At 57.8% G+C, this 278,366-nt stretch overlaps 2 protein-coding genes across 18 annotated transcripts in view; both read left to right on the plus strand.

Moving 5' to 3' along the window:
- The first annotated feature begins 564 nt into the window (after nucleotides 1–564).
- ARHGEF10L (Rho guanine nucleotide exchange factor 10 like) lies at nucleotides 565–154,183 on the plus strand. 16 transcript variants are annotated; one of them, XM_065929912.1, is made up of 29 exons: nucleotides 565–842; nucleotides 41,704–41,779; nucleotides 50,627–50,812; nucleotides 51,650–51,689; nucleotides 64,688–64,801; nucleotides 64,897–64,988; nucleotides 66,557–66,640; nucleotides 72,097–72,269; nucleotides 79,557–79,665; nucleotides 82,153–82,259; nucleotides 84,352–84,429; nucleotides 85,557–85,736; nucleotides 86,602–86,718; nucleotides 87,891–87,983; nucleotides 88,631–88,804; nucleotides 93,207–93,352; nucleotides 95,414–95,428; nucleotides 95,650–95,831; nucleotides 99,084–99,199; nucleotides 99,631–99,758; nucleotides 101,040–101,140; nucleotides 108,258–108,379; nucleotides 114,037–114,123; nucleotides 115,511–115,737; nucleotides 117,913–118,067; nucleotides 125,077–125,225; nucleotides 143,903–144,077; nucleotides 151,579–151,701; nucleotides 153,055–154,183. In XM_065929912.1, the coding sequence occupies exons 2-29, from the start codon at nucleotides 41,746–41,748 to the stop codon at nucleotides 153,585–153,587; spliced, it is 3,840 nt and encodes a 1,279-aa protein (XP_065785984.1). In that variant the 5' UTR covers nucleotides 565–842; nucleotides 41,704–41,745; the 3' UTR covers nucleotides 153,588–154,183. The 16 variants fall into 16 exon arrangements, with proteins under 16 accessions (XP_065785984.1, XP_065785983.1, XP_065785988.1 ...); XM_065929911.1 differs by lacking the exon at nucleotides 565–842 and adding an exon at nucleotides 8,504–8,636; XM_065929916.1 differs by lacking the exon at nucleotides 565–842 and adding an exon at nucleotides 8,504–8,636 and having other exon boundaries at nucleotides 72,100–72,269.
- A 91,884-nt stretch (nucleotides 154,184–246,067) lies between these two features.
- Nucleotides 246,068–278,366, plus strand: part of ACTL8 (actin like 8) — a 34,125-nt gene continuing 1,826 nt past the window's right edge. Inside the window, exons 1-2 of one of the 2 annotated variants that reach the window (XM_065927479.1) lie at nucleotides 246,068–246,155; nucleotides 276,237–276,617. In XM_065927479.1, coding sequence (XP_065783551.1) covers nucleotides 276,270–276,617 — 348 coding nt within the window. In that variant the 5' untranslated portion in view covers nucleotides 246,068–246,155; nucleotides 276,237–276,269. Of the gene's footprint in view, nucleotides 246,156–275,947; nucleotides 275,988–276,236; nucleotides 276,618–278,366 lie in introns of those variants that run through there. The other variant, XM_065927480.1, reaches the window with a different exon arrangement.

The following is a 278,366-nucleotide window of genomic DNA, read 5'->3' on the forward strand; positions in this document are numbered from 1 at the left end:
CGTCTTTCATCTGGGAAACCAGGGAGCGTATGGAACCTCCCAGCCCTGGGCGGTGAAACTGGGGGATGCTGAAGGCTTCTGGGGCCGGTGCCAGGCCACAACCACGGTCGGGGCCTCCTGCTGGCGCGTCACGGCGGCCCTGCCTGCTTTTGCCCAGGCCCGGGACCATCTCTCCTGGAGACCTGCTCTCTGGTCCCTGGTCTGCAGGCTGGTCTGCTCGGCAAGGCCGGAGGCTCACGGGTCTGCGGGGCTCCCTCTCTGCTCCCTCCATCAGCGGCCGGTGCCACAGCCTCTTCATCCTTACGGCAGCTTCTAGAATAGGCCTTGGACTCTGCCTGCTGTCAGCTGACCGGCAACTCTCCCTGCCTGGGAGGCTCGCCTGGCACCCTGAGCCCTGGGTAGGGGCAGTAACCTGATGCCAGGAAGCACAGACCTTGTCTCTCTGTCCTTTCTGACTACTGGGCTGGGGCCAAGCAGAGAAACCCAGCCTCCCCTGGCTCAGCAGACAGCCCCAAGCGCTCTGCCTACTTCTCCCCTGCGGAGGCTGCAGATACCATGGCGAGTGGATGAGGCTGGCTGCCTAGCTTAGAGCGGGCAGGCACACGGGGTCTCTGGGGTCTGGACTGATGGGCAGAGGGTCTTTATGTGTTTGTAGGTGCCTGTGATGGCCCAGGCCGGCACTTCCCCCTGTGTCTTTTCCCTTTTGGGCGATGAAGAAAGGCTAGAGCAGGATGTTTAGATATGCAAATGGTCCCAGAATCCCTGCTCATTCTGCAGCAAGACAGTGGCCATAGGCAGTGGGCACCAGCCTCCTCTTATGACTGGACTAAAAATCCACTCAGGTAAGTGCAAGTGAAGTGTGTGTGTGGGGTCTCTGTAATGACCCAGCAGTCCCTCAGATGGACATTCAAGGCTAGGACAGAATATCACTGTGCCTCAGTTTCCTCATCTGTAAGCCAGGGATAAAAGTACCTGCTTTATACGGCTGCTGTGAGGATGAAATGAGTTAACACATGTTAAGCAGCTAAACAGAGACCAGCAGAGAGTGTTGTGGACGTTTGCTGGGACTGTTGCTACTGTTTCTGCTAAGGCTACATGATCTGTGTCTCCGTCTTTTTCTCCAACTTTCCTTTTCCTTTTCCTTTTTTGGCTTTTCTATGGCGTTTCTGGGCTCCCAGAACCTCAGCTTGAGCTTGGCTGTGGTTTGCGGCAGCGTGAATGCCGGCCCCGGCTCTGCCCCGTCCTTCAAGCTCTGCCCCGTGGTCATTTGGCTGACTCGGTCTCTCAGCTTTCCAGTCGGGAATTCCTGGCTGAAATGAGCTGATTGGCCCAGTCTGGGTCAGCTGTTGACCCTTGGTCCAATCGGGTGCTCTGGGAAGGAGTGGGCTGTCCCGGCACATGGATGTCCACGTGTCCTGCCACATCGAATCCAGCCTCTTCAGAGGCTGAGTTGTAAATTTTTATGGGAGTTGTAAATGTTTGGCAGGAATACCATGAACTGACGCTGTGTTTCTTTCACTGAATCACGTCAGGAGCCTCATGACGTCCAAATGTCCCCAGACTGGTCATGTTAACCCAATCTGACCGCGGGGTGAGGAGGTGTCTGCCAGCTTCTCAATCGTAACGTTGCTCCTTCCCCTTTGCAGTTAACAAGTATTTCGTGGGAAAGTACTGAGTGTACAAATAACATTCCCAGCTTTCGATTCATTCATTCACTTATTACATCAGTGTGGACTCTTGGCTTCCTATTGCATTTAGTAGAATATGAATCCCTACAGTCATTACTTGTTGCCATGCCCAAACTGCCCTTAGTTTGGCTAGTGGAGGTCCGTCTAGTCAAGGCTGTGGTTTTTCCAGTGTGAGAGCTGGACCATAAAGAAGGCTGAGCGCCGAAGAATTGGTGCTTTTGAGCTGTGGTGCTGGAGAAGACTCTTGAGAGTCCTTTGGACTGCAAGGAGATCCAACCAGCCCATCCCAGAGGAAATCAGTCCTGAATATTCATTGGAAGGACTGACGCTGAAGCTGAAACTACAATACTTTGGCCACCTGATACAAAGAGCTGACTCGTTGGAAAAATCTCTGATGCTAGCAAAGTTTGAAGGCAGGAGGAAAAGGGGATGACAGAGGATGAGATGATTGGATGGCATTACCGACTTGATGGACATGAGTTTGAGTAAACTCTGAGAGTTGGTGATGGACAGGGAAGCCTGGCGTGCTTCGGTTCATGGGATGCAAAGAGTCGGACACGACTGAGAGACTGAACTGAACTGACTGAATGGAACTCAGCTAGTGGAAGCCTCTTTTGAGTTGGTTTCTGTGTCCTTTTGCTGTGTTTCCATGACTTGTTGAGCAATTTATTAATTTCTGGCCCAAAAATATGTTTCAGGCATAGCTTCTTCTTCCCCTGGAATCAGTCATCTTTCCAAGGAGCTTTGGTCTCTTTTAGCAGAGAGTGGTATTTAGAATCCATGATCTGGCTGCAAAATTTGTTCATTGTGACGGGGTATCCCTGCTCCCAGGCCCTTGCAGAGGACAGAGCTCTGAACTCACACCAAAATCTCCAATTCCAATCTAACACCACAGAATTCATTCTACTTTTCTCCCTTTTCATATTTGTCATTCCTTTAAACAGGGTTTGAAGTTTGAAATCTTGACTGCCACTATACTAGGCTATCTTTTATCTCTCATCAAAAATACCTTATGATATATAAGTATGTTTATGATACTGTGGTATCAAATAGCATATGTATCTAATTCTGTCAGTGAGATGTTGAAAAATCTGTTATACTATGTTAGATTGATCCTTCAAAATCCTATGGGATTCAGTTCAATTCAGTTCAGTCACTCAGTCGTGTCCGACTCTTTACAACCCCATGGACTGCAGCATGCCAGGCTTCCCTGTCCTTCACCAACCCCTGAAGCTTACTCAAACTCACGTCCATCAAGTCAGTGATGCCATCCAACCATCTCATCCTCTGGCATCCCCTTCTTCTCCTGCCTTCAATCTTTCCCAGCATCAGGGACTTTTCCAGCGAGTCAGTTCTTTGCATCAGGTGGCCAAAGTATTGAAGTTTCAGCTTCAGTATCAGTCCTTCCAACGAATATTCAGGACTGATTTCCTTTAGGATGGACTGGTTGGATCTTCTTGCAGTCCAAGGGCCTCTCAAAAGTCTTCTCCAACACCACAGTTCAAAAGCATCAATTCTTCTGTACTCAGCTTCCTTTATAGTCCAAATCTCACATCCATACATGACCACTGGAAAAACCATAGCCTTGACTAGACGGACCTTTGTTGGCAAAGTAATGTCTCTGCTTTGTAATATGCTGTCTAGGTTGGTCATAGCTTTTCTTCCAAGGAGCAAGCGTCTTTTAATTTCAAGGCTGCAGTTGCCATTTGCAGTGATTTTGGAGAAGAAGACTGTTTCCATTGTTTCCCCATCTATTTGCCATGAAGTGATGGGATTGGATGCCATGATCTTAGTTTTCTGAATGTTGAGTTTTAAGCCAACTTTTTCACTCTCCTCTTTCACTTTAATCAAGAGGCTCTTTAATTCCTTTTTGCTTTCTGCCACAAGGGTGATGTTATCTGCATATCTGAGGTTATTGATATTTCTCCCAGCAATCTTGATTCCAGCTGTTGCTTCATCCAGCCTGGCATTTTGCATGATGTACTCTGCATGTAAGTTATATGAGTAGTGTGACAATATACAGCCTTGATATACTCCTTTCTCTATTTGGAACCCACCTCTTCCATGTCCAGTTCTAACTGTTGCTTCTTGACCTGCATACAGATTTCTAAGGAGGCAGGTCAGGTGGTCTGGAATTCCCATCTCTTTAAGAATTTTTCCCCCCATTTCTTTAAGATAGAAGGAACAAAAGGATTATCGTGTTTTACAGGCACTGGGACTGAGGAAGAGGCTGAGGGTCCTATGGCGAGTGTGGGGGGCAGCGTCCCGCACTGTCTGTGTCCAGCCCCCTGGACGTGGGTGTCCATCACCCCCAGTAGTTGTTTTGGGAGAACTTTGAGACTACATCCCTAAGAAAAAGAGCTGCTCAAACTGTCCTCTCCCTTACACCAAGGGCCATAAAGTGGTAGCTCAGAAAAGTCGTTTCCTTCTCTACCTGAGACCCCGGAACCACCTCCAGCTGTGGCTATGCCTTTGACTTCAGCGTGCGTGCTAAGTCGCTTCAGTCGTGTCTGACTCTTCACGACCCCATGACTGTAGCCCACCAGGCTCCTCTGCCCTTGGGATTCTCCAGGAAAGAATACTGGAGTGGGTTGCCATGCCCTCTTGCAGGGGATCTTCCCGACCCAGGGATAGAAGTGGCCTCTCTTACATCTCCTGCACTGGCAGGCGGGTTCTTTACCACTAGCGCCACCTGGGAAGTCCAACCTCAGGTTGTTTCCCCACAAACGCAGGTCTTGCCTTGTAAGGAACCTAGAAGGCAGTGAGGGGACGGCTCAGTGCATCCCAGCTCCCTTCAAAATGCCTGTCCTATTGGACAGGGACAGCAGTGTTCTGGAAAGAGGTTTCATTTTCGTAAGACAGACCCCATCGTCCTCATTCATAATCAAAATGTGATCCGGCATCTCTTAGAGAAGAGTCTGTTTGTGATTGGTTTGATGACACGGGAAATAAAAGCTAGTTGCTTTATGCACATTTTCCATTTATACTGCCTGGGCAAGGGTGGTATAGGCTTGGGAAGTCCACTTTCCCATCCACCCACTTCTTTTCTGATCTGCTACAGGCTGGGCTGATGGCAGTGGGGCTGGGCTGGGAGGCGGAGGCGGGAGCCCTGGTTCTCATCCTCGCTTGGTCATCAGTCTGCTGAGCGACCGTGGCCAGGTCGCTGAGCTTCTCTGGCCAACAGGAGACACCACTGTGCCCTGGGCCTCCCCCCTTCCCCGCTCCCCCTGGAGCCCAGGAGGAGCAATCCCAGTCCCGCCCAGACGTGGCATTCATGACGAAGCTTACACAATAGATCCTGCACCATCAGAATGCTCGGCGAGTGTGAAATTCTGGTTAATTGAATGTTCTGGGACGTGGAAACAGTCCCAGAAATCCTTTGTGTTCCTTTTGTGGCTGTTGAGAGTCATTCGCTCATCTATTTAGCAAATATTTATCTCATGCTTCTGCGCCATCGGGCTCTGTCCCAGGTGTTGGGGATTCCAGCGTGAGTGAGACAGCAGAGTCCCTGCTTCCGAGCACTCACGGGCCAGGGGAGGACGTGGGGGCAAATCCCGCACAAAAGGCTGAAGGAGGGTGAGGGGGAGGCTGTAGGGCGCTATGTGAGCCCAGGAGCCCCGTCTCGGGGGACTGGAGAACAGATCCTTGAGAAGGTGTGATCGACGTGGCGAGCATCCGAAAGCCACACTGTCTTGGAGGGGAGGGGCGGTGTGGAGCAGTGACGGCATTCCAGGCAGAAGGAACAAAGGCAAAGGCCAGTGAAATGCCTGGCACCTTCGTTTATGTGTGTGGCACTCGGCGTGTGAAGTCGGGCCGGTGAGAGAGAAGGGGTGCGTTTGTGTCAGAGCAGAATGACAAGGACAGCGAGAACGCAGGAGAACTGGCCTGGCCTGTGCCTCACTCGTGGCTCAGCTGGTAGAGAATCTGCCTGCAGTGCAGACCCAGGTTCAGTCCCTGGGTCGGGAAGATCCCCTGGAGAAGGAAATGGCAACCCACTCCAGTATCCTTGCCTGGAAAATTCCATGGACAGAGAAGCCTGGTGGGCTGCAGTCCAGGGGGTCGCAAAGAGTTGGACACAGCTGAGCGACTACTTCTGGGGCCTGGCCTGGCCTAGAAGGTGAGGGCCGCGGGCTCATTTATTCTCGAGTATGTGTTTCCATGATGTGATTTTCTTCTCAGTAGAATGAAGAGAGAAAATGAAATGAAAACACTCATTCACAGAGGGGGTCAAGGTCAAATGGGTGACGCAGGGCTCGGAGGGATGGTGACAAGTGGAAGGACACAGCTCTTTCTACGGCCCCGGTCCTTTGGGGCCGACAGAGTGTGGCCCGGGGAGCCGGGCATCAGCAGATCTTCAGATGTGTTAACAGAAGCCAGCGATTCGGCAACTTACGGGAAATCTATCAACTGTTAAATGTTGGGAGCTAATTAACAACAATTACAAAATCACTGTGGGCAAAACAAAATGCTTCTGTAGGCTCCATTTGTTGTACGACCTGGTAGACTGCAATGCTGGCTCCAGAGGGGTCTACTGCTAAGGGCCTGAGGGTGCTCACTTGGGGTGCTTCTAACCTCTGCCGGGTTTTGGAGACACAATGGGAGCCTGAGGTATGGCCTCCACCTCCAAGCTTGGATCATAGCTTCCCTCAAGACAGTTCAACTGCCTCGGAGACAGTTCAAGTCAGTACCTGCCCAGAATCAACTAAGAGAAACAGAAGTGCTAGCAGAAGCAACTGACCGAAGGGCGAAGCTGCAGAGCTCAGTGGGGGAGGAGGTTGGGGAACAGGGGCCATGTGCAGAGGCGTCCTGGAGATGCCGGGCCTTCTGTTGGATCTGGGAAGAGGGTCGGCTTCAGTGCAGCCAAACAGGGGGACAGGTGTTCCAGACCAGAGGACTCAAGAGGGCTCAGAACCAGGAGGGAAACAAGCCAGCCGGGGAGGGGGTGGAATAGGTCTGAACGGCTGTGGATGCAGGTCCGGGGGCTTGTACTGGCTCTTTCTGTGCCAGCAGAATCCGAATGTCTAAATTCTGGTCCAGGGCTTAATGCCATGAGCTCTGAGGTCATCTGAAGATGTTCTTGCTGCTTTTCTGGCATCCTGGAAACCTTCCTCCATTGTTTATTTGTCCCTGGAATGGATGACCCAGAAGTGCGGGGGCCTTGCCTGTTTCACTCCGTGATGTCTCCTGTGTGCCTAGAATGATGTCTGGAAACATAACAGTGTTAGTTGCTCAGTCGTGTCCAACTCTTTGCAACCTCATGGACTGCAGCCCGCCAGGCTCCTCTGTCCATGGGATTCTCCAGGCAAGAATACTGGTGTGGGTTGCCATTCCCTCCTCCAGGGGATCTTCCTGACCCAGGGTCTCCTGCATCTCAGGTGGATTCCTTACCATCTGACCTACCGGGGAAGCCCGGAACATAGTAAGTGCTCAGCAAATATTAACTGGCTACACACTCTGAGCCCAGTGTTGCCCTGGGCCTGGGGGGTTAGGATGACTCTGTGAACAACTCTTAAGCGAGCTCTATGAGGTTTATGTTCTCGTGTGGAGATGGACAATAAACAAGCAACCCCAACAATGAGTAAGATGATTTCAGAGAGCACGGACTGGTGTGGCTTGTCTTGCTGGACTGCGGAGGCCTGTGTTCCGTGCCTCCTCCTTGGTGAGGGGGCAGGGCCGCCGTCTCTCTGGTTCCTTGTTTCATTCCTAGCCCCTAAGACTGGTGCCTGCCAAACAGGGGGTAGTTAAAAGAAAAAAAAAATGGTGTTGTTTTTTTTTTTTTCCTGGTTGTTTGAATGAATAAATACAGGCCAACACAGACTCCAGCCAGCATAACACCTGTGCCCTTTGGAGGCTGCAGAATTCATCATTATCAACCTGAGTAATTGCTGATAAGCCTGAGTGTGAATTTCTTTGTAAATAGGGAGGTAGTGGGGCAGTGTTTAACAACAACAGGGATAATCTTAATTAATGGCCTGATAACTGTAATTAATTGCATCATATCCGGAGGCCTCTTTGGATTTCTGAGAAGGAGTAACTAGTGTTTGGCAGCTTTGGGAGCTAGAAGGGAGGGGTTTGCTAGGATCTCGGGTCAACCACTTCCTTGCTGGGTGGGCTTTGCCAAGTCACAGCTCTGAGCCCCCGTTTTCTCATCAGGAAAATGGAGCCACATGGCAGGCTGGCTGCTAAGCTCAGAGCCCTCAGCGCCTGCAGCTGCCAGTGCTGTGGTTCTGAGGCTGTCATCAGAAGCCAGCTTGCAGGGCTGATCGGAGCCCTAAGGAGGCCCCTCTGCGGCAGAGACAGGCTGGGGGCATCGCAGGTCTGACTCTTCCTCTGGGGCCAACCCAGGCATCCTCACCCCTCTGGGGAGAGCCGAGGGCAGACTTCTGGAAGGAGGAGCAAGAACGGGCCCGCGAGCCCTCCTGGGCGGCTGGGAGGGCGAGGGGACGCGCGGCGGGCGGTGGCGTGGGGGCCCCGTGTGACCGGGGGTCTCCGTGGCTCCGTTTCCTCCCGGGGTGGGGCGGGGGCGGGAGGGCTCCGAGCCGCTGGGCCCGGGGGAGCTCGGGGGCGGCTCCGGGCCTCCGGGTCCCGGGGGTGCTCGGGGGCGGCTCCGGGCCTCCGGGTCCCGGGGGAGCTCGGGGGCGGCTTCGGGCCTCCGGGGCCTGGGGGAGCTCGGGGGCGGCTCCGGGCCTCCGGACCCCGCGCGCGCGCAGCCGCCCGGCCCGCAGGGGTTAAGCGGTGACCTCAGCCGAGGCCGGGCGGGGGCCGGGGCGGCGCCGTGCGCGCGGGGCGGTGGCGGGGGAGCCGGGCGGCGTGACCTCGCGGCTGCCGGCGGCGGCCAGCGGCGGCGCGGGGCGGGGCCGGCCCGGCCATGGGCGCCCGCGGCCGCCGGGCAGCTGAGGCGCGGCCGCCGGCGCCTTTGTGAGCGGCGCGGACAACAAAGGCCGAGCGGTGAGTGCGGCCCGCGGCGCGCGGGGGGCTCGGCGGTCCCGAGACCCCGGCCGGGCGCCCCGCGGGCATCCCCGCGCCAGCCCGGGTCCCCGGTTCTGGGGGAGCCGCCCCCGAGTGTCCGGGTGTGTCCCTGGGGGAGGCTCCCGGAGCCGCGTCTTCTCTGCGCGTAGGTCAGCCCTGTGTCCGGGAGTGTGCGCCCCCACGGCCGGCGCTGTGTTCCTCGGCGTCCCCCGTGTGGCCTTTGTGCATCAGCGTGTGCGTGTGTGTGTGAGCGTGTACGTGTCTGTGTGCGTGTGTGTGTGAGCGTGTGCGTGCGTGTGTGCGTGTGTGTGCGTGTGTGTGTCTGTGTGTGTGTGAGTGTGTGTGTGAGCGTGTGCGTGTGTGTGAGCATGTGTGTGAGTGTGTGCGTGTGTGTCTGTGTGTGGGGCAGGCTCTGTGCAGGCAGCTCGGGAATCCTCGCTGCCACCCCGCGCTTCCTTCTCTCTCTTGTCTCCCGCGCGGGCCTCTAGGTCCTGCAGTCCCTGTGGTTCAGCTCCCCCGCTCTGACCTGGGGTCCCCGAGATGAGGCGGGGTCAGGGAGCGCTCTTGTTTCTGCCCTGGGCCGGCCTCTCCCACCCTGGAGCCCTGCCCGGAGGTGGAGCAGGGCGGCCTCCTGGAGGAGCAGAGTGTGGGAGGCGGGCAAGAACGCCGGGCTGGGGAGGCCACGGCCACAGAGCGCAGTCGGGCCTGGCCTCTGCTGGAGGCAGAAGACGTGTGTCCAGGGCGGGCCCAGGGAACACGAGGACCAGCCTCCCGGGCCCCCCACTCCCGGGCCAGTCCTCAGAGGGAGGCCGCCTCTGACCTAGCGGAGCCAGGGGGCAGTGCTTCCTCCCTGTCCCAGGCGGGGACCCTGGGCAAGGGGTCTGGAGGCCCCCTTCAGCCTGGGAGCCCGAGGACCCTGCCTCGGGCCACGCAGGGGCTGGCGGGGAGGGGTCTCTGGCGCTGAGGCTGGCTCAGAGCCCTCGGCCCTGCCCCGGGCTTCCGTCGGGGGCGTCCCGCCCCTCTCCGCTGCAGCCCCTCCGCTACCCCCCAGACGCCAGGACAGAGGACAGGCCGCGCGGCTCACTGAGCCTCAGCCCTTCCCCGCGGGCCCCGCCGCGGCGTTTCCCCATCCCTCTGTCTGTCCTCCCAGCACGGTGCCCCGGAGCGTCCGGGCTCCGGGGACGTAAACCACACAGGAGGGCCCGGTCTGGGAACCTCCAGGCCCCCTGTGACTCGGTGAAACCTCTGAGGGGGCTCCAAACCCTCCCCCCAGCATGCGAGGCCTCAGGGGGCAGCGTCTTCTCACTCTGCTGCCCCTCCGGCCTCCCCATCAGGGCTCCCGGCTCCTTGCTCTTCCGTCAGAGGGCCTCTGCCCCCGCGGTCCCCTCTCTCCGGAAGGCTGGCCCGCGCTCCCCCTCGTCTCGCGTGTCCCCAGACGCCCCTTGGTTTCTCTTGCCCTGATGGAGGCGTGAGTGTCACTTTCCACCGGCCGCCTAGTCTGATGGGCTCCCCGGGGTGACCCGTCCTCAGCAGCCTGTGCCTGGCCCCGGGCAGTCGTGTGCTGGAGTCAGTTTGTACCAAAGTGAGAGCTGATTGCTAAATTTTAGGCGTTTTGTGAGCTGGGCTTCTAACATGCAAGTTTACTGTATATAGTAAACTGGCTATAGTGTACAAATTTATACTTAAATAAATTACACTGGAAACAGGGGTAATAAATACTCAAACATAGTACTTCCTCCTTTTCCAGTTTCTCACTATTGCCTCTCTCTTTGTGGTTATTTGTATCTTTTGTATGTATATATGTTTCTCTCTCTCTCTATATATATATACACACACACATATATGCACATATGCAAATGTCCCTCAACTTGTGACGGGTCCTGATAAACCCGTCGTCTGTTTAAAATCGAAGTCGAGGGAATTCTCTGGTGAGCCAGTGATTAGGACTTGGCGCTTTCACTGCCAGGGCCCAGGTTCCACTCCTGGTCAGGGAACTAGGATCCTACAAGCCACATGGTGTGGCTAATAAAGAAATAAAATGTTAAAAAAGAGAATATCATAAGTCAAAAATGCATTTAATACACCTAACCTACATTATAGCTTAGCCTCACCTACCTTAAACGGGCTCAGAACACTCCCATTAGCCTATAGTTGGGCAAAATCATCTAACACGAAGCCTGTTTATATAATAGAGTGTTGACTGTCTCATGCAGTTTATCGAACACTGGACAGAAAGTGAAATGCAGAGTGGCTGTCTGGGTGCAGAGTGGTGGTGAGCGGCTGCGGGTCTGGCTGGGAGTGGAGGCGGGCTGCCCTGCCCTGCATCGTGAGAGAGTGTTGTCCTGCACACACCGCCAGCCTGGGAAAAGATCCAGACTCAGATTTCCAAGTGCAGTTTCCACCGAACGCGTATTGCCTTCACACCGTTGTGAGACTGAAAAATTGTAAATGGGGCCTTCGTCAGTGGGGGCCGTACTGTCCACCTAGCCGCTGCCTCCCGTCTCCTCCCAGCTCTGGGTTCAGTGGCTCGCCTTGTAGCTGGAACTTGGCCACAGTGGGAGCATTGGGTGCAGGAGTAAGGAATCCGCCTGGCAATGCAGGAGACGCAGGACACCCGGGCTCGCTCTCTGGGTCCGGAAGATCCCCCGGAGTAGGAAATGGCAACCCACTCCAGCGTTCTTGCCTGGAGAATTTAGGCGAAGAGTCGGACACGACCGGGCGACTGAGCACACGAGAGTGTTTACAGCAGGGAAACCGGGAAACGCTGAAAATCAAGCCACCCCCGCTTCCCCCGCCAGAGAACCAGTGGTTAGACGTCCCCTCGCACGCCGTGGGCATCTGGCAGTGGGCTCCCCAGGCACCGCCCCTCCCTGGAGCTGGCATTCTGACGTGACGACCCTCCAGGGCCCTCACAGGAGCAGAGTGAGTGTGGCAGCTCGCCCCGGGGCGGGGTCGGCTGGGATGGCAGGGTGACACTGAAGAAGTGGCCCTCAGGTGAGCTCTGCCCTTCAGACACTGCGCGCTTACCTTCCCAGGCACGTGGGATACGGATACGTTTCAGTTAATTGAGAGCCTGCTTGGCCCCTGATGGGAAAACCACACTCAAGATGGCCCAGGTATCTGGGAGGCCAAGTGGCAGGCGTGCCCGAGGAGAGGCCGTAGCCAAGCTGAATAGCTCGGGGCTGGTGAAGGTGTCGTGGCTGGGATGCGGGTGGCTGGCGCTGCCTGGGGCTGGCTTCGGCAGCAGTGGGCAGGACGCATCCGTGTGGAGTCAGGGGCAGAGCAGACTCGGACTGTCGAATGGGCAGGCTGTAGGTCCCGGACAGTCTGAGAGGCCTGGCTGGGAGAGGGGTGTGTGCTCAGGTACATCCAGGAGGGTGTGCAGAGTGCGGCAGTAGACTGGGTGGGGAGAGGCCGGGGTCTGGGAGGAGGGAACAGCCAAGGCTCAGAGGTGTGAGCTATCGGAAGCCTAGTGAGCTGGGAGTCGGCGAGCTGGGAGTCAGCGAGCTGGGAGCCTGCAGGGCTTGCGACAGAACAGGGCAAGTCCTGAAACCTCCTCACGTCTGAGCGCCCAGCATCATCTGGGTACCTTCAGAGGAATCCTGCCACACCTCTTCTTCCGGAGCATCCACTCTGTGGGTCACCCGCTCCCTTCAAAATCTTTAATTTGGGGGCACTTTCTTGTTACCCCCTAAACCTGCCGCTGCGCCAGCACCAGCATCTGTGGCTGGTGGACTCTTAAAAAAAATATTTCTGCTTTAATAGGAGGCCCAAAAAAGAATTGGGAAGGTGTGTCTGCTTCCTTCTGTTCACCCCAAAGATGAAAGTCACGGTTATTTAGGTTATTCAGTGCCTTTTCTTTCTTTCCTTTTGGTGTCAGCGTGTGGCACGTGGGGTCTCATTCATAGTGCCCTGGCCAGGGGTTGGACCCAGGCCCCCTGCGTGGGGAGCCCAGAGTCTTCACCCCTGGACCACCAGGCAAGCCCTGGTTATTCGGCGCTTTGGATCACCTCTGCTGCTCCTGCCCTTCGTTTAGCAGATAATTAGGAGCTTGTTTCTTAAAGACAACTCATGCTTATATTTTATGGAAGACATTTTTCATGCATCGGTTCATTTAACTACCATACTGATCTTTCAGGTGGGGACTATTATCCCATCTTATAGATGAGGAAGTGTGTTAAGTCGCTCAGTCACGTCTGACTCTTTGCAACCCCGTGGACTGTAGCCTGTCAGGCTCCTCTGTCCATGGGATTTTTCAGGCCAGAATACTGGTAGTCATTCCCTCCTCCAGGGGATCCGCCCACCCAGGGACCAAACCCAAGTCTCCTACGTTGCAGATTCTTTACCATCTGAGCCACCGGGGGAGCGCCACAGACGAGGAAACGGAGTCTTGAGAGGTTGGGTGACTTTCCCAGGGCCACAGCGTGAGTGGCAGGATTCAAACCAAGGAGCTCTTCCTACAGTCCCGCTCTGTTCCGTTTCCCTTCTCCCGTGGAGGAAGGGAGGGAGCGAAGACTGACACCTCTGGCCTCTCGCATCCCTGCCCTTCACTGGAAGGGGATGTGTGTCTTCTCACCCACATAGCTGTGGTCATCGCCCTGTAGTTTAGGGTCAAGGCCGAGGATATCGGTGCTCAGATAGACCGCTAGGCCTGGCGTCTGGAAAAAGCAGATAGTAACGGCTGGCGTTTTGGAGAGCGCTGCGGGTCGATGCTCATACTGACGCGGGGCAGGCTCGGCGGCGGGCACGGGTCTCAGGGGGCTCCTTCAGTCCTCGGCCACCCTGACGAGGGGCCTGTGTCATCAGCTCAGGTGGGTTATGTCGCCTGCCCAGAGGATCAGACGCAGCATGGCTCATCCTGGCCCTACTTGCCCCAGAGCCCCGGCTCTCACCCCTGTACCCTGGAGCCATGCCACCCCTTTCGGTGCCTGGCCTGGCTGCGCCCCCGATGGCCCCTGGCAGCAGGACCCCACACGGTGGGGACTCGGGGCAGGCGGCGGCTCGCTCGGCCAGAGTATAGATTATGCCCACCCCCGGGTCAGAGCCTGCGCTGAGCCATGGGCTTCACCTTTCTCTGACCTGCTGGCCGAGAGGGGCCCATCTGCCAAGGGGTTCACTTGCCACCAGCCTGCCGGGAGGGCGGCCTCCCCACCGCCTTCGTGCGGGGACAGCCCGGGTCCGGGGCAGCGCAGTGGCTTGGGGTGACCCCTGTGCACGGCTGCACTTGGGGCCTGAGGCGGGGCGGCGTTTCTGGGGCTGAGCCCCCTGCTCCCCGAGAGCCTGGCCTCCACAGGACCCCCTCCAGCGGCTCCTGATTGGGGTGCGTCCCCGAGTCCAGCCCTGAGCGAGAGGCGGGAGGCGGCTCCCGTTACTGCCCTCTCTGCACTGTTTGAAGTGGGCAGGCTCGGCGCGAGCTTTAAAAATGTGGGCTTTTTATTCAATTTCCCTAGGAAAACAGTGGTTTAAATTAAGTAGAGGAATAACAGTCTCTGGAAATTGAAGAATATTCCTGAACCCAAACATTACTCAGAGCCTTTGAATTTCTTTTAAAATCAGGATTTATTTTACTTCTAAATCATGCATGTATTTTGTGACCGTTGAAGGGAACTTGGAAAGTTCAGGGAGAAGACGTTTAACTTCGCCCTTCGTTGCACCCCCTGAAGACAGCCTCTCTCAGCCCCGCGGCGCGTGGCCTTCGTTTGATCAGCGGTTCATCTGCTCAGTCGGCAGGCACCTCTCCAGGGCCCACGAAGGGCCGGGTCTGGGCTGGACCTGGGAGGGGGTGCAGGGCGGCGGCGCCCCGCTCCTCCCAGGCCTCCTTCTCTGCCGCGCCTGAATCTCTTTCCCCGTCTGTGAAAGGGGGTCACACGAGTAGGCTGCTCAGGACAGTGCCTGGCCCCCACCAGAGCCTGGCCGCGTGGCCCGCTGTCACCACAGTGGGGACCTCCCCGTGGGCCTTTCGTGACGGCGGAGGAGACAAAAGCCGGAGAAATCAAACAAGGCAACAGGGTAAACGATGTCATGAAGCTCGTCCTTCGAAGGAAACAACCTCATGTGATAGGACGGGAATACTGGGACGGGGGCGGCGTTGGCAGAGAAGTGGCTGTGTGTGGGACTAGTGCTGCGGAATCTTAGCTCGGGTGGTCAGGGGGCCTCTCTGAGGGGAGGCATCTAAGCTGAGTCTTTGTTAAAAGATGTTTTATTTTCAAGTTTTTTGGCCACACCACGTGGCAGGTGGGATGCTAGTCCCCTGGTCAGGGATCGAACCGTGCCCCGTGCACTGGGAGTTTGGAGTCTTAACCACTGGACCCCTGGGAAGTCCCCAGGCTGAGTCTTGAATGGCAAGGGGACCCCTCCTCCTCCCCCTGCTCAGAGCCAAGAGGAGTGTTCCAGGCTGGGGCACAGCAGGTGCAAAGGCCCCGAGGCCAGAACGATCCGGCTGGTTAGCAGCAGGTGGGGGGCGGGCGCAGTGTGAGGGGCCGTGCAGGGCCCTTCGGATCACGGATCACGGCAGGTTAGGATGTTTAATCCAGGTGCAACAGGAAGCCGTCGGCAGTTTTTCTTTAGTTACCCGTGAATACCTTATTAATGAAATATGATCCCCAAGACTTCAGCTATTAACAGCGCTGGAAAGAAGCTTACCTTTTTCCAGATAATTTATTCAGAAATAAACCGAGCGCCTGTGACATGGAAGCTCTGGAGTGGGTGCCGGGGGGTGAGGGCCGCACGCACGGATGGGAAAGGGGAAGCCTTGCCCGCAGGTGGCCGTGTGCCCCCAGCCCGTCCCTCCAGCCCTCCACGGCCCGCTGGAGCCTGATGGGCGCCGACGTACCTCGGGGAGGGGCCCCCTGGCTGCAGGAAGAGAAGCGGCTGGGGGCTGCGTGGACTCGGGCCCGGGTGAAGGGCGAGCGAAGCCGGGGTGTGAGTGGAGGCCACGCAGCTGGAGAGAAGTGGTTGCATGCAGGTTGCTTATCAGAAAAAGGCAGCTGGGATTGCTGGTGGATTGGTCATGGGGTGAGGGAAAGAGGGATCAAGAGGAGTGAAGACTTCTGGAATCTTCTTTTGAGTGTCCGGTGGGTGGTGATGTCATTAAGAAAAGGTGGTTCAGAGGAGACTGGAAGCACAGCTTTGGGGAATCCAAGAATCCAGTTGGGGTCAGGCGTGAGAGGCTGGCTTGAAGTCCAGGAGCGACGTGGGGGCCCCTTGGTTGGGTGTCACTGGCATATAGGTGGTGCAGGCGGGACCACGCAGGGGTCAGGGGGGTCCCGGAGGCTGGGGGAGGCGGCTGGGCGCTCCGGGAAGGGAGAGTGGGGTGTCTGGGAAGCTGGCACGATGCCCGGGACCGCCGCGGTGCAGAGCTGGTAGTCGCCACGGCCGCAGGCTGTTGAGAGTGCAAGTCAGACCAGCCGGAAGCACAGAGGCAGTGTGGGCCTCTACTGTCAGAGCGCCTCTGGGAGATTGAGGGGCTGGAGTCTGAAGTGGGAGAGGCTGAGGGGCCAGGAGGGGACCAGGTGTCGAGATGCTGGCCGAGCGAAGAGCAGTTGGGAAAAGATGTCCCCATGGAGGGAAGTGGCTTGTGCTGGGGGCCAGGCCTGCTTCAGGAGGGCGCAAGGCACAGCCGGGCAGGAGCCAGGTCTGTTTCGTTCTTTAACTTTTTGGCTTCACCCTGAAGCATGTGGGATCTTAGTTCTCCCACCAGGGATCAAACCTGGGCGTGCATTAGCTGGTGCAGTCTTAACCACTGAGCTGCCAAGGACGTCCTCAGGAGCCTGTTCTTTAGACAGAGAGAGGGCGGACCCCGGTGTGATGACGTGGGGGTGGTGGGGTGAGGCGCTGGGCCCTTGATGGGAGTTCAGTTCAGTTCAGTTCAGTCGCTCAATCGCGTCCGACTCTTTGTGACCCCATGAATCGCAGCACGCCAGGCCTCCCTGTCCATCACCAGCTCCCGGAGTTTACTCAAACTCATGTCCATTGAGTCAGTGATGCCATCCAACCATCTCATCCTCTGTCGTCCCCTTCTCCTCCCGCCTTCAATCTTTCCCAGCATCAGGGTCTTTTCAAATTAGTCAGTTCTTCGCATCAGGTGGCCAAAGTATTGGAGTTTCAGCTTCAACATCAATCCTTCCAATGGATATTCAGGACTGATTTCCTTTAGGATGGACTCGTTGTATCTCCTTGCAGTCCAAGGGATTCTCGAGTCTTCTCCAACACCACAGTTCAAAAGCATCAATTCTTCGGCACTCAGCTTCCTTCACAGTCCAACTCTCACATCCATACATGACCACTGGAAAAACCAAGCCTTGACTAGACAGACCTTTGTTGGCAAAGTAGTGTCTCTGCTTTTTAATATGCTGTCTAGGTTGGTCATAACTTTTCTTCCAAGGAGCAAGAATCTTTTAATTTCATGGCTGCAGTCACCATCTGCAGTGATTTTGGAGAACAAGAATATAAAGTCAGCCACTGTTTCCCCATCTATTTGCCATGAAGTGATGGAATTGGATGCCATGATCTTAGTTTTTTGAATGTTGAGTTTTAAGTCAGCTTTTTCACTCTCCTCTTTCACCTTCATCAAGAGACTCTTTAGTTCTTCTTTGCTTTCTGCCATAAGTGTGGTGTCATTTGCATATCTGAGGTTATTAATATTTCTCTTGGCAATCTTGATTCCAACTTGTGCTTCTTCCAGCCCAGCATTTCTCATGATGTACTCGGCATATAAGTTAAATAAGCAGGGTGACAATATACAGCCTTGACGTACTCCTTTTCCTATTTGGAACCAGTCTGCTGTTCCATGTCCAGTTCTAACTGTTGCTTCCTGACCTGCATACAGATTTCTCAGGAGGCAGGTCAGGTGGTCTGGTATTCCCATCTCTTTCAGGATTTACACAGTTTCCCATCCCAGCTCCTTGATGGGAGCAGGGATGCTTTTAGGAAATGGGAGAAGAGGGGGTAGATTTGGATTGCACAGAAGGAAGGCTGGAGACAGTCCCAGCGGACAGCCTCATGTTTCCCAATGAAACCTTGAGCGGAGGGTGGTGAGGTAAGGGCCACGAGGACTGTGAGGGTGAGAATGGGGAGGGTGTGGGCCCCCTGGGAGACGTTATCCTGCAGCCGCTAGAGGAACGGGCAGAGATGCCTGGGTCCCCACGGTTGGCGGAAGCAGTGTCTGACCCCCGTTGTGTGGAGAGAAGGGAGCAGAGAGGTCGGCGGCTGGTCTGAGATGGCGCAGTGGGGCTGAGCCCCCGTTCCCTGCCTCCACGGGGTCCGTGTTCCCCAGGGCACTGGGCGGCTGGGTCGTGGGACAGAGGTGGCAGATGAGGGCAGTGTCTGAGCCGGTCAGGAGAGTAGTGTCTAGGCGCTCGGAGGACCCTGCGGAGGACCCATCACGCCCGCCTCCCACTTGCCTTCCCCTGAGGTCCAGTGCAAGGAACCCCCTTCTCCTGCCAGACCCTGAACCCCGCCCCCTGGGGGGCCTGACCCCCGAGTCCTCACCGTGGGTGAGCTGCGGGTGCTGCTCCCGTGCTCACCGTTCAGGGGAGGGGGCGAGGCCCGTGAGCTGAGGTGCCCCCGGCAGGGCAGGCCCGCACCAGCCTCCAGGGGTGAGGGCACGCGGCCAGCGAGCCGGCTGCTTCCCCCAGTGCTGTGCGTTTGCAGAGGAGGATGCCGGAGCTCATGGGTTTGATAAGTTGCTTTCATCTGCTTGTCCTCGCGTTCCTCCCCGCCTGGCGCATTTGTATCGGACACTTACTAGGAGCTGGGTGCTGGGCTCGGAGCTGGAGATGAGTGAGATACGGTGACCGCGTGTCCGGGGTGGGTGTGGGGACAGGAAGGTAACTGATGCGGGGGAGGCGCCTGACTGCCAGAGGTGCTCAGGGAACTTTCCCGGGGGGGGGGCGCTGGGCGGAGCAGGGAGCCGGTGCAGGGAGGCGGAGGCGGCCCAGGTGTGTGCAGGCGCTGGGCTGAGCGCGCTGTCCCGCCCTGCCTGGCAGAGGAGGTGTGGCCCGGGACTCCGTCTTACTAGGAGCTCAGTGTTGGCCACGGGAGCCGTTGGAGAGTTTCAGTCTGGGGAGGGACGTGCTCAGCGTGCTCAGAACTTGCTGTCCTGGGTGGAGACCGAGCTGGGAGGGACAGGAGAGGTCAGGGAGACCTGCAGAGGCTGCCACAGGCGCTCTGACTCCTGGGTCGTTGTTTGAACTCTGCTGCCTCCTCCGTGCTTCCCAGACGCTGCTCGTTTCTCTTGACTCGGGAGGTTCCTGAGACTCAGAGAGGTTAAGCAACTTGCCTGAGGTCACACAGCATGGCAGGGCATCCAGGTAGTGGTTCCTCAAGTGAAACAACCAGAGTCTCAAGGGTGGAAGCAGGTGGTGAGTAACTTCCGGAGAGGGGCTCACCGGAGCTCCCGTGGACCATCACCATCTGCAGCCCCCGTGCCTTTAAGTGTTGCCCTTTGGGTCTCCGAGGATGGGTGGCGCCCTGGGTGGGGGGAGGAGCTGGGTCACTGCGGGGAGCTGGGAACCTACCTTCCCAGGAGCCGGAGCAGGTGTTTAAGCAGTTTCCTGGGGCGTTGGCTCCCTCCCCAGTGACTGACTGGAAAACTCTGGGGCTGGGCCAGGTTATGTGAGGCCTGCGGGGGCAGCAGCGGTCTCCAGGGGGGGCGGGGGCGGTCTCGGGGGGGGGGGGGGCGGCTGTGTTTTACTGACGCCAGGCAGAGGCCTCCTCCTGGGGGCAGGGAGACACAGGGAGGAGGTCCCAGGGCCCCGTCTCTTGGGGCGGCTGTCTCGGCTCTCTGGAGTCTTGCTTTACCCCACCTGTGAGGCAGGGATGATACTAAACGTGCTTCCAAGGGAGTGAAAAAAATAAGCGGTGTTTGCTGAATGTGCCGGGCAGTACACATTGTCTTCTTTCGGTTCTTTGTGGCAATCTTTTCAGGTTTGTAGGGTTATTATCTCCATTTTACAGATGAGGCAGCTGAAGATCAGAGAGGGTAAGTAATTTGCCCAAAGTCACACAGCTCGCAAGTGACAGAACTTAAACCTTGATCTGCCTGACTCTGGAGCCTTCCCCTGAAACCCTTCTGGGCCCCGTCAGACGTCCTTGGCAAATCACCTGATAGAGTCCTGAGGGGCTTCTGCGTTCTGGCCACCCCACTTTGGGGGCACCCCAAATCTGGTCCAACCCCTTAAGGTTTATCACAAGGCCTCGGAGCCCCAGTGGCCCGAAGCCCCTTGCTCATCATTTCATGAGCTTCCCAGGTGGCTCAGTGGTAAAGAATCTGCCTGCTAATGCAGGAGACGCGGGTTCGATCCCTGGGTCAGGAAGGTCCCCTGGTTGAAGGAAATGGCAACCCGCTCCAGTATTCTGGCCTGGGCAATCCCGTGGACAGAGGAGCCTGGCGGGCTACAGTCCATGGCTTCACAAAGACATGACTGAGCAGCTAAACAGCAGCATCGCTTCCCCGCCACTTGGGGGCAGCATTCCAGAGATTCTGGCCTGCTCTTTTACTGCCCAGGGCCTCAGGAAGAGCCTGGGCCTGGGGCCCCAGCCCCTGGGTTCTACTCCCACCCCTTCCTCAAACCAGCCAGGAGAGCCTGGGCAACATTTCACCCTACCCCTACCTTCACCCTCAGCCTCAGTTTTCTTTTCTGCAAAACGGGCAGATGGAGAGTCTAGGCTCTCTCAATCTACGAATATGAGGTTTCCCGTGTCCAGGAGTCTGAGGAATCAGATGTTTGCCACTTTTCCCTACTTCCCATTCTCTGTCCCTTGAGGGGAAGGGGGAGATTGAGTTGAGAAAACCTCTCAGGGAGCCTTATGGTTAGAGAGCAGCTTATGGTTTAAGCGCCGGCGGAGCGTGGGGCCCGGTGTGAGCGCCAGCGGAGCTTAGTACCCGGGGTGAGCACCGGCGGAGCTTAGTACCCGAGGTGAGCGCCGGCGGAGCGTAGTGCCCGGGGTGAGCGCCGGCGGAGCCCCTCGGTGGGCCCGGCCCAGAGCGGGCCGCTTTGTGTGTATCTGAATGGCAGACTCCCTGATAACGGGGAGGAGGGTCTCACTGGCTACACTGCAGATGTGAAAACGGAGGTCTAAAGAGTTTGACCCGCTTTCCCGAGGGCCACGCCATAGTTACCTGTATGTGACGCCCAGGGGCAGCGCTGGGGTCCGTGTGGGGTGTCTTGCCTCTCAGCCCATCATGTGGAGCTTTGGGCATAACCCGCCCTCTGGGCCCCCGCCCGTCCACCCACCCTGGAGCAGGGGTGACGGGCCGATCTGCAAACACTCGCTGGATGAGTCACGGTGGAGGCGTTGACGGGACCGCGGCCGGGAGAGCAAAGCCGAGCTCAGTCCGCTGTTGGCCAGAGCTCAGCCGCACGGGCAGCCCAGGCCTGGGGCGCAGGCCACAGCCGTTTACAGAGTCCAGGGAGAGCTGGGGGCCGTGGGGGCTGAGGGCAGGACGGCGGGGCTTAGGACTGGAAGGGCCTTCTGGGATTACCGGTCCGGCTCCTGGTTTTACATGCGGGAAATCCTAGTCTGGAGAAGGGCTGTGACCCGCCCCAGGCCCCACAGCCAGTAGCGGCAGACCCACGAACAGCAGAGGAGTGGGAAGCTGGACTCAGCCTCGCCTCCTGGCCGCACTCACGAGGGTGACTTCCTGCCCAGCCCCTCCCACTGCCCTCCCCACCCCGCCGCAGCCTCCCATCAGAAGATCAAGAGCAAGAACAACGATAGTAAATGAGAGGAACCTTTTTTTTTTAAGGATTTCTGCTGCAGTTTTCCTTTTTGTGATTGGTGTATAACTGCTTGGCAGTGTTGAGTTAGCTCCTGCTGTCCGACGGTGTGAATGAGCTCTGTGCACACGCAGATCCGCTCCTCTTGAGCCTCCCGCCCACCACCCCGTCCCAGCCCCAGGCCGTCCCAGGGCTCCGAGCTGAGCTTCCCGTGTGGCACAGCGGCCTCCCGCTGGCTGGCTGTTTCACATGTGGCCGTGTGTCTGTATCCACGCCCGCCTCCCCATTCACCGCCCCCTCCCCTTCCCTCACCGTCCGTCTGTCCTCTGTGTCTTCCTGGGAGGAGCCCTGTAAGCCCGTTGGGTGCCGTCCGGACCCTGGAGGCGGGCTGCAGGCTCATCCCCCCCGCCCCCCGCTCTAGCCCTGTGACTTTGGGCAAGGCCTGTAATCCCCTCGGCCTCCAGCTTTCTTCATCTGTCATGATTTAAGCAGATTCTGAGGTCGTAGCCCTTTGATTTCTACTCTGGCGCTTCGTGGTCTGACCACTGAACTGTTTTTTGCGGTAAGACTCTGTTAGCATGTTTCAGGACACAGGTGTTCCCCCAGAGCACTTCTGCAGACAGAAACGCTGATGCTGCCGGTTCCCTGGGACGGTTTACACTCAGGCCCTGTGGACTGACTGCTGAGTCTGGGGGGACCTCCCTACTGAACTGTGATAACGAACCCCACTCCAGTCTCCCCGGGATCCATGCCAGACTGTGTCTGCTCCTTCCATTCTCCGAAGCGCCCTCCTTCCTGGAGCGCGAGGCGCTTCATCACCGTCCATGGTGGAGACGGTAGGAGTCTCTGAGTAAAGCCACGCTGTCTTCCAGGGGCTGCAGGACTGGCTGAGACGCCCCGGCTGGCAGCCGCTCACCCGGGAGCAGGCTTGGAGGAGGGGAGGCAGGCGGCCGGGCCATGGGGGAGGCTGGGGCATGGCCCCCGGCTGCTGGACTGGCTCTGCCCCTCGCTCTTTGCTGACCGTGGACGAGACGCAGACCTCCCTGGCTCAGTGTCCACGTCTATACGATACGAGGCTGTGTGTGTTCTTTCTTTGTTCCCTTTAGGGCTGATGTTCTGAGGAGTGGGCACATTTGTTGTTTGTTTTTTGACCACATGGCATGCAGGATAGTTCCCTGACCAGGGATCCAACCTGTGTCCGCTGCAGTGAAAGCACAGATTCTTAACCACTGGGCCATCAGGGAAGTCCGTAGGCGTGGGCACATTCAGTACCTTTTGGCCTCATGCCTTCCCTTGCCAGGTCTTGGAATCATCATCCAAGATGCCCTGGTTTCTGTTTTGGCCGCGCCATGCGGCTTGCAGGATCTTGCTTCCTGGATCAGGGATTGAACCAGGGCCCAGAGTCCTAACCACTGGGCAACCAGGGAACTCCTAAGACGTGCAGATGAGACTTTTCTCTCTCAAGAGGCTCAATGTGCGTGAAGGTGCCAGATGCAGGCAGGTGCTCTGAGCACCCTGGGGACGGGAGTCAGTAATTCTCATATGTTCATGCCAGCCTTGCCCCGACAGCCTGCAAAGAGTGCCCATTCTTGAGCCTCACCCCAGGAGACTGCAAGCTTGTAGGTTGGGGTTGGACCTTAGAATCTACTTTTTTAAAAGTCCCCCTCTCATTCAGATTGTCTGAAGTCAGTAGTTCAGGGTCCACACTTTGAAAAGGGCTGTTAGACTCTTTGAGTCGAAAAAGGCTTAGGAGAGTGCCAACCTGCCAGACTTGGTGATGGCTCCGCGTGACCCTGTTCTGTGTTGCCCCCTTCCTTGGGCACAGCCTTCGGTAGCCAGCTACTCTGCTTCCTACAAGCTAGCATCTCCCAGGCCTGGCCGATTATCAGAATCTCCAGGAAGCTTTTGAACAAAGTGCGAATTCTTGAGTCTCACCCTTAGTGATTCTAAACCAGCAGATCTTGGCTGGGATCAGAAGTCACCATGTTTAGAGAGCTCTCCAGGTCTCTTCCTCATTTGCTTGTCATTCTCTGATGCAGTACTCTAGGCCCGGGGAAGGCGTTGAGGGCGTAACTGTCAGGTCAGACGCAGTCTTGGACCTTATGTCACATGTGCTACAGCCTGGTGAAGCGGGCAGAGTGATCACACAGGGATGTTCAGCCAGATGGGAAACATGTCTAGAAAGTGATTGGGTCAGACTAAATACTGGGCAAAGCTGGTCATCGTTCAGTCACTCAGTCGTGTCCAACTCTTTGTGATCCCGTGGACTGCAGCACGCCAGGCCTCCCTGTCCTTCACTGTACCCCGGAGCTTACTCAAACTCATGTCCACTGAGTCGATGATGCCATCCAACCATCTCTTCCTCTGTTTGGCCTTCCTGGGAAATTCCAGATTGAAGTAGAGCCCTGAGACCAGTGGCCTTGGGTCACTACTTATGGACTCCTGTCATTTTTCATTCACTTATTATTTTATCTACCTATCCATCCATCCATGTATTCATCCATCCATCGATCTACTAATCCACCCATTTCTTTATCCATCCGCCCATCACTCTTGAATCTCTACCATGTGCCGAGGGCTGCGCTGGGATGGAAAGCATGCCTCTGCCCTCAAGGAGCCCACAGTCTGGTGGGGGAGTCAGAAAACAAAGCAGATGACCCCAGTCTGGAGTGTTTGACTCAGAGGGGTGAGTGGCTGGCCCTCCCCATGGGCCTCTTGGAAGAGTTCCCTGAAGTTGGCTCGTGTTAAGGTTCAGAATGTAGATGGGCGGGTCCCAGGCGGATGACACAGGGCACGGCTTCCAGGCCGAGAAAGGGTCAGGGGGAGGCAGGTCAGTCTCATCCGCAGTGCCGCCTCCCTCGGTCCCGGCCTCCCCTTCACATGCCCACACCGGTTTCCGCGGCCTTTTGGAGACGGATCATCACCTGAGGGGCTTCCAAGCCTTCAGAGTTGGCTGCTGCAGGCGGGGCTTCTCACTCGTCTGTAGGGTCGTGGGAGGGACCTTCCTTCCCCCGCCAGCCTGGGCCTGGGGGCCTGGAGGGACTGGGGTCCAGCACCCCACCTGGCGCCAGCTCCCTGCCCCTCCCACTTCACGTCCCCGCCTGGTTTGAGTTCTCAGGGCTGAGTGATTCGGGCAGGCCTGATGCCCTAGAAGATTTGGGTCATAAGCAGGTGAATATTAACCACAGAATCTACTCCCGGGGAAAACCTGTTTGGGCTGGCTGCCTGGAGGAGCGCCAGGTTCTGAGCCTCCCGCCCAGCTGAGGGCTGGGATGGGCGAGCACCCCGCGGCGGAGGAAAGGGCACGTGCTCCGTTCCCCGTGACTGCGTTCCTCTGACGCTCCTGTCCCGCGGCCGGTCAGCAGCGCTGTGTCTGCTTTAGAGCGGGGAGGAAACAGGCTTGGCGAAGGCGGGAGGCTGCCTAGGTTTGCACAGCCGAGGGTGGGGGCGCCTGGAGCTGGGCCGAGAGGGTCTCCGGCAAAGCCATGCTTTCTCTTCGCTGGGCCCCCAGCGGTTTATCAGCTCTTCCGGGGGCCACACCAACGTGCTGAGGTTTGCTCTCTGGCTCCTCTGAGCTGGGGCCTCAGTGTCTCCTTTTGCCAGGTGGGAGCAGGCCGGCGTGGGGTTCCTGGCAGGCAGGACTGGGCCCAGGACACCCGAATGCAGTGATTCTGCAGGTAGGATCCCAGGGAGCTCTCCTGGGGCCTGGGCGGGGCTGTGGAGCTGACCGCCCAGCCAATCAGTAAGCCTTCTCTTGGGGACCCTGTTCAAGGGGGACACCCAGGGCCCCCCATCCCTGTCCCCCGGGAGCTGACCCACAGGCAGGGGTGAGGACGTAGGAGCGGGGCTTTGGGAGCGCGTCGTGCTGGCTGTGTGGGCGTGGGCAGCCTCGCCTGGCTTAGCTTCCACGGCTGCCTCTGACAGATGGGAGCCGTGCCTCGTGCCTCGTCGGGCCATCGCGACGGGGGTGTGGCTGTTCCCAAAGCTCCTGGTGGCATCGGTGCTCAGCTGCCCGCCCTCCTCAGGCCCTCAGGGATGGTCTCTCAGGCTGAGAGTGACTTGCAGGTCTGAGAGGGGCTTCCTGGTGATGCCCGCAGCCCCGGAGCGTGGGGTCGTCCTGCAGGCGTCGGGGGTGGGGTGGAAGAGGGTCCGCTCCGCAGCGGGACGGGGCGATGTGGGTCAAGCTTTGTCCAGGCGGGAGCGGGAGGCTGCCTCTGGCTCGGCCCTCCCCACTCCCACCCCCCAGCCCCGTGGGCAGCGGCAGCCCCGGACCCTTGGCCCTTCTCCCAGACCAGACAGTCAGAGCGTGGGAGAGGAAGTGACTTGCCCTGCGCTGGTGGGAGTTGGTGGCAGAGCCCGCCTGACCCCTCGCCCGAGGCCCACGGGTCCTGACGCTGCTCCGTCAGTTGCTGGGGCCGCGGCCGCCCGGCCTGCCCCGGAACCAGCTGTGACCCGGATATTCTGGGCCGCGTGACTCAGAGGCTGGCCCTGCCTCCGCCAGCATGCTTCGGGTGTTCCTTTCTTTGCTTTTCCTTAATACGGTCTCCCGTGGCGCTGGCCTGTGCTTTCTCAGGGCCCGGAGGGGCGGTGGCTTTTGCCCCGGGAAACGTGTCCTGCGGGGGTGGGCTGCTGGACCCTCGGCCTCACAGCTGGGGGAGTTTGGAGGGCGGCGGGCAGAGGCTCACTGCTCTCTGACTGCCTGACTTTGGGAGGTCACTGCATTTCTCTGAGCGCCCGCTTTCTGGCTCGGTTCAGTCCCACCCACATTTATTGAACCCCTGTTGGCAGCCAGGTGTGGCGCTAGGCATTTCGGGGGGAGCAGCGAGCAGACTCAGCTGCTGTCCTCTGGGAGCCTCGAGAGAGAGCGGCCTGTCCTGTGGGGACCCGGCTGGTCCATCCCGAAGTGCACGCGAAGCCCCGCACCTGGCTCCTGGTTCTACTAGGAGCTCAGCAATCCAGTGAGTCTAAGTTTGAGTCCCTGCCAGTGAGAGCAGTCTCTGGGCTTCCTTGTCAATTTCTGTCGCTTTGATTTCACACTTGTGAGCAGGAAAGCGCAGGACCTAATTCTGGAGGGACGGCCTTGATCATCCATGCACGTGGGCAATGTGAGTCAGCGTCCCCGGGGTGAGCTGAGCCGGCCGTGTTCCCCCGAGTGCGCTGACCTTGGCGAGGAGGATGTGCAAGCCAGGTCACATCCCAGGCCGTCCACGCCCGGCGTGCAGTGGGCACCCAAGAAGTGTGTGCTGAGCTCAAGAGGGGGACAGTGCCAGCCTGGGACACCTCCTGGTGATCGACACTGGGAAGGAGGGCCGGCTTATGAGCGTCCACGAAGCAGGGAGGAGCCTCGTCCTGGGAAACTCCACAGGACGGAACGAGGGCAGGCTTAGACCTTTCTAATGGGAGAGCACCGTGGTGGTTCAGACGGTGAAGAGTCTGCCTGCAACGCGGGAGACCAAGGTTCAATCCCTGGGTTGAGAAGATCCCTGGAGAAGGAAATGGCAACCCGCTCCAGTATCTGGTCTGGAAAATCCCATGGACGAGGAGCCTGCCAGTCTGGGCCTGATGTCTGGTGGCCCTCCGCCCAGCAGAGGGGAGGGCGCTGGCTGGTACCCGGCAGGCACAGTGGGGCCCGAGTCTCGGCCGTCCTGCCCGGGGAGTCTGCTGCAGCGCTGGGCTGGGGTCTGAAGGGGTGAGAGTGAGTCCCTGGTCTCTCAGGAAGCTGCCCGCCCTCAGCCCCCGGCTGGTTCCCGGTGAGGATGCCCAGCGAGACTTCCTGTGTTTGCATCCCGCTGCCTCGGGAGGGGCCCGCTCATTGAGGCTCTGCTGGAGGCAGCGTGGCTAGACCCCTCGCGGGGCCCCTGGCCGGAGCACTCTGTCCACCCGTCCCCCAGCTTCTCCTCTTGAGGTGCTGCCCCGGGGCCCCCGTCCTCCCGGCGCCCCCCGAGTGGGGTCTTCCCGGGCCCGCCCGCTCACCTGAGTGCTTCCCAGAGCAGACAGCCCTGCTCGAGGCCGAGGGACGAAGCTGTGACCGTCCCAGGGGCTCCAGGCCCTGCAGCCTGGGATCCATGCCCAGCTCCCCCATGTGTTGGCTGCGTGACCTTGAGCCCTTTCTTACCCTCTCTGTGCCTCTGTTGCCCAATCTGTAAAATGGGGATGGGAGTAGTTCCTCTCTCAAAAGGTTGTTATAAAGACTGACGTGGTCATAGGAGAGAAGGGCTTGGAGTCGCTCTGGGCCCTTAGCAGGAATAATTGCATGTCAGGTGTTGTGACTCTGATTTTGGTACTCCTCCTTGATGGCACCGGGCCGAGTGTCTGGGCCCTGGATTCCACGCACTCAGTCCTGCCTTCAGGGGTGAGCTCCTGGGCCAGGTCGCTGGGGAGAGGTGAGTCAGGGCCGAGGAAGGGCCCCTGATTCCCACTGGAGCCCCCTTTCCACCTCCCTCCCTCCTTCCCCCCTGCCCCGGGCCGTGCAGAGATGAACTGTATGTGGTTTCGCTCACTGTTTCAAGGAGCATCACTGCCCCCGTCTGTATTCAGGGCCAGTCCCAGGAGGCCCCCAGGCCCCCAGGCCTCCCCGCAGAAGCCCCCCGCCTGCTTTCAAACCGTGGGGCCCATTTGGGTCACCTTCCCCTGCTGGACTGTGAGTCCGAGGGCTCGGGCCGGTGTCCGTCTTTCTCACCACAGTGCCAGCCCAGCGGGGCCACGCCTGCACCAGCTCGCTGGAGGTGCGTGGTGAATAAGCCGTGTGCTCGGCTAGGCTCAGGGTCAGAGGGGAGGGGGGCCTCGCCCCTGACCCGGGACGGCGCTCCGTCTAGTGGTTTTTCTTATGAAATTGGAGGTGGCTGCTAGGTGCTGGAAACAGCGCTGGCTGCTGAGCCGGGGAGGGGGTAAGCCATGGTCCCCTCTTTGAAGAGGCTGCCCTCTCTGGCCGCTTCCTGCCGCTCTGCCCACTTCCTGTATTCCGGATGCCACGCCAGGTGGTGGAGGCACACGGGGAAGCAGGCCATGGCCTCTGCCCCGAGGTCCGTGAAAACAGTGCAGGTCCTTTGGAGACTTGGAGCCTGGTACACTCTGCCATGGCGTCTGGTGGAGGTGATTTTGGTCTCTGCGTCCCTGTGACTGATAGCAATAAGACGACCCTGAATTAACAGGCCAGGGTCTGCTCTGATCCTCAGAGGACTTGACCAGATGCCCCCGTGACCAGGGTTTTCCGTCTTGGCCCAGTTGACGCCGGAGCTGGACGATTCTCTGTTGCGGGGCTGGGCTGTGCGGAGATCCCTGGCCTCTGCCCGCTGCATGCCACTCGCCTCCCCCGCCCTCCCAGCTGTGACAATGCAGATGCCCCGAGGTGTTGCCACATGTCCCCGGGGGGGAAAGTCATCCCTGTGGAGAACCACCGCCTTAGCTGGGCCTGTGAACATGTAATTGTGTAAGCCAAATGGAATGGAAAATTTGAAATCCAATACTGCCTCCCTCCAAAAAAAGCAAAAGAGGAAAGAAAAAAAAAAAAAAAGCGCCCACAACATCCCGTATTCCTTGGGTTTGGCTTAAAATCCAAACATCCGTTGGGAGGTGGGAGGGCCCTTGGAGGCTGGAGCAGTTGTGAGCTTTGGCCCAGAGGCAGAGCCTCTGGCGAAATGGACGGGGCCATCGCCAGGCCCAGTCCTCTTGTTCCGAGCAGCTCGGATGTAGGGCAGGTCGTCCAGCGACCGCGTGGAGTCCATGGGACCAGCATCAATCCGTGGAGGGTTGAGCTGGAGTGTTGGGCTGTTGCGCTCAATCCCAGTTAAGCCCTGGCGTTCTCCTCCACCCCACGGGCATGGCCTGGTGTGTAACCTGTGTGACGTATGCCTGCGTGCACATGTCATCCGCTCAGTCGTCTCCAACTCTTGGCGACCCCACGGACTATATCCCGCCAGGCTCCTCTGTCCATGGGATCTTTCAGGCCAGAGTACTGGAGTGGGTTGCCATTTTCCTCTTCCAGGGGATCTTTTCCACTCAGGGATTGAACCTGCATCTCTTGGGTCTCCTGCATTGCAGGCGGATTCTTCGCCTGCTGAGCCATCGGGGAAGGCCGTAACGATGGATTTGTGTGATTGCTTAGCATCTGCCTGCCTGTGGGGCTGTGGACTTCAGGGAGGCAGGAACCGAATCCCCAGAACCTTACATGGAACCTGGCACGTGGCAGTGCTCAGTTTTTGTGGCATGATTAAGAGATATCGTTGGGTGGATCCAGAGAGATAAAGACTGGCTTTCCTGGGAACGTCCCTGCTGGTCCAGAAGTTAAGAACCCGCCTCCCAGTGCAGGGGCTGTTAGGGAACTAAGGTCCCGCCTGCTTCGGGGCAACTAAATCACAACAAAGACCAGCTAGGCTAAAAAAAAAACAAAAGCAGAACCCTGGCTTTCCCACCCTCCCCTTGAACTCTATTAGGTCCCCGGGGGAGGGTGTGGGGCCTGGAGACAGGCACACACATGGAAGGTGGACCCCTCATCACTCCCTTCCCGGTTTGCATCCTCATGGGAAAGGAGATGCTGTCTCTGCCTCTGACCGAGGCTTTGGCCACAGGACAGACCTCGGGTGAACCTGGCGGGGGCTCAGCCTTGGCAGGGAATGCACAGGTGTCTGTGCTTGCGTCCAGCCCGCCCCCCACGCCAGTGTGGCGTTGTGGGGCACCTGTTCGGTCTGCTGGCTGCAAGCGGGGAAGAGAGCCCTGGGTCCCGGAGCCCTGGGTCCTGCATGCCCGGGTCCATCTCTTCCCGCAGGTCAGCCGAGGATGTTTCTGATACAGTGTCAAGTGACAGTCATGGGCAGGCCGCGGCGGGGGGAGTCACTGTGAGCTTGTTGGCTGGAGGGGCTTGCTCTCCCTGAGTTTAGCAGAAGACATTTGAGCTCAAGCAAGGGAAGCAGCCTGATATCTGCAGCTCTCTGCAGGCCAAGTCTCCGGCCAGGGTGCTTTGCATAAGGGCCCCTCCGCAGCGGGCTGCGAGGCTGCCCCGCCCCATGACCGCGGCGTCCAGGCGTCTAGACGGCCTCCCTGGCGTCACACACTGGGTTTCGGTGGTCGCCATGTTTCACCTGAACTGAGGAAACTCAGCCTCACTGTTTCCTTTGGGGTCTTCTTCTTCCCTAACTGTGACCTCCCTTTCTGGAATCTTCACCTTTTTTATTTGGCTGTGCCTGGTCTGTGCAGCACACAGGGTCTTTGCTGAGGCAGGATCTTCACTGTAACACACAGAATCTAGTTCCCTGACTGGGGATCGAACCCAGGTCCCCACACTGGGAGCAGAGCCTTTCTTAACCACTGGACCACCAGGGGAGTTCCTGGAGTCTTGTCTTGAAAAGGGGCGGGAGGCAGGTGGAAACTTTGTGGAGCCGAGTGTTAGCCTCAGGGCCTGGCCAGGCTGTCCCCGAGCCTCAGTTTCCTCCTCTGTAAAATGGGCTGATTCGGTCCCTCGTGGGTGCCCCGCCCGCTCTGGGGCTTGGTGGGAGGACGGGCATCTCTGTGCCTCCCTGGCAGGTGCGGAGGACAGGGAAATCCTGGAACACACTCACATCTTCCGTGCGGGAGGCTGTGGCACGTAGTTAAAGGGGCGGCTTGAATCTTAGGGCTGAGACCTCTGGGTCCCCTGGAGCTCCACATCGGGTATTTCAGGAGACCCCAGATGCTGCCCAGACAGCTTGCCTCGCCTTGCTGAGGTGGGCTGAGCTATGTTTAGCTCCGAGTTCTGCACGGGTTATTTCTTCCTGCCCAGAGCTCTCTCGGGGAAAAGTGACAGCCTCTTCGCTGAGGGAGGCAGAGCTTGGGCCAGAAGAAGCGGCTGGAGTCAGAGTGGACCCCTGTGGGCCTCGACCGGGAGGCTCCCTCCACGCGGGCAGACTGCCCGTGGGGGCTGTGTGGCCCTTCCCGGGGTGCCAGGGTCCCTCACCTGCCTGCCAGAGCGGCCGAGGACTGCAGCCACTGCCGCCTCAGGGTCCTGTCCCCTCTCCCGGCCACGTGCTCTGGACTCACTGGAGCAAGAACCTGGTCTTTGGGGAGTGAGCTTAACAATAGTCCCACCCACCCCACCCCTCGTCTGATCACCACCTGGCGCGGGGGCCCGGGCCTCTTCCCAGATGGGTTTGGGGAGCCGCCTCCTGCACGGCTTGGCCCTGCGTCTGTGCAGTTCTCTGGGGAGGGGCCGTCCTGGCTGAGGCTGGGTGCGGGCGGGCCTGGCGTGGGGCCCCCCCGGGCCTCGGCTGCCTCCTCCCCGCCCCTGAGGGTGGCTTTGGGGCTGGCGTGGACCGGCCTTCCTCACTCACGAGCCAGTGTGTGTTGAGGTCTGCTGTGTGCCAGGCGCTGTCCCAGGGCCGTGGATGGAGTGGTGGACATAAACGATGATGTCCATATTCTGGACCAGTGTGAGCAGCCGGATATATAGACACCTGGAGGTGTTGAATGCCATGAAGACGGGGAAGGCAGAGGCAGAGGAAACGGTGTGCTGAGGGCATGCGTGTGCTGTTTCAGAAGCGGGTGCTTGGAGGGCGCCTCTGACAGGGGCCTTGGAGCAGAGCCCCGAGGAGCTGCAGGAGTTGTCCATGAGTACAACTGGGGAAGTGTGTTTCAGGCAGAGGAGCCAGCCGCTGCAGGGCTTCTCCGGTGGGCCAGTGGTTGAGGATCCACCTGCCAAGGCAGGAGACACGGGTTCGATCCCTGGGCCGGGACGATCCTGCGTGCCGTGGAGCAGCGAAGCCTGTGCTCCGTGATGTTGAGCCTGTGCTCTGGAGCCCGGGACGACAGCTGCTGATACCCTAGAGCGCGTGCTGCACCAGAGAAGCCACCCCAGTCAGCAGCCCGCTCACGGCAGGGAAGAGGAGATCCAGGCAGCAGTGAAGACCCGGCGCGGCCAAGAGCAAGCAAACGACGCTGTCAGTGCGGAGTCCCCGAGGCAGGGCCTTTGGGAGCCTGCGCGGTGGTCCTGGTGACTCTGGTAGAAAAGCTATGGAGAGAGGTAGGGTTTCAGGGCAGGGAGGGCGGGGAGGGACTCAGCGGGTGGGGTCTTGTAGGCCAAGGTGAGGAGCCCAGCTTGCACTCTGAATGAAGCGGGCGTTTGAGGGTTTGAGCAGAGGAGGGACCTGCCTGCTGGCTGAGAAGAGAGTGTGTCGGGCAGGGGATGAAGGGGCAGTGGGAGACCCGTCCGGGGCTGCCCTGATGGCCCTCGAGGTGATGGCGCTTTGGGGGGAGGCGGGGGTGGAAGGGGGAGTGGCCAGAAGTGGTCAGATTCTGGACGCGTCTGGAAGGCAGAGCCGCCGAGGTTGGCGGATGGGTGGCACGTAGGTGTGAGAGGCAGAGCGGCCGGGGGTGGGCCCGAGGGGTCAGCCTGCGCCCCTGGCCAGATGGAACTGCTGCCAGGTGAGGTGGGATGCTTGGGAGCAGGAGGGCGGCACTCAGGACCTTGGTGGGATGTCACGTTCCAGATGCCCCATAGACGGGGAGTGGACCTGCTGAGCAGGCGGACTCTGGGCAGAAGTCTGGAGCTCCTGGGGAGGTCAGGCTGGCGGTGTCACCGCAGAGATGGTCTTTAAAACCACAGAAATGGGAATTTCCTGGTGGTCCAGTGGCTAAGGCTCCAAGTGGCCCAGTATCTGGAGGTCCTTGGCCCTTCCTGCAGCTTGGACCATCCGTCCTTCCGCCACGTCCAGCTCTGTCAGACTGGAGTCACACAGAGTCAGACTGGAGGCCTGGCGTCAGGCCCCTCCACTTCCTGGTCCCACCTCCTGTTCCCTGGGTGACTTTGGGAAAGTTGCTTCCCCAGTGTGAACCTCAGCTTCCCCATCCATGGAAAGGAGGCAGTGAGGCTGCCTTTTGGGCTTCCCGGTGGCTCAGCTGGTAAAGAATCTACCTGCAATGGGGGAGACGTGGGTTCGATCCCTGGGTTGGGAAGATCCCCTGGAGAAGGGAAGGGCTACCCCCTCCAGTATTCTGGCCTGGAGACTTCATGGACTGTGTAGTCCTTGGGGTCGCAGAGTCAGACACGACTGAGCGACTTTCACTTTCAGTTCTTCCAGCCTGAAAATGCTCTGCTGATAGTATGAATGTTCTCGAGCCTCACTGGCACTGAATTGCCCGCGAGGTGGGCTCGGGATGGGGAAACTGAGGCGCGGAAGGCGAAAGGCTGGGGCAGAGTCCGTGCTGTACCCTGCTGGCTTCCAAGTGTGTGTGCGGGGCTGCATTGCGTGGGCCGCCCAGGATGTGACCGGGGATGCAGAACGCGCGATCGGCAGTCTTCCACCTGGCCCTTTAGCCTGGGGCCTCCTGCCTGGACCGGCTTGCTGGGGGCGGAGGGGTTAATGTGCTGTTTCCTAGCAACAGCCCCCAGGAGTCCCTGCTTCCAGGGGCCCGGTGGGATCCTCTGCCTGGTGGCCCACTTTGGGTGGCTGTGGAGGGGGACTGCCCCCCACCGGTCCTGCCGGGGATCCTGAACCCAGGGCACGCCCAGGAGGTCAGTGCGGGGAGCGGGGACGCTCGCCCGGGGCATGGACAGGGCCTCCATTGTCCAAGGCTCAGCCACTGGCCAGCCTCACCCCTGCCCGCGGCAGGAAGCCCATTGAGTGGCCTGGCGCCCAGTGGGCAGGGAGCGGAGCTGGCGCTGTTGAGGCTCCCGCCCCGTCACCCCTGCCCTCGGCCACAGTCCGTCTCCGTGACGCCTGGTCCGCGCTGCGATCCTGAGAGAGCCGCCCTGGCCCTCCCCGCCCGCAGCCCAGGGACTCCGCTCAGGGTGTCTGCCTCTCTGCCCCCTTTTCCTTGTCTGTTGCGGGAACCCAGCTGGGCAGACGCTGAAATGTTAAGCAGGGCGTCTGGGGCGCAGCAGTGCTCAGGAGAAACCTGCGACGACCACTTCCAAGGTGATCGCTGTGTGAACTCGTGGGTGGTGGGATCCCGGAGGTCAGGGCGGGCGTCCCTGTGTTCGGGCAGCCTGGCCTCCGTGGAGCCATCGGCAGGATGGGGCAGTGGGGGCCCCGGGAAGGGGACTGAGGCCTGTGAAGGCCCCTCGGGCGCCATCAGACGTCTCTCCTCCTGCACCAGCCTCTGACGGGTGACGGGAAGCAGAGGGTGAGTGCCTAGCTGCAGGGGAGCTGAGGTCGCCAGCTGGGCCGTGGCCCCCCTCCCGTGGCCGGGACACCCCAGCCCCGGGCTTCTCGGCGAGGTGCCCTCGGCTCCGTTCCGTGAGCGCGTCTCTGCGGTGGCCTGTTTGCGGGTCCCGCTGCAGCCCCTGAGATGGAAGGAAGCGGCCAGCCTAGGGAGGGAGACAGATCCGACGGGGCCGGTAGGCATCCCGGGGCCACCTGTGCTGCTTGAAAGCAGCCCTTCTCCGGCGGCAGACGTGGGCTCCCAGTCCAGGACTGCGAGCCGGAGCACAGGGCTGGGGGTTCCCGTCTGCACCACGTGGCGCGCGGGGGCCTGCCTCTCTGGCCCTCGGCCCCTGCCTCTGAAGCGTGGAGTCTTAACCGCCGGACCGCCGGGAAAGTGCCCCCCGCAGCAGGTCTTTTTTATTTTATTTAAAAAATTACTTTTGACTGTGCTGGTCTCCATTGCCATGCTCAGGCCTTCTCTGCTCGAGGTGGACGGGGCTCGTCACTGTGGGCCCCGGGCTCTCCCCGCCGTGGAGCGCGGCCTCGGCAGTGTGGGCGCAGAAGCTGTGGCCGAGTTGGGCTTAGCTGAGTGGGCTCAGCGGTCGAGGCGCAAGGACTGAGCTGTCTCGAGGTCTGTGGAATTTTCCTGGGCCAGGGATCCAACCCGCATCTCCTGGCAGGCGGACTCGACCACTGGACCTCCGGGGATGTGCCATCTCCCCCCGCAACACGCACAGGTAGTTTTTTAAACCAAGCTTGGGAAATACTGCATAAGATGAGTCTGGGGAGGCCTCGCAGAGGAGCAGGGTCCCCCTGGGTCGGGAAGAGCCCCTGGAGCAGGGCGTGGCAGCCCCCTCCAGTGTTCTTGCCTGGAGAATCCTATGGCAGAGGCGCCTGGCGGGCTACTGTCCACGAGGTCGCGGAGTCGGACACGACCGAGCGACTTAGCACGCTTGGCCAGTTTTAAGATCGAGTGAGGAGGGTCCGGTGCAGGCAGCCTGGAGGATGACTTCCTGCTGGGCCGGATGGACCTTGAACTCTAGAGGAAGGACAGACTGACAAGGGTCTGCTTAAATTAGAGCCTGGAAGACAGCTGCTGTGGCGAGCAGGGCTGCTGAGGGTGGAGGCAAGTGTGAATCTGGCTGCTCTTCGGGGTTCTGGTTGCTGAACTTGACCTGCTTGGCGGGCACACCCAGAGCTGGGCTGCTCCTTTGGATCCCTCTTGGCCTGAATGCACTTGAGAAACGCCACCTGGGGCTTCCCTGGCGGTCCAGTGGCTAAGACTCCGAGTTCCCAACGCAGGGGCCCCAGGTTCGATCCCTGGTCAGGGAGCTGGATCCCACATGCCGAAACTAAAGATCCTGCATGCTGCAACAGAAACCGGTGCAGCCAAATAAAATATTAACAAATAAAAATAGATATTAAAGAAGCACAACTTGGCTCTGGCCATCCTGCGCGGTGTCACCAGAAGGAGCTGTGTTCAGGGGGTCTGCCTGCCTGTCCAGTGCTGGCGGTTGTTCTGAGAGAGAGAGATGACCCCCAAGAGTAGAAAGTCTCCTCTGAGCCCCCACCCACGCGGAGGGCTGTGAGCATCACCGTGGTGACCGCGGGCAGGGGCGCCGGGTTCTGCCCCCGCAGGCCTGCAGCCCCGGGTCCAGGAGCGCAGGGTCTCCGTGGGGTGGGCGGGGGGCATGGGGTAGACTGGAACGGCGGCGCATGGCGGAGCTGGAGTGTGGACTCTGGTCTACCAACCGGTTCCACCCTTCCCACACCGTCTTGCAGCTACTGTCTGCTCCAGCCTGTGATGCTATTTAGCCGTTTTACCAATGAGAATGCTTGGGGCGTCCCTGGCAGCCCAGTGGTTAGGACTTCGCCCTCCACGGTGGTGGTTGTGGGTCTGATCCCTGGTCGGGGAGCTAAGAACCCAGATGCTCATGACCAAAAAACTAAAACATGAAAGAGAAGCAATATCATAACAAATTCAATGGACTTTAAAAATGGTCCGCATCAAAAAAAAAAAATCTTAAAAAAATGGGCACGCTTATCTTCATCTTCCCTCCTTGTAATGCTCACTGTAGAAGAGCTTGAAAATTCAGAAAAATGGAAAGAAAGTGGGAAGAAAGTCTGTGGAACCCAGCCACCCTAGCGAACACGGCTCATACCCTTCGTGCGTGTCCCTCTGTCCTTCCCCTCTCTGCGCCCTAGGAGCCCAGTGGGAATCCCCGGGTGCGGGCGATCCGAGCCGCTCTTGGTTTTCAGTCGACTTTCCTCCCGAGCCAGACCACCTCTTCTGCCAGAGCCCGCCCCTGCAGGAAGGTTCTGGGTCGCTTTTCAGAGAGAGGCTCGTTTTAGGGGCATCACAGCACATTTCTCCTGGCTCAGCCTCCCACCCTGAAGCTTCCAGGCCATGCGCAGCTCAGGGGAGACCTTTAAAAAAACGAAACAAGGAAGTGGCTGAGCAGCCCCAGCCGCTTCTTCCGCACGTTCACGCCTGCGCCTGGCTCCTGGCCCTGCCAGCCTGTGGCGTCCTCCGGGCAGGCTGTCCTGCCCACCTTACGGAGATGTAGCCCGAAGCTCTGGGAGGCCAAGAGGAGGCCTGGGGTCCCACGCAGGGATGAGGCAGAACCCCGCCTGCAGCTGGGTCTGACTTCGCCCAGGTCCCCACAGCTTGAAGCCCTCAGGTTCCCCTCCTGAGGGTCCTTCAGGGTCTCTTACGCCCTGGGGTGCAGGGTCCAGATGCACCGTCCCAGGCACTGGTCCCGTTTTGGTGGCGGCATCAAGGACAGGCATCTTGGCACCGACCGAGCCTGCCGGGGCTCTGAGGCTGAGCTCGGGTGCTGCTGCGAGTCCTGTGGGCCGGGTCCCAGGACCCCAGCTTCATAGGTGGGGACACTGAGGCTCGGCTCCCCTGCCAGTGGAGCAGAGCCCTCCAGCCTGGGCCCCACGGCAGAGCTTGGCCCTCACAGCCTGTCCCCTGCTGCTAATGACAGCCACAGAGCGGTGTGTCCCAGAGACCCTCCCAAGAGGCTTACCTGTATTTGCTCTTAATTTTCTGGAGAACACCATGAGGTCGGTCCTTTTTAAGCCCCATTTTGCAGAGGAATGAACTGAGGCCCAGAGGTGGTGGTAAATAGCTCCTCATCGGTAAGATGGCCCCTGAGCAGTGGGCCCAGGCGGTGTCAGGGAACCGTGAACGCTCTGCTGACTGCTGTGCCGGGAGGGTCTCTCCCAGGGCCCCTGGCTGCTCTGAGCCAGCCCTCCGCACTCACCCATCCTGAGCCCTGGCGCACACGTGCAGAACGATCGTCACAGGCTCTGGGTGTGCCGGGGGCTTGTTGGCGTGTGTCCTTGCCCGGGAATAGAGAAGTCAAAATAGACGTCTATTTGCTCCTCGAGTTAATCACTGCGCCTGGGGCTGCGTGCTAGGTCGCTTCAGTTCTGTCCGACTGTTTGCGACCTTATAGGTGGTGGCCCGCCAGGCTTCTCTGCCCATCGACTTTCCCAGGCAAGAATATTAGAAAAATTTGCCATTTCCTCGTCCAGGGCATCTTCCCAACCCAGGGATCAAGCCCACATCTCTTAAATCTTCCCCAACCCTTTGCTGAGAGTTTTCAGCGTGGAACTGAAAGACGCAGTCACGCACTTTGTGGAGAGCAATTGGTTTTTAATCAGAATGAAAATCAGTTCTCTGACCCAGCCCATGCCGCCTAGGAGGGTGCCCCAGAGGTTCACACATCCATGGCTGAAGGCCAAGAATGTGGAGAACGGTTTATGGCATCAAAACCTGGAAACGACGTCGGTGTCCACGCAGGGTTTATGTCAGTCATGGTAGACCCCCGCCCCCGGCGCTCTGTGAGACTGGAGTCTGATACTTGCTGTGAAATGACCGTGGAGGCATCCGGCAGAAGCAGTGGCCGCTAGGGCTTCCCGGGTGACGCAGGGGTTGAGTCTGCCGTCCCCCTGCAGGGGTTGTGGGCTCGATCCCTGGTTGGGGGGCTCCTGATAGGTCCCCACATCCTGCACACGGCCGAAAAGGAGGGGCTGCCGGGTGAAGTAAATCAGACGGGAAAGACATATGTGTAATGTCACTCATGTGAAATCTTAAAAAACTGACACAAATGAATTTTTTTACAAAACAGACGTAGACAGCAAACTAACGGTTATCAAAGGGGGAAGCGGGGGTGGACGGGCAGATCAGGAGTTTGAGGCGGACACACTCCTGTCTGTAAAACGGGCTTCCCCGGTGGCGCAGGGGTGGAGTCTGCCTGCACGCCGAAGGCATGCAAGAGACGCCGGTTCCGTCTCTGGGTGGCAACATCCCCTGGAGGAGGAAATGGCAACCCTCTCCAGGATTCTTGCCTGGAGAATCCCATGGACAGAGGAGCCTGGCAGGTTATAGTCCGTGGGATCGCCAAGGGTCGGACCCGACTGAATTGACTTAGCAGGCACGCACATGTAGTAAATACACAAACAATCTGTATAGCACAGGGAACCATTCGATATCGTGTAGAAACCTATAATGGAAAAGAACCTGAAATAGAACAGGTATGTGTGTGTATGTACACACACACACCACACATATAGCTGAGTCACTTTGCAAATAAACCATGTGTGTGCTAGGTCGCTTCAGTCACGTCCGACTCTTTGCAACCCTGTGGACGGTAGCCTACCAGGCTTCTTTGTCCACTGACTTTTCCAGACAAGAATACTGAAGTGGGCTGCCATTTTCTCCTCCAGGGGATCTTCCCGACCCAGGGATCGAGCCCACATCTCTTAAGTCTCCTGCGTTAGCAGGCAGGTTCTTTACCCCGAGTGCCACCTGGGAGGCTGTAAATAAACTATCAGTTCAGTTCAGTTCAGTCGCTCAGTCGTGTCCGACTCTTTGCGACCCCATGAATCGAGGCACACCAGGCCTTCCCTGTCCATCACCAACTCCCAGAGTTTACTCAGACTCATGTCCATCGAGTCGGTGATGCCATCCAGCCATCTCATCCTCTGTCGTCCCCTTCTCCTCCTGCCCCCAATCCCTCCCAGCATCAGGGTCTTTTCCAATGAGTCAACTCTTCACATGAGGTGGCCAAAGTTTTGGAGTTTCAGCTTCAGCATCAGTCCTTCCAATGAACACCCAAGAATGATCTCCCTTAGGATGGACTGCTTGGATCTCCTTGCAGTCCAAGGGACTCTCAAGAGTCTTCTCCAACACCACTATTCAAAAGCATCAATTCTTCGGCACTCAGCTTTCTTCACAGTCCAACTCTCACATCCATACATGACCACTGGAAAAACCATAGCCTTGACCAGACGGACCTTTGTTGGCAAAGTAATGTCTCTGCTTTTTAATATGCTGTCTAGGTTGGTCACAACTTTCCATCCAAGGAGTAAGCGTTGTTTAATTTCATGGCTGCGATCACTATCTGTGGTGATTTTGGAGCCCAGAAAAATAAAGTCAGCCCCTGTTTCCACTGTTTCCCCATCTATTTGCCATGAAGTGATGGGACCGGATACCATGATCTTAGTTTTCTGAATGTTGAGCTTTAAGCCACCTTTTTCACTCTCCTCTTTCACTTTCATCAAGAGGCTTTTTAGTTCCTCTTCACTTTCTGCCATAAGGGTGGTGTCATCTGCATATCTGAGGTTATTGATATTTCTCCCAGCAATCTTGATTCCAGCTTGAGCTTCATCCAGCCCAGCGTTTCTCTTGATGTACTCTGCATATAAGTTAAATAAGCAGGGTGACAATATACAGCCTTGACGTACTCCTTTTCCTATTTGGAACCAGTCAGTTGTTCCATGTCCAGTTCAAACTGTTGCTTCCTGACCTGCATACAGGTTTCTCATGAGGCAGGTCGGGTGGTCTGGGATTCCCGTCTCTTTCAGGATTTACACAGTTTATTAAACTTCAATTAAAAAAAGTGGTTGTACCACACGGTATTCACTGCGCTTCCTTCTGCGTGAAGAAGGCACATATACAGATAGACAGCCCGACGCACACATGGCGTAGTTCTGGAAGGACTCCTAGGCACGTGTGACAGTGGTCACTCCTGGGGAATCTGAGAGACTGATTTTTCATTGTACAGCCTCTGCTCTGTTTGGACTTTGAGAGACGGTGGAGCACGTGATTATATAATGAGAACACGGTGGGTCCATGGACCGGGTTCACGCCCTGGCTCTGCCGGTCACTCGCTATGTGATCTTGGGCTACTTTGCTTAACCTCTCTGGGCCTCATTTTTGTCCTAACTTGGATGAATAGATATTAACCTTTGTAAAGTGCTCAGAATAAGGTCTGAGGTATAGTAAGCACTGACTGCATAGATATTTGCTACTGTTTATCAATTGCTATTTACATGCATTCTATTTTTATTTAGGAAGCCAGTTACTGTAAACAGAGGCTTTAGGATTGGAAAGGAGAACAGGCAGGCAGCCAGTCTGCGGCAGGCGCTGATTAGAAAGGAGGGTTTGGAGCTTCCCCTCCAGGGTTGAGCCCCTCCTCCCCCAGCTCAGACTCGGGGTGCAGAGAGGGAGTGGGGAGAGCTCGGGGGGGGTGCGCCTGGCAAGCTTGCTCCAGGGCCCAGCAACTCAGCAGAGGCTCTGGCAGCTCCGTCGCGGGCCCCTCCACCGCCAGGCCTGGAGACACTGCCCCCCCGCTCCGAGCATTTGGGGTTCCGCCCCAATCTGGAGCCATCTGCCTCCACGAAGCCCTTTCCTTCCCTCACACCCACGTGCCCGCCGGCCAAGCTCATGGGCGGCGCAGGGGGAGATAGAGAGAGAGTGGGCGGCCTTTGGTGGGGCCCACGGGGCGGGGGTGGCCCCAGGGCACCCGTGGTGACCAAGCAGCCACGAGCAGGAAGCGTCCGGCCGTGCCCGTGACCCTCCAGGCTGATCCGGCTTCTGGATCGCGGGGGCTGAGCGTGATCCGGCATCCGAGGCTCGAGAGGGGCCACCTGCGGGCCCAGCTTGGAGGCGCTGGCTGGGCAGAGGGAGGCTGGGCTGGCAGGGCCTCCCGGGCGGGGGTGGCCGTCCTGCAGCTGCTGGTCTCTCTGCGGGTTAATGATTCACCGTGCTCGCGCCGTCCTGGGCTCCCGAAGGTGCTGGGAAACGGGCTGAGAGCGGCCGGCTGACGTGCACCTGTGGGTCGCGAGCCAGTGACCCCTCTCTGTGGCTGGAACTTTGGCCTCGAACGCCCTCTAATCAGATTCCTGGCCTTCTCTTCACAGGCGAGCGGCTGGACAGTGCTGGTCTGAGCTGCGCCCCGTCTGATGGCTTCCTCCCGTCCACCTCAGGCTGCCGTAGGTACGGTCCTCTCCTCCTGCGTCCCGCCCAGGGCCTCGGACCCTGGGTGTGAATCCGGCCCCGCTGGCGGTTGGCTGGGTGTCCTTGGGCCAGTGGCCTCTGCAACAGGGAAATAATAGGAGGTGGGCTCTGGGTGGGGGTTGCCCACCTGAGGACCCCTGGGGAGATGAGCAGGACCCCTGGGGCTGAGGCGCCCTCGGGGGTAAAACTAAGAACTGCGAGTAGGAGGCAGGGGCTGGGGGGGGCTGCCCATCCGTCTCCATCTGCTGAGGCACCAAAGCCGGGCTGTCCAGCCATGGTGGGGTGGCCAGAGTTGGCGAAAAAAAAAAAAGGAAAAATACATACTTACGCTGAAAAAAAATTTTTCATAGAAATTCAGTTTGATGTCCTGTATTTTTACGTGGCGATCCTAACAGTGGGCCCTGGACACTGCTGGTAGATCTGGACCACGGAGGAGCTGGGCTCGAGGCCGTCTGTCCCGCTGGGCCCAGCTTCCCGTCCTCTTGTTCTTTCTGGGGGGTGGCCGGTGCAGAATGGTAATGAACAAGGGCTGCTTCTCGAGTCCAACCCTGCGGCTCTCGCCGTGGGCCCGGCCCAGGGCCTTGGTGTCTCTCCAGCTGTCTCATCGCTCACAAGCGGGGTGTTAATAATGACAGCCTCTCCCATGTGATTGCAGGCTTTAGGTACAGGTGGGGTCCTGGCGTGTGCTAACCAGTGGCGCAGTGCCTGGGAAACGTTATCACTGAGGCGTTGGCAGGACTGGCTGCCCGTGTTCCGCTCTGAGCCCCGGGGCCGAGCCCAGGAGGAATCTCTTCCCCCTTGAACCTCCATGTCCTTCTCCGGTGGGTAGGGGACCAGCATGCTGGGCCCGCCTCCTGCATAGCGTGGGCTGGCTTCCTGGGTCCCGGCCCCCTGGACTCGCTGGGGGCTCACTGGGGCTGGCTCTCTGGAGAAGGGGAATGTCCAGGAACATCACAGGCGTGTGTGGCTCCCTCCAGTCCTGCCGTCTGTCAGTCTGGGTGGGGAGAACTCAGTTCAGCTCTCAGTCACCCAGGGATGGGCCGTCTGACTTTCCCTTCTGATAAGGCACCACGGCTAGTTGTCCGGGTCTCAGGATCCTGGGGACAGAGTCTGGGGAAAAGGGCATTTCCTGATTCATGGCTGTGGCTTTGTGTTCCAGGATGTCCCCCGTCCCCGTCATCGGCACCCCACACCCTTTCTCCTCCACACCGAGGGGCCAGACGTGCAAACTGAGAGCAATTCCATTATGATGAAATCAATTCAGTTTCTTTAAGCAAACATTTGATGGGTGTATCTGATGTTGCAGGCTGATATCTGGTTGAAGCAGGCTCTTGGCCACTCTTGCCAATTCTCTGAGAGCTTCGCACTGTCTTCCCAGATAAATTCTAATCCCCCACCTCCTCACAGCGGTGTTCTCACCCCATCATCCTCACTTGCGTCTTCGCTTGCACTGGGCCCCTCGCTGTTGTTCTCCGCCCCTGCTGTGCCCCCGGCCGCCCCACAACCTGAGCCTATCAGGCCCTTGCTCCCCGTTTTAGGCCCTGCACAAGGGCAGCCTGGTGCCAAAGCTGTGCCCCAGGCCCTGGCAAGCTCAAGCCCCCTCCTTTCTTTAGCACTGGCTCAGTCTTTGGGGTTTTACGTTTTTCTCTGGTCAGATCTGCCTGCCTCACCCTGCAGTGAACTCCTTGACATTGAGGGACCATGTCTTACTTTTGTTGCAATCTTCTGGCCCAGGGGTTCCTGGGAACAGTTCACTGGATACTGTACAATCGGTATGATTTGATTAGTCCATCCTAAAGGAAATCGGTCCCGAATATTGATTGGAAGGACTGATGCTGAAGCTTAAGCTCCAGTAGTTTGGCCACCTGATGCGAAGAGATGACTCACTAGAAAAGACCCTGATGCTGGGAAAGATTGAAGGCAAGAGGAGAAGGGGTCGACAGAGGATGAGATGGTTGGATGGCATCATCGACTCGATGGGCGTGAGTTGGAGTAAACTCCAGGAATTGGTGATGGACAGGGAGGCCTGGCGTGCTGCGGTTCATGGGGTCACAAAGAGTTGGACACGACTGAGCGACTGAACTGAACTGAACTGAACTGATAGATTGCTGGGCTGACCGAAGCTATTTGTATTCTTTTTTTGATTTTTAAAATGTAGTGTTTGCTTGGCTGCGTTGGGTCTCGGTTATGGCTCGTGGGCTTTCTGTCCTGTCAGGCAGGGGCTTCTGTTGTGACTTGTGGACTCTCTAGTTGGGGCCGTTGGCCTCAGTCATTCTGGCGGGTGGGCGGGCTCAGCTGCTCCGCAGCACGTGGGGGCTTACCTCCTGACCAGTCCCCTGCATCTACTGCATTGCAGTGTGGGTTCTTAACCACTGGACCACGAGGGAAGCCCTGCTGTTTGTCCTCTTAGGTGGCTCGGTAAAGAATCTGCCTGCCAGTGCAGGAGACCCAGGAGATGCCACTTCGATCCCTGGGTGGGGAAGATCCCCTGGAGGAGGGCATGGCAACCCACTCCAGTATTCTTGCCTGGAGAATCCCTTGGACAGAAGAGCCTGGGGACCACAGTCCGTAGGGTCACAAAGAGTCAGACAGGACTTAGCAACTGAAAAACAACAACAACAAAGAGAGAAAATACAAAGGTAACCTAAGTCCCTGGACACAGCCTGGGGGCTGGGTCGCCTGGGGCTGCACTGGTCTGTGGATGGGGAGGCTGTCTTCATCTCACCCGGGGTCAGGGCCTGGGCTATATGGCTCAAAGCGATAATAACAGTCATCGCGATAATGATTGGGGCTTCCCTGACGGCTCAGTGAGTAAAGAATCCGCCTGCAATGCAGGAGACACAGGAGATGCGGGTTTGATCCCTGGGTTGGGCAGATCCCCTGGAGGAGGAAATGGCAACTCACTCTAGTATTCTTGCCTGGAGAATGCCACGGCAGAGGAGCGTGGAGGCCTACAGTGCAGAGAGTCGCCCAGACTCAGACACGACCGAGTGACTGAACACCGTGATAATGGTGATGATACGACGACTGTGAGGATAAATAGAATCGCTCACATTTAGCCTTCGAGCCCCTGCCTCCCAGGGGTGCTTTGGCATGTGCCGGTTCATCCCATCCTCCCAGCACTCTGTCAGGCAGATACTCTTGCTGTTCTCATTCGATGGGTCAGGAAACTGCAGCCTGAGGGTGAAATAAGGCGACAATCACACGGCAGCCAGTACATAGGAGAGCTGGGGTCTGCACCCAGGCTCATCACTGCAGCGACGCAGGCCGCGTGCAAAGGGAAGGCTCCCCACCGTCCGCCCAGCAGATGCAAGCGGGCAGGACCGTGGGCCCTGAAGCCTCCGTGGTCAGGACAGGTCTGACTCTGGTGGCCCAGAAATAATCGTGGGCAGGGACTTCGTGGTCACTTATTCCAGTATTTTTAAAAATAACTTTTTGTATTTATTTATTTTCGGCTCCGCTGGATCTTCACGGCTGTACGGCCTTCCTCTAGTTGAGGCGAGCCGAGGCCACTCCAGGTTTTGGCGTGCGGGCGCCTCATTTTTAAGTTTTGTTTATTTCTGTGTTCACGCCTGTGCTGGCCTCCCTTGCCGTGCGGGTTTCTCGCTCGTCTCGGGGCACAGGCTTCCCCCTGGGGGGACTTCTCTTCTCGTGGAGCTCGGGTCCTGTCGGGCTTCAGCAGATGGAGGTGCAGACGCTTCGTTGCTCGGTGGCGTCTTCCCAGGCCAGTGATCGAGCCCTTGTCCCCCTCATTGGCCGGCGGATTCTCACCCCGGGGGCCACCGGAGGCGCCCTGGGCTCCTCATCGCGGGGGCTTCTCCGGGTGTGGAGCGCCAGCTGTCAGCAGTCGTGGCCCCCGGGCCCAGCTGCCCCCCGGCAGGTGGGATCTTCCCGCACCGGGGACTCACCCTGTGTCTCGTGCACTGGCAGGCAGATTCTTTATCATTAAGCCACCGGGAAGCCATAGTCCAGTATTTTTAAAAATCATTTAAAACTGCAGCCCATAGACCTGCCGATAGGAGCGCATGTGTGTGTTCAACAAGTCCTTATCCCGTGCCTGTCGTGTGCTGGGCACAGTGCCAGGTGCTGGGAGCGCGGCCGTGAGTGAGACAGACTGGAACACCTGCCCTCAGGAGGCCTGCGCTCTAGTAGAGGAGACAGACAGAAAGACAGGGAGAAGTGCGGCCTGCCACGTGCGGATAAGGCCGCAGAGATAGGCAAGGTGGGCAAGGCGCATCGAGAGCCACAAGTGTCACCCTGAGAGTTCCGGTCCCGGCAGCCTCGGTGGGACGTGCAGGTGGTAAATAGCCCTGGAGGACCCGAGGGCGGGAGACGCTCCCCGGGGAAGGGGCAGCCTGGACCCCAGGACTGAGGTGCAAAGTCCCGAGGCAGCAGCAGCGTGGACACTTGCGTGGTCCAGCGAGGAGGGCCAAACGGCTGCAGGGGAGCGAGTGGGGAGAGTGGCAGGAGGGTCTGTGCCACCGTGTGTGTGTGTGTGTGTGTGTGTGTGTGTGTGTGTGTGTGTGTGTAAATCCAGAACGGAAGGGTTGGCAGCAACAGCAAAAGTAATAGCACATGTGAATTCATTAATAGTATGGTGGTGGCTGAGTCGTCATGTCTGACTCTTGCTACCCGGTGGATTGTAGCCCGCCAGGCTCCTCTGTCCATGGGATTCTCCACACAAGAATAGTGGTCATTTCCTTCTGCAGGGATCTTTCCAGCCCAGGGATCGAACTCAAGTCTCTTGCGCTCAGGTGGGTCTCCTGCATTGCAGGCGGATTCTTTACCGACTGAGCCACCAGGGAAAGCCTATTAGTATTATAACATTTTAAAAAACATCTTCAGTAAGCAATTTATAAAGCAAAAAGCTTCCCGGGAGCCCCCTAATTGATTTTATGATCCACCCGTGGGTTGAAAACCATTTGAAGATTACTAATATTGCTGGGAGAAATATCAATAACCTCAGATATGCAGATGACACCACCTTTATGGCAGAAAGTGAAGAGGAACTAAAAAGCTTCTTGATGAAAGTGAAAGAGGAGAGTGAAAAAGTTGGCTTAAAGCTCAACATTCAGAAAACCAAGATCATGGTATCCGGTCCCATCACTTCATGGGAAATAGATGGGGAAACAGTGGAAACAGTGTCAGACTTTATTTTTCTGGGCTCCAAAATCACCACAGATGGTGATTGCAACCATGAAATTAAAAGACGCTTACTCCTTGGAAGAAAAGTTATGACCAACCTAGACAGCATATTAAAAAGCAGAGACATTACTTTGCCAACAAAGGTCCGTCCAGTCAAGGCTATGGTTTTTCCAGTGGTCATGTATGGATGTGAGAGTTGGACTGTGAAGAAAGCTGAGCGCCGAAGAATTGATGCTTTTGAACTGTGGGGTTGGAGAAGACTCTTGAGGTCCCTTGGACTGCAAGGAGATCCAACCAGTCCATCCTAAAGATCAGTCCTGGGTGTTCATTGGAAGGACTGATGCTGAAGCTGAAACTCCAATACTTTGGCCGCCCGATGTGAAGAGCTGACTCATTGGAAAAGACCCTGATGCTGGGAGGGATTGGGGGCAGGAGGAGAAGGGGACGACAGAGGATGAGATGGCTGGATGGCATCACCAACTCGATGGACATGAGTTTGAGTAAACTCCGGGAGTTGGTGATGGACAGGGAGGCCTGGCGTGCTGCAATTCAAGGTGTCGCAAAGAGTCGGACACGACTGAGCGACTGAACTGAACTGATCTGAACTGAATCTGGCCTCTGGTGCAGCCTCTGGATTTCCTCTTGAATTCAGCATCACGGGGCTAAGAGTCCAGGGGCTCAAGAGAGACTTCCAGGAGGCCTCTGGGCTGAGTGGAGAGTGGGAACCAAGGCAGATCAGGGTTCAAACCTGGCTCTGCACTTTCAGCTGGATGACTGGGTGCTTCAGCTCGATGACTGGGTGCTTCAGCTCACCTCAAGATATCTCTGTGGCCTCGTGAAAAGCGGGGGTGTTTGTGAGGCTTTGGCAGGAGTCACGTGGGCTCATCATAGACCCCAGGTGTCTGCTTCTCCACCTCCGGGGGAGGAGCTCGTGCCCCTGGCCGCGTCACCGCCCAGAGGAGTCCACTCCGATGGCCGGGCCTTAGGGTCCCCAGAGCCCCCAGGAGCAGGGCCTGCACCCCTGCCTCATTGGTCTTATTTCGGTCATCACCCCCGGGAATCAGGGAGGAGGGTGAGCTCCGGCTTTCTACTGTGCTCACGCAGCGGAGGAAGGGGCTGCTGCTCTTTTTCTTTAAGATTTTTTTTGATATGGACCATTTTTCAAAAAGTTTTTATTGAATTTGTTACAATATCGCTTCTACACTTTAATATCCCCCCCCCCCACTTTGGTCACATGGCATGTAGCATATTAGCTCCCTGGGCAGGCATCGAACCCCCACCTCCTGCGTTAGAAGTCAACGTCTTAACCTCTGCACCACCAGGCAAGTCCCGGAAGGGGTTTCTTGAATTTCGTACACTTGCACCTGAAACATTCTGCTCTGGAACGCTCCCCCCCAGTCACTGTGGATTTTTGGATTTTTCTCGTCAGAGCGACTCCCGGAATCAGATACGCCCATCTGTCCATCCGCCGGTCTGTCCAGTTGCCTCTCTGCTCCGTCCACCTCCCCGCCCACTTGCTTATCGTCTGTGGACAATCCCGTCCTCAGGGCCCTCGGGCTGGGAGTGGGCAGAAATGGCAACAGGTATCATTGTGTGACACATCCCAGGCGGCGTGCCCAGAGCTACCTCTGCTCCAGCCGTTCTCCACTGGGGGCAGTTTCGTCCCCCGGGGACGTTCGGCTGGCAATGTCTGCAGGCACTTTCGGTTGTCATAGCTGGAGAGCAGAGGCCAGGAAGGCTGGTTCACCGCCTGTGGTGGCCCCAACACACAGGCCTCGCAGCCTGGACGCGAGGCTGAGGAACCCTGACCTACATCTCGGGTCACTCACGTCAGCTTTATAAGGTAGGCGCCCTTTCATCCTCCGCTTTACGGGGAAAGAGGCGAAGGCTCAGAGAGGCGAAAGGCGCTCAGACAGGACCCGGCGGGCCCAGAGCTCATGCCCTGAACTGTGTGACAGGAGCCATGAGCGGTCTGCTCAGGGCGGCCCAGGGAGGGGAGATCAGCTTTAGACTTAAACCCGGCCGCGCTGTGCTTGGGCTTTGGCCTGGGTTGGGACGAGCTACTCCCTATGTCGTGTCCAAGGTTTGCACAGGCCAGGCAGATGGGCTACATGAACACTTGAGGTTCTGTTTAGGTTCAGATTCCAGGAAAGAAATCTTCCAAGGAAGAAGACTAGACCTCAGCTGGATGAAACGGGCGGGAAGGCGAGGGCTTGTGATGCCCTTTAGGACGGAGAGTCCATTTCTTCACCCGTTTAATGAAAGTTTCTGAGTTACATCTGTTAGTTGCTCAGTTGTCTCCGACTCTTTGTGACCCCATGGACTGTAACCCGCCAGGCTCCTCTGTCCATGGAGTTCTCCAGGCAGGAATACTGGAGTGGGTTTGCCATTTCCTTCTCCCGGGGATCTTCCCGACCCAGGGATCGAACCTGGGTCTCCCACACTGCAGGCAGATTCTTTACCGTCTGAGCCACCTGGGAAGCCCTGAATTCTGCTTGTTGACTAAGAAAAAATGCACAACCTACAAACTGAGAGTGATGTTTTCCTTGGAGGACTTACTGAGGACCGAAGCCCTGGAGGACGCGCTCAGGTAGCTCTGAGGGCCTGCAGAGGACAGGGAGGGGCCAGGATACGTGAGTGTTCGCAACAGAGGCCAGGCAGTGAGACCCTCAAAGGGTTACAGTTCAGGAAAACCAGACCCCTCAGGTTAACGAATTTTGCACTTTTTGTGGGAGATGCGGGAGGCTGGGCTTGTTGACGTCATTTCTTCCGTGTGCACTTCAGCTCTCCACAGCCTGTTCTTTCCCCTGAACCCCCCCAGGGCGCACCACGGGTGGGGGGGCTGCGTGTCCGATGCCCTGATGCCTGTCACATCCTTTGTTTACCGACCTGGCTGGTGATGTTCGTCTACACACCCCAGGCTGGGACCTGTCCCCTTCAAGGGGGCAGAACAGATCGTTACACATGTTACCGGAGCAGACGAAGAAACCGGGAGGCAAAGACAGAGAAGGGATGCGGGCAGGGGGCCGGCCCTGCCTGAGTTGAGCTTTGAGGGAAGACGAGGCAGACCTGGCCCCGAAGGGGGTCTCCCAGGAGGGAGCAGCAGGCTCTGAGGCCGGGAAGCCCTCCAGGCCGGGAGCGCGGCCCCCAGCCCCACCGCAGCTGGTCTGGGCCCTGGTTCCCCAAACTGGCTGTCTTCAGGCTCAGACACTCCCAGATAGCTGCTCCCTGCTCTGTGCGTGCAGAACAGCTCAGGGCGCCCGTCAAGTCTGGATGTGCTCATTTGCACGTATGCAAAATGTACAGATGGAAACACACACGTGGAAATACACCCAAAGGTGTGTGCCCGCCGCCCCCCCCCCGGGCAGATGCATTTATAAACCCCTCCTTGCTTACAAAATAGGGAAATAGAAAACAAGAAAGTCAAAGGCTTCCTTGCATTCGAGCCCAGATGCACTCACCTCGGAAGCCTGTCCCTGCCCTCCGCCAACTGCCGTCTGTTTAGAGCCCCAACCCAACCCCAGACCCCTCAGGGGACAGGAGGGCCCCTGGCCCGGACATGGGTTTGATCTCATCCCTGGGACCTGCCCTCATTTGGACCCCAGCTGCTTCCCACTTGCAGCCGTCTCTCTGGACCAAACGCGGAGACCCTGCTGCGGGCTAACTCCTCCTTCCTTCCAGGAGATCCGCTGCTTCCCGGAGGCCCAGGCCCCTCCCCCGAGGCGGAAGACGACCCTGGCGAGGCCTTTGAATTTGACGACAGCGACGATGACGAGGACACCAATGCCGGCCCGGGCGTCCCAGGCGCCGCGCAGGAGACGGAGGCAGACACACCCCTGATCCACTTGGACTCCGCCCCCGTCGGTGGTAAGGTGCTCTGGGAGCCGGCTGTCTTCACGGCTCAGGGTCTGCAGGACTCCAGGGCCCTCAGGGCCGCCTGGAGGCTTCCGGCTCCCGTGATGAGCCCGATGTCTTCACGGCTCAGGGTCTGCAGGACTCCAGGGCGCTCAGGGCCGCCTGGAGGCTTCCGGCTCCCGTGATGAGCCCGATGTCTTCACGGCTCAGGGTCTGCAGGACTCCAGGGCGCTCAGGGCCGCCTGGAGGCTTTCAGCTCCCCGTGATGCCTCGTGCTGTCCCCAGGACGCAGGGACCAAAGAGAGACCGTTGGGCAGAAGCTACATCCCATCGCTTCCCTTGGGCCCTGGAGATTCCTAGCATACCTGCAGCATCTGGTGCGCTCTGGCACGTCGTAAATGGAAGCGACTGGCCATCGATTGTGCTTCGGGGACAGTTACCGCCCAGGGCTTGTCTCTCCCAAGCTCCCCCTCCCCGCAGCTCCTTCCTGGGAGTCACCCCAGCTGGAGCAGCCTCCTCCCAGAGCCCTGTGGGCGGGAAGGCCCGATAAGACCCGTGTGAAACAGCAGCCTCTGTCCTCAGGAGTCCTGGGGCCTAGACCAGCAGGAACTTCCTGCAGGCTTGGGGGCAAGGAGCTCCTTGGGGAGCTGAGGGTGGGGCCAGGTGAGAGCCAGCAGGGCGGCCGGGCCTGGTAGGAGGTGGGCCGGGCCATGGGGTGGGGGGCGCTGGCAGGACAGGCAGGGGAGCCCCACAGGACAGTGTGGGGCTGGGGGAGGCCGGGGACGGGGCGGGGTGTGCTGAGGCCCTTGGGCCGCCGGCCTGACGGACGCTCCTGTTCACCTCCCGCAGACCTAGAGCCCGATCCAGAGCCCGCACGGCCCCAGACGCAGTAAGTGAGCCTCCTTCCTTTGCTTTGGCGGCTGGAAAACGGGGAGAGACTGGGCGGGAGGTGTGAGAAGGGGTGGAGCTGCAGCCATGGGGCTCAGGGCAGGCCTTGGCTAAGGACCTGCTGGGCCAGAGGGAAGAGGTCAGTCCTGAAACGTGTTGCTTTTTCCTTCACTGTCCCCACGAGCCTGTGAAATACTCAGCAGGTCTTGCTCCACACCCTGGCTTTGCCCCTTGCCAGCTGCATGGCTGGAAGGAGTCACAGGAACACTCCAAAGTCAGGCTGTGTGTGTCAGTCGGTCAATTGTGTCCAATCCTTTGTGACCCCATGGACTGTAGCCCGACCAGGCTCCTCTGTCCTTGGGGATTCTCCAGGCAAGAATACTGGAGTGGGTTGCCGTGCCCTTCTCCAGGGGATTTTTCCCTACCCAGGATCAAACCTGGGTCTCCTGCATTGCAGGCAGATTCTTTACTGTCTGAGCCACAGGGAAGCCCCCAAAGTCCGACTGTTTGTATGCAACATAGAAGCAATGAAGTGTCCCCCCACTGGGTTGTGGCTGGGAATTAACAGCTCTCTGGTGTCACCTGCTGCCGTGGTCTTTGGCGTTGCTGCTTATTCTGCTCCCTTTCCTGTGACTGCTGCTGGGGACTCTGCCCTTCTCCACCTGGGAGCCTGTCTGAGGCAGAGCAGCCTAACAGCTAGCGGTCTGGGTATCATGTCACCCTCTGGGCCAGGTCTGGCCACTGTCCTGGTGTCCGTCTCAGCCCTCCAGGTCTTGGTTTTCTTGTCTGTAAAGTGGGCCATTGCCGCCTCCATAGAAGAGTAAAGAACCGTTGGGTCAGACCCCTGGGGACATCGCAGGCACCCAGTTAAGGCGGTTTTACCACTGTTCCGTCTGTGGTCTTGCCAAGTTGCACGGTGCATTTGGGGTTGGGGGCCATGCAACCCAAGGGCTCTAAGAGCTCTGCTCGTGGCTGCCGACTGCCAGGCTTTGGGGACCTGGGTGTTTAGACAGTCCTCTTCCCTGGTGGCTCAGATGGTAGAGAATCCGCCTGAAATGCGAGGGGCCTGGGTTCAATCCTGGGGTCAGGAAGAGCCCCCTGGAGAAGGAAATGGCTGCCCACTCCAGTATTCTTGCTTGGAGGATTCCATGGACAGAGGAGTCTGGCGGGCTACAGTCCATGGGGTCTACAGTCCATGGGGTCGCAAAGGGTGGGACACGACTGAGGGACTTTCACTCTCACTCCTAAGGAAAGCCTCAGTGGTTGATGGCCCGGGCGTCTGGGACCTGGAGTTTAAATCCTGGTTGCCTGGTTTGGGAGGTGGGGATGATCTGAGCCTCGTTTTGTTTTCTTGGAGTGAGCTGATTCTGGGGAGCTGACTCTCAGGCAGGTGTTGCCCACCTGGAGATGCGGGTTGTGGCCCAGGGCCCCTGGAGCCAAGGCAGTTCTGGATTGAAATTCAAGCCTGGGACACCTTGTTTGTGCTCGTTTGCCTGTGGGAGCAAGTGGACCGTGGGAGGGTTTCTGCTGGGCCTGCCCCTGGGTAACTGATTACGCCAGAAGCAGGGGCCAGGCTCTCCTCCCTGACCGGGAACCTGAAATGAATCAGTGCTTCCGCGCCTGGCCTGGCAGTCCCGTCCTGGGTGATCTCCCAGGGGTTATGTCCCTCCAGGGTGGGCCGGGCGAGAATCACCGGCAAACTCCATCTGGGCGGGGGTCCAGGGGACCGGGACACTGATGGGCGGGCTGCGGTCTCGGCTGAGCACGGGAGCGTGAGTTCACCAGTGGAGAGAGGGGAGGGGTCTGTGTGCACCAGGAAGCCGCTGAGCGGGCACGTGTGTGTGAGTGTGTGTGTGTGAGTGAGCGAGAAGCGGTGGGGGCGCCCGGCCAGCCAGGGCTCCCCTCCCAGGGGTCTGGCTCCTGGCTCTTTCGGGCCACCCTCACTGCCTGGTCTCTGGGTCGGGACACGGCGGCCCGGCCCACCTCCGCTGTGTGTCCCCGAGGCTGGTGACGGCGGCCAGAGGGGAGGGCGTGTCTGGCCGGCGCTGGCCCCGCGCAGAGGCCTGGTCGCGGTGGCCCTGGAGCTGGTGCTATGCTCTGTCGAGATGGCCCAGCGCGGGTCGCTGGGTTCTGGGCAGGAGCCCCGCCTCCGCTTTACCCACCGCCCGCCCTCCACCTGCTCCTGCAGTCAGCCCAGCCCCCTGAACACCAGCTCCTGGAGCTTCCAGTTCTCCCTGAGCCCTTCGCCAGCTGGGTGGCTCTGGGCTGCCTGAGAAGCTCTTCGGGCCCCAGTGTCTGCCTCTGGAAGGTGGAAATGGCATCCGCCTCAAAGCGTCCTGAGGAATAAGGGGCTGGTGGGGGAAGCACTCTGTACCCACACCGGGCTTGCTGCTGACCCGCTCCTGACCAGCCCGGATGTCCCCAGCGCCGTGGGCCGGGGGCAGAGTCACTGCGCCTCTGACTCCTGGCTGGGTCTGTTCCGCCAACAGCTGTGGTGGTACCAGTGGTTACAGACCCGCCGGCCAGTGCGGGAGACGTAAGAGACACAGGGTCCATCCCTGGGTCAGAGCGACCCCCAGCAGGAGGGCGTGGCAACCCACTCCGGCATTCTCGCCTGGAGCATCCCACGGACAGGGGCCTGGCGGGCTACAGTCCACAGGTGACAAGGACTCAGACACGACTACAGGGCCTCGGCAGGCACGTGAGGATCACTGTGAGGTCCCTCACTGGGGCAGACATTCACAGCCGGCGGAGTGTGGACGTCACTGGGAGTGCTGAGACTTGCGGTCCAGCCCCTCCACTTTGCAGAGCAGACTGAGGGCGGGCCTGCCCCCAGGCCTGGGAGGCTCCTCCGCCAGAATCTCTGCGGCTCCCAGCTTCGCTCCCTCCCTTCCTGGTCTCCGCTCACTTACGTTCCTGCTCCTTCTCCGGATGGTGAATTTCCACTCTGGTCTCCTCTGGGAGAAGAGCCATTCCAGATTGCTTTCCTTCTCCTTGTTATCCGAGAGAAAGAGGAAAAAAATCTTGATTTTCTTTCTTTTTTTAAAAAAAATTTACCCCAACTAGTCACTAAGTAAACGTTGCTTTGAGAAAAACAAAACTCCCCAGTGGAGGACGTTTCACCTCTTTTCACTCATTTCCTTCACGGCTCCTGCCCCGAGGCTTGGAAATGGCCTTGGGCTCCGCCTGGCTGCCTACCCGCCCTGCGGAGACGCAGGGGCTGCCTGACTGCGGAGCCGGTCAGAGTCACTGCCCACATCAGGGCTGAGCTGCTGCCTCCACGCTGGGGAGGGCGGGAGACAGGACCACCCCAACCTTCCGCATCCCAGGCGGGAGCTGGGTGTGTGAAATGAGGCCTGGAGTCTGGGGTTCGAGGGCCCGGGAGCTTGGTTCTGAGCTGCATGGGCCTGGCTTCAGTCTCACCTGTTACTCACCAGCTGTGTGTCACCGGGAAAGTTGTTTTCTGAAAGTTCTTTCTTAACCAGTAAAACGGGGATGATAAATCAGTACCACGGGGATAATTCTGTGAGGTGTACATAAATCAACGTTTATTTGGTGCTGTGTCCTCCTGGCATGTGTTGGCTGCTCCGGATGGATTTGCTTTTGTTCTTCTGGACCCGGTCTGAATGTGGCGTTAGGGGAACTCGCTGGGGTCTGCCCCCCAGGAGTCAGCAGCCCTGGGTCGGATCCATCTCCCCGACCCTGCTACAGAGGATCACAGCTGGGCCGGCTGGGCCTGTGTCACGAGGACGCCCGAGGCTGCTGGGGGGCCTGGGGGCCCTGGTCAGGGCCGCTGGGCCCATCTTTGGCCTTGAGGCCTGAGGACTTACAGGTCCCTTCACCTGGAGGGGGGGCGTTGCTTGCTGGAGACGGCCAGGCTGATGGGGAAGCAGAGGTGAGGGCATTGATGCCAGTGTGCTGTGCCAAGGCCCCTGGGGCGATTTCAGGGTCGTCCCCCCGCCTCAGTCCAGGGGTGAGGATGGCTGGGGCTGCATACGTCCTTCACAGTGCCCACCGGGCTGCGGCCGCCTTCTCTCTCCGCAGCGGGCCACGCTGTCTGATGATAGCAACCGCAGCAGCCGCTGATGATGATAGTGATGGTGGTGACCACGTTCACTGCGTACCAGGCACCAAGCTAAATGCCCAGATCCATTTGCATCTCCCCTCTCCAGGAAGTGGCCAGCTTGTTACCCTCACAGGTGGGGAGATCTAGGCTCAGGGAAGCTGGGCTCTGCCCCCAGGAGTCAGACAGACCTGGGGTTGCAGATCGACTGTGCCTGTTCATTCACCAGGGCTTCTCTGAGCAGAGGCCAGCTGTTTGACCCTCACGCTACCCCCCAAGGGTGCCCTGACGACTCCGGGTCCAGGCTCAGGACCCCGGACCTTGGTGCACGCTGGGGGATGTGGCCGGCTCCACACGGCCAACCTTCTCTGTGTGGGTTTGCTGGAGGGTAGGAACTCTGCCTCCTGTGACAGCTGACTTGACCTCTCTGAGCTCTTGGGAGAGCAGTTTTAAGCTGTCACTGGAATGACGCATAGACCCCATCTGGGGAGCCAGGCAGAGTGGCCTCGACTCTGCTGGTATGCTTCTGTGTGGGGCCCCTTCCCTTGAGACAGAAGCAGAGTCAGGTAGCCCCCTCCCCTCTGGTCCACGTGGGGTCTTGTGATGCTTGAGGGTGGGGGAATCTGTCTCCGCCTGCAGGGCGGCTTCCTGGGGACAGGCGTTCTTCGCGATGGGGGGTGGGGGTATTTTGTCTGCTGCTTGGTCCTCACGGCTCAGCACGGAGCCAGTCCAGGGCTGGTGCTGAAGGCATCCCCGCTGAATGAACGAGGGTTCTGATGGGGAGAGAGGCAGGTCTGCGGGGCGATTCGCAGTGTCTGTGAAAAGGAGGCAGAATCTCTGAACCAGGCTCTGGCTCATGGCTGGCGGGGGTGAGGATGGACCAGTGGGAAGGGAGGCCTCCGGGGCGGAGGGGCTGGCCCGGCCGGTGCCGTGGGGTCAGCTGCCTCCCCGAGCGTGTCTCCTGTGCACGATCTCATCTCCTGGTGACGCGGCCCCAGGCGGCAGGGTCACTCACTGTGCCCGCTTTGCAGACTGGGAACCGAGGCTTAGAGCATTGAAGCAGTCTGCCCGAGCTGTTGCGGAGCTGGTCAGTAGCGGGGCTGGAGCCTGTCTGACTGCAGAGCCATCCGTCAGTGGGAGCTCGAGGAGCCTGCCTTTCTCGTGCACTTTGAACCCTGCGCACTCACGGCTGCCGTGAGGCCCAGCACAGGGCTCTGGCTCCCTGTTTTCCTGGACGCAGGCCGCTTCCCACTGCCATCCCCACGGCCCCCCGCAGCCTTGGCATTTCCTGTTGGCTCCCAACCTGGCTGCAGGGACTCTGAGTGGCTCCCTGGAGGTCCCTGTCCTGCCCCTTCCCGGCTTATCCAGACAAGATGGACTGTGTTACCTACGGGCTGGCATCACCTGGGTGGGCCCAGTGGGATCGCGAGGATTTCCATGTGGGGGGTGGCGCAGGGTCAGAGAGGGATCGAAAGATTCACGTTGGCTTTGAAGACAAGGAGGGGCCACGGGGCAGGGCTGCTCCAGAGGCCCAAAGGGGCAGGTTCCCCCCAAGAGCCCGCAGGAGCCGGCCCCGCCAGCACCTCGCTTCTGCCCCAGTGAAACGCTCTGTGGGCGCTTGACCTTTGCAGCTGCAAGTTGATACATCGGTACATTGTTGAAAGTCACTCAGTTTGTGGTCGTTGGTCACAGCCGCAGGAGGAGACCAATGCAGCAGGCTTGGGAAGAGGGGCTTACTGTGGGTCCCCTTGTGCAGCCCCAGAGAGGCGCCCTCACGGCTCCCAGGAGCTCGAGCGGCCAGTGGTGGTGCTGGGTTCACAGCCGGCGGGCGTGGGGGGGGGGGGAGGGGCTCTCTTTGCTCTTCCTCCGAAGCCCCCTGCCCACCCAGGTCAGCCCTTCAGCTCCGTCCTCCCCTCCTCCAGCCTGCATCTCTGTACTGAGTGCCTGCCCATGCCAGGCACTGTGGGACCGAGGCGGATCGTGTCTGCCCCCGGGGGCTGATGGGCGGTGTCTGGGTGCATTTATCAGCTCTGGAGCCAGGTAATAATGGCCTGCACGACTTCTGCACGTATTACTCACCAGACCCTGTTCTAAGAGACTCGCCCGCCTCCATTAATCCTAAAGTCACTCTGGCGGGGGCTCTGTCATCCCCGTTTTATAGGCGCAGAGAACACACGTCGTCAGCCTGAGGTCACGGAGCTGGGAGGAGGCAGAGCCTGGGTGGCACGCCATCGGCTTCCAGACCCTTCCAGCGCCGAGCTCTGCGCTCTCTGGTTTCGATCCCGCCCGCCCTCCACATCCCAGACCCGGCGGTCGTTGTCTGATCTGCCTGACCTTCCGTGTGGTCTCTAAAGTGGAGGCTGGATGAGACGTGAGGACCAGAAGCTCTCAGCGAGCTGCTCGCCTCACTCAGCGTCTCCGAAGGGTGCGGGTCTGTCCTGGGCGGCTCCAGGCCCCCGAGGGGCCCTGCACAGCCAACCCATTGCTCAGTGTTCCCTGGGATGTTTTCCTTTTCCTTTTCTTTCTCTTAATTTCTTTTTTGGTAATAGTCATGCGTGTTTATTATAGAAAAGTTGGAAAGTGCAGAAAGTGATATGCTAAGAGCAGCCTTTAATTCCACCGCTGGAACACATCCTGCTCAGCTTCTTCGCTTTGTATGTGAGGTGCACACACACATTTTATGGAACCTTGGTTTTATTGCACGTGCTGGTTGCTGGCTCACCTTTTGACCTAATTACAGAGGGTGAGCGTTTTCCCACGGGAAACTGTACTCAGCACCCCATAAGGCTCTTGGCTTGCTAGGGGAGCTGTGTCTCTCTGGGTGTGACCTCAGAGCTGATGTCAGGGAGTGGGTGCGTGTGCCCTGGAGCAGAAGGCCAGGGTCTGCGCGGTGGGACCAGGGTCGACTGTTGATGAGGTTCCCCGGGGGTTTTGGTGCTCACCCCCAGTGAGGGCTGCTTTATAGACACCACATCGGGGGCCCCTCCTCCAACTCCCTGGGACTTCTGCCCGCTCTGCTCATTCCGTGAGGGGATTTGTGACCGTGTGGGGGGTGGCATGGGACAGGTGGGCCCAGGACCCTTCCGTACGTGAGGGGTGGCTGGGCTGCAGCGTGAAGAGGTGAGCGTGTGCAGGGACCCCGTGACTGGAGGGGTGCGGGGGAGGAGGGGGAAGGGAAGTGGGGTCCTGGGCGTGTGGGAGGACTTATCCTTGCCATACCCTCTGCCGACAGTTTTACAGGCCTTCTTCATCTACTCCTTGGAACCCTGAGAGGGAGGTATTGCTGCCCCATTTCAGAGATGTGGAGACCGAGGCACAGAGAGGCGCTCAGTGCTGGACGCGTGTTATCTCACTCAGTCCTCATGGCAGGAAGCAGAGCGCTTATTCACCCTGTCACGCGGCCGCTCCGGGATGTTAAGCCACTGTCCTGGTCTGCGGCCACCGGGCAGAGCCGCGGGCTCATCCCAGGGCTGTTGGCTCCGGAATGTGTGTCTCTTACCCCTTAAGTCTGTAATTCCGCAGTTCTCAACCCTGTCGGCACACTGGAGCAGCAGGGAGCTTTAAATATACGGCTCCCTGGGCCCCTCTGGACCAACGGGACAGAATTGCAGGGCGGGCCCTGGTCTGCACCTCAGAGGAGCTTCCAGGGGACTGCAGCGGGCGGCTCTGTGAGCCTTCTACCCAGGCGATTTCCAGGGGCCCCCTGGCTTTAATGTGCCACACGAACTAGAACATGGCCAGGCTGGAATCTGGCAGCAGGCTTCCCCCGGGCCTGCTGGTTTCTGCCTCTCTTCTGTCTCTTGGATTTCGGGATGGTGGAAGTGGTGCTGCTGGAGAGGCGTTTTTCCAGGGGGTGATGCCAGGAGTCGGGCCACGTCGGGCGGGCCCTGCCGCCCCAGCCCTCCCCGCCGGCTGCCGCAGACTGGGTTTGCTCAAGGCCTTATAAGGCTCATGTTATTCTGGTCCTTTCAGTCCCCAAAGGTGGAATTCTTCCCTCTTCATATGTTTCACAGCTTGTCCTGAGAAGGGCTTCCCTGAGAGCTCAGCTGGTAAAGAATCCGCCTGCCATGCAGGAGACCCCGGTTCAATTCCTGGGTTGGGAAGATCCCTGGAGAAAGGATAGGCTACCCACTCCAGTATTCTTGGGCTTCCCTTGTGACTCAGCTGGTAAAGAATCTGCCCGCAATGCGGGAGATCTGGGTTCGGGCCCTGGGTTGGAAAGATCCCCTGGAAAAGGGAACGGCTGCCCCTCCAGTATTCTGGCTGCAGAATAAGGCAGCAGGAATACTCTGTGTGTGGGGGGCTAGGTGCGTGTCTGTGCCCAGCCAGCCAGGATCCTCAGATCATACTGGTCTCGGGGTCTTCTCCCTGACAACTCACCCCGTGTAGCCTCTGGGAAGGGACCCCGGGAATCCGCTGAGCAACGGGGCCCAGCAGCAGCAGGGCTGGGAGCACTGCCATTCTTGGAGTGGGGCTTCCTGTCTTTGAAATAGGCTGGGAGGGACTTCCCTGATGGTCCAGTGGGTGAGACTCCACGCTCCGAATGCAGGGACCTGGGTTCCCTCCCTGGGCAGGGAGCTAGAGCCCCATGCCACAGCTAAAGATCTCGAATGCCCTGTGCCCCAACTAAAACCCGGTGCAGCCAGATAGACTGTAAAAATAATAAATAAATCAACAAAATAGGCTGGGGGGACGGGGACATCCGCCATCACCGAGTGTCCCCCGAGTGAAGGGGCTGACGGAACGGGGCGACCAGGACAAAGCAGGTCCCTGCGGTCACAGGACCCTCACCTCCTCGCCCCGGGCTTGTCCCTGGAGTCAGAGGCGGCGGGCTGAGAAGGTGCCGTGAGCTCCGCGGTGGCCTCCTTAGTCTGAACGCCACCCTGGGGGCCTGGGCGACCGCTCCTATCCTCCCGCCGCCTCTTTCCCGCCCGCCCCTCCTCCTCGGCTCCTCTCCCTGGCCTGCAGTGACAGCGGCCTCACCTTGTAAGAAGGTGTCATCTTAGCGGCTGGCCTTTCTGCACCTGCAAGCTGAGAGGCATTAGACGTGCAGGAAGCTCAGATAAGGGCGAGATAATTGGCCTCTTATTGCTTTTTTATGGCTCTTTCATTATCTGAAACCTTTGGGGAGGCCCCAGGAGGAGTGTTTGCCTGCAGGGAGAATTAGATTTTCCTGCCAGGCAGCAGCTGGGAGGGGCTGGCCCTGGGTGGGCGCAGGGTGGGTGGGGTATGGCTGTGGCAGGCAGCCAGAAGGGCCAGGGCGGGCGGAGGCTCCCCCCTCATTTCCTTCCCTCGCCTGGGGGGTCTCTTCCCTCCCCCTGCCTGGGGTCGAGGAGGTCCAGACTTTGCAGGTAAATGGCAGCTCTGGCGCTTGCTGGTCAGGTGATCTGGGGCAAGGTAACTGCCTATTCTGAACCTCACTTTTCTCATCTGTAAGATGGTCATAATAGGACACGCACTTGTCCTCAAGCTTCTGCAGAGCCCTGGGTAAGAGGAGATACCCCAATGTGCAGGGCGGGGGGGCGGTGGTCTCTAGCCAGGCCTGGGAAGGCCTGTCCACCCACGGGCACCAGCCTCTTCCCTCCTTAGGGGCTCCTGGTCTCTCTGCTTCCCTCGGCCGTGGGGACAGTCAGGCTGGGCGTGAAGGTGACTGTTGGACCCCCGCTTCCCCACCCAGGAAGCCAGGACCAGCGCCCTGACAGCTGCTCAACAGAAGCCCGAGCCCAGACCAGCATCTCTAGTTGGGCCAGTGGCTTAGACCTACGCTGCCCTGTTTGGGGGCCACTAATCACATGTAGCGATTTAAATTACTTAAAATGAAATAAAATGAAAAAGTAAGTTCACTACATTTTGGTAATGTGAAAACAGGGGCTCATATTTTCAACCCCACCGTGGCTTTTAGTATGTCATAAAATATTTCCAGATCCATTCTAAAGTTGTCTGACCTCACCCCCAAATACCCACATCCGTTCTCTATGTCCCCTTTCGAAACTACCCAGGGCCTTCTCCCGTGTCCTCTAGTGGAGACGCCTTGCTGCTGGGCGCTACGATTTCTCCAGGACAGAGCCTTGAACTTGTGTCTCTGACTCTGTCTATGTTGAGCACTCTTTCTCTCTCTCCTTTTGAAAAATGGATGGGAGAGGAGTCAAGCGAGGTTCCGTGACCTTGTGGCACAGCGAACCTGCTGTCGGTGAAGGTCTGAATGCAGATTCCCTCCTTCCACATGGTCTGGTGGGAAGAACGCAGACTCTGCAGGCGGACAGTCCAGGCTGCAGGTCCCAGTTCCCTCGGATGAGCCGAGTGACTTTGGGTAGAGTCATCAAGACTTTGAGAGGCTCAGTTTTCCCATCTTAGAGTGAGGACCATGCTGCCTGCCTCACATGCATTCCTGTGAAACGAAAGATGCGAATATGGGTAAAGCCCCGCAAGCAGCAGCAAGTGTGAGCTTCCAAGAGTCACGCATCATCATGGTTGCCAGCTCAGAGCCAACTTTTTAAAAGTTCTTACTTTGTATTGGGGTTAACAACATGATAGTTTCAGAAGAGCAGGGAAGGGACTCAGTCACACACGTATCCATTCTCCCCCGAACTCCCCTCCCATCCAGGCTGCCACAGAACACTGAGCAGAGCTCCTTGTGCTATAGAGTAGGACCTTGTTGGTTATCCATATTAAATACAGCAGCGCATACAGGTCCCTCCCAAACTCCCTAAGTATCCCTTCCCCTCATCCTTCCCGCTGGCAAACATAAGTTCGTTCTCTAAGTCTGTGAGTCTATTTCTGTCAAAACAAACTTTCAGACCATGCTGACTTCAGCTGGAATGGTTTGGTTCCATCTGAGCTTATCCGAGTGGCTGGACGCGGTGCTTTGAGATGTCTCCTGGTTAAGAAAGTGGTGACCGAGGACTGTTGTTAGCAACCAGGGCTCAGGTGGCTCCCTCCAGACCAGCTCTGTCCCATCTTGACCTTGACTTCCTGCTGACAGAAAGCGTTACCGCAGGACTGAAACGTGCCCGTCACCCCCGGGGTGACTGCTCACTTCTGGCAGCAAAACTGGAGTTTTGTGCTGGAGCTTAGGCCTGCGCCATCCCGTTTGGGGGCTGCTAGCCACATGTGGCTGCTTAAAGTTACCTAAAGAGAAATAAAATGAACAATCAAGTTCCTTAGTCACACGTGTTCCACCAGCCGCCTTCCACGTGCTCCGTAGCCACGAGGGGCTCCCTGGACAGCAGAGATGTGGTATGTTCCCACGTTCCCACTTAGCCGCCTATGCTGTTACTTGAGACGCAGTCCTGAGGGCCCAGCTTTGGGACCCAGCAAGCTGGCTTCACAATCCGGCTCTGCCACTCACAGGCCCTGTGATCCTGGGCGGGTTCCTCTGCCGTCCCCTGCAGAGCAGGAAGAATGCTAGGATCTGCCCGAGAGTCACTGGGGAGGCGAGGCCAAGGGCCAGCTCGCAGGAGGGGTCCTCCCCTCTCCCGCCTCCTCCCCTCCCCCCCTCCTCCCCCCTCCTCCCCCCTTCCTTTCCCCTTCCCTCCCTCTCCCTTCTGGGTGGCAGATGTGGCTTTTTTTTGGGGGGGGGGGGAATGGGCTTTATTTTATTATTAACAAATACTTATTTTAATTTTATTTACTTTTGGCTGTGTCGGGTCCTAACTGTGGCCCACAGGCTGTTTTTTGCGGCACAGGCCTCTCTCTAGTTGGGGTATGTAGGCTCAGTGGTGGTGGCCCGTGGGCTTGGTAGCTCCTGGGCATGATGGATCTTAGTTCTCCAACCAGGGGTCGAACCTGTGTCCCCTGTATTGGAAGGTGGATGCTTAATCCACTGAACCACCAGGGAAGTCTCCTGAGCTTGGGCTTTAAAAAAAACCCAAACAAACCCTTTCCACCTTGGGATCGTTTTAGATTTACAGAGACGTTGTAAAGGCAGGAGACAGGGCTGCTTGTACCCCCGCACCGTTTCCCCACCGCTGGCAGCCGGCACGACCACAGGGAATTTGTCAAAACCAAGAAATCAGCGTCAGTACGTCACCACTCCCTGAACTTTTCACTTTACCTGAATTTCACCCGTTTTTCTGCCTACGCTCCTTTTCTGTCCTGTGACCCCACGTGGGACTCACGTGGCTTGCAGGCTCCCGCGACCCCACGCGGGACTCACATGGCTTGCAGGCTCCCGCGACCCCATGCGGGACTCACGTGGCCTGCAGGAGGCATTCACCCTGCTCTGCTCTGCCTACGCTCCTTTTCAGTCCCAGGACCCCACGTGGGACTCACGTGGCCTGCAGGCGGCATTCACCCTGCTCTGCTCTGCCTGCGCTCCTTTTCGGTCCCAGGACCCCACGCGGGACTCACGGGACCTTCAGTCACCATTTACTCTGCTCTGAGAGTTTCTGTTTCTTCACGATCTCGAGAGTGCTGAGGTGTGATGGGCAGGTGTTTACAGAAAGGTCCCCCAGTCTGGGCTTGTTTGGTGTTTTTTCACGATTCGCCTGGGGCCGTGGGCTTGGGGTCAGAGCCCCACTGGGGTGAGCACCCTGTCGAGTCGTATCGGGGCCCTGAGACCTGGGTGGTGTCACTGGGGATGCTCACTTGACTACTTGGTTATGGTGGAGCCTGCTTTTTCCCCACTGCGTTCCCTTTGCTTCTCAGCTCCCAGAAGCGCATCTCTGGTCCGGCCCATCCTCAATTGTCTGTGGGGATGAAGCCCTGCTTCCCGTGTGCTGTCTTTTGAAACTTCACAGGTCCTTGTCATTCAGATGCAGCCCTTCCCACCAATCATAGCCTCCGTCTTGTATGCAGACACTGCGGACACGGAGGTTCCCCCCCTCCCCAATCTGCCCTGGACGAGGAGGGTCTGGGTGCCCTGGCCAGGAACGCATGTCAGTCAGTCCTTGTCAGTTATCGTGATGAATACATTTGACCTTTATGCTCTTGTAAAGCAGCAGGCCGGCTTTGCAATGCCTCCTAAAGGTGAGGACGCCAGGAGGGGAAGGGGCTCGTCCGTGCCGACCCAGCCGTGGCCTCCCCAGCCCTTCTGACTCCCGGCCTTGGGGGTGAGTGGCCCCATCACCTGGTGAGGAGCTGCCCGAGGCTTGAGGAGCCAGCTGTCCCACCCTCCTGGCTCACGGCTCCGTTTCTTGGCCCGCAGGAGGCCGGCTGCCGTGAGCAATGGGGACGCCGTGGACGCAGCTTTCTCCGAGGTCCAGCGCTCCAGCTGGAGGCGGAAGAGTTCCCGTCGCAGTAAGTCCCCTTCCCCACCCTGCCCCCCAGGTCTCAGCCCCAGGAGGGTGATGCCAGGAGAGACCCCCTTCTCTAGGCTGAGGGAGCTGATGTGTGCTCACGCTCCCTGACGGGCTGTCCTTGCTACGTGGGCTTGGTGCATCCAGCTGTTCATCTGTCCCCCACACCCCCCAAAGCTCCTACAGGTCGATCTGGGCGGTGGGTGTTTCTCAGTGCCCAAGACAAGGGGGTCCCTCTGGCAGCAGTACCAGACACATGGGTGGGCACTTACTGTGCAGAGGGCGGCTGCCAGGAGGAGGGTGGGAGCTGAGAGAGCCCACGAGGCCCGAGGCAGAGCACAGAGGAGCAGGCATCAGGGCCAGAGTGTCTAGGTTGAGGGTGAGGGGATGCCTGTTACCGGGGAAGCAGTGAGTCTTGGTGTGGTGGAGGGGAGGGTCTAGGGGTGAGCAGGGCCTGGTGAGGCTGCCATCTCCCCAGGTCCTCCCAGGGTGTGTGGGGGAGGCCTTGGAGGCCCTGCTTTCCCGAAGGGGCCAGGGAGCCAGCTGTGCGGCCACGTCTGCATTTCGGTTGCATCACTGATGCTCTGGGAGAAGGTAGCGGGCTGGGTGCTGTCTGGGGGAGGCAGGCAACGGCTGGAGCTAGGGACCTGGAGAGAGGTGGGCAGGTCTGAGGGCCACTGGAGAGGCAGAATCTGTGCTGGTGGGAAGGGGCGGTAAGGGTCCTACAGGGCTTTGGAGGCCCTGCGACCACAGGAGGCAACACAGTAGGGAGGAATGTCAGAGTCCATCTGGTCCTCTGTTCCTGGAAGGCCTGTGGCGGGAGGACAGGTCCCCCGCAGGGCTGGGGGCTGGTTTTCCAAAACCTCTCTCTGCAGGGCTGCATGTCCCTAAAGGGGGCACAGACTGGGCACACAATTTTAGGGGCAAGGCCTCTGTAAATATTCTGTTTCAGGAGCTACTAACATGGCTACCCATGTGTGTGCTCTGCCCTGCTCATAGTCCACCCGGCAAAGTGTTAAGGGAATAGCATGCTCATTTGCTTTTTTTTTTTTAACCAGTCAGGACCCCACTGGCTGAGTTTTGGGGGACTGTCCTTAACCCCGCTCTCCAAATCCCGTCATCCCTGCTCCCTGCCATCACGTGTAGTCAGGGTGGCTGCCTTGCCCTCCCCCACCTCTGGGTACCAGGTGACTGCTTTGGGGCAGTCCTGGGGGCCTGGGCGGCTTAAGAGGCTTCCGAGGCCCGGGCCGCTGCGTCGCTTCAGGCTCTCTGCAGGTGCCATCAGCCAGGTGCGCAGGCCTGCTGAAGCAGGCGGGGCTTCCGCGGCCTTTGGGAGGGCTCCTTGGAGGGCTGGGGGCGGGGAGAGGCAGCTGTCCCAGTCTTCCGAGAGCAGTGGCCGGCGGGGGCTCCCCAGGGGCCGGGCTGCAGGCTGCTGGCCCGTCCGGGCCGCGGGGACGCGGGCGGGCGGAGCGAGCTGCCGGCTGGTGCAGTCCTGCTGTCAGTCCGGCGGCCGCCTCCCGCTGGGCGCCACAACCTCATTCGTGCTCCGTCCCTGTCCTTCTCTCGCAGTCGAGCGGTTTACTTTCCCCGCCCTGGAAGAAGATGTGATTTACGACGACGTCCCCTGCGAGAACCTTGACTCCCAGCAGCCCGGTAAAGCCTCTTCTTTCCGGACAGAGTGGGGGACGCAGGGGGGAGGCGGGGCCTGGCGAGGGTCTCCTTGTGCACTTCCTGCCCGGCCCCACCCGGCGCATGGCCCCTCCTCCCTGCTGTTAAAAACCGCTGCAGTCAAACCCGGAGTGGGAGAAGGCTGCGAGCTGGCCGGACTGGGGCGGGGCTAGGGCTGCATGGGCGGTGTTGGGGCTTCATGGGCGGGGCTAGGGCTACATGGGGCGGGGCTAGGGAGAGTGGGAGAAGGCTGCGAGCTGGCCGGGCTGGGGCGGGGCTAGGGCTGCATGGGCGGGGTTAGGGCTTCATGGCCGGGGCTGGGGCTTCGTGGGCGGGGCTAGGGCCGCATGGAGTGGGGCTAGGGAGCGTGGGAGACGGCAGAGAGCTGGCCGGGTTGGGGCGGGGCTAGGGCTGCATGGGGCGGTGTTGGGGCTTCATGGGCGGGGCTAGGGCCGCATGGGGCGGGGCTAGGGAGAGTGGGAGAAGGCTGCGAGCTGGCCGGGCTGGGGCGGGGCTAGGGCTGCATGGGCGGGGTTAGGGCTTCATGGCCGGGGCTGGGGCTTCGTGGGCGGGGCTAGGGCCGCATGGGGCGGGGCTAGGGAGCGTGGGAGACGGCAGAGAGCTGGCCGGGTTGGGGCGGGGCTAGGGCTGCATGGGGCGGTGTTCGGGGCTCAAGGGGCGGGGTCAGGGCTTCAAAGGGCGGGGTTAAGGCTTCATGGGGCGGGGTTAGGGCTTCAGGGACGGGGTTGGGGCTGCATGGGCGGGGCTAGGGCTGCATGGGGCGGTGTTCGGGATTCAAGGGGCGGTGTTAGGGCTTCAAAGGGCGGGGTTAAGGCTTCATGGGGCGGGGTTAGGGCTTCTAGGGGCGGGGTTAGGGTCCGTGGGGGCAGGGTTAGGACTTCAAGAGGTTGGGGTTAGGGCTTCAAGGGGCGGGGTTAGGGCTCCATGGGAGCGGTATAGAGCTTCCAGGGGAATATTGGGGCTTCAAGGGGTGGGGTTTGGGCTTCTCTGGCAGTGGATTGCTGGGCTGTGGATCCCCAACTGTGTCCGACTCTTTTCTAAGGTGTCCGACTCTTTTCTAAGGTGTCCGACTCTTTTGCGACCCTTATGGACTGTAGCCCGTCAGGCTCTTCTGTCCAGGAGATTTTCTAGGCAAGAATACTGGAGTGGTTGCCCTTCTTTCTCCAGGGGATCTTTCAGACCCAGGGATTGAACCGTGGCTCCTGCCACATTTCCAGCATTGCAGGCAGATTCTTTACCGCTGAGCCACTGGGTTCTGTGGATCCCCAGGCAAGTCATTCACTTCTCGGGGTGTCCTTTCCTCCTGAAAATGGGCTAATAGTTCAGACATCCCAGGGCTGTTGGGAATGATAGCTTTTTAAAGCTGAACGCAGCAGAGAAAGTCTGGGAAAGCCTGGGCCTGCCTCTGGAGACAGGCCCCTGGTGGCCTGGAAAGGTGGGGAGATTGTGGCCACACAGGGTGGACAGGGCAGAGGAGGGTCAGTCCCCTGGCCCAGGCCCACATGCTCACCTGGCTTGAGGGAGGACCACCCAAGGAGGAGGGGTGTTTAACATCCATTCACCATAAGAGCCATCTTTGCTTGAACTCTTCATGGTTTGTCTCATGTAATTTGGTTTGAAACTTTAACTTAGGCTGTGTGTGTGTGTGTGTGTGTGTGTGAGCGCGCGTGCGCACGCTCAGTCGCTCTTTGAGATCTTATGAACTGTAAACTGCCAGGCTCCTCTGTCTGTGAAATTTTCCAGGCAAGAATACTGGAGGGAATTGCTATTTCTTACTCCAGGGGATCTTCCTGACTCAGGAATCAAACCCACATCTCTTGCATATCCTTCATTGGCAGGTGGATTCTTTACCACTGCACCACCTGGCAAGCCCCTTGGCTTAGGGGATTACTTCTTTATTCTTCAGAGGAGGAAGCTATAGAGGAGGGCTGGGATTTGAACCTGGGTCATTCTCACTCCAAGTCCAGTGCTCTGTCCCTTCGCTCCAAAGGATTTGGGTGGCATTTTATGGCAGATGAAGCACAGTTGCTCCCACTGCTCAATCAACCTGAGAGATTGGTTGGGTAGGGCCTATGACTCCAGTTGACAGTCACATCAGAGAGGTTAAGCCACCAGCCCCAGATCACACAGCCAGAATTCGAATAGACATCTCTTTGATCTGCTTTTTGCATAACACGATTCTGCCTGTCTTCAGGGGCTCCCCATCTCAAGCCCCTGCATTTGAGGAGCTCCCAGTCTGACAGGGGCAACCATAACCATGCTGGGGCAGCATATGGTCCAACAGGAGAGCCGCACAGACAACAAGACAAGGCCCAGGGGTCCCCGGAGCCACACTCCTGACGCCCATCCCAGGAACCGGAAGGCTGGGCTTGTGATCCACACATCCATTCAGCAAGCCCATCCCTGCAGGAGCCCGGAAGCCTTTTCTGCCTGTAGCTGTCTCCAGTCTAGAAGAGTGGGAACGGGTGGCTATATGAAGGTCCCAGAGCTGGGAGATCTGAGTGGCCTGTGGCCATTATTTGGCCCCTTTGGGCTCTTCTCCCACCTGAATCCCATCGAGCCGGTGATTGCTTGGTCACAGTCTTCACTGGGCGCCCTGTGTGGGGATGCCCACACACAGTGGGCATGTCCTGCAGTTTACTCTGAGATCGGCAGGAGCAGGTGGCCTAGAGCCAGCTCCAGGCCTGCAGACTGAGGACCGGGGTCCCTGCCCTGGGACACCCGCTCTCTCTCGAGGCTGTGGCCGGCCCTCAGCAGGTGCACGCCACAGGAAACGCTCTTGCTGTGAGCGTCATACCTGCCAAGGCCCAGCGCTGACCTGCGTGGCCTGTGGGCTCAGCGGGCCCTCCACGGGGAGGGTGTCCACTGAGGTGCAGACCACACAGGCCAGTGGACACACAGCCCTGGGTTCTTACCTGGGTGCTGCCATTGACTCGGGCACAGGGCTCTGTGCTTTGGGCATCGGCTTCTTCATGTGAAATCAGAATATCATCCTGACCGTGTAGGGCTTTGGGGAGGGTTGCACCACAGAACTTCTTAACCTCTCTGGTCTCATCGGATGCATCCGTAAAACCGGGCAGTACTAGCTTCCTCCTTGGGTTGTAGTGAGGATACCACGAGGGGGTATGTAGAGCCCTGAGCAGGTGGTGGTCAGTGCTTTGAATCAGAGGCTGTGATCTTAAGCGTTAGTGAAGCCCGAGGCATCAGCCAGGGCTGGAGGTGGGGAAGCAGACCTCTGTGAGGCCCCTGAAGACTCAGGAATTTGGTGACTCTGTCTCCTCAGGAGACAGTGTTTCTCCATGAGCCTGGGGATCGTGAGCATGGCGTCTGTGGAAGGCAGTGCGGTAGCTGGATGGAGCCCCCTTCCCGCTCACTGCCTGACTTTGGGCTCTGTTGGTCTCATTTATCTGATAGGATGAGGTGGTAGTTTCCGGCCCCAAGGACCGCTGGGAGAACCTGGCATGTAGGTGGCATGTAGGTGGTTGTAGGTGGCTGGGGCCAGAAGCAAGGGGCAGTGGATGCCACGTGGTTCTTGCTTCAGGGTGCCCCAAGAACTGAGCTCTGCCCCTTGGTTCATGGGTCGTGGAGCCTCTGCTGCAGTGATGGGACAGTCACCCCAGGAAAGGTCACAGCCTGGCCTCCAGCCGCTTGACTCCCTGGAGACATTGGTCACTATTGTCTTTTGCTGAAAAAATAACCGTGCTCCCTCCTGATCCCGGGACCAGAGTCTCCAGCTAAGCCCCGTGTGTCTTCTGCTCTTTGACTGACACTCTCTCCACACCCCTCACCCCCAGCCTCCCTGTGCGGGGAGGTGGAGGCTTGGGGTCAGTGCAGAGACACTCAAGCCCACCCAGGGCCCCCATGAGAAAGGACCAGCTGCTCTTTGCTGAGTGCCTGCCGCATACCAGGCTCTTGGCTAAGGGCTTTTCATCCCTGTTTTTTTATTTCCTTCACCTTTCAGCTTATTATTATCCCCATTTTGCAGAGACAGCTCTGAAAACCAAAGTTCTCAGCTCTTCAGTATGTGCGGTTTCTGAGCAGATTTCTTTTTAATTTTGAACGCCCCCCCAAAAATAAAATAAAATTTAAAACCCGTCCTAGTGCCATTTCCTCTGAGCTGACAGCAAGCATTTTCACCTCCGTGCAGTTTTGGGAGTCTGGTCTCACTTTTGTGAGGCCTGCGTCCAGGTAACAGCCCAGGACGTGAACTCCCATCAGTGAAGTGGAGGCTAGGCTGGCTCAGGAAGGTGGATTTCCTGTCTTGGAAGCAGCGTCTCAAACCCGAGTTTACAGGGACCACAGCAGGCCCAGCCCTGACGGCGCCCGTCCCTCCAGGCCGGAGGACTCCCAGGTCTGTCCCCGTTTCCTGTGGAAGAAGAGGGAACGCTCCTGGATGTTGGGCCAGGCGCGCCCCCTACTGGACTGCCCTGGAGCCTCATGGGGAACTCCGATCTGGGGCAGGGGACCCGAGTCACTCAATGCTTCAGACCATCTTCACTGCCCATGTCCCCCCTAAGGGTGCTGAGGCCAGAGCTGAGGGCCCGAGTCAGAACTGGGCCCCCGGTGTTCTCTTTTCCACTAAAAAATGCCAGAGAGGCCCAGAATAAGCACTGAGATCCTGGAAAAGTGATGCCAGGAGGGGGAAGAAATTTGTTTTTTTAACTTTCATTTTCTCTTGGAGCATAGTTGATTAACAGCATTGTGTTAGTCTCAGGCGTGAAGCAAAGTGATTCAGTTAAACATGTATGTGTATCTGTTTTTCTCCACTTTCTTTTCCCATTTAGGTTATTAAACAAGTGTTGAGCAGAGTTCTCTGTGCTATAGGGCTTCCCAGGTGACTCAGCGGTAAAGAATCTGCCTGCAACACAGGAGATGCGGGTTCGATCCTGGGTTGGGAAGCTCCCCTGGAGAAGGAAAGGGCTACCCACTCCAGTTTTCTTGCCTGGGAAACCCCATGGACAGAGGAGCCTGGCGGGCTACAGTCCGTGGGGTCTCAGAGCCGGACACGACTCAGGGATGGAGCACACGTCTCTACTGTCTCTGCCGTACAGTAGCCCGTGTTGCTTATCTGTTTTAAGCATAGCCGCGTGTACATGTTCCAGACTCCCAATTTTTAAACACAGCCGCGTGTACATGTTCCAGACTCCCAGTCTGTCTCCCCCACCAGGAGGGCGTTGTTGGGCCTGTTGTGTGCCGGGCGCATTTCTTGTGCTTTTCTGCATTTTCCACGTCCTCCTCACTCTGCGGGTGGATGTCTTGTTCTCCTTGCCCCACGCCTATGGACCAGGAAGCAGAGCTGGAGGTCCACCCTGACCCCACCTCACCCCTGCCTGCGCCCCCGCCCCCCCCCCGAGTTCAGAAACTGGTTCTGCTGGGCTTGGCCGCAGGATCTCCGCTCACCAGCCCCGTCTCTTGGCCAGCAGAGGCGGAGAGGAACCAGCCCTACGAGGATGCGCGCCAGGACAGGGTGCCCCGGGAGCCGGAGGACCTAGGCTGGAGCTCCAGCGAGTTCGAGAGCTACAGCGAGGACTCGGGCGAGGAGGCCAAGCCAGAGGCGGAGCCCACCAAGCATCGAGTGTCCTTCCAGCCCAAGGTGAAGGGAGGGGTCACCTGTCACCCCAGCCCGGGCGCCCGGGATCCGGCGGTGAGGGCCAGGGCTGAGACTCGTGGCTCAGCCGCAGTGACTCCCAGGAGTGTGGTGAGAGAGGGAGCCGGGGCCCTGGTGTCTGAGCCGGGAGACGACCCGCCGGTGCTGGCTGCCCGCGGCGCCCCGTACCCAGAGTGGGCGCGCTTAGCGCCGCGCCGGCGCCGCCCAGCTCCGCGGCAACTGAGAGGGATGCTCACGGAGTCAGATCCGGCTTCAGAACCCTCCTCCTCACGGGCTCGGGCAGCCTCCCTGATGGCTAAGAGGTGACGCGTGCCCTAACGGTGAAGTCCAGTCTGCCAGTGCAGGAGACACAGGGGACGCGGGTTCCATCCCTGGGTCGGGAAGATCCCCTGGAGGGGGGGCGTGGCAACCCGCTCCAGTGTTCCTACCTGGAGAATCGCAGGGACAGAGGAGCTGGGCGGGCCATGGTCCACGGGGTCACAAAGAGTTGCACACGACTGAAGCGGCTTAGCACACATGTGGATCAATCCAACTCTGCGTCTCAGATCAGTCCTAGACCCCTAGCCCTCTGCCCTGGGGAGGTGACCAAGCGGGCTCAGACAGAGCTGCCAGAGGGCTTCTTTTCCAAAGCCTTTCAAAGTGCCATCCACGCATTGGTAGCTTCTGGTGTTTCTGCCTGGAACGTAGTTCATTCTGTTGACTTCACGGAAGGAGCCACAGAAGCCAAGAGGACGGACTGTCTGGTCCCTCCTCTCCTGGGACAGCCTTGCCTATCCTATTTGTTCTGGCTGTTCGGTCCCTAGGTCGTGTCTGACTCTGTGTGACCCCGTGGGCTGGCTGTAGCCTGCCAGGCTCCAGAAGACACCAAAAGCCAGACACTCTCCCTGCTGAGATTTGGGGTTTAATGGGAGCCGCTTCTCTGAGACAGGCCTGCCCGACCGGAGGTGACTGGGTCCCTCTCAGGTTCTTTTTTGGAAAGACGGAGGCAGGCAAGTGAGCGAGGTGTCAGTGAGTCCTGCCCACAGGGAGGGCGGGGAGCAGGCAGGGGCCTCAGGCCTGGGCTGGATTATGGGGGGTGTCCAACTCCATGTTTTCAGAGTACCTCCCTCCCCTTTCTCAGTTTGGGGACCCCCTGGTGGGGAGGGGGTGCAGGCCAGAGCAGCACCCACGCCTAGGAGTCTTCAGACAGGCTTTACCGAGATGAAGAAGGCACCCCAGTCCTCGGGAAGACAGGGCCTGAGCAGGTGTCCCCTGAGCCCCAGTCTCCTCTTGGCTGGTCCCCACTGCAGGGCCACAGACAGCAGCCTTGACCTCTTGCTAACCAAAAAGTTAAGCATCTCTGACACCTCTTAGGGTGCGGATGGGGGTCTCGGGGGGCAGGAAGACCCAACCCAGGCTCAGGGAAGCCTTGTGGCCTAGGAGGAGATACCAAGTGCGAAACGGTTTGTCAAAAAGGAAGAAAAACAGGCCTTTCTGTGAACGTGAGTCTGTGTTCCCATGGCCTGCCCGACGCCGGTGGGATTTGATGGGCCTGATCACAGGAGGCTTCCAAGAGAGGCGGCAGGAGCCGGAGGAGACGGGGGTCCCTGGTGGGAGGAACAGCCCAGACGAGAGCCGGGGAACAGGCCCCTTCCTGCTTCCGCCCTTGCAAGACTGTGAAGCCACCACTCCCCCAGGGGAGCCTCTTGAGAGGAGGGTGGGCTCTGTGTGCCCAGCATGGCTCTGGAGAGTGTGGGCAGCTGGGACTCCAGGCCTGGGCCAGCCCTTGTCCCCAGCCCCTGGCTGTCCCTCCGAGTCCCCCGTGGCCGCGTTCCTGGCCCCCTGCCTTCTTGCTGGGGACTGAGAGGGAAGTGTCAGGCCCTCTCCGGGCAGGAGGTGGGGGATGTGGAGTTTGGCCTCTCCCGTGGGCATTGGGATCACGGGGGCAGGCGGACGCTGGGGCCTCACTCCCAGCTCCAGGGCTGGATGGGGCCTGGCCACCTGCTTTTTAACAGCCCTGGGTCCCCAGGGGTGGCCGGGGGCCCACAGAGCGCTCTGAGAAATGGTGAGAGAGCCCTCAGCTTGACCTGGCCCCATGTGGGTCCTGGCGGCTGCCTGTGGACCCGTGTCCCGCACACCCTCAAGCTCTTCCTCAGCAGACAGATGGCGTGGCAGCGTTCTTGGAATTTCTCACTGCAAGGACTTCTTCCCTGGCCGCGGGCTCGGCCCACCTGCTCCCCTGCGGATGGTGGAGGGCTTTTCCTCTGACAGCCACCTCTGCCTGGGAGCCCCCCGCCCTGAGCCTCTCCTGAGCTGCAGGGGTGCATTTGCCCCCCGGCCTTGCAGGGCCGCCGCGACATGGCTCCGGGGCCGCCTCTGCTTGCCTGCGTGCTGTGTGCTCCAGGGCCGCGGACCGCAGAGCTGGGCAGTGTCGGGTCCTATCCTCGGAGACTGACGGGCCCAGCGCCCCGTGCAGCTGTGAAAGAACCAGGGGAGCCCCTCCTGCAGGGGTCTGGCCAGGCCAACCCTCGGCGGGCGGACTTTTGCCAAAGAGAATGACAGGGTCTGCAGAGGGACCCCTCAGAAGCCCCTGACCCGGACCTAACTGGAAGCCTGGTCCAGGTTCGCGAGGGCCACGGTCAGTGGGAGGTGCCTTTTCCAGCTGTGAAATGAACTGCACTGAACGTTTTCCTGACTGTGGCGTCTTCATAATTAAGGTGACCGTGGTCTGGCTGTCAGAGGCCTGGGCAGTAGAACCAGCTGGGAGCTCAGCTGGGTGACTCCGATCTGGCCGCTGCAGTTGGCCTAGTCCTTCTGACCCTCAGGGTCAGAGAGGCGGAGGCCCAGGGCCTTCATGACTGTATCACATCAATCCTTTTTACAGATGAAACAGGACTCCAGTTTTTTGGGAGGCTGAGTAACTCTCAGGATTTTCCCTGTCCCGCTACATCTTTGCATATCAGTAGCGAACCTTTGCCTAGTATGGTACAGCTTACGGAGCAGTTTCATTTATTGTTCCTGAGACCTCAGAGTGGTTGGTATCATTTGCTTTAAGAGTCTCATTAAAAAAAAAGAGTCTCATTTTGTTAGGATCAGAGAACCTAAGCGACAGAAGCTCAGAGAGATTAAATGATGTGGTGAAGGCCACGCAGCCCATAAGTGGTAGAACCCCAACTCAACATCACATCGGGTTGGGAAGAAAATACCGTGTCCATTCATTCATCCATCCATCCATCCATCCATCCATCCATCCATCTGTCCATCCATCCATCCAGCCAACTGTCCATCCGTTCAACAAATATCAGGCACTTAGTATTTGAAAGACAGTCCAGTAATACTGGCTTCCATTTTTTTGAACACTCAGTAAGCTCTAGGTTCTGTCTGCTCTGCCCGTTTGACCTTCTTAATGATACTATGAGGTGGTTACTGTGGCTGCTTTACCTCTGAGGAAGCTGTCACTCAGAGAGAGTTAAAGTGACTTCGCAGCTGGTCAGCGGGGAGCTGCCTCCCTGCCTTTGAGCTCATGCTTCCGGCCCCTCTGCTTGTCTGCTTCCTACAAGTAGTTCCAGCCTCATCTTCTCTGCACTTGGCCAAATGCTAGCCTTGCTCCTGAGCTTCATGCGTTTGAGTGGCTGTCTGTCTGTGCATCTCTCTGTCCATCTCCCCAGACGGTATGAAGCCAGTCAGCCCCGTCCTTCCATCCAGTCGCCCGCCTCTCCCTCCCCGAGCTCTTCCTCCCTCTGTCCGTCCACCCTTCCTCCAAGTGACGGGCTCCGGCCAGTTGGTCCTAGCTCATTAGAACCCGAGAACCAAACGTGCACGTCCCTTCCCAACCTCACACTCAGTGACGTCACATCGGTAGCCTGAAACTGTCCGCGGCGAGCATGCTCGCACCACGGAAATGCGAGGAAGCAGGGTGCTTTTCCCTGCAGAACCACTGCTTCCGTCCACTGACTAATTCATCCACCTTTTTATTCATTTATGACTATCGGTTCGCCCCTCTACCCATTTGCCCAGCTGTAGAATCATCCAACTGAATGTATCCACTTGCTCTCGCATCCATCCATTTATCTGTCCATCCATTCGTCTGTGGGCCTGTTCATCTACCATCTGTCTGTTGCCCACCCAGCCAGCCACCCCTCTCTGCACGCACCCATCCAGCCACCTACCACCCTTCCATCTCAGAAACTTACCAAGAACTTCCTCTGTCAGGAGCCCCACACTGGGGCCCCAGGATGGGGAGATAACGGAGACACAGCCCTTGTCCTCTGAGCGCTGGGAAGGGGCCTGGGCTGTTCCCCTCCCCCCTGCCCCCAGCTCCTGAGCCCAGGCCCCCAGCTGGCTGGCGTGTCGGGCTGCGTGCTGCTGGAGCTGACCCCATGCAGCCGGTCCCCAGGCCCCATCCTGCTGCCCCGAGCGGTCCCGCCTCTGCCTCACCCGAGTCTCCTTTCTCCTCTGTCGCCGTGTCTGGTCTGCTGCCTGCCCTGCCCCTCACCTGCTCCTTCTGCTTGGCTGCCCGGGGCTCCAGCTTTCTCCAGACCTGACTAGGCTAAAGGAGAGATGCGTCAGGACTAAGAGAGACATCCTGGCTCTAAGAGTTGGGGGGAGAGACATGCAGGAGCTGAAGCACAAATGCGATTGTAAGGTACCGTCTGCCTGTCCCTCCTGGTCCCGGGGCGCCCGGGGCCTTTCCTGCTGCTTCGGGGGCCGCGGGGGTGGGGTGGGTGCCTCGAGCCCCGGGCCCTGTCGGCGCCTCGCACCTGTGGCCTTGGCTGACGCCGCCGGCTGGCTTGCTCCTGTCCACGTCCTCACCTTTCTTTCTCCCCACCCTTCAGCGACCCCTTATCCGTCTATGGGAATTCCTGGGTGGGCTCTCAAACTTCAGGGCCCTCAGAATCCCCTGGGTGCTTTGAAAAACACACATTCCTGAGCTCCACCTGCAAAGATTGTGCCAGTCCGGGCCAAGGCCGGGGAATCTGCAAACGGGGTGACTCTGGCTAAGTCACCGTAAACGTGTGACTGTTGTTGATGTTTAACATTCCTCCCTCTCTGAGCCGCTCAGAGAGCTCCGGGGTTAGGAGGCCAGAGCGGGAAGCCTCAGCGCTGCTCCTTGGCTGGGACTCCTGCTTCAGCCTAAGGGTGATGCTGCCGACGGCCGTGGGTCCTACTCACTGCACCTACTGTGCGCCGTGGGCTCTGCAGGCCTGGATCTGAGTCCCAGGTCCGCCCCTGCTCACTGTGTGGTCGTGGGCGGCCTCTCGACCTCTCTGAGTTTCGGTTTCCTGGCCCGTGAGATGGTGGCAGAAACAGTGCCGGCCCTGGGGGGTATGAGCTCAGAGCTCAGAGCGTGCTGATCGATGTTACGTGTGTGACCGTTTTCTCCCCCGGCGCCCGGGAGGCTGCCATCCTACCGCTGTCATTAGCGTTAGTGAGGCCGGCGAGTGGCTGGTGGTCACAGCGGCGGTCCGCAGCTGAGCCGGGACTCGAGCCCGGGTCTCTAGGAGTCAGAGCCGGCTCGCCCTCCGTCCTGCGGCCTAGTCCAGTCCTCAGAACTGGAGGTGTCTCTGGAGAAGCGCGAGAGGCGCTGTTAAGGTTTGCAGGTCCCTTACTCAGCCCCTCTGGGAGCCTGTGCTGGGGGCGGGGGCAGGTCTGACTTCTCAGGGAGCCTCAGCCCAGCGGCGGCAGGGAGCGTGTGGAGGGCGGTGTGCGGCCTGGGTGCTCTCCCAGCCTGACCCCCGAGTCGGCCCCGAGCTGGCCCGTCCTCAGCGCCGTGCGATGGTGGAGGTGGCAGGGTGACCCAGCGATGCCTCTTGCGTGTATGCCTGTTGCTCTATTTTTGCCCAGGAAGGGCTTCTGATGGTTCCCCCAAAGACCACTTTGGGGGTCCCTAGGGCAGCCCCCTAGTTCCTGTCTCAGGACAGAGACCTCCATCTGGGAGTCATGACCCCCCAGAGGAGGATGGGCATCTCTGTGCGGTTTCTGGGGTCAGCGTCTGTCTCTCTCATTAGATTCTCACAGGCACGCATGGTACCCCCGCTAGTCTCTCCAAAAGGCCGAGAATCGCTGCTCTAGAATCGAACCATTTAGATGCAGGGACGGGCCCGGGAACTTCGCTTCCCTCCCCAGCCCCAAGCCAGCCCCTGCTGGCTGTTGGTTATTTCCAGACAGTTGCCTTGTTCTGAAAGGTTACCGTCCTGCCTGCAGCCTCAGCACCACTGGGTGTTCAGCAAGCCTTCCTGGCCCAGACCCGCGAGAAGGGCCGGGGCTCCTGCCGTGGGGACCGGGAGGTGGTGTGGAGGACGGTGATAGTGAGAGCAGAGAACAGGGGCCCCAGATGGGTGCTCCCCACTTTCAGCAGAGAGCTTCAGGGAGGAGGGGTTTCCCAGAACTACACTGCCCATTGTGGTGGCCACGTGCCTCTTCACGCTTAAGTTAATTAAAATTAAATATCACCGGGACTTGCAGTCCTCCGTCGCACCAGCCAGCTCTCGAGTGCCCCGTGGTGACATGTGGCTGGCAGCCGCCTTGCTGGGCAGCGCGGTTGCCTTGCAGAAACTTCCAGCACTGGCCGTGCACTGGGGAAGCGGCCTCGCTGGGGGGCGAGGTGGCCCGGCCGAGGGGACCATAGCTCTGTGTGCCAGTGAGGCTGCCACCTCCGTCCTGGGCGTCTGCCCGCCCGGGGAAGCTGTGCCCGGCTCCGTGGTACCCAGCCTCCCCGGTTCCCAGGCAGAGGCTCAGCCTGGCTGTCTGGGTGGGGTGGGGGGGAGCCCCAGTGGGATGGAGGGAGCCCCTGCGGTCGTCGTTAGCTGTGAAGGGAGCTTGGGGACTTGTGCTGCCCGTTTACTGTGGGCGTGCTCACCCGCACCCTGTCCGTTCAGTCCTCAGGCCCTGGCGGGGCTCAAGGGGGAAACGGAGGCTCGGGGAGGTTGAGTGTCCTGTGCAGGGTCGGGCGGCCGGGGGCGGCGGGGCTGGAACTTGAGCCAGGCCTAGGACTCCAGGCCTCGAGGCTTTTTGCCAGTGTCGCACCGTGTCCTTAACTGGACCCCCAAGGGAGAAATCTGGGTGAGGAAGTCCTCTTGCCCTGAGAGGGTGACCCCAGGGAGGCCCCCACAACGTGAACCCCTTCCCTGGAGGCCTTGGGGTGGCCCCGCCCTTGGCCTCAGCTGCCCGCACCCTGGGGCGGGGGCCACTCTGGGCTCCCCGCGTGTGTAGCCCGGTCCGGTGGCCCTGGGTGGTGGCGGGTGCCCTCAGGCCCGCCCCGCGTCCCTGACGAGCCCCTCTGCCTCTGCCCAGATGACGCAGCTCATGAAGGCGGCCAGGAGCGGGACGAAGGATGGGCTGGAGAAGACGCGGCTCGCCGTCATGCGCAAAGTGTCCTTTCTGCATAGGAGGGATGTCCTGGGTGAGGCACCGGGGGCAGGCGGGCAGGCGGGCAGGCGGGGCGAGGTCGCCGGGTGTCTGGGCGCCTCTGATGGGGGGCCTGGGCCTGGTCCCCACAGGCGCCAGCTTGTTTCCAGGCTCCGGCAGGGGGCCCTGTCTCTCCTGGGGACCGTGGGCATCTCCCTTCAGCGTCCCTGCCCTGGGCCTCCTGCCTGTCACTCTCACCTGGCCTCATCATTGCTTTTTTTTTTTTTTTTCAATATTTATTATTTGGCTCAGCTGGGTCTTAGTTGCGGCACGAGGGATCCTCGTTGACTCCTGTGAGGTCTTCCTCTCAGCGAGCTGGATCTTTTTTCAGTTGCAGCTCCTGGGAGCTTTAGTTGGGGCTTGCAGGATCTAGTTCCCTGCCCAGGGATCGAACCCTGGTCCCCGGCCTGGGGAGCACAGCGTCTTAACCGCTGAGCCAGCGGGGACGTCCCTCCCGACCTCATCTTTGAATGTGCCTTTGTCCACTCACCCCTCTCTCCACCTGCCGACGTTTATGGAAACCCAGCTAAGTGCCCTGCTCCCTGCTGAGTGCACGGACGCTGTTAGCTGAGTTGCCTCCAGGAGCGCCTGGTACACTGCGGGAGGCGGGCGAATCAGCAGGAAGTGACCAGCTGCTCCGCAGGGTACCATGGCGGGAGCCTGGGGGAAGTGAGTCTGGAACGTGGTAATGAAAGATCAGGGCTGAGAGCAGAGGAGAAGGGGACCCAGGTCCCTCGGGCAGGGCACCGGGGGGATGGGCGCTCCTGGCCGAGGAGCCGCGTGGGTGACGCTCCGGAGGTGGGGAGGACCAGACGGTCAGGAAGTCAGTGTTCGTGGAGCGACTGCTGGGATGCCAGGCGCTCTGCTAAGAGCTTTACAGCTTCTCATTCAATCCTTATAAGCACCAAACTGGTGCGGAGGGCTGTCCTGCTCCCACCTGGACGGGAGGGAACAGACAGAGTGGGTGAGTGTCTTGCCTGGGGACACACAGGCGTGGAGGGGACGGAAGAGGCTTCCTCTGGCTGGAGTGAGGCCGGAGGTGAGGGCTCAGGGCCTGGTGAGCACAGGCGTCCACGCCAAGGAGGACGGTGAGGCCCCGCACCCTCCTGAAATCTGCACATGGGCCTCCCTGTGGCTCGGCTTCCTGGTCTGTACACTGGGGCTGATCGGGCCTGTGTGTCGGGGGCCTCGGGGGGATGACAGAGCGATACGCGGGAAGAACCCAGCACGGTTGCCCGCCCCGCGCGGCAGGCCTTCTTCCCGGCGGAGCCCCAGCAAGCAGGCGTTTGGTGCTGGGACAGCGTCTCGGTGACCTGGCTGCCGCCCTGGTGCCACGGCCTCCTGGCCTCGCCTGGTCCTTCCCCTCATCTGTGAAACGGGCTTAATCCCACCACGGCATGTGCTGCAGGAAGCCCCGGCCCCGATCAGGGAGGCCGGAGCCGGGATGGGGCGGGCAGGCTGGCTGGCAGGAACGGTCCCTAGTTGCCCTCCCCATCCTGGGGCCCTCCCCACCCCGCCTGCGAGCCCGGAGCCTTTCCTAAAGTGACCCTCCCACCAGAGGCGTTATTAATAGCCGCAGCCGGCTCGAATCACCGGCCAAGAATGTTCCCCCGAGGCGCGTGGGGGAAGAGGAAGCCGCGGGCTGGGCGGCCTGGCTGGGTTCGGGGCCGGGCCCAGGGGGCCATGTGGGCCGGGCAGGGGGCCCTCCCCCGCGCCCACCCCACCACGGCCGGGCGCGGCCCGTCCTCCTCCTCCTCCTCCTCCGTCTCCTGCTCAGGTAAGGCCCGCCTGCCTGTCCCCGCCCCGCCCCGCCCCGGGCACCTTTCCTCCCGCTTCCCCGGCGCCTCCTCCGGCCGCCCCGGCTGCTGACCCGGCTCCCAGGGCTGCAGGCCGCGGGGCCCCGTGTCCCCGGGCCCGTGTCCGCCACTCGGGGCCCGCGCTCTGCCTGACTCTGCCTCTCCGCCTGAGCCTCTGTCTGCCCAGCTCTGCCCTTGAAGAGCCGCCCCCACTTGCGTCCGCAACCCCTGCTGGACTCCAGCTGAGCCTTTTCCCTTTTGGATCTTTTTTTTTGGGGGGGAGATGAAAACACAGAGCCAAACAACTTGTTCTCAGGACTTGCTTGCTTCCCTCTTTTCGGTGTCCAGAAGAAAACTATTTTTAGTGCCTGGTGATGGGGACACGGGCGGCCTGGCCTCTGGCAGGCAGAGGCGGGCGGCTCTGAGCAAGGACAGGGACCCGGCAGGGTGGGTCCTGAGAGCTGAGCCCCCGTGGCCTTCTCCCCGCTCGCTCCATCGCCCTTCACCTCTGTGTCTGGGCGGGCATCCCCCAGGGGATGTGGGGAGGGCCGTCACCCTCCGAGCCGCTCCGAGGAGCTGCTCTTCCCAGGGCGCTGGTCTGCAGGGGGCGCGGCTCCGGCTCCTGGAGTCTGAGCAGGTGCGTCCTTCTCGCCCGGCACGCATCACCAGCCCACCTCCCTTTCCAGGTGACTCGGAGGAGGAGGACATGGGGCTTCTGGAGGTCAGCGTTTCAGACATCAAACCCCCAGCCCCGGAACTGGGCCCCATGCCGGATGGCCTGACCCCGCAGCAGGTCAGTCCCCGGGGGGTGGGACAGCAGGTCCCAGCCTGTTGCCTGGGACTGCGCCCATCTGGGTCTGGAAGGGGAGGCGACGGTCAGTGGCAGAGCCCAGATGGGCAAGGGGCCTCCTGGGACCACTCGACCCGCCGCACAGGCTGGCTGCGCTGGACCCTGTGGGTCGGCGCCACTCTGCCGGGTGGGGCGGGGCTGCCCCTGGCATCCTAGCCACTCAGCCCCGAGACCACCAGAGCGGCTCCTGAAAAAGGACAAAGGTGTCTGAAGAAAAGGCCTGTAGTCAAGAGAGGGCTGGGCAGCATCGAGCTCACCCAGCTCGGAGGGGACCCTGGGGGCGCTTGGCCCCCCATCTGCCCACCTGTCGTCAGTTCAGACCCCAGAGTCACTCCAAGTTTCCCAGGAGCCTGGCTCTTGGGTGTGTGTCTTCCTCCTCCCAGAGGGTCACATTGAGATCGGGGCACCTGTGCCCTGGGACCCTGTGGCAGAGCCGTGACTGAGGCCCTCCCCATGGCTGGTTTTCCCCTCCCCGAGGCCGGGGGGTGACCCCTACCTCCCTCTGGTCACGAGGACGCTGAGCAAGATGCATCTGGGCGGCAGACACATCAAGCGATTGGCCGGTCTGGCTGGCAGGACATCCTGACGTCGCGCCCCTTTTGAAAATGAGAGATTCGGCCACACCTCTCGCCTGTCTGCCTGCTTCCTTCCTACTGGGGCCCTGGCAGCATCGGGGCGCTGGCCCCCAGCCTCATCCCCTGGGCAGTGAGTCACCCTCAGAGCTCAGAGCCGGGCGGGACCCCGGCCTGCCCGCCCAGAAGCCGAGCTTCCCCTTTCTGGCGTCGGCCGGGTCGGGAGCCTCTTGCATCTCTTGGAGCAGAGATGTTGGTTGCTTCAGGCCAGTGGCTCTCGGTGGAGGTGATTTCGCCCCCCAGGGGATGTCTGGCCGTGTCCAGGGATGCTTTGGTGCTCACCGCTGGGGGTGGGGCCCCTGGAGTCTGCTGGAGAGAGGCCAGGGGTACTGCTGGCCGCCTCTGGGGCACAGGACCACCCCCACGTCAGCAGGCGGAGGCTGAGGGCTGCTCTGGGCACCCCTGGGGAGTCCTGCACAGAGCGTCCATTCGCAGGGCAGCTTGAAGGGTGGCGGCTGGCTCGTCAGACAGCCCGGGGGCACAGTCAGGCCCAGGCCAGGCACGGCGGTGGGAGGAGAGGCACGGGGCGCCCCAGCGCGGGGAGGGAGGAGGCGGATGGTGGTGGGGGCGCCTGCACCGCCGCGCTCAGGACGGCTCGGGGGCGTGGGGGGGTCGGTCATGCTCCCTGCCCTGGGCCGAGGCGCCGCTCACTTACAACACCTTTCATGGGCCCTGTCCCAGCTTTGCTGCACAATGGGGTCACGCGGGAGGCTTTAGAAAGCCCCGCTAGCCAGGTGGCACCCCAGAGCAATGCAGAGTGTCCGGGGTGGAAGCCACGTGACTCCAGGGTGCAGCAAAGGCCCACGCCCCTGTGTGCTGCCGTGTCCACGTGAGGGCTTCCTGAGTGGCACTGTTGGGCCGCCCCTGGGGCAGGCACTGATTTGGGCTGAGAGATGGGGGGAGAGGGGAAGCGAAGGGCTGGGATGTTTAGCCTGAAGCAGAGTCCACTTGAGCGGGTGGGAGGACACCCTCAGGACTGTCTCCTGGGAGAGGGATCGGTTAAGGATTGGATCTGTAAGTGGCGGGAGCTGAGATTTCAGTTCTGTCTAAGAAGGAGCTCTGCACAAGGGTGAGCCAGAGATGGAGGAGGCCTCCCGTCCCGTGGAGGAGCGAGGTGGCTCCCCATCCCTGGATGGGCGTGCACAGGCCGGGCAGGACCCTGCAGTCCCCGCGTCCCCGGACCTCATGCTACCATCTGGGGAGCACGGGCATCTGTTTGGGGTGGGCTGGGGCTCTGGGAGGTGGTGCCAGCCGCCAGAATCCAGTGGTCCAGGAGTGGCTCTGGGAGAGACGACTTCCTGCTGCTCCGCTGGCTGTGACGCCTTTCCCCGTCTCTGGGTGCCCCGCCTGCGCTCCATTGGCATCGCTGGCATGGGTGCTGACTGTGCTCTCTGCCTGAGCAGGTGGTCCGGAGGCACATCCTCGGCTCCATCGTCCAGAGCGAGGGCAGCTACGTGGACTCTCTGAAGCGGGTCCTCCAGGTACGACTCCAGGGGCGTGTTACAAGGAGTGTTTGGGGGCTGTGGGCAGTTTTCAAGGGAAGGCACCAAAGCCAGTGGTTCTGTGGGGACAGCAGGACCTCCAAATGGGGGACTCCGCGAATTTCTGGTGCCTCAGTGCACGGGATGACTGGGTTTTCTGAAATGACGTTGGGGTTCAGTGAGATGAGGTCTATCCCATGGGCCTGAGAGCGAAAACCGAAGGGCACGCAGTCGTGTCTGACTCTTTGTGACCCCGTGGATGGCAGCCCTCCAGGCTCCTCTGTCCGTGGGATTCTCCAGGCAAGAATACTGGGTGGCCATGCCGTCCTGCGGGGACCGCCCTGACCCAGAGATCTAACCAGGCCTCCTGCACTGCAGGCAGATTCTCTACCATCTGGGCCCCCAGGCCTGGACGGGAGACTTTGGTCCCTCTGGTGCCGGGAGTAGATCCTGCTTCCTCATCGCTCTGGGGCCCCGGGGCGGGGCCACAGCTCCCATTGCCTCGAGCTCCTGGGATGGGGCGTCGGGCTCACGCCCTCCCTCGCCGTCAGAATGCCCAGGAACTGCTGAGTAGAGCCTTGCATGAGCAAGGTGGCCAGCCTGGTCTGTTTGGTTTACATTCCTGAAACGGTGACTGTTCCGCGATGTTGTGGGCTGTCTGTAAGGACCCCGGGGAGGGGCATTGCTGGGGTGGGAGGATGCTCGGAACACTCCTGCTTCCCCTACCGAGGCTGGATCCACAGTGGAGGCGCCCAGACCCCGGGCAGGTGGAGACAGGATACCCCGTGTTTCTGACAAAGCCGGCTGGAGGCCGTGGCGCTCGGTCTCCTGTGACGCCGCTGCCCCTCCCTGCTCGTCGGGCAGCCTGGCTCAGTCGTGGGCGAGCCGATCCGGGCCGGCCCCGGGGCCTGCCTCCACGGCGCCCCTTGCATTCACGTCTCCCCCAAGCCCAGCTTCCCACCGAAGTCACGGGGCTCAGGAGTGTTGCGTTCGCGGAGACCCGTGCAGGCCGGGTGAGCAGCGCGGGCCGAGCGCTCCGGCGGCAGGAAGGACCGCGCCCCGGGGCCCCGGGGGCAGTGGGCGGCACGCCTCGGGGCGCTCACCCGCCCGCCCGCCCCCGGCCGCAGGACTACCGCAACCCCCTGATGGAGATGGAGCCCAAGGCGCTGAGCGCGCGCAAGTGCCGCGCGGTGTTCTTCCGCGTGAAGGAGATCCTGCACTGCCACTCCATGTTCCAGATCGCCCTGTCCTCCCGCGTGGCCGAGTGGGACTCCAGCGAGAAGATCGGCGACCTCTTCGTGGCTTCGGTAGGTGTCCCCACGCCCCCCGGCCCGCCGCGGCGCACACCGCCAGCCTCCTGCCTGCCTGCTCCCCGTGTCCACGCCCGCGGGGCCCGGGGTGGCGGCGCCGAGTCGGCCGGCTAAGCCAGGGAGGGCGCGCCGCGTGTCCTTGCAGACGTCGCCCGGCCGGGGCTTGCTCACCGCTCGCCCCCAGGAGGCTGGCCGCCGTGGGCAGCCACCTCGCCCATCTCACGTCTCCCGCGGAGCGCTCCCACCGGACAGGGCCGGGCCCGGAGGACCCCGAGCGGCGTCAGGGCGGGCCCGCCGGGGCGTGCACCCGGAGATCTGCCCGTTCCCGGCGCCCCTGCAAACTCGCGCTCTCTCTGGGCTCAGCGCCCATCTGTGGACGGAGGGGATTGTAGGTTCCTGAAACGGCCGTCTGTGGGCCCCAGAGAGGTGCCGGGGGTGAGAGAGGGTCGGGTTGGCAGAGCCCGCGTTGACGTCTTCTAGGCAATTGGGTTAAAAGGCAGAAAGTACGGCTGTGAGAGCCCAGCGCCCTGGTCGGTGCGTCCGCGGGCTCGGCCGGGAGCGCCGTCCTCGGAGGCGGGGCGCGTGGAGCACAGGCCCGCAGCCCCCTCGGCCCGCAGCCCCCGCGGCCCGCCGCCCCCTCGGCCCGCAGCCCACCTCCGGGCCCCGCCGCCTGCCCCCGCGGCCTGGGGTCTGTGCCTCTGCGCCCTGTCCGCGGCCCTCGCTGGGCGACAGGCTTCCTGACCTCCAGGCTAGCCGACAGCCCCCGGGCGGGGAGGGCTGGGGCCGGCGGGGAGGGTGGGGGTGCCGCCCGCCCGCCCCCTCGCCTGGATGTGACCCTCCGCGGCACCCCCGCCCGGTCCAGTTCTCCAAGTCCATGGTGCTAGACGTGTACAGTGACTACGTGAACAACTTCACCAACGCCATGTCCATCATCAAGAAGGCCTGTCTCACCAAGCCCGCCTTTCTCGAGTTCCTCAAGGTGGGCCTGCGGGCGGTCCGGGGCCCCGGCCATGGCGGGGGGGCAGGGAGGCTTCTCAGGAGGGGGTGCCGCTGCCCACCGTTTCTCTGGTCCGACACCTCTCTTCTTTCCTCTGGGGCATCCCCAGTCCCCTGGGAGAAGATGAGCCTCTGCTCCCCGCCCCCTAAGGGGTTGATGGAGAATTAGAGGGTTCATGAGCCACTTGGGATCTGCAGCTTTGACAGGAAGAAGGGGAGCCGTGACATCTTGCTGATAGGGGCTGGGCTTGGGTGGGTCTTCAGGTGGGCCTCGGCGCTGTGGGGTCACGTGGAGTAGCCCCCTCTCCTTAGAGCACGGTCATAATTCAGACGGAGACCCTGCCCAGCAGAGGGCATAGGTGGGCCACGACCACCAGCCCCAGAAGACAAACCCACAGTCCAGATCCCGGAGGGTCAGGGGGCTTTCTCAGCGGGGTCCCATCTGACGCGGGTCCTGGGGGGATGGTGGGGTTGAAACAGGGAGACAGAAGAGTGTGTTCCAGGCACCAGGGCGGTGGGCAAAGGTCAGAGGCAAGTCCAGCTGGGTCCTGGGGGCACAGGGTGCCCGGGAGAGAGGCGCAGAGCTGCTGAGTTCAGTTCGGGTAGATCTGGGCCTCAGGCCCAGGGCCTGGGATGTCATAGTGCAGGCAGTGGGGTGCCACTGAAGCTTCGGGTGGACGCAGATGGAAGCGGAGGCCAGTGGGGACGTCCCTGGTTTGCAGGGGCCGAGGTGTCAAGGTGACAGGCGCGTGGGTGGTGTGGTGGAGACAGAAGGGAGACCCAGGACAGTGAGAAGCCCCGTGCCCACCCCACCCCGGCCCAGGCCCGTTCACTTCACTTTACGTGGAGGGAAAGGTGGTCTCAGCTCCTTCTAGAGGCCTGACCTCTTGAACAAACGGCTGACGGTCCTAGTTATTACACTTTTAGCCCAGAGACGTTAACGTGGTTCTCCAGGCCCCCGAGGCTGCGGGGCTGTGCTGGGGGCCCCCGTGGAGGCAGGGACCCCTGGCTGCGGACCCGGGGGCCTCCCTCGCTCTTCCCTCGGGCCCGAGGCCGGCCAGCGTCCTGGGGAGAGGAGCCCGGGTCTGCACGCTGTGCCCGGGAGCTGAGCCCCTGCGTGGGACGCGCAGTGAGTGACGCCGCCTCCCCCAACAGAGACGCCAGGTTTGCAGCCCCGACCGCGTCACGCTCTACGGACTGATGGTGAAGCCCATCCAGAGGTTTCCGCAGTTCATCCTCCTGCTGCAGGTACCGCAGCGGGTTCTGGCGGCCGCCGGGGTGGGTACATGCCTGGAGGGGTCGGGGTGGGAGGCCTGGCTCTGCCCTGTCACCCACAGCCCTCGCGTAGGCTGTGCAGGGTGGGCAGGGTCTCGGCCCCCAGCCCCGCTTTCCTTGCCCCCGGGGTGGAGCCCATTCAGCGTCCTTTCCCTCCGCCGGTGGGAACCCGATGACGGGTGCAGACAGTCGCTCATGGCGGTGGGGGTCACGTGGAACCTCAGTGCCCTTGGGGCTCCTGGCAGGGGGGAGAGTCCTGTGAGGGCTTTGGTCTGGGTGCTCCAGGCTTCCCGAGGGAGCATCAGCCCCCCCCCAATTGCCGGGGGTCTCTGGGCAGGAGGTGAGCCCCCAGAGGGCCCCAGCAGCATCTTTCCCCGTCCTCAGAGCGGACAGCGGCAGCAGTGGGTGTCGTCTCCACACTCTCTCTGTCACTGTGGCCGGGCTGGGTCCCCCCAGTCGCGTGACTTCACGTTCTCACACGGTGGCTGTTTCTCGGGGCCTGGCAGGCTCCCCAGGCTCCCGGCTGGGTCCCTGTCTGGCCGGGTCTCTGCGGGGACCCTAGAGGCTGAGGGTCTGCTGGGGTGGGGGTCTCAGTCCTGGCTCCCCCTGGGCCCCCACAGGACATGCTGAAGAACACGCCCAGGGGCCACCCAGACAGACTGTCGCTTCAGCTGGCCCTCACGGAGCTGGAGACGCTGGCCGAGAAGCTCAACGAGCAGAAGCGGCTGGCTGACCAGGTGGCCGAGATCCAGCAGCTGACCAAGAGCATCAGCGACCGCAGCAGCCTCAACAAGGTGGGTGCGCCCGCCGCCCACCTCTCAGCGCCTCCGGGTGGCCGACAGGGGTGGCTCCTCGCTCTTCTGGGGTCTGCGACCTTACGTTGAGGACAAGTCTTTTTTTCTCACGTAACATTTATTTATTTATTTTGACAGTGCTGGGTCTTTTTTTTCCTGTGGGCTTTCTCTGGTTGCGGCGTGGAGGCTTTGCTCGTTTCGGGACACGGGCTTTCGGGGGCGTGGGCTCAGTTGCCCCGTGGCCTGTGGGGTCTTCCCAGACCAGGGGTCGAACCTGTGTCCCATGCATCGGCAGGCGGCTTCTTAGCCCCTGGACCTCCAGGGAAGTCCCGAGGAGCAGTCTTGACTAGACCCCCTCCCGGCCACCCTCACATTAGTTTACCACTCAGGCATTGTTAGGATAAAAGCTGATTTTATTTATCTGTAGAATTGCCAGTAAAGATGCCAGAAATGATAGCCTAGTATTATGTTTAAACCACTGGGCCGTGGAGGCAGAGTCTGGGTGTGAATCCGGATTTTGCCACTGGTGTTTACTGTGGGGACTCACCCAACTCTCTGAACCTCAGTTGCTTCCTCTGAAACCTTCCTCTGAAAGGAGTTGGATAGCGCCTGACCCTCAGGGCTTCTGCAAGGCCAAGGAGAACACTGGGAAAGTGGCAGACCCAGAGTCCTTAATGCAGGGTGGCCGTTGTCATTAGTAGTGTTACGTTTTAAGAAGAAACCCCCCCCAAAAAAATCCATGCCATATTTTGAGATTGCAACTTAGAAACATTCTAGCAAAAAAAATCTTAACTTTCAGATGAGTCTATTAGAGAACTCTGTTTTTTAAACTATTATTTATCTATTTTATTTTTGGCTTCATGGGTATTCTTTGCTTTTTTGTGTTTTTTTTTTTTTAATTTGCAGCGAGCAGGGGCTACTCTTTGTTGTGGTGCACGGGCTCTCATTGCGGGGGCTTCTCTTGTGGGGCACGGGCTCTGGGCCCTTGGACTTCAGTAGAGACAGCTCACAGGCTCAGTGGTCGCGGCTCGTGGGCCCTGGGACACACAGGCTTCAGTGGCTGTGGTTTGAGGGCTCCGTGGTCATGACTCGTGGGCCCTGGGACACGAGGCTTCAGTGGCTGTGGTTCCAGGGCTCCGTGGTCGCGGCTCGTGGGCCCTGGGACATGAGGCTTCAGTGGCTGCGGCTCGTGGCCCTAGGACGTGGCGCTCAGCAGCTGTGGTGTGCAGGCTTAGGTGCTCCCCGGTGTGTGGAGTCTCCCTGGACCAGGGATTGGACCCGTGTCCACTGTGTTGGTAGGTGGATTCCGGGAGGTCTCTAGAGAACCCTGTTTGTAAAACACAGAATCAGTCACCTCCCGGAGTCGCCCGCCGGGGAACTTAGACCTGTGTGTCCTTGGCAGCTTGTGGCACGCACACCTTGCAGCTGCACCCACATCTGGGAGGTCCCCCACCCTGGGCTCCGCCCCCTTTCACTCAGTAGAGGGTGGGATTTGGCCCTGATGGTTTGCGGGGAGGTGACCACACCCCAGGGCACGTGGCAAGAACAAGAGCTGTTCCCTGGGGAAGGGACATCGCGTAGGGTCACAGGAAGGTGTTCAGATCATCCGGGGGAGAAACTCGGAGCCTGCTGGCTCTGTGCCCCCAAGAGCAGAACTCAGGGTGGTGGCTAAGGTCGGTGGGAGTTCAGCCACAGGGGAAGAGCTTTCTAATGTTTGTCGAGCGTCGCCATGAGTACCGCGGCCCTCCCCACGTGGCCCTCCCCACGTGGCCCGCGCTTTATAGCCTGTGATGCTCTCTGACCTGCACCGGCGTCTTTGATCTGTACTGCAGGCCCGTGGCGCAGGGCCAGGACACGCTGTTCTAAGCTTCGGGGTCCTGCATCTTAAGACGGTCCCACCTCAGGCCAAATTCAGGCTGCACAAGTGTACTCAGGCCCACACAGGACTTTTAAGAAGATGAAATTGGTTGCCAGCATTTAGAGATGGAGAAGTGTCCCACAAAATTTAGACTCATTCATCTTCTCGAAGGGTTGGAAGAGCTGTCATCCTGGCCCACCTTCTCACGTGGGGCCGGTCACCCAAGTAGCAGGCACCCGCGCCCCTCAGCCCCCATCCGGGTCTTTCCCCTAAAGTTACCTGCTGGCAGCTGGGTTTGCTCCACCTAGGTTTGTTCCAGGAGGATAGAGCTGGGAGGAAAAGATAGGGCAGGAGAGGAGCCCCTCCCCAGGGGTGCCTCGTCCAGGGTTGCCCAGGGTGGGCCTCTGGGGTGGGGGCATCCCTCCTCCCCACCTCCGGGCGGGGCTCCCCCAGCCTTCTATTTCGGAACGCCTCTCAGGCACGTGACTTCGGCCCCGTCACAGCCGCCGTGCTGGCGTCCGAGGGTCTTTACGCTCGAGGAGCGTCTTCTTCTGTCTCCTGCTTGCGCTCCGCTTCTGTGACCGTGAGCGCTTCTCTTGCTTCGGTTCACCTGTGCACTGCACCTTCACTGCACACCTGTGCAGTCACCTGGGCGAATTCTCTTTACACCTAGGCTCGAGAAAGAGCTGTGCTCCCCTCTCCTCTGGCCACTGGGGGACACCCAGGCCGCAGGAGCGGTGGCCTCTGGCTGGAGGTCAGGGAGACCCGTCTGGTGTTGGGAGACGGACTGACAGCCGGGCCCGAGTTCCCCATCGTCACGTGGCTATGCTGGATGCGTTCGGGGTGGTGGCCGTGGCTGCACGCCGCGCCTTCCCTGGCCGGGGGAGCTGGCCCCCGGCGTGGTCTCGGCCGCTCTGAGCCAGCGCTGTCCCCTCGCCGCCCGCCCCCCAGAGAGAAGTGGAAGCGAAACTGGGCGTGCCCGGAGCGGAACCGTGTCGGCCGTTTCAAAATGTGCCTGCTCAGGACCTGGGTGCAGGCGCTGCTTGTGCAATATCCGAGCGTTCTTTTGTCTTTTTTTTTTTATCTGCTTAAGTGGCAGGAGGGTGGTTGCCAGAAGGCAGGGGACTTTCCTGTCCCACGTTCCCGGTCACGGCACATGTGGCTGTCTTTTCTGGGGCCTGCTATCCTCAGGGTCCCAGCTGTGTTTTCACAAGCCGGTGGTCAGCTGGGTGGTGGAAGTTGTGAGGTGGGGGAGCCCAGCCTTTGCAGTCATGGGGGGACCCCTGGGGGACCCTGAGATTTTTTTTGTGTGTGCATGTGTTGGGAGCCACGGGCCTTTCCCTGACTGCTCTCACCCCAAGCCTGGAGCTGGCGGGTGTGTGGCCAGCTGCCTCAGGCTGCAGACAGTGCGTGTGGCCCGGCTCCAGCCTGCCCTGCTGCTCAGCCAGCAGGGGGTCTCGGCAGGCCGCTTTGCCATGGGGGTCTCTGTCCCCTCATCTGGGAATGGGGGGCCTTGGGACGCTCGAGCTGGTGAAAGGAGACGTGGGCTCTCTAGTGGCGTGTGGGGCTGCTCAGGGTTCCGTGCTGCCCGGACAGATGTGGTTCTTCAGAGGATGGCAGGGTGTTCTCTCCGGGAGAGGTTTTGGGGTGATCCGCCCTTTTCCTTGCGAGGATGGGGAGGACGGGGGTGGCTGTTGTGAGAATGTGCTTGGATTTGGGAATGAACTTGGCTGAACACTCTTCTTCCTCCGCAAAGTCCCTTAGCAAAGACGTGTTTTCCGTGGGTACCTGGCTCTGAGGCCGGTCCCGTGCTGGCTGGTGTCAGCCTGGGGTGGGCACACGCCTGCCCGGAGGCGTGAAGGTCTTCAGCCTGGTCAGCCTGGTCCGAGGGCTGCCGTGCTGACCAGCAGAGCCCTCCCAGCCCCGCACGAGGCCTTCCCTGAGGTCTGGGGCCGACACAGGTCAACAGGTCAGGGTGAGGAGCGGGACCTGCCTTCGGGCCAGGAGTCTGCCTGCTTGAGGCCGCATGAGCCGTGGGGACAGGGGCCATCTGCGGGGTGTCTACCGCGGGGCCGCCTCCCTAGGGCCAGCACTCAGGGGGCCCTGCATTTGGGTTGACATTCTGCCATCGTTGTCTTGAAGTTCTTAATAATTCTGAGCGAGCCCGTCCGGGGCTCCGTGGCCACATAGCCGGTCACGCGTTTCCCTGGCAACCTGAGCCTTGGTGCCGTCATCCACGTGACAGCCGAGGAGGCCGAGGTGCGGGCAGGCGGCCGACACCGGCCCGGGGACTCCACGGCGTGCCTCGGGGCCGGGGCGGGGCTCTGTGCCCCGGAGCCATGCTGCCGGCAGGGATGGAGGGGGCTGGCGGTGAGTGCCTCCGGGCCCCAGGGGTGGAGGACGTGGCCCCTCCTCACCCCCGCCTCTCCTGGTTGCAGTCCCCTTTGGGCGTGGAAGGACCATCCTGGGTGCTTGGCGCAGTGATGTCTGCGGACCAGCCCGTGAGCGATGCTGGTGTTGACCTTGCCTGGTCTCCCCCCCTAGCTTCTGACCTCGGGCCAGCGGCAGCTGCTCTTGTGTGAGACGCTGACGGAGACCGTCTACGGTGACCGCGGGCAGCTGATCAAGTCCAAGGAGCGCCGGGTCTTCCTGCTCAACGACATGCTGGTCTGTGCCAACATCAACTTCAAGTAAGCGGGCCTGGCCATCACCCCCCACCCCGGGGACCCCTCCTGTCGCGTCCCAGTCTGTCCCGGTCAGGGTCCTGTGTGAGCCCGGCTGAGGGCTCCAGCTGTCTGACTTCCTCTTCACCCCTCTTTGCCTGCTGGAATCCGGTTCCCAGAGCTAGGAAGCACCTGCAGAGGTCACTGAGGCCCACGGCTGGCCACGGCTCAGGGTGGACTCTTCTGGAGCTCTGCCCTCAGAATGGGGCAGCATCCCGAGTTTTGACCACTTTGAAATCCAAGAGGGTCTTCCCTGTGTCCAGCCCAGATCCCAAATCCCCGCTGTAGCGTCGTCATCATCATCATTATTTTTGGCTGCGCCACACGGCATGTGGGGTCTTAGTTCCCAGACCAGGAATCAAACCTGTGCCCCCTGGGTTGGGAGCCAGGAGTCTTAGCTACTGGACCGCGAGGGAAGTCCCCCAAGTCCCGGCCACTTTAAGTCAAGTAGGTTTTCCTCCAGCCAGATCGCAGGGTTTTTAGCACAAGGCTTTGCCTTTCTCCCCCACTCCCTGCCAGAGCCTGGTTTCCTGGTTCTGGGTCAGAGGTTGCAGAAATGCCTGGGGCCAGCCCGCCGAGCCTGGCTGGAGTTGGGATTGGAGTTGGAGCCTTACAGTGGGACGAGGGCCATGCCTGAGGCCTGAGTCTGCAGACTCGTGGCCTGAGGGTTGCAGTAGCCCTCCGGAAATCTTATGTCTGCTCCTCTGGGGAATTCACAGAAAGATTGAGACATCCAACTTCTCTTGAAAATGGAAGATCCCACATTCTGGGCCCACACTGCCTGGGACCACATGGGCCTGTGTCTGGGCTGTGTGAGCCCTTTACGGGGCTTCCCAGCTGACCCGGGTCACCCCCATCTGCTGCTCGGTCCTCTGGGCGTCGGGGATCGTGACTCTTGACACCGTGAAGGCCAGCGGGACCTTTCCAGCAAGATTCTTAGGCCTGCCAGTGGGGGAGAACCTCATTCCTCACTGTTTGGCAGCACTTTCAAAGCTCCAGAGGCAACAGCTGGCAACAGCACCCCAGACCCATGAGGAGAGTCACCCACAGTCAGGGGGGATCCCTGCCTGGCTCTCCCACATGCTCAGCCTCTGCGCCCTCATCTGTCCGTCTGATTGTCCTTCAGTGTTTACTGGACCCTCACTTGGTGCCCGTTCACAGGTCTGGGGGAACCCGGCCCTAATCGGGGCCTCAGGCCAGGCAGCCCCTGACCCGAGTCAGTGCGGCTCTGCTGACGACTCGCCCCTTATGCACTCAGTCAGTCACCCTCTCATGTAAACACTGCAGTTTTTTTTTTTTGACTGCACCGTGTGCCATGAGGAATCTTACTTCCCTGATCGAGGATTGAACCTGAGCCCCCTGCATTGAGAGCATAGAGTCTCAACCACTGGACTGCCAGGGGTGCCCCGAGCTCTGTGATTAAGTCCTCTCTGCATCCTGGCTCCGTGCCGGTGCCAGGGATCTGACCGACACCCGCCCTGCCCTCCTGTTGCTTGGAGCCTCCAGGGTGTGAACGTGTGATGTGAAAAGTGAAAGCGTTAGTTGCTCTGTTGTGTCCGACTCTTTGTGACCCCGTGGACTGTAGCCCCCCAGGCTCCTCTGTCCATGGGATTCTCCAGGCAAGGATGCTGGAGTGGGTAGCCATGCCCTTCTCCACAGGATCTTCCCCACCCAGGGATCCAACCAGGATCTCTTGCATTGCAGGAGATTCTTTACCGTCTGAGCCACCAGGGAAGCTGATGAGGGTGTTGGTGGCCCACTTTTGGGGGATCATTTTGGGTAGCTTGGGGTGAGTCATATGACCTGTCTGAACCTCAGTATCCTTTTCTGAAATAAGGCAGGCTTCCTAGCAGGGCTGTGGTGGGAATAGGGAGTGAAGGAAGGCTAGTGTCCAACCTGGGGAGAAGCCCCCCATGTGGTCCCCCTCCGCCCTCACGTGGCCCAGCTCGGCGGCCGCCCCGCAGGGGGTCTCAGCGCCTGCAGAAATCGCTCAGCAACAATAACGACCCTTCTTGTCTTTTTCCTCAGGCCTGCCAACCACAGGTAGGGGCTCGAGGCTCGGGGTGGGCGTGCGCCTCTGGGGCTGGCCTGGGTGCCGACGCTTGTGCCTCGCCCGGCTGCCCGCTCCACCTGCTCGGCTGGGCCCCAGGGCTATGCTCGGCTGCCAGGTGCCTGGCTGAACGGACGTGCAGGGGAGCGACTCTGGGCTGACCCTGGGGCTGGCGCGGCAGGCTCTCCAGGGCCGTGTCCTCTGTCCCCGGCAGGGGCCAGCTGGAGATCAGCAGCCTGGTGCCCCTGGGGCCCAAGTACGTGGTGAAGTGGAACACAGCGCTGCCGCAGGTGCAGGTGGTGGAGGTGGGCCAGGAGGGCGGCTCCTACGACAAGGACAACGTGCTCATCCAGCATGCCGGCGCCAAGAAGGCCTCGGCCGCGGGCCAGGCCCAGAGTGAGTGCCCGAACCCCCGCCTGGGCCGCCCGCGGGCTCTTGGCCTGGAGACTTTTCCTGCTGTTTGTAGCTGTGCACACACACGCACCCGTGTCCCTACCTGAGTGTGCAAATGCAACCCCCCGCAGTCACCCCTCCACCCCACCACCCCGCCCACCCCAGCCCTGTACACGCTCGCGCGCATGCACACACATGCACACACAGGCGTGCACACGCAGTGACCTTGGATCCGAAAGCATGACCTCTAGGGCCTGCCTGGCCATCGCCTGCCCCCCTGTGGGACCGCAGTTTGCCCGTCTGTTCTGTGAGGGGCCCGGGTGGCCTGTCCCCAAACCCCCAGCGCTCAGGCTCAGGGTGGCCTTGATCTGCCTGGATCCTCCTTCCCCACCCTGACTGTCCCCTCAGACTCTGTCCGATGACAGGGACAGTGAGAACTGGGGGTGACCGGCTCCCCCGTCCGCCCGCTTCCTCCGTCTCCTGCTGCTGCAGGACCTCCTGGCTGCCCCCCGTCCTGCCCGCCTCCCTCCCGGGCACGCCAGAGCCGCGTGTCACCCGCACCTGAAACGCGCCGGTGGCTTCCCGCTGCCCTGGGCTGAAGCCCGGCGTCCTCGCTGAGGCCCGCATGCCTTTCCCGGGGGCCCACCCGCCCGCTCCCGCTCCCGCTCCCGCTCCCGCTCCCGCTCGGGCCTCTGTTCCCGGGGCCTGAGTGCCCTCCTGCCCCAGGGCCTCCTGGCCTCTGCCCCTTTCTGCGTGTTCTCTGCTCTCCGGTCCTGTCTCGCTGCCGCTACTCATCTTGGCTCAGGTGACCCCTCCTCGAGAAGCCTTCCCGCCTCCTTCGGGCCGGCCGGCTGCCGGTTCTGTGCTCTCAGGGCCCGGCTGTGTTTTCATCTTCACGGTGATGCTTTGGTTGCCGTCTTGTCTCGGCCCCTGGTGTGACTGTGGCCCTGCGCCCGGGCGTGTGGTGGGTGTTAGCACACGTTTGCCGAGTGAACAGAGGAGGCGACTAGGGCGACAGGAGTGCCCGTGCCCTCAGCCTCCCCACCAGCCCTGTCCTGCCCTAACCCTGGGGGTGCCCCTGAGGCAGGGGCTCGCCGCACACTCTTGCCCTCGGGGGGCCGTACCCACTTCAGCCTCCCCAGGGGGCTGTCCTGCTTTCCCTGGGAGCCCCCGGGAGGGGCTCCCAGCCCGCCTGCCCCTTTCCGAGGCACCTCCAGACCAGGTTCTGCTCCACTTTCCCGGGACCACTCGGACTTCTGCTCTGGGCCCCCTCCTCCAACCACTGCCTTATCTGTGACCGCATTTCTCAAAGTAGAGGGCTAGGGTGCCAGTCCCCTTCAAAGAGGAGAGAAGAAATCCTTGCTGAGCCCCAGTTGGCCTTGGATGGGGTTTTATTATATTGTTATTCAAATATGTGCAGATCTAAGACTAGGTATAATATTAATAAACTTCTTACGCTTATATCCCTTGAACAACCATAACATCTAAACAGAATCACAAGCGGAATAGAAATGAAGCTACAAAACAATAAAATGCGAGTTAGCAGCATTAGTGGAACGTGATGGATGAGGTTGTTTTGCTGGAATGATGTCGCTCTCGGCCTGCGTGTGATTGTCTCACGGGCCGGGTTCTTTCGAGCTGTCTGCGCCTGTCACCCTGAGGTGCCTCGTGTGGTCCCTGTTGCCCTCCAGCTCGTCCCGCTGGGGTCACTGCAGAGCCCGTCTCTGCCCTTCGTTCAGTGGGAGCCTATCTCTTACCGCCCACGCCCACCTTGCTCCATGTTCATTGCCTGCTGGCCAGCATGTGGCACCAAAGTCCACGTGGCTGCACAGTCAGGAAGCCCTCACGCTGGCAGCAGGGCATGGATTTCTTCCTTCCTTTTTTTCTGAACACACCACGAGGTACGTGGGACCTTAGTCCCCGACCAGGGATAGAAGCCAGGCCCCCTGCAGTGGAAGCACAGATTCTTAATCCCCGGAGCGCCAGGGAAGCCCAGGATGTGGCTTTACAGTCATTTTATCCAGGTGACTGAGGGTGTGCCCCTGTTTGTTAGATGATCATCTGGATGAAAATCCGGGTTAAGTGCCACCACGCTGCCCCGGGGCTCCGTGAGAGCTCAGCGTGGGTAACCGCGGGGTGGAGAACACCGCTGGCTTCCCTGGCCTCGTGTCTAGAGCCTCCCCGTCCAACCCTGCTGGGCACTCCTGCTGTTTCTCGCTGCCCTCCCCCCGGTCCCCGATGCTGCGGCTGTGTCATCCCCAGAGATCTGGGTGCTGCCACCCCATCCCGTCTCTGTCCCGTCACCCTGATACCTTCCTCCCTAGTGCCTCCCACAGTCTTCTTAACTGGCTCCCCCCCACCCCACTGGGCTTCCCAGGCGGTTCCATCTCCAGTGCGGGAGACGGAAGACACAGGTTCCATCCCTGGGGCAGGAAGACCCCCTGGAGGAGGGCATGGCAGCCCACTCCAGTGTCCTTGCCTGGGGAATCCCGTGGACAGAGGAGCCTGGCAGGCTACAGTCCATGGGGTCGCAAAGAGTCGGACTCGACTGAAGCGACCTAGCAGGCATGCCACCCCGACCGCTCCACGAGAGCAGGGACCTTGTCTGCCTCACGTGCCGCTTTCTCTCCAGCACGTACAATCCAGCCTGCCGTAGAGCGGGCTCTTAGAGCATCTGTGAGCAGCTTGCTGTTCACGGGTCCCTTGGCACGGCTGCTTTCCTTTAAGGCGGTGCCTCCTGGCGCAGCTGGTTCTCAGTCTTCTGGTCTCCTGTGACCCTCTGCATAGGCTGAGTGTGGCCCAGGCCCCAGGTGCTAGACTTTCCCCCGACTGGATTGTCCCTGCTAGTAGATGAGAGCCTGGTAACATTTCCTTCTATATGTCTAGTGCCACATCCCCAGGGCGACAGCTCTTCTTTTTTAAAGATGTGTTTGTTTTATTTATGGCTTTGCTGCCCCCATGGGCTTTCTCTCCCGTCCTGAGCTGGGCTCCTCTCTGGCTGTGGTGTGCCGGCTCACTGCAGCAGTTTCTTTCGCGGAGCGCAGGCTCTGGAGCATTGGCTCCGTACTTATGGCGCACCGGCTCGGTTATCCTGCGGCTCGTGGGATCCCCCCAGACCGTGGATCCCCCCAGGTGTCCTGCGGACTCCCAGCCGCTGAGCCTCCGGGAGGCCTGGCAGCCCCTCGCTGCTGCCGTGAGTGCCTGCTGGGGTTCCTGTTGGTGCCTTCCCCACCCAGAGGGTCTCTCTCTGCCCAGATAAGGTGTACCTCGGGCCGCCGCGCCTCTTCCAGGAGCTTCAGGACCTGCAGAAGGACCTGGCCGTGGTGGAGCAGATCACCCTCCTCGTCAGCACGCTGCACGGCACCTATCAGGTACCCGGCGCCGGCCTGGGCCGGGGGCACGGGCCGCTGCCCTCTCTCGGTGCCGGGTACGCCCTGGCCTCGGCCCCCCAGCAGTGCCGGGAGATGCCCCGTCGCTACTGGGAGCCCGGCCTGCGGTCTGTGGCTCGGGCGGAAGCTTTGGTTCCGGTTGAGCAGGGCCCAGCTGTGGGCATCGTTTTGTTGTGCTCTGTAAAGAGTCTGGTTTGTCCTGCAGCGCCTTCCCAAGCCTATCCCAGGCTGGGAGGGGGTGTCCCTTTCAAAGGAGGGGTGCTGGGGGGCGGTTGGAACCACGGCCGGGCGCCCGGGGAATGGCGGAGTGTGGGGACCCCCGCTCCGCTCCCTCGCGGGCCCCGACTGCACTCGAGGGCGGCTCTCGGGGACAGCGGGCTTTGTGCTGACATCCTTGCCTCCCTGCGCCCTAGAACCTCAACATGACGGTGGCCCAGGACTGGTGCCTGGCCCTGCAGCGGCTCCTGCGGGTGAAGGAGGAAGAGATCCATTCAGCCAACAAGTGCCGCCTGCGGCTCCTGCTCCCTGGGAAGCCCGACAAGTGAGAGGAGGGGCCTGGGAGGGGCGTCGTCCGTCCTGCTCCTGGCTAGGAGGGGCTGGGCGTGGGCTGGGCCTGGCGCGGCGTTTGCACAGAGCAGGTGCCCGTGGTCCAGTGTGTGAACGAATGAATGAACAAAGGACCCGTTTGTACCCGGGGGAGCCCGTCCTCTGTCAGGCTGCTCGGACACTTTGCCAGCGGTCGGTCGACCATGCCGTCCCCTGGGATGAGGTGCACCCAGCCTCCCCAGATGCCCGCACGGGAGCTGGTGCTCCGCAGACCCACGGCTGGTGTTTGTGGACTTGACGCAGAGATGGAGGGCGAGCCGTGTGGTTCCCACTCTGCAGGTGGGGAGGCGGGGCGCAGACGTACGGGCGGGGCCGGGTCCTCAGGATCCCCACTCCCAGGCCTAGGCCGGGCGGTGAGCAGTCAGAGCCCAGTTTGTGACCCGCTGGGTCAGTTGCACAAAGACTCAGACATGACTGAGTGCACGCGCGCGTGTGTGGCGGGGTTAGGCGGGGAGTCTTACAGGCTCCGTGGCTGCAGGGCCCGGGGATTGAAGCCCCGGGTGGGGGCCCCGAACCTGCGAGCGGCCCTCCCGCTGGCTCCTGGCGCCCTGCTGAGCCGCCCTGTCCCTCAAACCCCGCACGTCCTCCTCCCCACGCCCCACAGAGCGCTCGGGACCCCAGGCCCGCCCACCTCTCCTGGCTGGGGTGGACCACAGGGGCGAGGTGAGCTCAGAAACAGTGACGGCGCCCTGCCGCTCCGAGGCGAGGTGACAGGGACAGCAGGGACCTGGCCCCCCAAGCCTGCACGCACCTCCGTTCACTCCCTCCTTCATTCATTCATGTATCGTTCAGTGGACGTTTACCGAGCAGCTGCCCTGCGTCAGGGGCCAGGAACAGGCCCGAGTCACAGGCTCTGGGCCAGGCGTGTGCAGGCGGCTGGCAAGGCCTGTGGGCGCTGACCAGTCGGGCCTGGGGGGCCGCTTGCATTGCAGCCTGCCGAGGCCCAGACCCCTGTGGCCTTGCTGGGCCCCTGGGCCGGGCTGGGAGGCCGTGGCCTTGTCGCTCTGGGGACCTACCTGTCCCTGCGGCCGTGGTGGGTGGAGGAACTCTTTCCCCAAGGGACGGAGGCTTTGCCAGGCCACCAGCCTCTCTGGCTGTGTTTCGATGCTGTGTACAGACCACGATCTGTCTCCAGGGCTGGTGGGGGCGGGAGAGGGGCTGGGGGCCTCCCCGGGGAGCCCCGTTCCAGTACTCATACCCTACTGTCTCACTGAAGGTCCGGCCGCCCCATCAGCTTCATGGTGGTCTTCATCACCCCCAACCCTCTGAGCAAGATCTCCTGGGTCAACAGGTTGCACTTGGCCAAGATCGGACTCCGTGAGTAAAGCCCTAGGGTCAGGGGTGGACAGGGGAGGTTTGGGGTGTGTGTATGTTTGGGTACGAGGGGGGCATTCAGTCTCGGGGGCCAGGGGGGCTTCTGGGTGAAGGGAGATGGTGTACTGGGCTTAGTGACCTTGGACATGTCACTTCCCCTCTCGGAGCCTCAGTTTCCCTATCTGTAGAACGGCGGGAGTTGATGGAAAGTTAATTGGTGGTTGCCTGGGGTCTGGAAGAGGGGAGACTGGAGAGTCACCACTAAGGGGTTTTTTTTGGTGAGAGTGATGAAAACGTTCTCAAACTAGAGAGTGGTGATGGGGCCCAACTGAGCGACCATACCAGAGACCAGTGATGTGTGCTCTTTGTTTAAGGGGTGGATTTTATGGTAGCGGAATTATGTCTTGATAAAACTGTTGTAAAAAGAATGATGCAGGTTAGACTAAACTGATTCTCAACCAGAGGCCTCTTTATGATTCTTTTCTCCGCTGCGGTGCTTCGTCGCTCAGTCGTGTCCGACGCTTTGTGACCCCGCTGACTGCAGTCCTCTAGGCTCATCTGTCCACGGCATTCTCCAGGCCAGAACACTGGAGTGGGTTGCCATGCCCTCCTCCAGGGGATCTTCCCAACCCAGGGATCGAACCGAGGCCTCCCGCATTGCAGGCAGATTCTTCACTGTCTGAGCCACCAGGGTCTTTTCTCCTATACATCCCCTATGAAATAATGGACATTTCTATTTATAAAGTGTTTCCTGTGTGGCAAGCCTTTTTCTAAGCATTTTACACATCTCTCTTTCATTTCACGTTCTTAGTAACACCAAGAGGCCAGTCTATTGTGAATCCCTCTGTACGGTTGAGATTCTGTGGCCCAGAGAGGTGCAGTGACCTGTCGGAGCTCACGCAGCAGGAAGGGTTCAGAACCTGGGCGGTCGGCTTTAGAGCCCACTCTTAATTCTTGTTCATACTTCCTCAAGTTGGTGAGCTTCTGTCTGCCAAAACACATTTGTTAAGCTATAAGCACTTTATTTGTGCTTTTTTTGAATTGACAAAAGGCCTGGTTTGTTGTCCATCAAAACCATTATTGTCTGTGACATGCTAGAATTTCCATATGCCGATTCTAGTCAATAGCAGTGATTTTGGAGATTTTGTTCTATTTTATTCTATTTTATTTTGTTTCTGTTTCTGGTGTGATCTTTTTCGAGATAAGTATTCGATATATATCTCCAATAGATTTTAAAAACGTTTCTGGAAAGGGGTCGGGACCTTTGTCAATGGCTTTCATCAATTAAAAAAGGTATTGAGTCTCTACAGTTATTTGAGAGGATGAGATGGTTGGCATCACGCACTCGACGGACATGAGTTTGGGCGAGCTCCGGGAGTTGGTGATGGACAGGGAGGCCTGGCGTGCTGCCATCCACGGGGTCGCAGAGAGTTGGACGCGACTGAGCGACCGAGTGACAACAATGTAGTGATTTTAGGCGCAGGGGACGGGAACAATGAATAAACAGAGGTTCACTGTTCTCACGGAAGTTGCAGTTTACAGGGGCAGGCAGAGCTTCACAGGAGGAGCAAGTCCACAGGGAGGGCCTGGAGCCGCCAGGCTGGTGAAGCCGACGTGTGACCCGCACGCAGCCTGGGGTCTGGACTGGTCAGGGTGGGCCCTGTGGAGGTGACGTCTGGAGCGGGGCGGAGGTCTCGGTCCAGTGAGCCAGGCCATGCGGCAAGTGCGAAGGTCCTGAGGTGGCCAGAGCTGGTTCACAGCCGGGTGTGAGGGGAGGCCGGCAGAAGTGGGCAGCGGGTTTACCGGAAAGCCAGGGTGAGGTGTACGGAGTTCGTGTCTGGAAGCATGGGAGCTTGGTTGCTGCGCTGAGAGCCTGAGGGCGGTGCGACCTGATTTCCGATTCAGTGGCTCATCTGGCTGCTGCACGGAGGGGGCGTGGAGGGCGCGTGGGGGGCGCGGAGGGTGCGTGGGGGGCGCAGAGGGGCAGAGGGGGCGTTGAGGGTGTGTGGGGAGACGGGGGAGGGAATAGAGAGGGGGCCTGGGCTTGGAGGAGCCGGGATCGGGCCCTCCAGGGTCTGGTGCTGACCCGCATGGGCCTCCGCGGGATGTTCCTATGAGCAGGAGGCCTATGGACGGTGGAAGAGGGGGTTTAAGCCGAGGCTGCCCCGGCCCTGGCGGAGGGTGGCGGGGATTCCGGCCGCGGTGGCCTCCCTGCTGGGTGTGGGCCGCGTGCTCCGCTCCCCCTGCCCCTGGGGGAGGCGTCCAGGGCCTGAGCCCCGTGTGGACCTGTGCGCATCTCCTGTCTGAAGCTCAGCTGCTTTGCCAGAGGGCCCCGGCATCGGCCGGAGAGGAGCTCACTGATGTGAGCGGCTCCCTTCTCCGCGGCCTGTGAGGACGCTCAGCCGCCTTATCTCCACCCAGTTTCACTGCAGCAGAAGTTTTAATGGAAAGAGAGTCATTTGAAATCTTATTTGAATGCCAGGGTTCCCCTGGGGCTTGAATAATTTGGTTCTTTTATTTGGCCAGTTTGTTTTTTTATCTGCAGTGCCTGGTGCGGGAGGGGGGTGGGAATAATATGAGCCTGTTAGAAATAGAACATGTTAAAGCGTTTATTCACAAAGGACGTTATTCCTTTAATTTTTCCCCCTGTATCTTCCTCTCTTCCTGAATCCAGTCTGCCGAGATCATAATCCACAAAGGCTGAGAGCTGAGGGCTGGGCAGGGGCCCTGGGAACTGGGATGGGGAGTCAGTCCTACCCTCCCGAAGGCCAGGGGTCCTGGGGGGGTCTCGGGACCCCCTGACACCCCCGTGTGGCCACCACTGTGTGCTGCGGCCTGAGGAAGGTGGGCTGTCTCCCTTAGCTCGGCCTGAGTCCCCGGGGCCTCTTCTTGTGCATCGCGGGGTCTGAGTACCACGTGACGCGGAGCCAGAGTCTGTGGGTTCAGTTCCCAGCTCTGCGGCGTGCCAGCTCCATGATCTTGGACAGACGCCTTCACCCCTGCATGCCTGGGATTCTCCATCAGAAAATGGGGATGTTCCCAGGGTGTCAGCTGAGCGTAGGGGAGATGGTGCCTGGAAGGGGCAGCTCCCAGGAAAGGGGTGTCTGCGTCTCCCAGGGGAGTGGCCGGGCCGGCCTGGGGTCACATTTAGCGCAGAGGGGCCAGGACGCCCTCCCCCTGCCCCCTGCCAGTTAATCTCTGTTCTCTAAGGCTCGGGAAAAGGTTTGTCGAGAGGAGGCCCCGGAGGTGGGGCTGGGGAGAGGACAGGTTGGGGCTTCCGGCCTCCCTCCCTGTCCCCCAGCCCTGTGGCTCTAAGTGCCGCATCCGTGGCCCAGGGGCCCCGGAGCCTCTCCCGACACGGCCTTCCTTGTTCCCACCCCGGAGGACCTGGGCCAGGCACACCCCAGGCCAGCCCCGCGATCAGAGAAACAGGTCCTCGCTGGGTCTTCATTAACCCTCAGCCGTCAGAGGGCGGTGCCAGGACCTGCCCAAGCGCTCAGCTGGAAGCAGCGGGTCTGCTCTGCAGGAGGGCCGAGGGTGCTGGCCTGGGAGCCCCTCGGGTTTACCCCAGCCGGGTGACCGTGGCCACCGCCTGGCCTCCCTGGACCCCAGCGTCTCTGCAGGGGCGAAGTGTCGGACAAGACGCGTGCGGGTATGCCCATGGCCGCGGTCTGCAGCATCTTCGTGGTCTGGGCAGGTGTGACAGGGGCCTTGGGTTTAGGGCGTAGAGCAGGGCAGGCTGGGCTGTCTGCTGGGGCCGCCGTGGGGGCCAGGGTGCAGGGCTGGGGCTGAGCGCGGGGAGTGGGAGGCAGGCGGGGCTGGAGACGCTGGGCAGGGCCCGCAAGGTGGAGGGCTCGGCCCGGGTGGGGGGTGGTCCAACCTCAAGCACAGTAGTCGGCATCCTCTTCACCATGAGGACGGTGATCGTACTGGGTTCTATTTCTTTTTGTAAAGACACGCTTTAAAGAATTGTTTATTTCTTGGGCTGTGTTGGGTCTGGGCCGAGGCCGGCCGCTTCGTTGCCGCGGGCAGGCCTCTCTCTAGTTGCGGCGCATGGAGGCCAGGGGTTGCGGTGGGTGGGCCTCGCTGCCCTGCGGGGTGTGGGATCCCAGCTCTCTGACCGCGCTTCAAACCTCCGTGCCCCGCCTCGCGAGGTGGCCTCTTCGCCACTGGGCCAGCAGGGAGGGCCTGGGTTCTGTTTCTTGAGTGTCTGGATGTTCGTGTGTGGTCTTCCCGGTGCTCACAACTCTCAACGGCTGGAGTTATTTCCCCCATTTTCCAGATGAGGCCACAGGCTCAGAGAGGTGACGTGTGCGCCTCTGAGCCATGCAGGGCCCTGCTGGCAGTCAGCCTCCTGCGGCCGGCAGGCGGTCCCAAAGGCTTGGGGGTGTGGGCGCGGGCGGGGACCCCAGAGTTGGGTGGGTGCTGGCGGACACAGCCGATGCTAAATAAGCCCCTACTTAATGTCAGCTGGAAATAGCGGCTCTGCCGTTGGTGCCAGTTCTTAATGTCACTTACCCCAAGCGGGCTTTCAGCCTCCAAGGAGGCAGCCTTCTGATTCAGTCTCAGCCGCCCCGGTTTTGTGATGGGAATAAAGGCAGCGGCAGATGGGGAACAACAGCCCCATTTTCTGTTAACATTCCCAGTCGCAGGCCGGGAAGGCACCATCTGGAAGGAGAAGGTCAGATCATTAAAGGAAGAGACAGGATAAATTGCTGGGACTCGATGGGCTGGGAGTGCGTGGAGGGGAGGGGAGGACAGAGCTCGGGGTGACGCGGTGATGGGGGAGCAGACGCGTCCACCCACGGAGCCCCAGGCTGGCAGGTGGGCTCGGACGGCTCTCCTGAGCCCCTGCCTGCGGAGGCCAGGGTCTGCGTGACTGTGAGGGCCAGACTCTGCGGCCTCGCCGTCCTACTCACCGCCCGGGGCTTTGGCCAAGGGTGGCGGGCAGCCCCAGCGTGAGAGGCGTCCCCGGGCGGGTGGGCTGTCTCAGCGCGCACCTGCCTTGCAGGCTGCCTCCGGGGGCTGGCTCCTGGGCTCCTGGGGCCTGTCTTTGGCTCCCCGCCCTCCGTCCCCCGTGTAGATGGGGACAGGGACTCTGAGCTCGCCTGCCGGCTGGGGGAGGGCGCGTGGGACAGAGCACTGGAAACCGTGAAGTGCGGTGCGCACGGCCGTTCCGCTGCAGAAGTGCGCGTCCTCGGCTCAGGTTGTCCTTTCCTTGGCAGCCTCTCCTCCCCAGCGGCGGGAACCAGGGCCCGGTGGGGCGGAGGGCCTGGCGCTGGGGGTGCCCCTGGCCCGCTCAGGGAGGGAGCTCTTTGCCCCAGAGACTCCGCTGCTCAAGGGAGTGGGCAGGCGCCGTAGCCTCTGCCGGAGTCGGGGCTAGTTGTTCGTGAATCCCCGCTTTTGTGAACATCCTCGTCTTCTCAAAGAGCCTCGGCCCCTGCTCCCGGTTCCAGCTCGTGTTGTGACTTGCACGCGGACGTCACCTTTCTCTAGTGGAAATGGCCGTCTTAAAGCCCCTTTACTGCGGTCTGATTGATACACAAAGAGCCGGGCATATTTCATGCCTACAGCTGGGTGAGTTCGGAGGTAAGCATGCCTCGTGGACTCCGTCGCCACAGTCTACGCCCTAAGTAAGTGCGTCCTCTGCAAACTTCCCTCCCGCCCTCTGCCTTATCAGTTACTTGTGTGTGTGTGATAAGAACACTTGGCCTGAGGCCTGTCCTCTTAGCAAATGTTAAAGCGCACACTGCGTGCTCAGGTGCTCCAGCCGCGTCCGACTCTCTGAAACCCCGTGGACTGTAACCGCCAGGCTCCTCTGTCCATGGGATTCTCCAGGCGAGAATACTGGAGTGGGCTGCCATGCCCTCCTCTGGGGGATCTTCCCCACCCAGGGGTTGAATTCGCGTCGTTGACGTCTCCTGCATTGACAGGGGGGTTCTTTACCACTAGCGCCACCTGGGAAGCCCACAGCACGTAATACAGAACTGTCAGCTACAGGCCGTGCAGACGGTCTCTGGGATTTATTCATCTTGTGAAAACAAAGCTTCATGCCTTTCCCAGTTGGCCATATTTCTGCAGTGCCTGCTCTGTGCGAGCAGGGCTTGGGGAGGTGGCTGCTCTTGGAGGCCATCGTTCTGATTTGACTAATTCAGAAAATGGGGCTCGGGGAAGGTGCTTCGTTCATGCCACACGAGGGCATGAGAGCCCGCTGTGTGCAGTGCCGTGTGAAGGGTGGAGTGGGGCGGAGGAGGAGGTGTGGGAAGCTTCAGCCTTCACGGGGAAACGGGCGTGGGGGGAGGCCGGTGGACACATGAGGCCGTGGATCACACGTGCGCGTGCATTCCCGCGTACACACACGTGTACCTGTGTGCCTGTGCACACGTGAACACAGAGGGAAAAAGACGCAGGCCTATTAATAGAAGAGCCAGAAATTGTGGTCAGGGCCGTTGTTCACACCCGCAGGGCCGGGACAGAAAGCGATGGAGGTGGGGGAATGGGGCGATGGTCAGTTGAGGCCTTTCTGAGAGGGCGGGGGCTCAGCCTCAGCCTCAGCCTCAGTGAGGAGCGGAGCCCGCCCTTCAGAGGGCGGAGGGCAGAGGGAAAAGGGCAGAGGGCAGAGTGATGCCCTCCTGCGGGCTCATCCCGTTTCAGCCGCCAAGGAAAGCCTAGCCCAGTGGGACTTGCTGCCGGGGGTGAGGCTGACAGGGAACGAGGGTCCTCGCAGTTCTTCCGGGAAGAGTCTGGACTTTATTCCAAGTGGACCAGGACCCGGCGGAACGGGGGAACCATGAGGGCTGGCAGAGGCTCAGCAGGATGGCGCTGGCTGCCGCGGGGAGGGCGGGCTGTAGGGGCAGCGGTGTGCGTCCAGCCCGCAGGGTCAGCACGTGGGTGTGAGCTCCCAGGCCCTGTGGACCACTTCGTCCCCGCCCCATCTCTTAATGGGCCCTCCCTGACCCCTTCCTCTCGCGCAGGGGAGGAGAACCAGCTGGGCAGGCTGTAGGGGCAGCAGTGAGCGTCCAGCCGGCAGGGTCAGCACGTGGGCGTGGGCTCGGGGCCCGCCATGGACCACTTCATCCCCATCTCTAACGGGCCCTCCCCGCCCCTTCCTCTCGCGCAGGGGAGGAGAACCAGCCCGGCTGGCTGTGTCCGGATGAAGACAAGCAGAGCCGAGCCCCATTCTGGTGCCCGATCCTGGCCTGCTGCGTCCCCGCCTTCTCCTCCAGGGGCCTCAGCCTGCAGGTAAGTGCGCCCCGGGGCGCCCAGGGCAGGGGAGGCCCGGCCGCCGGCCCCAGCTTCTCCACGTCAGGCCCGCGGGGTTGGTCTCAGGTCGGCATTCCCCCCAGAGAAGGGGGCAGGCGACCTCTGTGGGTCAGGGAGCCGACAGTTCCGTCGTTCTGAGCTAACAGACAGCGGCGATCTGTCAGCTGATGGCGTGACGCCCGCTCAGCGGACAGACTGGAATGGTTTTCCCTCTTACGATGTTGCCGATGCAGCCGGCTTTGGCTCCACCGCCGTCACCCCCTCAGTGCTTTGCCATCACTCGCTTGTTTTATTATTTATAAGAACCCACGAGTAGATGTCTCTAGGTCTCCTTCGCAGGTCAAGGCTCAGGTGACATGATTTTTTTTAAATGTCATGGCCAGTGAGTATGAGAGGAGGAATAGGAATCTGGCTCCCTGACGCCTGCACTCCGGCTGTAAGCCCAGGGATGCTCAGCTCCAGTGCGTCCATGCCCGGGACCCCGGCTGAGCTCAGCCGTCCGCCTGGAGAAGTGCTCGTCCATCCTCCTCTCGAGGAAGTGAGGTTGTCTGAGCTCCGGGCAGGGGCGAGCAAACCTGGGACCTTGGCACCGGATTAACCCCCAAGAGACAAACTGGACTGTGGATCCGGGCTCTGAACAGCTGAAGGAACGTACCCTTGGGACGCCAGTTCGTTCATTCGTGTGTTCATCTGTTCTGCATGTAATTTTTTTGAGGACGTACTGTGTGCCCGGCCTTGTGCCCACTCTGGGAATATGGTGGCGACCTAAACACGCAAGGTTCCTGCCTCCTTGCAGCTCTCAGTCTAGACGAGAGAGGCAGGCAGTTACCACCACCTCCCACCCACCTCCTCAGCAAACAAGGGCAAAGAGAAAAGAGTGCTGCGTGCTATAAAGAGAACAAATCGGAGACAGTGAATGCAGACCTGGGGCCACGTAGTTAGGGGGTCAGAGAGGGCCTCTCAGAGGAGGTGGCGTATAGACTGAGCCCCTAATGGTGAGGAGGATCCAACCACGGGAGGGCCCAGGGGGAGGATATTTGAATCAAACAAACCGACACAGAAGCCTGCGATCAGGGCTGCTGGCATGGCCGTGGCTCCGGGAGCCGGCAGGGAAGGCTGGGCTCTGAGACCCGACGGTGGGTGAGCTGGTTCAGCTGGCCTTGCATGCCGCATCGGGTTTGGATTTCATCCTCGGAGCAAGGAAAAGCCAAGCGTGGCTCCAAGCAGGGGCCCAGCGGGACCTGGTTTGCCTCTTGGAAGGGTCATCTGACGCTTCCGGCCGGTGTGCGGGAGGGAACTGCGGACCTGGAGGGGCCAGGACGGGAGGCTGGGACCCTCGCAGAGCTCGGGGCCGGGGCAGGGTCCCGCTGAGACGGGGCAGGGCTTGGTGCAGGTGGAGGGAGGCCAGGGTGAACGGATACCAGGGTGGCCGTGGAGAGGTGAGCGAGGCACTGATCGTCAGAGTAAGTGATGTTTTACTGCAATGCTTAAAGAAGATTTAAGTGTTTTACTTTAAAGTGAGTCTTTGCTACTGTGGCTCAGACGGTAAAGCGTCTGCCTGCAATGCGGGAGACCTGGGTTCGATCCCTGGGTTGGGAAGATTCCCTGGAGAGGGAAATGGCAACCCACTCCAGTACTCTTGCCTAGAAAATCCCATGGACGGAGGAGCCTGGGGCAGGCTACTGTCCATGGGGTCGCAAAGAGTCAGACACGACCGAACAACTTCACTTTAAACAAAAAAGTCAGACTGGCCCACTGTGGGCCTGGCTTGCCTGCCTCTTTTTTTTTAGTGAATAAAGAGCCAGGATTAGGGAAAGGCAGCATCCGGTCCTGTCTTTATTTCAGCTCTTAGTAATTTTTCACCTTTGATTTTGTGTGTGTGTGTGTGTGTGCTAAACTTTTATTGTAAGAAATTATGTTGAAACCTTTTCTTGATGTCTGAGTATTGCACCCCCCCTTGAAGGGGTGCCCCCGGGGTGAGCATCCCGCTCTCCTCCCCCCGGCCCTGGCCCGGGTGGAGGCAGTGGGCAGGGGGGCCTTGGGGACAGGTCTGGGCAGTGCTCTGGGCTCGGCCTGGCTGAGCTGGTGAGAGGCTGGGGCCGGGGTGAAGGAGACGAAGGACTTGCCGGGTCTTTGGCTTTGGTCCTGAAGGCTGGGCTCAGTGGGGTGCTGGGCCCTGCGCCGTGGCCTGATTCAGGGGCTCAGTGAATCAGGCTCCTCACAGTGAGCCTGGCTCCTGGCCCATGCTGGGGACAGTGGCCACAGTGCTGTGCTGTGCCGAGTCGCTCAGTCATGTAGTGGTGATACTAATAACAATCAAAAACGACCGCGACGTTACCTTAAGTTCTTTAGTCTTGACAACCACGCATCATGTTTGGGTGTGAGACTTGGACTGTAAAGAAAGCTGAATACTGAAGAATTGATGCTATTGAACTGTGGTGTTGGAGAAGACTCTTAAGAGTCCCTTGGACTGCAAGGAGATCCAACCAGTCCATCCTAAAGGAAACCAACCCTGAATATTCATTGGAGGGGCTGAAGCTGAAGTTCCAATACTTTGGCCACCTGATGTGAAGAACTGACTCACTGGAAAAGGCCCTGATGCTGGGAAAGATTGAAGGCAGGAAGAGAAGGGGATGACAGAGAATGAGATGGTTGGATGGCATCACTGACTCGATGGACATGAGTTTGAGTAAACTCTGAGAGCTGGTGATGGACAGGGAGGCCTGGCGTGTTGCAGTCCATGGGGTGGGTGGCAAAGAGTTGGACATGACTGAGCGACTGAACTGAGCTGACCGGAGTGTTGGCCACAAGGGTCAGGTCCTTTTGGGACATGTCTGTGCCAGGTTCCGCCCTGGGCTGCTCCCGGGGATGGACTCCGTGATCCCCAGCCACCCTGAGATGGAGATCCAGGGGCCATCACTTGCTCATGGCCCTGGGAAGGAGAGTGCCCTGACCCCTGCCTGATCTGCTCCTCCTCACCCGTCTCTCGCCCGGCCTTGGCCGGCACACGGCCAGCGCAGTTCCCCCTCAGACATCGCCGGCCTCTGTAGGCCTCCAGTCCTGACCCCATTAGTAAGGGCTGCCTGCGGGGGTCCTGCCGGCTCTTGCCCCAGGGGCACAGCCTGTGGGCGGATTCCGGTCCACCCGCCTGCAGCTCTCCTGACCCGAGAAGATCCCCTGGAGAACGACTTCCGGTACGGAGCGCATCATCCCGTCTCCCCCCGGGCGCTGGACCTCTGGGGAATGCCGGACACAGGCCTGCCCTGACAGGTCACGCCCGGGGTGGAGGCGTCCCAGACGGGCCACTGCCCCAGGGCCTCCCTGAAAGAACGCCTCCCAACCCCGAGCGGGGAGTTACCCGCCTCCTGTCGCCTCCTGTCGCCGGGGCTCCTCCCCATGTGAAGCCCTTGGGCTGAAAGCACCCTCAGCCCCACTGGTGTCATGGTTTGGGGGTTTTCTGATGGCCTGGTTGCTGAGGTGGTGGAGGTCCTTCTTGGACTTGGGCTCCATCTGAGCTGTAGGCCCGTCCCTGGAGGGTGACGGGGGGGTGGGGGGGGGCAAGGGGAAGGCTCAGGGCAAACCCACTTCCCCCTGCAGGCTGAAGTTCCATGACAGGCCTGCCAGGGGCTCGGGCTCGGGGCGTGGGCGGGCTGTTGTCCGCTCCAGGCAGCTGTCATACACAGGTGTCCCGGGGGGCCGAGGGCTGCAGCCCAGAGCTGCGGAGGCAGGCTTGCTTGGGCCTCAAGCGCACCAGGCAAGTGGCCTCAGTGCTGGCCGCCACCCTCCACCAGCCAGAGTCACCGTTGTCCCCGAAGTCTGGGCCTCCGTTGCCCCTCCCCCACGGTGCTGTTGGCTGATGGAGTTACTCCCGTGAAGTGCTAACGTGTCCCAGCAGAAGTCCTCCTGACCAGTGGCTGCTGCTGGGGGCCCAGCCCCTGCCAAGGGCGTTATGTCCACCATCTCAGTCAGGGTCCTGCCGAGTTGCCAGGGTCCCCATGACCATGAGGAGCTGGTCTGTGGGGTCACCTAGCTGGTACCTCATCCCAGGGGGCTCTAGGGGTGAAGAACCCGCCTGCCAGTGCAGGAAACTTAAGAGACGTGGGCTGGATCTCTGGGTCAAGAAGATCCCCTGGAGGAGGACATGGCAACCCACCCTAGTATTCTTGCCCGGAGAATCCCCGTGGACAGAGGAGCCTGGCGGGGTGCAGTCCATGGGGTCGCAAAGAGTCGGACACGCCTGAGTGACCAAGTGCGCATGCTGGTAGCAGCTGAGCTGGGACTGGCGCCCACTGGCTGCACCCAGAGCCCGGCCGTTCAAGGAGCCTTTGAGTCTTCGCCCCCATCTCAGGCCCGGTCTCTGCTGACTGGCTGACGGCTGGCCCGCTGGGGTTGCCATGGAAACACTCGGGCCAGGCTGCGGTCCCCCCCCCACCCCGCTCCACCAATCCAAGAGGAGAGGAGCAGGAAGGGCCAGGCACTCGGCGGGCTGTGGGCCCCCAAGAGACAAGGTGATGGGCGCAGGGCCTGAGGGTGCCCGGGAGACCGGGTGTGAGCTCCCGGCCCGGTACACGCTGTCCCCCAGGGGGCCACGGCCTCCAGCGGCCCGGCTTTCGGGTAGCGTTTTAACCGAAAAGAGCACCGGGCTGGGATTCACAGCTAGATTCCGTCCCTGACTCCGCCATTCCCTCCTGTGTGACCCTCAGCCAGTCACGTCCCGCTGCCCTCCGAGTTCACGTTTGCCAGCCTCTCAGCAAGGGGGCTGCGGGAGGTGACCCCTTTGGGTCTCCTGTGGCCCTTGGAGAGTTCATCGTTAGATCATCCCAGAGGGCCCTGGACGAGCAGGCCACGGGCACCAGCAGAGGGCAGCACCTGCCTGCTCAAAGGCCCCGCCGTGGCCGCGTCCTCCCCGGGCACCCCCGCGCTCCCCAGCCAGCTTCCTCCTTATTCTGGCTGGAGTTTCCAGCAAGGCCCCTGAAAGGGCCAGGCCCTCCTCTCACACTGCCATCCTGGCCAGAAACGTGGACGGCAGATTTAGTTCAGGAAGAGGCCCGAGGGCCACTGGCATGGGGCTGGGGCTCTGATGCTGAGGAGTAAGCAGCCGGTGGTCCTCGGTGACAGCGCCGCGCGGACGGAGCCCCAGACTGCGGACCGGCCCTCCGGTCCTGGCGGGGTCGGCTGAGGAGGGGCTCTGTTGACCTGGGACCCCCTCCGTCATGCTTCTCGGGGGGGGGGGTGTGTGTGAGAAGGCCAAGGGTGCATGCCACCTCCATGGCCTTGGGCAGTTGCTTGTTTTCTGTGGACCTCGTCTTCCCCATGTATGAAATATGAGCGGTGCACGTCCGTGGTTTTCAACAAAGCCCAGGTTGGAAATCCGTCTGCTGGCCCAGAGTTTCATTCAGGCTGCAGAAGGTTCCAGGAGGGCGGAGGTCACCTGTGAATGCCTGGGGGCTGCCTGGGAGGAACCTGCCTCTCACTGGCCCTGCCCACAGGGGCCTGGCTGGGGGCCTGAAGGGGACGCAGGAACTGGCAGGTGTAGCAGCCCCTGATGGACGTGCAGACCCAGCGGGTGCTGTCAGACGTCAGCATCCCCGGCACCGCGATGCTCACTCACCCCTGTGTGCCGTCTGTCTCTGCAGCTCGGGGCCCTGGTCCACAGTCCCGTCAGCTGTCCTCTGCTGGGCTTCTCGGCCATCAGCACCTCCCTCCCACAGGGCTACCTCTGGGTGAGTAACCCCCATGTCCAGCCGGGGCCTCGGGCCTCGGGGCATGAGCGGGGGGAGGCGCCTGGGAGGGGTGCTGGAGAAAGCGGCCAGCCCGTGGGTCCCGTTTCGCGCACCTTCACCCAGCGAGGTCTTCCTGGGGACTCCGCGGCTGGCTCTGTGCTCAGAGCTGGCACGTGTGACCTCAGCAGGGACAACAGGAAGCCAGGGGACCGATCAGAGAGTAGGATTCTTGCAACTGGCCTTGGTGCTGTGACAGAAATGAACGGAGCAGTGCGGAGAATCGGGAAGGCAGGTCTTCCCCCCGGGCGTCAGGAGGCAAGGCTGCCCTTCTCTCTCAGAGATTCCAGCCCACCTTTCTGCACCGGGATTCTGCAGAGCCTGCCTTGATCCACATCGGTGCTGTGCTCCTCATGTGACTTGCGGTGCAAACTGTGGCCTCCCATAGGTTTCCTGAGGTTCCAGCCTCACCACCCCTCCGGTCAGTCTTCAGGCATTCAGGCAGGGAAACTCTGGCTTACCCTTCAGAGTCCAGCCCAACTGTCCCTTCTGAGGGTGATTTCTTCACTGTTTCTCCAGTGTCTAGTATATGATGTATCTACCTATCCACTATCCTTCCATCCATCCATTAATCTTCATCCATCCATCCATTAATCTTCATCCATCCATCCATTATCCTTCCATCCACCCATCTATCTGTTATCCTTCCATCCATCCATTATCCTTCCATCCACCCATCTATCTGTTATCCTTCCATCCATCCATCCAGCGTTATAATCATCTGTTCATCTATCCAGCATCCATCCATCCATTCATTCAGCTAGTCGCTCTCCTTTCCATCCATCTGTTCATCCATCCATCCATCCATCATCCAAAAGTCCTTGTAATCATCTGTCCATCCTTCTATCCATCCATCCATCCATCATTCATCCATCCATTCATCCAGTCTTCTATCCCATCCGCCCATTCTTCTATCCATCCATCCTTGTGATCATCCGTCCATCCCTTCATCCATTCAGCAAGGATACAGTGAGTGTCTACCATGTGCCAAATGTGGAGGTAAAACTGAAGGAGATCGGGCAGAGTGTATGCTCGCTCTTTGTTGCTTGAAATTTTCCTTAAAGCAATAGAGAGCTGGCTGGGTGCTAGTCCACCTTAGCTCCTCTCCTGATTTTCTTTGGGCCCCGAATCTAACTTGTTGCCGTGGCAGCTGGGAACAAGTGACCTTCAGAGATTGCAGGACACCTGTGGGCAGGAGCGGGCATGTTTCTCCTGGGGCCTAACCCCCGTGACAGGCAGATGCTCAGGGTGCGGGTCACGGGAGGCAGGGCCTGCATCGGCGTCCGCCCAGGAGGTGCTCACCTGACGGCCTCTCTCACCTCTGCCGTAGGTCGGAGGTGGGCAGGAGGGCGCGGGCGGCCACGTGGAGATCTTCTCCCTGAACCGGCCGTCACCCCGCACGGTCAAGTCCTTCCCGCTGGCGGCCCCCGTGCTCTGCATGGAGTACATTCCAGAGCCAGAGGAGGGCGACAGCAGAGACGGGGATGAGGGCTGCCCCGCTGCTGACACCTCGGCCGGGGTGCACCCCATCATCTGCCTCGGGCTCCAGGACGGCAGGTGAGGGGCTCGGGCCGGGGAGGGGCTGGGAACCCTGGGCTCTGCCCCTCCGGCTTCGCTCCTCACCCCCAACATTCGGCGCCCCTGGTAGGGAGCAGAAGGTGGGGACCAGGAGCAGGAAGTGGGGGCCTGGAGCAGAAAGTGGGGGCCAGGAACTGGAAGTGGGGGCCAGAAGCAGGACGTGGGGGCCCAGAGTGGGAAGTGGGGTTCAGGAGCAGGAGGTGGGGGCCAAGAGTGGAAGTGGGGGCCCAGAGTGGGAAGTGGGGTTCAGGAGCAGGAAGTGGAGAGCAGAAGCAGGAAGTGGGGACCTGGAGCAGGAAGTGGGGGCCAGGAGCAGGAAGTGGGGGTCAGGAGTGGGAAGTGGGGACCAGGAACTGGAAGCGGGGGCTGGGAGCGGGAAGTGGGGACCAGGAACTGGAAGCGGGGGCCGGGAGCGGGAAGCGGGGGCTGGGAGCGGGAAGTGGGGGCCTGGAGCAGGAAGTGGGGAGCAGGAGCAGGAAGTGCAGGCCTGGAGCGGGAAGTGGGGGCCTGGAGCAGGAAGTGGGGAGCAGGAGCAGGAAGTGCAGGCCTGGAGTGGGAAGTGGGGGCCTGGAGCAGGAAGTGGGGGCCAAGAACTGGAAGTGGGGGCCGGGAGCGGGAAGCGGGGGCCAGGAGCGGGAAGCGGGGGTCAGGAGTGGGAAGTGGGGGCCAGGAGTGGGAAGTGGGGACCAGGAACTGGAAGCGGGGGCCCGGAGCGGGAAGTGGGGGCCGGGATGCCCAGCCAGTGTCAGGAGCTGCTCACACTTTAACCAGGATGCCCCAGGGTCAGCTCTGCCAGCCGGCCCCCTCCCGTAGTGTGGTCCTCGGGCGACGCTGGCCTCGCTGTGCGGTGGAGCTAGGTGTGGGTCCTCTGCTTCCCTGGGCCGTGTGGCCCTCTGTGAAGTGGTGTGACTGTCCCCCGCACGTGGGGCTGCTGTGGGAGCCCACCCAGACGTGGGATGCATGAAGGCTTCAGGTCCCTTTGCTGTCACTGCCCGCGTCCAGCTGTCTGTGGCCTCAGCTAGCCTTGCAGGGCAAGTGAGGGTGCGGGGTGTGTCCAGGCTATGAGACCTGCTGGCAGAGGGCCCCCCCCCTTGTAAGACCTGCCTGGAGCTGGTGAGTCAGCAAACACTTCCGTGCAGCAGGGGCTGCCCCTGCCCAAGCTCGGCCTCCTGGAAGGCCCAGCCATGTGGATGGAGGGTGAACATTCATCCTGTTAACTGGACTGTGAAGAGGACCCTGAGATGGGCTGCACCCCCATCCTTGTGTCTCCGTGCGCCTCACACCTGCCATAGAGTCCGGGGACTTTATGCACACCTGCTGTGTGCGGCTCCCTGGGCCAGGAGCTGTGAGCCTCGCAGGGGCTCATTTCCTGCATGAGCAGCCGGGGGAGGAGCTGAAAGCTAGTATACTTGGAACCAACTTGGAGGCACTAGAGGCTCCATGCTGTCCGGGTCTGGGTTCACGGAACCCAGGGGCCTGGTGAACACTTTTTGCTTTTAATGAGATTAAATTCAAACTACATAAAATTTACCATTTTAGCTGTTTAAAATCATGCAGTTCAGTGGTTCCCAGTACATTCATGATGGGCAGCCATCACCACTACTTAATGCCATTCTCGTCACATCCCCCAGAACCTCTGTATCACCTCACATTCCCCGCCCCAACCCCTGGGAACCACCAACCTGTTCCCATCCACTGGTGTGGATCTGTCTCTTCTGCTCACTTCATACGAACGGACTCACGCAGTGTGCGGCCTTTTCTGCCTGCCTTCTCTCGTTCCCCCTAACGTTTCAGGCTTCATCCGGGTAGTGCACATGCTGGGGCTTTGTTCCTGGGTGTGGCCGTGAGGTAGGCAGCATGGCCGCATTTTTCAGAGGGGGCTGAGGCTCAGAGGTCTAGGCTGGCCAGCTGGCGAGGGGACAGTCAGCTGGGTCTGCCCTCAGATGTGACCCTGGAAACCGTTCCCCACCCCCAGCTGTGCGGTGCCAGAGCCCCCTGTTTTCCGCTGGCTCCGACCCCGGCCCATGGAGAAGCCTGCACAGTGGCCTGGCCCCACAGCGGGAGGCAGGCTGAGCTGGTGGGAGGTGGGGCTGGGGGCCGGCGCCCTCTCGCCAGGAGGGCGGGGGCTAAGTGCGTCACCGCCTCTCCCCGCAGCGTCCTGCTTTACAGCAGCGTGGACACGGGCACGCAGTGCCTGGCGGCCTGCCGGAGCCCCGGCCTGCAGCCCGTGCTCTGCCTGCGACACAGCCCCTTCCACCTGCTGGCTGGCCTGCAGGATGGCACCCTCGCCGCCTACCCTCGGACCAGCGGTAAGGATGCGGTGCTGGGGGTGGGGGGAGCCGCCCTGGGCCCCGGCCAAGCGCCAGACCCAGGCCGGGGAGGCTGCGGGAGGTGGAGCAAGGGGGCAGCTCAGCGAAGAGTCCGGGAATCCAGTGCTGGAGAGACTGGGGGTCCCTGGTTCGCATCGGGGGCCCCAAAGGGGCGGGGCGCTCACTGTCCTACGGACAGCTCAGCCCGTCGGCAGGGGACTCTGCTGCGTGGGAACAGGGTCTCTGGGCTCAGGGAGACCTGGCTTCCCATCTGGGCTCTGCCCTGATGACAGCCGCGTCCACGGGTGCACAACTGCTCCTGTGGGCCTCGGTTTCCTCATCTGTGAAATGGGGATAATGGTAACACCCGCTGCTCATGGGTACAGGAGGGGGTGAGCCTTCAGTGAAGGCAAAGCTTAGCGCCCGGCATGGGCGGTGTCCAGCGGGGTCAGGCACTTCGGTCTCCGCTGTTCGATCGAGCCGTCGATGGCGCAGACGATGACGTCTGGAGGGAAGGCGGACGGCGTCTGAGCTGCTGTGCTCCGGGACGGGGTGATGTGTCGCGTTCTTTTTATTCTCACCACGACCCTCGGGAATGGCCGCCTCTGTACGGAGACTGATGCTGAGGTGCAGGAAGGGATGTGAGAGCTATGGTCCCCTCCCTCACGGCTTCTTCAGCTCCCAGTCCAAGGACAGGAGCGGGGGTGGAGGGGAGCAGGTCCAAGACCAGCGCCCCCAGAGGCTGCTGTGCCGGAGCCTCAGCCTTCCTGCCGGCCCCCGCCCCGCCCCGCCCCGCCTCTGATTGCTGGTCATCGCAGCCTGTTGCAGCTCATAAGCAGATATTTGTACTGAGCTTTTTGTTTTTGCCACTTGGCACTGTGTTGGTATTTTAAATTAGCTTTTGATAAGGCGTTTATAGTTTTTAATCACGGGGGTAGAGGGAGGGGAGGTGATCCCCCTCACCGTCAGACACACCGTGTGTGCGTGTCGGGCCGGGGTCAGATCCTTGGCAATCTGCACCAGGGCTTCTGGAGGGACGGCCACCCCCTGGCTCCTGCGGGAGTCAGGGCGCCCGACCTGGCCTGCTCTGCGCCCCCCCAGCCCCCAGATGGGCTGCCTCGGGCCTTTCCCCGTTGGCTGCTGACTCTCCAGTTTGGGAGTGCGGGTTGGGAGCAGGTGGGCAGGGTGTATCCGTGTGCCGGAGCTTCCAGGACCAAGTGCCGCAGGCCGCGTGGTTTCAGCAGCCTGATTTACTGACTGCCATCTCCTGGTGGGGTCTGAGAGCAGGGTGTCGGCAGGGCCGTGCTTTCCCCGAAGGCGCCGGGGACGGGTCTGTTCCAGGCCTGTCTCCCGGTTTCAGGTGGTTCCTTGGCTTGTGGCAGCATAACCCCCATCTTCACGCGGGCTCTCTTTGGGGGAGCCTGTGTCCAGAGAACCCCTCGGAATCAGACCCCCGCCCTCCTCTGGCATGACCTCACCTTAACCAGTTCCATCAGCAATCCTACCAGCAACCAAGGTCGTGTGCCGAGGTGCTAGGGGTTGAGGCGTCAATGAATGAATTTGGGGGACACAGTTCAACCCATTGAGGGCTGGGGTCTAAGCACTGACTTTCAGCCTGGGGTTTCTCAGAACCACAAGAGCCACTGGGGACCACTGGACCCAACACCCTCCCTTTCTGGGTGGGAAGGGACTCCGCGGAGCCCCGTGGGTGAGCCGAGACCCGAACCTCAGGGTCCTCCTCCCAGGACTGGAGTCCTCTCCGGCTGTCAGGAGGGTTTGGCTGCTCTGGGCAGAGCAGGGTGGCGTCTGGCCTGGAGGAGGAGGTTGAGGTGCTCCAGGAGCCGTCCTGCCTTGCAGACGTCTGTCCCCCAGATGTTTACCGAGCACCCATTAGGCCGCGTGGATGTGGTGGCCAGCAAACCAGACGTGAGCCCACCCTCACGGCTTACAGTGGGAGACCAGACAGGCTTGTAGACGAGTCGAGCGAGCCGGCAGGAAGCTGACGGTTACACGTAGCGCTGGTGGCCCCAAGGGGAGGCGCAGGGTGTCGGGTGAGGGCCTGGCCCCCTGTGCACAGGATGGGCTGGTCGGCAAAGCCTCTCTAAGGGGCGGGACCCCGACGCTGAGACTGAAGAGAAGGGGCCAGCAGCGGTGAGATGACTGAGGACTCGGGTCACTGGGCCGCCTGGAGCCCGGGGCGTCGGAGCTGCAGGGGCCTCGGGGTCCAAGCGGTGTGGCCGTGGCAGGCAGCCTGCGGCCCTCAGGGTCTCTGCTTGTCTGCGATCCTTCCTCCCTCCCTCCCTCCCTCGCTCAGCAAGTACGCATTCATGAGGTGCCAGGTGAGCCCGTCCCTGTCCATCCTGGTTTGGGCAGCGCTGCTTGCGTGCCCTCTGTCCATTCCCCCCACGCCTGGTCTGTCTCCGAGCAGAGACAGGGGCTTGACCAGGCCTGGGGGGCTGCACGAGTGTCCCTGGTTAGCCGCTGGGGGCAGGGCCACAGCTGCCCCCGGAGGAGCCCGATGACGGGACGGGTGAGGGGCGCTGGGGGGTCAGGAGGGGCCCGATGACGGGATGGATGAGGGGCGCTGAGGGGTCAGGAGGGGCCCGATGATGGGACGGGTGAGGGCGCTGAGGGGTCAGGAGGGGCCCGATGACGGGACGGGTGAGGGGGGCTGGGGGGTCAGGAGGGGCATGATGACGGGACGGGTGAGGGGCGCTGGCGGGTCAGGAGGGGCCCGATGACGGGACGGGTGAGGGGCGCTGAGGGGTCAGGAGGGGCCCGATGACGGGACGGGTGAGGGGCGCTGAGGGGTCAGGAGGGGCCCGATGACGGGACGGGTGAGGGGCGCTGAGGGGTCAGGAGGGGCCCGATGACGGGACGGGTGAGGGGCGCTGAGGGGTCAGGAGGGGCCCGATGACGGGACGGGTGAGGGGCGCTGGGGGGTCAGGAGGGGCCCGATGACGGGACGGGTGAGGGGCGCTGGGGGGTCAGGAGGGGCCCGATGACTGGACGGGTGAGGGGGGCTGGGGGGTCAGGAGGGGCCCGATGACGGGACGGGTGAGGGGGGCTGAGGGGTCAGGAGGGGCCCGATGACGGGACGGGTGAGGGGCGCTGAGGGGTCAGGGGGAGCCCGATGACGCGTGGGTGAGGGGGGCTGGGGGGTCAGGAGGAGCATGATGACGGGACGGGTGAGAGGGGCTGAGGGGTCAGGAGGGGCCCGATGACGGGTGGGTGAGGGGTGCTGAGGGGTCAGGGGGAGCCCGATGACGCGTGGGTGAGGGGGGCTGGGGGGTCAGGCTGTCGGGATCGGGTCCCCACTGTGAGCGACTGGACCTGTTCCTGCTTCTCCTCTCGGGGCCTCAGTTTCCCCACCCATAAGGTGGGCGTGAATCCCACCTCTCCGCACAGGGTGGCTGTGAGCGCCAGGGTCAGCCATCGTAGGTACTCAGCATGGAGCGTGGGGACAGGCGTGCGTTTCCCTCCCCACCGGCAGCGTCACTGTTGCGGTCACTCCCGGGGTACTGGCCGCCCTTTGGGTCCCCTTGACCTCGGTGACTTTCTGTCTGTGTCCTCCCTTCTGGCTCCAGACCCCCGAGGACCCTGCTGCGCCTTCTGCCTGCAGCGCACAGCGGGAGGGACTCTTGCCTCTCGAAGTTGCCTTTGCTATGACAGGGCCTTGGTCTCTGTTCACTAGACGTGAGCGCGGGTCCAGGCCCAGACGAACGGGCTGCCATGCCGGGGCGGGTGTGACTTTGGAGGTGTGCGTGCCTGCTCTGGAATTGTGTACGGACAGCCGCTGGAGGGCAGGGAGAGTGGGGAGGGCTGGACCCCCCAGCACGCTTGGGGTGGGCAGGGGGCTGGCCCTGCCCAGAGTGCCCGCTGATCCCGACTGAAGTCTTAGACTTGCGGCCTGTGGAGGCTGAGAAGAATCTTAGAGGTCAGACCTCTGGGGTGAGAGGGTGATCTGCTTGTGACATCTGTCACCCCGTTGACCACCAGGGGTGAAAGTGAAAGTGAAGTTGCTCAGTCGTGTCCGACTCTTTGTGACCCCGTGGACTATACAATCCATGGAATTCTCCAGGCCAGAATACTGGAGTGGGTGGCCTTTCTCTTCTCCAGGGGATCTTCCCAACCCAGGGATTGAACCCAGTTCTCCCACATTGCAGGCGGATTCTTTACCAGCCGAGCGAGCAGGGACGCCGCAGGGAGCTGAGACAAACCCAGGGGGGCGCCAGGGTTGACTCGGCAGAATTCCATTCCCTTGGGGGGCAGGCGGGAAAACGGAGTTCCAGCAAGGGACAGCCCCTTGTCCGGGGTTCTATCGTGGGCCCCTGAATCGAGGAATTCCTGTCCTGTGTTCTTTTTGATATAATGATATTGGTATTATTAAATTTTTTAGAAGCATTTTTAATTGGAGGATTAATTTAATTGGAATCTATAACGTGTTGGTTTCTGCCAGATAGCAACGTGAATCCGCTATAAACATACGCGTGTCCCCTCCCTCTCAAACCTCCCTGGTGTTATTACTTTTTATTGGTTAATCATTCTGTCCTGAAGCCAGGTCTCTTAGGAGATACCAGCAAGTGGAAGGGTGGTCAGGATGCGTGTGACCCTCAGGGGTATCAGACGCTTCCTGTCCCCCAGGCAGGCGCTGCTCCTGGAGGGCGGAGTGTACCCGAGGGCTCGGGGCGCCCTTGCTGCTCCCCGGGCAGAGCGCGCGTGTCCGCTGTCGGGCGCGGTTCCAGCGTGTCTGACCGCTGCCTTCCTAACCGGCCCGAGTGGCGTGCGTGCCGGCTTCTGGCCGCTGGGGAGCACTCAGAGCACCGCCTTTCTGTGGCTCTGGTTTCCTGGTGGGGGCCACGGTCTGCGGTGGAGGCCCGGGCGCATGGGGTCCCTCTTCCCTCCTGGACGCCAGCCCTGGGCCCAGAGATGTTTGGAAACTCTAGGAACCTGAGAGAGCAGCCGGGAATGGGGACCAGGGTCAGCTGAGTTCCGGCCCTGGCTGGCCGGCACACCCCCGTCTGGGGCGGCTGTGCACACGTCCCGGGCTCCCCGGGTCCCTGCCATCGTGTGAGTCCAGTGAGGTCCGCACGCTTGCGCAGGCGGCCGCCTGGAGGCAAGGGACAGCCAACGGCCAGGGCTGACCCGCGGCCGGCCCTGCCCAGCCGGGTGGCCTGGACTGGTTCTTTCAGCCCTGCGCCTCAGTTTTCTCAGTTGTAAAAGAGGGAAAAGAATAGAATCTTCCACCCAGGCTGGTGAGAGGTAAGGAAGCAGTTCATGGAGAGAGCGCCCGGCATGCTCACGGATAGCAGAACGTGGCGACAGCCGGCCGCGCTCTCCCTCTGCTAAACGTGCCCCACCTTTGCTTTGAGCCCGGCTGCATCTGCGAGGCGTGGGCATGCTCATCACACCGCTCTACAGCCTAGAAACTGAGGTTCCCAGCGGCGGCATCGCCTGTCCAACCTGCAGAAGTTGACAGGCTGCAGCCAGGACTCCGGCCCAGCCTGCATCCCGCGTTCACGGCTGGGAAGGACCCGGCGTGTGTTGGTCGGGCAGGGGTGACGGGGTGTGCGTGTGTGTATGTGTGTTTCCCGACTCAGCTGAGCTAGGGGTCGTCCAAGTTTAGGAGGTGCTGGGGGGAGAGGAGGCCCTGTTTCACAGAAGGGGAGGATGTGGCGGGGGAACCTGCTCTGCCGTCCAGGGGCTCCTCTGCAGACAGCGGTGCCCATCCCGCCGCCCAGCAGCTGGCTCGGAGGGACGGCCTGTGCCAGGGCTACCAGGCACCCCTTCCAGGGACCCGGTGGAGGAGCGCTGGGGGGGCCGGGCCCTGGTAGCCAGCGGCAGGCTCCGTCCTTCCTCCCTCCACCGCCCGCCCCTCAGGGGTGGGCCCCACTTCCTGCTCAACCCTCCTGGCCCACCTGGCGCCCTGGCAGGACAGGGGTTCTGTGTGGCGTCAGGCGTGATTGCAGAGAAAAACCCGTCTCAGTGGACACTGCTCACACGCCAGGGGAAATCCTTGGTCTCTTCTCGGGTGAGCTGAGCATCCCTCGAGTGGGCAGAGGAGAGCGTCATTCCACGCTGGGCCAGGTCCCTTCATCTGCCCATCTTCAGGGACTGTGGGCTGGGGGCCGATGGCCTATGAGGACTTCCTCCTTCCACACCTGGGGTGGTGGGATCTCTGGAGGAGGAAGGTCATTGGAGATCTCAGTAGAGGTGACAGAGTGCCTTGGAGTGGGTGAGGTCTGTGAGAAGGAAGGACAGTCTCAGTAAGTTACGGCCTCTGAAAAGTCCTCGGAGAGAGTCTTGTTGGTGACACCCTCCCCATTCTCCAGATGGGAAGACTGAGGCCTTGAGAAGGCGAGAGAGGCTCTCAAGGTCCATAGTGAGCTGCTCGCAGAACCAAGGCTGGGACACTTCCCACCACGTCATGCTGCCTTCTTGGCAGGGCTGTCTGGATGCAGCCTCTTCTGGGAAGCCTCCCTGGTTTCTTGGCAGGGCTGTCTGGATGCTGCCTCTTCCAGGAAGCCTTCCTGGTTTCTTGGCAGGGCTGTCTGGATGCGGCCTCTTCCAGGAAGCCTTCCTGGATTTCCCCTGTGCGGAGTTGGTTCGTTCCCTCTTAATGGTGCTCGAGGCCGTCTGCGCCTGCCTGGCCACTTGGGCCTGGCCCTTTGTGTGGTAACTGCTGATTAACCTTTTGGTCTTGCCGGCCAGGGGGAGTTTTCTTGAGGGCAGGGTGTGTGTCTGATTTATTTCTGCCTCCGTAGCCCTGAGCACGGGGCCTGGCAAGTCGGCGTGCGTGTGGGGTGAAACCACGGGAGAGGGGAGAGGAGGCGGGAGGAGTGGGGAGCACCACAGATGGGCGCAGGGGCTGGCGGGGGCAAGGGCGGGGGCCGGGAGGAGCCTGGAGCCGGGCTGGGCCCCCTGGGGGCCTGGTTCCCGAAGGTTGGGGAGCCTGACCTGTCTGCTGCCCGCCGCCCCCTGCTGACCTGCTGGCTTCCTCTCCCTGCAGGAAGCGTCCCTTGGGACCTGGAGAGCCCGCCCGCGTGCCTGCCTGTGGGGCCGGGGCCCGTCCGCGCCCTGCTGAGCCTGGAGGAGGCCGTGTGGGCCAGCTGTGGGCCCCGGGTCACCGTCCTGGACGCCACCAGCTTGCAGACTCAGGTACCGGCCCTGCCTCGCGGCTCGTGGCCCCAGGGGGCCGTCTCCAGGCGTCCCCTCCGCTGACCCCTCTCACAGCCTGCCGGGCGCTGCCTGGGCTCCCAGTGGCGTCTCGGGGTCATCGGGGTTTCCTGGGCCGCACGGGGGGTGGGATCCCCGTGTGGCCGCCCCCTGCTTCCCCCGACACGCTCCCTCAGGGCTGCCGAGAGGCACGGGTCCCCACCCTGCTGGGCAGTGGGCTCACTCCTGCGTCATCTGCTGCTCCCCGGGGAGCTGGGGCTGGGGTCCCTGTGCCCCCAGGGAGCACAGTGTGTGAGGAACCACACCCTGGCTGTGGGCTGGAGGCCTGAGAACCCACTCTCTAGGGCTGCCTCTTCTGCATTCAGCTCACTCAGGGACCCGACTGTGCTGAGGGGGCAGCCGGTGTGGATGCCGGCACTTGGGGCGCCGGGCTCTTTAGCCACTGTGGACCCCACGGGGAAGGGGCGCTCGGCCAGCACAGGGGTCCTGCCTCGTCCCGTCGTGAGCGCTGCCCAATCCTCGGCCGCTGCGATGCGGGCCTCGTCTGGGGGTCCTCCCTGGCTCAGCCTGGACCCTCTCCTGTCGGTGACCAGCAGCCCTGCCCACCCCCTTCGCCGCAGCCCAGGCTCCATCGTGCCTGGCTCCCCGCGGGGTATTTTGGTGACAATCCCTGTTACTTGATTTGCTTGGGTTACCAGCTTGGCCACCAGGCCTGGGGGAGCCTAAGCCTGACCCTGCTGCCTTCCCGCAAGGACCTTCTTTCCTCGCCCTCTTGGTCCTGCCTCAGCTTCCTCAGCGGCCAGGCCGTCTGGGCTGGACCCCGGATGACGGGTCCTGGTTTGGCAGATGGAGACCCTGAGCCCGGGGAGCTGAGGGTGAGCCCCGAGACCCGGGTTGAGCCTCAGAGTCCCAGTGCTGACTCCCCGCCTCTGCTGAAGCTTGAGGTTCAGCCTTCGCATCCGCGCCTTCCCGGCTCAGCCTCCCGGTGCTGGCCCTGTGAGCACACACGTTTTCCTGCCCCTTCCCCGGGTCCCTTCACCTCTGTGTAAGATGATGCTCGGGAGCCCCAGTCCTGGCCAGGGAGGTGTTTGGTTAGCGGCCCTTCGGGGCACTGGAAAGGCAGGTGGGGTGGGTTTGCCCCCAGCGCCTTGGACAGCGGTGAGAGGCCGCGCGTGGGCGGAACCAGAGGGTTTGGGTGTGCAGCTCCCGTCAGGTTTTGAGAAGCGTCGTCGGGGGGCTCACGGTGAAACCTGGCCTGCCCCCCCCTTTCGGGGCTGCTTGAACAGCCCTCCCCCCCTTAGGCTTGCACCACGACACCGGGGACCTTTGGCCTCACTGCTGGGGCGGGCCTGGCAGAGGGGTCGGGCTCTGGGCGGGGCCGGGGAGGGGCCGCCCCTCCTCTGCTTCTGGATTTCTTGGTCCTCCTTCTCCCTGACAGGTGGGTGGGGACGGGGGCCCTGACTGGCTGCGGCCCCAGACCCCCTTCCCAGCCCGGCCCCGTCACTGCCTTCAGGGGCCTCTCACCTCAGCCTTCTGGGAGGAAGCTGACCGGGGGAGCTGGCTCGCTGGGCGCTGAGGTCACTGACCGGCTTGGGTCTCAAGGCATTTGGGCAGAAGAAGGATGAGTGACCCCTGCAGTCCCCCCAGGCAGACCCCTGCTGTCCCCATGCCAGGCCAGTGTCTTCCCGGGTGTTTCCTGGGCCTGGGGAAATGGCAGCCCACTCCAGTGTCCTTGCCTGGAGAATCCCAGGGACGGGGCAGCCTGGTGGGCTGCCGTCTGTGGGGTCGCACAGAGTCGGACACGACTGACGCGGCTTAGCAGCGGCAGCAGGGCCCAGCTTAGGGCCTTGGTGGATGGGTCTCGTTGGTGCTGTGACTGCCTCACTTGCATCCTTCCTGCCGGATGTGTGGTTTCTTCGGGAAGTCAAGCCGCTCCTTTGGAGTCGCTGGTGTGGGTGGGGTGGGGTGTGTGTCTGCATCGCAGGTCTGCCATCCCCTCGCTTCGTTGGCTGGAAGGCCCCCTTCTGCCGACAGCCATCCCAGGAGCTTGAGACAGACAAACCGAGGGAAAGACAGGGCCCAGGCGTGACCCTGCCTGCCCTCCCCCGATCCCACTCCCTGCCAGCGGCCGCACCGTCCTGCCCAGCCCTGCAGCTCAGCTCCGGGACCCCTGCGGTCCCCAGGGCGGAGGGGCCACAGGCTCCAGCGTGAGGCTGCGATGATTTAAGATGAGGTTGGACCCCCTGCTCTTAAGAAGGGGTCAGTGTGGCCCTTGTCCTGCTCTGCATGCACGGGGGCATCGGGCCGGCCCTGGATCGGGGGAGGCGGGATGGAGGAGGGGGCAGCTGAGGAGGCCCCACGGCAGGGCGAGAGGGAGCCTGGAAATGGAAGAGCTTGTGGGGGCGCGGGGCGGGCGGTTTGCCTTCAGCACACACCATCCTCCGCACAGTAACAAGGAGACCGCCATGCATACCTAATAGAGCCTCGCTCCGCCGCTGCTCGGAGAAGAGGAGGGCGGCCCACCTCCGCGCTGGGCTCCGGGACGGCCGTCTGGCTGCCGCTAGAGACCGCCGGACCCAGCTGGGGGCCCCGTGCGCCCGGCTGGAGGACTGGCCTCCGGGCCGGCCCGCTGTCCAGGCTGCCCCGTCCCCAGGGCTCAGGCGCGACGTCACCGCGGGGCACGCCTCCGCCCAGAAGGGCGTTGTGCCAGACCCTCCCCTAGGACCAGGAGCCCCGTGGGGGCTGGAGATCCTCCACGCCAGGGGGCCCGGGAGGGTCTGGCGGTCCTGGGTGTGGTTGCCCATCTCTGGCCCGAATATGAGGACATGGGGGGTTCATTTAGAGATTTTGCCAACACTGAGGCGCTTTCTGCAATTTCTCCACCACCAGGAAGTAAAATAATAACCAACACACACTGAGTGCTTAGCATGGACCCGGCCTGGGGTTAAGCGTTTTACATGTCTTAGCCCACTTAATCCTCAAACCACCCCGTGAGCTGAGTACTTTTATTGTTCGTACTTTACCGGTAAATGAACAGAGGCCCAGAGAGGTTCAGTGATGGCCCAAAGTCACACAGCCAGAAGGATGCGGCGGTGGGATGGGAGCCCGGGCGTCCGCCTCTGAGTCCGCTCTGAAGCCCAGGGTCGGCTGCGGGGGGCAGAGGGGCGGTCTCCCTGGGCCGCACCGTCCTCCACAGTCTATCGTATGTGAGTTTCGGGAAGTGTCATCCGTTTAAGTGCCGCGTTCGCCAAAGAGTTTATTTGGGTCTTTCTGTAACCTCTTACTGCTTTTTCCACCAACACATCTTCTGGGTCGAGGATGGACCTGCTCGTTTCCCGGCGTCTGTCTGGCTCCCATAGCAGGCGCCCTGAGCCAGCAGTCACGGCGGATGGGTAGGAGGGGTCCTGATTGGCAGGGCTTCGCGCAGAGAGAGAGGGCTGCAGGGGTGGACTGGAGTGAGACCTCGTCTCAGCTCTTCAGGAGCTCGGAGCAGGCCCGGGATGGTCAACGCTGGCCCAGGGAGGGGAGGCCCGTGGGGGGCAGGCCCAGGCCCTGTGGGGGCCCAGGGGAGGAGAGAGGGCTTCCAGACCAGGGAGGAGGGGCGGGAGCAGGGGAGGTCTGGGCGGGGCAGGTGAGCGGGCCTGATGGAAATGGTGGGGGGGGCTTGGGGGTGGGGAGGGGCGCCACTGGCTCAGGCAGGCCCGGCTGTGTGGGTGGGGGCTCCCGGGAGCGGCCCTGGGCTGCCATCCCCATTAGGCCCGCTGGCCTCCGCGGCCGCCCCAACCCTGCAGAGCTGGTGCCCGTGCGTGGGGCCCGGCCCGTCTCTGGGCTCTCTGCTCGCCCCCCAACTGCTTGTTCAGCCCCTTGATCCCCGCGGAGGCCTCGGCGAGGCCTGTTAAATAATAATGTAGCTCACCAGGGCCTGTGTCAACACCGCATCCTCCGTGTTCATTATCTCGATTGCCACCTTCAAAGTCTAATCCAGTCGTCTGGAGTTCATTTTAACTGATCGCTGGAGGGGACGCGGGGCTGTGGGATGACTGTTGCATCTTAATTAAAAGAAAAAAAGAATGGGGACAGGAGGCCTGAAGCTTGTGGGGCGCCCTCCGCCCAGCCGGGTTAGTCGGGGCAGCGGGGCAGGGCGGGGTCCCCCTCACCCCAGCTCAGGGGAAGGTGGCGGTGTGTGTGATGGGCGGGGGCGCCGGAGAAGGGGCTGAGCCGCTGGCGGGCCCCTTGTGCCGAGGGGGACGCCCACTGCAGGGCGGGGTCTCTGGCCTCTGCTCCAGGCCCAGCTGGCCCCTCTGCCGCCCTCTGAACGTGCCAGGCTCCTTCCCCCACCAGGCCTCTGCCTGCGCTCTTGCTCTTCCCCTGCCTGGGGCAGGAACGCCGTGCCCGTGGGCTGTCCCTCGGGCGGCTCCTTCCTGTCCCCCGACCTCGGCTCGGCGGCCCCCTCCTCTGTGGGCCTGCCCGACAGCGTCATCAGTCACCTCCCCGGCCAGGGTCTGCACACGTTAGCGGCCTCACTGTCCCCAGAGCGTTGGTCACGTCTGCAGCCGTCTCCCAGATGGCTGTTGTCTCTCTGCACCCACCCGGCCGTGAACAGATGAAAACAGGGCGGGGCCTGGTCTTTTTTTGTTGTTTTTTTTTTCTCGGCAGGATCTTAGTTCCCTGACCAGGGATGGAACCCATGCCCGCTGCGTTGGCAGCGCAGAGTCCTAGGCACTGGGCCCCAGGGAAGTCCCACGGCCTGTCTTGTCCCCAGAGCTCCCAGGGCCGCGTGCCGCGCCCGCCTCTCAGTCAGGGCTGCTGGGCGTTTGCGAAACCGCCCCCGACCCAGGGCGGGCTGGCGGGGCGGCTGCCCGCTGCCTTACATGTTCTTTTGGGGCGAAGTGTTGAAAATCTGGGTGGGAGGAGGCTTGGGGCTCTGGGGCCGGTTGGGAAAGCGCCCTGGGAGTTGGGCCTCGGAGGAAGCGGATCGGGTGGGGGAGGCCACACTGGACGCGCCGGGGAGGAGCCCTGGGCAGCGGGTCTGGAGGCGGGCAGGGCTGGGTCCCGCTCGACAGTGGCCGCCGGCGCAGGGCAGAGGGGCTCGGCAGGGGCGGCTGCGTCCCCCCCGACCTGCCCCGTGCCCGCCTTGGCGGCTCCTTCCTGGGGCCACTGCAGCGGAACAGGCTCCCCTGGCCCTGCCCGGAATGTGCCGGAACGCAGGGCGCCTTGTGTCGGGTTGGGCCCAGGCGTGGCTCCCGCCCCGTGGGGCTCTCCCATTAGGCTCGGACCCCCCACCGCCCCCCAGAAGCCTGTCTGGACCTCCCCCTCCCGCCCTTTCACAGGCACTGGGGCACACTCGTGACCTGCAGCCGCAGCACCGCAGCGGGCCCCTCTGCTCCACAGCGCCTGACTTTAGGGGGACGGTTAGTGGGAGCTTAACCGGATGGAGCCCCGTGGGGCCGGCCCACGTCTGGTGGGCTCCCCCAGCCCCCTCACGTTCCTGGGGCCGGGAGCAGGCTGACGCGTGCTCGGTGAAGGGTGTGAAGACAGCAGACGTTTCTTATCCTTTTTTTTTTACCTTTTTTTGGCCATGCCGTGTGGCCTGTGGGGTCGTCCCCAGCTGGGCTTGAACCTGTGCCCCTGAGTCGGAAGCACAGAGCACTGGATGCCAGGGGGCCCAGGCCGAGGGTCCCTCTCGGGAGCTGTGCTCCGTCTGGGGCGGATCTGAGGGTGCGGGTGGGCGGGACAGTTGGCCAGCGGAAGGCGCTTCCCCACGAGCGAGCTGCCTGCTCTCCGGCCTCCCGGGGCTCCAGCACTGCCTGTCTGTCTGCCTCCCCGGCACCCAGATACCAGGGCGCGCCAGCAAAGAAACTTCTCCGGCTTCCTGGACGCCAGCACGCTCCAGACTTCCCCCTGCCCATCCCCACACCCACCCGCCTTCCCCACCCGTGATTTTCACGTTTACTGCCCAAACTTAGTTTGCATGTATTAGCTGTTGTAAATCTATCATAACAGTGTGACGCGGCATGAATAATGCATCACTGGGCTGTATTAGTTTTCTGTCTCCTATCTTATTTATGACATGAAACGGGTGGGAATTTGCAAAAGCGAAATTCAGGCGCAGGGCTTTTTGGGTAATGGCATGCAAATCGGCGTGAGGGGTGGAAGGATCCACTCAGCCCGCGGGCGTCCAGGGCCTCCGAGGCCAGAGCCTGATGTTCTGGCCACTCGGGCTTTTGGGTCGGGGGGCCTGTTGGTCTGCAGAGTTGTCTCAGTTCCGCAGCTTTAATTTTTTTTTTTTAATGTGTCTGTCATCATTTATTGTTGTCATCCTGTTCTTTTTGCTTTAATTAAAAGTTGGCAGGTGAAGCTTAAGAAATCGATGTTTTAAAGGTTGTGGGGACTTCACCGGAGGCTCCAACACTAAGAACTTCCAAAGGAGTGCAAGGGTTTTCTAGCAGCATGAAGGACCGAGGGTGGATGCTCAGAGGGACTTCCTTGCAGGCCACTTACGGAGGACGGAGTGTGACCCTGTGGGGGCTTCCCTCCTAGGAGGGCACCGAGGGGTCTGAAGGGGCTCCCGGCCGTGGTTGTGGCCTCTGCCCTCGGGTCTGGGGCTGTGGGGACCCACCTGGGCTCGGGGGGCTTAGGGGCTGGGGTCTAGCTCCCCTTCTTCTCACCAAGATCGCAGGGCTTTCTTCTAACAGTCAGTCTACCCTTGTCCTGAAGGATGCAGGTTGAGGGAAGGATTTCATGGTTTAAAAAAATAGTTTGAAGCTGTTGGCCGAGGGAACAGGTTCTAGGAATCTGTGGAGGGAGAAAAGGGAGACGGCAGAGGGAAGGGGGCTGGGGCGGGGGTGGTGGCGGGAGGGCAGGGGATGGCAGTGGGGTGGACGGCAGTTCTCTGCCCTCTGAGCCCTGTCCCTCAGCATCTCAGGCTGTCAGAGGCGGTCCCCCCTCCACGTAGCTCTTCCTGTCCACCCCTGGTCCCCCGAGGGTATTCTCCCCGCTGAGCCCTGCTGCAGAATCGGGGGGAGACACCATAGGAGCGGCTGTCCAATGCCCTGGGATTTGGCAAAGACTCAGTGAGCCGTAGATGGACCCGCGGGATGCCTGGCCTCGGGCTGGGCCTTAGTACAGTGGAGACTGGACGCTCGGGCAGGAGGGATCACGCGGGCAGAGGGTTGGGCTGGTGACCGGAGTTGAGGGTGAACACGGTAGGCCATGTGATGGCCTTAGCGAGCCTGGCCGCGGGGCTGGGGGAGGCTCTGCCCAGTGGGGACCGTGAGAGGCGTTGCCTGCTGCCCCTGCCTCAGTGGGCTTAGACGGTGGGTCGGGGTGGGTTTGGGGCTGGGGGAGGCTCTGCCCACTGGGGGTGGGTCGGGGTGGGCTCGGGAGCCGGGCTGGCTGGTCCCAGCCCCTGGCTCCCCTACCGACTGCGTCAGTTTCTCCACCTCTAAAATGGGGAGAATTATAGACCCTGCCTCAGGACTCAGCATCGAGATGCACGTAAGACTCCACAGTCCTGCCTGGTGAGGAGTCAGCACGAGCGGGGAGGGTTTCAGCCTTCCTTTTGTGGTGACTGCAGGACCTCCCCAGGGTCACAGGGGGTGGTGGGCCGCGCCCTCCTCCGGGGGCTCTTCCTGACCCGAGGATGGAACCCGCATCTCCTGCACTTTCCTGCATTGCAGGCGGACTCTCAGCCCACCAAGCCGCCCGGGAAGCCCTGGTCCCCTTGCCCACCCCTTCCAGCCCGTCGGGACGCGTCCGGCTTCGCCTCGGTCACGGTCCTTCCTGATCTCTCAGGTGGCCCCTGTGTCCAGGGTGTGGATCTGCGCCTGGTCTGAGGTGGGACCCTCCCGGGCCTCACCCCGCGCAGGAGGGCAGGACCCTTCCCGGGGCCTCGCTCCACACGGGAGAGCGGGCGCTGCCTGGCCAAGCCCGCTCACCTTCTGTGCCGAGCCCGGGGGCCCGGGGGTCCAGGCTGTCCTGAGCCGGGGCCCGTGGGTTGAGCGGCTGCCGTGGGTGCTGAGTGCGGGCCTGTGAAGACGGGCCTGACTAGCGCCGTGTGTCTGGCTTGGGCAGGGCGGGCGGGAGCGATGCCATCCGTCCCTCGGAGCTGGGATCAAAGCCAGGCCTCCATGATGGACCTTTCTGGAACACAGCTTCCTCACGCCTCACCCTGCTCCGGCCTGACCACCCCGGCCCCCTCTGCCCTGGCGGCTCCAGCCCTCGGCTCCAGACTTCACGCCCGCTGCGGGCTGCGGTAGCCGCCCCACCCTCACGGACTGGCCCTCCCAACCCTGGTGCGCTGTGGTGAGGGGGTCCCGGGGCGACAGGCAGCCCCTCCCGCTCCGCGGGGCCTGAGGCTGATGGAGACTCACCCAGAGGCTGGTCCAGGCTCTTAGTGAGGAGGAGCCCATGGAACCTTTGCGGTGGTCGTCTGATGGAGTTCCGCTCAGTCGCTCAGCTGCGTCCGCTCTTTGCGACCCCGTGGCCACCCACTGTCCCCCTTGTCGGTGTGAGGAAACTGGGGCAGCGGGTGGAGCAGCTGGGCCCCAGACCCCGAAGGCCTGGTCCTGCGCCCCTGGCCTCGCTGTGTCTGGCAGGCAGGAGACAAGTGACAGACATGCTCCGGCCACGGCGACGTCCCAGCAGAGGGGGGTCAGGCCGTGCGCTCAGCCCGCCGCCTCCGGGACGGTCGCGCCCCCTGAGTCCTGGTTTGGCCTCCCCGTCTGACGGAGGCTCTGTGTCCCACCTCCCCTCGGCCTCCCCGTCTGACCGGAGGCTCTGCGTCCCACCTCCCCGTGAGGGCACCCAGGCTCAGCAGGTGTCAGCCGCACGTGTGGCGTCTTCTGCTCGGTCTTCACCTGGTCCCCGGCTCCCTCCTCTGCCCCTGCACTGCTGGCTTCTATAATTGAAGAGAACAAAAGGAAATTGAGTAGGACTAACGAGGAGCGAGGCGCGTCTGTAGCTGAGACGGTCTGTGAGACGCCTCCAGCCAACCGCATGGGGGGATTCAGTTTGCATTACTGGTTTTTGGTTTGTTTGTTTTTATGCATCATTGTCGTCGTTTGTTTTCTCGTTTTCACTGTGATTTATTGCAGATGTTGACGTTCAGTTCTGTTTATGAAGACGGAACGCTGTGTGGCGGCAGCAGGGCCACCTCCCTGCTGGTGGCTATTCCTGCGGCCTCGCTCGGGGTGTGGCCACAGCGGCAAAGGCGGTCTGCACCCAGCTCCGAATGCACTTAGTGATGAAGGCACTGTCGTTGCAGGAACTTTTAACTCTGCAGGGGAGGGTGGTTTACAGACTCTTCGGAGATGTTGGCAAAAATTATTGATCATCTTTCTAGAAGAATGTACCGAACACACCAAATTTTTGCCCAGTTAATTAAAAAATGGCTTGTTGAAGACAAGTTTGGGGCTGGCTGTCGGTCTAGGGGCAGGGATGTCGTCCATCACTCTACCCCTAGTAGGTTCCGGGGTGGCCCTGAGCCAGGAGATCCCAGCACGTGTTGAAGTCTCTTGTGAGACAGGAGTGGCCTCATGCCCACTTTACAGATGAGGGAACTGAGACCCAGAGGCTTTAACAGACTTGCTGGTGAAAGGCAGAGGTGGAGCACGCCTTAAGCCTCCCTCCCAGCACAGCATCCCTTGGTCGTGACCACGTCAGATTGCGGAGGCAGAGTGTTCAGCTTTGGACGGAGCCCCCCACAGGCGTCTGTCCGTGGAGGTCAGGTGTTAGTGTGGGGTCCTGTAAGTGGGTGACCCGTTGTCCCATTTTGCCCAGACGAGAAGCTGGACTCCCAGTGCTCCAGCTGGGGCCTGTCTGGGCATACTGGGGGGAGTGTAGCCCTAAGTTGGAATCCTGGCTTTCCCCCCAAGTTTTCTAAATACTGCAGCTCTGTGAACAGCACTCAGCCTCAGTTTGTTTTTTCAGCAGTGAAATGTCGTAAGAACAAGACAGATAAGGGGAGGCTGTTGTGTGCCAGTTGCTTTTGAGAGACCACCTCTGCCCACTCCGTGCAGCGACTCGGAACGTGACCTCTGGTCCCAATCCCCGGCCGTCCCCTGGCTGGCGGCGTTGACCCCACAGCTTTCTCAGAGCCGCAGACCTGCCTGTTGGGAGAGGGTGGAGGGTGATGCCCTCCTCCCGGGCTGAGGGGGCACCGAGCCCCCCGAGCGGAGGCGAGTTGGGGAGGTGCTGGTGGGTGGTCTCTGGGCCCATGACCTTACCTGCCAGGCGAGGGGGGACCGGGCCCCTTCAGGCCCACGCCCTGCGGGGCAGTCGGCAGGAGGGTCTCGGGGGGCAGCCCCACGCCCCCACCCTGCCCCTGCCCCGAGGGTCACCTGGGCTCACCCTGTTCCCTCCTGGGTTCTTTGCCTCTTCTTTGATGAAGACCTCCAGGAGGATGAAATACCCCGCATGGCGTGGACAAGGCCTGGTATACAGTAGGCGCTCAGTGGGCAGGCGTTGCCGGCCTCCTGCTGTTTCCTCCGCAGCTTCCGGCCCCCAGAGGCCCCAGCCCCCTTCCCAGCTCCGCGGCGTCTTCTCAGCCCTAAGGAGTTGGAGTGCTGAGCCGCTCACCCTGGGAATTTATGGAAACAGGCACAGACGTGTCACCTGGAGGCACATAAATTGTGCAGGAGGCGGCCGGGCTGTGTCAGCCCTGTCGGGGGCGGGATGGCTCACCTGAGACCCTCCGAGCAGCGGTCTGCAGCCACCAGGAGAGGGTGAGGGGCCCGGCCCCGTGGGCAGCCGCGGGACTGCAGCTTCCTCCCCGCTGCCTGCCTGCTCCTGCCTGCAACCCTGGACGTGGGGCGCTCACGGCCCACCGGGTCCGTCCCGTGAACCACCCGGCACCGGAGGCAGGTTCTCCCAGCTCCATGACACTGGAGAGAGGAGACCCAGCTGCCCCGCTGGAGACAGCTGGAGCCGCGAGGCAGCCCCGCCCGGGCCCTCCCCTCCAGCTGCCAGCCTTCTTGGTTTTGAGCAACTCCCCCCATGCCCACACAGCTTTTATTTTTCAATTTTTATTGAAGGATAGTTGCCTTACAACATCATGCTGATTCCTGCCGCACCGCAACGGGAATCAGCCTCAGCAGTCCACGCACCCCTCCCTCCGGAACCTCCCCCGCCTCCCACCCATCCCAGCCCTCCGGGTGGTCCCGGCGCTGGCCTCAGCCCCCCGCCTCCCACAGCAGACTCCCACTGGCCGTCTCGTTTGCGTGTGGGAGTGTGTGTTCCCACGTCTCAGTCCGTCTCACCCTCCCCTTCCACCGCTCCATCCACAGGCCCATTCTCTGTGTCTGCGTCTCCTCTGCTGCCCTGGAAATAGTCCCATCGGCACGTTTCTAGACCCCACAGGCCTGCATATACGACATTTGTCTTTCTTTTTCTGACTTACTTCACTCTGTACGGTAGGCTCCGACGCATGTACCCCGTATCATACATAAACACACACGCCGTTTGGGACTGAATCATTTAGAAGCCAGTCGCAGGTGTCTTTACCCTCCACACTAAATACTTTAGCAGGGCCCTCTTACCTAACTTCAGAAGCATTGTCGTGCCCGGGAAGTTCACATGAATCTACCGCCAAGGAACCCATTTTCCCAGCTTGTCCCCAGAGTACCTTTCATAGCCACTCCCCTCACCACCTCCAGCACCCGGCTGAGAATCACAGGCTGCCTGTGATGGTCATACTCCTCTCGTCTCCTTTTATTTTTTTAATAACTTTATGTGTTTATTTATTTTTGGCTGCACTGGGTCTTCATTGTTGCGTGTGGGCTTTTCTCTAGCTGTGGGAGCCGGGGCTCCTCTTTGCGGCGGCACGGGCGTCTCATCGCGGCGGTGTCTCTGGTTGGTGACCACGGGCTCTAGGGCGCGTGGGCTCGGTAGTTAAGGCTCACAGGCTTCGTTCCTCTGAGGCACGTGGGGCCTTTTCCCGAATCAAGGATCGAACCCGCGTCTCCTGTGTCGACAGGCAGATTCTTCACTTCTGAGCCCCCAGGGAAGCCCTCGTCTCCTTTTAATCTAGGACAACTCCCCTCCTTTTCCTGTGTGTGTGGTCTCCGCGAGAGTGACTTTTTGGAGAAATCCAAGCCCGTGTCTTGTCCAAGGTCCCACCAGCTGGAGTTCCCCCACCGTTCCGTCCTGATGAGGTTGGAGCGTTTGGCCAGCTTCTCTGCAGGGAGCAGGGCTTTCCCGTCACATCGCTGGGAGGTGGGGAGGCTGTAGGCTGGTCCCATCCTTGGTCGCTTGATTGAGGTGGGGTCTGCCAAGCGTCTCTGTCCTCAAGGTACCAGCTTCCCTTTGTAACTACTGTGGGTAATTCTTGCAAAAATGGGAGAATACCCTGTTCCTCGCGAATTTTCACTGCAAACTTTTATTTAAAGAGGATTGTCCGTCACTCCCACCTAACTGCCCTCCTTGACTACCGCTTCAAATGCATAGATTATTTTTAAGGCCCGGTGAGCTATCATCCAGGACCACTGTTACTATTTCTGATGCTCGAATGGTCTCCGATTCAGCCGTAAGGAGCCCCTCGTGCTGGCTCCCGGCTCCTTCGGATGCCCCCCATCACTCTCTGGTCACCCTCTTGCTTTCTGCCTCTGCAGACGCTCTGCGCTCACCTGGCACTTCCCCTGCCCCAGTCACCGTTTCTGCAGGCGCCCTGCCTGCCTCCCTCTCATGTGGGATGGCATTTAGAAACCAAGAAGGGGGGTGCGCGCTGCTGGTGGGGTGTCATTGCTTCCAGACACTTTCAGTGCACAGGGCCGGGGGAAAAACCTCACGTTCATACTGATACCTCTAATTCAAACCCAAGGTCACAGGCGCTCCTGTCGCCTCTCAGGCTACGCTTGACTCTTGCTGTTTACCCTCTTTCTGTGTTGCTTAGTCGAGTCCGACTCTTTGCGACCCCGTGGACTGCAGCCCGCCGGGCTCCTCTGTCCGTGGGATTCTCCAGGCAGGAACACTGCAGTGGGTTGCCTTTCCTCCTTCAGGGGATCTTCCCGACCCAGGGATCGAACCCGCACCTCCTGCATCTCCCGCATGGCAGGCAGATTCCTTGCCACTGCCGCCAGCTGGGCCGCTCTGCTGCTGACCCTGGCTCCTAGTAATAAAGCATGCCTCAGCCACACCGCGTGATTTCAGAATCAGCGTGCCTGCTCCATCACCACCACCGCCCAGCCTACTTAGCAGAGTTCAGGGTTTCTCTGTGGATCTTCTTGTCCTTAAACAAGGACCGAGGTTGTGTATTCAGAGGGCAGAGTTCTCAACCGACTTGAATGGATTCTTTTCTATGTGGGTGTGACTGTGTTCCAGTAAAACTAGATTCACCAAAACACGTCAGGCTGGTGTAGCCCGAGGGCCACTGTGTGCGAGCTTCTGGTCCCGACTCTCATCCTAACAGAGCAGCTCCCGGTGCCGGGGAGGCAGCCAGTAAATAGCCTGGCACGTAGGGGCCCCGCGGGCAGGAAGCGCTGGGCCTCCTGGGGCCTGGAGGAGGGGCGTGACTGGGCTGGTTGTGCAGGTGGGCGGGGGACCTTCTTCAGAGACAAGGGGGGTAGAGGCCTCTTTGACGGTAAGGTAGCACCCCCCTTCTGGGCCCCCCTAGACTGGCCAGGAATTAGAGGAGGGGTCCAGAGGTGAGAAGGGGGAGCCATGGCCTGGAATTGGGGTGCCAGGTGGGTAGCGTCTCACCTGACCTTGGTGGATGGCCTGACTGCCTCCCGCGCAAGGATTTCTGAGCTCCTGTCTCCAAACACCCCATGTTTGGGAAACAAAATGAGATGCGTGCCTCTCAGCACTGAGCCCCTGCTCCTACTCAGGGGTGCTGCGATCAGCGGCCTCAGCCCCCTGGGGGCCCAGGGTGCCACCCATCCCTGCCCCGTGTGCCCAGGAGGCCCAGCCGGCGCACCCAGACCCAGCCTCCCCCAGCAGGCTCCTGGGGAGGGGAAGGGTCCTGGGCAGGGCAGAGATGCCTGAGGAGTGAGGGGGAGCTGGGGCTGCTGCCGCTCATGCCCATCCCTGCCCCTCCCCCCGCCCTGCCTCGCCATTGGACTTGGCAGGTTTGCACAGGCCTCGGGCAAAGCCCTTTGGGCCTGGAGACAGACTTGTTACGCCTCTGGAGAAATGAGCCTGGATTTCCGCTGCTGACTTCTCTTTTAATTAGATTCCGACCGCAGCACGCAGGGCTGACTGGCTGCAACGTCAGGGGCAGCTTTCCGTGGGCCCAGGGCTCTGCGCTTGCAGTGCGGTCTGGCTTTTTCGGAGTCAGGAAGCGCTTCTGACCTCCCTTCAGGAGCCAGGCAGGAGTCTAGCAGCACGCGTGTGAGCAGGCACCCGCCGTCCTGTGGGTGTCCGTGTGTTTGTACATGCGTGTGTAAGTGTGTGCGTGCCGGCTTTTGGAAAAGCCTGCAGACGAAGCCTGCCGGGGGCCCCTTCCGTCCAGCTGCCCCGTCCCTTCATCCGTCTGCTGCTCTAGGTGGCGCTGTGGGTCTGGCCGCAGGGTCTCATCTGCGAATCTGCGATGGGGCTGCTGGTGCCTCGGCCGGCGGAGGGGGCCTCCTGTTTGGAACCCTGTGCTCCGCCCGGCTCTGGGCCTTCAGGAGAGCTGAGTGTGGGCTGCTGCAGGAAGACACCCCCCAACCCAGAAAGGGGTTCTTTCTTTGAAGAAGAGCTCCTCTAGAGAAAGGAGCTTCTGGCTAGCGCCGCCGGGGCTGAGTGAGAGGCCAGAGACACGGACGTTCCCCTCCTTGCCCTGCACCGCATGGACGGAGCCGGCTTTTTGGGGGCTGTGGGGGGCTGGGCCTCCCCCTCCATCCCGGGGGCTCTTTGGCTGAGCCTTCAGCCCCCCTTCTGGGCCTTCTCTGGGGTGGGGGAGGGGTGCTGAGGGAGGAGCAATAGAAAAGCACCCCCACAGAAGGCCCTAGTCTGATCCCCCAGTCTGAAAAGGAGGGAGGCGCTCCCTGGCCTCGGAGCGTGCCTGGCCTGATAGCAGACCCCCTCCCCACCCCCGGGAACCCCCGCTCTGATGGATGTGACACGTTTCCGCCTCAGAGGAGCTGCAGCTTCTGCCCTCAGGGACCCCGTTAGGACCCTGCCCGCTGAAAGCCGCCTGGCCCTCCTCTTCTGCTGGGGGTCCTCTGGGACCCTGGACTTTGCTGTGACCCCGGCCTGCCGGGCCACCCCACCTGGCTGCAGAGCCCCGCCGCTGGGGCGGACTCAGAAGATGCGGTCTCATTGGTCGTCTCACAGTCCTGCCTGCCGGCCCCGCGTCCTGATCTGGGCCTGGCTCGGCTCCCCCGAGGCTCCCTGGCGGAGACCCCCTTCTCCAGCTTCTTTATCGCAGTGGGACAGCTCTGGTGATCCAAGCCGGGACGGACTTGGGGCTGAGTCAGGGTTAGGGTGATGGCGGCAAAAGAAATAGAGTGCCTTTATTGCCATTTCTCACTTGCTGAGCCCGTGAGAGGCCCAGAATTCCTGCCTGCTGCCACATAGCTCTCAAACTGAGCCTCTTTCTGGGGTGAACCTGACGTGGTCACTTAGCAGGCCCGGCCCCCTCCCTCACTTAAATAAAATCTAACTCTTTGCCAGGATCCTCGGGGCTGCCTGGCGGGACCCGCCCTGACTGCCTCTCCCACCTGTCTTGCCTCAGCGCTCAAAGACGGCGAGCTCATTCCTGCCCCAGGGCTTTCGCACTTGCTGCGTCCTTTGCCCAGCGTGTTCCCTCCCCTGCCTCGCATCCCAGGGCTCATTCCTTTACATTTGACAAATGCTACTTCCTAGAGAGATTTTCCCTGGTCACCCAATCTTAACGTACTCACAGTATTTTTTCTGTGCAGTGGTTATCCCTATTGGGAGTAATCTTTATTTGTCTTAACTGTGTGGGCTCCTTGGTTACCTTGTTCATCACTATATTCCCAGCATCCAGACCCATGCCTAGGGTCTCAAGAGCATCTGTTGGATGAAGGAGACTGTGTTAAGAACTGGGTTTCTGCTAAACCCTCCCTCACGCAGAAGTCCCCATAACCCTAATGACGATCTCCACCTACAAATGGGGAGACGGAGGCCCCAGCTGGGGAAGTTACTGAGGGAATGAGATTTAACAGCAGGTCTGATCCCACGCACGTGTTCTAGCCAACATCTCCTGGAGTCGTGGGCTTCTACCCAAGATCTGTTCTTTATAGAGAAAAAATGGAAAAAACACAAAGGAGGAAAGTCACCATGTTCTGCCCTGGAATAATCCTCACTGTGCAGGCTTCCCCTCCCCTGTCCCTCCCCTCCTCTCCCCTCCCCCACCCCGCCCCGCCCCTCCCCTGGTTTTGGAGATGGCCTTTTTTGTTTCTTTTCGTAATAACTGCTATGACAGTCATGTTTTTCTGTGTTTATCACCCAGTCTCTGTAAATGATAACGTGATGTTGAGTAGATGGACGGTCCACTGGATGGGTTCGCCAGAGTTACCTGACTGTCCCCAGCGGTCAGGCATCTGTCTAGTCTGCTGTGCTGGGGGTTGTTGATGTTTAGGTAACAACTTAGTATCGTAGCTGGATTTCAAGCATCCATCTGTTTGCTCTTTGATCAAATTTTGCCGTGTGCCGAGCTCTCTGCCGGGCACGCCGAAGGGCCTGAGGCGCAGTGTCTGTCCTTGGAGTCCATGGGCCAGGGTGGGAGAGAGCCGAGCGTGGCCAGAGTGGAATAGATGTCGCCAGGCTGGAAGGTGGCAGGCAGAAGGCCAGTGCAAGGGTCCCCGGGGTGGGCCTCGTGGAGGCCAAGTCTCCAGGTGCTGAAAAGCTGTTCCCAGGAGGGCAGTGGGTGATGCCCACTGCAGGCGGGCCATCGTGAGAGCAGTGATGTGCGTCTGAGCATCGTTTGGGCCCAGGCTGTATTGGAGGGAAGGCGGGAGTTGGGGCAGAGATGGGCCTGAAACGCTGAGCTGAGGAAGTTGGACTTCCTCCTAAAGTAGATGGGAAGCTGGGGGTTTATCTCCTTGCTCTGTAAGAGTTATTTTTTTAAGATCAAAATTTTATATACACCTGTAAAAAACATCAAACAGCATGGAAAGATTTATCTGGAGAGACCCTCCCCCGCCGTCTCCCCGTCTCCTGCTTTCTGAAATGTCCTATCCCATCTCCTGCTTTCTGAAACACTCTCACCTGTCCTGTTTTTAAACCATCGGGCACTTCCCTTGTGACTCTTGATTGTCTGTGCCGCTGTTTCTGAGTTCGTCAAGGTTTGGACGCACGTCGCGTCTCCCTGCAGTGACGACGAGGCTCAGGCTCGCGCCGCCCGCCTTGCCTCCAGCAGTTCTGTTCCGCTGTTGCCTCTGTCGCTGCTCAGTCGCTTGGTCGTGTCCGACTCTGCGACCCCGTGGACGGCAGCACGCCAGGCCTCCCAGCTCCCGGAGCTTGCTCACACTCATGTCCATTGAGTCGGTGACGCCATCCGACCATCTCATCCTCTGCCAGCCACTTCTCCTCCTGCTTTCAATCTTTCCCAGCTTCAGGGTCTTTTCCAGTGAGTCGGCTCTTTGCATCAGGTGGCCAAAGTATTGGAGTTTCAGCTTCAGTCCTTCTAATGAATATTGAGGGTTGATTTCCTTTAGGGTTGACTGGTTGGATCTCCTTGCTGTCCAAGGGACTCTCGAGAGTCTTCTCCAGCAGCACGGTAGAAAGCGTCGATTCTTCTTTCTGTGGCTTCGTACCTTTAGATAACGTGTACCAGCTGCCACTCCCTCTGCCGTGGACTCGCCGCCCTGTCCTCCCCTTGTGTCGGGGTAGAGCCTGGTGTGCGCTCGTGTTTCCTGTCCCTCCTTCAGGGCTATCCCGTGGGTAGCTTGAGCTGGGCCACTGTAGAAGTATTGACACCCCAGGAATCAACAGACACAACACACCAGGGTTCCCCCGCCAGTTGTTAAGCGTTTGCCAGCACACCGGGGCGGGGCTTCTGAGTCCCCTCCCTCTGACCCGGGTTCAGGGTTGGGTGAGCTTGGCCCGGGGCTCCTGAGTGCCCTCCCTCTGACCCGGGTTCAGGGTGGGGTGAGCTTGGCCTGGGGCTCCCGAGTCCCCTCCCTCTAACCCGGGTTTGGGGTGGGGTGAGCTTGGCCCGGGGCTCCCGAGTCCCCTCCCTCTGTCCCGGGTTCAGGGTTGGGTGAGCTTGGCCCGGGGCTCCCGAGTCCCCTCCCTCTGTCCCGGGTTCAGGGTTGGGTGAGCTTGGCCCGGGGCTCCCGAGTCCCCTCCCTCTGACCCGGGTTCAGGGTTGGGTGAACTTGGCCTGGGGCTCCTGAGTCCCCTCCCTCTGACCTGGGTTTGGGGTGGGGTGAGCTTGGCCCGGGGCTCCCGAGTCCCCTCCCTCTGACACGGGTTCAGGGTTGGGTGAGCTTGGCCCGGGGCTCCCGAGTACCCTCCCTATGACCCGGGTTCAGGGTTGGGTGAACTTGGCCTGGGGCTCCTGAGTCCCCTCCCTCTGACCCGGGTTTGGGGTGGGGTGAGCTTGGCCTGGGGCTCCCGAGTCCCCTCCCTCTGACCCGGGTTCAGGGTTGGGTGAGCTTGGCCCGGGGCTCCCGAGTCCCCTCCCTATGACCCGGGTTCAGGGTGGGGTGAGCTGGGCCCCCAGAGGCTCGGCGGGCCGGCCCGTCACGGACAGCCTCCCTTCTGCGCTGCAGCAAAGCTTCGAGGCGCACCAGGACGAAGCCGTGAGCGTGACCCACATGGTGAAGGCGGGCAGCGGCGTCTGGATGGCCTTCTCCTCCGGCTCCTCCATCCGCCTCTTCCACACCGAGACGCTGGAGCACCTGCAGGAGATCAACGTCGCCACCAGGACCAGCTTCCTGCTGCCAGGTGAGGCCCTGCTATCCCGGGCGGGGCTGTGGACGGGCAGCGGGCGGGGGAGGCGGCTTCCACGCCGGGCCAGCTTATCTCTCGAACACTCAAGGCAGCCTTTGGTCGGCCTTGAGAACTGGGCCTCCCCGGGGAAGCAGCTGACTGAGGGTTCCGACCCAGGCCTGCCCTCCGGAAGCCCTTCTGGCCGTCCCCACGGCACAGCAGGCCGGCGCCCCTGCGGAGGCAGGCTCCAGGCCCGGGGACTCCCGCGAGCCAGGTTGCTAACTCGCCATGTTGGGCAGGCGGCCGGGCCCACCTGTACCTGCCACTCCTCAAGCCCAGTTCTGCCTCAACTCCCCTTCAAAATGAGCAAAGGGAGAGAGAGAAGGCCAAATACGGACCTCTTTCCTTAGAGGTCTCTAGAGAAAGGCAGGGGTCCCTCTGAGCGTGCCATCAGGGTCTGGGTCAGGGGAGGGCGAAGGCCCCGATGTCCTCCGCTTGGGGCCCCTGGTTCGTCCTGCAGGGCTGTTTGTGGGACCCACGGAGATGGTTGCGATCTAGGCGCACCCTGCACCTTGCCCCCTGCCCAGAGGCTGCTGAGGCCTCCGGGGAATTGGCCGCAGGCCTCGCCCTTAGCGCTGATCCCTGTGAGCTGTGCTGGGAGCCAGGACAGATGTGTGCTCAGGGCCCACCGCTGCCCCCAGCCGGCTTGAGAGGAGCCCTCAGGGCCAGCAGGCCTCAGTGTGACCTGCCCCCAAGTTTCCACCAGACAGACTGACCCGGAGCTGGTCTGGGAGGATGCCGGCTGGGCTGGGGGTCGCGGGGGGAAGGACCCCAGGGCCAGGGAGACAGCAGGTGTGGCAGGCTGGCCCGGAGCTGATGGTGACAGGGACTCGGCAGACGGCCACCGCAGAGGCTGGGAGTGGCCTACGCTGAGCCGGGGGCCAGGACTCCTGCTTGGTGAAGCTGGGCAAAGGGCAGTGACGCCAGCCAGCACCGCAGAGGCCACAGAGGCCTCTGTCCCACCCCAGAGGCCGAGTTCCTGACCCGCACAGGGGGCCCAGCGGTTGGCCTGGCTCCTGCTTCCCTAGCCAGTCTCACTGGCCAGTCCTCGAGTCCAGGCTGGTGGCCGTAGCCGGGGATGGTGGCTAACATCACGATCAACAGCGACAGGTCACAGTGGCTGCCTTCCGCCAGGGCCCTGCAGTGAGCTGGGCGCCAAGGGCTTTACGTAATCGGGCCTCACTGTCCCCATTTTACAGATGCAGAAACTGAGGTTTGTTCGGCAGGGTAAAGTGGCTATCCCCTGGTCGCATGGCCAGAGACAGGACCGGGAGTCACGTCAGGTTGGACTCAGTTCAGAGCCTTGCTGCGTGTAACGTGGAAGAGGTGGCTTCAGAGGTGACCGGGGTCCCGGCTCGGCCACTGTGGGCTCACAGCAGGTCTCTCTGCCTTGCGGAGCCTCTGGTCGCTCTGTGGCGTGGGCAGTGCCTCCTGGCTCCAGGTAAATGCTGTCAGGAAGACGCCTTGTTTAGGCCTGGGTCATCCGTGAGGAAGACAGACGCCTTTCTAACCTGCCCCCAGGGTGTGGGGTGAGGGCTTGGGGGACGTTTCTCATGGGCCCTCCCTCCCTCCCTCTTTCCCTTTTTTATTTTTTAGCTTCAGTTTCATTGTCTCTCAAAGTGTTTAGTCATTATGTGAGGTAAATCTATTTTAATTACAGTAAAAATTTCTCAGTATCACAGAAATATTTCCACATCTGTGCTGATAGCTAAATTATTTCAAGTTAGTGGAGCAATGGGAAAAAATGGATAATCTTAAGGGCCTTTTTCATCGTCTCAGTAAAGTCCGCGGGGGGGTGGGTGGAGCACCGTGGAGAAAGCGTCAGGTGTGTCCAGCGGCCGGCGGCGGCTCTGGGGACTGACCTGCTGCTGGCGGAAATCCCGGCTCCTGCTGCAGGCTGTCACCTCCCCGCGGGTTTAAAACGCGTCTTCAAGTCCAGTGATTGGCTTGTTCTTAGCAGTTAGTTACCCTTAAAAAAGAACTTCTCTGGTGGCTCAGACCGTAAAAAATGTGCCCGCAGTGCAGGAGACCCGGTTTCGATCCCGAGGTCGGGAAGATCCCCTGGAGAAGGGAATGGCAACCTACTCCAGTACTCTTGCCTGGGAAATCCCATGGACAGAACAGCCTGACAGGCTACACAGTCCATGGGGTCGAAAAGAGGCGGACACGACTGAGCCACTAACATGCTCTCAAGACCCTTAAAGAAGACAGGGCGATGGTTATCATGAGGATACCTGCAGAACAGGTACACGGAGTCCCCGGAGGTCAAATGACCAGCCTCAGGCCACTGCTGCGGGGCCCAGAGCCAGGACCTGGGTCACAGCCGTCTCACGGGCTAACCGGGTGCCTCCCACTTCTCCAGCTTCTGTTTCCTCCTCTGTACGACGAGGGCCTGAGATGCGAGCTGAGCTCATGGGGCCAGTGGGAGCCCAGAGTCAGACAGGCCCCGCCAGAATCCTGGCTCTGCCTGCTTCCAGCTGCGTGACCAGGCGCTCCAGCCCCGCCTCTGAGGGCAGGCGCGGGTCTTCACCTGAGAGGTGAGGACAGCACCCAGGGTCCCCAGGAGTTACAGCCCCAGGCCCTGCCGGCCAGGAGGCCCCAAGCCCAAGAGGAGCCAGGCCTGGGTGGAGGGGGCCTTCAAATCCACGCCACACTGTGTCCTGGCGGAAGAACAGAGCAGGATTCTTAAATTCTTTATTAGAGATATTTTTAAAAGGCTTTTAGGTATTTTTTTTTTCCTTCCCCCACACCACCAAATGAAATAATTGCGTAATTACTAATGAATTTGTTCCTCCTCTAAGTGTGGATTTTTTTGAGGGCGTGTTAAAAATTCATCGTGCTTCCTTCCCGGGACCCCTTTCCTCCACTCGCCTCCCCGACTGGTATTAATGCAGTTTTGAACCTAAACTCCCTCCTCCTCTTAACTAGACAGGTCATTAATAAAATGTTCTCCGAGAGCCTGAGCTTTTTAAAGTTGTATATCTCTAGATAGATGGCTTGGGTGAGTTGAGCACTGCTGCATTAAGTCTCTGTGATAAAATATTTATCCACCATTAGACTTTTTTTTTTCCCCTTTCGGACTGTTTGTGAAGTGCCTCGCTCTTTCCCTCGAGGCAAAGCGGGAGGAGGAAGGGCCCGGAATGAGGTCTGCAGATGAAGTCATTTCTCCGTTCCAGCACCTCTTGCGGTTTCTCGCCTCCTTCCCCTCATTTGCCGGGTTTCTGTGGTCCGAGGGGCTCGGGGAGGGAAGAGCATCAGGAAATGGTCTCTGGCTGGTTCTGAGGTCCCCGGGGCCCTGGAAAAGGAGGGGAGGCATGTAGGATGGAGGCATCTGCCACTGCTCCTTCTCTTGGCTGTGATTATTTTCATGGATTTCTGGCTCTGATGGAGCTGATCTTAAAGCATTCGAGCCTAGGTCCTTTTAACAATCACATTTTCCTAATAGCCTCTACTTATTGATTGTATATTATGGGCTAAGAGCTGTGCTGAACTGTGTGTATATATATTATAGTGTGTGGATATATATGTGTATATTTATATACACAAAGTTTGTTTTGTATACATATATAAAATTTCTAATAATCATAAAATTGAGCAGGGGATGTTTGTTGAGCGATGGTGGAAAGTGGCTTATCGATTCACGCAGCTGCTAAGTGACGTCAGCGCCCACATCCTTGTTCACTTCTCTGCTTTCGTTCATTCATCCTCTCATTTAATCACAGGTCCTTTTAAAAAGCATTTGTTGAAAAAGTGTAGTTGATTTACACAATTACAGAAGTTGCAGGAGTGCAACGTAGATTCACACTTTGGAAAGGCCGTGCGCCTTCAGCAGTTACTGTGAAGCGCTGGCTCTGCTCCGTGTGCCGTGCGGGTGTCCTTGCCGTGTGTTTATTTTGTTCCCAGTGCTTTGTACCTTCTACCCCCCACCGCTCCTGCCCCTCCCCCCTTCGCTCTCCCCACTGGTAGCCACTAGTCTGTTCCCTGGATCTGAGTTTGCAGATCCCCTTCAAGTGTCTGCCAGGAGCCAGGGCGTTTGATCAATGAGCTGGGGAATCAGTTTCGACGCACAGATAGGCTGCTGCCCTCGGGAAGCTTACATCTGGGGATGCAAACGATAAATGAGCCGAGAGCACAGAGGAATTACGGAGCTTGAGCATAGCTGCGAGGAGAAGACGGGAGGGGCGCGTGGCCGAGCCTCCTGCACTTCCCGAGTCCCGGGGGCTGCGGCACCCGCTCTCAGACCATCCCAGGAGCCAGCCCTGGTGGCGTGGGGCCTACACTCTCTGAATTGGTGCGGGGGTGGAGAAGAGTCCCAGCTCCCCCAGCCCAGACGCTGTCTGTGAAATAGCCCGACACGCCGGCTTCTTTCCCCCACTCTGGTTTGCATTTGACCTTGGAATCAACACTATGAATGTGACCTGTGGAATCTGCATCCTGTCGCCGGACTCATATATCCCGCTGCCTGCCGACAGCTCCACTTGGGTGTCTAATGTGCGTCTCAGACGACATCGAGTCCGGAACTTGGACGTCCCACCAGCCTGCTCCTCTCCCATCACGGTCTGTCTGCAGCGCTGCCTTGCACCCGCTGCTGGACACGGAAGACCTGGGGGCTGCCCTTCCTTCCTCCTCTCCTCTCCCCCCAGCCTGTCAGCAGGCCCGCCTGTCTGCAGAGTGTCGGTTCAGCATCTCCCTGTCATCTCGCCTCGGACGCCATCACCCCTGCCTCGCTCGTCTCTGCTCGCTGCACCCCACCCCATGCTCCGTCACGCGGCACCCAAAAGGCCTCTCCAAAATCACGGTGCACCGCTCCCCTGCTCAGACCCGCCAGCCGCGCCTCCTCGTGCTCAGTGAACAGTCCCTGCCCTCACCTTGGCCCGGCCGCCCTCCGACCCTCCCTCGGTCACCTTGAGGTGCCTGGTCCCCGTGCCGCGCTGGCTCCGCCCTCTGCAGAGCCGCTGGCTCATTCCCATCACCCGGCCTTTGCACGTGCTGTCTCCAGAGCTTCCCTTGGGTCTTGGCGTGGCTGCCTCCCCTTGTCATCAGATCTGGTCTCCTGTCTCCTGCCCCCCATCCTCCCAGGAAGCAGAGTGAGGCACGGAACCCGAGCCTCCTCCCACCTACTGTCTGCCTCTTCCCCCTTGGAGTCCTCTGCTGGTGTCTGCACTCCTTGTGTTTCCACTTCCCCCTTCCCTCCCTGGGCTCCATTAATACAGGGGTGTGTGTGTGAGTGGCTCAGTCATGTCTGACTCTGAGACCCCATGGACTGGAACCCACCAGCCTGCTCTGGTCCCTGGGATTCTCCAGACAAGAATAGTGGAGTGGGGAGCCATTCCCTTCTCCAGGGGCTCTTCTTGACCCAGGGATCGAATCCAGGTCTTCTGCACTGCAGGCAGACTCTTTACTGTCTAAGCCACCACGGAAGCCCCCGTTAATACGGTCGCTTCCATTACAATTGAAGTGAAGTGAAATTACAGACTCAGTCTGTCTGCCGCTAGCCACGTTTCAAGTGTGAGTAGCCACATGTGACTGCTGGTCACCAAACTGGGCAGAGAACATGTTCACTGTCATAGAAAGTTCCAGAATGTTTGCTCCTCAGGGGCAGCACTGTGTGGGGGCCCCTCTGCCTCCAGCACCAGGTGCAGTGTCCCCCACAGGAGGTCCCAGGCTGTGCCAGGGCGCTGAGCGCGTCAGCTGATGCTGTGTGAACCCCCTTAGTAAACCCTCCTTCCGGGCTGACTGTGGAGCCGCACCAGTCTGCGCTGGGACCCTGCTCTGCAGAGGAAGCCCATGCATGTGCAGGTGTGGAACTCACGCAACTTGTTCAAGTGTAGAGAGGCTGGGACTTCCCTGGAGGTCAAAAGGTTAAGACTCCGAGCTTCCAGTGCAGGGGCCGCAGGTTCAATCCCCGGTCAGGGAACCGAGGCCCCACTTGCCATGAGGCAAGGCCAAAGAAAGAGCAGAGAGGCAGTGTGAAAGCATCAGCGTGTGGAAGTGACGGACTCGAGCTCTTCTCCTCTCCCCCCGCCCCTGCCCCGCCCGCACTCACCAGCTGGGTGACCTCTTTGGACCTTAACATCCTCATCTGGGAAGTGGGCACAGCATCCAGGTTGTGCTCACCTCTCAGCTGTTGCAAGGCTTGCATCGGGCTGGGGCAGGTGTGTGAAGGGCTTTGGAAACTGCAAGGCAGTATTTCTCACAGTGGCCCCGGGACCAGCAGCCTGGGTGTCCCTGGGAACCTGCGGGAAACGTGGGCTCCCCTCTAGGGTTGGCCCGCAGGCGTCAGCTCTCCTGCTGGTGCTGACGCAAGCCCAGCGTGAGAACCCCCTACTCCAGGCATCACTTCACATGTCGTGGCGTGACTTGGGATTTGAGGAGAGAGTAGGTCTGTCAGTGGGCAGAAGGATCCAGGCTGGAGGTGAGACAGCCCTTCGGGAGGGCAGGCCTGGGCCCCCAGCGCCTCCCTCATGATCTGGAATTGTCAGCAACAGAGCAGCAGTGATGGTGCCTGGCACCCACCCATGTATGCCCTGTGCCAGGCTCTGGGTTACGTGAGTCGCAGCCACTGGCTCATTTACTCTTTAGGACGAGGTTGTGAAATGTCATCACTGTCGCCCTGTGCAGTGAGGGAACCCGGGCACAGAGGGGTTTTGTTTCCAGCCCTGGGACGTGGAGCCAGGAGGTAGCCAAGCCGGGGTTTGGACCCGGAGCCTGCGCCTGGCGCCCTGCTCTCGGCCAGAGCTGTGTGGCCCACACCGCGCCTCCCCTGGGAAGGGCACAAGGACCCACCTTCCCCCGTCACTGCTCCCCCTCAAAGGCAGAGCCAGCCCAGTGGGTGACTGGACAAGAAGTGGTCTGCAAGTCTGGACTGGTGTCAGAAACACGCTAGTTCCCGGCGCTGGGAGCCCATTCACCATGGGGCCCGGGGACTGCAGCTGGGCCCCCGCCGGAGGAAGGCCTGTGCGGGCAGCATGTCAAGCCCGGACTGGAACCCACAGGGCCGCCAGCTCGCCCAGACCCCTGCCCACACGTCCCTTCTGCACTGTCTGCTTTACCCTCAACCCGCACTTCCCCAGGCCTCTCTCTACTCCCCAGCTGGCCGGTTATGTCCCTGGCATGGGCGGGCCTCAGCCTGCACCTCATGCCAGGAGAGCCGGCTGCTGCATCGAGAGCCGACGTGGGCCAGCACTGTGGCGTTCCCTCATTGTATCCTCGAGGCAGCCCTGCTTTACACGGGAGGAAACCGAGGCTGGGGGGTTGGGGTGCTCAGCTGGGGGACCCAGGGCCAGACGCCAGCCAGGTCAGCCTCCCAGGCCCCACTCCTCAACCCCAAGGCTGTCCAGCTTCTTGCTTGTCCCAGGAGAGCCGCCCCGAGGAGCCATTCTCTCAGCTTTGGAGCCCCCACGCACCGCCATCCCCCACGAGGCCCTGCAGCTCATGCTGGCTTCTCCCTCTGCAGGTCAGAAGCACCTGTGTGTTACCAGCCTCCTGATCTGCCAGGGTCTGCTCTGGGTGGGCACCGACCAGGGGGTCATTGTGCTGCTGCCGGTGCCTCGGCTGGAAGGCATCCCTAAGATCACAGGTGAGACCCGGGGTCAGCTGCACGTGGCCAGGGGAGGCTGGGTCTTGGGCCCAGATGTGTGCACTCTCTTCTGATCTGGGGACAGGGGTCCGTTCCTCAGTGTCCTCTCTCACTGTTGGTGGCTCGGTGGAATTACATCACCTGGGCCCTGCAGTCTCCTTGCAGGTCTTCTTTCTGAGACTCAATTACCTCACCTGGCAGTGGGCGTAGGAGCCACACTGGCCAGATGGTTTGCGGAATGGCCGAGACACCCAGCTAACAGGAGAGGTTCTGCTGGCCTCCTCCTGCTGTTGCCGCAGCAGCTTACACGTGTCCCGGCTCCAGAGACAGAAATAACCGAGGGCTCACGGGGACAGAGGTTCATGTGAACCGTGTTTGCCTGAGTTAGAGGAGGGGCCGCCCTGACGTGCTGGGATTTAGGGTCAGGGAAGACCCCAGAGCTCTGGGCCCCCTCTCTGCCTCTGCCCCGAGTGGTGGATGATGAAGCGGCCTCTTCCGGCTTCTGCAGGAGGGCAGGGCTGCATGGAGTGTGAGGGAGATGCCCCGGGGGAGACCAGCCCCAGGCAGACCGCAAGCCTCTCTGCCCAAGAAGACCCTCTTCCTAAACTGTGGGACTTACTGCTTTCCTGGTCTCATGAGTAGGTCATTTTTCTCATCCCGGGATCCGTCCTGGGGTTGCAGGGATGTGCCCCCAGCCACTGACAGCCTGGTCGGGGTGGCTTGTAGCCAGGGCAGCAAGTGCTGTGACGGCAGGTGTCCTGGGGTCAGCGGAGCACCGAGACAGGAGTGATCATCTCTTACGGGTGAAGGCAAGGAGGGAGCCCTGTGGAGGGGCTGAGCCAGGCCTCAAGCCCTAGTTGTCGAGTCAGGTGGATGCGAAAGGCTCTCTGGGCAGAGGCGATGGCTTGGGCAAGGGCACGGAGGCGTGAGGATGGCCCAGGCAGGGAGCTGCAGGTGCTTCCACGCCAAGGTTCCCATGTGGTTTATAAAGTCACTTGTGTTCCCCTGCCCCACTCTTCCAAGCCCTCCTCCAGACCCACGGCCTTCCGGGAAGCTGCCAGCATAGATCGCAGCAACCCACATCAGCCAGAAATGAAACCCAGGAAGTTCTCCAAGAGACTCAGTTCAGTTCAGTTCATTCGCTCAGTTGTGTCCGGCTCTTTGCGACCCCATAGACTGCAGCACTCCAGGCCTCCCTGTCCATCACCAACTCCTGGAGCTTACTCAAACTCGGGTCCATTGAGTCGGTGATGCCATCCAACCATCTCATCCTCTGTCCTCTCCTCCACCAGACTCAATGGGTCTTTAAAACTCTGGGCCTTTGGGCCCCTTCTCTCTGCCCCCTTCCTGCAGGGAAAGGCATGGTCTCGCTCAACGGGCACTGTGGGCCGGTGGCCTTCCTGGCCGTGGCCACCAGCATCTTGGCCCCTGATATCCTGCGGAGCGACCAGGAGGAGGCCGAGGGGCAGCAGGCCGAGGAGGACAAGGTGGATGGGCCGACTCCCGAGCCGGTGCCCGCGAGCCACGTGGGCGGGGAGCTGATCCGCAAGAAGGGCATCCTTCTGCAGTACCGCCTGCGCTCCACCTCCCACCTCCCGGGCCCGCTGCTGTCCGTACGGGAGCCGGAACCCGCGAACGGCTCGGCCCTGGAGCACAGCGAGGAGGATGGCTCCATCTATGAGATGGTGGATGACCCTGACGTCTGGGTGCGCAACCGGCCCTGTGCCCGCGACGCCCACCGCAAGGAGATCTGCTCCGTGGCCATCATCTCCGGGGGGCGCGGCTACCGCAACTTCGGCAGCGCCGCGGGCAGCCCCGGGAAGCTGGCCCCGTGCGGGGAGACGGACAGCACCCTCCTCATCTGGCAGGCACCCTTGATGCTGTAGCCCCGCCCAGGCCTCGGCGTAGCCCCGCCCAGGCCTCGGCGTAGCCCCGCCCAAGCCACCTGGCGGCAGTCCTGGCTGCAGCCCGCCTGACTCTCAGCCTGCAGTGGGCCCTTCCGGCTGTTCAGGGTCCCCAGGGAGCACTGGGTGGCCTCGCCCTCCAGGGGCCTGCACGGGGCTGCGAGGACAGGCCTGGAACTCCACCATCTACCTGAGTGGAGCAGAGGGAAACCTTCCTTTTTAAGAAAAAAAAAAAAAAACAATTTCAGTGTTTAGGGGAGTGGTTTGGGTTTGGGGAGAGGGAGGACACCTCCTGAGGAGATGGCCTTCTTTTTAAAAGCAAAAAAAAAAACAAAAACACAAAACCTCACAACTGCCTGGCAAGCCCTGCCCCTCTTGTCGGGGCCGAGCAGGGCTCAAGGGCGGCCACACGATCCTCCTAGGAGGGTGCGTGCGTGTGAGTGTATGAGAGCGTGTGGGCTGGTGTGTGAATATATATAAATACGTATATATGGTGTATATTATATGTGTATAAATGAAGTTTGTACATATTGGAGCTCTGGGAGATGCTGGAATAAAAGGCAAGAATAACGTCAGTACTTGGGTTACGGGTTGCTTTTTAATTTTGTTTTGTTTGAGACGTGATAACCTAGACAGCATATTAGCAGAAACATCACTTTGCTGACAAAGGTCTATATAGTCAAAGCTATGTTTTTTCCAGTAGTCATATATGGATGTGAAAATTGGACCGTAAAGAAGGTTGAGGACTGACAAATTGGTGCTTTTGAACTGTGGTGTTGGAGAAGACTCTTGAGAGTTCCTTGGACTGCTAGGTGATCAAACCAGTCCATCCTGAAGGAAATCAATCCTGAATATTCATTGGAAGGTCTAGTGCTGAAGCTGAAGTTCCAGTACTTTCTTTGGTCACTTGATGCGAAGAGTCGACTCACTGGAAGAGACCCTGATGCTGGGAAAGATTGAGGGCAAGAGAAGGAGGCAACAGAGGATGAGATGGTTGGGTGGTATTGACTCAATAAACATGAGTTTGAGCAAACTCTGGAGATAGCGAAGGACAGAGGAGCCTGGTGTGCTATAGTCCATGGGGTCTCAAAGAATTGGACACGATTCAGTGACTAGACAGCGAGGAAAGAGAACAGCTGTCACTGTTGCAGGTTGTTCTGGAACCAGCAGGAAGGACTGAGGCTCGGCAGTGTGAGAACAGGCCCTAGATCTGTGGGCTGTCTGGTGCAGTCGCCGATGGCCTCATGTAGCTACTTAATTTTTTAATTAATTAAAATGAAATATTGCAGATTTTATTTTATTTTTCAGTCCCATTAGCCACATTTCTAGTGTGACACGAGGTGCCGCACACACGAGGTTTTATGCCGGCTGCATTTGACAGCACGGATATGACTGTTTCCGTCACCCCAGAAAGTCCTCTCCTGCTAGAGAGGGGCTCTTGGGAGCTTCTTTTCTGAATGTTTCTGGAAGAAAAGGCTGGGCCCCAGTTCTGGAATGGTGTGGAGGCACAGGCCTTGGCATCTATTGGGAAAGTCTGGGAGGAAAAAAAGAAGAGGGCTTCACTGTGTGGAGGGTGGGGGTCTGGGGCTGCTGCTATGGGCAGTAGAGCTCTGCAGGGCGGTGCCTGAGACCCCTAGGGTGTGAGAGAGGGTGAGGTGAGTTCCAGGGGGCGGGAGCAGAGCCCAGACTGAGGGTGGGATTGGCAGCTGGGCCCTGGTTCAATCTCTACCCTTGGGTTTCTAGAGCTGCCTACAGGAAAAAAAAAAAAAAAAAAAAACCCAACCCACCACCCAGAAGGGACGTGTTCTCTCCGCCTATCCGCCCATCCATCTCTCTGTCGTCTGTCCACGTGTCTGTCTGCCCCCCCACCCACGCTTCTGTCCTCCCCTCCATACTTAATGGTGGCAGCACTGGCATGCAGTGGGGAGGGAAGCCAAGGGGGCAGGCGGACCTCCCGGGGTGGGGTCACACAGCTCGACGCGTGTCTGTGGGATGCTCCGGGAACCCAGGGCAAGAGCTGCCAAGGAGAGGACATTTCAGCCGGGTCCTGACCAGCTGGTGGGATCCCCACTGGAGGAGTCATTCCCTCGTCCACTCCTTTGTTCTCAGGCCCCATGCTGGCTGCTGGAGCCACAGAGGTGAGTGGGTCTATAGGCGTCACTGTCCCCAGGACAGGCATGCGGAAAGGGAGGGCATGCGGAAAGGGAGGGCAGGCGGGTGCCCGTGCGCCAGGGCTGAGGGAGGGCAGGTGCAGGGAGGAGCGCGGAGGCCCTCACGCGGGAGCGGGCTGCCTGGGGACAGTTTGTTTCCCGGAGGGTGAGTGTCCAGTGTGGGCTCCGGGGAGCAGGAGGGGAGCTGTGTCTGCAGGAACCCTGACCCTGGACGCTGACCAGCTGCATCTGGTCCAGACATACCCACCTTCTCTGGGCCTCAGATTCCTGTTTTCTATCAAAGGGAGGCTGATTCCTGTCCTGCCGGCCTCTAATGGGAGCGGCGGGGGGGGGCCTTTCTAAGCACAAACAGGATAAAGAACAGGTCTTCATCTCATTGCTCAATTAATTGAATGCCCTGTCTGGGTGCGACTCTCAGGCGGAGCTGGACAGGACTTTTCCTGGGACAGGAACTGTAGGTAGAGTGTGCTTGGGAGGATGGACAAGCCTGCAGCCTCGGACCCGACAGGCCTGTGTTCATGTCCAGCTCTGCCAAAGCCCGCTGTGTGTCTTTTAGAGCATCCCTTCACCCCGGGTCTCAGTCTCCTCATCTCTAAAATGGGGATGATGAGACCTTGTAGGAGTGCCAAGGACAAGTGGTATTAATAATACTTATTTCCAGGAAGTCCATGGAAAGCGCTGGAAAGACTCTCCCCCGGCAGCTCAGTGATGATTCCTTGTGTCGTCCTACTCAGCCTTGCTCCAAACGATTGGAGGCAGACTGTTCATATTAAGAAACCCCTCCTCGTTAGCATATGAGAGCTCTGCGGTTCTGTTAGATCCCAGCCCCGCAGCTCGCTCAGCAGAAGGGGACCCGGGAGATGTGTTGGGGCCCTTGAAATCCGTCACCGAGCAATTGACTGACTCCGCTACTGTAGTGAAATTATCATATCAGTCACCAGCTCCTCTCGCAAGCCTCTGACAACAGAGCAAGGTGGGGTTGGGGGAGTCAGAAGCGGCTCCCGAGACGCTAGGAGGACGTGCCTCGCATAGGAGAGGAGACCCTCACTTTAGATACTGATCAGAGTAATAATAACCGCAAGCGCGCGGGGTGCCCCAGCTCGTTTCATCCTCACGGCCGCACTCTGAGTAGCTGTTCTGTTTGCCTCGTTTTGCAGGTAAGGGATCCGAGGCACCGGGAAGTTAAGCAGCTTCCTGGAAAGTGTCAAGGCCAAAGCCTGAGGTCTGTCTGCTGCCACAGCCAGGCTCTGAGCCCCCTGGCGACTCTGCCCCAAGAGCAAAACTTGGGAGACGAAGTTCCAACTGTGCTTTCCCCGCTGTGTGACGTCAGGCACGCGCCTTAACCCCTGTGTGTCCTAGCAAGGGGATGGTAGACAATCCCTGCCTAGGGAGCCGAGTGCCTGCCATTCAGTGTTTACTGAAAGCTCACTCTTCCCTGGCACCTCAGTTGGTAAAGAATCTGCCTGCAGTGCAGGAGACCCCGATTCAATTCATGGGTCGGGAAGATCCCCTGGAGAAGGGACAGGCTGCCCACTGCAGTATTCTTGGGCTTCCCTGGTGGCTCAGCTGGTAAAGAATCCGCCTGCAATGCGGGAGAGCTGGGTTCGATCCCCGGGTTGGGAAGATCCCCTGGAGGGGAGAATGGCTACCCACTAGTCCATGGGGTCGTGGCGTTCACTTTCGTGTGCCGGGGCTGGACACGGAGTAGATTGGTGAACCATGCAGTGCTCACATCTGCCCCTCCCCATTCCATGGGGGCTGCAGACGGAACAGAAGATAACTAAGCAAAACGTGTCAGATGGCGTCCGTGCTCTGGAGAGAAATGACGTGGTGGGTTGGGGTAGGAAGTCCTGGGGAGGCCACGGTGATCTTAACCAGGCTGGGGAGGCCTCCCTGAGCGAAGAGCCAGGAGGAGCACACACGAGGCAGCAGGACGTTCTGGGTGGAGCGAGCACCAGGTGCAAAGCGCAAGGGGGCCGCTGGAGCGGAGGGCGGGGCACCCGGGAGCCGGTCATGCGTCACTGGGTCAGCTCGTGGGGGGAGCTTGCCTTTTCTTGGTGACAGGAGGAGTCACGGGAGGGTTTTGAGCAGAGAACTGATGGCCTGTCTCTGGCTTTGTAGCAGTCTCCTGGTTGCTAAATGGAGGAAAATGTGTGCGGGCGTGGGTGGAAGTGTGGGGGCCAGGAGACCACCCGGGAAGCTGTTGCCACAATCTAGGTGCTGGTGGCCTGGACCACAGTGGGTGTGGCTGAGGCAAGGGGCGGTGGTCAGGGTGGATGGGTTCCGATGCTGGAGCATCCGGTGAGCGGACACAGCCCCTCGTCAGGAGGCAGCTGTGAGTTGGACCCTCTCCCAGCTGAGATTCTGTGCAGCAGCTGATCGGGGAGCCCGGGCTGCTGGCAGACAGCTCCCCGCTGGGCACCCCAGCCTGTGTTCCTCCCCCGGCTACTCCAGGACACTCACCCCCTGGGCATCTCAGGCCTGCAGGCTGAGACCCTCCCATGCCCTGCAGTCAGCAGCTCTCTCCCGCCCTGCTGGGCACGTCAAGGACGCAGACCTCTGCCCTCTGCCCACGGCTCTGTCCCCCTTCACCTCCCTGGCTTTCTCCTGCGTGGATGGGGAGTGCGTTTCCCACCCCAGGAGCCCAGGCAGAGTCCATCCTCAGGCTTGTTCTCTTTGGTCGGCCCCGTTTCCGACTTGCCAATTGAAATGGGATTTCCGGCCAGGAGAGAGCAGCTCGGGGGCCCGGGGGAGCCGCTGGGCTCAGACAAGGAGCTTTGATCTCGATTAATAAAAGGAAGTGGCTCATCTCGAGTTTCCCCAGAAGCAAATCCTGAGACAAGGATTTTGATTCCAGTTGGGGACGCTGAGAGGGGACATGAGATAGGGACATCCAGTCAGAGCTGGGTGTGTTAGCTGAGCAGGTGACCCGTGCTGGGGAGCTTGGGAGACACACAGAGCATCAGAGTTGCCCCGACTGTGGGGTGAGGATGCCCAGCATTTATCCCCATCTCTCACCAGGAGTGTCCTGGATGGACGCTGCTCCCTGAGCCATTTGTCCCGGCCTGCCTCGCTGCTCAGCCAGAGAGAGGGCCCTGGGCTGAGCATCCCCCTTACCCCCAGGAGAGCATGCACAGCCTGGTAGGGCTCGCTGTGGCTTTTATAACTTTAGAATGGTTTCTTCCCCAGCAGAAGCAGGCTTTCAGGAAGATAACCTTGCTATGGTCACAAAAATATCTAGTTAGGACCTCAAAGCTGGTTGTTTCTGCTAGGTTTCATCCCCTCTGTCTTACCTTAGGCTGCTAAAACAAAAGACCATCACTGGGTAGCTGAAACAGTTTCTCTGTCCTGGAGCCTGGGATGTCTCAGATCAAGGTGCTGGAGGATTTGGTATCTGGTGAGAACTCTCTTCCTGGCTTGAAGGCTGCTTCTTGCTGTATCATTAAGTGATGGAGAGGGGAAGTTCTAGTTTCTCTTCTTCTTACAAGGGCACTAATCCCATTGATGAAGGCCCCACCCTCATGACCTAATAACCCCAAAGGCTCCACCTCCAAATATAGTACCGTCACATTGGGGATCAGGGCCCACATTCAGCCTATAACACCTTCCCTGTCCTCCCTTGCAACACACACACACACACACACACACACACACGCTACCTGGCATTGTTTTAGTGGCAGGCATGGGGGCAGGCAGGAAGATGTGGACTCACCAGGGTTTGTAGGGGATGAAAATAAACCTCGGGCTTATATCTCAAACACATCACCTTGCTACACAATTGGGCACCTTGGGCTAGAATCACTGGGGATGTAAGATTGTCCCTTTCCTCATGGAACAGGCAGTCCAGCAAGCAGGGTGCTGGTGCCAAAGAGATTTAATCGAGGGAGGCTTCCTGAAGGCAGTGAGGTGTCATGCACAGATATGGATGTGGGAGTGATGCAAATTTGCATTTGAATCTAGGCTCTATCATGTATTTATCATGTGGCCTTAGACAAGTGACAGTCTTCTGTGCTTCTGGTCCTTAGCTGAATAAATGGGTTAGTGGCGCCTTCCTTGCAGGCTGGCTGTGATGGCTTAGTAGATGTCAGGCGTTAGCTATTACTATTACTTCTATGTCTTCTAGTCCTGCTGCTACACCCACAAGCATGATTTCAGTGAATCTTCAGAATTAACCAGATGGGGAGGGGGATGAAGAAGGGAGGCTCAGAGGCTGCGGTAGTACGCAGTGCACACAGCCCGGGGAGGGGTGAGTATGGCGGGACTGAAGTCTGCCCTCCTGGGACGTCTGGTCCAGGGAAGGGCTGGGAATAAGAGAGGGGTTGGGGCTGTGCTCTGGCCCAAGCTCTCCTAGCCTGTTCCTAAAGCCTGAATTCAGCCCAGGAGACCTCAGCTGTCCCTCCCTGTCCCTCCCAAAAAACCATGTCAGTCTCCTCTTTGCCCTGTCAGAGGGGAACCAGCCCTCCGGCCACCAACTTGGTCCATGTGACACTGTGAAAGTTGAATTGTTGTTTAGTCTAAGTTGTGTCCGATGCTTTTGCAACCCCATGGACTGTAGCCCTCCAGTCTCCTCTGTCCATGGGATTTTCCAGGCAAGAATTCTGGAGCGAGTTGCCATTTCCTCTTCCAGGGTGTCTTTGTAGTACCAGGATTGAACCCATGTCTCTTGCGTCAGCAGGTGGGTTCTTTACCCTGAGCCAGTAGGGAAGCCCGTGTGAAAGCTCTGTGCTCACACATATAAGAGAGGGACCTGCCCCACCGTTCCCCCGGGGGTCACAGAACCTCTGAAACCTGCTTCCTTTGGACTGCCATGCATGTGCGCGCATGCTCATGTGGGCGGGATCCATACAAGGTCAGCTTCCGCCACAGAACATGAGGCCATTGACAACACCTACCCCACCCGTCTGACGGGTGAGACAGAGCCCGCCCAGCACGTCCCCGACCTGATGGGGAAGGGATCCCTGTTCCCGGGGAATGCCCAGTCTGACAGAGGACTCACAGCCCTTCTCAGCTAGTTCTTTGTGGGAGCTGCTAGTCTGATGGGGAGATATGGGCCTGCCCTAGGGGTTCCCAGATCTGATGGGGGACTCCCAGCCCAGCTCCTGGGGACCTGCCAGTGTGATGGGGAAGATGCAGTTTCTCCCCAGGAGGAGACCCTAGTCTGAAGCGGGCATCCGTTCCTGCCCTTGGAGGATGCTCCGGTCGGATGGTGGAGACGCCGGGCCTGAAGTGGGAGCTGATCCCTTGCCCTTGGTGAGCTCCCCGCCTCTGACGGGGGAGGCAGGACCCTCGACAGTGACAAGATCTGATGACAAGACCCACAACAGAAACTTTTTCACAACACAGACCTAATTACAGCGCTGCTGACCTGCTCTCAACTCCTCATTTACACTTTCCTGGGGAAATGGCAAATAGCAAGAATGTGTAAATTGAGAAAGATTAATATAATTACCTGAGCTTTTTCTTGTCATATTTTCATATCAACAAAAAATCACAGACCTTTCCCGGGGAGAAGCCTGGCCATGACGGACTGTCTCCCCGAGGCAGGCAGCTGGCTTCTTCTCTGCAGGAAGCAGAGTCTTGCAGATGCCCCGTTCTGGAAGCCAGCCCTGATGGATGGCAGGGCTGTCTGCTGGGGAGGGCGCTGGGCCTCGAGTCGGCAGATGCGGACTCGAGTTTGGGCTCGGTCAGCACTCTGCGTGCGACTTGCGGGCCCCCGGCTCTGTGAACTTGAGTCCTGCCCAGTGCGAATCTAGAGGCACTGATCACAAGTCCAGACACCGTGCTGAGTGCATTACAACCTTGATGGCGAGGAATCTGTGCAACCCCGCCCCTCTCAAGGACATTCTGCTATTACCCCCACTTTACAGATGAGAAAACTGAGGCTCAGAGAGGTCATGTCACTTGCCCAGTGTCAAACAGCACAGAAGAAGCTCCCAGGGCTGTGACCTTAATTGTCGTTTTGTCATTCAGTCACTAAGTCGTGTCCAACTCTTTGCGACCCCGTGACTGTAGCACGCCAGGCTTCCCTGTCCATCACCAACTCCCAGAGCTTGCTCAAACTCATGTCTATCAAGTCGGTGATGCCATCCAGCCATCTCATCCTCTGTCACCCCCTTCTCCTCCTGCCCTCAATCTTTCCCAGCATAAGGGTCTTTTCCAGTGAGTCGGGTCTTCGCATCAGGTGGCCAAAGTACTGGAGTTTCAGCTTCAGCATCAGTCCTTCCAGTGAATATTCAAGGCTGATCTCCTTTAGGATGGACTGGTTGGATTTCCTTGCAGTCCAAGGGGCTCTCGAGTCCTCCGCAGCACCGCAGTTGGAAAGCCTTAACACCCGCCGCCTGCCACCCTGGGCCCGCCCTCTCCCGGTGCCCGCAGGGGACGGAGGGGTGAGAGCAGGGGCCCAGGCGGCAGTGTGGCCACAGGACGTGTGTGGGCCTTTCGCTTCAGCTTCCTCTTCTAGAGCGTGGGGCTGGTAAGAGCTCTGACCGTATCAGCTGATTTGAGGATAACGGCTTAATTCTTGCAAAGCACTCTGAGCAGCCCCTGGCCCTTGGTGAGCCCTCATTAACTGGGTGGTTATCCTCTCACACGGGAGCCTTGCCAGGCATCTGTATCTGAGATGCTCGTCTTGAGAGTGTTAAATGCCCAGGCACGTCATGAGCCCTTAGCGCCTCTCTTCAAGACGCAGAGCTCAGAGAAGCCAGCAGGGTGCGCAGAGAGTTCTATCGGTTGTACTGTCTTGACTCACACACATCCTGGTACGCGCACCAAACATTTGGGAAGGCACTGTAAGAGCGAAGTGTAGTGAACACGGTGCTGATAGACACCCCCACTGTGAGCCGTTTAAGGCGTCCAGAAAATAGTCTGGGGCTGCAAGGAGATCAAACCGGTCCATCCTAAAGGAAATCAACCCTGAATGTTCATTGGAAGGACTTATGCTGAAGCTCCAGTACTTTAGCCACCTGAGGCAAAAAGCTAACTCATTGGAAAAGACCCTGATGCTGGGAAAGATTGAAGGCAGGAGGAGAAGGGGACGACAGAGGATGAGATGGTTGGATGACATCACCGACTCAATGGACATGAGTTTAAGCAAGCTCCAGGAGATAGTGAAGGACAGGGAAGCCTGGTGTGTTGCAATCTATGGGGTTGCAAAGAGTTGGACACGACTTAGTGACTGAATAACAACAAGTTTGCAGAAAACATATCTGTGTTTGAGCAAATGATACCCTGGAGTTGGCTTTGTTCAGGGCTGGGCGCCAGGCTGTGGGTGGCGCTTCAGAGCAGATACAGTCCCTGCCTTCCCGGAGCTGAGCCCCCAGCCTCACAGAGAACACAGGTGTGAAATGAGAAGGTCTGTGGAGGCCAACCTGTAGGGAAGAGGATGCTCCATACCCATGAGACGCCAGCCCGGCATGGAGGCCTCAGTTTCTCCTGTTGTGAAATGGTGATAACGGTTCCTTTTCCCCGGCTGCTGCCAGGAGTGAAGGAGCCGTTGTGGAAAGCACTCGGCACAGGGCCTGCCCACTCAGTGGCAGCTTTCCTCTCTTTATTTATTTATTTTTGGCTGCACCGTGAGGCATGCAGGATCTTAGTTCCCTGATAACCAGGGATCAGACCTGTGCCCCTTGCACTGGGAGCCCAGAGTTTTAATCCCTGGACCGCCAGGGAAGTCCTGGTGGTCACTCTTTAGTAGAATGATATTAACTGTGGGCCTGATCAGTAGTGAGCATGTAGGTGTGTGTGGGCAAGGAGATGGGACTGGGGGGCACCCCCTTCTGGTGGGGGGAGATCTTGGTGCCAGCCTCAGGGGACTGGGCACTTCTGTGAAGCTGGACGCTGTTGGCAAGCCCAGGGCTGGGGGCTTCTGGTTCCCAGGGTTGGGGGCCGGTCTGGGGCCCAGGGTGATCAGGGATCCCTCAGCTCCATTCCAGAAGACCTCCAGGGTTCTTTGAGCCTGAACCTCACTCAGACATGATCTTTCCCCCCTGTTATTTCTGCTAAATTAGGTGACCAGGCCTTTTTCTTTGGCAAACCCAGGGACACACAATTGCATGCTACTTTGCATAAATCAGGGACTCATTTGCATCCATTTGCATATTCTCTGGATATGAGGTTCAAGAGGCCCAAACTCAATGTGCGTGAAATGAAATAAGTATGTCGAGTTCAACCTCTCTGAGTTGACCTGAACGCCACAGACAGGGATGGAGGAGTTCAGAGGGGCCAGGGCTCCCCTGGGGTCTGTCAGATCATTGAAGAGCCCTGGGGCCCGCTCTTTGCAAGGATGCTCAGGACTGAAGTGGGGAGGAGGGCTTTGAGCACCTGAGCACAGAACCGACTCAACTGAGGTGGAACCGCAGGGCAGGTGTCCTTGGGACGCAGCACGGGCCTCGGAACGGGTTGTAACCCCTCTAATAGGGCTTCGTTACTGAGCACCTACTCTCTGCCACGCACTGTCTTGGCTTCTCAGCAGGACTCCCTGCTCTCATTGCAGTTGAATGAGGTAAGTTATTATCAACCCCATTTTAGAGATGAGGAGACTGAGGTGCAGAGAGCCGAAGGGACCTGTTCAAGGCTACAGGTCTTTGGAGACCCTGGACTCTAACACAGGCCAGTTTGGTTCCAGAACCTCCCTTTTCTGACGAGGGAGAATGAAAAACCGGACCATTGGCAGCTCAGAGCCCCCCCGGAGCCCCCAAGCCTCTCTTTCCTGGGGCGAGGCCCTCTCCTCTCCGTTCCCCATGTTTCACTGGACTGCTTCGTGGGGAAAGAACTGTAGGAGCACCTGTGCCTTCAGCACTCTTGGTTTCCATGGCAACAAGGGCACGGCAGCCTCCATCCCCCACGGGGAGGGAGTGGCCGGGTAGCTCCCTCGAGGGAAGGAATGCCAGGCCCAGCCCCTGGTATCAGACCTGGCACCAAGCAGGGCCTCCGTGAGTGCTTCTGGAGTTAGTTCACAGCTGAGTGGGCGTGGGGGCATACCTGCCGCCACTGTTAGCCCAGCCCTCCAGGGACGGGTTACCCTCCAGAGACGGGTTACCCTCTGGGGACGGGTTACCTTCCAGAGATGGGTTACCCTCCTGAGATGGGTTACCTTCCAGAGATGGGTTACCCTCCTGAGATGGGTTACCTTCCAGAGATGGGTTACCCTCCTGAGATGGGTTACCCTCCTGAAATGGGTTACCCTTCAGGGACGGGTTACCTTCCAGAGATGGGTTACCCTCCAGGGACGGGTTACCCTCCAGAGATGGGTTACCCTCCAGAGACAGGTTACCTTTCAGAGATTGGTTACCCTCCGGGGATGGGTTGCCCTCCAGAGACAGGTTACCTTTCAGAGATTGGTTACCCTCCGGTGATGGGTTACCCTCCTGAGATGGGTTACCCTCCAGAGATGGGTTACCCTCCAGGGACGGGTTACCCTCCAGAGATGGGTTACCCTCTGGAGATGGGTTGCCCTCTGGGGATGGGTTCCTCTGGATTCCCCTCCGGGCATGGGTTCCCCTCCAGAGATGGGTTAATGTGCTGAATATTCTCCATCACTTTTCTCATTGAGATACTTCTTTACTTTTCTATGAAATCTGAGTCTGTCTTTCTACTCGACGGTGGAGTATGATGGATGTGACACCATGCCGGTCTGGGCCTGATAGCTTCTTCTTTCTTGCTTTAGGGAGCCCTAAGCTCCCATGTGGAAAATCCAGCTACCCTGATGGATAGATGACTGGGAAGACCCACAGAGTCAGAGAGGACCCAAGAGAGAGTCCCGCTGATGACGCCACGCACACAGGTGAGCTGTCTTGGACCCTGTTGCCGGGTCAGGCCCCCAGGTGACGACAGCTCCAGATGTTGTCGTGCCGAGCAGAAGACCCACAGAACTGAGCCCAGTCAGCCCAGGGATCATGGCGGGTCATCGCAGAGGATTTTTTTCTAAGATGCTAAATGCTGGTGCAGTTCGTTGTATGTAACCACATGCCTCCTCCCCTTCTGGTAGTAAAAGCATCCTTGGGGGACGCCCTTTCACCTGCTCACCTGGGGGGTGGGTACCAACCCTATTAACACCTTGTTCCTTCAGTTCCAGGAAGGGTTGGGACCCAGGCCTAGTCAAGATAGTATAAACCGCATGGCAATAGTGATTGGCTTGGAGATGGCACGTGACCCTAGATGAACCAGTCAGGGCCCTTCCTGGGGTTGATACGTTGATGTTGGGTGAGAAAAGCTATGTCTTCTGTGTGCTGAGCTGGGATGAGGTAAACAAGCTGTCTGTGGTTCTGTTCCCCTCTGCCTCCTCATGCCAGCTGGAAGTGGACCAGTTACAGCCACGGTCCGAGAGGACAGCAAAGGCGGTGCGGCGACATCGCTGGCCCAGTTCTCTCCCTGGACTTATAGCTTCATGAATTACATGTTCTTTTTCCTTTAAACTGGTTTGAGGTTGTTTCTGTCACTTGAACTGATGGGACACATCACACTGACTCCATTTCTTGCCTTTAAATGTCTTGGGCCACGTTGTTCTGTCTCAGAAGCTCCATCCTCACAGGGAAGGGAAGACAAGGTGAACCCATTCTGTCCAGGGCCCTGGTGCTGGGTTCTCACCGCTGCCTGCAGGGGACCTGGCCCCTGGCCATTTGGCAGGGTGGGGGCGGGTCGCAGGCCGAGTGGCAGACCCCCACCCGTGTCATCATGTGGCCGCTCTGCTCCAGGGAAGAGCAAGGCAGAGACCAGGTGGGGAGGAGGGGGGAGGTGAGGGAGTCCCATTAATTTTTCCAGCCTTAAATCAATTTAATGGGAGCCTCCGATGACTCTGATTTAATTTTTCATTTTCACCATTACAATTATCAGCTGATATTACCGGCAGCTCAAGCTTGAAATGGGACAGCAGAATAGAGGCTGTCATAAAGGAACAGGACCAGATCACACCAGTTATCTAATATTTTGCTAATTAGACACTCAATGCATCTCTCTCATTTACAACAAGGGGGAAAAAGACCTCGCACTATTATTGTTATTCTTCTTTGCTGATTAGCAGTTATCACATATCCTAGCTTGGGGATTTTACATCCCAAAGAGAACCGCCGTTTCCCAGATCCTTCATCCCCACAAAACTGCGTCCTGTGACATCGGGGCGCTCCTGAAGTCTACCTTTAGTCCTTCTTGCTGCTCTGAGGAGGCAGTGGAGGTGGTCCCCGTGTGCTCAGCCCCCGTGGGTGACGCAGCGTCGGATGCAGGTTGCATGGTGAGAAGCTTCAGGCTTCTCCAGACCTAAGAGCAGGTGGTTCAGAGGAGCACCCCTGGAAGGAACTGGACTGGAACATTGTTCAGTCTGTCTAGTCAAAGCTATGGTCTTTCCAGTGGTCATGTGCAGACGTGAGAGCTGGACAATAAATAAGGCAAAGCACCAAAGAACTGTTGCTTCTGAGCTGTGGTGTTGGAGAAGACTCTTGAGAGTCCCTCGGACTGCAAGGAGATCCAACCAGTCCATCTTACAGAAAATCAACCCTAAATATTTATTGGAAGGACTGATGCTGAAGCGCCAGTGCTTTGGCCAGCTGATGGAGAGAGCCAGGTCATCAGAAAAGACCCTGATGCTGGGACAGAGTGAGGGCAGAAGGAGAAGAGGGTGACAGGCGATGAGATGGTTGGATGGCATCTTCGATTCAATGGACATGAACTTGGGAAAACTTCGGGAGATGGTGATGGACAGGGAGGCCTGGCGTGCTGTAGTCCATGGGGTCGTGAAGAGTCGGACTTGAGTTGGCAACTGAACAACATAAACAAACTGTTCGGGGTCAGAAACCTTCCTTCCCCTTACAGATGGAGAAGGGGCACAGAGAGGGGGTGTGATGGAGCGATGGCGCCACAGAAGGTTCCAGCAGAGCTGTGCCTGGACCCCGGGTCTCCTGCGCCCACTCCAGGTGGCTTTCCACTCGCTGCACGTGGCCAGTGTGAGCGCGAGGATGTCAGACTGTCCTGTGCAGCCGACGGTTGGTTAGAAGGACACGTGCTCAGCGAGTGCGTTCGTGGATAGCCCACCTGTCTGCAGGCTCACATGTTCACACGGCCGCCCCTCTTTAGCATGGGGGGTGGGGGGTGGGAAGAGCTTAGATGTGAGGTCAGAAAAACTGGGTTCAAATCCTGCATCTACCACTGACCAGCTGTGTGATGTTGACCAGATTCTTCAACCCTTCGAATCCCAAAGGGAACAGAAAGCCCAGAATGAGAGAAGTCTCTTGAAAATCAGGAGTCCGCTGTTTATCCCACAGGACCATTTTCCAAATGGACACAAGGGTCAGTGACGGGGCTTCACTGTTTTATTTCAGTAATAACAGCAACTGCTACTCTGTACTAACGGCCCACTGTATACTCTAAAGGACAGGAAAGTGGAGTCGCTCAGTCATGTTCGACTCTTTGTGACCCCATGGACTGTAGCCTGCCAGGCTCCTCTGTTCATGGGATTTTTCAGGCAAGAATACTGGAGTGGGTTGCCGTTTCCTCCTCCAGGGGATCTTCCCGACCCAGGGATCAAACCTGGGTCTCCCACACTGCAGGCAGATGCTTTACAGTCTGAGCCACCAAGGAAGCAAGTTGCTCAGTTGTGTCCGACTCTTTGTGACCCTGTGGACTATACAGTCCGTGGAATTCTCCAGGCCAGAATACTGGACTGATAACCTTTCCTGCTTCAGAGGATCTTCCCAACCCAGGGGTTGAACCCAGGCCTCCCACATTGCAAGCAGATTCTTTACCAGCTGAGCCACAGAGAAGCCCAAGAATACTGGAGTGGGCAGCCTTTCCCTTCTCCAGAGCTGGACAATAAACAAGGCAGAACACCAAAGAATTGTTGCTTCTGAACTGTGGTGTTGGATCTCCAGGGGATCTTCTGACCCAGGTATTGAACCAGGGACTCCTGCGTTGCAGGCAGCTATCAGGGACATGCCTATCCTCTAGGCACTTGTCAAATGCTTTATGTGCATCTCATTTAACCGGCGCTAGCAAGTGGGATGGCCATGTCTATTTTACAGCGGAGAAGACCGAGGCTCTCAGACGTCAGGCGACTAGACTCCTGTGGCACAGAGCAAAGCAGGGCTTGTTTCCCAAGCCCTTGAGGACAAGGATGTTCCGCCAGTTCCTTCAGCCTGAGGATGAAATGCATGGCGGTGGCGGGGGGGACCACCGAGGAGGGGACAGCATGCCCTGGAGGCATCGGCCACGAGCGCTTTGACCTGCGCCTCCATCCTGGTCCCAGAGCTCAGGGCAGCGGCTCTCAGGAGCTTGGTCGGCTCTGCTCTGCTGAACTTCATTGTCTTTATCAAATTAATGTATGCGAACCAGTGTGACCACCTAATTAAGACATTTCCCAGGGCCCTGTGCTGGCTGCTTAATGATGTGCGGGCAGCTGGCCTCCTGTTCAGAGAGTCCTGGGGTGTCAGGGGCAGAGTGTCGGGCCTGACCTGACTGCGGTGGGGCTGCCGCTCCGCCTCGGTCCGGGGCTGGGAGGGACCAGCCGCGTGGTGGTGCCTCTCCTGGTGGGACTCCGGACGCCTCAGGGAGGGGGTATGCTGTGTTCCGCAGTGCCTGAGCCCCTCGGAGCTAATTGGTAAGTGATGAGGTGAGACTGTCTTTTGTGCCCATAATGGCTCAGCCCTGCAGCAGAATGCCCCCAATTTGGTTAATGAACTTCTTTTCTGCTTGGAAATGAGATTTCTAAGATGGGAAAGGAGGGCAGGCAAGGGAGGCCGCAGCAGTGTTCTGAGTGAGTGAGATTCCGCTCTGAGGGGGGAGGTGTGGGTGGCTGAGGGAAGTGCTGGTCCTTAGGAGGTAGATGGATGGATGGGTCGGGGAGGAAAACTCAGGGATGGCATCTTTGTTTCAGGTTTGGGCAAGTGGACAGAGAATGGTCAGTCCTGCCAACGCATTCATTCATTTATGCATTCATTGACTGATCTATCCAATACCCACGCACACGCACCCACGCACACACATTGCTCACCTATTTGCCAAGTCCTGGGAGCCAGGTACTGGAAATACAACTACTGAACAGTGTAGACCAGAAATGTCTGTCCCCACAGAGCCAACATTCTAGTAAAATTTAGTCTTAAACTCATGAGCCATTTGGAATCATAAAACCTGGAGTCTTGGGTTCACTGAATCTTACAATCAGAGACTTCACTATAATTCCTTTATGTGAGCGCTGACTTCGTGTAACACCTCAATCCTTGCAACGGCCCTAAGAGGCGAGTTCTAGGGTTGGTAGCCCCGTTTTACAGATGGTGCCACTGAGGCTTGGAGTGTTTCATAAAACAGCGGCTAAATGACTGAAGCTGGAATGGACCGAGGCCTCCCCTCTGCCATGCCTCTCATCTTACACATTGTGGTACCTGCCGACGGGCGTGTCTGAGCATCCCAGAGCAATCTCCTTGCTCCTCCGATGCCCTCTGTGGTGTGTCCCGAATGAGGCAGCCTCCCTGGGCTCCACGCTCTTTCCTGTCCTGAACCTCAGCCCCCAGGACCACCCTCCTCTGCTCAGCCCCACCATCCTGACCTCAGCTTCTCTGTCCCCGGCTGACTGTCTGCTTCTCTTCCTGTCTCAGCCAGACTCTGGAGCAGGCACCCCCAGCCCCTACTCTTTGCCTTCCCCGTTACTCCCAACCCACTGGGTCTGCCTGTGGTGACTGCAGAGCCGTCTTGGATCACAGGAAGGAAGGAATGATAATGAGAAAGCAGCGGTAATCTAGTGCCGTTGAGGCTTGCTCCGTGCAGGCCCTGCCTCACTTGACCTTCCCAACGTTGTTAATCCCCACGGCTAGATGCTGTCGCTACTTCATCCCGCAGACCAGAAACGAGGCCCCGGGGCACACAGCTAGCAAGCGGCAGAGCAGGAGCTGAACCCAGGACTGTGGCTCGGGAGCCCACACGCTTAACCAGCACTGTGTGGAGACAGGAAGCTGGGTGAGGAATCCCCCTGGGCGAGGCTGCAGAAGGCGAGGCTGATCTGCAAACAGGTGACAGGAGGCAAGGGAAGAGCCTGGAGGCCTGCTGCTGGAGCGTGCGTGTGCTGACCCTATGTGACCCCGTGGACTGCAGCCCGCCAGGCTCCTGCTGACTCTATGTGACCCCGTGGACTGCAGCCCGCCAGGCTCCTGCTGACCCTATGTGACCCCGTGGACTGCAGCCCGCCAGGCTCCTGCTGACCCTATGTGACCCCATGGACTGCAGCCCGCCAGGCTCCTGCTGACTCTATGTGACCCCGTGGACTGCAGCCCGCCAGGGTCCTCTGTCCACGGGATTCTCCAGGCAAGAACACTGGAGTGGGTTGCCATTTCCTCCTCCAGGGGATCATCTTGACCCAGGGATCAAACTCAGATCTCTTATGTCTCCTACATTGGCTGTTGGGTTCTTTACCACTAGCACCACCCGGGAAGCCTCACCTTGACTGTGATACTGTCTAAATGCAGGCCTGCCCCCATCTGATCATTTCAGACCCGATGATAACAAACAAATAAACAGCAGCAACCGTCAGTCACGGCCACTTTGCCCCTTCCTTCTATCCCAGAATGAACACTGCTGAAAGCTGCCTCCTCCGCTCAGCGCCAGCCCTGCCCCCAGCCGTGATGTCAGCCTGGCTACCCCTGGGATCCCGTCTGATTTGCCTTTAAATTTTACAACCTTGTTTATGTAACTCAAGGCCTGTGCATTAAAGACCACATGCTCCACTGAACGTTTATGGCTGAGATGGCTCAGCGTGGGCAAGGGAGGGGCCGTGTGCAGTTGAGGTGGGGGGGTCTTCTCCCTCTTAGAACTCTTCCCCTGGCTGACTCGCTAAATCTTTCTCTTGGGCATCCCTTGGTTCAACCGTTCCCCTGCTCCGACCATGCAGCTTGTGTCTGGACTCTGTGTTGAGATGGGCGTAGGGACTTCTCTGGTGGTCTCTATGCTTCCAATCCAGGGGGCATGGGTTTATCCCTGGGCTTCCCAGGTTTTGCTAATGGTAAAGAATTCAATCCTTGGGTCGGGATGATCCCCTGGAGGAGGAAATGGCAACCCACTCCAGGATTCTTGCCTGGGAAATCCCATGGACAGAGGAGCCTGGTGGGCTGAAGTCCACGGGCTCTCAAAGAGCCGGACACGACTGCAGTGACAGCAGCTTCAGGTAACTAGGATCCCACACAACGCGGCGAGGATTTAGGTGTCAGGAAGGGAGAGGCAGACTAGGACGGGGATGGCTGGGGGCCCACCATGTCGATGTTTGTTTCCGGGCAAAGCCCATCGGAGAGCCATCTCTACCTGATCCCGTTGTGGGGCAGGGGCTCTGAGGTCCAGGTTACACCTTAGAGTTGGTCTTGGCTGGTGACCCGTCAGTCACCGGCCAAAGGTTAGCCTCCAGCAGGCCGAGTCCCATGCCACTCTGCGCCCTGCAGACCTGAACGAAGCTGCCCATTCTCTGGGGGAGAGCGGTGGGCGCAGGTCCTCGGGGGCAGGTCAGCAAGCAGGCTCGCGGAAGCCGCGAAGGGGTCTGCGGGAGCGCCCGACAGCCTTCACGACGGGTCTGGACGAGCTCACGAGCCGGGGCAGAGGACAGTCTGGCCGACAAGGCAATGCCGGTGACAATGGCCACTGATAGGAGCCGTGCGCGTCTGTGAGTGCTTGGAGCGTGCCTGCCGCCTGAGTGCCGGCCTGCCTCCTGACCCCGACAGTTCTCCGGGGCAGACGCTGTTGTTATTATCCTCCTTTCACAGGTAAGGACATGGAGGCCCAGAGAGGTTGTGCCACTTGCCCGGAGTCACACAGCTGGTCAGGGAAGAGCCAAAGCTTGGACCCCAGAGCCTACACTTAAAAATTTCTGGGCTTCAGGGAAGCTCATACGAAGAGCCACTAACCTAGCCTGGGTAGGAAGTCCGGGAGGTCTTCCTGGAGGAGGTCGCCCGGGCATCAGCTTCCTGGAGCCTGGTTTTCCCATTGGTTGGTCATTCAGCAGGTACTCGCTTTCTGTTGCAAGCCCCAGAGGACCACAGAGGACAGGACTGGGGGAAATGATCCCAAGGGAAAGGACATTCCCGGCCCTGGGGAGACAGGGGCAAACGGGCAGGAAGGGTGCCACTGGAGCCTCACCTGAGGAGGCCTGCTGTGGGGAGAGGGGCGGGGGCGGAGGCTTGCGCTGCTTCTCCACGGGGAGAAAACCCACGTCACTGACTCCCCTGGAGTGCTGGAGCCATGCTCGGGAGAGTCCTGGCGTGTGGCTTTACCACCTTCCGTTTCAGAGGGGAAGGTCGAGGCTCAGAGGGGCCGCCGGGCGCGGGGCGGGGAGGAGCAGAGGGGAGCACCATGCCTCGGCAACGGAAGAAGCAGAAAGCGAGCGTCCAGAGGCGCTGGGGGCTGCGGAGGTGCGCCCCCATTGACCCAAGCTGCTTATAACCTGTCGCCTCTGCCTCCATCAGACTCGGAGGACAGCATCTGGCCTCTGTGTTTCCTGAGCACCTGAGAAGCTCCGGCCCCTCCTGTAGGCACTGAAGTCTGCAGGGAGGTGCCTGCTGCCTCCCTTTGGCCGTGGAAGCGCAGTGTCTGGGGTCACCCGTGAAGGACCGGGGATGGGGACACGGCGGCTTCCAACACCTCCACGGCCTCCTGCAGTCGGTGACCCTGCTGTGGTCATCTGAGAGCCTCAGTGTCCTCGTCTGCACAGTGGGTACCCTAAGCCTCTCAGGCCTGTAGGGGGTCAGGGCTTCCTGTCTCAGGCTCGAGAGGCAGATGTGGGAGCCAAACACTCATCAGTTTGGCGCAGGCAGCCCTGGGCTTCCTCGCCTGCCGAAGCAGGGAATGGTGACGGCCTCCCGGTGCTGTGAGCCTTAGACTCGGCAGGCCGTGGGGCTCGCTGGTGCCTTGAGGACGGGCTCGGGCACACGGCCCTCTTCGCCGCCCTCGGCAGGGTGCAGGGGTGAGTCCTGGCCCCTGCCTGCAGCGAGCTTGCCGTCAGGCTCAAGCAGGTAAAATGCGACACCAATCAACCATTCGGTGATGGTCTGCGTTGTTGCAGGGGACGCGCAAAACCGCGCAAAACCACGCAAACAGCCCCGCTGCCAAGGAGCTCACTGTCAGGCCTGGAAGACAGGCGTCAACAGAGATGGCCGTTTCTGAAACAGCAGTGCTGTTAGCAAATAACGACCGTCTGTTGAACTGACCGGAGAGCTGTAAAGTGCTTTGCATGGATTTTATCAAACTTCTCATGAAAGTCCACGAGGGCCCCAGAGAGGGGTGGCCACTTGCTTTCAGGGTCACGCAGCAGAGACTCTGTTCTCGGCCTCTGTCCACAGGCCGTGGTCCCCTGCGTGCCCTCCGTGGGTCAGACCAGCCAGGGTCCCTGCGCTGTCCCTTGAGCTGCCGGGGACAGAAAACCCAACTCAAAATAGCTTAAATAATAAAGGGAACTCACTGGCTTACAGAACTGAAAGAGGCAGGACTGCTTCAGGCAGTGTTTGCTCCGGCTCCTAGACCTCGTTTAGGATGCCGAGGGCTACCGGTGCATTTTCCCTGTCTTCATTTCTTGGCTGTGCTTCCTCACTGTTGCATCATTTTCAGCAAGTCTGTCCCTCCTGCTCCAGGATGGTCACCAGCCGATTCCCCCTTCATGTCTGCGAGTAAACAAGAGTCCAAGCCTCTCAATAGCTCAGCCCAGGTCCCAGAACTTGGCCTGTGGTTAGCTAGACGTGGGTTATGTGCCGATTCTTGTACCAGTCACTGTGGAAAGTCAACCCCTCCTGCGGACAAATCACACAGCCAGGAAATTTAGGGCGATGAGAGGAAGAAGGAAGAGGATGGTGAACCACAGATAAACACCCATAGCTTTTTTCTGACCAGAAAGGTATTCTACCCATTTAAGGGATGAGGAAAGTGAGGGTCAGAGCCGCCACACACCTGGATGGTGCTCTCTGATGGGGGAGGGAGCCTTTCCAGGAGAGGAGAGCTGACTCACCGCTGTGGGCATCTTACATAAAAAATTCTGTGCACACACCCGTGCCTAACAAGGGTTTTGTTTTCCTAACACTTCCCACTTTCCTAAAACCCACAGTTGCACCTCACTCTAGCAACTGAAGAATGCAAATAGAAACAGCCAGACTCTCATTTTTTGGCTCAACACATTGGCAAAGGTGGACAAAATAATGATCCTTGATGCTGGGGCGTGTGGAGTGAGGCAGGCTGTTTCTCCCTGGCTGGTCTGAGCTTTCTGGGAAAGAGAGCGTCTAGATTGTGTTAAGAGCCTCGAGCAGTTGGTAGCCTTTGACCCCCACCAGTTTTACTTCTGGGAATCCATCCTGATGGATGTGGGTGGTTCAGTAAAGAAACACAGACCTGTCCAGGCTCTGTTACTGTAGCAGGGGAAGCCAGTAACGCTGCGCTCCCGGCTGCTCGTCTACCGACTGCAGTGTGCAAAAAATGCAGCCGTCTTTGTTGCTCTAAACCTGAGCTTAATTTCTATTTCCGTATTCCATTCTGACCAGGGACAGAAACCTAATCTCTGTGGCTCAGGCTCCCTACTCCCCCTGCCTCTTTCCCTCCTTGGGATTCTCTCGGTCTTGCGTGGTTGTTCGCTCCTGACGCATTTAATCAGGGCCCGTCCCCTGGGTTCCTCTCCCTGCCTCTGTGTGGGGGACATTCTCCTTCTGAGACGTGAGGGCCTGACCGACAGCAAGCTCAGACCCTCTGTGGGCCCGCGGGCAGACATCTCCTCCGCGCTTTTTCTGCGCTATGTAGGCCCTTGGACAGCGGCAGGCGCGGCCTCCTTGCCTCAGGTTCCCACACCTTTATAGAGTTTCTACCAGACTCTAGCGCCTTCTCGCTCTCTCAGATACCCTTGTGCTCAGCCCAGGGATTCCTGAGCTGGTCTGGGGCGGGAATCCTTGCTCTTAGACCTTTCTGCTTTCTTCTGCATCTTCTGCCTTATGTTCAGGAGCCAAGACAGCGCAGTCGCCTAGACAAGGTGTGGGATGGGGCAGAGATGCTGGTATATGAAGGAGGATTCTGGGGTAACCTTGCTCGAATCCCAAATAAGAACAACTAATACTGGGATTTCTCTTGTGGTTCAGTGGTTAGCACTCTGTGGTCTTAATACTAAGGGGATGAATTTGATCTCTGGCTGGGAAACTCAGATCCACAGCTGTGTTGCAGCCAAACAAAACACAAACAAACAAAAAAATCTAATATTTATTGAGCACTTACTATGTGCCAGACCTCATTCTAACTGATTTACATGTGTTAGCTTATTGTGCGTGCTCAGTCACTTCAGTCATGTCTGACTCTTTGTGACCCCATGGGCTGCAGCCCGCCAGGCTCCTCTGTCCACGGGATTCTCCAGGCAGGAACACTGGGCTGAGTTGCCATGCCCTCCTCCAGGGGATCTTCCCGACCCGGGGATTGAACCTGCCTCCCTTCCTTCTGTCTCCTGCGTTGGCAGGCAGGTTCTTTACCGCTAGCACCACCTGTGAAGTCACATTAGCTCATTAATCTGACTTAAAACCAACTTTGGTTGTTGAAGAAGCTGAGGTTCAGAGTATGGAATTTTTATTCCCAAGATCACATAGCTGGAAATAGGACAGGGCTTTGAACCCAGGCAGTTCAATTTCAAACTTCCTGCTCCCAGTCATTCCTTCTATGACCAGCAGGGGCTGGGGCGGGGGGGGGGCTGTTGGTGCAGAAAGAGGGGCCGAGCTGGTTTGAGAGCTCAGGGCCGGTTAAGGAGGGGAAGGCAGTTCGGGGTCAGCCCTTCTTCTCCGCCTCCTGCTGGCACGAGCAGCCCTTCCCCCGCGGGGCTGAGCTCCCCGCCGGCTCGTCGTCCTGCTGTGGTGACCAAGCCTCGGGCCCCCAGCCTTGACCTCAGCTCTGCCGGGGAAGTCCCCTCTCGAGGCTTCCTGCAGTGGATGCGTTTTGCACAAGAGCCTTGGAGGCTAGATGCTTCTGCCGTGGGTCTGGGAGAGCCAGCCTCCTCTGACCCCACATTCAGTCCTGTCCAGGCCGGGGGGGAGCTCTGAGCACCTACTGTCTACCCTCTCTCTCTGTGCATATCTATGCTGTCTCGGTGGACCTCACACTGGCCCTGTGTTACAAGTCACTTTTTACAGTTGAGGAACTGAGGCTCTGAGAGGTGCAATCGCTTACCCCGGGTCACACAGCCAGGCAGGGGGCAGCTTGGGGTTGAACCCCAACTGGCGTGAGCTCATTCCACTCCATCAGGGGTGTGAGCAGGAGGGGTGGCCCCTGGCCTAGAGCTCTAGCCCCGGCCAGGCCCTCGAGGGGACAGAGCCAGGGCAATGGACTAAGGACTGCTGGGCGGAAGCGCGGGCTCTGCGAGTGCCAAGCTGGGGAGCCTGCGTGCCGTCCTCCGAGGCCTCCAGACGGTTCAGCTGTCGTCGGAACTTCCTGTGGGGTTTCTTTCAAAGGGACCACGTGGGCGAGAAGGGACGGCGACAGGGATAAATCTGCTTCGGCTGTCAGCGGATGGGCTCTGTGATCACACAGAGTCCGGCTGAAACCGCAGCCCTGCCTGCGAGCAGCTGTGTGGTTTGGGACAAACGCCTTGTGCTCTCTGAGTCTAGGACTTCACATTTAGAAAAGGGGTATAATGGTGACTTCCCTGACTCTGTTGAGATCAAAATGTTCAAAGTCCGCACATAACCTTCGCCAACTTCACTGCGTGTTTTCCATATACGTGGCACCATCCTAACCCTTCACACCCTTCACTTCATTTGATCCTCACTACAACCCAGTGGAAATATGACAGACTTTATTTTCTTAGACTCCAAAATCACTGTGGACAGTGATTGCAATCATGAAATTAAAAGATGCTTCCTCCTTAGAAGAAAAGCCATGACAAACCTCGATAGCATATTAAAAAACAGAGACATCACTTTGCTGGCAAAGGTCTGTCTAATCAAAGGTATGGTTTTTCCAGTAGCCATGAATGGATGTGAGAGTTGGACCATAAAGAAGGCTGAGCACTGAAGAACTGATGCTTTCGAACTGTGGTGTTGGAGACTCTTGAGAGTCCCTGGACAGTGAGGAGATCAAACCAGTCCATCCTTAAGGAAATCAGCCCTGAATATTCACTGGAAGGACTGATGCTGAAGCTGCAGCTTCAATACTTTGCCCCCCTGATGTGAAGAGCTGACTCATTGGAAAAGACCCTGATGCTGGGAAAGACTGAGGGCAGGAGGGGAAGGGGACAACAGAGGATGAGATGGCTGGGTGGCATCACCGACTCGGTGGACATGGGTTTGAGTAAGCTCCAGGAGATGGTGAAGGACAGGGAGGCCTGGTGTACTGCATGGCGTACTCCATGGGGTCGCAAAGAGTCGGACATGACTGAGCGACTGAACCACAACCCTACCCCGATGCGGGGTTTATGGGCTCAGAGAGGTGGGCCACCGGCCTGAAGCCGCAGCACGGCCTGGGGCTCAGCTGGCCTGTCCGCCTCGAGTGCCCACGGCTCCCCCGCCTCCTCTTTCTCTGCCCCTTTCACGCTAGGGCTGCGGCCCTGACTTCTGATGCTGTGGCTCCTCCCGCGCGAGTTGGCTCCGGGTTTTGCAGGAATCCTCCATGAGCTCACTCGTACTCCTGGTGAGTGTGGGCCGCTGGGGGTGAAGGCATGGCTCCTCTTGTCTCTTCCTGAGACCCGACAACCACTTGCCTCCAACCTTTCTTCCCTCCCTGCTCCCCCAGGCCTGTGAAATCTTGCCCACAGGGACAGTGGCGCTCTCCAGGAACATCGCTGGGAGACGACACTCCGCTGGGGCTCCCAGCTCAGCTGCCCGCCTCCTGCAGCCACGAGGTGGCTGGTGGTGGCCCTGGGGTCACCCCAGCAGACTTCCCGAAAGCCTTCCAGACAGCACCTACAGGTTAATCGCTTCAGAGACTCGTCTCCTGGAGCGTCTATCTCAGCTTGGCCCCCACCCAGCAAGCAGAGCCTGAGACGAGGCTGGCTGAGGCAGTGGGTTTGGGGTCTAACCCCAGGGGCCAGGGAGCAGAGCACAGATGGAGGCGAGCGTCATCACACTGGCTGCTGGCACGCTGGGGGCCGGGGCTCTGCTGCTGGGACCTTCTCAGGGGACTTGGGAAACCCTTCTCTGGGGACGGAGGGAAACACCTCCCCACTGGCTCCCGTCCCCAGGGGTCTGGGCTCCCCACAAGGGTGGTCGTGTATGTGGGTCCCGCTGCAGCTTCAGAAGAGGGGCCAGAAGTGCGGGGTTGGCACCCTGGGTGAGACTGCTGGGGTGGTGGGTGGAGAAGGGGTGGGACTTGGGGGGGGAGTGGACCTGTGGAGCTCCGCAGGGGCGTCCAGCACCAGCATCTCTGCCTGCCCCTCATTCCAGGTCCTCTTCCCGTTCCAGTCCCCACGGGGTCACGTGCGTATCCCTCTGCCAATGGTCTGCTGCTAACAACCTCAGCTGGGCTTCTGTTGTACTGGGTCTTTCTGAATGCCCACCTGTTCTGTCCTCGGCCCTGTGTTAATCACCGTGCAGATGATCTGAACCTCACAGTTCTATGTGGGAGGCTCTGTACTCTTCGCATCTTACAGTGGGGAGGAGATGGAGGCCCAGAGGGGTGAAGTCAGGAGCCCCGGGTCACACAGCTGGACGGGGTGGGGCTGGGCCGGGCGTCAGAGGCCCTGCTCCTGCTGCTGGCCTGCCCACCCTGCTCTCCTGCCTCATCTGCATCCCCCATCCCTGGGGCCAGACACCTGGTGGGAGGCGGTAATAGATTGTTCAGGGAGGTGGGGGGAGGGAGGCCCTGGTGGGAAGGAGGTGAGAAAGGCGGGGGACGGGGGAGTCGGCGAGTGGGGCCATGTCCGCTCTCAGCCCCGACACCCCTTCCTCATCAGGCAGCCCCCCATCCTCTCTCCCCCCCACTCCCCCGCACCCCACTCTCAGCCCCTGAGACTCCCAGAAGAGCCTTCGTGACACCCTAGTCCAGGCTTTCAAGATTCCTTGAAAGGAGTGAAGTCCTTTGTTGAAATGACATCTTACATGACTCAGAGCACATCAAGCAGATGAAAGGAGTCTGGTCTGGGGGCAGCTGGAGGTCAGGGCCAGAGCTCCGTTTTCTCTCCCTTACCTTCGAAATGGCTAGTGGTAAAGAACCTGCCTGCCAGTGCAGGAGACGTAAGAGATGCAGGTTTGATCCTCGGGTTGGGAAGATCCCCTGGAGGAGGGCCTGGCAACCCACTCGAGTACTCTTGCCTGGAGAGTCCCATGGACAGAGGAGCCTGGTGGGCTACAGTCTATGGGGTCCCAAAAGATCGGACACGACTGCAGTGACTTAGCACGCACCTTTGAAATGCCTCTGAGACCGTTCCAATGAACCCTGGGGTCCCAAGAAATCCCCTTTGAAAGCCCCTACTTCTATCCACAGCCTCCTAGAGGAGATGGGGAGGAGGCCCAGGGAGGCCCCCGACAGGTCAAGGTCACGCGGGGAGTCGGGAGCAGAGGCAAGGCCGTGGCGGCGTGGCCGTAGCCACCAGCTCTGTTTGGAGACCACGGAGGCAAGGCCGCAGCATCCAGGCGAGTGTGTCCCCGCGTCCTCTGCGCTGCTGGGGGCTCCACGCTGTCAAGTTCCCCTTGCAAACGCCACGCGTGCCCCCTGGGGCTGTGTTTGCTCACTGCTGTGGAGGCTAGAGCTTCCAAACCCTTATCATCAGAGCGGGGGTACACTCCCAGCCTCCCCCGCCCCGCTCTCCAGGCTGAGATAAGGGGCGTTATCTGCCTTGGGGAGCCGAGCTCCTGGAGCAGCAGAGGTAATGAATGGTGTTTGCCGAGGAGCCCGTGTTCCCTGAATCTCCTTGAAGAAAAGATGCAGAAATAGCTCAACAGGCTCCGAATGCCCTGAGACCTGAGTGCCCTGGAGACGTGAAGACCCGGCCACGTGAGGCCTGGGAAGACCCCTGCCTTTCCTGGATCCTGTTCTCAGGGGGAGCCCACAGGGAGCCCCCGAAGTGACGCAGGGGTGACCTGGGTCGCCAGCAGGCAGGAGGAGGGCCTGGGGTCCAGCTGGCCTCCGTCTGGCCCTGCTGTGTATCCCTAAGTCTCTGTGCCTCTCTGAGCCTCAGTTTCCCAGTCTGCGCCGGGAGCCGGGGGCCTAGATCACCTCTAGCGCCTCAGTAGCCAGGCAGCCTCTGGCTCTAAAACACGTGCTGCCCTGGACCCCCGAGGCAGGCAAAGCCCGCGGGCTCCCGGCCCCGGTCTGCGTGCCCCAGGACCAGCTGCACACTCCAGCCCCGCCGCCATCCGCCGTGGCTCCCACCGGCTCCCCGCCCGGGGGACCAGCTCCAAAGGAGGCCTGTCCTTTGTCAGCAGAGCTGCCTCGCCCGGCAAAGGGCTTTCATCTCCGTGAGCAGGACTTCCCGCCACATCAGCAGAAACTTCTGGCTGGGGAAGAAACGGTCTCCTAACTCCAGAGTGAGCCTGCAGAGAGCCCAGCCTCTGGCCCTCTGGACTGTCAGGGCTGGAGCGGCGGCAGGATGTTGGATGAGTTGGTGTGGTTCAGGGGTAAAGGGTGAAACAGACCCGGCCATGAATTATGACTCTGCCACTTACTTTCTGTATGACCTGGGACTCAATTTCCCTAACTGGATTGTGGGGGTTAATAATATTAATCTTACCCAATTCAGCGACAGGAAAGGTTCAAGAAATAAACAGCAAGTATACGAGATACGGCACACTGCTTGGCACGTGGTAAAAACTCTACTGAGATAAACTGACTCTATTACCAGCCTTCTTGTACCTCTTGTACCTTTGCAATAAGATCCTGCAGCTGACCTTGCTCGGCAGGCGGAGTCTAGCTCCCCACACCCGGTGCCTGGTGCAGCCCCGTGGTGGCTGTGACCAGGTTGGAATGTGGCCGGAGCCATGCTGCACCAGTTCCAAGGCTGGGTCTTGTACGTTTCCACGTGTTTGCTTTTGCACTTTTGCTGTGTCATGAGGACACACCCAGGCTAGCCTGCTAGAGGGTGAGAGACATGGAGAGGAGCTGAGCCGCCCTGGGTGATTAACCACCAGCCAACTGAACCCCAGATCCAGGAGCCCAGCCCAAACCAGAGCCTCTCAACTGACCCACAGACTCATGAGCTACATAAAGCCTTGTTTAAGCCACTGAGTTTTTATGGCTATTATGCAGGTTTGCTATGACCTAGATGACTGGTGTTGGAGAAGACTCTTGAGAGTCCCTTGGACTGCAAGGAGATCCAACCAGTCCGTTCTAAAGGAGATCAGTCCTGAATATTCATTGGAAGGACTGATGCTGAAGCTCCAATACTTTGGCCACCTGATGTGAAGAGCTGACTCATTGGAAAAGACCCTGATGCTGGGAAAGATTGAGGGCAGGAGAAGGGGACGACAGAGGATGAGATGGTTGGATGGCATCACGGACTCAATGAACATGAGTTTGCGTAATCTCCCGGAGTTGGTGATGGACAGGGAGGCCTGGCGTGCTGCAGTCCATGGGGCTGCAAAGAGTCGTACACGACTGAGCGACTAAACTGATTGAGATGACTGATAGAGATGTTTATATTGTTAAACTTTGGGTATCAGAGGATGCAGCCCTAGTACGAACTTGCTGTGTGGCCTTAGAGAAGTCACACCTGTCTCAGCTGTCCTTCCTATTTGCTAAATGGCAGTAATAACACCCAGGGCTTTTGTGATGACTGGGCTCAGCTGCTGGAGTCAGACTGAGGTTTGAATACCAGCTCTGCCGCTTTCTGAACGCCCAACCTTGAAGGATCCCTTGATGTGTCTGGGCCTTGTGTTCTTCATTTGTTGGGTAATAAAACTATCTCAGAAGGACTGATGTGAACACTATCGCTGATCCTGAAGGCCAAGTCAGCTGCTTGCACATGTTTCAGTTATCCACTCACTACGTAACAAAACACTCTTAAACTTGGAGGTTTAAAACAAAAATTGTTTACTGCTTCTTTTGACTCTGTGAGTTGATGGGTTAGTTTTTCTGCTCCATCTGTTTTTGGTAAGGTGTCTAGGGGTGGGAGAGGGCGCATGTTAATGGAAGGTGAGACTTTTTCATGCTAAAACTGGAGTGAGTGAAAGTCGCTCAGTATAGTGTCCGACTCTTTGCAAACCCATGAACTATACCATCCATGGAATTCCCCAGGCCAGAATCCTGGAGTGGGTAGCCTTTCCCTTCTCCAGGGGATCTTCCCAACCCAGGGACCAAACCCAGGTCTCCCGCATTGCAGGCGGATTCTTTACCAGCTGAGCCACCAGCAAAGCCCAAGACCACTCGAGTGGGTAGCCTATCCCTTCTCCAGAGGATCTTCCCGACCCAGGAATCGAACCAGGGTCTCCTGCATTGCGGGCAGATTCTTTACCAACTGAGCTGAGAAGGAAGCCCCTAAAACTGGAGAGTCCCAGGGAAAACCTGAGATCGTCACTGTTTTTGCCCGATTCACTCGTGTGGCTGCGCCCGGTGCCGGGCTCACCTGGGCTGGGCTGTCCAGGGTGGCATCACCGTGTGGTTGGCTGATGGTTGGTGCTGGCTGAGGGCTGGTAGGCAGGGGTGCAGAGTGGTGCCAGTGTGCTGGTCTGCTCCTGGCTTCTTAGGTGGTTTGGGTTTTGCTGTGATTCTTATTGATGTAATGAAAGGCCTGGATTGATGATCTCCCAGGTCCCTCCTTCCCAGCTTCTGTGCTCTGCGATCCAGGAGGATAAATGACTCGCCCAGGGCCACCCAGGGAGGTGGGGGCAGAAGCACACATCACAGGCCTCACACGAGCAGCGCTATTGATAAAGCAATCAGGAACTGAGAAATGACAGAAGCATGAAATGTACATCTGAGCATTGGTTAAGAGTTTTGAACATGGCAGGACCATCCCAGGGGGCAGGCTGTTCTCTGATTTATTGCAGACAGTGAAGTGTTCAGAGAAGCGTTAGAAGGGTCTGGGGGAAGTGTGGGTGATAGTCACACGGACCCTAGAGCCCCCGTCCCATGACTTGCGGGAGCCCTGCTGGAGGGGCCTGTTTTCAAACTAAGGCTGAGGCTATGTTTCAAACCGAGGATCAGAGAAGTCAAGGCACTTGCCCAAAGCCACAGTTAGCGCACAGCCGAGCAGGGGTGGGAACCAGGACTGACTGCTTGCAAAGAACAGCTTCCAGGCTGCCTTCAGACTTCCTCCTGGAGCTTTCCTCTGGGAGGCAGGGTCAGGGAAGGTGGCCGGTGGTCAGATTGGCAGCAGCCTCCTGCTTCTGCTCTGGAGGAAGGGGAAGGCCATACTGAAATGAAATAGGTTCACTGGGAATCATAGCCAGTGGGTCTACAGGTCAGGAAATCTCATTTCTTCCACTTTCTGACCCCAAAGCCCTTCTGACAGGCAGCCTGGCAGGTGGTTAAGGTCAGACTTTGGATTGGGTTGAGCTGGACTTTGAGGCTCAGCCAAGTCCCTGAATGGCTGTGGGCTTCAGGCAAGGCCCGTACGGTCCCTGGGCCTCGGTTTCCCCAGGGAAAACCTAGCCCTGCACCCAGCGCCCAGCTCCCGGAATCCCTCCGTGGTGTCCTCGGGCATCCTGCACTGAAATCCTGCCGTCCTGCCTTCGGCAGTGGCTGAAGGGACAGATGACAGATGACCTCTTAAGGCATCTTTCTGATAGGGTTCTCCCCGCAAAGCCCAGCAAAGCAGCTGCAGACATGCCCGCTTCCCCACCCCTCCAGCCCCGGGCACCAGGGCACGATCACAAAGGAAATGCGAGTCAAGCGGATCGGCTGGCCGGGGGCGCCAGTTGCTGGTTTATTCCTGATTTATCCCTTAAGGGCCCCGTGTCCCCTGAAACGGTGACCTCTATTAATGTTGACGTGTTCAAAAGCTGCAAATTGGGATGCAGCGTGCCTCTCCGGTCCCTTTAAAGAACCCGCTGTTAAGTTTCAAAGACCCTGGCGGAGCGTGAGGAGTGTCTGGGAATGCAATTCCTCCAGGAGGAATATTCCATCAAACGCCCGCGTGATAAATGGGTACCCGAGTCACGGCAGACACTCACCTTGGACGAGCTGCTCAGCGCGGAGACTTCACTCGCAGGGATGAAAGGAGATTCATTCCAAACGGAATGCCTGAGCAAACAGCCAGCGCCTGCGTGATCTCTGCCGCTCTGTCCTTTGCTGTAGACCCAGTTCCTCCAGCCCTGCCAGAGCCAGTGTGGGCTGGAAGGCCAGCTCCTCGCCAGGATGCCACACAGACAACCCAGCCCGCAGAGGTAGGAAGCAGCCTCTGTGCACCCAGGACGAAGCCCGGGTGCTGTCCATGCGCCGCCTCACGCGCGCCCGTTTGTGGCGGGGTGATTAGCTCCGTCCTGCGTAGGAAAGTGAAGCCCGGAGACTTTGGGGCTCTTGCCTAAGGTCCTGGCCCAGGAGCCAGGGCTCTGACTTGGAAATGGTTCTCTTTGTAGTATTTAGCTCTGGAAGAATGCTTAAAGGGGGCTTCCCAGGTGGCGCTCGTGGTAAAGAACCCGCCTGTCAACGCAGGAGAACTAAGAGACGTTGATCCCTAGAACGGGAAGATCCCCTGGAGGAGGAAATGGCAACCCACTCCAGTATTCTCGCCTGGTGAATCCCAGGGACAGAGGGGCCTGGCGGGCTACAGTCCACGGGGTCACACAGGATCAGACTTGACTGAAGCAGCTTAGCATGCATGCACGAACTGCTAAGGAGGTCCCAACAGCGGCATTTTATACCTTGAGGCCCCGAGTGGGGTCGTGGCTAGCCCAAGGTCACACGGTCAATTCAGTAGAGAGCAATTTTCCAGTGATGGAAGGAAGTGCAGGTCTTGGCCTGCTGTTGGCATTTACTAGATTTAAGTCAGTTTCGATCTTTCTCCTTTTCCCACCAGACTGAGGGAAAGGCTGTGGCGGGGGGTGGCCGCAGTGATGAGAGCTGACCCCTCAGTGCGCTGGAGTGAGCGCCCAGGCCACGCGGCCAGCCTGGGGAGGACGGGGCTGCACTGAGGCTCCTTGTCACGCACTCGCGGCCCTTCCACGCCAGCCTCAGACCTGTGGCTGGAGAATCGACTGCAGGAGGAGCCCTGAACCCGAGGTGGCCGTCAGTCCTGTGGGTTCCCACTGAGCTCCTGCACCCCCTGGAGGATCTGCACCCCCGAGAATACAGGGTTGCTCAGAGCCTTCCAGGAGCCCAGGACGACAGCCTCCTCCTCTGGATGCCTGCTCCCCACCCCTACCCACCACCGAGAGAAGGACCAGAACCGACTCTAAAGGCTTCAGTGCTTCCGCCCCGCTACTGCTCAGGGTATAACACCTTGATCCCTCCCCCGGCCTCCTGCGGGATGGTTTCTGCCCGCCCACACACCCGGCTCTTCCTGCCTTTGATCCTTTCTCAGGCTGTTCCCCTGACCACAACACTCTTCCCTCTCTCCCTGACACTCACCTCTGGGCTCAGCAGAGGGCTGGCCTCCTCCCTGCCTCCTAGCCTGGGCGCGCGCCCTCCGTGGGGGTCCTGCAGCTTCTGGGCTCTCCGAGTCTGCATCGCCTGAGCACTGATTCCCTCCCGCAGGTCTGTTTCCAAGACTGGGCCGTGAACCCTCGAGAGGGCGGGGCTGCCGTCACTCACGTTCCTGGCTCCAGGGCCCAGCTCGCGGTAGGTGCTCCGTAAACAGCAGTGTGACTGGAGTTTGCGAGGTGCCATCCGTCCCCCAACTTGCGGTTGTCCCTGGGATGTGGGCACTACTCAGAGAGTGAGTGAGTGAGTGTGTGCGTGTGTGCGTGTGCAGGGGCTTCAATTCCCAGCGGCTCCTTTGGGAAAAGGCCCCGGAGTCACGGCTCAGGCCTGAGGGTCCTGTGGGTGCCCACCCTGAGCCCCTCTGCAAGGAGTAGCCTGTGGGGCTCGACTGGGGTCAGGGCCTGGTCCCCACGGCCTCCGTTCATCACACCTCCCAGGTTCCCATCAATCCCGCTCCTAATGTGCCCAAAGATTGATCTTCTTCCTTGGCCTGGCCAAGGGCTGGATCGATTTCTATCTTAAAGGCACCAGCCTCCCTTCAGAGCCATCAAATGAACATTTTGTGGAGGTGGTTATTTAAAAAACAGCGCTTTCGTGCTGGTCTTGATTCAGAACTACTGCAGGCTTGTGTTCACTGACCCGGGCACGAGGCAGGGCTGTGTCCCCTGCTCCGAATGCATGCTCCGTCTCTCAGTCGTGTCTGACTCTTTGCGACCCTGTGGCAGACTGTAGCCGGCCAGGCTCCTCTGTCCGTGGAATTTTACAGGCAAGAACGCTGTAGTGGGTTTCCATGTCCTGCAGGGGATCTTCCCAGCCCAGGGATCGAACCTGTGTCTCCTGCGTCTCCTGCGCTGGCAGCGGATTCTTTACCACCGCGACACCTCGGAAGTCCCCCTGCTCTGTACGGATGGTCTCATTTAGTCTCTGGATAACTGAGACAGGTTATTATGATCCTTGTTCGGATGAAGACATGGAGGCGCAGGCTGGTGTGGGAGCTTGCCTTGGGGGCAGAGCTGGGACTGGAACCCCATTCATCTACACGGGCTGGGTTCATATGCATAATGGGGACCTAACCCAGCTGGGGCGAACCCCACCCCCGACAGCCTCCTGCCATGCCCAAGGGTCAGGGGTGTCCCTGAGACGCCCTGTTGTCTGCTGCATCCCTGTTGCCTCAGCTCCAGGCCCGTCCCGTCCTTCCCACAGCCTCCAGCCCGCCTGATTGCAATTAAGGACGGAACAACCGAATAGGGCTGGACTGGGGAATTAATAACCTTATCTCGCCCCAGCTGAGTCTGGGGTCACCGCACACCCCTGACCGGGGCGGGGGACACTTTGTCTGGCTGCAGATTTCCCTCCTTAGACAAGAGGGCTCCCTGATCTCGCCTGCTGGCGGCTTCTGGTCCCCGCCCCCAGCTGTGGCTGCGGGCGCCTGACCACTGCCCGGGGTTTCCCCAAAGCCCAGGGCTGCTCTGCAGAAGTGTCCCCTGAGTGGCTGGTTTGAAGTCTCAGGGCTGGACAGGCTCCAGGGGCTACTGGGCGCGATCCTCTGTCCGCGTGCCGGCGGTGGCCGCGTCCCCCTCGAAGGGCTGGCTCTCCATCCAGCTTTGCTGGGGTGGAGGCTGTGAGTCTGTGCAAGGGTCACGTCAGGCTGCAAGCCCACACTGCAGAGACGGGAGCCTGCCCCGGGCCTGGCTCTGGACGTAGGTAGCGCAGCAGAAGGTTGCTGCCCAGGACCCTCTGTGGCTGCTGGCTCATTGTCCTCCCAGTTGTGATGAAAAAGAAGGTCTCATTCACCAGTGGAACCGCCAGGGCTCTTGTCTTGCAGGTTGCAGAGAAGCGAGGCTGATGTCCACCCCCCCCCCCCACCCCCATCCCAGAAGTTGTTCCTGCTCAGCCGACTTTGGCTGGTTCATTTGCCAGAGAGTGGAGACCCTTGTCATTGTGAGGAAAATCAAGTGATGCAAATGATGCCGGAGGGAGAGAAACAGCTAAACCATGGGTCCAACCCCCAAAGGCTCTTCTGGGTGGCTCAATGCATGGATCTTGTGGAACCCTGATTCTGCCACTAGAAAGTCAGTGTCGTTGGAGGAAGGAATTTGATTTTGCTGAGCCCACTTCCTCTCTGCGAACGCTGAACTACAGCAGCTGTATGTACCTCATGGTCTATACGGTCAAAACTTGTAGTTTTCCCAGTGGTCATGTCCGAATGTGAGAGTTGGACCATAAAGAAGACTGAGTGCCAAAGAGCTGATGCTTTCAAACTGCAGTGCCGCAGAAGACTCTGGAGAGTCCCTGGACTTCAAGGAGATCAAACCAGTCAATCCTAAGGGAAATCAACCCTGAATATTCATTGGAAGGACTGATGCTGAAGCTGAAGCTCCAATACTTTGGCCACCTGATGTGAAGAACTGACTCCTTGGAAAAGACCCTGATGCTGGGAAAGATTGAAGGCTGGAGGAGAAGGGTTGACAGAGGATGAGATGGTTGGATGGCATCACCGACTCGATGGACATGAGTTTGAGCAAACTCAGGGAGATGGTGATGGACAGGGAGGCCTGGCGTGCTGCAGTCCCTGGGGTCACAAAGAGTCGGACACGACCGAGCGACGGAACCACACGGCTAGGACGTGAATGAATCCATCTGTGTAACCGCCTAGCACGGGACCTGGCCCAAAGTCAGGGCTGTGAAAGAGTTTATGGTCACTACTTTATCTTCATGTGAGACTCCTCTGAGGGGTCATCAGAAAACTGGCGATCAGAGAAGGGAGGTCACCTGTCCGGGGTCACACAGCTGTAAAGGCAGAGCTGCGATTTAAACCTCAAGAGCCTCCCACCCCAGAGGAGACTGTCCTTTCTTGGAGGGTAAGGGCCAGGGCTTGGTTCTCCCCTCTGACCTTGATTCCTCAGGTGAGCTTGGGCAAGTCATGTCACCTCTTTGAGCCTCAGTTGTTCCATCTTTAAGATGGTCATATTACTTTTGCTGAATGAAGGCCGACAGCTGGACTGGATGGATTGAATTAGACTGGAAGCCTGTAAGCGGCCTCAGAAATGATCCAGGCTCATTCTGTCCTTTGAAAGATGTGGTCACTGAAGCCCAGAGAAGAGGAGAGAGTTTCCAGGGTCACACAGCATTTGGGATGCAGCCAGAGCCAGAAGTTTACAGCTTCTAGGGCCAGCACTCAGGGGGTGGCCTCGGGGGGCCCTCTCTCCCGCTGAAACCTCTGGCTCCTCCCCAGTGGGCAGGGAGGTAACCCATCTCCAGGCCGCAGGCTCTCTGCTTCTTGCCTCTCCGTCTTCCGCCTCGTCGGATGGGTCCAGCCAGGTAGAAACCCTGCCCTGCAGAGCTACGGTTCCAGAGTCCGAGGCTTCACCTTCTCTGTCCCCACCCAGAGCTGGAGTGGACCCCAGAGAAACCCACATTCTGATCGGAGCATCATTAAGACGGTGGGCTGAGGAGGAGTCTTGCAGTTTCACCAGGCAGCCACCCAAACCCCCTCTGTCCCATGAGGAGCCCATCAACAACTTGGGGGACAAAGGAGGAAGCATGTTTTGGAACCTGCAGAACCCCTAATGCCCTCTCCTTCAAGTCTCTGGGGGTGGAGGAAACAGCCAGGGAACAGGCCCTGTTTGGCAAGTGGGGTGGGAAGGAAGGGCCTCCTCAGGACACAGAGAAGCAGCCTGGAAATAAATGGGCGCTACCAGACCGCCTACTCAAGGGGGATTGGAATTCCATCTCGGGAGATTGATGCTCCCTCCTGCTGGTCTCCCACTCTTGATATTGGATTGCTGATACCCCAGAAAGTTAATGCCCCAGGAGCACTGATGTTTAAGGATCACTGGAGCCACAGTCTCGGGGAATTGTGATTGCAGGAGTGTTAATCACCGGAGAAGGCAGTTACTCAGGACGTCCCGGACGACCATCCCGGGAAATCGATCCTCCCAGAGCATTGATTCCTTGTGCTGCTGGCGCCCCAGGAACAATCCCTCCTCATCCTCAGGCCCCTGGCCACCTGGTTTCCCCGGGAGATCATTCCAGGCTTGATGGAGACACTGTGAGGGACTTTTCTCCCCAGAGGAGTTTTGGAGAAATGCTTCTAGACTCCAAGCAGCGGTCCCCAATCTTTTTGGCACCAGGGATTGGTTTTGTGGGAGACAAGTTTTCCATGCGTGGTGGGGGGTGGTTTCGGGATGACTCAAGCGCATTACGTTTATTGTGCACGTAATGTCTGTTACTATGACCTCAGCTCCGCCGCGGGTCGTCAGGCGCGGACCCTGGAGGTTGGGCCCCCTCTTCTAGGGCACGGTTCTCTCACTTGCATCACTGGAGGGCTTCTCAGAGCTCACACTGCTGGGCCCCTCACAGCTGCAGATCGGGCCGGTCTGGGTTGCAAGACCTTACATCTCTAAGAAGTTCCCAGATGACACTGATGGCGCTGGTCCCAGGGACCACACTGGGAAAGCTTCTGTTCTAGAACTTAGATGCTAAGTTTTTAACTCTTACATTTTGCATTCACATTTAAAGTCACCCAGTCCTGTCTGACTCTTTACGACCTGATGGGCTATACAGTCCATGGAATTCTCCAGGCCAGAATACTGGTGTGGGTAGCCTTTCCCTTCTCCAGGGGATCTTCCCAACCTAGGAATTGAACCGGGGTCTCCTGCATTGCAGGGGGATTCTTTGCCGACAGAGCTAGTGGGAAGCCAAAGATCTGACACTTGTAGTTTGCTTCCTCCTGACGTTTAAGGGAGAGATTAAGAAATGTCTGACACTTGCAGCCGATTTCCTCCACTTGGAGACCCCTAGCCTTCCTGCCTGTTACCCTCTGGTTCTGCCCTTTTCTTTTAGGAGGATTATGTTGCCTAGGGAAAAGAGCATCGTCCCTAAATTGGTGAGGCAACATATTCTCCGAACCCTCATATTGAGGGTTAACTCTGGCTGCGTTTTACTTCATTTATTTATTATTAAAAATTTCTTTTTTGTTGATGTATAGCTTTTCTTAGGCTTTGAAGTACTTTAATATTTTTTTAAACTGAGGTATAGTTGATTTACAATGCTGTGCTAATTTCTGCTGTACAGAAAAGTGACTCAGTTACACATATGTCTACATACATGCTCTTTCATGTTCTTTCCACTGTTTACCATACGACATTGAACACAGTGTCCCGTGCTATACGCTAGGACCTTGCCACTTACCGTGTTATATCTAATAGCTGCACCTGCCGATCCCCGCCTCCCACTTCATCTGTCTCCCATGCCCTACCCCCGGCAATCTCAAGTCTGTTTGTGAGTCTGTTTCATAGATAGGTTCATTTGTGTCATATTTTAGGTTCCACATAGAGTGACATCGTATAGTATTTGTCTTTCTCTTACTTCACTTAGCGTGATAATCCCTAGTTGCATCCTTGTTGCTGCACTAGCCTTATTTCATTCTCTTTCATGGCTGAGTAGTATTCCATTGTGCATATGTACCACATCTTTATCCGTCCCTCTGTCAGTCGCCATTTAGGCTGTCTACATGTGTCGGCTATCATGAATGGTGCTGCTATGAACACAGGGGTACATGTATCTTTTTTAATTGTAGTTTTGTCTGGATATGTGTCTGGCTGCATTTTAGAATCAATCATTGCTGAAGATTTTAAACTGTTGTCCTACTCTGAGAAATTGATTTAATTCATCTTGGATGGAGCTAATAATTCAAAAAGTTCTCAAGGTGATCCCAGGGTGTGGTCAAGAGCTGAGGACTGCTGGGCTCAGCAAGCCTGGGATGGGGTGAAGAAAGAGCAGCCATGTCCTGTTAGAGCTTCTGAGACAGGAGAGGTGAAGACATGCACTGGGGCTTTGGGGGAGAACCTTGGGCTGAGCTCCCAGAAGGGCTGCCCCAGACTCAAGGCCCAGGCAGCCTAAGACCCTCTTGTTAGAGCTACTGAGATGGCTTCTCCTGAATCTGATACTGTGATGGGGGTCTGTTCACTCATTCACCCATATTCAGTAGACGTGTATTTGGCACCTACCATGAACACTGTTATAGGCCCTGGGGTACACAGCTGTGAGTGAAATAAACAGATATCCCTGTCCTCATGAAGCTCAAGTCTGAGTTCATAGCACTGATACTGTCAAAAGTGGTCCAGAGGCACGCTGGCATCTAGCATCCCTTTGCTCATACTCATGGCTGGCAGAACGATGGCGTCTGGCACCTGGGTCAGGCGGTGAGGTCAGGGCTGGTTATGGGGCGATGGAGGCAGCACCCCATGCACCCCTGGGGTGGATTCTTCCAAACCCAGCCGAGAAGGGAGCCGAACCGTCTTCTGGGTCCTGCTTGCCGTCGGCAGACCTTGGTTCAGCTTTCAGGTGACAGACACGTGACACCATCCAGTCCATCCCCCTGCCTCCAGGGAAGCTGAGGGCAGGTCTTCCCCTGGGGCATCCCATGTGGGTGGGTCTGGAGCCCCTCTCGCTCACATCCTTGGCCTCTTCTCTTCCTCCGTTGGTTCTGTCCCCATCTCTTATTCTCGCTCCATCTCAATCTTCTGTTTTCGTCCGCTTCTTTCTGCGTCTCTCTTTCCATTTTCCCCTTGTTGGCCCATTTCCATCCTTCCAGGCACATGGAGACCCCTGACCACCCTGGGACTTCTGGAAGCATCTCTTGTAATTGGATCCCTCTTCTCTGGCCACATCCATTTCCTCTTGATGCACGTGTTTGAAGACCGATGCTCCACGAGTCCCCTGGGGAAGCCTGACTGGTTTCCCTTCCTCTGCCGATGGATGCAATTTCCCCTCCCTGGCGGGGCCCGCAGAGCAGACTCCAGCATCCTGCCTTTCTCCCTCCTCACGGACCTGGAGCAGCTGGGGGTTACTCAACGGTCAGAATCCCCGCTGAGGGGCTCTGACCTTGGTTGGGTCAGGAAGCCCAGCCCTCAAGATTAGTTAGGGAAGCGACACTGATTCATTCTCTGAGACATGAATTCAATGAACATTTATAGGCCACCTGTGATGTCTCAGGTGCTGAGTTAGAGTGAGAAATAAATTACAGTCCTTACCCTAAGGAGTCAAGTGAGTAATGTTGAAAGTGCCATTCATCGACCCTTCTATTCTTTCCTTGTTCGTTTGTTCATTCATCCATCCGTTCACCCATTCAACGAACAGTGACCACCTTCTATGTCACAGACACACGGGGATACAGAGGGGATAGAGAAATAAAGGTGAGACCTCTCTGCCGTCAAAATCACCCCCTAGTGGGGAAGACAGACAAGGCGACAGACAGTTCAGAGGCTCTGGGCTCTGAGCTCTCAGCAGATCCCAAGTTTGAACGGCGGATCTCCTCTTCAGTCTGTCTGCTGGGGGCTGGGTGGCCTGGGCTGGGACGGTCACCTCAGGCCTGGCTCAGGAACAGGGCGGGGTTGCCCTGACGTTGCTCCGAAGGCCTCTGTGGTCCTGACGTGCTTCCGGGTCTGCGTGAGCTGGGTTAGGGGTTGCAGCCCAGAGCCTGCTGTAAAGTGTGCCCCTTAATACCTCAAAGGCGTCAGGCATAAGAATGAAAACCATCTGCCATGGGGAAGTGGAGGAAATAATTTCCCAGCTAGGAAATTATTGAATATTTAGGACCAGGAACAGATCATTTACAGGGGGAAATGAATTTCTCCGGCTTCCTCTGGCCGAGATAAATCAGCCCAGATGCTCTCGTACCTTCATTTACCCCTGCAGAACGGGTCTGGATGGGTGTTTATGCGATGAGAAGGTAATCGCTCTTCCAGAAGTGGTAACAATTGCTTTCAAAGCCGTCAGTTCCCTCCTGAGGCTGCTGTGGCCGACCCTATCGGTCACCCCTGCCTGTGTACACGGCCAGGTCCTGGAGGCCAGGAAGGGCAGAAGCGGGGTGATGCCATCTTCCCTCCACATGGTTGAGATCTTGTTTTTTGATGGGGCATTGAGGAAGATCCAAGCCTTGGTCGGTAACAATGGGAGACCCAACAAGGTGATGGGGTTGGGCCAAGGGTCTGAGTCCCGGGGGCGGGGGGGAGCCGGATTTCAGTTGGACTTAAGGACTTCCCCTGTCAGGGGGCAGTATCAGATCAGAGGAGAGCCTCACCATGGGGGACGGAGGTGGGGGATGCACTGCGTGGCCTCTGAACCCCAAATGACACAGGATTCTGTAACACCCAGATTACCAGCCCATGAGGGTTAGTAATCTTGCCTTGACACTGGGCAGAGACTAATATTTTCTTCACAGAGTTATGTTCTTCTAGACCAGAGTTTGGTCAACTTTTTCTCTAAAGGCCAAATAGTAAATATTTTCCTTTTGGCTGGCCACACACTTTCTGTAATAATTACTCAGCTCTATGGTTGTAGGGCTGGAGGGGCTATGCTGCTGGCCAGTTGCTCAGTCATGTCCGACTCTTTGCAACCCCATGAACCGCAGCACGCCAGGCCTCCCTGTCCATCACCAACTCCCGGAGTTTACTCAAACTCACGTCCATCGAGTCGGTGATGCCATCCAGCCATCTCGTCCTCTGTCGTCCCCTTCTCCTCCCGCTTCAATCTTTCCCAGCATCAGGGTCTTTTCCAAAGAGTCGGCTCTTTGCACCAGGTGGCCAAAGAGGCTGTAGGCAATATGTAAATGAATAGGTGTGGCTGTGTTCCAATAAAACTTTATTTATAAAAACATGTGGCAGGCTGGATTGGCCCCCTTGCCTTAGTTTACTATGGCCCCCTGAAGATCCCCTGGAGAAGGAAATGGCAATCTACTCCAGTATTCTTGCCTGGAAAATCCCATGGATGGAGGAGTCTGATGGGCTACAGTCCATGTGGTCGCAGAGTCAGACATGACTGAGCAACTTCACTTTCACTTTCCTGCCTTAATTTACTGACCTCTGTTCTAGATTTACTCAAACCCATGTCCATCGAGTCAGTGATGCCATCCAACCATCTCATCCTCTGACGTCCCCTTCTCCTCCTGCCCCCAATCCCTCCCAGCATCAGGGTCTTTTCCAATGAGTCAACTCTTTGCATGAGGTGGCCAAAGTACTGGAGTTTCAGCTTCAGTGTCATTCCTTCCAATTAACACCCAGGACTGATCTCTTTTAGGGTGGACTGGTTGGATCTCCTTGCAGTTCAAGGGACTCTCAAGAGTCTTCTCCAACACCATAGTTCAAAAGCATCAATTTTTTGGCGCTCAGCTCACCGTCAAACTAAGACTGAACCAGCAGTTTCTGGCTTGTGTCTGTTTTTGAAACGGCTTTATTTCATTTTCCTGATTAGAAAAGCAATGTCTGCTTATAGTAAAAAATTAATATAGAAGGCGAAAGTCATTGGTAACCCTCCCCCTTCTCAAAGACACCAGCTGTTCACAGTTTAATGTCTGTATATATTTTTGTCCTAACACCATATTCTTTTTAAAGGTCATCTTGTACAGACCATATTTACTAAGGCTGTTATATTTCGAGTCCCAAGTTGACTCTAGCTGAAAAGAAAATGGGAAATGGCGGCTGGGAAATGAAGCTCGGGGTGGTAGGAAATGAACCAGGTGGCCTTTCCTCCCTGGGAACCCCCCTCCCAGGGAGCGGCCTGGTGCCCCTGGGATGCCACTGCGTGCCATCTGAGGGCTGAATGGTGGGCAGGCAGGCAAGTGCGGGGAGAGAGCCGGGCCCCCGGGAGTCAGGTGTCCTTAGGAAGAGCGTGCTGAACCCAGCAGCGGGGCGGGCATCCTGACACACCACTCATGGTTGGTGGGAGAGCTCTTGGCAGCCGGAAGGGGAGTCCTGAGTCACACGGGGCTTGGCTGCCCCGAGGGGCTCTCCCAGCTTGGGGCCCCGGGAGGCGCTGGTCTGCCCACTGCCAGAGGAGCGGGAATGCCCTTTTCAGAAAACCCCAGAAACGCAGGGGGAGGGCGCGTCTTACCCTCACCTACCCTTTGCCTTGAGCAAAAATACACTGAATCAATGGAAAAGGTGGGGTACAAAGAGGTGGAGAGAAATCTAGTCTCAGAAAAAAGCTCCCACGGCCCCCAGGACTCCCAGGCTCCCTGGGGATGGGGGGATAGGGAGCCCGACGCCCCTCGTGGGTTCTTAACGCCGTCTGTGCCCTGAAATGGGAGCCAAAGGTCCCAGACATCGGCTTTCCTGCAGTCTCGGTTCCACGGAGGAGAAAATGTCTTTCTCCATCAGTGACAGGATGGAGAAGAAGGAAGGAGGAGAGGATGCCCCGGGCCAGCTGTGTGTCTCTGGGTCGGGGCAGGGAGGAGGCCGGGGCACCGCTCCCTCGAGGCCGGGCTCATGCCCACCGCCCCCCTTGGTGTCCCCTCATCTCGGCCCTCGATCACTCATTTCCAATCACGGGTGTTCTGGGATCACGCACAGGTCTGACTGGGGGCATGGAGGTGTGCCGTGATTTTCCGGGAGAGTCAGAGCACCCTGATAGTTATAAGAACAGGATCACTGAGACCTGGGTTTAAGGCCCACCTTTGTCGCCTCCTCACTGGAAGCAAGTTTTACCCTCTTTGAACCTCAGTTTTTCATCTGTAAAATGGGTGTGCTAGTAGCATCCTAACAACCACGTGAGATGATCCATGAAAAGTGCTGTCCCAGTGACGGCTATGGGAGCCATCTTTTATTCCTGTGATAAAATATAACTCAGGGCATCAGTACAATCTTGTACTAAATCTCAGGCTGATAGAGGTCTGGAGAAAACAACTAGGAGTGGTCAGTCACTTATTTTTTTTTCCCTCTAGAATCTAAGAGCCTTCATGACTAAGCTGGACTGCAGACTCCTAAGCCGAGAACCTTGACGGGCTAGCTCACAGCAGGGTCTCTAATGCCCAGCTTGGGCCTGGTGCCTAGCCGGTGCTTATAAGCAGTTGTGGGAGGATGAATATGTGCCCAGGGAAGGGGCAGAGGAGCTGAGAGGTGACCCCCTAGGACCCTGTCTCCCCTCTGGCCGCTGGCCTGACACCCGGCTTCTTGCCTCTCTTTCCCCAGCAGCCCAAGAGCGGATGGCCCAGTTTCCTCCATCACTGTCTTATGCCACAAATGAATTTCAGGTTGGTTGGATCCAATTTGGCTCCTGAGCTACAAAAAATAAAAGAGGTATAATTAAAAAACAATAACAACAATGGAACAGCAGTTCAGCTATCAGAGTTGATTTTTCTCAGAAGTTGATGATGGGGAAACCAGTGCAGCCTCACATGGTTCTGGAAGCTGCACCAGGCGGGGAGCAGGTGCCGTGGGTCCTGCCTCACAAGCACATGTGGTTTTCTGGGAGGGGTCTGAGGTTGGGTCCTCTGCTCCCCCCAGGCATCCGCACCTCGCACCGATCTTGCATCCCTGGCAACCGGGCTGACCTTTGTCCCTCGTTGTCTTCTGCAATGTCAACTCTCCAGTTAGCCTTCTGCAGCCCTGGTCTGCTCCTCTAAGATTCACTGCAGTTCTCTGCCCCCGACTCCTTCTGCAGCAAGGCTCCCCACCTGCTCTGTGGCCTCCTCGGAGAGCACAGACCCAGCAGCGCGGAGCTGGGAGGGCCTGAGGAGCACGGGCTCCCGCCCCCAGGAGAGCCGATGATCACAGCGGGTTACGGCACGCTTACCATGTGCCTACGTCTCCTTCTCCTCATGACTGCAGGGTCCTGTCATGGCCCCAGTTTTGTAGATGGAGAAACCGAGGCTTAGAGAGGTGAGGCACCTCGTCCAAGGGTAACAGCCAGGTGGTTAAGCTGGAGGAGACTGTGCTAAGCACTGGGCCGCATTGCAGCTGGAAATACGAATGGCGAGGCACAGCCCGTGACTTCATGATGCTCACAGTCGGGGCAAGCCTGGAACGAGGCTGACTGCTTGTCAGAGTGGATGGACGAGCGGCTGGATGGACGGATGGAGAGATGGATGAATGGATGGACAGACAGATGAATGGACAGAAAGCCAATTTTGGGGACACAGGAAAACAGGCAATGAAGAGAGGCTACGCGAAGATCTCTCTGGGCTTAATGTGATGGGCAACCAGTGAGCAGTTCTCACTGGCCCTGACGTTAACCTGCTGTGTGTCCTCAGGGATACTCGTAACGTCTCTGAGCACACTAGTCTCATTCGTGCAATGACGGCTTGATCGCCACAGTCTCTAAATTCTCACTGGACTCCAATGTTCTCAGATTTTCTCACCTCCAGAGTTGTGAGATTCACGTTCATACTGGAAAGCAGAGGTAATTGTGTGGGTCGTGGCAGTGGACGAAATTTGAATTCTGACTTGCTGAAATTCGCAAAGAATAGCAATCAAAAGCTGGCAGCTGAGAGTTGGACACAAGTTTCTTTTGTTCATGTCCATAAATACTGTTTTTTTTTTCTTAATTAACAGCCAGCATTTACGAATCAGGCAAATTTTCAATTTCCCTTGGAAAACTGAAAGGTAGGGCAACCCAGGCTCCTACTCCCAGAGTGAGTTAGTGGTCAAGAGCCAAGCTTTGCCCCGAATCAGAAGGAGTTCAAGTCCCAGTGCTGACCTTTTCTAGCTGTGAGTGTTTGGGGGAAGTTACTTACACTCTGTGCCTCAGTTTCCTTATCTGTAAAATGGGGATGATGATAGCACTTACCCCAAGCTTTGCCCTGAGTCAAAAGGAGTTCAAATCCCACTGCCAACCTTTTCTAGCTGTGAGTTTTGGGGGGAAGTTACTCAAACTCTGTGCCTCAGTTTCCTTATCTGTAAAATGGGGATGATGATAGCACTTACTTTATAGGGTCATTGTGAGGACTAGATAAGTTAGCGCATGTCGAGATTTAGAATAGTGCCTGGAACTCAGTGAGGGCTATGTCAATATTGCCTTTTCTTATTGTGAATCTCCCCCCAAGGGTATTAGCCTGCTAAGGGCTGCCAAAACCAAATTCCATGAACTGGCTGGCTTACACAACCCATTTTCTCATGGTTCTGGAGGCTGGAAGTCCAAGATCAAGGTGCTGGCAGGATTGGTTTCTCTTGCAGACAGCTGCCTCCCTGCTGTTTCCTCACGTGGCCTTTCACGGGCATCTCTGGTGTGTCCTCCTCCTTGCAATCACACCAGTCCAGTAGGATTAGGACCCACACTGAAGGCTTCATTCAATCTTAGTTACCTCCTTAAAGGCCCTATTTCCAAACATGAGTCACACTAGAGGTTAGTGCTTCAACTCAGCGGACACAATTCAGTCCCAATGGCCGTGGTGGAGCATCGGCCCAAGGTGAACAGCAGCTGCTTCCTCGGACAGGATTGTTTATTCCTATTTACAATAGTCCCAGCTAGGGTGACTATACTTTGTGGCTGGGGTTCCTAGTTGGAGTGGTAAGGAATCCGCCTGCAATGCAGGAGATGCAGGTTCGATCCCTGAATTGGAAAGATCCCCTGGAGAAGGAAATGGCAACCCACTCCAGTATTCTTGATTGGAAAATCCCATGGACAGAGGAGCCTGGTGGGCTACAGTCCATGGGGTCGCAAAGATTCGGACACGACTTGGCGACTAAACAGCATCAACCCTTCGTGATTTGCTTAGGACTGAGGGGGTTCCTGGGACGCTAGTCTTTCAGTTTTAAAACGAGGAAAAACCCAGGATGAGCTGGACACACAGCCCACTTCTTTCATTTATTCACTTGCCTGGCCCTTGAATATTGACCTTGCCTCGGAGGGACACCTGGTCCTAGGAAGGCTGGTGAGAGGCGAGAAAAGAAGAGCGCCCTGGGCTTCAAGGCACAGGTGAGTTTCTTGGCCAGGGTGGGGAGAGGATGGAGCCCCGGGACTCTGTGGGAGCCCGGGCTGCCGAGGGTTAAGCCTGCCTTGGGAAAGAACACCCAGCAAACACCTAGGGAAGGAACCAGCAAAAGCATTATCATGATTAATGTTATTTCAAAGACTTAATTTTCCCCCCTCTTTCAGAAATGTTTGTGCGCTGCTGTGCTGAGTGCTCTTTCTTGATTCTGAGTGTCCTTCCCTCCGGAGTAATTTGGAGCAAGGTCACTGTTTAGCAGGCGGGCCTCCTTGCCTCTCATCTACCTGCTGGCGGCCCCGCCAGGTGGAGGCGCTTGGAGCCAACAAGAGGCAGACGGATGGAGGAGGCACCGGGACCGGTCCTGACGCTTTCAGGGCCAGGCCCCCTCTGGCTGTAGCCTAACCTCGGCTCATCCGGGACACACACGGTCTTTGGTCCCAAGGGGTCAAAGTGGGAGAGATCTGGGGTGAGGATCAAGATCTGTGTTCTGGCTCTACCCTTTGTTGGGCTTCCCTGGTGGTTCAGAGGATAAAGAATCTGCCTGCAATGTGGGAGACCTGAGTTCCATCCCTGGGCTGGGAAGATGCCCTGGAGGAGGGCCTGGCAACCCACTCCAGTCCTCTTGCCTGGAGAATCCCCATGGACAGAGGAGCCTGGCAGGCTACAGTCCATGGGGTCGCAAAGAGTCGGACACGACCGAGCGACTAAGCACCCCTTGTTGGCTGGGAGATTTTCCACGACTGTTTCCTTACCTGCAAAGTAGGGACAAGGATGGTATGTCCTCTTCTGGGTAGATGTGTTAGCTCTTAATTCTGAGAAGTTCAAGCACTCCTCCACTTCAGCTCTGCATACTGACCCCCTGGAGTCGGCGAGCGAGGCAGCCTCAGAATTTCTAATGAGTGTTCGGGCGCTGCTCATGCCGCTGGCCCATGGACTGCACTTTGAATGACAAAGGTTGTGAAGATGGAATGAAATGTAAGTTCCTAGCATCGTAGGAGGTGCTCGAAGTAAGTACTCCTTATCACCATCATATCATCACGACCATCATTATCATTGCTTCATCTTCATCATCTTTATCGCCAGCATCAGCATCATCTTTATCACCATTGTCATTGTCATCTTCATGGTCTGGCGTCGTCACTGGAGCTTCTCTATGCATTTTCTTGCTCCCATTCTCCAGGGAAGGTAATTGAGACCCAGAGCTGGTTTGAGACTTGTACCAGCCAATTTTACACAGAAGAGAAGCTCCCTGGGGTTGAGGGCTGTTACACTGAAGTGGACAAGAGCCTGATGGTTAGAAATCAGGAGACTGAGGTTCAGGTCTCACTGTGTTCCTCGTTAATTAAGCCTTTGAACTTTTACAACAGAAGGATCATGACCTTAAAGACTATGCGGTTTAACTCCTCCCTCTAAGGTGTCTAATATGTGGGGACGTGGAGGTCAGACGGAGGAGAAGATGCGCAGTTAAGAGTGTAGATATTAGAGGTGGACAGTCTTGCATTCAGATCTCTTCTTCATCACCTGCCGGTTGCATTACCTTGGGCAAGTCGCTTAATCTCTCCAAGTCTCAGTTTTTCCACCTGCAAAATGGAGTGAGAAAGCCGGGTTCCAAGATGGCCTCCAATGAACCCCACCTTCTGCTATGTATACCCTTTATCATTATCCTTCCACATTGTACCAGGTTTGGTCTGTGTGACCAGCAGAACATGTCAACAGGGACGGCGTCCACTTCCAAGGTCAGGAGACGAGGCTATTAGAGACGCGGAGGCTCTCTTCAGTTTCCGTCTCTTCCTCCCGCTCGCTCTGGGGGAAGCCAAGTGCCTTGTCCTGAGACCACTCAGGCCCACGTGGTGAGGAACTGAGGCCTCCCAATGGCCATGCGGATGGGCCTGGAAGTGGACTCCCTGACCCCCTTTGGACTTTGTGATGGGACAGCAGCCCTGGCTGACAGCCTGCCTGCAGCCACGTGGGAGACCCAGAGCCATCCAGCTAAGCCACTCCCAGATCCCTGACCCCCTGAAGTTACAGGAGATAATCAGTGTTTGTCATTCTAAACTGCAGAGTTGTGGAGTAACCTGGCACACAGCAGTGGGTAAATGACACATGGGCATAACGCTATCTGCCTTGGAGGTCTGTTGTGAGGATGAAATTCAGGTAAGCACTTTGCATGGTGCATGATGCGTGCTGAAGGCTGTGTGAAATGTGACAGCGAGAGCGTAAGCAGATCACTGACAACTCCGAGGTCCCATGGCAAGGGGGTGCAGGGCTGGCGGTCCTGTGGCTCCTGGAGGCCCAGTGTTCACCGTTTGTGTCCCCTGAGGCTTCATGACTGAGGCGAGCCCCGAAGGCTTTGCCAGAAAGGGAACGGCGGGACTAGGGGTTGTGGGGGGAGCGGAAGATGCGACGGTGCTGGTGACGGTCCTGGGCCTCTGGGAGGGAGAGCAGCTGGGCTATGTGCAGGGGGAGGGGCTGAGCACGGGAATAGTGTCTGGGTGCATGTGTGCGCGCATGGATACATGCGTGTGCTTGTGTGTAACGGCATATGTGGATGTGCACATGTGCAAACACATGCAAGCATGTACACTTGTATGCACACACACGTGTATATGTGCATGCGTGTGCACGTGTGTATGCATGTGTGTGTGTGTGTGTGTGTGTGTGTGTAGGTCACCTCTGAAGACCCTTCGGCCCAAGAGCGGCTGATGATCCGATTCACTGCTTGTTTCTGGGTCTGTGTCTGTGGAAGGCTCAGAAAAACCATGGCAACAAAGAGACAATTAATGAGCAGGAATGGAGGAGGCCAGGGACTAGGGTATTTCTGAGGTGACAGAGAAAGAGGCCCAGGAGCAAGGTCCACTGGGGCTTGTTTCCCTGGCCCTCGTGAGGCTTCTTGGCAGAGAGCTATCAAAGGGGGTCTGAGTGGCACGTAAGCCCCTGGGCCTCCAATTCCACATTCCAGGCAGCCCACGTTCTCAGTATCCACCAGAGGGCTCCCTCGGGTCGTCTGCTCCCAGGTCCTGGACCTGCGGACGTTAGAGGGATTGTTTCTGGGCCACTGCCCATGGCTTCCCCCAGCTTCTTAGAACCACGGAAAATTCCTAGATATTGCTCATTGTAGAGACAAGCATAATGGAGGCACAGAGAGGTTAAGGAACCTGCCTCAGGTCACACAGCAGGCTGCGACAGACTCAGGCCTGGAATCCAGGCCTCCTTGCTGAGCACCGTCTCCCAGGGTGGAACCTTTGGTGGGTGTCCTCGGACGCCCTGGTTCAGAGGCCTCTGTGTGCATAGCCCCCCTCTGGCTGGGAGGCCTACTGCCAGGAGAGTTGCCCACCTTTGCCCCCTGCCTGGACCAGATGGGCCACTCTCTCACCCCCATCTTATCTAGCTTTGCATTTCCACAGGGAATAACTGCAGAAGACAGTTCTGGGGGAATGCAAAGTCTGCCAGGTTTGAGTCTGGCATTAACATGGGCAGCTGGGTATCAGGTAGGTTGGAAATAGAATCAGGAAAAAGGGTCCCTGGAGGACTGCTGGGATCAGCTTGGCAACTGTCTCTCCTGGCTTTTCCCTGACCATCCATCTCAGGGATGTCTCCTCCTAGCCAGATCCCGCCTGCCGTGTGCCAGGAACATCTGAGAGAGAGTGTACTGGGAGGTTCTAGAATGTAGAAGTGGGTTACCAGGGTCTCAGTTATGTACTCCATCACAAAGAAAGGGAACTGGTGGGTATCTGGAGAGCCTGCTGATACAAGGCATTGAGTGAAACCCTTGTACACCCTTAGCTTCCCTTCTCATCACACCTGGGGTATGAGGCCCCATGTTACAGACGAGGAAGCCAAGACTTAGAAACTCTAGATTACTTCGCTAAGGTCACCCATCTTCTAAGTCGCAGAGCTGAGATTTGAAATCTAGATCTGTTTAACTCCAAACCTGGCCTATTTCCATCTCTGATATCTCTCTGCATACCCTCTACACCCACTGTGTCCAAGTACTAGTTTGGATAATGGAGACACAGAGGTAAATGGACTATGGGCGTTGCCCTCAAAGCACTCACAGTTTAGAGAGTATAGTAGATATTGCTGTGATGTTAATGCTGTGTAACAAATAGTCCCCCCAAATCTCAGTAGCTTATAACTCTAAGCAATTACTGCTCTTGCTCACAGTGGTTGGGTCAGCTGGAGTGGCTCTGCCTCAGGCTGTGGGGTGGGTCCAGTATGGCTTCCCTTGTCTCCATCTCCTTCTAACAGTGGCTACTTAGTTCTGCTTCCATGATTGGGCAGAAATATACGATATCCTCTAAGGCTTCATGCTGAAATTGGTGCACTGTCCTGCTGCTCAAATTCTAGGGCAAGTTACATGGCCAAACTCTGCACTGATAGGGTGGGGAAATTTTCCTTTTTCACTTAGTGGGAGGCACTGCAAAGTCACAGGGCAAAGGCACAGACGTGTAACTTTCTAATAGGGAAGCAGGAAGAAGAGGGAACAATAATCTAATCATCTTCTGGGGGAAGACAGACAGGCCTGTGATGATAATACTGCACTGCATTTCATCAAATCTAAGAAACCATCAACTGTAAGACACACCATTAATTTATGTACCACCAAGAAAGAAAAGTGGCTGCCAACTGAAGGATGACATGATGCTTTCTCAGCTCACTGTATTTTTTTCTTTATTCTTATGGAAAGAGCTGTTTGATACTTACGTAGACATGGAAGTGACAGCAATATGAAGAGCTCTGATCAGGTTTCCTCCTGCACGGCCTGTGACCAATGGGTCGCCACAGCCACTGTCCAAGGAGACTGTGAGATGCCATGGATTGCAAGACACAATCTGTTTTTAAATATGTGAAAACATGTGGGTCCTAGAATCAATGAAATGAATTGTTTATTCATGGTGAACACTTGTCCACAAATGGACACTGTGCTAAATAGTTTATGTGGATAAACCACTTGTACCTTATGACAACCCAAGGGGCAATTATCATCCGCATTTCAGAGATGAGAAGAATAAGGCTCAGAGTATTCAGTAGACAGCATATTAAAAAGCAGAGACATTACTTTGCCAACAAACGTCTACCTAGTCAAGGCTATGGTTTTTCCAGTGGTCGTGTGTGGATGTGAGAGTTGGACTATAAAGAAAGCTGAGCGCAGAAGAACTGATGTTTTTGAACTGTGGTGTTGGAGAAGACTCTCGAGAGTCCCTTGGACTGCAAGGAGATCCAGCCAGTCCATCCTAAAGGAGATCAGTCCTGGGTGTTCATTGGAAGGACTGATGTTGAAGCTGAAACTCCAATACTTTGACCACCTGATGGGAAGAGCTGACTCATTTGGAAAGACCCTGATGCTGGGCAGATTGGGGACAGGAGGAGAAGGGGACGACAGAGGATGAGATGGTTGGATGGCATCACTGACTCAATGGATATGGGTTTGGGTTGACTCTGGGAGTTGGTGATGGACAGGGAGGCCTGGCGTGCTGTGGTTCATGGGGTTGCAAAGGATTGGACATGACTGAGCGACTGAACTGAATCAGTTGTCTTGCCCACGACTCACAGTTAGCAAGTGGGGGAGCTGGGATATGAACTTCCAACAGTCTGGCTCAAGACAAAGTGGTTAAGAGGGCAGACAAACTGTATCTCAGTTTCCTCATCTGTAAAATGGGGCTGCTAGAAGTAACTACTGCATAGGTTGTGAGACATCTATTGAAAACAGAGTGAAGCACGGAGCACTCACAGCATGCTGGTCATTCTGATAGCACATTTTGCCCTTCTGCAGGAAATGTCAGTATAATAAAAGTTGTGACTGAACTAAGAGCTAAGGGATATGGGGGCCCAGAAAAGCAGACCAGTAGCTTAATGATTTGGGGGGATTGTCAAATTAGATATGAGAACATACAAAAAGAGTGTATGATCCATGCTGCTGCTGCTAAGTCACTCCAGTCGAAACACACTTGTTTACCTACCGTGTACAAGCAGTACACACTGACTGAATTTGAAGCCAAAAATTGGGGGAGCTAATTTTTAAAATTTGAGTTATAATTTATCTTAAGTTAAATGCACAGATATTGACCGTTCCATTTTTGAGTTATAATTTATCTTAAGTTAAATGCACAGATATTGACCGTTCCATTTGAAGGTTCTTCACAAATGTAAATGGCTGTGTTACCACTGCCCCAATCACACTAGAGAATATTTTCACTACCCTAGAAAGTTCCATTGTATCCCTTTTCAGTAAAATGTCTCTCTCTATCCTGTTTTTAAAATTTCTGTCATTGTAGATTCAGTTCAGTTCAGTTCAGTTGCTCAGTTGTGTCCAACTCTTTGCAACCCCATGAATTGCAGCACGCCAGGCCTCCCTGTCCATCACCAACTCCCGGAGTTTACTCAAACTCATGTCCATCGAGTCAGTGATGCCATCCAGCCATCTCATCCTCTGCCATCCCCTTCTCCTCCTGCCCCCAATCCCTCCCAGCATCAGGGTCTTTTCCAATGAGTCAACTCTTCGCATGAGGAGGCCAAAGTATTGGAGTTTCAGCTTCAGCATCAGTCCTTCCAATGAACACCCAGGACTGATCTCCTTTAGGATGGACTGGTTGGATCTCCCTGCAGTCCAAGGGACTCTCAAGATTACTGTATTTGAACTTGATATAAACAGGAGCATAAGGATGTTCCGTTTTCTATCTGGCTCCCTTCACCCCACAATAGTACCTAGAAGATTAATCCCTGTGTTAGTAGCTCCGTCTTTTTCATTGCTGGGTGATATTTCACGGCTTGCTGGCTATTCACGATCGCCATGTAGTTCTAAACTCACCCTTCTTGCCTGCGGACTGAGAGTGAAGCTGGGCCCTTTAACTTTTCCCCCGGTCACACAGCAAGCTCAGCCTCCGCCGGTAGTGGGCGCTGGAGAGGCGCACGGCCGCTCGCCCCGCCCCCGGCTCGCCCCGCCCCCGGCTCGCCCCGCCCCCGGCTCGCCCCGTCCCCGGCTTCGCGCGCGCGCGCGGGCCTCAGAGCACGTGCGGCGTCTCCCGTGCGCGTGCGCGGCGTCTCCTGCCCGGTCTCCGTGGCCGCGGTGTAGCAGCCGGCACCCTGCACCCCTTTAAGGGCGGTTTTGTCGCGGGGTGCCGGCACCCTGCACCCCTATAAGGGCGGTTTTGTCACGGGGTGACTCTGGTGAGACGCCTCCTGTCAGCAGCCCGTGTGCCATTCCTCAGGGCGGACTTCCGGTGAGCCCGCCAGGCGGGATTTCTAGCAAGTTTCGCGGGCGTGCGGCGCGGAGCAGCTCTCCGCCCGAGCCGCGGGCGGGCCCCTTGGTGAGGTCTGGATGCGGGCACGGCTCCGGGGCTCTGCCTCAGCCCAGGGGATTCTCCGCGGCTTTTACTTCAGCTTTAGGAGGGGCTCTTACTCGGGGGCTCTGTCTCAGCGCTGGGTGCAAGGTCTTCTTTGAGCCGGGGCGCTCAGCATTGAGGGTTCTGTCTCAGCCTGGTGGGAGGTTTGTTTTGGGGGCTCTCTGCTCCGTATTAGCCCCGGGATCAGGGTGCTCCCCCAGGTCTCTGTATCGGCCATGGTTTGGGGGGCTCGTTCTTCAGGGCTCTACCTGGGTCCTTTCAGCGAAGCCCTGAGAGGCTCTTCCCTGGGGACTGTGTCAGCCCTGGGGGTGGCTGGTGGACGCTTTGGGACTCAGTCGCAGCGGTGTGGGATGTGCTGCTGCTTATAGCTGCTGTTCTCACATTAGCTATGGTTCTTTCTATTAGCCAGGGTGTGTTCGTTCAGCCCCCTGTTACAATTTAATAATTCTTCATTTGAAACATTCCCTGTTAAAATTACTGTGTGATTTCTTTTTCTCAGTTGGACCCAGACCAATACAGAATTGGTTTCAGGAGAGATAACAGGAGATTGACCTGTAAATATGAGATTTATGGATTAGTTTTCTCGTGTCTTTGGGCTTGAGCATGAGCCCTTGCTAATAGGAAATGGAATGTGGGTAACCCAAGGCGTGGAGTGGCCATACAATTAATGGAGATACGACGTGTGTTAGATTGAGATAAAGCGCCACTCAGGCACATTACCTGGGAGCCTGAGTGGTACTGCCCTTGACTGTTAGGGCAGTAATGATGGCTATAAGGACTGTGGGGTGGGGTGGATTCTTTGGAGGGCTCTTGAGTACTACACAGAGAAAAAACAAGCTCAGGTCCATTAACTGTCTTCTCATCTGGTGTGAGAACCAGAGAGCTTCCATGACAGCCCCTTACAGAAGCTCTTATTTCTTGCAGCCCCAGGGCTGATATTGCTGAAAATAAAATAAAAAATTTAATTGTGCTGGTTGCTGAATTAGAACCACAGTTGAATTCACAGCTTGACAAATTCCTCATGTGGAAATTAGGTCTTTAACTGGGAAAGAAGGGGGTCCTGAAACGTGGGGTGGGGACGTCTGTGGGACCCAGATGAAGCTGATGGGCTCAGACTCCCAAGTGACTGTGAGCACCCCGTGTGGGTTGTGGCAGTTTTCCTTCCAGTGTCTGAGGAGGCTGTTCTTCCTCTGCTTAAAAACCGGGTGATAACCTCAGCAGTGGCAGGTACCTTGAAAGGAGATGCCTGTTTCCCTTAAGATTCACCATAATCAGCCTCTCTTGTCACTAGACTTTAAGGGTCAAATCTCAGTCCATTCCTTGGTGACTGGGACTCAATAGGACCTATGAGGGAAAATACAAAAGAATTGCTGCACTTTGCTTATATATATCAACAGAAATGTGGGAAACGTGTGTGGGAGTTTGTTATAAGAGTTTTTGACCCAAGAGGGCAGGATATCACAGTGGACTGGGCTGAATTCATTGCTGTGGATGCCCTGACTAGAGATTCTGGTTTGATTATTAGCATGTGCAGCAGAGGGTGGCTCTGACAGTTTACTTGGTTGACTCACTGAAATCTGGACTTGGTAGTACAGTTAATGGGGTTGTGATGTGGAAGAGGGAATTCAAGGGCTTGGGGAGACAGGAATGTTGGGCTGGATGTATTACATGAAACCTGCAGTTTCCAGATCCAAGTTGATTCACAGACCCAGAAGCCCTCTGGAGGCCAGGTCCTGTGGAAGAAGGAACCTACATCATTGCCACAAGTACTTGCTGTAAATATTCCTCCAAATCTGCTCCACAGGGACTGGCATCCATTTACCAGAGTGGCTGTGCATTGGGGCACAGGAAATGCCCACATGGTTCTTAAATTACTAGGCACAGGCTCTGAATTCACACTAATTCCCAGGGACCTGCAGACCCACTGTGGCCCATATGATAAAGTGGGGGCTTATGATGGGTAAAAGAAAGAGTCTTGGCTCCTGTCTGACTCACAGTGGACCTGTTTGGTCCTTGGACCCACCCCAAGGTTATTTATGCAGTTTTTGAATGAATACATGGAATAAGCGCACTTTACAACTGTTTTGTTTTCTCGCCTTTCCAGTTATATTTCACATGCAAGTTTTTGGAAGCTATCTTTAGAGTATAGTCTTTAGGCAACAATATTCTGTGGAACTGTGACTGAATTTGAGGCGTAATACAGTCTTATGACTGTGGAGCTGTTAGTTTCATTTTATGGAGAGAGTGAGAACTTTGCTTGTAAGGATAGCTGTGTCTTCTTAGGTGGAGATACAGAGCTGTGTTGTTATACAGGGGTTTGGTTCCACTTAAGAAGGGCTCGCGTGGAAGCAAAGTCATCAAAGAGATGGGTATGCTGGATAAACTCACCCTTCTTGGCTGCGGACTGAACGTGAAGCTGGGCCCTTTAAATTCGCCCGCCTCCCCCTCGGCCACACGGCAAGCTCAGCCTCAGCCTGTAGAGGGCGCCGGAGAGCCGCTCGCCCTGCACACCCCACCCCCCCCCCCGGGGGCTCTGGCGTGCGCATGCGCGGGCACCTGAGCACGTGCAGCGGCTCCCATGCGCGGGGCGCGTATTTCCGCGCCGGTCCCTGCAGCCGCGGTGTCGCAGCCGACACCCCCGCAGCTCTTCATGGGCGGTTTCGTCGTGCGGTGGCTCTGATGAGACGCCTGGTGTGAGCAGCCCGTGTGGCGTTCCTCAGGGCGGTGAGCCCCCCAGGCTGGATTTCTAGCAGGTTCCGCGGGTGCGCGGTGCTCTCCGCCCGAGCCGCAGGCGGGCCCCGCAGCGAGGTCTGGGTGCCGCGCTGGGGTGAGTGTCGGGCGCTCTTCCGCAGCGGTCCTCCTGCCGTCTTGGGGAGCTCCTCTCTGGGCGCGCGCTCGCCCTGGGGGCCGGGGCGCTGTAGCGGGCTTTGTTTGGTTCAGGCGGTGGTGGCGGCGGCAGTCCTCAGGCTCTTATGTTAGCCCTCGGGGGTGGGGGGGGGTTTCCTTGGTACTGTTCTCTGAAGTTCTCTCCTTCCAGCTAGGCCTTGTTAGTGCAGCCTGCTGTTACAGTTGATGATTCTTTACATGGAACTTGCTCTGTTCACATTGCGGTGTGCTTTTTCCCTCCTGTTGGTTGGAAAGCGATATACATTATACGTATAGATGATAAATTAGTTTACCATTTTCATGTTGATACTTCCAATTTAGGGCTCTTATGAGTAATTTGCCATACATATTGTCAAATGGACAAGATTTTCTGTGTGATATGTTTTCATATTGCTTGTATAGATAACCTTGAATCAGTTCCATTGTGAAGGCCAGGCTATTGGACTTTAACTTTGGAGGGTGCTGAGGAATTACTGGGAGTTTTATGGTGTGTTTTTTGTTTTGTTTTTTTTTTTTTTTTTTTGGTAGTAGTGATGGGATTCAGTTTGGGTCTTAGAAGGATTGCTTGGCCCTGTGTGAGTTGTGGGGGCACCAACCTTCAATTCCCTGAGATGAAGTTGGCAGCTCAGTTTAGTGGCTCTGTCTTCTATTTGTAAATCTGTGAAATGGGAATGTTCTCATGCATCTACAGAATTGTTGGCAGGACTGAGTGGGATGATGCCCATGGGGCCTTTGGCATGGGGCTGGCATGGGGTTGACGTGCCTGGGGCATTGTAGCCAAAATGCTGGTTTCGTTGGGTGTTTAAGCCGGGGCTTACCGGTTTCTCCCTGGTACGAGCTCCTATGTGTCCAGAGATGGAGCCTCGAGGGGTGGACAAGGGTCTCAGCACGCTGCCTGGAGGCACCTCTGGGCCCAGAAAAGGCAGTGCTCCGCTGCCCGCTGCTGCTCAGTGTCTGGCACTTTCCGACCCCTTCTTGTGGCTTCCCTCTGGGGAGTGGACCCACATGGTGGCCTTGGGTTCTGGGCTCTTTGCCCAGCCCCTTGACAATCACCTCTGCTGGCTCCCTGCCAGCCTGAGCCCTGAGCCTCCGCACCCCAGCAAGTCAAACGGCCATGATTAGTCAAATAAAATTTCCATCTGTTGAGGAATTTTCAAGTTATTACTGGCTATAAAACCGATCGGAGGAGAAGGATGGCTCTGAGGGGGTAAGTGCCTCTAATTGTGCAGTAGTGACTTTTAAACAAGGTTGCAGATGTCCTTATCACAATGATCCAGATCCCGGTGGTGGGCCAGGCTGGGGGGCTGGGCTATGCGGGCCTCCTTCACTGCAGAGGGAGGAAGAAGAGGGCCCTCTGCATTCGAACCTTGGGGGTCGTGGCATTTCAGCATGATCTGGATGCACGCTGCAGGCGCTTAATGAATGCACATTTCTGCTTTCTCTGCTTCCCTCCGTCTACCTCTGGGGCCTGAGGCAGGCTCCTGGTCAGGGGCAGCAGTCTTTCTGGGCCAGGGTCCCACTGTAATAGACTCCGTGTGACCAGCAGTGTATAACACCCCTGGGCTTCCACAGCTTCATCTCTGAAATGGGACAATTAATTACCAAGCATCCATCCCAGAGGAACACCGAGAGGAAAGATGTTTGAGAACGTGGCCCAGCCTTGTTCTCTTATAATATACTGCTCTGCTCTGGTGCCTGGCTCATTTTATCCCCTCCGCGTCTGGGGTTGGAGGTGACATCTTTCGTCTTGGATGGGGAGGTTTGAGGTGGCTGAGGGACTCCTCTGAAGTCACCAGGATGCCAGGGGCTCCTGAAGTCCAGCCCCCTTCCTTCGTCCTGCTTGAGAGGCTGAGAGCAAGGCTGTGCTTTGGGGGCAAACTCGAGTTCCTGCTGGCTGGGGTGAGCCGGCAAGATCGCGGGTCTTGCTGAAAAGGATTCAAATAGCACTGAGGGTGGAGATAAATTACCCAACCAGAGAGGGTGGTTCCCAGGGTCCAGATCCCCAAAGGCAGGGCTTGGGCCTGCGACCTGAAGACACACAGTCCCCGGCCTGCCAGGCCAGAGGTCTCTCTGTGGTCACTCTCCGTTCCTCCCTGGCCTTCCTGCCCAGCTTCCGGTCAAGTACAAACTCGCCTGCCGCTCCCTCTAGGGCCTTTTAAAATCGGGGGCACACGCCCAGACCCACAGCCTGCCGCGCTTTCTTTCCTTGGAGCCGGTTGTCAAATAGCTGACACCTGGGGCCGGGAGCCGTCGGGACTCCGCCCTTGCTGGCCCCGGCTCCCCTCCAGACAGATAACTCTGGCGCTGGGCCCCTTCCCCTGCCGGGCACTTTGCGGGGGCCTCTTAGTTGGAGTGTGTGGAGTCCGCTGGGGATGGAGGGACTGATGCTGACGTGCGGAGCCGAGCCCTGTGGTGGGGCCTGTCCTCAGGGACGCCTTCTCCCTGGGTACCCGCCCCCCCCCCCCCCCCAGACTGGGTGTTCCTGCAGCTTTTTCCTTTGGGCCGCTGGTGGCTGGGGAGGGGGAGTTTGCCGCGCAGGGCTTCCGGCTCAGCGGCAGCTCCATGATCTGCTGCGTGAACCCAGGGCTCGGTCTCCCATCTCTGTGACAGAGAAGGTCAGCCTGCCTTGTGGGCTCATCGTGAGCGTGCGGGGGAGAAACTGCTGGCGGGAGCAGGTCTCCAGTTCCTTGTTTCCCCTTCTGAGCACGCGAGGACGTCTCTGGGGAGGGGAGGCTTTTGGGGCTGGAGTGAGGATCTAGGACTTTCCCTGGTACTCCACTAGGGGATGAAAGACCCTGTGATGGGGTAGGCACCAGGGAAGGGCATTGGTGCCTGTGAGCTTTGAGTAACAGTGGGGTTTGGGTCTTTGCATGAACTCCCATTGTGCTGATGACTTCATCCCCAGAGGGGTCTCAGGGTGTCTAAAACAGTGGAGGGGGGCGCTTCGTCAGTGCAACACCTGTGGTGGTCCTGGCTTGGCCCTTGGCACACGCCTGTGCCCTCATTTGTGCCCCACCTAGTCCCCTTCCATTCCCCCCCCCCCCCCACTCCTACTCCTTCTGACGTTAATATAGCAACACAGCCGTCATCACTCCTTACAAAGGATGAGACGGGCCTAGGGGCTGGGGCTGCGGGGAGAGAGTTGGGTTCAGGCCTGGGAGCTCGGCCTTCCTGTCTCTCTAACAAATACAGCGTTTACCTGGTGAACGTGCCCGCTGACGCCCGATGCTGTGACAGAGCAGGAGAAGCCAGCCCATCCGATGCCCCTGGTGGGTGGGGAGACGGGCGGTGAACAAGCCAACCCAGGCGTGGAAGGATTGCTGGTTACAGCAGCGCTGAGACCACCAGAAGTGGGTGGCGTGGATGAGGGGTGGGGCGGGGGGCCTCCGTGTTCCCTCAGTCACGCTGCATGTTTCTGCCTCCGTGGTTCTCCCATCTCAACCTGGGGAAGGACGGGTTTGTGGTGGGAGCCCCCGCCTGGAGTCTGGCCGCTCCGAGCCCCTCCGGGTTCCCTCCCCACCTCCCTTCCCTGGGATGACAACAGTGTGGGACCTCTTGTCTGGAAGGAGAGTCTGGTGAGTCCCATCTGAAAAGGATGGTTTGGAGGGCACAGAAAATCCCCCTCAGGCTTGGAGAGGCTTTTCTAAGGGGCTGATTTCATCTTTTCATCCCAATTTCTCATTAGTTGGAGGCCTTCTCTGGGGTTTCTGGGCTCACGCCCCGGCCTTGGGCTCTGGAAGGCTTAGAGCAAAGTATTCCTTCATCTTACTCCTATGTTTTCCCTTCTGCCTGCCACCCCGTGCCCAAAGGAACAGGGGACTGGGGGCTTCCAGCTGAGAGGTGTAGTGGGTGGTGGGCGTCCGCCGTCGGGAAACAGAGTTTGAGGCAGAGCTCTGTGCTTTACCAGCGGATGGCCCAGAGAGTCTGAGCTGTAGCTTCTGTCCGCTAAGTGGGAGCATAAGCTCCCAGCGCCGTCAGCAGGGTTAATGAGACAGTGACTTCTCTCGTACTTTCTATCACGATGACAGTGATTTTTGGCGATGTGTCCCATCCCAGGTCCAGTAGCAAAGGGCGGGAACAGAGCCACGAGGCGTGAAGCCGGCGGCAGAGCTCGCCGGGTTGCCAGGGCCCTCGGTGTGCTCACGGCCTCTGCTGGGCCCTCGCTCAGGTGGCCGGCCTTGGTGTGGGGCCCCTCTGTCTTTCCCTCAGAGGCTGGTCCTCATCGCGTTTATCGGTGTCCTCTCCAGCTCTGGCTTTCCCCTCTTCTTTTTGGTAAACTGTTTGTTTATTTTTGGCTGTGCTGGGCCCTCGTCGCCGCGCAGGCTTGCTCTGGCTGTGGCGAGCAGGGGCCGCTCTGCAGTTGCGGAGCACGGGCGCCAGGGCACACAGGCCCAGTAGTGGGGGTCACGGGCTCGGCTGCTCTGCCGCCTGCGGGGCCTTTCTGGATCAGGGATCAAACCTACGTCTCCCGCACTGGCAGGTGGGCTCTTTACCTCCGAACCGCCATGGAAGCTGCCCTGGATTTCCCTTCTTGACCAAAGGAAAGAGTGAGTCCCCTTTCAGTAGGAGGCAGAGAAAGTATTAGTCACTCAGTCGTGTCCGACTCTTTGCGACCCCGTGGACTGCAGCCCGCCAGGCTCCTCTGTCCATGGGACTCTCCAGGCAAGAACACTGGAGTGGGCTGCCATTTCCTTCTTCAGGGGATCTTCAGACCCAGGGATTGAACCTGGGTCTCCTGCACTGCAGGCAAATTCTTTCCCGTCTGAGGCACTCATTCTCTTGCAAGTTCCCTGAGGGTGAAGGCTGGCCTGGGCAAGCAGGTGACTGCACCGTGGTCCTGCCTACAGAATCCTAGTTGGAGTTAGAGACGATGGAGCGCGACACGGGGCGTGGGAGCACAGAGCGCGCAACTTCCCCCGGGTGGGGAGTGGCAGGGAAGGCTTCCTGGAGGAGGCTGCATCTGAGTGGATGCTAAACACGAACTGGCAGAAGGCAGGCACACGAAAGGACTGGAAGAACGACAGGCCAGGAACAAGGAAGGCTTCTGGGTGGGATGACCCGTGCTGTGTTCTGCTGGAGGGTCGGGCGTGGGGCAGGGGATGGTGAGCGTTGATGGGGTGGAGCCTTGAATGTCAAGCCACGGAGCTTGGGGTCCATGCCAAGGGCGATGGATGCCAGGGACGGTTTGAAACAGGGACAGTGAGGTCAGGCTTGTTCTTTAATGGCGTTTCTCTCTCTAGCCCAGTCGTCTTTACTATGTTTTTTTGGGTTTTTTTCCCTTAAGGGGACTTTGGTTGTCAGAACTTGGGGGCAGGGGTGCTACTGACACCTACTGGGTAGAGGCCAGGGGCGCTAATAAATCTGTCACACCGCACAGGATGCCCGTCCCCCAAGACAGAGACTTACCTGACCCCAAATGTCAACATTCCCGGGCCTGTCGAAGGCCCTCAGTGATGAGGATTACTGAATGAGTATCTGGGGCAAGGCTGGGTGACTCATATGAAGTTAGCCTAAAATTTGGGAGTTCTCTTCCGCTTCGTGTGTTTCTTCCTGCTGCTCTGATGGGTGTGGGCGGGGACATTGCAGATTCCCGCAGGTGGGCCTGTTTGAGTCTGGGTGCCCTTGGCCGGGGCAGCCTGTGGCCGCAGTGGCGCAGCCTCCGGGGGCGCCCCTCGGTGACCCTCCTCCTGAAGCCCGGGCTCCGTCCAGCCGCGGCCGCCCAGCCCCACCCAGGCGCAGCTGACGGTCCACCAGCCCTGCTTAGTATGCAGCCCAGGCCTGGCCTGAGAGCCAGAGCCAGGGTTTTAATGGCTGAATATTTCTTTAAAAACTCCGCTTGTCTCCAGGCCTTCATTCCTCTGACTCTGCCCGCCTGGCTTCCTGTGGGAGTTTATGCAGAAACCCATGCGTTAATCGGCCCGCAGTGTCTCCGGGCCGGCTCCCACTTAGCCTCCTGTGGAGAAGGCCTCGCTTCTGTGCCTCTCCCGAGCCCCTGCCGCAGTCCGAGCTGTGAAGACTCTGGGCTTCTGTGCGGGCGCTGGGGGCTGGGTGGGCACAGAATGTCTGAGTCTGCTGGGTGCCATGAGCAGCGGGCGCCGGGACTGCCAGACCCTGGACCCGTCGAAGGCACGGTCGTTTATCTGTGCCTTGTTCGGCCACTCCCCTCTCCAGGAGTGAAACAGATGGAGGCCTTCAGGGCTGTGCTGGGGACAGATCACCCCCTTTGCCCAGCTTTCAAGGCCCTGTGATCTGCCTGCTTCCAGTGCCTCCCAAGTCATTGCAGAACTCCTGGAATGCTTCTGAGCTAGGCTCCCGGTAACCTTGTGTGGCTCAGTGTAAAGAATCCGACTGAAAAGCAGGAGACGTGGGAGACAGCAGTTTGATCCCTGGGTCAGGAAGACATGCTGGAGGAGGAAATGGCAACCTACTCCAGTGTTCTCGCCTGAAAAATCTCACGGACAGAGGAGCCTGGCGGGCTACAGTCCATGGGGTCACAGAGTGAGACACGACTGAGCGACTGAGTGTGTGCACACGCACACACACCAGCCTTATGTAATAATGGGCACACTGCTATTTCCCCCATTTTACCAGGAAGCTGAAACTTGGAGGAGTCGCTCGCCCAGTGTCATACCTCTGCGGAGTGGTGGTCCGGGGCTCGGACCCCGATTGCTCCCGCTGAGCCTGCCACCCTCAGCTGACCTTCCAACCCTAGCAGGTCTCCGTGACTTCCCTGCAGTTGGATGAAATGAGAAGCAGCCTCAGTCTGTGGACTGAAAGGGCAGGACTGGCCTGTGAAGCGAGAATGATGATAATGAAGTCACTCAGTCGTGTCCCACTCTTTGCGACCCTGTGGACTATAGTCTACCAGGCTCCTCCGTCCGTGGGATTTTCCAGTCAAGAGTCCTGGAGTGGTTTTCCCCCGAGAACTTTCTAGCAATGGACCAGTCTGCCTGTGTGGTGGGCTTTCTCGTGAGGTGGTGAGCGCCCCGTTGCTGGGGGTATGCAGGCAGGGGGCCGATGGCCGTTGTCCAGGTGGGTCAGAGTAGACTTTCCTCAGGTGTGTGAGGGACTGGATTAGAAGCTGTCTGAGATAAAAATCCTCTGAGCCTGGAGTTCTCTGCACCTTGGAATCAAGGCTCCCGTTCTCAGGCTGAGGAATTGCGGCTCAGAAGCAGGCGTTTCTGCTCCAGGTCGCCTGTCCTGCCCTTCCCTCCCTCTGACCCCGGGGGCAGGTGCAGAGCCGGTCGCCCCTCGCGTCTTGTGCAGTGATTGCACTCCGGGCCTTGGGAGGGGAGGAAGGCGGCTGGGATCTGGTTCACAGTGGCCGTGTGCCGGGCCCTGTGCACTCGGGGCTGAGGGGGTGATGAGCAGACAGGTTTGCATGTGGTCCTCTGGCGTCCGGGTCTTCCTCCGACCTGCAGAAGCTCTCCCGTGGGGCGGGGCCCGGGCTCTGTGTGTGTCAGGCTGCCCAGGAGGTCGACGCTGAGACCTTGATCAGGGGCCGGGACACGGGTCTCAGCGGGCAGCTGGGCGGTGCTGTGGGGGAGAGGTGCCGTAGGGACCCAGTTCAGAGGCCGGTGGGATGAGCCGGGAGCTCGGAAGGGACCGTGACCCAGGGCTCGCGGGAGCCGTGCTGGGCGGCCTTCCTCCCGCGCTGCTCCCGGGGCCGGGGTTCGTACCTCCTCCAGGTCACCGCCACGTCTTGGTGACTGACCTGGGTCTGGCACAGAGGGGCTCGCGCTGCATCAGAGGACACCGCCCGCCTGGCCTCCAGACCACGGCCTCTCCTTGAATCCAGTGGACCAGACCCGGGGCTCACGCCTCGTGTCTGTACAGTCGTCATGCCCCAGGGAGGAGGCGTGCTCTCCATGAGGGAGGCACGCTGATTATACCCATTTGACAGACTGAGAAACCGAGGCCCAGGGAGGGGAGGGGGATGCCCAGACCCCTCTCCATGATTGGCTCCTCCTGCTCCTTTAGGGCTCAGCTTCGGTTCTGCCTCCGGGATCTGTCCTGAGCCCTGGACCACTGACACAGACTTCAGCCTCCTCGCTTTGTCTGTAGCATGTAGAAATGTCCTGTCTGTACTGCCCTGGAAGGTGAGGTCTCTGAGGACAGCATCTGCCTTGTGGTGATCACAGGAGGGCAGAGCCTGCTGATCTGATGTGACGTCTGGGTTCTTTTCTTTCCTGTTGCTTGGCCTGACAGGAGCTGTGAGTTCATTATGACATCGGCGTCGTTTCCCCAGGACCCTGATGAGAGGCAGAGGTTCCCCTGTTTGTTTCTGCCCCCGCTCCCAGGTAGTTAAATCTCACCCCAGCTTTTAGATCAGCCGAAGTTCACGCAGCCAGCCCTCCCGAGGGGTAATTACTATAATTTCCCCTGCATAACCCTCAGCTCTTGGCTGATATTGTGACCAAAATATAAGGAGCCGTGACACTCCCTGCCCTTGTAATTGAGGCTTTGAAAGCACAGCCGACATCTCCAAAGGGAGATGTCGTGGGGGAGATCGTGGCTTGAGTTGGCAGCGCCGTCACCTTTGAACTCTGGCTTTTTGACTTCGTGGCTGCGGGGTGCATAGACCCGAGACTATGGGGTGGGTGCTTTGGTTCCCTGCCCCTGCCCTGTCGTGCTCACAGGGCTGGTCCAGCTTGGGGTCCGTGGCAGCCCCGTGAGCCGGGAGGGCACTTGGCCCGGACAGTCGGGCGGAGAAGTCGTGTGTCTGCCTGAGCTGCATAGCGTGTCAGCGGCAGCGCCCGGCTCGCGCTGGGGTCTCCTGTCCCCTCATCTGGTGCTCCCCTGCTGTCTCCCACCCCTTCTTCCCAGAGGCCCCCTTAGTGAGGACCTCCTGAGGATTCTGCCACCCGGCTGACATTTGAACAGTCACATAAAAGCAAAAGTCATAACCTTGGGCACTCACGGCTCATCAGGCGCCATCCGCTTCGCCTTGTACAGAAACGCATCTCATCTTCCCAGCCCGCCGTGGTGGAGGCTGTTACTGTCCCCAGTTTATGGAGGAGAAACTGAAGCCCAGAGTCGGTGTGCTGACCCGGGTGATGGGACTGGAACCCAGGCAGTCCCCAGGGCCAGGCCTCAGATCATGCTGCCCTGTGAACGGTTCAGAAGGCCAGCCGTCCTGGAGGTACTCTGGTTTTTCTTCAGGAACTCCGTTCGTTCACTCAGCCCTTGTTTATGGGCACTGACTGTGGCCCCGGCATCGCCCTCGGTGTTAGGGATTCAGTCCTGAATGGAACAAGGTTCCTGCCCCTGTGGAACTTCCGTTCCAGCTGGGGGAGACAAACCACAAGCAGACAGATAATTCCATCTCAGAGTGGGAGAGCCGTGGAGAAAGGTGAGTTAGGAGGAGGCCCCCGTGGTGGGTGAGGGAGACCCTAGCTAGAGAGTGGGGGTGGGCTAGAGACCCGGGGGAGCCGGCAGTGGGCCCCGAGGACGTGGCGGGGAGGAGGTGGGTTAGAGACCCGGGGGAGCCGGCAGGGGCCCCGAGGACGTGACGGGGAGGAGGTTTCCTGCAGCGGGAGCAGTGTGTGCAGAGGCCCTGTGGTCGGGCTCTGCGAGGTCCGCTCGGGAGGTGGGGGGGTGGGTTAGAGACCCAGGGGAGCCGGCAGTGGGCCCCGAGGACGTGGCGGGAGGAGGTTTCCTGCAGCGGGAGCAGTGTGTGCAGAGGCCCCGTGGTCGGGCTCTGCGAGGTCCGCTCGGGAGGTGGGGGGGTGGGTTAGAGACCCGGGGGAGCTGGCAGGGGCCCCGAGGACGTGGCGGGGAGGAGGTGGGTTAGAGACCCGAGGGAAGCCGGCAGTGGGCCCCGAGGACGTGGCGGGAGGAGGTTTCCTGCAGCGGGAGCAGTGTGTGCAGAGGCCCTGTGGTCGGGCTCTGCGAGGTCCGCTCGGGAGGTGGGGGGGTGGGTTAGAGACCCGGGGGAGCCGGCAGTGGGCTCCGAGGACGTGGCAGGAGGAGGTTTCCTGCAGCGGGAGCAGTGTGTGCAGAGGCCCTGTGGTCGGGCTCTGCGAGGTCCGCTGGAGGGGGTGGGAGGAGGTGAGGTCGGAGAGATGAGAGTGGGGGGTGCTGGGTGGTGGCGGGGGCGTTGGGCAGAGAACGACCTGATGTGCGCTGCTGGGGAAGGCTGGGGGCGATGCGGCGGCAGAGGAGACAGGCAGAGGTGGTTGCCGTGCTGCGGAGGAGATGGGAGGTCCTGGCTGCCTAGGCCATGGCGGTTCTGAGCGCGCTGTCCTCAGACACCTCTCCTCTCCCCCTCCTCCGGCGCTGGCTCCCAGCGGCCCTGCCTCGTGTCGGGCCTTCCCTCTGCTCTGGGGAGGTGGGCTGGCTGCCTCTCTGCCCAGGCCCCGGTGCTGCTCTTGTGCCGGACGGTCTCGTCCTTTGGTCTCTGCGTTCTCAGCCCTGCGCTCGTTGGACACTGACTGAAGATCCACGCATGCTTGTTTGTCCTACCAGGTCCTCGAGTTTCACTTTTGACACCTGCAGAAATACCTGCTTTATGTGTAATCTGCTCAATTACGTCTCATTGTTACCTTTTACTTTTTCCAGGCAAGAGGTACCGCTCCCACTTGGCTTCTCCGTGCACTTGGATTCAGTTTGCTGACATGGGGAAATTAAGCCGTATTACTAAAGCCATTGAAATCCTGGCTTTTTCTCGAAAGCATGAAGGTTGTGGCCTCTGTGGCTACGCGGAAGTGGTTCCCATGCGCCCCTCTGATGGGTGTCTGTGGTCGGCTCTGGGAAGCATGTGGGAGCACGTACGTGATGGGGGTTCTAGCGAATCAGGGAGGGCTCTTTGCTGCAAACTTCAGCAGAAAAGGAATTGACCAGAAGCAAGTTTATGGGATCAGGTTGAACTGAAGGACTGGCGTTAAGAGGCCAGGAGCTCCGGTAACTAGGGAGGCGGTCTCTTGGCGAGATCTGTTCAGAGTCTCTGGGCCCCACCAGGACGGGCACTGTGTGTGTGCGCACTTGTGTCCGCCACTTTAGACCCCGTGGACCATAGCCCGCCAGGCTCCTCTGTCCATGGGGTTCTCCGGGCGGGAACACGGGAGTGGGCTTCCATTTCCTATGCCGGGGGAGCTTCCCGACCTGGGGGTTGAACCCGCACCTCTTGATTCTCCTTCACGGGCAGGCAGGTTCTTTACCACTTGCACCACCAGGGTGGGCATCCCCAGCTTCTAAGGACCAGGCAGGATGGAATTCCATGTCCTGGGAGAGACGGATCTAACTGAGGGGGCTTTGGGGGTGTGACCAGTCCGGGCTTGGGGGCAGTTTGGAACTTTGTGATCAGTAGTCCCGCCAAGACTGGATTTTGGAATGAAAGATCAGTCCTGGACAGGAATTTGGGGTGCTGGTGTCAGAAGAAGAGGGGCTGGGCATGTGGCCACTATAAACAGCTAATGTCCCCTCAGAGGATCTCAAAGATGTGTGAGCCTCATCCTTCAAGATGCTAAAGGCAGAGGGTGGCGCCTTACGGAATATTAGAGAGCAGGACCAAATTTCTCCAGGCGAATGAAGGAGCAGAGGTCAGGGTGGACAGAGGCTGAGGGGCTGGGGGAGGTTGTGGGAACCCTGCATCTGGGTGGTCTTGAGTTGGAGGGGTGAGTGTGGGGGACGGTGTTCTGAGCGAGGCTCACCGCTTGGGCTGAGTCTCAGAGGCGGGGATGTGCCTGCTGCATTTAGTGGAGGCGGAGACCAGCTGGTGATTCATGTGCTGGTGGGGAGCGGGGAGTGTGGCTGGAGCTGCAGGTGGAGGGTGGAACTGATCAGCAGGTGAGGGAGGGTGACTGGCTGGCCGGGGTGGGAGCGGATTTTGAGGATTCGTGGGTACACTGGTTTATGGGGGGCCTGGGGGCTCAGACAGTGAAGAGACCCCCTGTGATGCAGGAGACCCAGGTTTGACCCTTGTGTCAGGAAGCTCCCCTGGAGAAGGAAGTGGCTTCCCAGTCCAGTGTTCCTGACTGGAGAATCCCATGGACAGAGGAGTCTGGTGGGCTGCAGTCCCTGGGGTTGTAAAGAGTCAGACCCGACACTTGACTTGGGCCTGACGCTGCCGAGTGCTCTGCTGTGGCTTTGTCTAGCCTGCACGGCAAGATGACCCAACAGGGCTGCTGTCACTCCTGCATGCAGGTGAAGATTCAGGGATTCAGAGAGGTTAAGTGGCTTCGCCGAGGCCACACAGCGAGCAAGTACCAGAGAGGGGATCTGACCAGGCCCGGCCAGTGTTCCCTGCTCACCTGAGCTGCAGTCATCAGCTGTGGAGTTGGGGGCTGCCTGGCCCCCTGTCCTGGGCTGCGGCCCCGTTGTTTTCCCCCAGCCTTTTCTTCCTCCGTGTCCTAGACAGCATTGGGCACGGCCGTGGGCCAGCAGGGGTGGTGGGAGATGGGGGTTGGGGAGGGTCTGAGGAGACATTCTCCCTGTCTCTGCAGAGCTTTCCCTCCTCCCCTGCTCCCTGCAAAGAGATGGAGCGAAGCTGGCAAAGTTGGAGTCAGCAGAAAAGTCTAATTTTTACCTTAGACACGTTTGTAGCTGACAGATATTAACCCAGCGTCTTGGCTCTCCTTCCAGACAGGTCTGAGCTGAGTCCTGCCGTGCATGTTGGGAGACCAGCTTTGTCATGAATCTACTGTTGCATCTTAGGCATGAGGTTTTTCCTTTGTAGGTCTCGGTGTTCCTACCAGTACAATGGGGGTGCGGGTCCTCGGGTGGGATGTCACAGATTCGGAAGCCTGTAGGGACCCTCCAGAGGAGACACAGTGTGAAGAGCATGCTGGGGACATACGCAGGGACCCTCCACAAGAGAGAAGGTGTGCAGGATGCCGAGGACAGAGGGGCCTGACATGCAGGTGCCTGCCTGCAGGAATGGTCCCTCGTCAGTGCCAGCTGGTTGCTGCTACCTAGGGTTGCTACCGCCCAATCTTTAGGTTCTTTTCCAAAAAAGGCAGAACTCTGAATTGTGCTGGAAAAAGATTTCAAATTTTAAATGCTAGCAACTTAATTAGAAATTTTGTGGAAGCCAGTAATAGCGGCTCCATGGTCTGATGCTGGCCTGTGGGTTGCTAGCTTGCAGTGCCTGGGCTGTTTTGTTTGGGTTTCTTCTAGCTGGCTGAGATAGGCTCCATTTAATATGCATATAAATAAAAATCAAATATTTGCCTTCCAGATATATTGATTTGTATTTATGGATGAGCTCTGTGGTTTATAATGTGCATCTAAGCTCAGAGTTAATAATGGGGCAGAAACCTCGTTGAGAAACTTTAATCTCAGATTAGGGACCTGTGTGTCTGGACCTCCCTCTGGAGTACTTCCGCCTCTAACGTCTGTCTTTAATCCTTCCTGATGCAGATGTAGCCTAGCCTAGTTTCCATGGCAACAGAGCGTGCTAGTGTCTCCCCTCATCCTATATTCACAGAGAGCGAAGAGTGGGGAGGGAGGCCTTGAGATTTCCATAACCTGGACAGCGGCCCCAGGGACTTCAGCTTTCTGCCTCTGGGAGACCGTGATCAGGATGGGTTTATTCTAAGCCAGTGGGCAGCCCGAGAGCAAGGTTTATTGGCTCTCATAAAGTCTTAGAGACCTCTGGTGAGAGCTGCTGACTCTATCATATTTGCGGCTGTCCCTAGACTGGAGGGTGCTTGTGGATCGATTTTTTTTTTTTTAGTATCCAGAGAGCAGTGGGTTTATAGGCCCATTTAAGGGTGGACTTGGGAAAGACCGCAGAGAGTCGCAAGGGTTGGAAGAGGATTCGGGGTCACAGTGGCCGATGAACTGACCAGGTGTTCTGGTCATTCCCACGAGGCACAGCGAAAGCCAGGAGGGCTGACAGGCGCGGGGGAGAGGGCGCCGCGGTCTGCGGCGTGTGACAGACGTCAGCCCTGGGCTCCGATGGGACGAGGGGCGTGGCTGAGACGCAGACGCGCGGCGCGTTGTCTGGGTCCCAGTCTACGCTCCGCCACCGCGAGGCGGCTGGGCGGTTGAGCTCTACTTCTCTGTTGGTAAAGTGAAGGTCGCAGCAGGCAGCTCCTCGTGGGTTATGCTGAGGATGGAGATGGTACGTGTTAAGCTTCTAGAATAAGAACCCGCAAACTGTTCCTGTAACGGTTCCAGATAGTAAACATTTGAGCCTTTTTGGGCCTTGGAGTCTCTGCCAAACTCCTCAACTCTGCCGTAGTAACTTGAAAGCAGCTGTAGCCAATATGTAAATGATGGACAGGGCTGTGTTCCAATAAAACTTTATTTTTATAGACACTGGAATTTGAATTTCATATACTTGCCATGTGTCACCAGTGAGTCCTCTTTTTCTGATTCCCTCCCCCTAACCATTTAAACATGCAAAACCGATTCTTGGCTCACAAGGCATACATGTAAAAACAGACAGGCGGGCGGATTTGGCCCACGGGCCAGAGTTTGCTGATTCTTGATGTAGAATAATGCCTATTATATGTTCGTTAAATGTTAGTCACTGAAATTACCTTTATCTTCTTCATTATCCTTTTCATCCTTGGAGGGTGGGTTGAAGGCAGTAAAATAATTCGGCCCAGAAAGAGCCGTGGGGAGCCAGGGTGCGTGGTGACTGTACTCAGGGAGGGGCGGCGGAGTTTGTCCCCACAGCCCCGCGGGGCGCCCTCTGGGCCTGATGACTTTTTGGGTCCGAGGCCTCCAGCAGCTCGAGGTACCTGCAGTTGGAGCAGAGTGCCTTGGGCGTGGTGGGTTCCTGCCCCCAGAGGTGCCCAAGCAGAGGCCAGATGCCCCTGCCATCCTGCTGTGGGGTCTGGTCACCGGGGAATGGACGCGGAGGTGCTGGGGTCTGAGCTGGGTTCCTGCAGCTCTGGCCAGCGGCAGGGGAGGTCGGGCAGGTTCCCCGTCTTCCAGGCCCCTCTCCTGATCTCAGAGCACCTTGCCCTCTTGCTTCTTAAGTAATCTGGACCTGGCATCGCTCTTCTTTAACAGGAGGGAGGTGGGGGATAGAGGGGCTGGCCACGTGGCCGGGCCTGCCAGCTAGGCGGGGTGGGGGCGGGGGGGCAGGACGGGAACCAAGACTGTGGTCACGGAGCTGGCTCAGGCCCCAGCGCCGTGGCTTCCTACCTTTGTGAGCCTCTCTGAGCCTTAGTTTCCCCATCTGTGAAGTGGAAGTGTATTACCTCCTTGACAAGGCAGTCACGAGGCTGAAATGGGTGATGGTTGTCCAGTCGCCCAGTCGTGTCCGACTCTTTGCCGACTGTTGGCAGCTCCGTGGACTGCAGCACACCAGGCCTCTCTGCCACTCACCGTGAAATGAGTGAGCGCACATGAAATGCAGCATCCCTGCTGACGGACAGTCGGGGCTCCACCTCTGCCCTCCTGTCCACCCTGGGCCCAGGCTGCTGGGGTGTCCTGGGAGGGTCAGGGAGGAGCTGCCGTCCGGGACGTGGCCGCTCCACTGTGGTTAGCAGTGTCGGTCTTCTCTTGGCCTTGTGTGCTGGCATCTTCAGGGCGCGGGTGGGTGGTAGGGATGAAGGGCCTCCAGCCCAGCGCAAACCTCTCTGGGCCCGCAGGGCGGTGGGGCTGAGTCTGGGGCAGAGAAACTGACGGAGTCAAGGGTGATGGCGGATGGGTCTGCTGGGTGGGGGGGGTCCCGGGGTTCATGCGCTGGGCCCCCTGCACGAGCGACTCCCATGGGGGAGTCCATGAATCCTCAGCTGCTCAGTGAGGGGTGTTTTACCCCATCATGTGGATGCACACATTGAGGCTGAGCCCAGATACCCCTCTGGGGCCGCAGAAGAGGAAGGGAGAGCTGAGATTTGAATCTGGGTCTGGCAACAAGAGCCTGCACCTGCCAACCCAGCATCCCCACCCACGTCCGTCTTTCAGCTGCCGCTGGAGTTTACGGGGGCCTGATGCTGAGTGTGGCCACCGTTTTGGGGGTGGTGCAGTGCCCCAGGCATTGAGCTAAGCAGCAATGTGAAAGAGTCGCTGGTCTGCTATGCCGACTAACTTTATAATCGTCACAATCACTCTGAGCTGTTCCCATTGTGTAGCTGAGAAGACTGAGGCGTGGAGAGGAGGTTGCAGCTTTCTCGGGGTACAGAGCTGAGCAGTAGAGCCAGGACTTGACTCTGAAGCCTGTTCTCACTTGGCTCTCCTGCTGTCACTGGACACAGGGCAGGTGAGCCGTCAACATAAAAACCCAAGGCTGCGGCCAGTGTGACATTACCGGTGAGTCCTGACCCGCCCTGGGCGTCACGCTCCCGCCCGTGTGACGGCACGTGATCCCCATCCTGCTCTTGGCTCACAGGATGGTTTGTGCATAAGAAGAGCCACCCCTTCTCTGTAACAGACCCTTCCGATTGCTCAATGCCATCGTGCTACATGAAATCACACAATAAAATCCACAGGGCTTATGGGAAAATGGGGTTAAGAGCACAACAGTTGAGCACATAAAAAATAGAAATCGAATGAAACGGTAGCCGTGTTTTGTCCACGGTTAAGGTTAGGAAACACACAAACGTTAAGCTGATAAGCCCGGCAGTTCATCTCGAAGGACACCTGGCGTTTGCTCGTGGGCGTGTGTGCCATCCTGCCTGCGGGCCACCCACGCAGTTTGCACGCCTGCCACCAGCGTGCAGGAGGAGGGAAAAGGAAAGCAGATGCCGAAAGAAGGCAAGAGCATGGAGAGAGAAGCATAAACTAGGCCAAAGGCAGAGAGCGGGGAGGGTGTGAGGGGCCCTGGGAAGCGACGGGAGGGAGGTTTGTAGCCCCGGGTGTGGGTGGCCCCGTGGTCTAGTGAGGTGTGCGCGTCTGTCTTCCTGCCTGGCTCAGCAGGGCAGGTGTTCTTCTTACCTGCTGTTTCTTGTGTGTGAAATCTCGTGGAAGCAAATGTAAAATCTGTACGATGTGCAAATTGTCCCCGAATACAGGGATTGCCCTGGAACAGATTTGCGTTTTCCGAACAAGCGCTCTAGCCGAATTGGCCAGACTTTGAAAAGTCCGGTGTTAGGAGGCATGGGAGGGTCTCCTAAATAGGGACTTCCTTGTAAGTGTCGTCTGCCCCCAGGTGGGGGGCTGGCGCTCTGCAGTTCAAGGCTGGGGTGGCCCGGGGGTTTGAGTGAGGTTGAGCCTCCCCTAACATCTGTCTCCCCTGTGACTTCCGTCAGCTGGTCCCTCAGATCTCAAGGCACCACACCGGGTCCTCTGCTAAGTCCAGCCCCCCTCACGCATCCCCAGCTCCCTGGAGCCTCTGCCATGCGGTTGGCACACCCGGGGCCCGGGGCTTTTCTCCAGTCAGGCCTAGGCCTGCTGTGGTCTGCTTTCCTTAGCAGCAGAGTCCACCACGGGGCCTCCACGTGGGCAGTGAAGTCTGGTATGTGGCTCCTCCTTGGAGCAAAGAGGGAGGAAAATGCACAAAAGGATTGCCCAGAATTTATTAGTCTAATTACATTTTCCTAATGTGGTTGACCCCCGCGCGCAGCAGTGCGCTTATCAAAGCCGCAATCACACCAGCATTATTGGAGTTTTAATAAGAGTCAACCGGTTATTGTCCTTGCTGCAGCGGACACTGTAGATGTAATCCCCTGAAGCCCCTTGGGGAGGCAGGAGGCTTGCTTTCTTGGCCAGAATATTATTTACATTAATAACAAGGATTAGGCTCCGGCTTTATGTGTTCAGGAGAAGCAGACTTAGTTCAGGCAGCTTCCTGCCACCAGCTGGGTGCCTGATGGCGCCCCCTGAGGTCAGGAGAGCGCTGGGTGGAGTTTGGGAGAGTCTGGAGCCGGGGTTCACTGCTCCCCGCAGCCTTAACAGTGGCAGTGAAGTGAAAATGCCCGGAAAGCACTTTCTCTCAGGTGTGAACAAGTGCTGGCTGTCCCAGAAACGGCCGAGCAGAGGGCTAGCTCAGCCCCACTCACACGGGTGTGTTTGTGCCTGAAAGTCTCGCAGCGTTGCATCTGGAATGAGCTTTTCTGGACTGCTGGTTTCTGTCCTAGTTTGCGCCATTTGGGGAGTGGTCTTGCTTGGAGGACAAAGAGACGGTGTCCCAGGGGCTCAGACTTCTGCTAGACTTCTGCTCTCCCATCAGTTGTGTGACTCTGGGCGCCCTTCTCAGCCTCTCTGCGCCCAGCTCTCCCTGCCTGTGAGTTGGAGACAGGAGGAGGATCTCTCCCACAGCGTTAATGGGAGATTAAATGAAGTGACCGTGCAACGTGTGAGCGCAGTGCTTGGCCCATGCTGGTTGCTGGGGGATTGACAGGGTTTCGAAGCTTCCGTTTTCTGGGTAGTGATGCCACCTTTTAGGATGATGAAGAGGGTATGGTGCAGTCGTATCTGTGTGGTGCCTGGCACGTCCGTTCTTACAAGGACCCCAGAGGTGTCTCTTCATTCGTTTTCACAGACAAGCACAATCTGAGGTGCAGACTGCAGGCCGCAGATGGGGAGTTAAAGTCTGGGATTCTCTGAGTCCCAAACCTGGGCTTGTTTGGCTCCAGTTGGGGGGGGCAGTAGGGGGCTTTTATGAGCAAAGGCTCAGCGGCCTTGCAGATAATGGCTTCCTGTGTTGGTCATGGTCTTGCATTTCCCCCTTTGGGCAAAGGGGGACTCTTCTGCCAGCTGAGCAGCTGTGGTACCCTTGGTTTCAGCCACGCTGGGCATCTTCGTTTATTACTGGCTGGGAACTGCCAAGGCAGCGGTGTGGACTGCCTGGGCCACTGCTGCGTCTTCAGGGCCAGACACAGCTCCTGGTACACAGTAGGTGCTCAGTAAACGTCAGACAGACAAGCACCCTGCTGGCGTGGAGCTTCCGGGATGTTGGATGGCGGTCAGTGTAAAGGGGGAAGATACAGCAGGGAGCGGAACTGGGATTCCGCAGGGCATTTCAGGAAGCTTCCAATTTTAACTCCCCAGGGGCCGAGAAAGAGCCACTGAGAGTGTGCCGTCTGAGTAGAGACTCCAGAGCGGGACGGGCGCTCGCCGTGCGGCTGTCTGGGGAGGGGGTTCCAGCGGCAGGAGCAGGAAGCGCAGCGGTCCCGGTGCAGGCGCATGCCTTGGCGTGTTTGAGGAGCAGGTGGGGCCGGGGATCCTGGGGTGCAGTGAGCGGGGTGACGTCAGAGTGCTCCCTGCTTTGACAGCAGCTGGGGCACCCGAGGGCCTCAGGGGGCGCTCGTGGTGAAGAACCCGCTTGCCAGTACAGGTAGGCGTAACCGACGCGGGCGTGACCCCTGGGTTGGGAAGACCGCCTGGGGAAGGGCATGGCCACCCACTCTAGTATTCTTGCCTGGAGAACCCAACGGACAGAGGCGCCTGGCGGCCACAGCCCAGAGGGCTGCGAAAAGTCTGACACGATTAAAGCAGCTCCGCGTGCTTGGGAGCACTGGACTGAGTGGCGATGGGGGTGGTTGGTTCCCAGGGCAGCTGGAAGGAGGCTGAGGAGCTCCTCCTGGAAGCCTCCTGCCGGCGTCTTCATCCAGTCTCTGGTGACAGGCGTCCCCTCTCCCCGCGTGGGGTGCGCCCGCCTTGTCAGGCTCAGCCTTCTCCTTTGGCACAGCCTCTAGCCATCATTTAAAAAAAATCTGATTCATGTGGGAGCGTTGGCCCTGGAGCCTGGGAGTGAGGAGAGAGAAGTCTGGAGGTTCCTGGAAAGTGCTGCTTCCCCGGGCTTCAGGGAGGGTGGTCCCCATGGTTCCCTGGAAGGGACTCGTGAGATGAGAGCAGAATTAACTCTGACTCTCTCAACCTGCCTGCAGCAGAACTGAGGTCAGATGGGGCCGTGTTTGGCCCAAGCTCACCTAACAGCTGCTGAGACCCAGGGCTGGCATCAGGCTGGAAGTCTGGGGCCCAGGGTGTCCCGCGGCATGGGGGCAGGAGTGGGCGTCCTGGGAGGGGCCTGTGGAGGCTGTGCCCTGCCCGCCTCAGTTAACTCTATGGAAGTGAAGGAAAGAGGGGTGCCTCTTGGGGTGGGGGTGGCCAGGAAGTTCATCGGTCAGCAGCGGGCTGGGCAGGCAGGAGGTTTTGTAGGTTTCGTAGAGAGAAGTGGATGCGGGGTGCCGGAGCCCGGGCAGAATCGTCGGCAAGGTCTGCGCCATCAGCGCAGGTGTGCCCGGAGGTGACCCTCAAAGGCAGCCGCTGTCGGCTTGGACCAGGGCAGACCTTCCAAAGGCTGCAGGCCCTCGCAGGGGCTGTCGCCTGTGACTGTGGACAGCGAACGCTCACAGCCCCTTCAGTCCCCACAGATAGTACTCTCTGGGCGAGGTAATCTCCCTGACTTAGCACACCCTGTCTAGGTGTGAGCCCTTCTCCCTCGGAGCTCCTTGGGGTCTCTGCCGACCTCCCTCCGTCCTAACCCTCCCCTGGCCTGGGTGTCTGTCTGGTGGGGTGGAGAGACAAAGCCTAGTAAAGCCAGCACGGGGTGGAGAGGGGATCTGAGAGCTGGAAGGGGCATCCTCGGACAGCGGGGAAGCCACTGGTCTACCTGGAAGAGTCGGGGGGGGGGGTGCTTCCTGGAGGAGGCGTCACTCAGTGAAAGGACAGGAAGCAGAAGAGTTACCTGGGAGTGTCAGGTGGGGTGAAAGGAAGGTCACTGCAGGCAGAAGGGCAGTGAGAGGAATACAGCGTGTCTGAGCGATGACAGAAGGTTCCACGTGACTGCTGTTATTCTCTGAGGGTTGGAGAAGAGTCGTGGGAGGCCTCGTACAGACCGATGACAGTGACGGAGACCCCCTGAGATGTGGTGTGCAGGGAGCACCGCCTCCTGTCCTCAGAGCTGGGGGCAGCCGTCGTTATCTCTGCTGCGGAGACGCCGAGGGGCAGCTGGTGGGGTCACTGGCCACGGTCACACAGGCAGGAAGTGACAGGGATGGGGTTTGTGCCTCTAGCCTCTGCCGCCTGACCAAGACTTAGGACCTGTCCCTGAGGGCCACAGGGAGCCATGGAAGGCCTTAGAGCTGTGGACAGAGGTGACGAGATCAGGGGAAGGTCCTGGGGGTGCGACCTGCCCAAGCAGCCTTCCCTTGCCCTTTCCACTGGCTCCGGAAAGACCTGTCCTCTTCCGGAGGCGCTGCTGTGGACTTAGACGATGGCAAAGATGATGGCTTTGAACCAGGTCCTGTGTCAGCCCCTGGGGCCAGTGAAGCTGGGAGGCTCGGTCCCTGGAGTGGCTGCAAGAGCCTCCGTGTTGGTCCTGAGCTTGCCTTGCTCCTGTTCCAGGCGTCCTGGCTTCCCTTCCGCCTCCCCACTCCTTCCTCCTCCCTGCCGCACGTCCCGATGGCCTCGTTTCCCCTCGCAGGCAGGCGGCACCATCTGCAGCCTCGGCAGTCTGGGCAATCTCGCGCACATTCTTTAGCCTGGCGCACTTGTGAGGGTATTAAGTAAGCCTGGTTCTAGCACCAGCCCTTAGGGTGACCTTGCCTTTCACGTTTTCCCTCCAGGGGGACCTGTGTGTCCCTGTTCTTTTCCTTTTTCTAAGCCAATAACCTAACCACAGCAGAGGAAGTGAAAAATGCAAGTAATATACATGTTGCACCCTGCCAGACCCTCCAGGAAGTCTGAAATTCCGTGTCCTGGTTCTCAGGGAGCCTCGTGGCCTCTCCAGAGTGCTGCCTGGAGTTTTACGTCGTGCAAACGCCACCTCCCCCTGCCCATCGCTCCGTGTGCCCAGCAGCTCTTACTCAGCAGGAGCTTGAAATCCCTTTCCCAGGCACGCTGCCTTCCACGCCTAGGCCTGTCCTGATTCTTTCACTCACGACATCAGACAAATGTGTGCCCAGAGGTGAAAGGCAGCCTCGTGTCTGAGATCCGTGGCTGTGATGGCAGGTGTGGAAAGTGGCTTTCCTCTCGTGTGCCAGCTCTGATAGATGGCCGCTGCTGACCGGAACGGGCTGTGCTCAGTGGGGGGGACCCTGTGATGGATTAGTGATGTCTGCTGCGACTGCGAGGGGGCAGCAGCGCGGTGGACGGCGTGCTCGGACCTGCCGTCGGGGCCGGGGCCTTTCCTCTGGCCTTTTCCTCCCTCGTCACGTCTGCGCTGCGGAAGCTGGCGCCGCGGGTGGAGGTGCCCGCTGGCGGCTCTGAGAGCCGGGTGGGAGACAGGCTCAGGTTTGGGGGAACAGTTGGGAATTGCCGCGTTATGAGATACGTGTTTATCCAATAGCACATGTTCTGCCAGCCGCCAGCATGCCTTTCGGGGTGAACGGGAAATGGTTCCCCGGGCACCAAGCCTCGAGATTCTTCCAGTCTTGGTGCACAGGGCCTGCTGTCTTCTCAGCGGCGCCTCACAGCGCGGAGAGGCTGCGAGGCTGACGCGCTCTCGGGCCACACCGCAGGGTGTCTCTCAGGCCCCTGGGGAGTGCGGGTGGGGAGGAGCCCGGGGCTGGCGGGGCGCGGGGCCTGGTTCTGCCGGGACTCGTGAAGGCGTCCGAGCTCGACATTTGCCCCCGACATCCTGGGTCACCTTTCCCCTCCTCGGTGCATGTTAAGCCAGAACTGACAGCCCGTCGGCGGGCGGTGTGTTGTTGGGCGTGGCTGCTGAATCAGCGAAGGGCCAGCTTCTGGTGAACCATGTATCCCAAGGACCCGAGACTGAAGAAGTGGAGTAGTAAAGGAAGAGCTTGCTGCGGGCCCAGTCCCCGCGCTGTGCCATGGGTTTGCTGTGAGGCTTGAGGCCAGTTGCTTCCCCTCTCTCTGCCCGTCTGTCTTCTCTGCACAAGAAGGGGGATGACTAGAGATTGAGGCCTTTCCTGCTCTGACTGCGGAAGTGGGCTGTCCTGGGCACGCGTGGCGTCTGACTGCCCTCAGGTGGAGTGTCTGTGGGTTGAACCCAGGAGCCAGCGGTGGTGGGTCCCGGGAGCCCACCCTCCCCATCGCTGACTGACACTCCTGAGGGCTGCAGATGTGCCGGAGCTGAGTGGCTGACAGGGAGATGACAGATGGACCGATGACAGGCTTTTCCGGGTCAGGACAGACACGTCTGCAGGCCGCCTTGCCCCTGGTTTTCCAGGCACGACCTGGGAAAGCCTCTGGTCGCCCCCTCCTCCGCGGGGGCTCCTGTCTCTGCCTCTCCAGCCCTCGTCTCCCTGCACGCCCCTGAGATTCCAGCCACGTTCGACAGTTCACGGCTCTGTGTTTGATTTCTCCTCTGGGTATTTGCACCTGCTGATTCCTCTTTCAGACCTTTCCTTCCTCTGCATGCGTCCGTCCCTTTAACATTCAGCCGGGGTGGGCCTCGCTGGGAAGCTGTCTCTGCCCTCTGCCCTGCGCCTGGCACCTGGCCTGCGTTAGAGGCAAACCGAGACCCACCACTCACCCCTTGCTCATTCAAATCTTTGTCTCACTGCTTATTTTTTTTTTTATTTTTTATTAAAAAAAATTTTTTTTTATTTGTTGGAGGCTAATTACTTCACAACATTTCAGTGGGTTTTGTCATACATTGACATGAATCAGCCTTAGAGTTATACGTATTCCCCATTCACTGCTTATTTTTTAATGATTTATTTTTTAATCTTCTGGACGCACTGTGCAGGGATCACGCCCATGCCCTCTGCGTTGGCAATGCGGAGTCTTAAGCACTGAAGCACCAGGGAAGCCTCTGTCTCTCTGGGTTTGACGGCTGTCAGTGTGTGAGTTTGTGGAAGGCCCCTTCACTTTCTGGACTTCCCTGATGGCTCAGACGGTAAAGCATCTGTCTACAATGCGGGAGACCTGGGTTCGATCCCTGGGTCGGGAAGAGCCCCTGGAGAAGGAAATGGCAACCCACTCCAGTACTCTTGCCTAGAAAATCCCGTGGACGGAGGAGCCTGGTGTCCAAGGGGTCGCAAAGAGTCAGACACGACTGAGCGACTCCACTTTCACTTTCCCTTACTTCCTGCCCAGATTCCTCTTATCAGATGAGAAACAGTACCTGTGCTAGCCAGGCGAGGCCAGGCTGTGCTGCTCTGACAAATGTGTCCTGGGACCTCGGTGGCTGAGACAGTCAGGTCCGGCTTTTGCCTGCCCCGGGTCTGAGATGACCCGAGTGGCTCTCCGGGATGGCGCCCTCCCTCCCGCCTTGTAACTCAGAGACCGAGGGTGGACCTTGGTTCTGCCATCCTGGCGTGGCGCTTCAGTTGTGTGCTCAGTCGTGTCTGGCTCTCTGTGACCCCGTGGACTGTGGCCCGCCAGGCTCCTCTGTCCATGGGGTTCTCCAGCCAGGAATCCTGGAGCGGGCTGCCATTTCCTTCTCCGGGGGATCTTCCTGACCCGGGGATCAAACCCACGTCTCTCGTGTCTCCTGCCCTGCAGGCGGGGTCTTTGCCGCTGCGCCCCCTGGGAAGCCCCAGGGGCTCCCGCGGTCACTGCTAAGGGGCCAGCGGGTGGAGCTGACTTAGTGCCTTGCCCAGGAGGGCGGCTCCTGCTCACGTGTCACAGGCCAGGACCGGGCTCGGCCCCGCCCAGGACGGGGACGTTTCTTCACGAGCCGGGGGAGGGGGACTGCATCTGGATGAGCCCCGAGGACTCATCACAGTCCAGAAGCCCAGGCCGGGTCAGCGGCTCTGGTTTCGTGACTGGCAGCAGCCAGGAAGGGACGTTAGCCTGAGCAGACGTGGAACGCCTCCCGTGTCGCGTTACAGAGGGGCCGGGGGTCCTGCCCGAGGCGGCCCCTGGGGTCTGGGGGGCAGGGAGCTGTTCCCAGTCCTCCGTTGTCCAGACACCGTCCTCTCCTCCTCACGGTTCTGATGCGTCGCCGGGTGGTCCTGCTGTCTGATCCTGCTGTGTGATGCAGGCGGCGATGGGGGCGGCGTTGCTGCGGCTCTTGTGAAATTATTTTAAGACCTTGGAAAGCAAATTAGAATTTCAAACCATCCGGCCCTCTTGAAAGCAGACTGGGGGTGTGTTAGAAGTAATTTAATTTTTGCTTTGTTTTATTAATAGGATGTGGGAGGGGAGGGTGTGAGTTGTGGCTGAGGGTGCTGGCTTCAGAGCCTGGGTGGATGGAATCGGCATGAAGCAGGAACCCTGGAGAAGGGCGGGGTGGGGTGAGGGGAACCCTGAGGCTCCGACAGAGAGGCGGCCACGGGGAGTGTCCAGGGAACTCTGGCCTACACACACGGATTGTGAGAAGTGAAAGGTGTTAGTCACTCAGTTGTGTCTGACTCTTTGCAACCCCGTGGACCTTAGCCCGCCAGGGTCCTCTGTCCGTGGGATTCTCCAGGTGAGAGTGCTGGAGTGGGTTGCCATTCCCTTCTCCAGGGGATCTTCCTGACCCAGGGATCGAACCCAGATCTCCTATATTGCAGGCAGATTCTTTACCATCTGAGCCACCAGGGAAACTATAATGGGTCTATAAAACTTTTCACACGAATAACATTTAAAAACAAACACACAGAAAAGCATTTTTAATCTTACGGTACGGTACCTTGAAAAGTACAGCAGTACCAGCTACATCAGCCTCCGAGCTGGCTCAGTGGTAAAGAATCCGCTTGTCAGTGCAGGAGACGTGGGTTCGATTCCTGGGTCGGGAAGATCCCCTGGAGGAGGAAATGGCAACCCAGTCCAGTGTTCTTGCCTGGGAGATCTCCTGGACAGAGGAGCCTGGTGGGCTGCAGTCCATGGGACAGCAGAGGAGTTGGGCGTGACTGGGTGGCTGAGCGACAGCTGCCAGCTACATCACCGTTGTTTCCGGACACGCTGGGCTTGAAATAAAGACGCCGCCCTGCTGTCCTCTGTACGGTCCTGCGAAGGACCCCCCGGCAGAGCCGCTTGCAGAGGAGGCACGCACGTGACCATGTCCGCCAGGCACGTGAGCTGTGGGTAGCTTACGCGACTGGACCTGCCAGTGCACGTTTGAACCTTTGGAAGTTTGCAGCTCGAAGGTTCCTATGTAGGGGACTTACTGTATTTCCAAATAAGGTCGTATTCTGAAGTTCTGGGAGGACGTAGGATTTGAGAGGGGTACTGTTCAGCCTACCAGAGAGCCCGGTCGTGGGTAGGCCTCAGGAGGGTGCAGGCCTCCTAGCGCCATCATGAAATTCAGTGTGTGTTTCCCCCAGGACACACGGCTTCCTGTGATTTGTCAGCCCCAGGGTGAGAGCGCGGCGGTCTTGCAGGACCCAGATCTGGCAGATGGGACCGTAGGGCAGAGGGCAGGTGGTGGGAAACACGGGAAGAAGGGGGGATCTGGGGAGCTGGCCACCAGGGAAGGAGCCTGCCGGAGCGAGAGGAGCCGGGGAGAGGCTGCTCTGGAGGGCCAGGCACAGGCTCCCGTTCCGGGGGCCACGGCACCTTTGCAATGCTGGGGCTTCCCAGCTGTCCGGTGCTGCTGGACTCTGCGCTTCCACTGCTGGGCCCAGATTCAGCGCCTGGTCAGGGAGCTGAGATCCCTCGAGCCTGGCAGCATGCCCCCGACCCCCGACACGTGAGAACATGATCTTCTCAGTGTCGTCTCCAGGAGACGGTCCTTCCTCGACACGCCTGCTTTAGTGTGTGACTCAGTTCGCCTGTGCCTGCCCCACCCTCGGGCCCATTCCTGGGTCCCCAGAGACCTCAGTTAGGGCCCCCGCCGGAGGAGAGGAGCTTGGAAGAAAGAGGGAGAAACTGCAAGAAGCGCTGCAGACAGTGTGGACGGCTCGGGTCGGACTTGGCGGTTAGGGGCCAGCGGTGCAAGCCGTTGCCTCTGCTGCTGGTTTTGAGGATTACAGGAGATAACATGGGTGAGAGTGCTCCCGGGTTTTAAAAGCTGAATTACTTATTTCATCTCTTTTTTGTTAAACTGTACAAAGCACTGTCTGTTCACAGTAAGAACAACACATGCAGATAAGCCCCAGAAAGAAAATCCCTTTAATCTCATTCCCTGAAGATGGCCCCCGTAACACCTCTGACCACGACCTTGGAAACCTTTTCCTCTGTATTCTGTTTGACAGGAAGGGGATGATAATATTCGTAATAGCTTTATGCTTTTAATAAAGCGTAAAACTCACGCTTTAACCTAAAATATTAAATACTTCTTCATGGGGAGAAATGATGGTCATGAACCATCCTTCCTGACTGCACAGGATTCTGGTGTCTGGATGTGTGGAGCTTAACCAGCCTTCTGCTCCTGGGGCACATTGCCCTGTTTCCTGTCCTTCTTTGTAAACAATTCTGTTGGGAACACTCTTTTAGCTTTTTTGTAGATGTGCATCTGTGCAGGGACGTGTGTTGTAAGCCTTGAGTGGTAAAGTGTTCTATGAATTTCCCATCTCAAAGCCTTTATTTGACACTGGGTCTGTGTCAAAAAAAAAAAAAAAAGAGTTCCAGAAAAACACCTATTTCTGCTTTATTGACTATGCCAAAGCCTTTGACTGTGTGGATCACAATGAACTGTGGAAAATTCTGAAAGAGACCACCTGACCTGACTCTTGAGAAACCTGTATGCAGGTCAGGAAGCAGCAGTCAGAACCGGACATAGAACAACACACTGGTTCCAAATAGGAAAAGGAGTGCATCAAGGCTGTATATTGTCACCCTGCTTATTTAACTTATATGCTTATGTGCTCATCATGAGAAACGCTGGGCTGGATGAAGCACAAGCTGGAATCAAGATTGCTGGAAGAAATATTAATAACCTCAGATATGCAGATGACACCACCCTTATGGCAGAAAGTGAAGAAGAACTAAAAAGCCTCTTGATGAAAGTGAAAGAGGAGAGTGAAAAAGTTGGCTTAAAGCTCAACGTTTAGAGAACAAGGATCGTGGCATCAGGTCCCATATGGCAAACAGATGGGGAAACAGTGGCTGACATTATTTTTTTGGGCTCCAAAATCACTGCAGATGGTGACTGCAGTCATGAAATTAAAAGACACTCCTCGGAAGGAAAGTTATGACCATCCTAGACAGCATATTAAAAATCAGAGATATTACTTTGTCAACAAAGGTCCGTCTAGTCAAGGCTATGGTTTTTCCAGTAGTCATGTATGGATGTGAGAGTTGGACTATAAAGAAAGCTGAGCACAGAAGAATTGATGCTTTTGAACTGTGGTGTTGGAGAAAACTCTTGAGAGTCCCTTGGAATGCATGGAGATCCACCCAGCCCTTCCTAAGAGAAATTGGTCATGAGTGTTCATTGGAAGGACTGATGTTGAAGCTGAAGCTCCAATACTTTGGCCACGTGATTTGAAGAGCTGATTCATTTGAAAAGACCCTGATGCTGGGAAAGATTGAAGGCAGGAGGAGAAGGGGACGACAGAGGATGAGATGGCTGGATGGCATCACCGACTCAATGGGCATGAGTTTGGGTAAACTCGGGAGTTGGTGATGGACAGGGAGGCCTGGCGTGCTGCGATTCATGGGATCGCAAAGAGTTGGACACGACTGAGCGACTGGACTGAACTGAACTGAACTGTGTGGTGGAGGGGGGGCATCCCTGGTGGCTCAGCTGGTTAAGAACCCATTTGCCAATGCGGCGGATGCAAGAGACTTGGGTTTGATCCCTGGGCCCGGAAGATCCCCTGAAGGAGGACAGGCAGGCAACCCGCTGCAGTATTCTTGCCTGGAAAGTTGCATGGACAGAGGAGCCCACGGCGGTCAGAAAGAGTTGGGCACGACTGAGCAAGCCCCCCGTGCTCTGTGTGGGGAACGGGGGCGCCCAGAGCCGAGGGTGACCCCCGGGCTCTTGTGCTTCCTGGGGTCCCGGCTCGGTCTCATGTCAGCTCACGCCCGGGCACTCTCTCTGAAGGTGGTTGTGGTTAGTTTTTAATTTTCTATTGAAGTGTCATTGATGTACAGTGCTATGTTAGTTTCGGTGTACAGCATAGCGATTCCGTGTTTTTGTGGGTTACGCACCACTCAGAGCTGTCGGGGAGGTTGGCAGTGTTCCCCGTGCCGCGCCGTTATGTCCCTGTGTCTCGTTCACCTCACCCCAGTGGTGTGAGCCCTCCTAATTGGACCCCCAGCCCGTCTTGCCCGTCCCCGCCCCTGTCTCCGTGGGCAGCTGCAGAGTCGTGCTCCACGTCTTCCGGTCGGGCTGGTTCTGTTTGTCTTTAAAGCACTCACTGCTTTCTGCCTGCGGCCTGGCCTGGCCTGGCCTGGAGGAGGTGGCGCCCCGGCCCCGCTGACCCCGGCCCCCAGTGTGTCCTGGAGATGAGTCCTTGCTCTCTCGTGGGGTTTAAGGGCCCAGAACTGCGTGGTCGCGGCGCGAGGGGTCCCGTCTCCAGGCCTCTTCTCGTGTGCGCGTCCGTGCGTGCTCGTGCCCGCCGCTTCAGTCGTGTCCGACTCTTCGCGACCCCTGCGGTGTAGCCCACCAGGCTCCTCTGTCCGTGGGATTTTCCCCGCAAGAACCCTGGAGTGGGCTGCCATGCCGTCCTCCAGGAGGTCTTCCTGACCCAGGGATCAAAGCCAGGTCTCCCGTGCCTCCTGCCCGGGCAGGTGGGTGCTCTACCCTGAGCTGCTGGGGAAGCCCATGTAAGTGCTCATTTCCGTTTTAAGGAGAAGAAGTTCTCTTTTCCAGGGGTGTGTGTGTCCTGAGTTCCACTAGCCTGGAACTCTGGAATGAACAGTAGCTGTTAGCCTGAGCTGGTAAAAGGGGAGTCTTAGCCAGTTGGCTGAAAGCCTTTGAACTGTTAATCACTTAGAACTTGAGGGTTTCTGGGATGGGTCCTCTGTCACCCTCTTGATCTAAGTAGGAGTCTGTCTTCCGTCCTGCCTCGTGCTGTGCCGACGGGCAGTAGGTTCAGCCCTTCAGGGCCTCCGTTGTCTGGTCTCCGATGTGGGAGCACGGCCTCTCCCTTACGTCCCCCGTAGGAATGGGTAGGGGCTAATCTCCTTGAGCCCTGTGTGTGAAGAGAAGGGCTGTAGGCACGGAGGAATGATGTATATTAACCCATTTCTCCCAGAGTTCAGAAATTGTATGTTTGTTCGTCTGGTTCTCATTGTTTGGAAGGTTCGTATAGTCAAAGCTGTGGTTTTTTTCCAGTAGTCATGTGCAGATATGAAGTGCTGGACATGAAAAAGGCTGAGTGAATTGTGGTGCTGGAGAAGACTGTTGAGAGTCCCTTGGACTGCAGGGAGATCCAGCCAGTCCATCCTGAAGGAAATCAACCCTCAATATTCAATGGAAGGACTGACGCTGAAGCTGAAGCTCCAACACTCCAGTACTGATGCGAAGAGCTGATTCATTGGAAAAGACCTTGATGCTGGGAAAGATTGAAGGCGGGAGGGGAAGGGAGCGGCAGAGGATGAGACGGTTGGATGGCGTCACTGACTCGATGGACATGAGTTTGAGCAAACGCCAGGTGATAGTGAAGGACAGGGAGGCCTGGTGTGCGGCCGTCCATGGGGTTGCAGAGTCAGACACGACTTGACAGCTGAACAACAGTAGGAAGGAGATTTCAGCACTTTCCAGGTGCGCCTCCAAATGCCGTCTGTGCATCAGCAGCTGAGTCCCTGCCTTCTCCCCATTGCACAGACGGAGGAGACTGAGGCCAGCGAGGCAGCGTGGTTGCTGAGCGGAGACCCAGGGCAGAGCGTGGGCCCTTAGGGCCCCGGAACTGGCGGCGGCCCTGTGCCTGCCGGCTGTGCGGGCAGCACATCCGCACACGTGGCCCGCGTCTCCAGGGGAGCGGATCCGCGCTGCAGCGCTGTCCGCTCTTGCTTTTCAAGGCTTGGACTTTATTTCCTAAGCGTTTTATGCGTTGACTGACTTGGCTGTGCTGAGGCTTCCTTGCGGCTCGGCCTTGCTCTGAGTTCGCTCAGTGGGCTCCCCCTCGTCGCGGGGCGCGCTCTTCTCGCGGCGCCGTCTGTCGCGAGCGCCAGCTCCGGGCGCGTGGGCTCCGCAGCCGCCGCATCCGGGCTCCAGGCACCGGCTCAGGAGTCGTGGCGCTCGGGCTTCATCCTAACAGGCGACAAGACTGCGAGGTGGGAGGCAGCACAGTTACTGTGTCAGGGTTTCTGTGGCCAGGAGCCCAGGCGTGGTTAGCTGGGCCTCCTGCTCAGGGTCTCACGAGGCTGCAGGGAGGTGGGCTGGGCTGTGTTCTCATTTGAAGGCTTGATCAGGGAAGAATCTTTTCAAAACTAGTTTGGGTTTTTGGCAGAATGCAGTCCCCTGTGGTTGGATGACCAGGGATGTGAGTTCTTTTCTGGCTGCTGGCTGGGGCTGCCTCCCAGGCCTGCAGGCCACCTTCAGGGCCCCCAGGCTCCCCACAGACCTGGGCCTGTGGCCTCTCCACGGGCAGCTTACAGCCAGGCACTTCGCTTCTCCCAGGCAGCAGGGGCATCCCTCTCTCAGCCTGCTGAGACGGAGCGGTGTGTCTGAGACAGTCCTGGGTGTGCTGTCACACCAGCTCTGTGACTTGGGTTTGTCGGTTTAGCTTTGTCTGTGGGTTAGAAGGAAGCCTGCCTGCCAGGGGTGCGGATTATGCCCTGGAGTGGGTCCCTGGGGTCGCGTTCAGGCCTGTCTGCCGCAGTGGGTTTGATAGGCTTAGTAAAACTGTATGAAATAAGAGTAATTAGCTCAAAGCACTTTCCTCGGGTAAAGAGCATATAATCCTTTTTGGCTCTTAGATCTCTTTTTGCTTTGTAATTCCAACCTGTGTTCTGGAGAGTTAAGGGGGCCAGATCAATAAGGTATTACTTCTTATTTGGAATCTTTTTGCTTTTCTTGTCTGAGTTGTATGACCCGCGAGGAAGAGTGAAGAAAGTAGGGATGAAAGCAAGCATGAAGTCACGAGGCGTGAAGGAGGGAGGGGAGCAGGCATGAGGTTTCTTTGCACGCAGAAGTCAATTCTTCTCATAGGCGGTGTTATGTGAATGCATAAACATTGCCTTATACATTTTGGTGTAATTTTCCGTTCTTTTGTTTATCCCAAATCTTTTGTTTATTCCTCTAACCAGTGACCTCGAGAAGGGAACGGCTTCCCGCTCCAGTGTTCTTGCCTGGATAATCCCATGGACAGAGGAGCCTGGCGGGCTACAGTCCATGGGGTCACAAAGAGTCGGACACGAGTGAGCAACCGATGCTAACCAGTGGCATAAACCTCCCTGATTCCCGCTCTGAAACCATGCTCATGCTCTCACGTAGATCCTTTCATATGTTCCCATCACCTCAGAATCATATAGAGACGTCTCTCAAGTGTTTTCACATTCCTAGGTCATCACTCATCCAACAGTACTTTGTGGAAGTCCTTCTGTACCAATAGCTACAGCTCTGGTTCATTCTTTATAGCAACTGGGCAGTATTCCAGAGCCTGGGTGTCCTGTAATCTTGTTGGCTGCTCCCCCATCGATTGTCATCATTTCCTGTTTGTTGTTATAGTAAGTAGCGTGAAGATAAACACCCACCCCCATGCACACCCTTCGGTTTTATCTCTCTGGCGCCGGATTCCGGGAGCTGGATCGCCAGGACAAGGTTTGTGCACTTGTAGCTCCGGGAGCCGCTGCCGGCTTGGTCTGCCCGGAGGCTGAGGCACTTTTGCCCCAGTAACTGGAAACTCATCTTTTCCCTGAACCCCGCCAGTGAGACTTGCTACTGGTCTTGCTAGTTTTGCCCCAGTTGCGAGTTATGAAGCGACAGCTCGTCATTGCCTTTGACTTGCGTCTCCCCCACCAGCAGTGGATCTGAGCTGCTTTCTCCCCCACGAGCAGTGGATCTGAGCTGCTTTCGTCTGTTTGGCCGTCTGGACGCAGCCGCCTGTGAGTTGCCCGTGTGAATCCTTTGCTCACTTGTCCCCGTCGTGCTGACTTCTCCACTCCCTGTTTCATGTAGGTATTAACCCTCTTCTGGCCTCTGCGGAGCAGTACTTTTTCAAGAGATGCTGCATTTTCTGTTAACTCTGTTTGTGGTTTCTTTTGCCATACAAAAGTTTAGAGTTATCATATAGTTAGGAATGCTTGTCTTTTTTAAAATAATTTTCTTAAGATTTTCGGTGTGGGCCCTTCTTAAAGTCTTTATTGAATTTATCGCAGTATTATTTCTGTTTTATGTTGTTTTTTTTGGGTGCAAGGCATGTGGGAAGCTAGATCCCTGAACAGGGTCGAACCTGTACCCCTGCGTTGGAAGGTGAACCCTTAACCCCTGGACCACCGCCGAACTCCCAGGAGTATCTGTCTGTCTGTCTGCGGTTTCTGGGTCTCCATGGTCGTCTTTGGTTGAGAAGGCTTCCTCACCCGCCCGTGTTTGCTTCCTTTTCACGTCACAGTAAAGTCTAAGAAGCATCTGTCAAGGGTACGACCCAAGCCAGGGGGAGACCGGGGGTAGAGAAGAGGCGTTGCCCCCCCTGAGGGAGCCCGGCGTCCCCGGGGAATTACAGAGCGGAGCCCAGGTCAGGGGCTCAGGAGGGCTGCTCCCTCCGCTCAGAGCCTCCGGTGAGGCCTCAGGGTGCGGGGCTGCCCAGGCCCAGTGCCCTCAGCCCTCAGAGCAGACAGGTGGGGCCTGGAGGGGCCCAAGCCCCCAGGAAGGTCGCTGCCTGCCGTGGGCAGCCGCATCCATGGACCCCACACGAGTATCATTTTCTCTATGTTGGATGTCGTGGGGTTGCCTTGGCTGATGCTTTGGGGATGGTGGCTGAGTTGGCCAGGTGAGGAAGGGGGTGCAGGTCCTGGGGGGCAGTGGGAGGGTGCGGCAGGGGGGCCCTGGCCGGTGGGAAGAGGGGGGTGCAGGGGAGGCTAGGAAGCTGGAGAGGGGTGCCAGGATCAGGCCTCAGAAGGTCAAGTGCAGAACAGGAGGAGGCCCAGAGCTGATGCCCAGTGTCAGGGAACGTGTGGGGAGAGAGCTGAGCAAACGTGACTTCTGTCTGCTGCGTCCGTGTTGCAGGAGCAGGGGCTTGCCAGCCGGCCTCCTGGCTTGCCTCGGGCATCTCAGGGCTCCTGGTCAGTGGTCGCCAAGTGGGCTCTGTGGATGCCCAGGAGGGTGTGAGAGGAACCACGGAGAGTGGGAGGCAGAATTAGAAGTTCAGTTCTATTTATGTCCTCCTCCCTCCTCTCGAGGTGTATTTCTGTGCGTTTAATGATGTACATAAAATTAAGAAGGCAGAGCATGGTTGTAATGATAAACATGCACACGGGGACGTGACGCACAGTCACGACTTTGGAGCACATCGATCTCCGTGGGATGAGTGACTGGCCATCCCCAGCAGCCCCAGGAATGAGAGGACCCCCGACACAGAGGGGAGGGCTGTTCGCGTGGCTGGGGAGATGGAGAGTGACTGCAGGAAGGAAACACCTCCTCCCCCAGCCCTGGAAGGCTGCCGCTTCTCATCTGTCACCTCCTCGGAGCAGCCCCCTTCCAGTCCCTCTTAGAGTTTATCTTAGCTTCTGTTTTCTTTTTCTTTAGAAAATCTTTTATAATTTTCGTTACTTGGTCTCTTTAACTTCTTGCCGGTGTCCCCGCTAGACTGTCAGGAGGCGCCCTGAGAGCGAGAATCAGTGTCTGGGTCCCGGGGGTCGCACAGGTGGTTCTCACTGCCATCCGCAGCCTAGTGGACGATGTATCGAGACGCAGGCGCAAACTCCGGGAGTCAGCGAAGGAAGGGAAGCCTGGCGTCCTGCCGTCCACGGGGTTGCAGAGAGCCGGGTTGGCTGAGTGGCCAGACAACAGCGGCAGAGGTGTTCTCCCTGCCCCCATCCTGTAGGTGAGGAACTTGGCCTCAGAGGGCGAGCCGCCTGCTCTGGGTCTCATAGCCGTGGGGCGGCGGGAGCAGGAGGCGGGGGCTCGCCTTTGTGTCCGAGCGTCTGACCCTCGCTGTCGGCTCTGAGCGGCCTGTCCGCAGCAGGGTGGACTGAGGCTCGCAGCTGGGAGTGCCCTGCCCGTGGCCACGCAGCTGGGACGTGGGAGAGCTGGGGTTTGAACTCAGCTCCGTGAGAGGCCCAAGCATCCACTTTCTGGTGAAGAGCTCCTTTACCAGAGAAAGCATCCTCTTTGCATCCTTCACAGCTGTTCCCTGTTATAAAAATGGATGTATGGTTGACTTGGGGCTTCCCCCGTGGTCCTGGTGGAAAAGAACCCGCCTGCTGGTGCAGGGGGCGTAGAGACGTGGGTTCGATCCCTGGGTCGGGAAGGCCCCCTGGAGCAGGGCACAGCAACCCCCTCCAGTGTCCCTGCCTGGAGAGCCCCATGGACAGAGGAGCCTGGGGGCCACAGTCCCTAGGATTGCAGAGTCAGGCCCGACTGAAGGGCTTGGCACACAACACATGGTCGGCTTGCTGTGCTGTTAGTCTCAGGTGTGCGTGTCCGCGTGTCTGTTATTTTTCGGATCTTTTTCCCTTTTGTGGTGGTGGTGGTTTAATTGCTAAGCCATGTCCCACTCTTTGTGACCCCGTGGACTGCAGCCCGTCGGGCTCCTCTGCCCTTGGGACTCTCCAGGCAGGAATCCTGGAGTGGGCTGCATTCCCTTCTCCAGGGATCTTCCCGACCCAGGGATCAAACCTGGGTCTCCTGCACTGCAGGCGGATTCTTTACCAGCTGAGCCCGCAGGGAGGCCCCCCTTTCCTTATAGGTTATTGCAAAATACTGAGGACAGTTCCCTGTGCTATACAGGAAGTCCTTGTTGGGTATCCGCTGTTTATATCTACATAGTAGCATGTATGTGTTCATCTCGGATTCCCAGCAGCTCCTTTATTCACGGTCACCTCGGGCTGTGGAGTCCCTGAGGTCCGTCGGGGGCACAGACGGGCTCAGACTGAAAGGCAGGCACCCTGGCAGACACCTCCCTGTGGGCAGGTGACGAGGAGGCCGGCTGGATCGGGCGCCCGGTGGAGGGCGCTGATTCGCGGGCACCAGGCCCCGGAGCCCGGCTGATTTGCCTGCTTGACGAGGAGGGTGATGTTTTATGCATGGCGCCTAATTTTGCCCCGGCAGTCTCTGGCTATATTTAACACCATTAATCATTATTGTTGGCTCCCAGGGGGATGGATCTCTGATTACTGTCAGAAACACATCACACAAGGAAGAGAGGGAGGAAAAAATAAGAGCTCGTCCCCAAGCTGGTTCTTCCGAGCTGGAGATGGGAGGCGTGCTCGCGGCCCCCTTCTTGCTACCATCTGTGAGGTTCGTGACTCGCGGCTCCCTTGGGTTGGAACCCTGCCCCTCCGTGGCTGGGCTGCAGCCAGGCCCCACGCCTCGGGACCCCACTTCTCCACATCAGAGCAGCTCAGTCGACTGAGGACAGCCGCCTCGGTCTGAGCTTGATGAAGGGGCAGCCACGCACTTACGGTGCCTGCTGTGGGCACGTGTCCCTGCCCAGGGCCAGGCACCACCCCCCACCCCCCCCACCCCCGCTATTTATAAGAACTATTTGAAAGTGATGTGATCCTGTGACTTTGCTTTCAGATATCTGGAAGCGTTTTCTGGTTGCATCAGACCCAAGCAAAAGCCTCATCTTTCTTTTTAAACTTTTTTATGCGTTTTCAGAAAAACCTGCTTCTGACCGTGCTGGGTCTTCCCTGCTGCAGTTGGCTTCCTCTGGCTGCAGCGAGCAGGGGCTGCTGTGTGCGGGCTTCTCTTGCTGAGGGACGCGGGCTCCCGGCGCGTGGGCTTCAGGAGCTGTGGGGCGCGGGCTTAGTTGCTCCGCGGCATGTGGGATCCCCCTGGACCCACATGGGATGGAACCCGTGTCCCCTGCACTTGGAAGTGGAGTCTTAACCCCTGGACCACCAGGGAAGTCCAGCCCCGCGTGTCTCATCATCAGGCAAACCTCCATGGAGGCCGGGTTGGAGGGCTGCGTTTGTTCTCTGTCCTTTCAGGCCTCAGGTGGGTGAGTGGCGTCGCACTCATCCGTCTCCACGGAGCTCCTACCTTACCTGCCCTGTCCTTCCTGCAGGGCCTGCTCATCCCTCCACCGCCTCTGTGCTGACACTGGGGCAGTGGCTCCCATCTCACCCCAGAGTCCACGGGGGCCTCTGTTGAGCGGTGTCCCCCTCCTGCTCGTTTATTCACGTAGCCGGTTAACCGAGGCGTGTTCGTGCCTTGTGGTTGAAGACGGGTTTGGATGTTCCCACCCTCAGTGCAGTTCCTCTGTGTTCTCTTCCTGGGCCTCAGTGTCCTCAGCTGAGTTTCGCTCTTTTCTGTCCCTTCCAGTCATTAAATCGTAGTCCAGTCTCTTTCAGAGCTGTGGGTCTTGTGGCTCATCTAAAGCTATTCCACTCCCGCCGCAGACTTCACGGCTTTCCCCAGGAGGTGGGGGAGGAAGGGCCTGCTCTCTGCGGGACCTGCCGGCTGCGGTGGGCGGGGGCGCCTGTCCTGCCGGGTGGGTTCTGTGCCCTCTGGCGGGCTCCGCCCTCTGACAGCACCGCCCGACACCCGCTGCTCGGAGACCGTCATCTCCTTGCCTGTCACCTTCCACGGCCGGCACGCTGCTGTCTGTAAGGCTGCCCTTCTGGACACAGCACGTCAGGAGCGTTCGTGTTTGGGGCTGGCTGTCCTGCCTCCTGGTGAGCCCTGGCAGGGGACAGGAAGGGGTGGTCTGGCCCAGGTTCTAGCGGTTACTTGTCAGCTGTCTGTTGACTCTTAGGGTACGTGGTCGTCCTCGTCTCTTGTTTTGGTTTCGGTGTAATCCCAGGCACCAGGAGAGGCCCCTCACGTTCTCTTCTTGCCGCTTTCTTTCTGATTTCTGGGATTATTTCCACTGGTTGGTGAGGAAATAGAAGCTCTGGGAGGTGCTACTCACCCAGGTCTCAGCAGCAAGTAGTGAGTGAGATTTGAACCCAGGTGAGGCTAACCTCAAACCCCTTGGTTAAAAGCCTGGATATGACTCTTGATTTCTTGGATTGGAATCTTGGCTCTGACATTTCCTAGATGGGTGACCTTGGACAGAGTTACTTAACTCTGACTTGGTTTCTTTAGCTGTAAAATGTGGATGACAATTGACAGTAATACCAAGGGTGGCTGGGAGGATTGAATACTCATGATTACACATCGCCCTGGCCCCCGTCCCGCACAAGCTCCACAGAGAAACCCAGGCCTGGTACTGGTTACTGAACAACAGTCACCATGTCGAGTGTGTTTCCCTTTTTGCTTTGTCTGTTAGGAAGCTCAGTCAGAGTGCTGCAAGTGTATATTGGCCTTCCTGATCTCATTTTGTTTTTTTCTACTTTTTTCTTTACAGTGATTTTTTTTTTTCCCATTGTGTCTTATTTCCTACCATAAGAACTTATATGACGTTTCCTAAATTCCTCTGTGAAGCTCTGGTTGCCGTTGGAGGGGAAGTTGAGGGTAATGTAAAGATTCTAGTTCTTCCTCCTCAGAGAAAGCGTCTTTAAAAACAGAACTACTCTTGTTGAAGAGGGTGGTCAGTGATACTAGAAGTTCCCTTTAACCCTTTAAAGACTGAAGCAGTAGACAATCTGCTGATAAGGTCTGCCAAAGATTACCTCATACATAGGTCCTTGTGTCCATTTACGATTAATGCAGAAAAAGCTCCAGTAAGAGGCTTAAACAACACAGAAGTTAATTCACCCCTAAGTTCAAATAGTTTAGAGGTGGATCTCTCCTGGTGTGGCACCCCGCTGTGTCGGGATCTGTCTTCCTCTATTTCTGCAGTGTAGTCATTTCATTCTCCAAGATACTCATGTTCCAAGGCCTGGGGCTCCAGCTGGCAGAAGGGAGAAGGGCAAAGGAGGACACAGTTTCTCCGCATTAAGGACCCTTCCTTGATGTTGCAGATAGACACCTAACCCTGTACTCCCGCCAGTTTCAGGACCACATCTAGCTTCAGCGAAGGCTGGGAAAGGAAGTCTTTATCCCACGCAAACCTAGGTTTCTCCAAGCCTTTATCTTCTACCAAAAACAGCCTCACCACCTGGCAGGGTTCTTGGGAGGATTAAATAAGAATGTGGTAAAATTTAACAGGTGTTCTGCACATGTAAATTTCCTTCTATTTTTAGTTTTCCTTTCCCTCCATTACTTGGGATTAAGAGGGAAGCTTTAGCTAACCCAGGAAAGATTTAGGAGCAATAAAAAAAAGAACACTCTTTGAGAGGGAAGGGCACACACACGTGAGTGCTGGGAGAGCGGATTCCCTTTGGCTCCAGTCAGTGAAGCTGTAAAACCGAAATGAAGAAGCAGGGTGTTCCCATGTGGACCACTCGTGTAGATTCGTGCAGAAACGGGGTCTGGACCTGATGACCTTGCCCACCCAGGATTCCCCAGATCGCTGTGATTGCATCCCTGAAAGTGTGCGGCGCTTGCAGAAGGTGGTCTGGGTTTGCACATTTGCGCGTGTGACTGTTTTCCAACTGGAGATGAGCTCAGGCAATCCCAAGACTGCGCAGCAAGCAGTGTGCCGAGGGCTGTGGTGTGGTGCAGCCCCCCCCCCCCCCCCCCCGCACCACCCTCTCCCCGTCCCTCAGGGGCCGTTAAGAGCTGAGCTGGTGAGTGGAAACCCAGCGGGCGGCTCGCTCTGTTCAGTGGAGTCTGCTGGGAGTGCAGCTCTTCCCTGGCACCTCACCGCGGCGGGGTGGTCCTGGTGGGCCCCCAGCTGCCCTGGCCGCTGAGCATGCCAGACCCACTCTGCTGGGCACGGTGTAATTCCCTGAGGATGGAGGAGGAGAGGAGGAGTGGGAGGGAGGTAGTTTTGGGGGCGTTTGACTTGATGGCGTGTGTGTGTGTGTGTGTTGGGGGCGTTTGACTTGATGGTGTGTGTGTGTGTGTGTGTGTGTGTGTGTGTGTGTGTTACACACAGCCTGGCACAGGAGATTGAAGAACTTTCCAACCTCCAGGCTCACACAGATAGCATGGGGCTGGTCTGGGATTCAAATCCAGGCCCAGCTGGCTCCAGGCACTGACAGTGTGGTTTTTTTGCAAGTTAAAAAAAAATTACTGGAATATAGTTTATTTGCAGTGAGACAGTCTGTTCCTCGATGTCCTCTTCTAACCCCTTCCAAGTGGACCCCTCTCTGCAGTATGATAGTGTGTTCCTGACTCAGCCTGAACCCAGAAGGACGGTTTAGATGCAGCTTGTTGGGCTGTTACCTTCTTGTCCTAGAGTCGGCTTGTCGGCCTCCAAGCTGGGACTTTCCAGAATGACAGAGTTGGAATATCTCCGGGACTCCGGGGGGCCAGGCCAGCTCCGAGGACTGAGGTGGAAGGCGGAGTCTACCCTGGCCACTGGCAGGAGCCTTCTGCTCTGGCCTCTCCAGAGTGTAGCCACGGGGCTCTCCCTGGCCCAGGGCCGTGGCCATCACTCTGGACCCCACGTTCCCCACCACAGGCTTCGAGCCTGGTTTGGGAGCCCCGCGACTAGGAAGCACTTGGTTCCCGGAGAAAGTGCGGGCCTCGCACCAGACCAGGTTGGAGGCACAAATCCCTGCTGCCTCCCTGATGGTCCAGGGCCGGGCCCCCAGCATCCCAGAGCCTCCGTGTCTGCACCCTCACAGGCAGGATGGCACCCCCTCGGGCTGCTGGGGGACTTGAGGCGATGGCTGAGCCCCGCGGTGGTAGGTGCTCCATGCGTCGAGGTCGTCAGTCGTAATGTTAAGGACTTCTGTCTCTCCTGTGAGGCTGTGGTTGCTTAGAGTTGGGCCCCATCCTTCCTGGAGCTGACCTAGTACCACATGGGCGTCTCCCAAGCCATGTTCTGCAGATACGAGCGTCCCGGGAAGCAGGGTCTGTAGTGAAACGTGTGTGAGAAATGCTGCATTAAACAGGTTCCAGGGTCCTCCGTGTGCCAGAGAGGCTGTCAGTTTCTCCAGGGGACACAGGGTGAGGGTGTAGCATTTCTCAGACTCACCAGACAATCAGACCTTCTTCTCATCCTTCCTGTGGAGCACAGTGTAGAGCATCCCTAAGAGAAGGTTCTGGAAACCTGAGGCCTGGGCGTGGCTCTGGTGGTGTCCTCCGCTTATTAGATGTGTGCAACCTCGCCAAGCCTCAGTTTGCTCATCTGTGAAATGGGAAGAGGGATCCTCTGCTTTCTGGGTGCTCCAAGGATTAAATGTTGGGACAGACATGAAGCTGTTACCACAGCACCAAGCGTGTTGTGGGTCTCCAGCCAGGGCAGTCTTATTACCAGCACAAGGGGGTGTGGGGTGGGGAGCAAGGCATCTTGAGTTGGCTTCAGAGGAGATGAGGTGGGACCTGGATTAATGAAGATGCTAGAATGCATGGGGTCTGGATGTGGAAAGGATGGAGGCGAGGGAGGAAGTTTCCCTCTCCCCATGATGGTTTTCTATGTAGCTAAATCCCTGGGTAAGTTCACCATCCTCCTCCTCTCCCCTCACGCGCTGCTCCAGGGGCACCTGGCTTCTCTTTGAGGAGCTCATAGAGTTAGCTCATTAGTCCAGCTCTGCCTGGAAGGCAGAGGTGCGGTTGCATCAGTTTGTAAGCCTGTGAGTTCTGCGGCGCAGCTGAGCCGCCTCGCCAGCCCGGCTCTGCCTTCCCTCTGGCCCCAGGCTCTGCCTTCCCTCTGGCCCCAGGCTCTGCAGGGAGAGAGCTGCAGGATGTGGCGTGCACTGTCACTTCACTCTGCAGACATTCACCACCTTCGAGGTGCCCGGAGCTGGGACACAGGGGACAGACGAGGTCCCCCAAGGAGCTGACATCTTGCGGGGAGCTGGGCAGCGAAGGTGCAGCTAGGATGCACAGCTGGGGTGGGGTCTGGGAGGGCAGAGGACCCACTTGATGTTGGGATGCAGGGCCTGGTGGACGGCATCCTGGAGGGGGTGCAGACTCTCAGAGGAAGACTCACAGCCGACCTGTGCGGAGTGCAGGGAAGGACAGATGAGAGACATAGACAGACAGACAGACAGGGAATTTTCCCAGTGGTCATGTACAGCTGTGAGAGTTAGGCCATAGAGAAGGCTGAGCGCCGAAGAATAGATGCCTTCGAACTGTGGTGTTGGAGAAGACTCTTGAGAGTCCCTTGGACTGCAAGGAGATCCAACCAGTCCATCCTGAAGGAGGTCAACCCTGAATCTTCTGGAAGGACTGATGCTGAAGCTCCAATCCTTTGGCCACCTGATGCAAAGAGCCAACTCATTGGATGAGACCCTGATACTGGGAAAGATTGAGGACGGGAGGGGAAGAGGGCAGCAGGGGACGAGAAGCTAAAACCCCAATCATTTGGCCACCTGATGCAAAGAGCTGGCTCATTGGGAAAGACCCTGGTGCTAGGAAAGATGGAAGGCAAGAGGAGAAGAGGGCAGCAGAGAATGAGATGGTTGGATGGCATCACCGACTCAGTGGGCATGAATCTGAGCAAACTCTAGGAGACGGTGAAGGCCAGGGAAGCCTAGCATGCTGCAGTCCATTGGAGTGGCAGAGTCGGACACAGCTTAGCGACTGAGCAACAGCAGCATGAGAATTATAGATTTGAAAGGCCCGCAGAGTTTTCTTGGGAGCTGTGGTTTCAAGGCTTGTTCGTCTGAGTCCTGCCCTAATTTCTACCAGGGAGATGAAGGCACGTGACTTTTCAAAAGCCAAAACCAATGCAAAAGCTTCTCCTGTTGCCCCCTGGGGCGAAGCCAGTTCCTGTCCTTCTACCACCTGTCGGGCGGCCTCACTCTCTTCGTCTTTTATTCCCGCACTCGGGTCGTCTTCCTTCGGCTCGGAACACACGTGCTTTGGCTGTTTTCCTTCTGCCCGAGGTGTATGTGTGGGTAAGAAGCATGTAGGCTTCCGTGCTGATTTCCATCACTGGTACTGTGCTGTTGAAGAGCGTGCTTCATTTAACTGTTTCCCTTCACCACTGTTTTAAAGATGCCTGTGCGGCGGGTGTGACCCTGGACAAGCACGCGTTTCACGGGCGCCTCGGGTGCTTGGTTGCTCGCTGAGTGGGCGTCTCCCTGAGCAGGGCTGCAGGAGGCGTCCTCGTGCAGCCCCGGGGCGTCTGAAGGGGGTGTGGACCCGGGAGGGGAGAAGCTGACACCGCTGCGTGCCCTTTGGCATGCGTCAGGCCCCACCAGCTGACTCTCTAGAAGGTCCCGGCGGGGCCGGGAGCAGCCTCTCCCTGCGTCCTCCCCAACGCTTGGTGACTTTCTGGTTCCGCTAACTGAAGTGTGCAAAGCATCTGCTTGCTCTCCTGTGTGTGCCTCGGATGTGTGTGTGGCCGAACACCTCTACGTGCTTGCTGGCTGTTTAATGACTGATCTGCCGGTCACCTCGGCGAATCGATTCCTCATCCAGTTTGTCCGTTTCCCTGTTTGGGGGGCGTTTTTCTTGTTGGTTTGTAAGAGATCCTTCCTTGTCACTTAGATGTTGCCAGTATCTTGTCCTGTTTTGATAGATTTCTGTTAAATGCGTCTGTGCTTTCACCGAATAGAAGTCTATCATTTTTATGTTCTTACATCTCTCACTCTCTCTCTTTTGGCCTTATGAATTGTGTGTATGCATGTATTTTTCTGTCCTGGTTTTAGAAGTCCTTCCCTATTCCAAGGCCAAAAAGATTCCCCCATGATTTCTTCCCTTAGCTTTCTTTATAGTTGTATTTTTAAAATTTGGGGCTTTAATCCGTCGGGATTCTGTTCTGTGTTCTGCGTGACCAGCACACAGCTTTACTTTCTCCCACGCTGTCCATCAGTGCCGCCCCTGCCCGCTACCACCCACATCCCGTCCTTTCGCCTTTGGTTTCTGGAACCACCTGCATCACGCTTTGATTTTCCATACCCAGAAGAGTCTATTTCTGGGCTCTCTCTTCTGTTCTGTTGGTTCATCTGCTTTGTATGTGAGCATCACAGCTGTTTTTATTACGGCACCTCTGGAATCTCTCTTAATCCCTCAGAGGCCAGATGTTTTTCTCTTCCTTTTTGAGATTGAGCACATAAAGGGCATTTTCTTCTTCCAGATGAATTTTAGAATTAATTGATCAAATTGTTAAAGAACACCTCACCGTCATTGTTATTGAAATTGCATTAAGTTTTTAAGATTACTTTGGGAAATTAGCATGTTAATAATGTTAACCTGACATTTAGGTTTCCTGTTATTTTTTATCTTGGGGTTTTTTTTTTTTTGGTTATTTAATAGTTTTAAACTTGCCCTGTTCAAGTCTTGGGCAAGCGGGTCAATTCCAAAATAGTTCATATATACATTTGTAATTTATTTATCTTTGGCTCTGCGGGTCTTCGTTGCCGCGTGGACTGCTCCAGCCGCGGTCCGCGAACCTCTGTTGCGGAAGCGTGCTCGGTGCGGAGCGGGGACTCGAGGAGCGCAGGCTTCGGTGCTTGTGGCACTCGAGCTTGGTAGATGCGCTCACGGGCTCTGGAGCTCTGGCTCAGTCGTGGCCCACGGGCTTAGTTGCTCTGTGGCACGCGGGATCTTCCTGCTCCAGGGATCAAACCTGCGTCTCCTGCATTGGCAGGCGGATTCTTTACCGCTGGGCCACCAGGGAAGCCCTAGTTTATATTCTTGATTGATAATATGAATAGTGTCTCATCTTCTGTTAAAACGCTTCTAGTTGGCTTATGCCAGTGTCGAAGAATGCTGATGATTTTTAAGTTTCTTGTTCCACTATTCAGATTCTGTCAGATTTTTTTTTTTTTGTAAATGCTGACATTTTTATCTGAAATGTGAACCATTTTTTTTCCCCTCTCTTCTTCTGATTACCTTGTGTTTTATTTTGTCTTATCCTGCTGAAAATGCCAGGACCTCCAGTGCAGTGTGGAATAGTACTAATAGGGCCTGACTTCCTTGCCTTATTTCTAATCTTAAAAGGAATAAGGCTAAGATTCTCAGCCAAGGATGGCATTTGCTTTAGGTTTTACTCTGTAGTGTTGATCCAGTTAAGGAAGTTCTCTTCAATTTCTTGTTTGAGTTTGAAAAAATAAATAGACGTTAAATTTGATCAAATGCATTTGTCAGTCTTTAGAAGTAATTCCTGCACTTCCGAGTTAAATCCCACTCTGTCTGAAAGTACTTACAAAGGCCGTCTCTGTGCCAGACTGAGTTAGGAGTGCTATATGAATATTAACTCAGTCCTCCTAACAACTCTGTGAGCTAGGCACTGTTTATTATCCCTTTCCTAGATGAGACAAGGTAGGCACAGAAAGGCTCACTAACCTGCTCAGTGCCCCCGGCCAGTCAGGCCCACTCTGGCATTTGTAGTTCCAGGGGAAGAGGGTAAGGGGGGCTCACATACCAGTTATAAATACGTAACGTTCTGAAACAAGCTGACAGACTGTTAAGTATATGCCATCCTCCTACCTGAGAAGTAGACCTCAATCAAACCCTGCAAGATGCCAATCTACGAGATACCAAGATGACAGAATTTAATTATTTGTACACATTTCAATATTCTGTTGATAAATCTGAGATATTTGGATGAGTCACAGAGTCATACATAATTCATAATTTATACTTGTATTTCATAAAGCTTAGTCTTCTTGCCTCCAATTCAATAAAGTAGATTTTGTAGTGATTCAGACTCTCCTGTGGTTTGTGTTGTATGATAGTAGTGATATAAAACATGAAAATATGGAGCAGAATTATGTTCAGAGTATACAAAATTAAACTTTATAATCAACTATGAGATAAATGCAGAAAAGAATTTCTTCACCTTTCGAAAGGTTTTTCATCTAAAATGTAAAATTACCTGCAGACCCTAGAAAGCAGAATATGTATCAATAAAAGTTTACATTCAAACTTACTTAAAGCTTGAATTTATTTGCCCTTTGAAAATATAATTCTAGCGTTCAATATCCATTTAGTTGCAGTATGAATAATTAGTGTCGTGCTTTTACCCGAGTTGCGTCTAGACCCAGGCTCACCTCGTGTTACTGTACTTTGCTTTATTGCGCTTCGCGGATGTCGTGGTTTTTATTACGCGTTCATCCATCTTTGACGGCGGTGGGTCTCCCTCCGTGCATGCAGGCTCCTCGTCGTGGAGCGCGGGCTCTAGGGCGCAGGCTTCCGTAGTTGTGGTTCACGGATTTAGTTGCTGAGAGGTGTGTGAAACTTCCTGGACCAGGGATCAAGTATGTCTCTGCACTGGCAGGTGGGTTCTTAACCGCTGGACCAGCAGAGAAATCCTGGTACTGTGTGTGTGTGTGTGTGTTGTATAAAGTGAATGTGGCAGTCCGGCATCAGGCAGGTCTATCGACAGCATTTTCCAGCAGCACCTGCTTACTCAGTGTCACTCCATGTCATTTTGGTAATTCTCGCAATATTTCAGACGTTTTTATCATTATTATATTCATTATGGTGATCCGTGACCAGTGGGTTTTGGTGCTACAGTTGCAAAAAGATTATAGCGTACTGAAGTCTCCAGTGATGGTTAGTGGTTTTTAGCCATAAAGTATTTTTAATGAAGCTATATACATCGATTTTTTGAGGTATATGCTGTGGCATGCATAATAGACTGCAATGGAGTGTACACATAACTTACATGCACTGGGAAACCAAAAAATTGCTGTGACTCACTTCATTCTGATACTAGCTTTCTTGGGGTGGTTTGGAACAGAACCCACGATATCTCTGAGGCCTGCCTGTGCACGTGTGAGTCCTGTGATTTTCTCAGTGTTCTTTTGTATTTAATTTTTTTCCTGCACTGGGTGTTCGGTGCTGCGCACGGGCGTTCTCTAGGTGCGGTGTGCGGGCGTCTCATGCGGTGCCTTCTCTTGCTGCGGAGCGCGGCCCTGGGGCGCGCAGGCTTCACTCTTTGTGGGCCTCGGGCTCGGTTGCCTGTGGCTGTGGAATTCTCCTGGCCACTTGGCCGCCAGGGAAGGCCCAGTGTTTCAGAATGTTCCTGAGGTGCCCCGTGAGGCTGTTAGGAAAACTGTTCTAATCTGGCAAAATCGTGAATACCTCTTGCCTCCTGCAGATTAAAACACAGGGGCCAAAGTGGGAGCTCGCAGAGCGTCCTTGGCTCCGTGGGACCCTGCTGGTGAGCCCGGGGGGCTGGACGGTCCGCCCCTTCTCCTCCCGAGCGGCGTCTGCTGCTCCTTCCTGCTGCGGCTCCGCGCCGGCGCCTCTGGTCCTGCAGCTGCGGCTTCCCTGGCTCTGTGTCCAGCAGGAGATGCTGTAGAGCGTCTTCCGGGGCCGGAGCGTCAGTCGTGGGTGTGGTGCTGACTTGGGGGTGTGTTGTGCCGCGGCTGTGATGCAGGGGTGTGCATGTAGCTGTTAGGCGGGACCAGGGCAGGGGCCCGTCCGCTGGGCCTCAGGGCGTTCCCGCAGCGAGTGCGGCGTGGAGGGCCTGAGATTGGAGCCCAGCTGCCCTGACTCCCCCCGCCCTGCTCCCCGCGGCGCCGCACGCCTTTCCGCCCGCTGTTCTCAGGTGACTTACACTTGGCTGGTTGATCCTTCACTTTGAAATGATCTGTCCATAGTGAAATGGGCCTGTGATTTCCTTTATTACATTATCTTTATTCCATTGTGACGTTCAGTCCTTACCAGTCTCATATAATAAGTTTGGTAGCTTTCCTTCTTTCTGATGCTCTATAAGCTGGGTATGATCAATGTTCCAAGTTGGAGTTTTAGTTGTTTTACAGTGTTGCGTGGCTCTGCCATAGAGCGGAGTGTTTCAGCTTGGTGTGTGTTCACATGTGCGTCCTTTCCCGTCGTGGCTCATCACAGGACGCGGGGCATAGTTCGCGGGGCTGCGCAGCGGGGCCCGTTGTTTATCCTTTCCGTTTATACAGTTTGCATCTGCTGACCCCAAACTCCCAGCCCTTCCCCTCAAGCCACCTTGCCCTTAGCAACGACAGGTCGCTTCTCTCTGTCTGTGAGTCTGTCTCTGATTTGTAGATGAGTTCATTTCTGTCATATTTTAGATTCCACGTAACTGTCTTTGTGTGAGACAGTTTCACTTAGTATGATAATCTCCAGGTCCGTCCATGTTGCTCCAGATGGCGTATTTCATCCTCTGCATGGCTGAGTCGTAGTCTAATATATGTGTGTGCACTTCTTCTTTGTGGGCATAATCAGTTTGGTAGAACTCACCCATACAGTCATCTGAAGTTACGGTCCTTAGGTCAAGGAATCTCTGATTGTCATTTCAGTTTATTGAATAGTTTATTTGGTCCACTGTTGGCAGTTTATATTTTCTGGAAACTCTGTTGGTTTTCAAATCTGTGTCTGAACCATGTGGGGGACCCAGAGAGAAGACGCAGCGTTGGCCTTTGTCCGTCTCCGGTGGACGGGGCCTGGCCGTCTTCTCCTTGGGGCTGCTGCCTCCCAACAGGGCGCCAGCCTCTGCCCACCTCCCAGTGGCTTCTCCTCGGTTTCAGCGTCCACGTCCACTTCCTCCCGTGGCCCCCGCAGGACAGGGTCTGGGAGAGGGCCGCTGGCCAGGGTTCAGTGGCTGGTGTTGCATCTCTATCTCATCGGGACCGTGTTAGTCATCATCTAGGGGCTGCAGGGACGTTGAGATGCCATATGGCTTCAGGGCCCTGCAGGAGCGAGTTCTTCAGATAGTTAGAGATGCATGTTAGCGATGAGGCTGCTAAAGGTGTAGGTAGGGGAGAGGGCTGTGTATGTGGCACCTGTTCCGAAATTAAATCAAGCCCACCGAGCAACATTTTTATAGATACATATACAGAGAGATGGGCTTCCCAGGTGGTGCTAGTGGTGAGGAACTCGCCTTCCAATGCAGGAAATGTGGGTTTGATTCCTGGATCAGACAGATTGCCCTGGAGGAGGGCCTGGCGACCCACTCCAGGACTCTTGCCTAGAGACTCCCATGGAGAGAGGAGTCTGGCGGGTTACGGTCCATGGGGCTGCAAAGAGCTGGAGATGACTGGAGCTGCTTTATCTCACACAGACAGAGGGAGACACACGTAGAGAATGAGAACAGAAGGTCAAGGCAGGGTTTAGCCGGCACTGCCGGGCTCACATTCCAGCCCTGCCATGTCCTGCAGCGTGCCCCTGGGCGCTGAGCCTGGGTTTCTCGTCTGAAAGTTGGCGAGTTGGCTCTCGTACTCACAGCTTAGAGCACTGTAAGCCCTGGTGCAGTAACACACAGATGCGGCGCCGTGCCAGTCGGGAGTCTAACCTCCTCCAGCTGGCTGGGAACAAGGAAACTGATGGAAAGAGCTGGCAGCCTCAGAAGTAGCTGGCTTCAGGGACAGTTTGATCCAGAAGTCGCTGGTGTCGCACTGTGGCCCTGTTTCTCCGTGACTTCCTTGGCTCTGCCCTTCTGCAGGGGTCTGCTCCATCCTCAGGCAGAGGCTGTGGCCATCTCGGAGCTGGCAGTCGTGCGGGGGGCCGTGGGGGGCTCCTCAGTCAGATCACAGGCGGTCAGAGCGCTGGGACAAGCCCGTCGGGCTAAACCTGCTGGGCCACGCCTCTGAGCTGAGAGCCGAGTGAGCCCCGTCCACGCCTCGGTGGGGGCAGCGCAGGCGCTGTTGGCTGGGGAGGCAGCAGCTGGCCGCCCCCGACGGTTCAGCGGCCTCCGGTGGGCCTTCCTGCACCTGCCTGTGCCTCGTCTTCCGGTGTCGTCGCCACGGCCAGCATGATTCTCCTCTCAGGAGCCGTCAGTAGCAGCGTCCCCCGGGCAGAAGCTAGTCTCTGTGGTTTCCTGGCCTCAGACACTCTGCACCCTTACTGCCCGGCTGCCCCCGAAGCCCGCACTCCGGGCAGTCCCTCCCAGCCTCTGGGTGGCTTGCGCTGGGGGCCTTCGCCGCCCGCCTCCCCAGACCCCTTGTCGCTGCGTGCCACTACTTTTTTCAGGCCTCATGCAAACGGCGTCTTTTCAGAGAGGCCTTTTCTGATCAGCTTGTCTAAAGTGAGAACTTTTTTCTCCCATGATACCTACCGCCATCCCTTGCTGTATTTTTCTTTATAGCCAATGTTTTAGAAAACAAGCGTTTCCTAACACACACCCACACCCACACACAGACAGCTCTGCCATCTCCTTGATCACGGTTGAACAGGCAGACCTCCGAGGTGTGGCAGGTTTGGTTTCAGACCGTGGCAGTAAAGCCAGCGTTGCGGTAAAGCGAGCCACACAAATATTTTGGTTTCCCGGTGCATATAAAGGTTATGTTTACACTCTACCCTAGTGAGGACTTTCCTGGGGTGCAGATGGTAAAGAATCTGCCTGTAATGCAGAAAACCTGGATTCAATCCCTGGGTCGGAAAGATCCCTTGGAGAAGGAATTGGCAACCCACTCCAGTGTTCTTGCCTGGAGAGTTCCATGGACGGAGGAGCCTGGCAGGCTTATAGCTTATGGGATCACAGAGTTGAACATGACTGAGTGACTAACTTAAACTTTTTTATTTCATACTGTAGACAGTTAGGTGTGCAATAATGCTGTGCCTAAAAAGCCAGTGTACATACCTTAATTAAAAGTATTTTATTTGAAGAAATACTAGCCATAATCTGGACCTTTAGTGAGTCATAATATTTTTTTTTTTTTAAAATAACTGATTTATTTAGCCGTACCAGGTCTAAGTTGCAGCGTGTGGGATCTAGTTCCCTGACCAGAGATGCTGGGCCCCCAGCAGTGGGAGCGTGGAGTCTTATTAGCCACTGGACCACCAGGGAAGTTTCGCGAGTCATAATCTCTTTGCAATAATAACATTAACGATCACTGATCACAGATCACCGTGACAAATACAACAATAATGAAAACATTTGAAATATTACAATAATTATCAAAATATGACATGGTGACATGAAGTGAGCAAATGCTCTTGGCAAAATTATACCCATAGACTTGTTCAAAACAGGATTGCCACAGACCTTCAATCTGTAAAAATGAAGTATCTGCAAAATGCAGTAGCGCGAGCTCTGCTCATATCTGCAGATCCCAGCACAGGCCTGGCACATAGAAGGTGCTCAGTAAATATTTGCCACAGGTAGTAACTCTAAACCCACCACATCCTCCCAGCAGTCCGGGAGCGCTTTCTTTCTCTCTCTCATCTGCCTGCCCTTGTCCTAGGGCCAGGGTGGGAGGGCCCAGGAAGCTGGTGTCCCCTGACCCAGTGATCTGGGCTATGTGGCTGGGGCATCGGTGTGTCCACCCTGGTTCTTGGGGGCGGCTGGTTAAAGTCTTTGCTCCCCCGGCTGCTTCCTTTTCCTCCTCACTCTAAGCTGCCAGGATCTTATTAGCCCTGTTTACACGGCCGGGATGTCGAGCGATTAATTTTTAATGGCTTGGTTTATTGCATGTTTGAACGGTTTATTGAGTAATTCCCACATTTAAGTGATTAATTCCCCAGAGTTCAGAACGACTGGTTAGTTTTACATTAATCAGGGTTTCTGAATGCCAAGAGACAATCAATCAATCCTTCCTGCCAGGGAGAGTAATGTTAAAATACCTCAAGGCACAATGAGGTTAAGAAAAGGAGTAATTAAAACCCTGTCCTCCCCTCATGCAGATTTGATGTCTCTTTCTGTCTTTCTGAACTGCGTCCTGTGCCACCAACCCTTTGCACAGCAAAGGCTCAGACGGTAAAGCCTCTGCAACGCAGAAAGCCCGGGTGTGATCCCTGGGTCGGGAAGATCCCCTGGAGAAGGAAATGACAACCCGCTCCAGTACCCTGGCCTGGAAAATCCTATGGATGGAGGAGCCTGGTGGGCTACAGTCCATGGGGTTGCAAAGAGTCGGACACAACTGAGCGGCTTCACTTTCACTTTGGACCCACATGCTCCTTGGAAGGATCAGTACCACCTTTTTAAAAATTTTATTTGTGTATTTTTGCCTGCACGGGGTCTTCATTGCTGCATGCAGGCTTTCTCCAGTTGTGGGCGGGCTCCTCAGTGCAGTGGCTTCTCTTGTTGCGGAGCGCAGGCTCTAGGCACGCGGGCTTCAGTGTTGGGGGCGTGCGGCCTTAGTTGCCCTGGGGCACGTGGAGTCTTCCCAGACCACGGATCGAACCCCTGTCCTTGGCATTGGCAGGTGAGTTCTTAACCGCCGGACCCCCAGGGAAGCCTCCTCACTTCACCTTTGCCCTCAGGCTTCTTGTAGTGAGTTTCAGCCCTTCTGCCTCGGGCAGGTGGGGCCTGCCAGCTCCTCACCCCCAGGGAGGGCACTTGTGAGCCCGTGTCCTCGGCCTGTCGTGTAGGGGCCCTGGCTTCTGTGCTCCCAGCTTGGTTCCTGGTGTGCAGGGAAGCTGGGCCACGTCTGGTCCCGAGATAAAATGTCTGGTTTCACCTGGTAGGCAGACAAAGCCTGAGGGAGCCTTGGATGGATACCCCCGTGGCCAGGGGGGGTCCTGGGGTGGGGTCTGCCTTCGGATCCTGCCCCAGGCTGCGATGGCCTGGCCAGCTTTGAGCAGGAAAGGGCTGTGAGCTGCTTCGGCATCTGTTTGAGTTTCCCGAGGCTGCTGCTGTAACTAGAGACCACAGGCTTCCTCCTTAAAACTGCAGGTTTAGTGCCTGCTGTTTGGAGGTCAGAGCCCAGAGTGGGTCTCACCGGGCTGAAATCAGGGCTGTGTTCCTTGGGAGGCTCTGGAGGAGGGTCCGCTTCTTTGCCTGTTTCTGGAGGCTGCCTGCATTCCTTGGCTTGTGGCCCGTCCTCTGTCTTCAGAGCCAGCAGCGCTGTTGCGTCTTCACGCCCTTCTCTGCCTCCGTCTTCCTCCCTCTAAAAGGTCATTGGGGTTGCCCTGGAGAATCCAGGTAGCTCTCCCTAACGCATGGCCAGGTGATTAGGAACGCTCGTTGCCCTTTGCCCCGTATCCCAGCACGTTCACGGTGGGTGGGATGTGGACGTCTTTGTGCTGTGCTGAACCCGGCAGCTGTGGGGTGAGAAGCAAGGTGGCTGCCTGCTGAGAGGCCTGGACTCGGGAGCCGGAGACTGTGGGTTCTGACCCTAGTCCAGCTCCTCAAAAGCCGTGGGAAACAGGGTGGGTTTTCTGTGGCTCCATTTCCTTCGACATAAAACAGACCAGCGATAGCGCCTCCTTCACAGACAGGCTGTGCTCCGAAATGAGGACGGAAGTGGCCGGCAGGGTGCCTGGGTTGTGGGAAGCACACTCCGCGCTCTCTAGCAGCAGAGGGTCCTGGAGATGGATCCGGAGATGGATCATGGGTACATAAATGAATGAACACCGGGATGATGGCACCCACCCCCTGGCACCAGCCCTCCGCTAACCTCTCTCAGCTGTTTAAGAGTCCCTGAGATTGGATCGGCCAAAAAGCTCATTTGGTTTTTTTATGTAGGATGTTATGGAAAAACTTGAACAGATTTTTTGGCCAACCCAGTAGATAAAAGTGCCAAGTGGAGAACTCCTTGCAAAGTATTTATAACCACAGAGCAGTTCACAGGGGCCCCGGATGGAGCCCTGATGGGCAGGCCCTCGGGGCCCTGTCTGGACAGACACTGCAGACCCTGGGGAGGGGAGAGGCGATGGCCGGAGGGGAGAGGCGACCCCGGGCAGGCAGTTAACGGGAGCAGGCGCAGTCGGGGCGCCACAGGTTTAGCAAAAGCCAGTGTGTGCAGGGTTGCATCCTGTTTCCTTCAGACGGTGTTGCTAATCCTTCGAGCATCCATGAAAGGGAGATTTTCTCATCTGAAAACTTCGGCTTGGAGAATGGAGTAACCTAAGGTCACGTGGTTAATCACGTGGTAGTAGGAGCTGGGCCTCTGGAAACCCACAGGCGTGGGTGTGACTCCTGATTGTCCTGAAGCCAGGGTGCCTTGGAGCCGATTTCCGCTTCTCTAAACTTTGACTGCTCCGTCCATAAGCCAGAGATATGACTAGAGTTCCGCGCCCTCGTCCTGGGGCTGCGCGGGTTAATGGGCTCCGCTGCGGCCAGCACCGCAGGTGCGGTGAGCGCTCAGCGAGCGTCGTGTGGTCCGCGGAGGCATGAGCTGCCAGGTGGAAGTTGTCTGGTGTGAACTCGCCTTTGGGAGTGAAGGTTTGATTGGGATCTCAAAGACCCTGAGGTGGGGTGGAAGAGAGCTGCAGACGGCAGAGGTGCAGGAAGGGCCCGGTTTTTAAAGCAGCGTCTGCTGCAGCCCAGCTCTAGCGTCCGGTGTGTGGAGAGGAGAGGAGGCGGGGAGGCCGGCTGGGGGCCGGGACCGGGGTCCTCTGCAGATGAGGGTGAGCGCAGACTTCCATCTTGTGGCCCGTGTGTGGGCCTGCTCGGACGCTCGGTCGTGTCCATCTCTTTGCGACCCCCCCCCCCCCCCCGTGGACTAGCCCACCAGGCTCCTCTGCAGGCAAGAATATTGCAGTGGATTGCCATTTCCTCCTCCAGGAGCTCTTCCCAACCCAGGGATGGAACCCACATCTCTTGCGTCTCCTGCATGGCAGGCAGGTTCTTTATGACTGGCACCACCTGGGAAGCCTCCTTGTTGGCTGTGGGAGCTGTTAAGGGGTTTTGAGCGGGCAGGGAACCAGAAGCCTGCAGAAGGATCTGCTGTTTGAGGGACATGGGCGCGGAGTCCATATGGAACAGTGGCGCTGCCAGCGAGTTGGTGTATTCTAAGAAATGCATCATTCAGCCCAGATGGATTTAACAAAAGTATGCCAGTGATGTGATGGGGACATGGAAGCAAAAGACCAGAACTCGTCCACCTTGGACTCTAGATTCCTGTTTCCTGAGAGGGAGCCAGATGGCTAGACAGAAAAGTGAGCGAGTGCTTACTTGGGTGAGTGCTGTGCAGATGATAAGAGCAGCTAGTGTAAAATCGGTTAAGGACAGAGTGAGTGGTCCAGTGAAGCCTTCTCTGTGGGGTGACCCTTGAACTGAGCCTGGAAGGGTGGTTTCCTGTAGAGCTGGGACAGGTGTTTCAGACAGAAAGGGACGCACATACCCGACCCCACGAGAGGAAGGGACAGCTGTGGTCCAGGGACAGAGGAGCAGGGAAGGTGAGGGGGCTGGAGGCCGGCGATGTGGAGAAGCAGGCACAGGTTTGATGGTTCAGAGTCTCGATCTACTGTGATTCTGCTTTCTGCCTCCACTGGATTATTGCAGTCAGCATAAGCCCTTAGCATATTGTTTCTTATCTTAAAAAACCCACACCTCCTGCGGTCCCATACCTCTTCCCAGCTGTTGTATTTCTTTGCTTCCTTTCATAGTAGAGCTCATCAAAATTGTCTACCGGCTGTCTCCAATATAAACTAATTTCCCTCCTCTCATCCTTTCTTTTTCTCAGAGCTTTTAATTTTAAGAACTGTTCATACCTAGAGGTGTAAGAATAGTTCCGTGCACCTCAGAATGCACCCTTCACCCATATTCAGTAGTTATTTTTTTGACCACATTTGCTTTGAGGCTTTTTCTGTCTATACATGCTTTTTTCCCCTGATCTACTTGAAAGTAAATTGCATGACATTCTACCTGTAAATACCTCTTCACAGATCTTCTTAAAATCAAGGATATTCTCTTTCAAAACCACAATATAGTGATCAAGGGCAGGAAATTTAACATTGAAAATATAACCCATATTCACATTTTACCCATAGTTCCTGAAATGTGCTTTTTAAAAATTTATGTGCAGTAAGAGTCACTCTTTTTGATGTGTAGTTCTAAATTTTGACAAATGCACACAGGTATGTAACCAGCGCTGCCGCCAAGATGTAATCTAGTCCCGCCCTGCACCGTTCCCCCTCCCCTGTGTGGTCTGCGCGGCCCCCACCCCCGGCCTTGGCCATGGCTGATTCGTCCTCTGTCGTCAGAGCTGTGTCTTTTCCACAGTGCAGATCAGTGGAGATTGCGGCAGATAGGTCCGGCCTCCTTCACTCGGGGGCCGATTTTGGAAGTCAGTCACTGTGCTGTTTGCCTCGGTAGTCAGTTTCCTTTCATTACTGAGAGGAAGGAACACCGTGGAATGAGGGTACCAGAGTTTGTTTGTCCGTTCACCAGTTGAAGAGCTGGTGAACAACCAGTTCCAGTTCTTCGTGATCTGCATTGGTATAGAGTGATTTTTACGTTGGCACAAAGGCTTGTATGCAGACCTACGCTTTTATTGCTCTTCAGAGGAGAATTGCTGGTTTGAGTGGTATGTGTTTAACTTTGTAAGAAATGTCCAAGCTCTTTCCCTAATTGTACCTTTGTATATTCCCACCAGCAGCTTGTGAGAGTTCCAATTTCTCTAACCTTGCAGCAGTTGGTATTGTACTTAAATTTTATTTTAGCCTTTCTAGTATGTATGTAGTAGCATCTCACTGTGGTTTTAATTAGCATTTCCATTGTGATATTTAGCTTTTTTTTGTGCGCTCACCATCTATAAAGCCTCTTTGATGGCATGTTCACATCTTTGACCCAGTTTTAAAATATTCATTTCCTGTCATCTTTTTAATTTTAAATTGACATATACTTGACTTATAATATTAATTTCAGCTGTACAACATAATGATTCAGTATTTGTATACATTGCAAAATGATCACCACAGTAAGTCTGGATACCAGCTGTCACCATACAAAGTCACAGAGAAATTCTTTTTGTGATGAGAACTTTTAAGATTTATTCTTAGTAGCTTTCAGATATGCAGTACAGTATTGCTGGCTACACTCCCTGTGCTGGACATTAAATCCATTCAATCATTAAAGTGACTCACTTTTTAGCCTCTTCACCCCTTTACCCATTTTGCCCTCCCCTCTGGCAGCCCCCAGCCTGTTCTCTGTGTATGAGTTTTGTTCATTGTTTTTATATTCCACATATAAATGAAATCATACAGTATTTGTCTTTCTCTGTCTTATTTCGCTTAACATAATACCGTCAAGGTCTATCTATATCATCACAAATGGCAAACTTTCATTCTTATTTTCTGGCTGAGGAGTATTCCATTGTGCACATGCGCGTGCGCACATATGCACACACCTTTTTCTACTCATTTGTTCACGCTTCTCCCAACCTGCTTCTTTACAAACAGACCCGCAGCCCCTAGATGAGTGTTGTAGCTGTGGCCTGCCCCTCTGGCTGCAGCTCCAGGGCAAGTAGCCAGGCCTTTCTCGCAGGGCGCCTGGGCGTGCGTTCCGGTCTGCGGGCTCCGCACTGCCCTGCAGGTGGTGTCCTGCCAAGAAATGTCTGATTGCTTCAGGTCCCTGGGGCCCGGAAACGCGAGCCCCCCTTGGACGCCAGAGCCCGGTGCTCAGGGGATTTCCCCCTTGGGGGCCAGTGTGCCCACCAGCTTTAGCAGGGCCACGGGGGAGTGTGAGGCTGGCACGCCTGCCGGCTTTAGCAGGGGCGGCAGGTAGCATGGGGGCGGGGCCTGCCGCCTGGCGCCCGCGGGGTGGAGAGGGCATCCGCACCGGAGGCTGGCTGGCATCCTCCATCCCGGGGAGAGCCCGCAGGCCCCCGTCCCTGCCGCAGACGCTGCCCGGCTGCCCGCTCGGTGTCGCGTGTGTCCGGGCGCTGGCGCGCTCACTGCTCTTGCCGGGGGTCCTGGGGCAGGGCAGGCTACCCGCGAGCCCTCTCGGAGTGGACGCTCTGGCTGGGCGATTGCCCCATCGTCCTATTTCTCACGTCTCCCCCCTGTCCTGGAACGCCACGGGGAGTCTCTTTGTTTTGGGGGGACCTCTTTCGGTTCCCAGTTCGGCCCCTGCTCCAGCTGGCACTGATGCCGTGACCCCCCACCGGGCTCCTCCTCACCCCACATCTCCGTCGGCCCTCTTGGCCCGGCGAAACCCGACACATCCTTTTTGCAAACGTGTATGTCTCAGGCTTAGCATGACCTGCCAGAATAAAAGGAAAACGTGTTAAAAGAAAGAGTGGGGTGTCCACTCCCTCTGGGATGTGAGTTCTGTTGGTATTCAAAGCCAGGTGCGGTGGGGCGTCTGTCTCCAGGGCAGGCCCCAGGGTTGGGGTGCCCGGGGTGAGATACAGACCCCTCTCTCTGCAGAGAGAAGCGCCCTGCTTGTGAGATCCCCCAGCTGCGGGTCTCTGGGCCGAGGGTGGGGTTTTGGGTGAGACAGCGTCTCTGCCTCTTTTATCCTTTGTTGTCGAGGAGCAGTCGAGCTAGTTTTCAGAGGGAATTGTCCCGCATGTAGCTGTAGATTTGGTGTGTCCTGTGGGAGAGGGTGAATTCAGGGTCTTCCTACACTACCATCTTGAACCACCTCCATTTCTTTTCTTATTGTTGATTTTTTGATAGCTCTTTTATATTCTGGACACAAGTCCTATTCAGAAGTTTGACTTGCAGATACAGTTGACCCTTGAACAACATGGAGGTCAGAGACACCGGCCCTGCACAGTTGAAAGTCTGAATGTAGCGTCATAGGCCGTCCTCTGTGCCCACCTTTTTGCATCTTTGGATTCAGCCGTGGGCAGCATAGCCTTGTCGTGGGTGTTTATTGAAAAAGCCTGCCTGTGAGTGGACCTGTGCAGGGCAGAGTTCTGTATCATTCAAGGGTAAACTGTATTTTCTACCATCCTGTGGCTTGTCTTTTGAATTTTCATTAATAGTGTCTTTCAAAAAGCAGGAGTTTTTAATTCTGATTAAGTCTCGGATACAAATGTTTCCTTTTACGAGTTCTGCTTTTGATGTTGTATCTGAGAACACTTAGATGTTCTTAGGTAAAGTCAGAGAGATTTTCTCTTCTGTTTTCTCCTGTAGGTCTTACAGGTTTTTTTGATTGTTGTTTTATAATTATGGTTTACATAATTCATTCTGACTTAGTGTTTGTATTAGAGGTGAAGAATGGGTTGAGGGTTTTTTTTTTTAAACCTCTCAGAGGAATTCAGTTTTTTCCAGCATCGTTTGTTGAATAGACTGTCTTTCATCACTGAAATGTCCTTGCGTCTTTGTCACAATCAGTTGGCTATATTTGTCGCAGTCTGTTCCTGGGTGCTGTTTTCCACTGATCTGAGAGCCCATCCTTTCACCAGTACTGTACTTTCTTGATTACTATAGGTTTATAGTAGGTCTTGGAATCACATTGTATTAGCCTTCCAACTTTGTTCTTCTTTTTCAGAATTATTTTGACTATTGTAGTTTCTTTGTCTTCCTATATAAATTTTAGAATCATCTTGTTGATATCTAAAACAAAATTCCTACTGGGATTTTGAGTGAGTGAGTGAGTGAAAGTCACTAAGTTGTGTGCATCTCTTTGCAACCCCACGGACTGAAGCCTGCCAGCCTTCTCTGTGCGTGGCGTTCTCCAGGCCAGAATACTGAAGCGGGCAACCATTCCCTTCTCCAGGAGGTCTCCCCGACCCAGGGACCGTCCCCTGCACTGCAGGCGGACGGTGTACCATCTTAGCCCCCAGGGAAGCTTGATTTTGATGGGGATTAAATCTAAAGGTCAATTTAGGGAGAATTAACATCTTAATGATGTTGAATCGTCTAATCAATGAACACAGCATATCTATTTATTTATTTAGGTTTTCTTTGATTTCTTTCATCCGTGTTTGTAGTTGTTAGCATATTGTATTCAGTATAACATGTTTTGTTAGATTTATACCAAAGTATTTTATAGTTTTTGATGTTATTGTAAAAAATTTTGATTTCTAGCTGTTTATTGCTAGCTTATAACATACAGTTGATTTTTAAAATATTGAACTTATCTCATGGGAGTTGTCCAAGCCCAGTTATTACTACTAAGATGTTTTTTTTGTAAGTTCTTTGGGATTTTCTCTACAGACGGTTGTGTCTTCTGCAAACAGGAACAGTTTTATTTACTCTTTTCCAGTGTATGTGCTCTTTATTGTGTGATTTCCTCCGCTTAGAGTGCTGGCTAGAACTTCCAGCAGCTGAGTGTTGAGAACTGACCCGCTCGCCTTAGTCCTGGTCTCAGGAGGAAACTTAAGTGTGTTATTTGTAGGGTTTTTTTTTTTTTGGCAGATGCCTTTTTTTAGATTAATAAAATTCTCTTTTATCCCTAGTAATTGAGAGTTTTTATTATAAGTTTATATTGAATTTTATCCAATTGTTTTTTGCATCCACTGAGATGGTCATGTAGTTTTTCTTCTTTCTTCTGTCAGTAGGTTGAATTATATTAATTTATAAATCTTAAACCAGCTTTACATTTCTGGGAAAAGCCCCATTTAGTTGATCAGTGTTGGGAAGATCTGGAGAAGGAAATGGCAACCCACTGCAGTGTTCTTGCCTGGGAAATACCATGGACAGGGGAGCCTGGCAGGCCACAGCCCCTGGGGTCACAAAGAGTTGGACATGGACATACCTTAGTGACCAAACAACAAAAATTAACAAATGATTCTTTTTATATATTGCTGAGTTTTACTCAGTTTTATTAAAAATTTTGTTCATCAGAGACTTTGATTTGTATTTTTCTGTTTTTAGAGTATCTTTTATTTGGTCACCAAGGTCACACTGCCCTCACGAGATATGGTACTTTATCTTCGGCTTTCTGGAAGATGTTGTATACAATTAGAATAACTTTTTCCCTTAAATTTACCAGTGAAGCCATTTAGTCTAGAGTTCTCTTCACTGGGAGGTTTTAAACGCCGAATCTCTTTAATAGTCACAGTGCTGTTCAAGTTATATATTCCTTCTTGAGTGAACTTGCATAGATTATGTCTTTGAAGGAGTTTCTTCTTTTCACCTATGTTGTCAAATTGATAGTCACACAACTGTTCATGATCATTTCTTGTTGTTCTTTCCATGTGTGTAGTGTCAGAGTGATGTCACCTCATTCCTGATAGCAATCCTTTGTGTCTTACCTCTTTTTTTTCCTCAACATGACTAGAGGTTTATCAATTTATTAATCATTTCAAAGAACCAGCTTCTGGTTTTATTGACTTTTCTCTATTGGTTTCCTATTGATTTTATTCTTTATTTCCATCCACTGCTTGCTTTGAATTTAATGCATTCTTCTTTTTCCAGCTTCTAAAGATGGAAGCTTATTTGAAACATGTTTTTCTTTTTAAAATATAAATATTTAATGCTATAAATGGTGCTAAAGAGGAGTCCTGTGGACTGCAGGGAGATCAAAACAGTCGATCCTAAAGGAAACTAATCCTGAATATTTATTGGAGGGACTGATGCTGAACCTGAAACTCCAGTAGTCTGACCACCTGATGTGAAGAGCCGACTCATTAGAAAAGACCCTGATGCTGGGAAAGTGTGAGGGCAGAAGGAGAAGGGGACGGCAGAGGGTGAGATGGTTGGATGGCATCACTGACTCAATGGACATGAGTTTGAGTAAACTCCAGGAGCTGGTGAAGGACAGGGAAGCCTGGCGTGCTGCCTCCCCGGAGTCACAGAGAGTCAGACACGACTGAGCGACTGAACCGCAATGCTGCAACTCCCCCGAGCCCTGTTTTAGCCGCGTGTCCCAAGGTTTTAGATTCTGCTTCAGTTTTCGTTCAGTTTAAGTGTTTTATAATTTTTTTCTTTGACCCAGACACCCTTTTAACTTTATTTTCACATATTCGGAGGTTTTCTAGATACCATTCTGATTCTGACTTCTTCTAAGTCCTTTTTGATCAAAGGATATGCATTATATGCCTCAAGTCAACGCTGCGAAAGAAGAGAGGACCCAGAACCAGCAACAGCCTCACCCTTCCGCGCGTCGCTTCTCTGAGTCTGACTTTCCTCCTCAGTCTGTGGTTTTGTTTTCCTTTTGCTTTTCAGAGTCTCCAGGTAGTTGCTTTTTGTGTTTTCAAACCTGTTAGTTATCTTTCACTGTAGAGAGGGCTATAGTGCACTTACTCTGTCTTGGCTGGTACCAGAAATAAGTTCTTGATGCTCTTTGTGGGAGTTCATTTCTCAGTGATCCAGGATCAGAAAACGTACGTTATGTTGGTGACCATGTCCTTTATTCTCAGCGCCCCCTTAGCCTTGCTTTTTGTTTTGTGGAGTGCTGGTGTTTCTGCAGAGCAGACTCGGTTCTGTGGACTCTCTCCCACTCCTCAGACCTTTCTCCTTGCCTTTCCAGTGAAACTCTTGCCTGATGGCTGGCTTCCTTGTTGCTTCATCCAGTCAGTCTTTATCTTCAACTTGATTTGTCAGCACATGCAGTTCTTCTCTTCTTGAAATATTTTTTCTGCTTGGCCTTTGAGGCAGTCCCTCTGGGTTCCTGCTCACCTCCATGGCTACTGCTTCTCATCCTCCCTATTGGTTCCTCTCAAGGCCCTGCCTCCAGACCTTAGAGCCCCTCAGACATCAGTGTTCCTCTACACTGAGTCCCTGCATGATCTCATCCATCCCCAGAATCTGCAGCTCCACCCATTCATTAGGGCTCCCCGGGTGGCGCTAGTGGCAATGAGTCCGCCTGCCAACGCAGGAAACACAAGAGACTTGGGTGCGTTCGATCCCTGGGTCGGAAGATCCCCTGGAGGAGGAGCTGTCATCCCACTCCAGTATTCCTGCCTGGAGAATCCCATGGACAGAGGAGCCTGGCGGGCTGTGGTCCACGGGGTCACAAAGCGTCAGACACGTCTGAAGCGACAGCATGCGTGCACCCAGTCACTGATTCTCAATTACAGCTCCAGCTCGGGGAACTGTAAACTCTGCCTCAGGACACCTCACGTGTGTCTGGTAGACATCTCAGACTTCCATCATGTCCAGAATCAAAGTCCCGATTCCCTCGCTATCCCAGACCTGTTCCTTCCATAGTCTTCATCTTGGTGAGTGCATGCATCATCCTTCTGGGTTTTGGGGTAAACATCTTGGCATCGCACTCTATTCCTCATCTTGTCTCCCATTCTGTCGTGCCCATCTTTCCTAAATACACCAGGCTCGGGCCACTTCCCGCCTTCTCGGCAGTTTCCAGCTTAGTGCAGGCCGCCGTCATCCTTCACCTCTTTCCTCCTCCTGCTTCTCCTCTGCCCTCGTGGTCTGTGCTTCACATCAGCCCAGTGGTCCTTTTCATTACTCAAGTCAGATAATATTCATCCCCCAATCCAAACCCTTAGTGGTTTCTCTCAGCTGGAAGCACAATACAGACGCCCCTGAAAGCCCCATCCGCGATCTTCAGCACCCTTCCCCGTGCCCGCCGTGTCCCCCCGGCTCTGGGCTGCTCTCAGATCACGGCTGGCAGTTGTTGCCTCGGGGCCTTTGCGCTTGCTGTTCCTTCGCTTGGAATACTTTCCCAGGTAATCCTGTGCCTCGTTCTCTCACTGAATTCAGTTCTCTGCTCAGCCGTCACTCTGTAAAGAGGCCCTGTTTAGAATAACACCAGGCCTCTGTGCCCCTTACACTCATCATTGCTTTTACCAGATTTTCTTTTTCTTTATTGCGCTAATCCCTCCTGGAATGACACATTTGATCAGGCACCATGATCTGACAGTATTTCTCCGTAGACTGTGAGCTCTAGGAGGGCCAGAACCCTTTCAGAATGATTTGCATCCATATTGCTCAGTAGGGGTTTGTTTTGTACAATAGGCAACTCAGTAAAATGCTTTTGAATGTGTACATTTCAGTCTCTGTCCTGGGGATGGGCTCCTTGGAGCCATCCAGACTTTATTCCCACAGTCATGGTCCAGGGGGCGGATGGCCCATTGCTCCCCATCTTCAACTTCCCAGGTCAGGGCAGCTGGGCCACTCACCCGGAGGCCCCTAAGTGAGCAATTCGATCCACCATCGCAGTGGACTTTAGCCTGCCCGCATCTGCTGTGATTCCAAATGCTGAGGCAGGCGCCAGGGGCGAGGAAGCGGTTACCAGTTGCCCCGCTCTTGAGGTGCAGAGAGGTCGGTGCTACAGCCTACCTCCCGGAAACCATCCAGGTGCCTCTGGGTCCCAGCAGGCAAGGGAGGAGACCGGCGCCGTGCTTCCATCTTGCTCCTTCTCTACTCTCCCCCATCTGTTGTCAGAGCTGATTCACGGAAGCCTAATCGTGGCCCCAGGGCGGGTGACAGCGGGCGGCTGCTGGCCGGGGCCAGGCGGTGGCTGCCGTGCTCTGTAGCGACAGGTCGATGCAGCTGCTGCTCAGAAGCGGAAGCAGGCGCACGGCGGGTGGAGTGCCGGCTCCGGAGTGTGGCCTCGGGCGGAGCTGCCCCTGGGTGTGTCTCTACGCGAGACACCCACGTGCATCCTCGGTACCAAGTCTGCTGAGTGTGTGACGGCTTGCCTTCTGCAGGGGGATTTCGTGTATCCTTCACTTGTCTCCACACCCACTGGGTTTGCCTCTTAGCTTTTACTGTATGGATGCGAGAGTTTTGACAAATGCATGCAGTTGTGTACCCACCACTACAGTCAGAATAGAACATCTCCCCCCAGGGCCTCCATGCCCCTTGGGGTCAGCCCTTCTCCACCTCTGGCTGCTGACAGCCACTGGTTTGTTTTGTCTTTACAGTTTTGCCTTTTCCAAAATGTCGTATGAATGGGAGCTCCTGCAGCACGCATCCTTTGAGTCTGACGTCTTTGAGTCAGCTTAATGCATTTGAGAATTATTCATGTTGTTTTTCAGTTATCCCTTGTTGTTGCTGAGTGTTAGTCCATTAAGTGGAGATTTGTCTGTACCTCTCCATTGATACTTAGGTTGTTTGTACACTTGAGTGATTATGAGTGAAACTTCTAAAAACATGTACATGTGTTTTTTGTACAGACAGAAGCTTTTGTTTCCCTTGGGTAAATCCTTGGAGTGGAAACACTAGGGTGTATGGTAGGTGCATGTTTAACTTTCTGAGAAGCTGCAAGCTGTTTTCTAAGGTGGTAGTACAGTCTGGCATCCCCACCTGCAAGGCAGATGAGGGTTCTGGTTCCTCCACCTCCTTGTCAGCTCTTGGTATACTCAGCCTTCAACTTTAGTCATCCTTATAGGTGTACAGTGGAATCACCGTGTTTTTAATTTTCATTTTCCTAATGACCTTGAGCATCTTTTCATATGTATATTTGCCATTCCTATATCGTCTTTTGTGAAGTGTTTAAATCTTCTGCCCATTTAAGAAATTGGGTTATTTTCATATTACTGGGTTTTGTGAGTCCTTTATATTTCTTGAGTAAAAGTTCTTTGTCAGGTATATGATTTATAACTATTTTCTCCCAGTCTGTATCTTGTATTTTATTCTGTTAATAGTTTCTTTTGAAGAGCAAAAGTTCTTAAGTTTGATGAAGCCCAGTCTCTCAATTTGTTCTTTTATGAATCAGGCTATTAATGTTGTACCTTAGAAAACTTTGAGATTACAGTGATTTTTCTGCTATGTTTTCTTTCAAAAGTTTTATAATTTTAGGTTCAATATTTAGGTTTGTGATCTGTTTTGAGTTAATTTTGAACAAAGTATAAGGTATGGATTAAAGATATTTTTTTTGCATTCGGGTCTGCAGTTGTTCCCTACCGTTTTTTGTGATTTTTCCTCATGTCATTGTTTTTGCACCTTGTCAAAAATCAGTTGACATTTTTTGTGTGGATTTATTTCTGGACCCTCTACCCTGTCCTGTAGATCTGTGTGATTATCCTTTTACCAATACCACATGGTCTTAGCTAGTGTAGTTTTTATAGTTAAGTCTGAAAATCAGTGGTGACCATGCCTGCCTTCTCAGGGTGTGGTTTTTTTTATTGCCCTCACTTTACAGATAAGGAAACTGACCACAGTCATGATTAGCTGTCTCACTCACAGCCTCTTGTATACAGTCTGTTAGATACTCAGGACACACTCGAAACCCACGTCTTCCCATCAGCCTAGCCTGATGCTCGGAGTGTTCTTTGGAGTTTGGTTTGGGTTTAAGTCTCAGCTCTGCTTTTGTTAGTTGTGTGGCCCTGGGAAAGTAGTTTTAACCTCTGTATGCCTCAGCTTCCGTGCCTCTCAATGAGTGTCAGGATGGCACTTGCCAAATAGATGGTGGTGAAAATGAAATGGGACCGTTTGTTGGGTCAAACCCTGTGAAATTGTTGATATTTGATCATTTTTGATGGACACACATGACTGTTTTGCCTCATTCAACCTACAGTTCAGCCTCGCAGCACTAGACAGATCAGAGCGCGTCCACTGCAGGGGCGGTCGCCACAGTTGCCGTCGTCACCGTCGTCACTCCTCTTGCTGCTCCTGTTGCTTCACTGTTAGTATTGAGGGCGGTGGCCCCTGCAGCTGAAGCTTCGTCTTCAACGTGTCCTCAGTCAGGCAGCCAGAGTCCGCCAGGTCCGTCCTGTGTGACCAGCTTCTCGGGAGTCTGCAGGGCCTCGAGGAGCAGAAGTGCCCACTCGGTGTGGACGAGAGCGCAAGGTGCAGGAGGAAGAGCTTGGTGGGAAACGGGGCGCGTGGACCAGCCGGGCGTCCCGCTGGGGCCTTGTAGGTGGACTTTGTAGAGTGGGAGTTTGGGAAGAACCTTGCAGGTGCAGGTTGCAGCTTGCTCACAGGCCTGGAAGGTGAGCAGAGCACATGAATTCAGGGGAGCCTGAGGCTTGACTGGGGTGGAGACGCCAGTGGCGGCCTAGAGTTGGTTCATAGTCACCCCTGTCCTCCCCTCCACAGGTGGCCTGTGAGCAGGCCTCCCCCGCCTCTGCCATGTCTGCGAGAACCATCATCATCGACCATGGCTCTGCCTTTCTGAAGTCGGGCTTGTCGGGCGGGAATGAGCCCCAGCTGGTCCTGCCCAGCGTCGTGAACTACGTCCCCTGCCGGGAGAACCCGGGGCCCAGCTGCGCCCGGCGGCGCGTGAGTCTCGGCATCGACATCTACCGGCCCGACACCTTCAGCTATCCCGTGCAGCGGGGCCGCATCATCAACTGGGAGGGTGTGGAGCACATCTGGTCCTTCATCCTGGAGAAGCATCGCCTGGAGCATGGGGACTTCCCTGTGATCGTCACAGAGAGCCCCCTGAAGGGGCCCGCGGACCGGCAGAAGACCCTGGAGGTAAGTTCTTCCCTGGGCTGCCCTCCGGGGAGCGGGCCTGACGCTGTTCAGACCCGCGTGCGCACAGGAGCTCCGCCTTCTGAAGCACTCACGCTGTGGACCCTGACTGTCCGAGGGTGCGCCCGGCGCTCGTGTTAGGCGAGAGGGGGCTCACAGAGCCGCTCCTAGAGGAGGCACGGCAGGTCAGTGCTCTGAACAGGGTGCTGTGGGGGGGCGCGGAGTACTCATGGGCTCCATAGACGTTCCCAGAGCACCTTCCAGTCCGCAAAGAGCTCATGTTCTGCAGGAAGACTTGACTGAACAAGTTAACAAAAATCCCAGGTAGTAATCAGTTCTAAAACCAAAATGCAATGGGGTAAAAACTGGCTGAGGGGAAGAAGGGGAGCCCCTTTGAAGATGGTGATCAGGGAGGCCTTCTCTGGGAGGCTGGAGCCCAGCAAACCAGGGACGGTGGGAACAGGGAGACGGGCCGGATCTCATAGGTCTGGTAGGCTGTGGGATGTGGTTGGATTTTACTCTAAATCAAGGGTTGGCAAACTATAGCCAGTTGGCCAAGTGTGGCTTGCCATCTGTCTTTATAAAGAAAGATTTATTGAAACATAGCCATGCCCACTCATCCACATATCACCTATGGCTGCTTTCATCTGTAGCAGCAGAACTGAATAGTTGGAAAGAGACCGCAGCTCATGAAGCCTAGAAAATACTTAGGTTATAGGTCTTCTAGATAAAATACAATTTTATCTAGGTTGCAATTTCCCATCAACAGCAAATGTTTGTGTATCAAATATTGCATAGGATGTAAAGTGAAGTGAAAGTGAAGTCGCCCAGTCATGTCCAACTCTTTGCGACCCCGTGGACTGTACCCCACCACGCTCCTCCATCCATGGGATTTTCCAGGCAAGAGTACCGGAGTGGGCTGCCATTTCCTTCTCCAGAGGATCGTCCTGACCCAGGGATTGAACCCAGGTCTCCTCTGTTGTAGGCAGACGCTTTACAGTCTGAGCCACCAGGGAAGTCCTAGGATAGAGTGAAGCATTATTTGTTGTCCATTTGAAATTCAGATTTAATTGGGCATCTTGTATTTTTATTTGGTACATCTGAAACACTGAACCATTTATAGGAAATGTTTGCCAGCTTCTGCTCTGAGTGAATATGGAGCTCCTGGAGGGCTTTAACTGGGGTGAGGGGGTCGCATTTGATTTTTATTTGAAAAAGAGGACCTTGGCTTCTGTATGGGGAACGGGTGGTAAGGGGACAACAGTCTGAGCAGAGAAACAGATGGAACGCCCTCCTACTGAGGCGAGAAGATGGGCCTGCGGGCCTGCAAAGGTGGCCAGGCGTCCAGAGGCTCCAGAGCGGGGCTGTAAGAGCCCTTCTGTGTCTGTGGTGTCAGAGCCCTGGGGGCGCAGCCAGCACTGGGCAGGTGGGGAGGAGGGGTGGGGTGCTCTGTAAAGACCGAGGGGTGGCGGGCAGGGGAGAGTCAGCCGGGGACGTGCCGAGCGCCGAAGGTCAGAGCCCCAGCTTTGTCCTGGTGTTTGGAAAGTGTTCATCTTAAAAGACAGGCTTCAGCGTGTCGGGAGGCGCGTGTCCTCCCTCCGCCGCCCCCTCCCTTCCTGCCGCCCCAGCCCTCGGGAGGCAGCATCTGTGTGCAGCATGAGTTTCTTCTCTCATCTCTTCTTTCTTCTAAAAACAACGTGGCCCAGGGGCTTCCCTGCTGGCTCAGTGCCGAAGAATCCACCTGCCAATGCA

The sequence above is a fragment of the Muntiacus reevesi genome, chromosome 3, assembly GCF_963930625.1.
Source record: "Muntiacus reevesi chromosome 3, mMunRee1.1, whole genome shotgun sequence".
NCBI lineage: Eukaryota > Metazoa > Chordata > Mammalia > Artiodactyla > Cervidae > Muntiacus > Muntiacus reevesi.

Bases quoted from the DNA above. Each gene is read 5' to 3' on its own strand.
- ARHGEF10L (XM_065929912.1), top strand. From the start codon at position 41,746: ATGGCTTCCTCCCGTCCACCTCAGGCTGCCGTAG. The intron at 64,989-66,556 runs GTAAGTCCCCTT...CTTCTCTCGCAG, and splicing joins GCGGAAGAGTTCCCGTCGCA to TCGAGCGGTTTACTTTCCCC. The intron at 82,260-84,351 runs GTCAGTCCCCGG...CTGCCTGAGCAG, and splicing joins ATGGCCTGACCCCGCAGCAG to GTGGTCCGGAGGCACATCCT.